General features: G+C 47.6%; 12 protein-coding genes and 1 pseudogene across 38 annotated transcripts; 7 read left to right on the top strand and 6 right to left on the bottom strand.

The window, feature by feature from the left end:
- Positions 1-46,590: 46,590 nt before the first annotated feature.
- MRPS18A (mitochondrial ribosomal protein S18A) lies at positions 46,591-63,419 on the top strand. The gene is made up of 6 exons (XM_004739810.3): positions 46,591-46,744; positions 54,241-54,272; positions 56,880-56,987; positions 59,372-59,495; positions 59,721-59,790; positions 63,016-63,419. Exons 1-6 carry the CDS (start codon positions 46,633-46,635, stop codon positions 63,158-63,160), a joined length of 591 nt encoding a protein of 196 aa, XP_004739867.1. The 5' UTR covers positions 46,591-46,632; the 3' UTR covers positions 63,161-63,419.
- A 398-nt stretch (positions 63,420-63,817) lies between these two features.
- On the bottom strand, positions 63,818-77,191 carry RSPH9 (radial spoke head component 9). 3 transcript variants are annotated; one of them, XM_045071085.1, is made up of 5 exons: positions 76,928-77,191; positions 73,682-73,901; positions 71,533-71,662; positions 70,906-71,052; positions 63,818-64,046 (listed from the first exon to the last, which is right to left on the bottom strand). In XM_045071085.1, exons 1-5 carry the CDS (start codon positions 77,152-77,154, stop codon positions 63,886-63,888), a joined length of 885 nt encoding a protein of 294 aa, XP_044927020.1. In that variant the 5' UTR covers positions 77,155-77,191; the 3' UTR covers positions 63,818-63,885. The 3 variants fall into 3 exon arrangements, with proteins under 3 accessions (XP_044927020.1, XP_044927021.1, XP_004739872.1); XM_045071086.1 differs by having other exon boundaries at positions 73,682-73,898; XM_004739815.3 differs by having other exon boundaries at positions 73,682-73,847; positions 76,928-77,190.
- Positions 77,192-79,946: 2,755 nt separating this feature from the next.
- LOC101689649 (MAD2L1 binding protein) lies at positions 79,947-83,628 on the bottom strand. Its single transcript, XM_004739811.3, has 3 exons — positions 83,481-83,628; positions 82,744-83,009; positions 79,947-80,662 (listed from the first exon to the last, which is right to left on the bottom strand). Exons 1-3 carry the CDS (start codon positions 83,524-83,526, stop codon positions 80,150-80,152), a joined length of 825 nt encoding a protein of 274 aa, XP_004739868.1. The 5' UTR covers positions 83,527-83,628; the 3' UTR covers positions 79,947-80,149.
- Positions 83,629-85,780: 2,152 nt separating this feature from the next.
- On the top strand, positions 85,781-86,183 carry LOC101689337 (annotated as a pseudogene).
- A 3,539-nt stretch (positions 86,184-89,722) lies between these two features.
- Positions 89,723-97,679, top strand: GTPBP2 (GTP binding protein 2). Its single transcript, XM_004740322.3, has 12 exons — positions 89,723-90,051; positions 91,768-91,794; positions 92,075-92,259; positions 92,813-92,921; positions 93,090-93,287; positions 93,575-93,749; positions 93,910-94,129; positions 94,529-94,664; positions 94,800-94,858; positions 95,423-95,594; positions 96,014-96,178; positions 96,413-97,679. Exons 1-12 carry the CDS (start codon positions 89,866-89,868, stop codon positions 96,587-96,589), a joined length of 1,809 nt encoding a protein of 602 aa, XP_004740379.3. The 5' UTR covers positions 89,723-89,865; the 3' UTR covers positions 96,590-97,679.
- A 1,658-nt stretch (positions 97,680-99,337) lies between these two features.
- POLH (DNA polymerase eta) lies at positions 99,338-134,437 on the bottom strand. 7 transcript variants are annotated; one of them, XM_004739816.3, is made up of 11 exons: positions 134,172-134,436; positions 126,191-126,331; positions 125,815-125,949; positions 123,077-123,294; positions 111,047-111,216; positions 109,350-109,453; positions 107,437-107,556; positions 106,773-106,896; positions 106,195-106,260; positions 103,768-103,937; positions 99,338-101,975 (listed from the first exon to the last, which is right to left on the bottom strand). In XM_004739816.3, the coding sequence occupies exons 2-11, from the start codon at positions 126,325-126,327 to the stop codon at positions 101,084-101,086; spliced, it is 2,136 nt and encodes a 711-aa protein (XP_004739873.1). In that variant the 5' UTR covers positions 126,328-126,331; positions 134,172-134,436; the 3' UTR covers positions 99,338-101,083. The 7 variants fall into 7 exon arrangements, with proteins under 7 accessions (XP_004739873.1, XP_044927031.1, XP_044927032.1 ...); XM_045071096.1 differs by lacking the exon at positions 106,195-106,260 and having other exon boundaries at positions 134,172-134,437; XM_045071097.1 differs by lacking the exon at positions 107,437-107,556 and having other exon boundaries at positions 134,172-134,437.
- A 134-nt stretch (positions 134,438-134,571) lies between these two features.
- Positions 134,572-181,349, top strand: XPO5 (exportin 5). 2 transcript variants are annotated; one of them, XM_045071094.1, is made up of 32 exons: positions 134,572-134,860; positions 136,449-136,570; positions 137,428-137,500; positions 138,390-138,527; positions 138,666-138,848; positions 142,316-142,342; positions 142,740-142,925; positions 143,520-143,596; positions 147,458-147,557; positions 148,762-148,845; positions 149,553-149,678; positions 150,831-150,921; positions 152,317-152,445; positions 153,767-153,885; positions 157,986-158,141; positions 159,768-159,809; positions 160,119-160,208; positions 160,931-161,130; positions 161,787-161,886; positions 162,388-162,569; positions 171,581-171,681; positions 173,450-173,546; positions 174,351-174,487; positions 175,357-175,454; positions 176,006-176,052; positions 176,426-176,523; positions 177,160-177,222; positions 178,007-178,089; positions 178,540-178,647; positions 178,781-178,918; positions 179,106-179,270; positions 179,632-181,349. In XM_045071094.1, the coding sequence occupies exons 1-32, from the start codon at positions 134,756-134,758 to the stop codon at positions 179,767-179,769; spliced, it is 3,603 nt and encodes a 1,200-aa protein (XP_044927029.1). In that variant the 5' UTR covers positions 134,572-134,755; the 3' UTR covers positions 179,770-181,349. The 2 variants fall into 2 exon arrangements, with proteins under 2 accessions (XP_044927029.1, XP_044927030.1); XM_045071095.1 differs by lacking the exon at positions 142,316-142,342.
- A 639-nt stretch (positions 181,350-181,988) lies between these two features.
- Positions 181,989-186,081, bottom strand: POLR1C (RNA polymerase I and III subunit C). The gene is made up of 9 exons (XM_004739818.3): positions 185,945-186,081; positions 185,764-185,835; positions 184,016-184,123; positions 183,644-183,776; positions 183,252-183,371; positions 183,010-183,162; positions 182,675-182,824; positions 182,444-182,560; positions 181,989-182,321 (listed from the first exon to the last, which is right to left on the bottom strand). The coding sequence occupies exons 1-9, from the start codon at positions 186,011-186,013 to the stop codon at positions 182,203-182,205; spliced, it is 1,041 nt and encodes a 346-aa protein (XP_004739875.2). The 5' UTR covers positions 186,014-186,081; the 3' UTR covers positions 181,989-182,202.
- Positions 186,082-186,147: 66 nt separating this feature from the next.
- On the top strand, positions 186,148-190,455 carry YIPF3 (Yip1 domain family member 3). Its single transcript, XM_004740324.3, has 9 exons — positions 186,148-186,404; positions 187,027-187,224; positions 187,426-187,532; positions 188,941-188,986; positions 189,127-189,219; positions 189,377-189,508; positions 189,705-189,818; positions 190,021-190,144; positions 190,234-190,455. The coding sequence occupies exons 1-9, from the start codon at positions 186,324-186,326 to the stop codon at positions 190,380-190,382; spliced, it is 1,044 nt and encodes a 347-aa protein (XP_004740381.2). The 5' UTR covers positions 186,148-186,323; the 3' UTR covers positions 190,383-190,455.
- Positions 190,456-192,682: 2,227 nt separating this feature from the next.
- LRRC73 (leucine rich repeat containing 73) lies at positions 192,683-195,608 on the top strand. The gene is made up of 6 exons (XM_004740325.3): positions 192,683-193,046; positions 193,668-193,828; positions 194,183-194,305; positions 194,697-194,797; positions 194,911-195,133; positions 195,280-195,608. Exons 1-6 carry the CDS (start codon positions 192,775-192,777, stop codon positions 195,348-195,350), a joined length of 951 nt encoding a protein of 316 aa, XP_004740382.2. The 5' UTR covers positions 192,683-192,774; the 3' UTR covers positions 195,351-195,608.
- A 458-nt stretch (positions 195,609-196,066) lies between these two features.
- On the bottom strand, positions 196,067-220,211 carry TJAP1 (tight junction associated protein 1). 11 transcript variants are annotated; one of them, XM_013061926.2, is made up of 12 exons: positions 220,105-220,211; positions 219,508-219,603; positions 210,324-210,452; positions 203,561-203,658; positions 202,698-202,823; positions 201,057-201,085; positions 200,148-200,309; positions 199,860-199,926; positions 199,583-199,612; positions 198,728-198,835; positions 198,541-198,624; positions 196,067-197,842 (listed from the first exon to the last, which is right to left on the bottom strand). In XM_013061926.2, exons 5-12 carry the CDS (start codon positions 202,794-202,796, stop codon positions 196,748-196,750), a joined length of 1,674 nt encoding a protein of 557 aa, XP_012917380.1. In that variant the 5' UTR covers positions 202,797-202,823; positions 203,561-203,658; positions 210,324-210,452; positions 219,508-219,603; positions 220,105-220,211; the 3' UTR covers positions 196,067-196,747. The 11 variants fall into 11 exon arrangements, with proteins under 11 accessions (XP_012917380.1, XP_044927035.1, XP_004739883.1 ...); XM_045071100.1 differs by having other exon boundaries at positions 202,698-202,820; XM_004739826.3 differs by lacking the exon at positions 210,324-210,452.
- Positions 220,212-234,944: 14,733 nt separating this feature from the next.
- On the top strand, positions 234,945-239,930 carry DLK2 (delta like non-canonical Notch ligand 2). 4 transcript variants are annotated; one of them, XM_004739834.3, is made up of 6 exons: positions 234,945-235,176; positions 236,111-236,241; positions 236,512-236,575; positions 237,564-237,694; positions 238,148-238,292; positions 239,010-239,930. In XM_004739834.3, exons 2-6 carry the CDS (start codon positions 236,166-236,168, stop codon positions 239,743-239,745), a joined length of 1,152 nt encoding a protein of 383 aa, XP_004739891.1. In that variant the 5' UTR covers positions 234,945-235,176; positions 236,111-236,165; the 3' UTR covers positions 239,746-239,930. The 4 variants fall into 4 exon arrangements, with proteins under 4 accessions (XP_004739891.1, XP_004739890.1, XP_004739892.1 ...); XM_004739833.3 differs by having other exon boundaries at positions 234,945-235,191; XM_004739835.3 differs by lacking the exon at positions 234,945-235,176 and adding an exon at positions 235,234-235,602.
- On the bottom strand, positions 239,855-259,601 carry ABCC10 (ATP binding cassette subfamily C member 10). Of its 5 annotated transcripts, none has more exons than XM_013061970.2 (22): positions 259,461-259,601; positions 258,932-259,103; positions 255,515-256,733; positions 253,939-254,166; positions 252,622-252,778; positions 252,239-252,348; positions 250,876-250,955; positions 250,062-250,233; positions 248,812-248,910; positions 248,213-248,402; positions 247,401-247,478; positions 247,049-247,243; positions 246,466-246,619; positions 246,101-246,308; positions 244,013-244,356; positions 243,550-243,719; positions 242,898-243,058; positions 242,310-242,563; positions 241,201-241,346; positions 241,009-241,106; positions 240,660-240,772; positions 239,855-240,355 (listed from the first exon to the last, which is right to left on the bottom strand). In XM_013061970.2, the coding sequence occupies exons 2-22, from the start codon at positions 259,090-259,092 to the stop codon at positions 240,193-240,195; spliced, it is 4,500 nt and encodes a 1,499-aa protein (XP_012917424.1). In that variant the 5' UTR covers positions 259,093-259,103; positions 259,461-259,601; the 3' UTR covers positions 239,855-240,192. The 5 variants fall into 5 exon arrangements, 3 of the variants coding, with proteins under 3 accessions (XP_012917424.1, XP_004739888.1, XP_012917428.1); XM_004739831.3 differs by having other exon boundaries at positions 246,101-246,290; XM_013061974.2 differs by lacking the exon at positions 259,461-259,601 and adding an exon at positions 259,342-259,436.
- Between the last annotated feature and the right edge of the window lie 19,922 nt (positions 259,602-279,523).

Raw genomic sequence — 279,523 nt, 5'->3', positions numbered from 1 at the left:
GGAGGGGCACTGTGGGCCAGGGGGGAGGAAGGGAAAGGGAGAACCAGGAGAGGCTTCCAGGACAGTAAACACTAGAAGTGGAACTGAAGGATTTTCTCTAGGTTAGCTATTTTTTGAACTTTTTTTATAGTAAAATATACAAAACATAAAATTTACCATTTTAACCATTTTAAGTGTGTAATTCAGTGGCAGCTTTTAATTTTGACGAAGTCCAATTAATCTTTTTTCTTTTGTCCCCTGTGTTGTTGGCATCATACTAAAGAAATCACTACCAAATCCAAGGTCTTAAAATTTTGCCCTAGGTTTTGTAAAAGTTTTAAAGTTTTAGCTTGGGTGACTACAATTTTGAGGTAATTTTTATATGTAGGAAGGTAAGGTCATCAGCAAACAGGTAATTTTACTTCTTCCATCCCAACTGGATGTCTTTTATTTCTTTTTCTTGCCTAGTTGCTCTAGCTGAAATTTCCACTACTGTATAGAAGAGAAGTGACTAAAAGCATTTGCCCCATCTTATCTCAGACTGCAGAGGAAAAGCTTTGGTCTGTCTTTCACCATTAAGTATCCTGTTTAACTGTGAGTTTTTCATATATGGCCTCTGTCATATTGAGAAATTTTCTTTCTATTTCTAGGTTATTGAGTGTTTTTATTTATTTTATTATTTTTTTTAATATTGAGTGTTTTTAACCATGAAAGTTTTTGTATTTGGTCAAATTCATTTTCCCCCCATCAGCTGAGATGATCATGAGTCTTTTTTCCCTTCATTCTATTAACATAGTATACAACATTTTATTTATTTATTTATTTATTTATTTATTTATTTATTTATTTGAGAGAGAAAGCATATGTGCACAAGTGGGAGGGGTGGGCAGAGGGAATGGGAGAGAGAGAATCTCAAGCAGACTCCCCACTGAGCACAGAGCCCAACACAGGACTCGATGCCAGGACACTGAGATCATGACCTGAGCTGAAACCAAATTTAACCAACTCAGCCATTCAGGCAGCCCTGATTATTGTTGTTGTTGTTGTTGTTGTTGTTGTTGTTGTTATAGTGAGCCATCCTTGCATTGTAGAAATAAGTCCCAGTTGATTGGAACGTGTGTTTCTTTTAGTAAAATGCTGCTGAATTCCATTTGCTAGTATTTTATTGAGGATTTTTTGCATCTATATGCATAAGGAATAGTGGCTTGTAGTTCTTTTTTTGTATTGTTTTTGTCTGGTTTTGGTATCAAGGTAATGTTGGCCTCATAGAATGAGTTGAAAATGTTCCCTCGTCTTCAATGTTTTGGGAAAGTTTGAGAAGGATTAGTGTTAATCCTTTACATGGTTGATAGAATTCACCCATAAAACCATCGGGACGTGGACTTTTTTTGGATGAATGTGATTTGATTATTGATTCAACATTTTTCTTATACTTTCATTTCTTTCTATTACATGTTTCTAGAAATGTGTCTGTTTCATCTAGGTTATCCAATTTTGGCATAGAATTGTTAATAGTTTTCTTTTTCTTTCTTTCTTCCTTTTTTTCTTTTTTTAGTTTTATTTATTTCAGTAATTTCTATACCCAACATGGGGCTCAAACTCATGACCCCAAGATCAAGAGTCACATGGTCATTTGACTGAGCCAGCCAGGTGCCCCCATAGTACTCTCTGACAATCCTTTTTATTTCTATAAATTCAGTAATAATGTCCCCACTTTCATTCTGATTTTAGTAGTTTAATTCTTCTCTCTTTCTATCTTAGTCAATCTAGCTAATGTTGCTTACAAAGAATTTTTGGTTTTGTTTATTTTCCTTATTGTTTTTCTATTCTTTATTTCATTTATCTCTAATATTTATTAGTTCCTTCTTCTGTTAGCTTTAAGGTTACTTTGCTCTTCTTTTTCTAGTTCCTTAGGTGTGCACTTAGGTTATTGATTTGAGATCTTTCTCTTTTCTTTTATTATAGACATTTACAACTCTAAATTCCTCTCAGAGCACTACTTTCTCTGCATCCCATAAAGTTTTGGTATGTTGTGTTTTCATTTTCATTAATTTCAATGTATTTTCTAATTTTCCTTGCTAGTTATTCTTTGACTCAATAGTTGTTCAAGAGTGTGTTGTTTGATTCCCACATATTTGTGAATTTTTCCATATTCTGTCTGATACTAGCTTCAAGTCTCATCTTATCGCAATCAGAAGAGTTACTTTGTATGATTTCAATCTTTTAAAATCTGTTAAGGCTTGTTTTGTGGCTAACCTATGATCTATCCTAGAGAATGTTCCATGGGTACTTGATAAGAATAATTACTCAACTATTATCAGATGGAATGTTCTATGTATGTCTCTTAGGCCTAATTGGTCCATAATGTTGTTCAAGTCCACTACTGTTCCTTTATCGGCTTTCTGCCCAATTGTTCCATATGATATTGAAGGTGGGGTATTGAAGTCTCTGACTCTTACTGTAGAAATGTTTATTTCTCCCTTCAATTGTTTCAATTTTTGCTTCAGGGGCTCTGTTTTTAGGTGTGTAGAGGTTTATAATCATTATATCTCTTTGCTGAAATAAACCTTTTATTAATATACAATGTCCTGGGTGCCTGGGTGGTTCAGTTGGTTGAGCAGCTGCCTTTGGCTCAGGTCATGATCCTGGACTTCCAGGATCAAGTCCCGCATCGGGCTCCCAACTCCTGGGGACTCTGCTTCTCCCTCTGACCTTCTCCTCTCTCATGTTCTCTCTCACTCATTCTCTCTCAAATAAATAAATAAAATCTTAAAATATATATATATATAAATATATATAAAATATATATATAAATATATATATATAATATATATATAAATATATATATATTTTTAAGATTATATTATATACACAATGTCCTTCTGTCTCTCATAATGTTTTTTAGACTGTCATTCTCTTTTATATGACAAAATTAGGCCACCCAACTCTCTTCTGGTTACTATTTGCAGGGGATATCCTTTTTCTTTTCTTTCCTTTTTTTTTAAGATTTTTACAGAGTGAGAGATGACAAGTAGGCAGAGAGGCAGGCAGAGGAAAAGGGGTAAGCAGGCTCCCTGCTGAGAATAGAGCCCAATGCAGGGCTTAATCCCAGGATCCTGAGATCATGACCTGAGCCAAAGGCAAAGGCTTAACCCTCTGAGCCACCCAGGATCGCCTTCTTCTTCTTCTTCTTTTTTTTTAAGAGTATTTATTGATTTATTTATTTATTTGACAGAGAGAGAGAGAACACAAGCAGGAGGAGTGGGAGAGGGAGAAGCAGGCTTCCCACTGAGCCGGGAGCCCGATGCGGGTCTCGATCCCAGGACCCTGGGATCATGACCTGGCTGAAGGCAGACATTTAATGACTAAGCCCATCCAGGCTCCTGGTATATCTTTTTTCATCCTTTTACTTTCAATCTCTTTGTGCCCTTTGAGTTTCTTACAGACAGCATATGACTTCTCTTAATCTAGTTTCTGCCTTTTAATAAGAGAGTTTAATTCATCTGCATTCACTATGAATACTGATAAAGAGTGACTTACTTTTGCCATTTACTGTTTTCTGTATATCTTAGCTGTTTTTTGTTCAAGTCCTTCGTTACTGCCTTTTTCTTTCACTTAGTTGATTTTTATAGTGTACTATTTTGATATACTTCTTTTCTCCTTTTTAATATATTTTTATTATTTACTTAGTGGTTACCTTGGAATTACAATTAACCTTTTTTTAAGATTTATTTATTTTAGAGAGAGAGAGAAAGTGAGAGCGGGGGGAGGGGCAAAGGGAGAGGGGTAGAAGTAGACTCCCCACTGAATGCAGATCTCAATGCAGGGCTTGATCCCAGGATCCTGAGATCATGACCTGAGCTGAAATCAAGAGTCAGATGCTTAACCCACTGAGCCACCAAGGCGCCTCTAAAATTAACATCTTAAACTAACAACAACCTAGTTTTTATTTTTAAGTTTTGTTTATTTGTTTTAGAGAGAGGGAGAGAAAGTGTGAGTAGGTGGAAGGGGAAGAGGGAGAGATCTCAAGCAGACTCGCCACTGAGTGCAAAGCCTGATGCAGGACTAGTCCTGTGACCCATGAAATCATGACCTGAGTTGAACTCACAAGTTAGGTGTTCAACTGACTGAGCCACCCATGTGCCCCATAAAAACCTAGTTTTAATAATACCAACTTAGTTTCAATATACAAACACTCTGCTCCTTTACATCTCCATCTCTCCACCTTTATGTTATTGTCATAGACTATGTCTTTGTACATTGTGTGCCCATTACCATAGTTTTATAATTACTGATTTGTGCATTTGTTTTTTATATCCAATGATGACCTATAAGTAGGAAACTTTTCAAAGAAAGAGGTGCAAGGTAGGGTGAGTCTTCAGAGAAGGGGCACTGTGGATGGGGGCTTGGGGAGAAGAGGAGAGCCAGAAGAGCTTTCCAAGACAGTAAACATTTGAATTGGGTTTTATTTATTTATTTACTTACTTGAGAGAGAGAGAGCATGAGCAAGAGGGGCAAAGGGAGAGGGGGAGAGAATCTCAAGCAGACTTCATGCTGAGCACAGAGCCCCACACAGTGCTCGATCTCATAACCCTCAGATCATGACCTGAGCAGAGACCAGGAGTCAGACGCTTAACCAAATGTGCCCCCCCAAGTGCCCATTGAAACTGACTTTTGAAGAGCAAAACAATTACTATGTAAAACTGCTTATTCACAGGAAAAGATGTCCAAAATATTTCACTTAGAACACAAAGTAGGTTACCAAATAGCACAAATGAACTCATTTTTTTAGGTGTGTATGCATTTACATGCATTTAAAGATATATGTATATCTATGCATGGAAAAAAATTCATGATTATATTCATAGTACTTTAACAGTGGTTATCTCCATTTGTTGGAACTGTGGGAAGAGGAAACATTTCCTTTCATTTTTCCTAGTGTGTTCTATATTGCTTAATAAACTTATGTCACTTTTTTTAAATTAACATATAACGTATTATTAGCCCCAGGGGTACAGGTCTGTGAATCGTCAGGCTTACACATTTCACAGCACTCACCATATCATACACCCTCCCCAAGGCCATAACCCAACCACCTTTTCCCTACCCCCCCCATCCCAGCAGCCCTCAGTTTGTTTTGTGAGATTAAGAGCCTCTTACGGTTTATCTCCCTTGTGTCACTTTTATAACCAGAAAAGGCCATGATGCCTTTTTTTTTTCCTGAAAGGTGAAATGAATGACTTGGCATTCCTCATAGGACAAAGTCCGGAAAGACCTACTAGGTGGAGGGGACAACACAAGCAAAGGCAAAGAGGCAGGAAAATCATGGTCTGTTAAAGGACCTGGCAACATATAGCATGGCTGGCAGGCACTAAGGGACTAGAAGAGAGGTGTTTCCAGGGGCCACATTACCAAGGCTTCTCATTCCATTAAAACAGTTTAGTCAGTTCTTGGCACAAGGGCAAGAGAGTGACAGGTTTTGATTTACATATTAAGCAAATTAGTTAATGGGGGTGAGAAAGAGCCCAGAGGCTGAAAGGCCAGTGGGGAAGGCTGTTGCAATCATTGAGGAGAGAGAAGATGGGGCGGGAACTGAGTCAGGGCTTGGAGGGTGGAGATTAAAAATGAAAATATGAGAGAAGCGGAGGCCAAACCAGACAGCAATTATCCCTGAATGGGAAGTAGATTTGTGTGTCTCCAGGGTCTCCTGGCCGTGGCAGGAGGCCAGGTCCGAAGATGAGCGTGGTCTTGATCACGATGCAGATCAGGGTGATTCCCGGCGAGGAAGAGGAGAGTCCCGTCAGAAGAGCCCTGGAGCCCCTTTTGTAGCTGGGGCTACAAAGACAAATGAGGCCTGTGCCTGTCTTCAAGAAGCTCACTGTGCCACTGACTCAACTCGCTCCCTCACTCATGTATTCATCGCTTACTAGAAACCTCTTCTGGGCCACACACATACACTCTGTTTATATCTCCTGCCTTTAGATATGAAGCAATTAGAGTTTTTTCCCAGGGGTTGTTATGTTTCGAACCTTCTTCTCGTACTTTCCCCCACCGTGTACCCTCTCTGTGCCCACACACCAAATCATACAGAGAAACCAAAACAGAGACCCAGGAAGAATGAATTCTTCCTGAGGTGCCTGGGTGGCTCAGTTGGTTAAGCAGCTGCCTTCGGTTCAGGTCATGGTCTCAGGTCCTGAGATCCAGCCCTACATCGGGCTCCCTGCTCAGCCGAGAGCCTGCTTCTCCCTCTCTCTCTGTCAGCTGCTCTGCCTACTTGTGCTCTCTCTCTGTCAAATAAATAAATAAAATCTTAAAAAAAAAAAAACAAATTATTCCCTTATACTTCTTGTGGCTGAACATCTTCCCCTAGTTCCTGGAGTCTGAACGGCAGCTGAGTTCTCCAGACTCGTCTGCATTCTTGAGTTCATCCAGCAAACTGCTGAATGAGCCCCAGGTGAGGCCAGGGCCAGGGCTGGCCAGTGTGGGGGTGACACAGTGAGGAGCCACAGAGCACACCCTCGAGGAGTCTCCGCTAAGGGACTCAGTGGCTCATTCTTTCCACAAATATCTACTGAGCATCTCCCATCTACGAGGAAAGACTTTGGAATGTGAATGAGAAAGACAAAGCCTCTGACTGCATAGAGCTCGGACAGAGAAACAAACAAATGAGCAAACAAAGACATGAATAGAAGACAACTCTCTGTGATCAAAGTTCTAAAGAAAATAAACCAGGGCGATAAGATAGTGATGAGGTTAGACCACACCAGCTTTTTGATTTTGAGCAGGACGCTTCCCTTCCCTGAGCGTCGGCTTCCTCCCAGATAATAGCTGTGCCTTCCTCAGCTGCGAGGAGGAAATGAATTAATATGTGAGCCTCGCACACGGCAAGCACTCTAGGTTATCTACCATTATTTCTAAATAGATATATAAACAGATCATCAAAACGCTAGGCCGTTAGTGCAGGATAAAGAGATTGAGATCTGAGGCATTCTGGGAGCACTACGGAGGAGCCCTGGGGACCAGGTGCAGCCCAGCCAGGGAAGGAGGTGAGGACATTGGTCACAGATGTCCTTCTTCCCCTTCCCTAGCCCTGCACCCCACTGATGACCCTGAAGCATGTTGCCTCTCTGAGAGACGGGAGCAGGTAGAACAGGGCAAAAAAATCAAAAGTAACTTGCTTCCCTCGAGGACAAGAAAGGAGGGTCCACAGGTGACCACTGCCACCACATTCCAGGGCCCCTGGCTCTTTAAAGTGCCCGTTGTCCCATCTGATGATGGAGATGCTGTGAGGGGGCCCAGATGCTCCATCCTTGTGGGATTGAATGAAAGGGCAACTCTCATTCACAAGGATCCCTTCCTGGATATCCTAGGGTCCCTCCCAAGCCTCCCTCCCAGCCCTGTGGCAGAGGTTTCATCGCCCCATCTTTCAGATGAGCACATGGAGGCTGGGAAAGGACTCAGATCATCCTCATTCGGTTCAGAAATTACGGTGAGCAGTGGGACTGTGACCTGGCTGTAACTCAGCAGCTTCTCCCCTCCTCTGTTCTGCTTCTCCTCAGCATGGAGTGTGCAGGAAAGGCTACGGAGGGGAAAGGGCTGGGTAATTCGGGAAGGTGAAGGGAGTGATAGACAGAGGCTGCCGTGCAAAATGACCTGGAACTGAGGTGAGGGCTCCAGAATCGGGGGTGTGGGGGTGTCAGTTTTACAACCAAGAAGAGATGGAACCTAGGGAGGAAGCTCATTCCCCCCATCCCCATCACAACAGGCATCCAGGCAAACAGGATGAGGATGGGGCAAGCCCCCCGCCCCCCCACCAGCGCTGCCACACCCCCACCCAGCATCAGCTGGCCACGTGGCCCCATTTCAAGCCCTGTGGCCACAGGGACCAGGATGTGGGCACCCAGGAACAGAGGAGCCCTGACGCAGACAGCTCTGCGACCCCCATGCCTGGCCTCCGCAGCCACAAGCCAAATCCTCCCTGCGGTCTGGGCCCCAGCCAAGTGCCCACACCCCAGCTCACAGGACCGCAACTTCCCTGTTGCATCAGGTTACAGAGCGTGCACACACTCTGGAGCTCATTACACAACTGGGGTGCGCGCTCCCGGTACCCACACACCCCGGGTGGCCTGACAGGCCCACAGAGGAAACCACAGCCCTGCTCCAAGGGCACAGGCCCCTCTGTACAGCCTCCTGGCCTGGAGAGCTGCAGGAGAGCTGGGGAGGGTGCCTGGCCAGGACCCAGGATTCGGCCGGCTCCCCCGCTGGCTCATCGTGAAATTCCAGTAAGTCAGGGCCCCCTTCCAGGACCTGTTGCCCCACCTAGAAAGGAAGATCTTCCATGCCAATGATCCGAACACCAGCTTCTCCTCCACGCCACTCAACATCTGTCAAGCCACCGCCAGCATCCTCTTGCCCCCAAGAACATCCCCAAGGAGGGGAGGCAAGAACGTGGAGACAGAGGGTTGCACAGGACAACCTCTAGAAGGTCCCTCTTCTGACAAGGCTTCTCTGCAGCAGAAGTGGGTGTGCCTGGAGGGGAGCCCCATGGTCACCTCCTTCTCCCTAGGAAGTGGCCAGAGCTTTCAAGATAGTCCTAAGGAGCAGCAGGTGGCCGAAGCAATTTTCTTCTTTGCGCTTTTAACTTTTCCCGTTTGTCCACAACAGACGTGTGTTACGTATTACTTTGCAATAAAAGGTCGGAGGAGGAGGCTGGGCTCGACCCATTAACCTCCCAGGGCATGTGCCCTCTGCCCAGGACAATGCATTAAACCGGTGCTTCCCTCAGCCTATTGTGAAAAGGCTCACGTGAGCTCAGGAAGCCTGGGACAAAAAAGTCCGACAGTTTCTCTTGCCAGCAGGACTCCTCAGAGCCTCCAACACGCTAATCTGGGCCACGAACCTCCGAGAAGAGGAATGAGACGAGGAAACTCATTGGTCTTGGAGCTCTTTATAGGGAAGTGTTTCCAGAGACACTTTCTGGGTCCTGCCAGAAGTAAGGATCCCAAAGAGGTGGAAATCCAGGCACATACCAGATATAAGGGCCTCCGTTGAGGCCTGGAGGACACAGAGCAGCTGCCCTAGGCGGCCATCTCCAACTGCATGAGTCAAATCCCAAGCCCACTGCCTGGAACTGACCTGAGCCCTGCATCCCCTTGATGGCCGTGACAGACGCAGGTAGTAGTGTGTCAGAGGGCCCTTGGGTGGCCCACAGCCTCCCATAGTTTACTTAGATCTGCAGTGACCCCTGCTGGCTCTGCCCAAAATTGCCCCTCCCCTTAGTCCTCACCTTACTTATCCTCATCACTGCCCTCCTCCATCCCTGGCTCTCCAGCATCTTCCCGCTAGCCTTGACCCAGCCCTATTGGGATCCACCCTGACCACCCCCTCCCACCAGGTTCCCACTCTTTTCCCCGTCCCTGGGGTTGGAATCTCGCTGGGCTGATAGAGCCCACCAATGAGTTCTGGACCCTGAACTGGGGAACTCTGATGGCATGAGGAGTGGGGGCTCCAAAGACCGCCTGCTGCCCTACCAAGGGCATGGAAAAAAAGCCCAAGGCCGCTATAATAACAACAAACATTCTGGGCGCCTGGCTGGCTCCATCCATGGAGGAGGTGGCCCTTGATCTTGGGGTTATGCGTTCGACTCCCATGTTGGGTGTAGAGATGACTTAAAAACTTTTTAAAAAGCAAACATTCCCCTTCCTCTCTCTCTGCCTGCCTCTCTGCCTACTTGTGATCTCTGCCTGTCAAATAAATAAATAAAATCTTTTTAAAAAAATAAAGTAAAATAAAAAATTAAAAAATAAAAAGCAAACATTCATTGAACTCTTACTATCCTCTAGGAGCACAGCTAAACCCTTTATGTAGGTTATTCTATTTAATTCTCATAAGAATTTTAAGAGGAAGGCATTATTCCTGTACTAACCCAGTTTTCAGATAAGAACCGAGATTCAGAAGCAAAATAGTAAATGGCAAATCCAGGGGGAGTCAAATGCCGTCACTGACCTCAGAGCCCATCCATGTGTCCACGAGGCTTATTTTATCATTCTCGCATCTGCCCACCACTCCGACTACCCGGGCATGCAAGTGTCTGTCCAGTACCCATGGCCGTGAGGAAGTGGGCCTCAGTGGGCCTTGCCCCATGCCCTCTAGGTATAGCCCTGTGACCCAGCCGTGGCCATCTGTAATCTTCTCCCTGCCAAACTGGACTTCAAATTTAGTTGTCAAGTCCAGGACCCAATCCCCTTTTCTGATCATTGAGTCTTGATTTATTTCAGGCAAAGCACAGGCCTTCAGTAAAAGTGGCTCAGACAGAAATGACTCTGCCCCCTCCCTCTAGGGGGAGTCACGTGATCCAAGCCTGGCCACTCAAGCACCAAAACGTCCTGGCTACAGTGATTGGTTCACAAAGGACATATGACCCAGACTAGGCCAAAGGGGAGTTCACTGGGGAGTCACTGGTTCTCCATTCTGGAGTTGCTAAGGCCCAGGGAGGTGATGTCTGAGAAGGGAGCTCAGAGACCAGGAGAGCAGAGACCAGACCTGATGATGTTATTCACACTGTGTCAAAGACAAGTCCACCCCTGGACTTTTCAGTGATCATGAGCCAATAAGTTACTTTTCTGTTGTTTTTGTCTTAAGCACATATGAGTTGGGTTCCTTCCTTTGAAACAGAGATCTAGCAAAGCCTCCCTACCATTGTTAATCATTGGTAACAACTGTGTCTCCTTCTTGCCTTTTCCTCCTATGCTTATTTAGACATACTAGACATTTTTTTAAATAAAAACTGACACCACTGACTACTCCTTCCTTCAAGATAGGCTTTTTTTTTGCTTATTTTAGTGAAACCTCACTCTCCTGGCTTTCCTCAGGCCCCTCTGAAGTCCTATCTGGCTCATTTTCCTTTGTTGGCTTCTCTTTGTTTGCAAGTAACGGAAACCAACCCTCACATTTACAAGCCAAAAAAATTTTTTTAAGAATTTATTGGAAAAATATTGAGGAACTAGCTAGGGATTTGACTGGAAGGCTAGAATACCTTGCTTGAAAATGGGGCAGAAATTACTTGGCTGAACTCCAAAGGCCTCTTTCACGCTAGGGTCAGGTGCTCAAGATGCCCAGTCCCAAGAGAGAATCTGTCCAGCTGAGCTTAGGTCACATGGCCACCCCGGGACATCCCATGGAGATGAGAGGGTCTGGTGGAACAGGTCTCTAGGGAGCCTTCCAAACTCTGAAGTGGGAGAATGGATCATCAGACTTACCACCCCACAAGATGGTGGAAAGACAATGCTCCAGAAGGGAACCAGAGACAAGAAGACCACAAAATGAAAGTGAACATCTTTCCTGTGTCCTTGGGGTTGTGCCCTAGGTGTTTTCTCTTGTCTGCACTTCTCCCTGGGCCTTCACATTCCCTCGTATAATGGCTGTAGTTGCCACTGATATGCCAACCATTCCCAATATAGACCTGTCTCCTGTGTAATGAGCCTCCCTCATGGATGACTCAAAGGACATTGAACTCAATGGGTCAATCCTGAACTTGTCCTGATCACCAAACGCGTTCCCTCTTCAAGGCCCTTTGGCTCAGCAAATGAAATCTCCAGTCAGTCAGTCAGCTGCCCACACCAGGAATAGGGTGTCACTGAGTCATTCTCAATGCCCCACCTGCTTAACGGGCTTCAAAGATGGCAATCCTCTTTCTGACACTCTCGTCTTGATCACCCCCATCTTTCACCCAGCTAATTCCTTGTGCCATAGAATTTATCTGTCATCTCCTCTTCCTTTTTAGTAATAGAACTGCTGATCTGTAGCTAGATCCATGTCTGCCCAGAATAAAGACAAATTCCCCAGCCTCCTTTCTATCTAGGTATAAAACCAAGCTCTGGACAGTGGTATATAAGTAGAAACGGTGTGTGCTACTGACAAAGATATGTTCTTAAAAGAAAGGTTATGCCTTCTCCCTCTTCTTTTCTCCTCCCCACTGACTGGACTGTGGGTATAATATCTCATGGTCCAAGCCATTTTGGACCATGAGATAGAAGCTGTGTATTTGAGAATGGCAGAGTGACATCATTAGATAGAAGAAACCTGAGTCCCTGATGGCTATGGAGATGTCCTCCCTGCCAGGGAGTACCTAGCTCTGGGCTTCATTTATGTGAGAAATAAATAAACTTTTATCTTGTTTACCCCCACCATTATTTGTGGAATTCTTCTGTCACTCAGCTGAATCTGACCCCAGCACGCTGTTCTCATTCTGTAAGTCTCAGATTAAATGTCATTTCTTGAGGGAAGTTTTCCCCAGTCACATAGACTCAGATACGATGAACTGTTATAAATTATTATAGTATAGGATCCTGTCATTCTAATACTTTTCAAATTTGTATCAAAATCAACTGTTTATATAGTAATCTGTATATTGCCTTTCCCTTTACTTGAACACAATTTCCAAGTGGGCAGGAACTGAAGCTTTTTTTTTTTTATTTAAAAATTTTCATTTATTTATTCGACAGATCACAAGCAGGCAGAGAGGCAGTCAGAGAGAGAGAGAGAGGAGGAAGCAGGCTCCCCGCTGAGCAGAGAGCCCGACGCGGGGCTCGATCCCAGGACCCTGAGATCATGACCTGTGCCAAAGGCAGAGGTTTTAACCCACTGAGCCACCCAGGCACCCTGGAACTGAAACTTTTTATCACTAAATCCTTGGTTCCTAATACAGTGCCTGGAATAAAGCAGTCACTCAATAAGCCTTGTTGGTGAAATGAAGGGATGAATGACCTTAATATTGCAAAAGAAATTATTACTGATTTCTCAAGTCTCTGGAGTTGCTTGTCATAGCAGATTAACCCAACAAGACCCAACTCCTCGGACTCACCAGTTTTCTCTAATGAAGTCTACTTCCCCTACATAGAAATGTGCCCTGCCTTGCCTCCATTGAAGCCTCTGTGACTCTGTTTCTCTTTCCCTCACAAAGGTGGTCATCTGGGATCATCTGTTCACCACAACCAAGTTGGTCCCAACAGGTCTCAGCTTCCAGCTCGGCAAACATGCTATTGTCTTACTAGAAATCTCCTCCATTAAGGAGGAAGATGGCACACACCATCTTCCTCCCACTCAGGCACCAGCACAGGCAGCTGTCCAAAGAAAGGGGTTCCAGGGCCTGGTACATTTGTTGTGGGTCCAGCTTGCACTGGTGCCCCAGATCTCTGATCTCCAGACTCCAGAAAAATCCCTCTCTCCACTTCTGTCCTCCACCTTTGGAGATCCTCCAAATGCATGACATTGTATCTAAGTAATAAAATATAGAGTAAGGGGGCGCCTGGGTGGCTCAGTGGGTTAAGCCGCTGCCTTTGGCTCAGGTCATGATCTCAGGGTCCTGGGATGGAGTCCCGCATCAGGCTCTCTGCTCAGCAGAGAGCCTGCTTCCCTCTCTCTTTCTCTGCCTGACTCTCTACCTACTTGTGATCTCTCTCTGTCAAATAATAAATAAAATCTTAAAAAAAAAAATAGAGAGTAAAGAATGAGAACTGGTTTGAGTTCCTTAGGGCAGGGCTCAAGCTGTATCCCTCTCTGTCTTTTTACACCTGGCATGGGACCTGGCCCATAGTGGACACTTAGCAAACATCTACTGGGTAAATAGAAAGGCTCTCCAGGGTGTGGTTGGGAGGGGAAGAAAGGGCTTATTGCGTGAGGAGGATAATTTGAGGTGCTGCGCATGAGTTGTTCTGACGAATGGAAGAGAGGGGATGGAAGGGCAGTGAGAACCAAGGGTCTGTCCCTATCCTTCCTACTGTCTTGGGTGGGGGGGGGCGGGCGGTGAGCACTAGCAGAGGAGGCAGCAGTGGGGTCCAGGGCTGGTGGGAACTAGATGCCAGCAGACCTTCTTCCTGCCCTCACCCCACGTCCAGATGGGGGCCTGGGGAAGTGAACAAATCGGGCCATTATCTCTGATCTGTGATGTCACTGCTCCTCTTGACAGAGAAGAATTTAAAAGGCAGCTGCTACGGGGGCATACAAGAGCTGTCTAGACACATGGGTCTTTCATGCCATTGTCTTTTCCCCAACTCCCAGCCATTCCCAGGGGCCAGGCTGATCCCAGGGAGGTCTGGCAAACAGGACTAGGTCCAAGCCAAGGTGCCTCAACTCCAGATAGCACCTGGAAGGGCCTCAGGAAGCCACAGATTCAGTGCAAGGCCTGCACAGGGCAGACAAGGAAACTGAGGCCAGAGAGTAAGGACTGGCCCACAGCCACATAGCATACTAGTGGTACAAGACCTGGCTCCCCAATTCTTTTCTTTCCTTTTTTTTTTTTTAATTTAAGATTTATTTATTTATTTTAGAGAGGATGGGGCAGGAGGGGCAAAGGGAGAGAATCTAGAAGCAGACTCCCAGCTGAACATGGAGCCTGAGCGGGGCTCGATCCCTCGACCCATGAGCTCACAACCTGAACCAATAACAAGAGTTGGACACCTAACCGACTGAGCCACTCAGGCTCTCCACCTGGCTTCCAGTTTTGCCACACCGGCTGGGACACTAGGGAAGGGGAGGGGTCTACAGGTTTGGAGTGGGGACTCAGAATTTCACAGGACACCTACCCCCACCCCACGGTGGAGTAGAGAAGAGCTTATGCTCTGGAGTTCAGATGGTCTCATCAACACTATATAACTTCAGCAAACACTGGAACCTAACTGCCCCCTCAGCTTCCTTTACTGCAAAATACAGGTAACAGTAACTGTACTAACCTCATAGAGCTATTGGGAGGATTAAATGAGTCGATATGCACTTGGAAAGGGACTGATATGTAATAAGTCCCCAGTAAACACCTGCTGTCACTACTGAGTGGACATCAGAAGGTCTTCCTGACCCGTGAATGTCTTCCCTAACCCGCCAGAAGCCTTGCGGGAGGAGTGATTCACACGGTGAGTTCGCGGAGGCTCAGCCACACCCACTTCCCAGGGTCCGGGACAAACCAGGCCCGCTCCCCAGTGTTCACTGACCCCACCCTCCAATTCTCCCCGTCTCTGGGACTCAGTGGCCCCTCAGCCTCCGCAGTCGCCAGCCTGTCTGCCGGGCTCTCACGCCCGATGCAGAGATAAGCGCATCCCAGGATAGCATTGTTTCTGCTTCCTGAAGCTCTCAAGTGCGATCCTAGAGGGTGGGATTAGCCAGGCGTTTGGACAGCTCAGGAGTTTGGAAGGATGGAGAGAGGCTGTTCCCAGAGCTGGTCAGTCCCATCCTTAAAAGTGGTGGAAGTGGCTGGGCATGCACGGAAAGGGTGAGGGGAGCAGCTGTGGCCTGAGCTCCTGGAATAACTCTGCCATACCCACCACCACCCCACCCCACCCCACCCCCGCTGCCACACATACACACCACACTTGGCCTCAGGTGGAAGGAAGGGCTGCACAGCTCAGTAGAGAAAGAAGACATCCCTCTCCCATAGTCTATTCTCTCCCTGCCCCCAGATCAGAGCTGGCTGGTCTGGGGACCCCCTCAGGTGGCTGAACTGAATAGCCAGGTGTCTCTGGAGAGAGAAACTCAGAGCCCGTAGCACCAGAGCCTGCAAGGAGCCAGGCAGGCAGAGGAGAGGGGAGTCTGGGGGAATGGAGCATCAAGGCGGACTTACTTCATCATGTTCGATAGAGTCAGCCTAGGGAGAGAGGCCTTCGTCCTCTCCCAGCCAGGGTGGGCCCCCTCCTCCTGTCCCTGCTCCCCCATGCTCCCAGTATAGCCACTCGCATGACCTCACTGTCATGGCCAGGCCAGGCCGATGGCCAGGAGCCAGGGACCCGCCAAAATCCACATCCCCAGAGACACGCACAAGCCAGGCAGGGCCTGGATATGTCACTCAAACAACCTCCACCCATTGAACCCACGCCTGGGAAGACAGCCTGTCCCGCTAAGTGTTTACTCTACCAGGCAGTCTCACCTCCTCTCACAAGACCGGACTCAGAGCCGTCCTCTACTCCTGATCTCGTCTGTTAGCCACACACATCCTGACTCTGGACTGCTCCCCTGCTCACTGCTGCTCAAGCTGTCCCATTCTAGGACCTCCCCCAAGTCCCCTGACCCACCTCTAGCCTCTCCAGGACTCCACATGGCAAAGACAGTCATGCCGGAAGTAATGGAGGTGACAACCTGGATGTGGCTGTGCTGCCTCTGACAGGGGTTCCAGAAGTTTCCGTGGTCATGATGGTGACGGAGGTGGTGGTGATGGTCCCAGTGAGGATGGCAGGAGAGGTGCTGGTGATGGCGGTGGCAGTGGGGAGGGTTGCAATAGCAGGAATGAGGTGAGCAGGGGCGGGAGTCTCCCACCCCTCCCTAAGGCTCAGGGAGGTGAACAGACTCTCAAGAGTGTCCCCGAGGGCTACGGGAGTAGCAGTGAGTAGAGACTGCCCAGTCACCGCAGGCCCCCAGAACAATGAGGTCATGACGCCTTGCCCTGTTCCACAGTGAGGCCTAATCTGTTCCTCTCCTGGACCTTCTCTCCCACCTGAAGCACATATCCTCTGACCCCAAAACGGCTGAGGCTCTCCTTGAGGGGACGTGTGATGAGGCCAGGCTGGCGAGACAGATACAGTGTTAGCATCCCAGCTATTAGAAAACAAACTTGGGTCTGAACCTCACCAAAGAATGGGAATCATAATTCTTACAGGCAGGATCATTGTAAGGTCTGAGATAAGCATCTTCAAAAGTGCCTGGCACAGAATAGTAGCACAATAAATAATAAATCTTTTTCATTCTGTTTTCGGGGCCTTTCTTATGGAGCCCTGGTATACCCACCCACCTCTGACCCTTTTCCCATACACCGCCCCGCAACTGCTATAACAAGTCGCCACAAACCTGGTGGCTTGAAACAACAGAAATATGTTCACTTGAACTTCTGGAAGCCAGAAGTCTGAAATCAAGGTTTCGGCACAGTGGTGCTCCCTCCGAAGGCTCCCGGGGGAGAATCCTCCCTTGTCTCTTCCAGCTTCCAGGGGCTCAAGGCATTCCCTGGTATGGAGCTCCAACCTTGGCCCCTGTCTTCATGTGGCTCTTCTTCGTGGGATTTCTGTGTGTTCTTTTCCTGTTACTTACAAGGATTCTAGCACTAGAGTGAGGGCTCACCCTAACCCAGAATTACCTTCATTACATCTGCAAAGACTATTTCCAAGTAAGATCACACTCTGAGGTTTTGGGTGGCTATAACTTGGTGGTGGAGGGGGGAGCTGTTCAACCCACCACATACACACCCCCACCTCTGAATGAGCCAAACCTAACTCCCCCCCACACACACCCCCGGCACACTCATGGCCCCTTTCTCTCTCTCCCTTCCCAAGCCTGCTCCTGAACACCCCTACCCCACCCTCACCGCCTCCCCACCCGTGGCATCCCAGGTCCTCGAGTCCTGTGCCCCGGGGCTCCCTGGCGCCCCATGTGCCTGCATGCATGTCCACAGACTCTCTTTCTCACTTGGCGATGATAAAGGGGGATTCTAGGCTTGAGTTGGAGTCCGCAGGGGCCTCACTGCTCGGAAATGCTTCTTCCTCTCCCCCTGGCAGCTGTTTGGCTTGGCAGGGGCCCAGCTGGCAGGCCGTGCAGCCAAGGAGCTCTGGGGGCAGGGGGAGGGAATGGTGAGGGGCAGGCAGCTCCCTCCTCAGGCCCAGGCCCCGGGAGCTGGGCCAATTGCGGGCCTCCCTACTAGCCAGCTCCAGCCCCCCTCACTCTTGGTTCTCCTCCTCCCTGCGCCCCTGTCCTCCCCGTTTGACAAAGGGGAATTCTGGAGACCCTCCACCCCCCACCCCGCCCCAGCCAAGGAGAAGACGTGCCGAAGGGGAGCAGCAACTGGCAAAGATAGAAACACACACACAGAGAAAGAACAGTCAGCAGACCCTGGGGCTTTGCTCAGGGGGGCTCCGGGTACTCTTTGAGGCCACCCTAGGACAACCTGGACTCCTTCCCACCTCTGGACACCCTGCCCCCTGCTCCTTCCACATTCCTGAAATCTGTTCTTAGTGTCCCCTTCTAGGGCACTTGCTTTCTCCTTCTGGGTCCTCTCTGAACCCCAAAACTTGTGCCAATTTTCCCCAGTCAGTCCTCTCTTCAGATTAAGTGGGAAGGAAAATGATGTCCCCCAAACCCCGGCCCCCAGCAAGTCCTACAATTTCTCTTACCACTGGTGGAAGCTGGTGAGTGGCTGAGCAGGGTCACTGCCCTCCAGGCTGGGGCAGGGGAGTTCTATGCCTCCACCATGGGCAGGGGTGCCAAGCTGGACAGGGTTAGTATTAATACCATTAGGAAAAAAATGTATTTTGTGTACACTTTGGATGGACACTGCGAGAAGAACACAGTTTTACACTTATTCGGGCTTCATTTTAAAAAAAGAAAAAAAAAACTTTTAACCCAATTATTTCACTTGATTTGCTAGCTTTAGAGAAGAGATCCCGGATGTTTGACCCATGCTAGAAGTTTAGCATTGGTACAGCTGGCGCCAGCCTTAGAACCGTGGCACCAGAGCCCATCCTTCTTTGTCAGTCTTGACCCAAAGATGTCACCATTCCAGGTTATTTGTCACCACCTAGCTGGTGCTGATTGGAAACTTTTCCTGTAATGGGGCAGAACTGCCTGGTTGTCTCTTCCATGTAACTTAAGCACAACGATATAAATAAAATAATAGTTGGATGTTAAAAAAGAAAGAAAGAAAGTAAGAAACCAGAAGGCCTCGGAAAGCAGCTGGGCCACAGGGCTTTCCCACGGACCCCTGCAGGTGCAGCACGGAGGGCTCCCTCACGCTGCACACATGCGTGTGCACGCTGTTCTTGAGGAGGGGAGCTGCCCAGCTGCCTTGGCAACTCTGGAATGCTGGCCGAGGGGGCCAGCTCATCCTGGCCTCCCAGCCACGGCGGGAGACCATTGGTCTGGAGGCTCCCTTGGCTCCCATGCCCTGGCACATCTGGAAGCTGTTAGCTTCCACCCCTTTTCCCACTCCCCCCTCCCTGCGCCAGCTGTTCTTGGTGGCTAATTCTGGGAAGTACCCCTTGGTCCGTGGATGCCTGCAGAGGATGGGGTAGGAAAAGGGGAGGTCCTCACCCCTGTGTTGGTGGGTGGGAAGGAGGTGGGCAGGCCGCAGAGCGCTCCCGTGAGTCACCCAGAAGAGCCAGTCTCCTCCTCCCCTGGCCCCGCAGGACAGCTGGTAGGGTTACTAGGGGTTGAGTAATGAGGAGGGAAAGACAGGGAGGAGGCAGGGGCAAGTGTGGAGGGAGACCAGGGTGCAGAGACTGCGAGAATGTTTCTGCCGGAAGACATTGCCAAAGGGTCATCTGATAGCGTCCATCCCCCGTGCTGCCTGGGGTCCACGTGGTGTGGTGGAGAGAAGGCAGCCTTTGTGGCTGACCGGAGCCCAGTTGTAAGCCCAGCTGCCTCGCTGTGGGTCTGTGTGAGCTCGAGCGGGGTCCTTATTCTCTCCAGCCTGAGCAGCCTTGTCTGTACAAGGGAGGGATGGCACCCCCGGGGAAGGACTCCGTGTGGCTTGTGGTGTAGTCCACACTTAGAAGCCTTCACTTGCTCCTCTCTGAGAGCTGCTCCAGAGGAGCTGCTCCGGACACCTTCTGCTCACTCGTCTCCCCGTCCCACTTTCAGCGGTCTCATTCCCAGTGCCTCCATACCACACCTGGACCTGCTCCCCAGATGGAGTCTGACCCTCTCTCCTCTCTGCTCAGCTCGGTCCTTTTCACTTCCTAAACTTATAGAGGTTTAGGAAGGCGATTGCTCCTAAGTCTCCCTCTACCTCCCAACGCCTGTGGCCTTAGGGAAGCTTTTGAACATCTAAGACTTGATTATCCCAGAGGTTAAATGTCATCACGGCTGCGAAGATGCCTCCTCAGATGTTTTGGCATGCCATCTTTCAGCAATTCCAGAGGACAGGTTTCTCAGCCGCCCTCTTATAGATGTGGAGGGAAGGACAGATACTAGCATTTACCAAAGGCTTGCGGCACACCAGACCACATGCTGAGCCTGAAAGAAAATGAAATCCTGTTGCCTTGCCTTAGAACACCTGTGTCTTCAAAAGCCGAGCTCTGGTTCATAGCTCCTAGGACCCCCCCCCCCCCAGGTAGCCAGAGAGCCTGTGGCTCATCATCCTGGCTGGGACACTCAGAGAGCAGTCACACAGTCCCAACCCAAGGAGCCGTTCTGTCACCAGCAGTTGGATGGCCCCACACCCCCTTCCAGGGCAGCTCCCCTTCCTGTTGCCCCACAAGCTCCAGTCCCCTGGGACAATGAAATCACACGCCCCTGCTCCAGCCTCATCCTTGGCCTTTCCTCTCCCAACTCCCCAGCCTGCGCCACCTAACCCATCTGATGGCTAGTCTGCAGGAGCTGATCCAAGCTGGTTCTTCAATATACTGTCAACTCCCATCTGAGTGCCTATGATTTATGGCTACTATCTCATTCAGCCCCCATAACAACCCTCAAAATGAGTATTGTCATATTATCGTACCAATCTTGCCAAAGAGGAAACCAAGCCTTAGAAACAGGGCCACCCCATCCACTGGGGGTTCTCAGTCTATGGAAACGGTGGCATCCTCCGTGGCTAGCAGCGGGCCTGCATCGGTGTTGAAGAGGAGACTCAAGTCCATTCATTGCAAAGGATTCTAGGCCTGAATAATCAACTGTCTAAGCATCAGTGCCAGCAGGGACCCACCACACTGCTCGAATTCTGCACGTCCAAAACCAAACCTCTGACCTTGCCCTCTAGACGCACGTCACTCACACCTTCCCCATCACAAGGAATGGCAACTCCATCCTTCCAACCCCTTGAACCAGAAATCTTGTCCCCAAGATCTCACTTTCAATCAGCTGAAAGTCTTCTTGGCTCTACCTTCAAAATGTATTCAGAACCCACCTCTCCCAACCTCTGCTTGCACCATCCTGCCATCCCCTCCCTCTGTATTACTTCAGTGGCCTCTCACAGGTCGCCCTCCTTCTGCCATTGGGCCCTACTGTCTACACAATATCCAGAGTTAGAGGTGACCTTTTAAAGCCAACCTCTTCCCTTCGCTCAACACCTTCCAGTGTTATTTCCCACTCAGAGCAAAAGCCAAGGGCTCACAATGGGGTCCAGGACCCACACCATCTGACCTCTGCCCTCTCCCCAACTCTTCCTTCTGCTCCAGCCCCACTAGCCTCAAACACTCCAGATACACTCCTGCCTCGGGGCCTTTGCTTTAGCTGTTTTCTTCCCCCCAAGTATCCCCATAGCTCCCTCTCTTAATCATAAATCTCACCTCTCAGTTGGGCCCACACTGACCAAGCTCTTTTTTTTTCTGTGACAACTCCTCCCTCAGTACTCTCAATCTCCTCCTTTTATCCCATTCAGCTTGATTTATCCCATTCAACTTGATTTCCAAAGCCTTTATTGGTTTCTAAACCCTATGATTTACTTATATTTATGTTTTCTTTTTTATTGTCTCTCTTCCCTACTAGAATGTCAGCTCCCTGTGGGCAGGCAAATCTGTTTTGTTTACTGCCGCATCCCAAGTACCTAGAACTATGACAGGCACAATGTAAGTGCTTAATAAATATTTCTCGAATGAATGAGGCAAGTGAGCCAGTATATATCTTCAAGACACCCTTGGCACAACACATCAGAGGAGATTCTTTTGGTCAACACTTTTGGAGGGCTGCCATGTGTCAGGTCCTGTGCTAAGTCAGTCCAGGAAAATGATCAGGGACAGACGTAGTCCCTGCTCTGGAGACTCTTCACCCAGAAGAGGATACAAGTACACCTCCACTATCTCCAGCAATGGGGTGTTGTAGGGGGAGGGGTGGTCATTCAACTTAACGCAAATAGTTATCATTGAGCACACAGCATACACCAGTACCCTTGCTTAGACACGTTTTACTTTGCCCTTAAAATACGTTTCACAATTGAAAACATCTTTGCATCCATATCTCCTGGGATTCTCACTATCACTACCACTATATCACCGCTGCTTTATTGCTTCTACCATACTTGCCTGCCCACCTGTCTTCTCTCTTTCCTTTCTTCCAGAACACTTCCTGAGCACCTCCTCCTTCCTGAACACTGCAAGGCAGGTGTGGTAGGCCGCCAAGGTGGCTCCAGAATCCCAGGAGATGTAGAACTGCATCACAACAATTTCAGTAACAAGACCAAGCTGTTAGATAAAGGAACAGGACAAGCCATCGCCCTCCGGAGCAGTTAGGCTTGATCAAAGACACAGCGAGTTCTCACAGAGAAAGTAGATCTGAGCCAGACCTTTTAAAAATAGGTTTTCAGATATTTCAACGTTTAAGAAGGAAAAGCATGCCCAGTGAAAGACACAGCTTGAACAAAGACTTGGAGAAAAGAATGAGCCTGGCATGAAGGGCATTAATCTGATTCTAAGAGCAAGGTCACTTGAGGGATGGTAGGATTCCAGGAGCACCTCACCCAAATGTTGAATGGGAATGTCAGCAGGTTGACTGTGCAGCTGGATTTGTAGCAAGGATGGTATGCAGCTAGGTGAAGCACCAAGTCTGCATTCAGACAGACCTGGGTTCAAATCCTGATCATGACACTTGGGCAAGTCCCTTTCGGTCTTGGATTTCCTGCCTCTAAGATAGAGATAATAATTCCAGCTCACGCAGTGTTTGTGAAGATTAAATGAGATGATGTATATGAAAACCTCTGGCCCAGCACTTTTGTAGATGCTCTTTAAAAATGTTTATTGAGAGGTGCTGGGATGGCTCAGTTGTTAAGCGTTTGCCTTCAGCTTAGGTCATGATCCTGGGGTCCTGGGATCAAGCCCTGCCTCTGGCTCCCTGCTCAGTGGGGAGCCTACTTTTCATTCTCCCTCTTCCCCTGTTTGTGTTTCCTCTTTTGCTGTCTCTCTCTGTCAAATAAATAAATAGCACCTTTGAAAAAAAAATAAAATTAAATAAAATTTAAAAAATAAAAATGTTTATTGAATCTAAGAAAATTAAGGCAGTGGGCGTGAACCACTCATTCAAGAAGTTTAGTCATGAAAAGAGGGAAACATATTGCACAATGGCCACAGAGTGCAGAGCAGGGTCAAGAGAGCCTTTTTTTTTTTTTTTTTTTTTTTAAGCTGAGGAAGACCTGTGGGTGTCTGAAAGCTTAGAGGGTGGGTGCTGCCAAAAGACAGGCTGGCTGGTGATGGAAATGCTCTAAAACGGACTGTGGTGATAGTTGCACAACCCTGCTACTAGACAGAAACCACTGGATTGTCACTTTCAGCCCGTGAATCGTGTGGCATGTAAATTACATCTCAATAGACCTTTAAAAAAAAAAACAAGGTAGGATGGATAGAACCACGAGCTCCTTTGGGAATCAGGAAGGGGGTGTACGCAGCAGGGGTCAGACTTGGAGAACAAAGGGGATGCAGGATTCCTCCAAGACCCAGCTGTAAGCTGGAGGACTCGCTCATCACTTGCATGGGCGTTAAGGATTGCCTACTAAGTGCCCAGCGCTGTGGCAGGGACCCGGGGACTCAGATGTCCTTGAGTCACTCACAGCACTTGGGGCAAGTCCAGCATGAGCAGAGCTATGCAAGGGCTGGGAGCAGGCGGGAGCGGAGACAGAGAGCCACCCAGCAGTCACAGTCTTCACCAGTCAGAATGGGCTTGGTTTCTCAATCACAGTCTTGCAGGTGGGCTCAGGGCCGCAGCACACAGACAGATGCTTGGGCTGTGAATGGGGAGCAGGGACCTGCAAGGTGGGGAGCTCCATAGCCTAACCAGGAGAGTTGTTGGAAGTGCCCCGTTGTGGAAGAGGTCAGAGAGTCCTGAAGCTGTCATCTCCAACCCCCAAGTCACTTCCATTAGACCACGATCCAGGAGGTTCCTGTAATGTCAGGTATTCAACATGACCCCAAGCACCAGGATGTCCCCCTGACCACCACCCAGAACTAATCTCAGCCTTTCTCTTCATCCCCATGGAGTCACACCCCTGCTGGCCCTCTCCCTATACCACCCTGCTCCCCAGTTCATCAGGTAAACTGAGGCAGTGTGCTGGAGAGAGGGTCTTAAAAGGGGTCGTGGATTCTAGACCCCCTGGTTCTGCCCTCAACTCGCTGTGCAGCACCTCTCACAACTACTCTGCTGCTCAGTCTCCCCACTGTGTAAGAGATAGAATGTGTCAGGGTTCAGAGCATGGGCTCCACACCAGACTTCCTGGTTTTGATTTCCAGCTCTTCACTTACTAGCTTTGTGAACTTGGGAATGTTCTGTATCTTCTTTGTGTCTCACTTTATTTTAAATGGGGATACTGGGACACCTGGGTGGCTCAGTCGGTTAAGCCCCCAGTTCCGCCTTCAGTTCAGATTATGATCCCAGAGTCCTGGGAAGAAGTCCTGCATCAGGCTCCCTGCTTAGCAAGGAGTCTACTTCTCCCTCTCCCTCTGCCTGTTGCTCCCTCCGCTTGCAGGCTCTCTCCAGCACACGCACTCTGGCTCTCCCTCTCTCTCTCTCTGCAAATAAATAAATAAAATCTTTAAAAATAAAATAAGGATAGTGGTAGCATCCACCTCAAAGGTTAGAGTGAGGATTTAATGGGTTAATCATCACAAAGCACTTGGAATGTTGCCTGGCAGAGTAGGGGCTCAATAAATGTTAGATGTTTGTGTCATTATGATCATAATGGAGGAGTTGCTCAGTGGTCTCCAAGGACCATTCTAGCTCAGACATTCTATGACCTTGTGATTCACCCTGTGCTCTCCTATTTGTCTGCCATTTCTAATTATGTGACCGTTGAGTAACCTAGACATCTCAAATCTGAATGTTTGCTTGGCCTTAGGTCTCCTTGACCTACCTTTTCCTATGACAGCCTGGGGGAAGCCTTGAGCCCCCATCCACACACTGTGGGAAGTCAGAGCCCTTCCCAGCACCTCTGAGGGCTGGGAATGGGGTGTTCTCTCAAACCTTTCCTCGCAAAGCCCTCCGCCTTGCGGTGATCTGCTCCTAAGCCTCACCAGGCCCACATCTGTGTAGCCAAATTTCCTGAAGTTTCAAGAGTACAGGGGAAATTACAGCACAGAGCAGGAAGAGATTTGACCGTGGAGGTGAGACAGTAGGAATCTGGATAAATAAACCTCAGTACACAATCACAGTGGAACACTGCCCAGCCGTCAGAAAACCAGAAAGCTCTGTTGCTCCCGGCCTGATCACTAAGGAAATGCAAAGCTAAGCAAATGTTGGGTAAATACAGAACTAGATGCAGGGTGCTTTGAATGACATATTTGCAAAAGAAAGAGGCGAATCAGGAAGGAAAATATGTTTATATACAGTTGCCCTGTATACACAGAAGATCTCTGGGAAGCCACATAAGAAACTGGTGGTAAGCTTAGTGGCCTGGGGTGGTGTGAAGGGAGACCTTTCATTAAACCTATACACTTCTGTGCACTTAATTTTGTTTTAAGATTTTATTTATTTATTTGAGAGAGAGAGAGAGCAAGAGAGAGAGAACATGAGCAGAGTGAGGGGCAGAGGAAGAAAGAGACACCCCCGCTGAGCAGAGAGCCTGATGCAGGGCTCAATCCCAGGACCCTGAGATCATGACCTGAGCCGAAGGCAGACGCTTAACCAACTGAGCCCCCCACGTGCCCCCAGATACTTTTTTTTAAGAGTTCATTTATTTATTTATTTTAGAGAGAGCACAGGGGAGGGGCAGAGAGGGAGGGAGAGAGAATCTCAAACAGACTCCCCTCCGAATGCGGAGCCCAGTGCAGGGCTTGATCTCATGACCCTGAGATCAAGAGTCAGACTTAGTCACCTTAGTCTCAGGTGCGCCTCTGAGACTTTAGAAGGGAAGGGCAAGGGCACCTGGGTGGCTCAGTGGGTTGGGCCTCTGCGTTCAGCTCATGATCCTGGGTCCTGGGATCGAACCCCGCATCATGCTCTCTGCTCAGCGGAGAGCCTGCTTCCCTTCCTCTCTTTCTGCCTGCCTCTCTGCCTACTTGTGATCTCTCTCTGTCAGATAAACAAATAAAAATCTTTAGAAGGGAAGGGCAGACCACTCCCAGTCCGGGACTGCCTGGAAACAGGAGGCTGGACAAGATCACCTTGCAAGGGATGCCTGGGTGGCTCAGTCAGTTAAGCTGCTGCCTTTGGCTCAGGTCATGATCCCAGGGTCCTGGGATCGAGTCCCGCATCTGGCTCCTTGCTCAGCAGAGAGCCTGCTTCTCTCCCCGCCTCTGCCTGCCACTCTGCCTACTTGTGTGCTCTCTCTCTCTGACAAATAAATAAATAAATAAATAAAATCTTAAAAAAAAAATCACCTTGCAAGGTTTTCACCATCTTCTGACTCCCACCTCCACCATGAGCCTTAATGGCGGAAGTCTACGTATGGCATCCCTCACAGGGTTCAGCAGGGAGCCACTGCCAATGCCAGAGGTTCAAAAGAGGGAGCAGCGCTGCTCCTGAAGAAAGACAAATATTGATCTGACTCCATCCCTGCTTAGTCAGAGGCCCCTGGTGAGGCAACTAGGAAGCAGGCAAGAGGCAGAAAAAGGAGGGCATTTCCAGCTCCCAGACAGCCAACCCCAAAGTTGGTCCAGCCCCCTTCTCCACTGCCTGTGCTCCCAAGTGTGTTCACACAGAAGTCCTGGCCCAAGCAGAGACGCCCCACATCCCTTGAGGATGCAACATCCCTCAGCTCTTCAATGTACCAGTGAGTCCGCGGGCCAGCAAACCCATCCATCCTTCATCTCACAAACTTCCAGCAAGCTCATGAAGCTGCAAGCCCCACGCCAGGCACCAGAGATGCAGGCACACTTAGCAGTCACCCTTCGGGTGGAGAAAAGCAACACCTTAACGAGGAAATGCAATAAATAAATAATCCGTGAGCCCAGTTGATGCAGGAGTCAGCAAAGCCTTTTTTTTTTTTTTTTTAAGATTTCATTTCTTTATTTGACAGAGAGAGAGAGACAGCAAGAGAGGGAACACAAGCTGGGGGAGTGGGAGAGGGAGGAGAAAGGAGTCTGATGCAGGGCTCAATCCTAGGACCCTGGGATCAGGACCTGAGCCGGAGGCAGATGCTTAATGACTGAGCTACCCAGGCGCCCCAGGGCTTCTTAAAAGAGGTAACATTTGTGTGGAAGAAAAGTGAATGAGGGCAGGGGAACAGAGGTGAGCATGAGCTTTCCAGGCAACGGTCAGAGTCCACCTCTCCCTGGATAGAATATTTCCTGTTGTGGGTGACTGCGGGCCAGCTGGCGAGAAGAGGAGATCAACTGGGCTGACTGGCATGGAAAGCCCAAGATTAACAGCCACAGACGAGATGTAGAGGGGAAGGAGACAAAAGGTTGGGTGCCACACAGGCCCTTGCATTGCCCCAGGCTCACACTGCAAGAGCCAGAGAAGCATGGATGGGTAGAAAGTAAGGGAGTGACATGGTCTTCTTTCTGGCTTAGAAAGACCATGCTGGCAGGACAAAGAAGGATCTGAAAGGGAGAACTCTGGTCCTTGTCGGTCAACACCATGGTCGATAGGTCCCTCCTGCCCTTCCTTCCAAGCAAGACTCTGTCTGCATGTGTTTGAACCATGTTTATGCCCACAAGCATGTTAAGGGAAGGGAGAGGAAGATGGTCGGGACACTGCCCTAGACCCCAAACATGTGCAAAGCTGGATCCAGCTAGCCCCCACTAGTATCCGCTGTAACCCCAGCAGGGGCTCAGTGGAGAGCAAAAGAGAGCCTTTCATGGGGGAGGTGGGGCCAGGAAATAAGGTTAGAGATTCAAAATGGCAGCAAACATTTACTGAGCGCTTCACATATGCTAGGCACTGTCTCAGGGCTTCATACATATTGATCCTATGAATCAGATTCTATTTACTGTCCCCATGTTGCAGAACAAAGCTAGTAAAGCACAGGAAGGTCCCACACTGTCTGCCTGTGGGGGTTCAAACCTGGAGTCTGGTTCTTTCTGTTTATTCAATAAATACTTGCTGAGTATTTAGTACATGCCTGGCACGGTCTAAATATTTCTTATACAACAGTGAACAGATAGTAAATCTACAAATAGGCCATGGTATCAACACTTAGGCTGTACTACCTCCTTGAGGTTGTGTGGACAGAAGCAAGGGTCATCCTCATGGCCGGAGAGGATGCTCAGTACCCCAGGACATTACTGGCCCAGTTACCAATGAAAAAGAGTAGCCACTCTGCTGAGATGCTGGTGGGCTCTGGAGTTCATGACCCCTATCTGATGGCTAAGGTACTGGATGGAGACCCAAGGCTTAGGCCCTGTAGTGCCCTCACCACCAGAAAGAGTGCCCCTCCAATGGTCTCCTTGGGCTGTACCTAATCTCTTAGAGGCCACTGGGGAGGAGCAGGAAATGAGAAAAGCAAAGAGCGGTTTGCTAGGCAGGCTTCACAGAGGAAACAGGGTGACTCAGTTTCTCCTTCCCCCAGCCTGCTCCTGACCCTGTAATTCTCTCACAAGGTGGGGGACCAGAGCAAGCAGGGAGGGGAGAATGGCAGGACACTGGGGCAGCTGGGCTGCTCTCCTGCCTAGGTGGCTAGCAGCGACCTCTGCAACTGCCACTCAGGGGCGGGCAGGTAAAGGCAGGGCAAGGGAGAGAGGGCTCTGGGGTTGCAGTCTGGTTCCAGCTGCTCCTGGCAGGTGGGCTGAGGGCCAGGTCAGCCTCAAGAGCGTGGACTAGGACAGGTGCATGTTAGAGATCTCGGGGCTTCTTCAATTCACAGGCCAAGGGGAAGAAAGACATTGTCTGAGTGTGTATTCCTGTTACAGGCTGTATAGACGCCCCCCAGCCCATGTTCTTTTCCCACCTGGTTCCTTCCTTCCCTCCCTTTGCCCAAGAACCTCCCTGAAATGCTGCCTCCTCCAAAAAGCCCTCCTGAACTGAATAGAGTTAATGCTTCTCCTTGCCTCTGATCCATGTACTAATACACACACCGGCTCAGGGCTTCTCCAGCGTTCTTCTCAAACCATCGTCCAAGTCAGGGAGTATGATCCTCTCTCCAGTGCAAGTTCATGCCTCCTGACATGATGGTCAAATTTTTTGATACCTGATCTTTTACCTTCAAATATATATATTTAGGTTTTGGGGTTTTTGTTTTTTTTTTTAAAGATTGTGTTTGCGAGAGAGAGAGCAAGCTCACATGGGCAAGAGAGAAAACACGAGGGCAGGGCGGGGAAGGGCGGTGGGAGAGGGAACAGCAGGCTCCCTGCTGAGCAGAGTCTGATGACAACAATGCCTGACTGGATCCCAGGACCCTGAGATCAGGACCTGAGCCAAAGGCAAACACTTAACCGACTGAGCCACCAGGCACCCCCTCCCCCAATACTCCAGGAGATAGCCATATCTCTTATTCGATCTTTAAAAACATCTTAAGTTACTTACAATGTGAATCATAATTTTTCTCCTAAAATCTTCCAGGAAATTGGTGCTCCAAGAAGATGCCCCATATTTAACCTGCAACTTGATAAAGCACCTGGCATTTCAGCAGGAACCTCGTGTATGCGTCAGCTGGAGGAGCAAGGAGGGAGGAAAAACCCACAGGGACAGGAGAGCTTTTTGCTGGTCGCTTTTTGCGGTTTAGGGGCAGTTGGAGCCCCTCTGCGGTTACCTCTGTTAACAGGGCACTGTTCATGGGGTGCCTGGGTGACTCAGTTGGTGAAGCGTCAGCCTTCAGCTCAGGTCATGATCTCAAGGTCCTGGGATGGAGCCCCGCCTTGGGCTCCTGGCTCAGCAGGGAGTCTGCTTCTCCCTCGGCCTCTGCCCCTCCCCACGTCATGCACTCCTGCTCTCTCTCTAACAAATAAGTAAAATTAAAAAACAAAAAGCAGTACTATTCAAATACTATCTCATTCTAGGGGTGTCAGGATGTGACCATGGTCAGGAAGCAGTTATCTGGAACGGTGGTTCTCCAACTTGGGTATAAATTCAAATCACTTGAGGATCATCAAAAAAAGTCCCGAGGCTCAGGCGACAGCCTACACCAATTAAATCAGCATTTCTGAGGCTGAAAACAAGTCAAGAGTAGTTTTTAAAGCTCTCCAAAGGATTCCAAAGGGCAGCGGAGTTTGAGAACTAGTGATGTGAACCAAGCCCTTTCTAACCCAGGGTAGAGAGCTGCCCAAGGTCACACAGCCAGGAAGCAACTAACCTGTTTCCCAGGGCCCAGGTCAGGCCTCCTTCTCCGGGGCCCTGCCCCCAACCCTGGACGTTGCCATGGGAACTGAGCTGCCCCACTGCTACTCCCACGGGGACCTTGGAGTTCTTGGCTCAAGGCTGGCTCAGAGGAAGGAATCCAGGAGAGGCTGACAGAGTCCCCTCACCCCAGTATGCTCTCCCTCAAGCAGTCCCTGAGGTTGGATACCTTAGGACACAGCCCAACCTAAAAGTCTTCTAGGCCCAGATGCCAGTCTGGATTTCAGGAGCCCTCAGGGAAACTGGGGGTGGGGGGGTGAGGGGGGACGGGACGGGTGGAACTTGGGTCAGGGACATCAAGCAGAGATCCACTATAATCACAGGGGAGAGCTGGGGGTGGGGATGGATGATGACTGCCCTGACCCCACCCTGTGGGGCCCAAGGACTCCCCAGTCCCTCCGCTCCCCACCCTCCTGATGACGTACTGACCCCTGCCCTCTACCTCACTGCCCTCACCCTTGATGGGGAGGCGACAGAAATGCAGGCACCCTGAAGGCTGTCACAGTGTTTCATTCTGGGGTCTGCGTGGGCTGATAGGCCCATCCGGGGCCCCTCAGGGTCCTGTGTGGAGGTCCCATACCGCACAGACAGGAGGATGGGCTCTCTCAATAGGCAGAGGGTCACGGAAAGAGTCTGCCCTTCCTGGGACCACAGGGCAGGATATATACCCCGAGACTCCTTCTTCAAGTCCATTATCAGTGCAGTGCAGTGACAGGCTGTGGCTGTGGCAGGCTAGGGTCCTCGCTCCCCCTTTCCCTGCCTTGAGCAAAATGGCTTCTCAGAGCCTCAATTTCTTCATCCATGAAACAGAGAATAGTGGTCCCCTGGCAAGTACTTGTGATAATTAAGTGATTAACTCTACATACTCTTCAGTATGTGGCAAGCAGGCGATACAAGGTAGCCCTTTGCCCCAAAAAATAAAAACCTATTTGTACATCTGGGTTCATAGCAGCATTAGTCACAATAGTTAAAACATGGGAACAACCCCGATGTCCCTGGCAGATGAATGGATGAGCCAAATGTGGTCTGTACACACGACGGAATATTACTCAGCCTTAAAAAGGAAGGAAACCCTAACTTACACTGCAACATGGGTGAACCCCGAGGATACGATGCTAAATGTCATGAGCCAGTCACAAAAAGACAGATGGTACTGTGTGATTCCTCTCCTACGAGCTACTTGAAGTAATCAACACCATAGAGACGGCCACCAGGGACAAGAGGAAAACAGAATGCAGAATTAGTATTTATGGGGATAGTTTCAGTTGTTGTTGTTTTTTTAAGATATTATTTTTTTTATTTGACAGAGACACAGCGAGAGAGGGAACACAAGCAGGGGGAGTGGGAGAGGAAGAAGCAGGCTTCCGCTGAGCAGGGAGCCCATTGTGGGGTTCTATCCTGGGACCCTAGGATCATGACCTGAGCTGAAGGCAGATGCTTAACAACCGAGCCACCCAGGCGCCCCTAGTTTCAGTTTTACGTGATGAGATTTCTGGAGATGGATGCAGGTGATGGTTACACAACATTAAGAGTGTATCTAATAGGAGTACCTGGGTGGCTCAGTGGATTAAGCCTCTGCCTTCAGCTCAGGTCATAATCTCAGGGTCCTGGGATCAAACCCCACATCGGGCTCTCTGCTCAGCGGGGAGCCTGCTTCCCCCTCTCTCTGCGCCTGCCTCTCTGACTACTTGTGATTTCTACCTGTCAAATAAATAAATAAAATCTTTAAAAAAAAATGTATCTAATATAGCTGAGCTTTAACTCCGGTGTTACATTTTACATTATGCATACATTACCACAATAAAATAAAATGCTGAGGGAGAACATTCAGAATCAGAACTGGTGATACAGCTGACTACAGGCCTGAGGGAGGAACCCCCCAGGGGAAGAGTAGACACATGGCCTCCCCTTCTGACACGGATACAGCAGGACAGATGTACAGTGAATGAACCCAGGATTTACACAGCTACTAAACAGGAAATAATAGAAGGGTTTAAATATTTACACGGCATACAGGCTTCTGGATGAGGACATGATTGGGAAGGGCAGAGAGGAAGAGGGGGAGGAAGGGTTAGGAGACAGAAAGACAGTGGAAGTCTTGGTAAAAAATGGGGGTTGAAGATGCCCAAACATGTTTCAAGTGCACCCAGGAAAAGAGGGACAGCGACAGGAGGGGAAAGCCCTGTCAAGGCCCAGGGGGGTATGACAGAAACCTGGGTCCTGCTGTCCCTTCCCTCCACGGAGATCCTTGTTTACCCTGCGAGGCTGGAAGAGAATGTAATCAAATTATGACTCGTTATTCTAAATTACAGTCTCTAGTGGCGAAGGCAACCAGGCAGGGCGCCTGGAAAAGGGGAAGCAAGTTGTTTTCCAGGACATTGTTTGTTTGCTCACTCTCTGCTCCCTCTGTCCCCAAGCCCTTTCCCTCCCTTTCTGCCCCCCCCCCCCCACATCCCAGCTTCTCCCTCCCTCCTTCCTGGGCTCTGCTCCCTAGGCCCCCAGCTCCAGCTCCAGGGCAGACTCAGGGCAAGAGGACAGGAGCAGGCCCTGCTGAGTCACAGGAGGTTCCCCGGGGGACAGGACCACTGGAATGTCCAGTCCCACAGGATTACCTGACCAGCCAGCCAGAGTATTTCCAGCCCCTCCCACCTCCCAATTTTTCCAGCCCCTCCCACCTCCCAATCAGAGAGCAGAAATACAATCTATTTCTAGAAGGCAGGTCACTTGATTGACTAGGACTCTGACTCTAACTGGCCACTACGTCACTTTAAGCAAGTCATTTGTCCTATCTGGAGCTGGGAGGTCATTCCAGAAAGGGGAACACCCTCTGCCTGCCACTTCCTGCCTCCCAGGACGGGTGTGAGACAAGAAGTGATCCTGCCATCAGAGTCACTGGAAGCCTGGAAGCCTGAGATGGACAATACGCACAGGACTTCAGGGGCAAGGGCAGGGGCAGGGGGAGGGGAAGCGGGGGGTCACAGAATGGCCCCATGCCCTGCCCCCCCAGACCCCAGGACCAAGCTGGCCTGGAAGGCATGAGCTCCATGCTCCCTCCCTCCCCTGCCACGGAACATCCTATCTACCTTCCTCCCCTCCTCAGGATATCAGAGAGGAGGGCAGCTGGACATAGGTCCCACTGAAGGGTCAGATGGACTAGAAAGGGGAAAGGAAAGAAAGCAGTCTCCGTCTCCCACTGCTTGGAGGCTCTGCTCGGTGCCTTCCAGTCACCCAGAGGGGTGAGCAGAGGTTAGCTCCACTTCCTCCCCTGGGTTCTCACGTTCCAAGGCTGGCAGGCAGTTGTATGGTGATAAATACAACCAAAAATCTTCTCAGGGGTCAAAGGGAGACTGTGAGCAAAGGGGAAGAGTGGCACTTTTCCAAACATCAAGTTATTTTTTTTTTTTAAGATTTCATTTATTTGTCAGAGAGAGAGCGAGCCAGCACAAGCAGGGGGAGCAGCAGGCAAGGGGAGAAGCAGGCTCCCTGTTGAGCAACAAGCCTGGGATCCTGACCTGAGCCCAAGGCAGATGCTTAACCAGACTGAGCCACCCAGGCATCCCCCAAACATCAAGTTATGACGGCTCTCCCTCTTTCGTTCTTTCTCTTCATCACACACACACACACACACACACACACACACGTCATGCTCACGAGACATGCACAGAGCACATGCCATATTGTATGAGTATCCATGTCACAGATAAAATCCAGTCTATACTCTTTTATTATTAGTACCCTGAACTTTAATAAATTCACCCTGAAATTGTCAGATCCAAAGCTCCCAGAAGTTGCCACTAGCCAGGAAGGATAGTACTGAGGGAAGGTTGTGATCCTGGGCCTGCCCTCTTCTCACCTCCAGGACCACCCAAAGACAGCCTTCCTGGAAAGGAGGGAACAGCAGGGCCAGACTGAAGAAAAGAGAAGGAAGCCTACCTCAATGGCTCCCAGTCTCTCCCCTCTGCCCATCCTAGCCAGGGCGACAGAGGAGCCCAAGAAGGACATTTAGTTCTCAAGTGATTGAACCACAAAGTTAGACATGAGCTCAGAGACTTCTTATCTGATCTCATTCTTCAAAGGAGGTCACTGGAGTCCACAGAATCCAGGGACACACCCCAGGTCACAGGGCCAGTGAGGGGCAGATCTGTCATGGATACTCAGGTCTCCTGACTCTAGTCCTCAGTGGCGACCCCCGAGGGGTTCTTCGGCAGCTTCCTTCCTCCTCTCCCACCACCAGGGTCCTCATCAGCTTGGCCTGCTGCCACTACCAGACGATTTCACACAGACGTTCCTTTCTCACAGTTCTGGGGGCTGGAAAGTCCAAGATCAAGGTGCCAACAGACCCGGCCCTTGGTGAGGGCCTGCTTCCTGGCTTGCAGATGGCCCCGTTCTCTCCAGGTCCTCCCAAGGCAGAGAGAGGAAGCTCTGGTGCCTCCTCCTCTTCTTCTAAGGGCTCCAATCCAAACACCGGGGCTCCAACATCAAGACTCATCTAAACCAAATCACCTCCCAAAGGCTCCCACTTCCTAGTACCATCATACCGGGGGTTAGGGCTCCAACATACAAATTGGGAAGGGGCCCCCAAAATTCAGTCCCTGACAACCACTTTGTGACTTTTGTCCCCTGCCAAGCCTTTCCAGGACTCTGAGGAAAACCATTCCAAAGAGTAGAGCATCTCAGGGGCCCCTGCCAGCTGGTCCCTCAGGCAGCTTCCCTCTCACCTCGATGCCCATCCCTGGCCTGAGACCCTAGTGACCCCCTGGCTCTCGAATAATGCCAGTAAACCAGATAAAGCCAGAGATTAGGGGAGGGCATGGGAACCACCTCCGGATTCAGAGCAGGCCTTTTAGGCAGAGCTCCTACCACAGCTGGAAGCTGACCCACCCTCAGCCCATCCCCCCTGGTGACTCCCCAGCCAACTTTTTTTATGAGAGGAGAAACTGAGGCTCAGCAAGGTGAAAGGACTGGTCAGCCACAGTTCTAGAGCCCCTAGCTCTTCCACTCCGTGGTAGATGCCACAAGGCACTGTTCAGACCCCATTTCAGAAATAAAGGACCTATTTTTCCAGCTGCTTAAAGAGGTGCAGGCCCAAAGCCCCGAGCGGACAACTCCTGTGGAGAATGGTTAGCTGAAGGGGACCCCACATCCAATGGCTCATCGTCACTCAAATAGAAAGACCTGGCCGTCTTGGGTAGCCTGGGTGGCTCAGTCAGTTGAGTGCCTGACTTCAGCTTGGGTCAGGATCCCAGCATTCTGGGATCAGGCTCCTACACTGGGCTCTGTGCTCAGCAGGGAGTCTGCTCCCCCTCCCATCCCCCATCCTCTCTCTCTAAGAAAATAAATACAATCTATAACCAAAAAAAAAAAAAAAAAAAGGCCTGGCCCTCTTGTCCCTACTTGAGACAATCCTGAAGGATCATCCCAGCTTCAGAGCTCCCTATGGGAGACTGGGACATTCACTGAGATTCCATTGCAGCTTGACCCCTCCCTCTGTCCGATCCTCCTTCCTTCCCTTCCTTTAGCAAACACCGGCTCTAAGTGCACTCCCTAAAAAGCCCATCACATGCTAACTTCCACCTCAGAGTCTGCTTCTAAGGAGCCCAGTCCACAACATACTCTGAAGTCTGGGTGTTTTCCACTGTTCTGAGAGACCTTGCACCTGACTTAGGGAAATAACCTTACCCAAAGGAAGACACAAAATAAACAGCTCCATGGTGCCTGGGTGGCTCAATGGGTTAGGCATTTACTTTTAGCTGAGGTCATGATCTTGGGGTCTTAGGATGGAGCCCTGAGTTGGGATCCCTGCTCAGCCGGGTCCCTGCTTCTCCCTCCACCTCTGCCCCTCTACCAGCTCATGCTCGCTCTTGCTCTCTCTCAAATACATAATATAAATCTTTTTTTTTAATTAAAAATTAAAAAGTGAACAGCTCCATGGGGAACATGGAAGATGGCTCCTGTTCCTGGCAGAAGTCAGAAGGAAGAGCAAATCCACCAGTGGACAGTCCAGGTATAAAGTGAAGGCTGTAGACACTTGTGAAGACCCACTGTGGGCTCAGCTGGCCAGGGGAGCAGAAGGCAGATGGTGAGCATTTTGGCAGCATGATGACCACATGAGGATAAGTGGGAAGTTAGTTGGCAATTAGTCCACCACACCTGAGATAGCACATTCTCCCTCAATCTTGGGCACATTGGCAGATGTAGGGTGTTGAGATGGGGGTACCAAAAGCCCAATTATATCCTCTACAGGTCACAGAACACCTGGGATACTGGGCCCAGCTGAAGAATTCACTTTTTTTTTTTTTAAGATTGTATTTATTTATTTGACAAAGAGAGAGAGAGAGAGTGAGAGTGAGAGAGGGAACACAAGCAGGGGAAGCAGCAGAGGGAAAGGGAGAAGCTGGCTTCCTGCTGAGCAGGGAACCCAATGAAGGGCTCGGTCCCAGGACCCTGGACTCATGACCTGAGCCGAAGGCAGATGCTTAACAACTGAGCCACCCCGGTGCCCCAAGGACACACATTTTTAAGGACAATATTGACCAACCTCAGCTGTACACCAGGGTCTCAAACTTAGAAGAGAAAAACAAAAGTTAAGGGTGATAGGACCAAATCTGACTTGAGTGCCAGTTTTGTCTTCTAAAAATGTAAATACCATAGTATAGAAAGAATTTAGAGGGCAGAGCAAGAACTGGCAGGGATCAATCACAGAGGGGTGAATGTGAGCTGTCTAAAAATTGAGGAGGTCAGCTTGAATAGCAGTGTGTTCCCCATCAGCTGGAAATGCCCCTCAAACACCTCAAGGATCATGGTCCCTGCACAGGCTAATTGTCTAAGATCTATCCCAGCCTTCTTCTTCAGCATGTAATAGCACTCTGATGTTTAGCCATGCATGTGGCTGCCCAGAATTAAGGGATTCCTCGGAAGCTCTTTCAGCTAAGAATAGCTATAGAACTAATTAAATCCTGTCAATACAAGGAATATAAGCTGAACTTTGTGCAGCTTCCAGAAGGCATCTTTAAAAGATGGCAAGTCGGGTCATTCTTCATTCATTTCTCCTTTCTGCTCCCTAGACTATATGGGTGGAGCGGCTGGTGCTCAAGCAGTCTTCAAGAACTACAAGATGGCAGAGTAACAAGCTATATGGAGACTGGGTCTCTCTCTCCAGAGTCTTTTGCATCTTATTTAAGTCACTGCTCTTGGGGGCTTTCCTCACACACTAGCTGATCCGAATCCCCAGTAACACAGTTCCTAGGACAAATGGGTGACCATTGATCATTTTTCTGTCCAGCATTTTCCCTTTTTCTTGAAACAGTACTTCCCCTTCTTCGTGGAAACACGTCTTCTTTTATTTTTTCTACAGCTTCTCTATACAGTTCCCCCCGGGGTCTGGCAATCTTAGAATCTACACCCCTGCCTCAAGGTTAAGAACCACTGGCAGCCTTACAGAGAGAAGGAGTGATTAAGGGCCAACGCAGAGAGAAATAGAGCTGAGAGGAGAGGATGCACCCGATGTTTCTGAGTTTCTCGTTCCAGTTGCCCCAAGGTCCCACTGAAATCTGCCTGTCCTGTGTTGGTTATAAGAGATAGCAAATGGGGATGCCTGGGTGGCTTTGTTGGTTAGGCGTCGGCCTTTGGCTCAGGTCATGATCTCAAGGTCCTGGGGTCAAGCCCCACGTTTGGCTCCCTGCTTGGCGGGGAGCCTGCTTCTCCCCCTCCCTCTTCCTCTCCCACTCCTTCTAATTGTGCTTGCACTCTCTTTTTCTCTCTGTGTCAAATAAGTAAATAAAATCTTAAAAAAAAAAAAAAGTAGCCAATGTCCTCCTGCAAGTTTGATGACTGCCACTTACAACCCAGAGAGTCCTGGCTTCTGTGGAATAACGTGGAATCACGTCACCAGAGGTAGGAGCAGCCTAGCACTGGAAGGGCAGGTAGGCAAGAGAGAATACCCAGAAGGCTCAGAGGCAGGAAGTCCTGAGGAAGGAGGGGAGAAGTGGGCCGGGCCTGGAAAGAAGAGAAGGCGCCCCTGAAGAGGAACGTAGTGAGAGGAAGGGGGTCTGGGGGAATGCGCATGGGGGACGCTTTGAGAGTCTGTGTGGGAGAAGGGTGGGAAGGGGGAGATGGGGTGCCACCTCGTGAAAGGCCCCGTATGTCAAGCTGGGGCTTTAGTTCCCTTGGTCAGCAATTCTCAGATGGTAGTATTCCAGGACTTCTTTAAAAATGCAAATTCAGAAGCCAGTTGTGGGCAACAAGGTGCAGTCAAGCAGGGAAGAGATCAAGCGTGTTTGGGAAAATTAGACGGCGACAGTCACACAGACTGGAAAGGAACAGGGCAAGGGGCGAGACAAATGGTGGTCCTGGAAAAATGACAGAAATGGAAATGGTGAGGAAGAGGGGAAATCAGGAGGTAACTTTGGAATGTGAGAATGTATGAAAATTTTGACGACTGGATGGGGACAGTAGACGGTGACTCTGAGTGACAGGGAGACTGACAGACGTGCTGGCAGTTATCCAGAAGGTGGCAGTGGCCTCACCTGGACACGGTGCACATTGACACTCCTTAGGAAGAACAAAAGAAATCTCTGTGGACCGTTGGAGACAAAGGCTGGAGCTCAGGCTGGAGCAGGGCTATGGATTTCGAACTTAGCAGCATCAAGGTGGGAGCCGGTCAGAGTGAGATCTCTGAACAGGAGCAGAGAGGGGAGCCCAAACTAAGGACTGGACTCTCTCATTCTGTCTCCTTATGGAATCCGAATTCTAGAACCAGACTGAACTCCTTACTGAAGGGGAAACTGAGGCCTAGAGAGCATTACTGACTTAAGGTGGCCAGCGGGTAGAGCAGAGGCTCATTTTCAGGCTGCAGCTCTTCCCTTTTGTTTTTGTATGTGTCCCCCACGTGCAAGCAGGGGACAGCATCTGCCCAGGACACCATTTTGTCTCTCTTCGCAAAAATATGCCAATAGGTTTAAAGTGCTCTAAAAGGTAAAAATTTCCCCCTTATGCAAGAACTGGATTCAAGCACCAAGAGAAAGAAATCTGATGAGCTCCTCAACCTGACAGAGATGTGAAGACCCTTTCCGAAGGGGCACCCAACCCTCTGCACAAAGCTCCAGCCACAGCCAGGATGGCTTAATTTGCAAGGACACTGAGCTGAGCGGGTCTCACTGGCCCCAACCATTAGCTGAGCTGGGGTGAGGCCAATGCCAGCTGAGCTCTGGGTACCCCTACCAGGGTGCACTCTCTTGGAGAAGATTCTGGCCTGTGCCCTGGGGATACACTCAAAGGGCTCGGCAGACTTTGTCTCCTCTGGCAGTTTGGTCTGGGACCTCCTTCCTCTGGCCTCACTTTCCTGAAAGGTTTTGGGGTCCTCAAGGCTCCTAAAGCTACGTCTCACCAAGTTCACTTCTCTTTCATACACCCCCTCCCTCCAGCTCTTGTTGAGACAGCAGCCAGCCCTAGAGATCCAGCCTGGAAATGAATCCGTTTTGCCTTGTAATTAATCCATTGAATGGTACGTTTAAGTTTTACGTGCTTTTTCTGAACATATTTTATTTTACTAGTAGAAAATGTTTTTTTAAAAAGCGGGGGAAGAGGAGAGGAAGAAAATAGGTCCCAGGGCAATCATCCAGGTCACATAATGTTTCTTCGTCAGACAAGAGTTTTCACAACTCAAGAGTCTCCCCTGGTGTATGTAATCATTGGTTTGTGAAAGGCACATAGTAGGCACTCAGTGGATACTTGCTGGCCCAATGAATCCATGAACAAATGAGGGGTTAGGACACATAACTTGGACAGAATAAAAGTCCCAGTGAGAAAGAGGCGCAACTCTGAAAAACTGATGGAAAACACTGACTTGCCCAGGGCCCTAGACATAGCCTAGTTGTTTCTAGGCTCCTTGAGTCAAACAGGGCACACGCCTAGAGAGGTCACCACTAAGTGCAGGGTTCTTTGCCCAAGGTTTCCTCACCCACCCTCATTCATACCTGTCTGGAGGCAACACTCCAGCCAGACCAGCAAGAAACTGCCCTTTTTAAAGGCATGGGAAACACAGGTGAGCAGCGAGGGGAGCCCAAAGCAAGCCGTCTCTGGCTGTCCCCTCCCAACTTCTCACGCTTCCCCACTGAGGGGCTGTCCTTTCCCTCAGCAGCACAAAGCCAGTTGGGGAGGAGGGGCAGCTTCGGAAGATGAAACCAGACCCTTCTTGGGAGGCTCACAGGCTGGGCTCCGGGCCTGGGCAGGGCCAGGCCACGTGTTGTTATGGTTGAGTCAACCAGCTGGGAATCAGCAGGGGTTTGTAAGGAAACCACATTAATTAGGAGAAAGCAAACATGACAGTCATTCACTCCCTGAGCCCTTTCCCCTGGCTTCTCTTGCAGCCCCCTCCCACCTTGGTCTCTAGCAGATCAGCCTTCTCCACCTTCCTGCGCCTTTTCACTGCCTCTGTCATTCACGGGAGAACATCTGTGTGGCTCTTGGCTCCAACCCATTCTTCCTGGGTGAGGTGGGAGGAAGGCAGGAAGAACATCTTCATCCCCAGCTGGGACCAGAGCTTCCTTAGCCCTGAGGCCATAGACAGGCTGACCCACCCATGGCTTCCCAGTGTTTTGTCTTTGCTCTGGCCCCATCTGGCTGGCCTGGTGGCTGGGAGCAAGTCTCTAGACCAGATTGTTTCTGCTGCTAGTTTAAGTTTCTCTTGGCAAAATGAGCATTTCTAATCTCATCCCTTGTGAACATTTCCCCAAACACCTTTATTAGGACAGTTTACTGGGGATGTGAGTTATCTCCAGATTTAAGATATAGGATCCAGGACAAGTACTGGACAAAGGAAGGAAGATTTCCCTAGCAAATGGGCTGGAAGCAAGGGATCTGGGCTCCTCAGAAGAAGGGATGGATAAGAAATTTTGTTCAGCTAAGGAGTGGCTGGTTCAGCAGCCTCCGTTATCTCATCTCCATGCATCCCAGGGTCACTCTGCTCTTCGGGGTCCAGGACTGCTAATGCAGTTACAAACAGCCCGACCCAGGCACCAGAGTGACTCTGCCAACAGCCCCAGAGACTCCAGCTCTTGAAAAGACCCTTCCTGTGCATAGCAGCTATCATTCTGCAGCCCCCAGAGAAGGGCCCTCACTCCCTCTCCCTCTTATTCCACACCACGGTTTTACTTTTTTTTTTTTTAAGATTTTATTTATTTACTTGATAGAGAGCATGAACACAAGTAGGGGGAATGGGAGAGGGAGAAGCAGCGCCCCGCCGAGCAGGCAGCCTGATGTGGGACTCGATCCCAGAACCCTGGGACCATGACCTGAGCTGAAGCCAGACACCTAACTACTGAGCCACCCAGGTGCCCCCCACAGTTTTACTTAACAAACAAACAAACAAAAAATCCATGGGCACCTGGATGGCTCAGTCAGTTATCCAATTCTTGGTTCTGGCTCAGGTCATGATCTCAGGGTCATGGGATCGCGCCTTGCATCTGGCTCCAAGCTAAGTGCACAGTGTGCTTGAGATTTTCTCTCTCCCTCCCTCTTCCTCCTCCTCCACCCCTCTTTGACCTCTCTCTCTCTCTCAAATAAATAAATAAATAAATAAATAAAATCTTTTTTAAAAAAATTCCACAACACACCCAGCTGGGTAGCAGAGTATGTAAGAATCACTGATGAAATAGAAAATGTTTTTTTTGGAGTAGGGAGATAGGTCTTAGAAAATATGTTCAAAGTAAAAGCAACTTAGATTCCTAGCAACTGGAGACTGATTAAGTAATGACACTTTCAGACAATGAAATAGTATACAGCCATTTAAAATAATGCTAAGGGACAGAAAAAGAGACCAAATAGAAACTCCAGAGACCGATCTAGACCAGATAAAATGTGATGGGGGAATGTGTGGTGCTTTTAATAAATGGTGCCAGGTCAGTTAAATATTGCTAATGGGAAAAAAATGAGTCTTAATCCCAATCTCAGATCATGTAATAAAACAATTCCAGGTGAGTTTTGATCTAATTTAAAGGTAAAACAATACAGTTTTGAGGGGAAAAAAAAAAAAACAGAACATCTGCATGATTTTGAGGAGGAAAAAAATTTAAATAAGAAACCAAAGGGATACACACTGGCTCAGTTGATTGTGTGTGATTCTTGATCTCTCGGTCATGAGTTCAAGCCTAAGGTGGGCATGGAGCCTACTTAAAATATCAAAAATACCAACTACAAAAGAAAACAATGATAAATTACACTGTATTAAAAATTTTTTAAAAATTTAAGGGGTGCGAGGGTAGCTCAGTCAGTTAGGTGTCTGCCTTTGTCTTAGGCCAGGATCCTAGGGCCCTGAGATAGAGCCCCACACTGAGCTCCCTGCTCAGCAGGGAGTCTGCTTCTCCCTCTGCCACTCCCCACTGCTCGTGCTCTCTCACTCATTCTCTCTCACTAATAAATAAATAAATAAATAAATAAATAAATAAAATCTTTTAAAAAATTAAAATACTGCTCATCAAAAAAATATACTACAGGGGTGCCTGGGTGGTTCAGTGGGTTAAAGCCTCTGCCTTCAGCTCGGGTCATGATCTCAGGGTCCTGGGATCAAGCCCTACATCAGGTTCTCTGCTCAGCAGGGAGCCTGCTTCCTCCTCTCACTCTGCCTGCCTCTCTGCCTACTTGTGATCTGTCAAATAAATAAATAAAATTTAAAAAATATATATACTACAGAAGGCAACTCAGAGAGGAAGATGACATTTGCCATAGTTATGTCCAACAAAGGACAATTATCCAGAATATATAAAGAACTTCTACAAATCAATAAGAAAAATACAGGAAGGGATGTGTGGGTGGCTCAGTCAGTTAAGCATCTGCATTCAGCTCAGGTCAGGATCTCAGAGTTCTGGGATGGAGTTCCAAATCAGGATCTTTGCTCAGCAGGGAGCCTGCTTCTCCCTCTGCCTCCTTCTCCCCCTGCTTTCCACTCTCTCCCTCTCTCTCTCTCTGACAAATAAATAAATAAAAATCTTTTTTTTTTTTAAGTTGCTTCATTGAAAAGAAAACAGAAAAGAAAAATACAGGCAACCCAGTATAAAATGGGCCAAAGAATTGAACAGACATTTTACAAAAGAAAATATCTAAATGGCTTATAAACATATGAAAAATGACTCATCTTCATTAGGCACCAAAGAAATATAAATTAAATACACAATGAAATCCTGTGACATACTCACCAGAATGATCAAGATGAAAAGTATAAAAAATATCAAATATTGTAACTATATGGAGCAACTAGAACTCTTATACACAAATGGTACCAGAATAAACTGTTTGGCAGTATCTACTATCTAGTATCTAAGTACATGCATACGCTATGATCCAACAGTTCCACTTCTAGATAAAGTCCTAAGGGATGCTTGTTCTTGTGTTCACAAAAATCATACAGAAGATTGTTCATCACAGCGCTATTTGTAGTGGTCCCAACTGGAAAGTATCTAAATCCTATTAACAAGAGGAAGGTGAAACAGCAGGTATAATCACGGTGGAACATTCTATAGCAACGGGAACGAATAAATGGCAAGTGTACATAACAATATGGATGAATCTTACAAACATATTGATGAGCAGGTGAAAGAAGACACAAAAGAGTACATGCTCTGTAAGAGTCTATTTATACAAAGTTCAAATAAGGAAACAGTAATTTATGATGCTAAAAATTTAGGATAATGATTACCCTTGAAGAGGAAATAATGTCTGGGCAGGGACACCAGGGGGTCTTCCAAACTGCTATTAATGTTCTATTTAGTGGTGTGGATAATGTATTCCCTGTGTAAAAATTCATCAAGCTACAAACTGATAATTTGTATACTTTTTTTTTTTAAGATTTTTTTTGGGGGGAGCACTTGGGTGGTTCAGTCGGTTAAGTATCTGCCTTTGGCTCAGGTCATGATCTCAGGGACCTGGGATCAAGTCCCACATCGGGCTTTCTGCTCATCAGGGAGCCTGCTTCTCCACTTCGCTCTGGCTGCTTGTACTCCTTAGCACAAATAGTACAAATAAAATCTTAGATTTTATTTATTTCTTTGACTGAGGGAGAGACTGAGAGAGAGAGCATGAGCAGGGGGAGAAGGAGAAGCAGACTCCAAGCCTGACCACTTGGAGCTTGATCCCAGGACCCTGAGAATATGATCCAAGCCGAAGGCAGACAACCAACTGAGCCACTCAGGTGCCCCATAATTTGTGTACTTTCTTATACAGGTTATTCTTTATTTTTAAAATTTTTTAAACTGACTGTCTCCTGAGCAAAATCTAGTCTCAAATAATTTTTTTTCATGTAGGGACTAATAATAAATAGGTTCAGAAAACTAAGATATTGAAAAGCAAGGTATTATTTCAGTATTATTTCATTTTGCTAAATGTAGTGTTAATCTCTGGATTAATGGTGATATATATTTTCTTTTTACTTTACTGTTTTCTCTTTTCTACAATAATGACATTACTTGTCATTGTATAAAATACAAGTTGTTTCTTTTTCTTTTTTAAAGATTTCATTTATTTATTTGACAGACAGAGATCACAAGTAGGCAGAGAGGCAGGCAGAGAGGGGGGGGGGGGGGAGAAGGCTCCCTGCTGATCAGAGAGCCCAATGCCAGGCTCGATCCCAGGACTCTTAGATCATGACCTAAGCTGAAGGCAGAGGCTTTAACCCTCTGAGCCACCCAGGCACCCCAAAATACAAGTTGTTTCTTAAAATAAAAATTGAGTATAATAAGTCAGGATAAGATAATGAAGAGAGGGTTGACACTCAAATACTTTAGCTCACTGTGTCCAAAAATAAGCTCTGGGTAGGGGCTCTCCTACTGCCCTCGTTGCTACTGGATCACCAGAAGCTGGGGACTTATAAAGAAACAGGGGATGTGGTACAAGCAGGAAGGGATCAATGTCATCATACAGAAGGAAAGTGGTAGCTATAGAGAAAGCCAAGGTTTTCCTGATCTTAGTCAGGACATCTTAAAAAATACCCCACCAAAACCCTTTCCTCCACTCCTAATTCACGTGTCTGTTTCATTCACCCAGACTGATCTTTTTCTCCAGGATCTGCCTTTGCTGAATGTGATGTTTTATGGTAACCCAAGCCATTTTTCTACTGTCCTCCTTGTGTATGGTGATATCACTCAAGCTCCCCATGGAGCAGCTGTTCTGCAGTCCCAACTAGAAGATGGGACTCTTTCCCTCCCCTTTATCAGGAAACATTTAATACTCTGCCATTTAATGAGCCTGATTTTTCCGTCTATGAATCAGAGTGGGATAACTAGAAAATCCCCTTTCGGGTTTATTATGAAGGGTGGAAAAGAATATGGAGGATATTACGGGTTTATTATGGAGGGTGGAAGAATTGAGCTGCGTATGTTTATGGAGGATATTTCGGGTTTATTATGGAGGGTGGAAGAATTGAGCTGCCTATGTTTCTTATATAGATCTAGGGGAGCATCCTATATATTCTGCAAATCCAAAAGAAGAAAGTTGTGTTTTCTTCTTAGTACTACAAGCCTCTCATTATGAAAGTATATCAAACTATGACAAGTACCTAGCCCAAGGGCCGTCTCAATAATTGCCTTATTAATTAGCTTTTGTTTATTGAGCACTTAAGTCTTACCTAATCTTCCCAACAACCCTGTAAGTAGATTCCACTCATTCAACAACTATATACTGCACTTAAGTGACATATAAGTGTCAGCACAGTATTAATGCTGGAGATAAAAGTTAACAAAAAAACTATCTTTGCCTTCACGGAGTTTACAGTCTGGTGGAGAGACAAAAATACAAATAGATGTAAAATGCCATTATGCCAAGTACCGAAAGGGAGTTATCTGGCTCTGAGAGCCAGTAACAGCGAAGTTAAGGAAGACTCTAATGTGGAAGTGAATTTTGAGCTGAGCTCTGAGAAGTAAGTAGGAGTTTAGCAGATGGCCAAAGAGCAAGTAGAGGAAATAGCTATGCGAAGGCGCTGGGGCCAAAAGGAAGTGTTAGGTATAGGAGAATTAAAGACAAGTGCGTTTTTGAGGGTGGGGGAAAGGGAGATGGGTGGAGAAGGTATGCATTAATTCTATGCCAGGTCAGCCTGATACCTGACGTTCAAGAACCAGAGTCCCAACAATTTCAAGCTCTACTGCACAGATCTAGCCTTAGCCACAAGAAGCAGAAAATCCGCATTTGAGTCGAAGAAAAAGTTTTTAAGTAAACAGGGGTGGTATATGTGATTTTTACAAAGGAAGCCTGTGAGGGAACGAAAGCGACCTGACACACTCGGAGGACTGGCAAGACCGGAGCTAGAAAACCTGCGCTAGACCCTCAGAACAAAACACGGGCTTAACACAGAGATCTCTAGGTTTAACCCTAACGGGAGAAAAGAGGGAAATGGAAGCGCAAGAGCATCGGAGCGTGAAGCCCACAACCTCACACTTCCTGCTCACCACTGCGGCTGCGCACACGCCATTCCGGAAGCGGAAGTGCACAAGAGGTCACCGTTTGTTTTTCAAGATGGCGGCCCTCAGTGTGCTCGTGTACCCCTGTAGACGGCTACTCTGGGGGCTCCTTGCTGGCCCGATCGCAACCAGCTGGGCGCGGCTTCCAGCTCGCGGGTTCAGGGAAGGTGAGTCCTGGGTTCCGGCCACCTCCCGAGGCTGAGGAAGAGAGCAGTGGAGGTTGCTTTCTCCAGCCCCCGTGCTCCCCTCCCTCCCTTTCTTTCGCGCGGTTCTGAAACGCGGTAGAGACTAGCGCGCCGGGGATGCTTGAAAGCACTTTCCAGACCTTGATGTTAGTATCTTGACGCTCGGCAGTGTTCTCACTGGTGGGGGCGGGGAAGGACGGGGAAGCCTTGCTTAGTTAGCAGGAGCAGGAAGAAACCCGTCCCGGGATTCAGAAAGCTTTCGGTAGAGGTATGCGTGTTTTAGTTTTGCTTTCCGTATTCTCTTAACTGCCTCCTCCCTTGTTTAAACAAACAAACAAACAAACAAACAAACCTGGACCATGAGGGAAGGACGTGTAGCTATCCTCCCCAGGGCCTCCGTTTCCAGTTTCTCATATGAAAATGCTCTGCTGGCGGCTTTTTCTGCCCCTGCCGCTAGTCTCCCAGAGAGAAAGAAGCTAAGGTGAAGCAGCGACAGATGCTGGATAGTGGTTCTCCTTTTCATTAGTCATAAGCCTGGAAAGGCAGCCTGATTCTAGCCTTGAATTGGGAGCTTACTGAAGGCTAAGTACTGTGCTTCTGACTGTCAGAGGATCCTGGAAAAAGAAAATACAGCCCTTTTCCTGAGAAGTAAGGTTCTAATGAGGTGACATGCATACGCTCCAATAAATGCAAGTGAGGTATTTACATGATTAGCTACAGGGAGATTTGGTTACCAGAAACAGAAACCTAGTTGGAAGTTTTAATGAGGGGAATGTGTCTTGAACAGGCTTATAAGAGGATGAAATCTGACAAGGAGTGAAAAGCTATGTCAGGACATAGCCTTCCTTTGTGCACTGCTAGAAACCAAAATAGATGAGTGATGTGCAAAAGAAGTGACATCGGTATGTTTGTTTTTAAGATTCTGGCATAGTATTGCCCAACGTATCCTTTAAAGCTGAGAGGTGCCCAGAGGAGAAGAACGGTCATTGTTTTTTGTTTTTTTTTAAGATTTTATTTATTTGACAGACAGAGATCACAAGTAGGCAGAGAGGCAGGCAGAAAGAGAGGGGGGAAGTAGGCTCACCGCTGAGCAGAGAGCCCGATGCGGGGCTCGATCCCAGGACCCTGAGATCATGACCTGAGCCGAAGGCAGAGGCTCAACCCTCTGAGCCACCCAGGTGCCCCAAGAACGGTCATTGTTGTCAGAGGGAGCAGAAAAGTCCAAAAAGAAGAACCTATTGAGGAATCCATTGGATTTGTCTCAGAAAGAAAGCTGTTTTAGCTTTCAAACAGCAGTGATAGGGCTCCTGGTAGGCCCAGCCACAACCAGCTGGACTTGGCCTCCATCCAGCAGATACAGGTGAAGTGAGGTCTGGGTCCCAGCTTGGGGAAATCAAAGAGGTATTTCATGAAGAAATGGAAATAGGTATGCTGAAAGAATTTAGATGGAACATGGGGCGCCTGGGTGGCTCAGTGGGTTGGGCTGCTGCCTTCGGCTCGGGTCATGATCTCACAGTCCCGGGATCGAGCCCCGCATCGGGTTCTCTGCTCCGCAGGGAGCCTGCTTCCCTCTCTCTCTCTCTCTCTCTCTGCCTGCCTCTCTGCCTACTTTTGATCTCTGTCTGTCAAATAAATAAATAAAATCTTTTAAAAATAAATAAATAAATAAAAGAATTTAGATGGAACATACACTAGAAAGAACAAAATCTAGATACTGCTTGGTTAATATTAGATAAACTAATCTACTAATAAAGAAAGATAAAAAAAAATCATGCTGATAATAGGAAGGACATGGTAAGATGGTTCATCTGTACCTTGCTGCAAAATAAGCATATACCTGTAACATTTTTGAGGGTCTCTACGAAGTGTCAGGCTCCAATAGCTGTAATTTACATATTCATTGTGAAATTCAGAGTTGAAAACAATTCTTTGCTATGTTCCCAGAGGATGAGCAAGAGGAATAGTTTTTTGCCTATTTGTTTTCAAAAGAGTATTTGAGGTTATAATTTTTTCAGTTGGAGATTTTGTGATATGATGGACTCTATAATCAGATAGGTCTTGGAACCTCTCTCCATAAGTACCTGGGTTGGTAACTCTTCTGTTACTTGCTGTCAGACCTAAAAGCTAACTAATTGAATTGATGTGATCTTACGTGTGGAGGTACTGCCGTGTTCTTTATTCTGCTTGAGAACCACCTGTCTTCAGAGCCTTTAAATGAAAAAAACTTTGTCTTAATATACTACCTGTTATGTGCAAGGCGTAAAATATTACATATATAGTTAATTTTGACTGGTCCCGGCTAGTATATTTGACACCCAAACAGTATTGTACACACAGAATTTAAAGTTGTGGGCAGGAAGCTGGGTGTTTTGCTGAAAATATTCAAGCATCCTACATTTCAGGGTATCAAGTAGCATTACTTAATTTTAGTCAGAGTTGATGAACACCCAGCATTCTGTACTTTTTTTTTTTTTTTTTTTTTTAAGATTTTATTTATTTATTTGGGAGAGAGAATGGGAGAGAGAGAGAGCATGAGAAGAGGGAGAAGCAAACTCCCTGCCAAGCAGGAAGCCCTATGCGGGGACTCAATCTTGGGACTCCAGGAACACTACCTAAGCCAAAGGCAGTCACCCAACCAACTGAGCCACCCAGGTGCCCTGCATTCTGTGCTCTTGCCTGTAGAGACTCTTAGGCTAAAGCAGTGTTCTCCGTTGGGGGCAGTTGTCCCTGTGAACATTTAGAAACGTCTAGAAGCATTTTTGTTGTCACAAGTGGTACTCCTGGCATCTGGTGGGTAGAGGCCCGGGGATGTGTGCAAGATGCCTACCCCCCTCCCCATCAAAGGACCACCTGGCCTGAAATGCCAGTTATGCTGCTATTGAGAAAGCCTAATCAAAAGTTTGATCAGAGGGACACACAAAGGCAAGGAGAGGTGCACGCAGACAAAAATGGAAATCATGCTTTAGTCTGTGGCTGCTGCATGCACTGTGCCAGGCTTTCCACATACATCTATTCCATCTTCTCAACAATCTTTTTAAAGGTGGATATTATTGACATTTTTTCCGCATGAGGAAATCTGGCCCAGAAGAGTTCAGTAGCCACCCGGGATCACCTGCCAGTAAGTGGTGGCATCAGAAGCAGAGCTAGCACTTCTCCCTCTCCACCACTAAGACTGCTGTGGTGCTCCAGGGGAGGGCTGTCCTGTGGTTCTCCCACCTGAAAGATCTCCTCAGTTCACTGGCTGAAGACCATGTAGTGCTTTTTATGGGAAAGATTGTGTTAGATCTCATTCCTGCCTTATCGCTTTTGGGAAGGAAATGTATCTAAAACAAACACATCGGGGTGCCTGGGTGGCTCAGTGGGTTAAGCCGCTGCCTTCGGCTCAGGTCATGATCTCAGGGTCCTGGGATCAAGTCCCGCATCAGGCTCTCTGCTCAGCAGGGAGCCTGCTTCCTCCTCTCTCTCTCTGCCTGCCTCTCTGCCTACTTGTGATCTCTCTCTGTCAAATAAGTAAATAAAATCTTTAAAAAAATAAAAAAAACACAGAAACACATCTGACTCTCTGAATTAACAGGAATCATCCATCAGAAGCTAGTGCAAAGGCTGAAGGGAATTTTCTTCATCTTTTCCAGTTAGCTGAAGGGCTTTCTGGAGGACCTCACATTTCAGACAAGGATGCGCCTGACAGGATGGGAAGCCCTGTAGCTAAAAGCTTTGAGAGGGGAGTGTGTGAGTTGGGGTTTTAAAGACTAAAAAGGACATAGTCCAGAGGAACCTTCTAGTGGAAAAAGCCTGGTGAAACCTGGTGCAGAGGGACATGCCCTCAGAGGTCCAGGGGAAAGAATGGGGTAGGTGATGAGAGAATCAGAGAACTTGTAGTAGAATTGAAGATGAGCATAGGGGAGTGGGGAAGGAGTTTGAAAAAAGTAATCAAGGGCCAGAAGTGCAGCCACTGGTCCCAAACAGATACTCCAATCCCCAGCCCTCCCCCAGGACTTGTGAGTGCTGCCTTTTAGCCATCAGTGGCTCCATTCTGTCCTACTCTGCTTGGGACTTGGTTTGCGTGGATCTTTTCCAAGAAAAGATCAAAAAGAGACCAAGAAGGACTTGGTCTCTGGGCACTTCCTGCAGCAGCGCCCTCCACATCATTCATGGGTCCCCCCTTCCCCTTCACGAAACAGTTGGGTCTTCATACTGCTGCAGTTCACCAAGTCTGTGTTTGTGTGACAATCGAGGTCTTTCTGCGTTCACTGCAGTCTCCCCCCGGCACTGTGTGCGCTAGACTGTTACAGTTCAGCCATCCTGGACCCCATCCTAAGTGAGTATTTACTGAAGTACTCAGAGGGCCTCTTTACGAGGCATGGACTTTTATTGTAGTGAAGTTCCCATACTTGGTTTCGCTCCCTTTTCTCCTCTAGGGCAGAGACTGATGCAGCTCTCCACAGTGTGGGACTAGGCTGTGCTCTCCCTGGGTGCTCAGCAAACACGTTGCCTCACGTGGGACAGATTATTTGACGTGTGCGAGAGAAGTGTCCGTCGTAGAAAATTTGCCCCTAACTCTAGCCCAGAAACTCGTTTCATGTCTTTCCTTCGTCTACTTCATAGTAGCTGTATCTCAGAACACTAGAGCGATTCTACCTTTTTCTAAACCAGGTGTCTGGTACTACCTAAATGTCTTAGTCCAGTTTTTCATGGTTACCCATGTCTTGAGTGGCGAGGAGGCCAGGGGCAAAATGGATCTCAGGTTCTGTTTGGTTTTGACCTATTTTTGTATGCACACTGAAAAGCAATGCTATTTTGATTCCTATCTCCTGTTTTCAGAGGCTTAAAATCTAGGGGTTTCTTGAGGCTCCAGCCAGGCCTCCTGCCTCTGCACTGAGACACCGCCCTGATCACTCTCAGTCTTGTTCTGGGGTCCTTCTTTCTGGTCTGACAGATTGTCTGTAGTAGGTAAGCATCTGCCTGTTGTTTTACCCACGGGCGGGCGTGGGGAAAGATGATTCACAGGCTCAGCGTTGCTGTGTGGGGAGCTAGCGAACAGTGGAGCTGGCCACAGGCTTTGATCTCTTTTCCAGGGGCCAGTGGGATGACTTCAGGGTTTGGTTCTTTGCCGGGAGTGATGTGTGTTTTGTTAGATTTGTTTACCTCATGGTTAGGACCCAAGTGCCTCCACGGAGAGGGAAACCACATGTTTATCTGCTTTGTGTTTCGGGCCTTCGTTCTCCTTCTGGCTAGAGGGGTACCAGGAATGTGTCTCGCCTTTTGTTTCCTCCCGGATTCTTAGAAACTTCACCCTCACCTGTTGATGCTTACTTGGTTGCCTTCCATCCCTCTCCTAGGTTGGGTTTTTGCAAACTTTCTGGGGTGCCCGGAAGCCCGGCTGAGCTGGGGCTCTGCCCACTTCTGTGCCCCCGTGTAGGTACATTGACATATCCCAGGACCATGGCCCCGCAGCTGTGCTGGCCTCCTAACTGAGCACCAGGCTGAGTCTTACCCACATCCCGTTCATGCTCGTCTCTGTGAGGTGACGCATTTTCTTTTACAGGGAGAGAACTAGTTTGTCTTTGAATTGAGCCTCAGGGCCTTTCTGGCCTTCTTGGCTCCTTTGTGTATATCTGGACTTGGAACACTGAGGGGCTCTCAGGTTGGTTGTTTTGGAGTAATGAGGCTTTATGAATGGCCTTGCCCAGAAAACAAATGGGGGACAATTCCAGGCAGTCTGTGTCCAATTAGGTGTTGGTCACAGAGCTCAGTGATCATAGATGCTGCCGAGGGCCTCCAGTTGGGTTCAAATTGCCTCACTTTTTTCTTAGACATTCATTCTCTTTCTTTTTGCTGTTTATTTTTCATTGCAGAAGCAGTATATGTTATTTTTAAAACTTTAGAAAATCCAGGCAGGCATAAAGAACAAAGTAAAAATCATGTACTGCCACCACTGGGAGAAAACTTAGCATTACCGTTTAGGGACACAAGTCTGTATGTGCGCTCATCAGCGTGTTTCCAGGAAAGGGTCCATAACTTTCACTAGATTCTGAACATTAAGGACCTTAGGCTCTTTCTTAAAGACTTCTCTAATTTAGAGAACGAGAGCAAGCATGGAGGGGAGGGGCAGAAGGAGAGAGAAACTCAAGCAGATTCCCCACCACTGGGAGCTAGGCGCAGGCATGGTCTCACAGCCCTGAGATAAAGACCTGAGCCAAAACCAAGAGTCCAACGCTCTATTGACAGAGCCACCCAGGCCCCCCACCCCACCCCACCAACCCCTCCCGCACCCCAGCCTTTGACTCTTTCTAAGCTGTACTACTTCTTGCCTCAGCTGAAGCTGAGTAAAACTAATTGTGGGAACCCAGCTGCTATTTCAGTACGGTGCTGGTATGCTGGTATGAGACAAGTTCGCTACCGGCTCTGCAGACCCGAGTTTTCTGTCGCATTGATTAGCAGTCAGAAGTGACCAGTATTTCGTGGTCTTGGTGCAAGCTAGCGTTGACAGCCTCTGCTGCGTGCTGGTTCCCACACACTGACGGCAGCGGCTCCCCTCTTTCTGAAGTAACTAGAGAACAAGGGGGACTCTCTAAGAACTTTGTGTGATTACATTCTCCAAGCATGTGCCATTGGCTTGGTTCTTCCTTGGAATATTATTGAAGTTGTCATTCTTCCCCTTGGTTGAGTAAGCTAGGATATACATACAGCCTGAGGGATGTGTGTGACTTTACTATCCTGCCCTTGAGGTCTCTCCTGGGTAGGGCGCTGAGGGAGCCCCCCTCTGTTTGTAGTTGCCCTGCTTTCCTGAAAACTAGCCTGGGCCAACATCTGCAGGCCCTTGTCCGCCACCCCTGTCACCACTCGCTCCCAGGGACAGCTCAGTGCAACCTTGCAGGGAAGGCGTGGAGAATGGCTGAGGATTTAACCCTCATAGCTTCCTCTCAGAGCTTTAGCATGGCTTCCCTGGCCAACTTGTGCGAGTGAGCTTGTCTTACCCCTTATCAGGCCTGGGCCTCTGGAGCACAGTCCTGATTCCGGCATGTGACGTTGTTCAGGGTCAGAAGCCATGTTTGTCTGATTCTCGTCATGAAAGGACATGCGCAGTAGGTACTTCTGAAGGTCTTTTAGATGCTTCTGCCCCCACCCGGCCCAACTCTGAGGTCATTACTGCCAGCCACGGGAGGGCCAGATCTTGCCAATTCCCTTGGTTTAGGACCAGGATGAATCTCGGCTTAGAAAGAAAAACAGTGTGGAGACCCTTAATCCCAAAGAGATGGTATTACCTGGGCATCTGGGCTTGCCCCGACCCAGCCTCAAGGGCAGAGAGCCTTGGCACTCAGAGATGAACCCTGCACGCTTTCTTTCCCAGGTGGGGACCGTGGGAGAGTGCTGACCGAAGGCTCCGATTTTCTGCATTTGTAGAATTTGAGCTGTTATTTGAAACTCCCTGTTCCTTATTAAATGGCTGACCTGATTTTTCCCCTTTATCTCTGTAGTGGTGGAGATCCAAGAAGGCAAGACGACTATAGTAAGTATCATCGAATTGGCCACTTACAGCCTCTTTAATGCTTGGAGCTGCCTGGGAGAGGGGGAGGGAGGAAGGGAGGCTAGTCCAAACTGGACTCCTGGCGTCAGGGGCAGCTCCCTCTGTCACCATAAATCCACAGTCTTTAACGTTTTTCAAGCTGTGCTGTCATGTGGTTGAATCAGGAACAATCATTGTGCCTGGACTGCGGCATCCATTGTTGGATCACAGTGGCCTTTCGTATGATAAGGTCTCAGAGGTCTTTGCTGATATGTCCTTTGCTGGGGATGAATCAGTTTTCCAAAGGGGAAGCCAAGGCAGTGGTGAGACAGAGCCCAAGTAAGTTGACCCGTGGCCAGAAGCCTGAATCTCAGCTCCTTTCTTGCCTGCCTAGAAAGACCAAGCTACTCCTTAAGGGATACCATTCAAAGGTGATACTCTCTGGGCCCTGGGCTTACTAGCCACACCCCGCCTTGTCTGTTGGTTAAAAAGCTAGAACCATTCTTCATCCACCTACTTCCCCCTTTCCCTGGTCAGGCCCATCTCACCTCCCTTTCCCGGGGAGTCATGGGGCCTAGATTATCCTATAATCCCTAAAAGACAACGTTTTCACACGGCCTTCCATGCTTGCAAGTAATCTCAGCCACTCCACAGAGCTCCCAGAAGCCTCCATAACTTCCATGTCAGTCAGGGGTTTAACCCCTCTGGCAGCCAGCCAAGCTCAGTCCTTCCCAAAGCAGTCTTACCCCAGGATGAGCCCTTAGGGTTTTCTCTTTGGGTCCTCCTCAGAGTACTCCTCAGCCTTTTCACTGCTTAGCCTCAAAACAGTTCTTTTTAGGGGGCCCCCAACCCTTTGGGCTCCTCTTTTGATTCCCTTATTGAAAGCCAAAACAAGCATTCACCCGAGGAACTCCATGCTGGGGGAGAGAAATAGATCTGGCTTTTGAGTATAGAGTATTTCTCATGTGGGGCATCAATCTGCTATTTACAAAATGAACATGGAGATGTCGTGGCACCGTGAGACCCATTGGGAGGAGGGAAGCCCATCCATGCCTCCGTGGAGAGCCACCACCACAGCTAACTGGGCATTGCTCACTTTCTGGGGTCTCACTTTTTTCATCTGTAACATAAGGTCTTGAATTCTCCCTCACAAGGTCTTAGGGATGCGATGAGGTGATACGTTTGAGCCGTTATTAGCACAAAGCCAGGCACAGGGGAGTCAGTAAATGTTCACCCTCCCCCTGCTAAGCCCACTGTAACCCCCTCCCAAGACCCAACCTGCACCTCCACATTTTCCCTAGTGCACTTCTCCGTTTCTGGTATGGCTGCAGTGGCCTTGGCAGAAAGTCAGGTAGCAATGCCCTGCACAGCCCCCTTTCCCTTTTCCCAGTTTCTGCCCCAGGAGACAGTATTGCTTCCCTCCCAAAGCCTCAGACCTCTCCTCACTTCCCTCTCATAATCCACGGCTTCAATCAGCAAGGCTTTCTGCACTCCCCCTCTTGTAATTAGAGCTGCCTCCCAGATCATTGGCTTATGGCACTTGGTAATTCCAAGGCTGTGTCACAGGATACAGCAGCAGTGGCAGAGGTCACTGCACACGTGGCCTCAGCAGGATTTGAACGGTGACATCCAAAATGATAAAAGCAAGGAGGCGGGCAGGGGAATAGATCTTCCCATGTGTGTTTCGAAAAGAGAGAGGAAGGCAGCAAGAGTGCGCGTGGTCCCCATTTGTAAAGGCACAGAGCGGGCTCTCTGCCTCGGCGCTGGTGGCATTTGGGGCTGGCTAGGACTTTGTCATGGGGGTTGTCCTGGACCTGGCAGCATGGTTACCAGCTTCCCGGCTAGATGTCCCGAGCACCCCAGGCCCCGGCTGTGACAGTCAGAAATGTTTCCAACATTGTCCAGTGTCCCCTGGGGCACCTGGTTGAGAACTGCCAGCAGACTTGCCTCTGTTGGATGAAGCTGGAGGGCAGTTTCCTCTGAGAAGGATACGATGTGTGGGGTGGGAGGGAGACTTCTTTTTTTTTTTTTTTAAGATTTTATTTATTTGACAGAGAGAGATCAGAAGTAGATAGAGAGGCAGACGCGGGGTGGGGGAGCAGGAACCCTGCTGAGCAGAGAGCCTAATGTGGGGCTCGATCCCAGGACCCTGGGATCATGATCCGAGCCAAAGGCAGAGGCTTTAACCCACTGAGCCACCCAGGTGCCCCGGGAGACTTCCTTTTAACTGTGTACCCCTCCACGGTTTGAAACTTTTTACCATGTGCGTGTATCACTTTTTCCAGAGAGGGAAGCATAACGTTCTGGTGTTTTGTTTCAGTGAAGAAAAGGTAGCATTTGGCTGACAGAACCAACCCCTCCCTCTTGCCCCCAGCATTGTCTACTGGCCTCTAAGCTCGTGTGCCACTAGATCACATCTCCATGGCCCGCCAAGGTCCAGTATGCAGCAGCTGCAGAACCAGCGCCACTGCTGAGGTGGAAAGACCTATTAGCTACTCCCATGAGGCACCCAGAGAGGCGCTTCCCTGACATCTCAACATTTGGGGGGTTGCTCAAGGATCTGAGGCTCCACATGCCCTCTCCCTCACTGGCTCTTTCTCTTCCTCCTAGGTTGAAGGCCGGTTAACAGGGACTCCCAAGGAAAGCCCAAACCCCCCTAACCCCTCTGGCCAGTGCCCCATCTGCCGGTGGAACCTGAAGCACAAGTATGGCTACGAGGTGAGCTGAGCTGTGCACAGACCCCAGCTCTGCGTGCCGTGGGGGTCGCGGTTGCTGGTTCGCTTCAGTGGCATCCCCAGCCCCAGCCACTGCTGCATCTCGTTTTGCCACCAAAGACGGTGGCTCTCAACCCCGGCTACCCCTAGGGAGCTTTAAAATCATACTCAGGCCCCACCCGCAAACGTGGACTACATTTGGTCTGGGTGGAGCCTGGCCATGGTTAGTTTTGAAAGCTCCCCAGGTGATTCTACAGTGTCATCAGGGTTGAAGAGTCACTAATTTAGGTCATCGGCTGGTTGCATGCAGTTCAGACCACCAGGGCCCTGTAACCCTGTGTGTTTCCAACAGATGGAATCAGGCTCTGGATTTGACTTTCCTCCTCTTTTAGGGAGGGTGTATTCAGGGAGTCCTCACTATGATCTGGGGATACATTACTGTCTCCGTCCGTACTGGAGCTACAGAGACCCCTGGTGGCTCCAGCTCCTCTAGAGCCATTCTCTCCATGGAAAGATGATGGTGCTGAATAAGAATGGGTGACACTGTGTGCAGGCTCCAGGTCAGGCCCTGGGGTGTGCCAGGCCTTCCTTCACTTGGTTTTCACAATAGCCCTATGAAGTAGTTCCTTTTTTTGTCCTTGGTTTCTGGACAAGGAACTTAGAGGTATGGAAAAGTTGATGAACTTGCCTCAGGTCCCCCAGCTAGTATCAGAGCCAGACCATAAACTCGGGTACAAAACCCAGGCGGAGCCTACTATCTTGACGACCACTGTCCATTGTTTCTAGAAACGGCGGGCTTGGGGGAATGACGCAGCCCTGGAGAAACCCATACTTATCCTTCAGGGTTCTGTTGGTGACATTAAGCACCCTATTTTTAGGTTTCAGGTGATGCAGGCTCTGGGCCAATTTGACCTGCAAGTTGTTGCTGTACCGCTCCGTGCAATGGGATGGCTAAGGGCACAGATCCCGGTCAGGTGGTGAGAGCAGGAGAGGCCACATGCCCATGGGATCCGAACAGAATGACCCAACTAATCTCCAGGGCTGGGAGCCTTGGCTCCGGGCCACCCAGCGGGGAGGGGGCGCGCTCCTTCCACTCCGCTCCCAGCCCTTCTGCTCATGGCTGCCCAGAGTAATAGGAAACCTGCAGACCACGGAGCAGTGTTCACAACTTCTTGTAACGTAGAAGGTAGTGGGGTTGTGGCTGTAAACTTAGAATTCCAGCTGAAGATGGGGTAGTGAAGTCCACACCTGCCTAACCACTGTGGGGCACTCTTTCTACCAGCCGTTTCCAGGAAATGGACTTGGCTCTGTTTACCCAGCAGACGAAATCCAATCCCCTCCGAGGTAAAGGCTAAAGTTGTTTTCCTTTTACCCCTTCCCACTCAGGACACCATTAGCCAGAGCCGCACAAAGCTGTCAGCTTGCTTGGCAGCCTCTGGTGGGGGGCTGGGGCTGCGGGCTCAGTTTATTAGTCCTGGATAATCCAGTCCAAGTTCTTTTCACCAGATTCTAAAGATTACAGGGGTGGGAATTGGGGGCCCAGGTCCCTCAGGAGCTGCCCAGTGATTAAAACAAATCTGTGGCTCTACAGCGAGACGCCTGCCAGAGCAGCAGATCGGTTTGTGGAACAGGCCTGCGAAGTTGGGCACGGCAGGCCCCTCGGTGGGCAGGGCCCCCATCTCCTCGGAGAAGCAGTGGCTTTTATTAACCCCCTCAGCCACCCAGTGAAAGGTAGAGGGGGAGGTGGTCTCTTGGTTTGATTTTTTACTGTTTCTCCTTGTGTCCTTGCCTTGTCCAAAGTAGTCTGGTGGTCCAAAGGAAGCCCAAGAATCCATTCACATCTGGCCACAGGGGCCTTCAAGGATGTGGCTCTTTAACTTCACCACCGATCCTTTCCCCCCCAGCTCTTGTGCTGCCTAGCGCTTGTAGGGGAACTGAGTTGGTGGGTCTGTGTATGTGTGTTCCAGCCTGTAGCCTATAGGCTATGGGGGTAGAGATGTGCTGGTTTCTCCCCCTTGAGTGGAAATCTATGACACACTTCCAAGGAGACTAACAGACCTTTCATTACCTGGAGAGATGCTGCCTGGGCTCCTAAGAGGAACACTTCTTGAGGAGTATCTGTTCTCTAATCTCTCAGAGATTCTCATGGAGGTGCTAGAAGCCCCTGGGGTTGGGAAATCTTACCAACTTGGGATTGCAGTTGTGTTAGGGTAAAGGCAGACCAGTATGCAAAGGCTCTGGAGGGGGTGGTCTATGGTGGGTTCCCTAGGTGGGCATCAGCCCCTTTGGGTTATGGGGTAGGATGGCCTCTGATGTAGTCCGCGAGGCCCTGGTGCCCTGTATCCAGTGCCTGCCGGCTGGCTAACTACAGTTTTCCATTTCCCCTAGGATGTTCTGCTGCTCAGTCAGTTCATCCGGCCCTTGGGGGGCATGCTACCTCGGAGGATCACAGGCTTGTGCCTGGAAGAGCACCGCAAGATTGAGGAGTGTGTGAAAATGGCACACCGAGCAGGTAGAAGGCCCTCTCAGGGCAAAGAGGCGGGCAGAGGGCTATGGGCGCCATCCCCCCAACCCACCCCTTGCCAGCTGCCCCTCTTGGAAGAGATAGGGACATCCAGAGTCTTTGCTGAACTCACCCCCCAGTGCCAACCTCCCATGCGCCCTTGGGCTTTCCTTTCTGCCCCCGAGAACTGCAGAGCTGCAGGACCATCCCACATGTGCTCTCGTCTCCACTCAGGTCTGTTCCCAAATCACAGGCCTCGGCTTCCTGAAGGATTTGTTCCGAAGAGCAAACCCCAACTCAACCGGTAAGCAAAGCCGGGCGTCACCCCCCGGAGCACCCTGCAGGCCCTCAGCTCTCACTGTACTCTGTCCACAGGGGATGCCATTTCCTAGAGCTCATCCCACAGCTCAGGAAGGCTAGAGTGCTCCCTTGGCTGTCTGTTCCATCCCTCCTCACGTGAGCATCCACCCCCTTCAGCCCCAGCACTGCTGTGGGGGATCCTGGGTACACTTCTGTGGCCTCCCCTGCTGGCCTCAGCCTTGCTCCTCTTCCCATCCCAGCTGGGCACTTCGCACAGGGGCAGGGAGGGTAAGAAGGTCTGCCGGCTGGGTATTAGAATGTGCTAATCCCCTGTTTATGACATCATACTGGGTTACTATGGGAATGTCAGAGCACTTCTACAAACTTCTCAGTATCCCAGCAGTGGGGTTATTAAAGGGCAGAGTGAGGCCTGAGAAAGGGGAGGGCTCTTTGGGGTGCAGCCACTGTGTATCGCTATGCCCGTTGTGCACTGTGGAACTTCAGCCTCCGTGTCACTCCCTAGGGTCATGCATTTAACTTGTATAGCTGCCCAGGGCAGACTGGGAGGTTCTGGGCTTTTGTAGAACAGAGGAACACCCTCAGACCCTGGAATCAGTCAGTCTGCCTTCTAGCTGAGGCAGTGGGGCCCCCTCTGGTATAGGAGCAGATTCCTGTCTTACCCTCAAAACAGCCATTCTATGGTGAGCTCCCACCCCTTTCTCTGACATGACTACACTCACGTCCTCCCAGATCTGCAGTAGCCCCTGCTCAAGAGTAGATCCAGGTCTAGAAAATCGATTCTGGTCTTTTCTTTTTGTTTGCCCTGTCAATGCCCCTCCCTCTTCCTTCGGTCCAGCTGCTACTATAAGTGCTCTCTGGAGGAGACCAAAGATGGTTGAAGTAAAGCAAGACACCCATCCATAGCCAACCTCCAAGGCTGATACCCGACAGAATGCAGGCGCGGAGGGTCGGAGGCCAGGCGACTTCAGCTCCGGGTGGCTGGACTGGGGGCACAGTCCAGAGCTGGGTCTTCACTGACACCTCAGCAGTGCCCTGGCCTCATGCCCATCTCCACCTGTACCTCCCACATGGCTAGCTGGGCCATCCGCCAGCAGCCCTGGTGAGGCAAGACATATTAACCTCTTCCTGTCTTTCCCACTTGTGCTCTGGACCATTTGGGAGTTGAGCCCACCCTCCTGTCTGACTTGTAAAGAGACAGCAGCCTGCCTAAGGACACAATCCATCCTGCCCTCAAGCCTTTGAAGCAAGGCCAGGCTCCCTCCCATATATCCGGTGTCCTTTAACGTGACACAGGATTGATGATGTGTGGGGGCTCTTGGGTTGCAAAAGGCCACTCTAGGGGGAGGGGGAGTCCTGGCTAGGAGGAGCGTGATACTCTTGCAACAAGGGACTTGATGATTCCATCCAGAGGGCCTTGAGCTGCCTCGGACTGGCCCAGACCCTGCTGGGCCCTAAGGAGCCATGCTTCCTCCTTCTCCTGCCCCTTCAGGAGAGGTACGAAGGAACCTTGGTTTTTCCTAGAGCTGGAGTGTTCCCCAGAGAGCTAACTAGAGGCCACTCAGGCCACGCACCACCACCACCACCCCACTGTCAGCAGCTATTCCATGTGGCACAGGCATCAGGCCCGGGGCTAGCTGAAGCCTAGCATCCCTCCACTTTCTCCAGGGCAGGGGGAATATGGCTTGAGGGCAGCATCTCTGGACAAGCTGGTCAGCCTCAGGCCCTCCCGGGGTCCGTAATCTCATTGCACATTCCTTTTAGGGAGCCTGCTCCCACACTCCCATTACTTCCTCCCCACTCCCTCTGAAAACTGGGAGATGCTGACTCCGGGACCTGCCAGGTGTTCCCCTCCCTTCACCTTTTCTGTTGTCCCAGCACCACCAACCAGAGAAAAGCCAGCCATAGGCCCCACCCAGTGCACAGAGGCCTTCCTATTGGGGACACTGACATTAATGTTACACGTGGAGAGTCATGTGTCCATCCCACCTCCCCGCCGCCGCCGTCCACATCACACTTGAAGTGTAGGGCAGCACTTCACACAGCTTTTTACTTTCTTCAGAGCTGTTCCCTTTGCACAGGGCTAAGAGTAGGAAACCAAGGTCCAGGGAAGGGGAGCTCAGTTGAAATGTGTGAATCAGTACTTTTTTTTTTTTTTTTAAAGATTTTTATTTATCCATTTGACAGAGAGAAATCACAAGTAGACAGAGAGGCAGGCAGAGAGAGAGAGAGGGAAGCAGGCACCCTCTGAGCAGAGAGCCTGATGCGGGACTCGATCCCAGGACCCTGAGATCATGACCTGAGCTGAAGGCAGCGGCTCAACCCACTGAGCCACCCAGGCGCCCCAGTAGTCTTTTTTTGTTGTTGTTGTTTTATCTAAAAATTCTCAACCAAGGTGTTTAATTTTTTAAATGATAAAGTTTCTCATGTGAGGGTCTCTAGCGGCAGCTGGGTTGAACCCCAGCCCAGAGTGGAGGCCAGGGAGGAGCCTGGCTTTGCCATGGCTAAACTTTCAGGATGAAGGGTGGGCCTCTCTGGACTGGATCCAAGTTTCAATTCTGGATGGAGTAAACCCCAGTCACAGCCGGCATGAGCCACTTTTCCGGGAACTGTCAGGGCCCTGGCCATCCCCAAAGGAGGCCAAAGGACTGTGGGCGGCAGCCATCTTTCCCCAACCCCCTCCTGCTTATGTGAACCTTCCCGGGCTAGGTCCGTACCACAGGCCCTCACCCTTGGCTCCCATTATGAGGGTGAGGGGCAGGGGTCCTACATCAGTGATGGCCACCCAGGGGAGCTCCTGGAAGGCCAGAGTGGCAGAGTGAGCCAAGTAGGGAAGAGGAAAGGATCTCTCCAGGCCTTACATCAGCCTCTCCTCTCCCCATGACTGAGGCCAGAGAGGAATGATCTGCTTTCTGGACAGCCTCTTCCTCTGCCTCCTCCCCCAGCAAGTATACACACAAAAATTGACAACTCATAAAGATCAAGGAAGCGCATGGCCCTGGGCTGCCTGACCCTGGCCACACACGCTTGCGGCAGCAGGAGCCCAGCCCATCTGTTTACGGCACACTTAGCCGTTGCTCCCAGGAAAAGTCCCTGCTCCACGAGAAGGGAAACTGGTGAAAGGCTTTGGCCTGAGGAGATATGACCCACCGTCCCAGCTCCAGCGTGGGCCCCCATCTCTCCCAGCCACATCATTGCTCTCCCTCCACAGGTACCTGACCCGCTGGTCTCCCCGCTCTGTCAAGCCCATCTATAATAAAGGCCACCGCTGGAACAAAGTGCGTATGGCTGTGGGGTCACCCCTCCTGAAAGACAACGTCTCCTACTCAGGAAGGCCTCTGGTGTTATATCACTGACTGGGCTCTCTGCAAACATGACCAGAGCTCCCACACTCCAGCTCTGTTGCACCACGGCGGCCCAGCTTCTCCAGCAGGCGTGGCAGACGCAGGAGGCAGTGGGACCGACTTCAGTGCCCTCAGCCTGCCTGACAGCAGCACTGGGAAGGTGGTTGGGTCCCTGAGCAGCAGCTGTGGTCTGATGACTGCCTTGGGCAGCGCTTCGTGCTGGGGCATAGGAACTCTCCCCAAAAGAATGTCATAAACCAGGTTCATGGACTGTGCTGGTCGGTGTGTACTTACTGCCTGAGAAGTGCAGGAGGCTTGAGCCCCTTTCTAGCCAGTTCTTGAGCACTGAGTCACTCAGCTTGGGATAGGCCGCATGAATGCCACCAGAGGAAGTTTCTGGGCCAAGTGGGTTCCCATGCCCTGTGTTGACAGCCGTCAGCCATTGGCTCGAGGGCTGTGAGGAGGTGAGTTGGGTTGCCTTCCTCAGAGGACTCCCAGCCATCCGCTCCTCCCCCAGCCCTTTCCACCCACTGCCATCTCTCTCAGGAGCACATTGGAATTCCACCGCTTGCTCTAGGGCTGGCTCTCCCGGCATAGCAGCCTGTCCTAAGAGCCTGGACACCAGACGGAAGCAGAGGTATGGAGAAGCAGCAGGACAAGACAAACAGACCAAGTTCACAGCCATTTATGAAAGTAAATTGTAGATGCTTCCTACACGGGCCCATCTGGCCCCCTTCCTACAGCATGAAGGGGAGGTCTATGTTCTTCTCGCCGGTGCCCACGTAGATGTAGCCATAGTTCTTGGTGCGGGGAGCATGGAAGAAGGTGAGGCCCGGCCAGAGCAGGCTGCGCAGCACCACCAAGGCGTTGCCCCTCTCCATCTGGATGCTCCAGGACCCTGGGAGGGGGCAGGCAGGAGGGGAGGCCTGGGTCCCATGGAGCCAAAGCTCTGCCCTGCACTGAAACCCCCCAACCCCGCCGGCCCCGTGGGCAGCCTGGCCCGGGTACTACGGTTCCACTGGGAAAGGGAAGACAATTTAATTATCCGGCACTTTACTCCTCCTGATTGCCTTTTAGCCATTTCACTGCTCATTAAAACCACTTCCAGAGGGAGGGCAAAGGAAATGAAAAGAGGTGAAGCACACCCCAGTTCATTTTGTTCCTGTCAGCAAGTCTAGTTAAAGGTTGAGTGGGGGAGGAAGCAGAGTCCACAGGCGGGGGGGAGATGGGGCCCAGCTAGGAGAGACTCCCTCCAGGCTTCCCCACCCGGTTCAAGGGGCAGCCCGTCACCAGCGACGCGCAGTTTGCTCTTCTGGCCAGTTTGCTCTCTCATCCTCAGTCCCAGAAGCCTCTGCTCCAAGATGGATTAGACCTGACCAGGGGTGCACAGAACTTGGGCCATTTCAGGCCTCCCAGCTCAATAGCCCAGCCTGGCAGCTGGTGGACTGGAAGCCATGCTGGGCGGGAGGGGACTTGGGTTGCAGCTAATGAGCCTTTGTCTATGCTGGGTTCTGCCCTGGATTTTTGCTCCCCAGACAGGAGCAGCCCAGCCCGGGGCTGAGTTGTGCAGCCATGAGGACTTGGCGGGAAGGGCCTGATCCGGCTCCAGAACCAAGGGAGGGAGCCCCTGTGTGGGAGGAAGGAGCCTGGGAAAATCGCCTCTGGATGTAGATCTGGAGCTTCTATTCCCCTGCGCGCTGAGGCCTCTCCCCGGCCCGGCCGCAGCTCTGCTCCAGGCCCTGCCAGAAAGGCAAATGCTTTGAAGGTTTTGGTGTTGGACCAGCCAGTGATGCGCTGAGGCCTTCATCGGCTGCCAGCTCAGCTCAGCTGCTTGGCTCCCACCACCCCAGCTTCCCACAGGCCTCCTCCAGCCATGGCCCACCCCAGTCACTCCACACCCAACAACCTTATGGCTGTGTCCCCACCCACCAGGGGCCACCCTACATCTGAGAGACCCGACCGCCAGAAGCTCTGGGGCCCAATGGCAGCTCAGCCCTGCTCAGGGTGCTATCACCTTCCCCAGTCAAAGCCAGAGCTTTCCAGGTGCATGTAGGTCAGCTGGTGTTGGCCTGCTCAGGAGAGGCCAGCAACAAGTGCCACCTCCACCTGTTCAGAAGGTGCAGGGAAGCCACAGTGGGGCCTTCACCTCCCCCACCAGGCCCAACCAGTGCCAACCACGGTATCAAGAAAGAAGAGGGGCCCTGGGTTACCAGAGCTCCGGCTGGGTCACTGCCTGGGAAGAGAGGGCACTTTCCTGGTCAGAGAGTTGGGGTAGTGTTTCCCCAGCTCCTACAACTTTCCTCCAGGCACCTGAGGTCCTCCACCAGCCAGAACTGCCCTCAGAGTGCAAGAGGCCCTAGCCCGCCTCTCCCAGTCACTCAGAAAACAGGTTGCCTGGGGGAAATAGGAGTGAGAGTGTGACAGAACAAAGTGTCCCCATGCACAGCATTTAGCTTTTGGCCAGAAGCACAGACCCCAGGAAGGTACGTTCCCACCACCCAGTCACCCCCACCAGTGCCCAGAACATCATTGGGGGACAGTCCCTGCCGTTGGAGCCCACAGTCACACAGCTCTCAAACTGAAAGCAGGTCAGGCTCTGGCTCCCTTCTCTCTGCCCACCCAGGAGGGCAGCTAACAACCTACCTGGGCCGAATGCCTGGAAAAAAATGAGCCCTTGGAGACCCCCAGCATAGATGGCTCTCATCAGTTCGCAGTCACCAGCACCTTGGCACATGCGAGAGCTGACCTTCCCCTGCACAACCTTGGCCACTTCATACCTCTGCCTCCAGTAGATGGAGGGGCCCAGGCTCATCAGCCGGACACCCCCAGCCCCCACTTAGAGCAAGGGGAAACAGGGCTGCCAGGGAGAGAAATGCAGTACCCCCACTGGGGCAAGAGGGCCAAGCCAAGCAGGCTGAAGGGTGCTGGCAGCCAACGGAAGTGGCATGTGAGAGGCCAGCCAGCCAACAGCACCCCCGCCTCCCTCCCTTGCATTCCTGTCACACTCCTGTCCTTCTCCTTGTCCCTGGCTCAGCTGGTCGCCCAGGAAACACACGCTCGCGCGCACAGACTCTCAACGTGCCAGGAGTCACGTAGCGTCTACCTGGAGAGCCTGGCACTTGCTGTCACCTTCACCCACTTATTGCAACTGCTGGGAAGACCAGGCCCAGCCACCGCCACCACCTCCTCTCAGACTCCAGGGGAAGCAGCCTCCTGTGGCCCTGGTCTCTCTCAAGTCTCCCCAAAACTGCCCTTCTGCCCTCTGGCAGCCACTTCTCTAAAAAGCCGTGTTCTGAGGATGTGGTTGGGGGCAAGCAGGTAAATCAGGGATGGAGCCTCTTGGCAGGAAGTCCTCCTGGGTTGTGTAGGCCCCAGGGATCTTGCCTTGCTAGTGGAAGCCTCTGCTAGCCTGAAGTATGCATGCAAATCAGAATCACATTCTCCTGCCTTCCTGGGAGAAAGATTACATTTGAGGGAATGGGCCAGACTGGGGATGGGGGTTCCCCAGTCACAGTAGATGGTTTTACACTTTCTCCTCAGAACAGCCCCCACACAACTTGTCACACATGCAGAAATGGCCATGGATCACTTCTTTCAAAAGTGGTCACTTCCCCCCTCGCCACAGCCAGAAGTCATGGTCAAATCCCCTGACGGTGGAAGAGTGCCCTATTTGATGGGCAAAGCCAGGCCTCCTGGTCCAGAAGGTTAAGCACTTGTCAGCCAGGCTTCCTAGGGGTTGGGTGGGAGGAGCCGCCTGCACACAACCCCAAGAGAAAGCTGATTCACACTGTGTCCCCCACCTGTCGCCCATGTCCCCTCCTCAACCACCAACCACTACGCTTTAAAAAGACAGCTTTCCAGGCCAGAAGGCAGGCCCCTTGCTGCCCTCTGCTGCCCAAACTGGGCATTGCTGCCTGGCTCCCAAACGCTGCAGCCCTGGGACCTGGAAGTTCCCCAGACCTGTAGGCTCCAGTCCCTGAGGAGTAAGGAGAGAGGCTCCATCTGCCCTTCACCCCCCACCCCGCTCTGCTTCCTAGGACACCAGTGACCCTGAGCATGAGGCATCTTCTACTTCCCATTTCCACATCCCATCCTATTTCATCTCATCTTCCCAAATGTCTGTGAGGCAAGGGCAGTGTCCAGGCCCCCAGCATGCAGTGCCTACTCAGTCACTATCTGCTGAAGGACTGAACGGCTGAGGCTGGGAAGCACTGAGCAGCGGAGTGCTGCCGAGACGTCTGGCCTGACCTAGCGCTCCATCTCACATGAATACAGATGGGCTCAGCGAACTGACCCTTGCCTGTCATCCACCAGGATGATGGCTCTGCCTCCAAAGCTACCCACTCCCACAAAACTCTGCAGACCCCAGGGCAAAGGCAAATGCTCAGGAGGGCGTTGGTGGCAAGGCAACATCCCTCCCCGTCCTGTCTGCAACCAAGACTGGCCCAGGAACAAGATGCTTTGCTGGCCTACCTCCATGGGCACAGAGAGCTGGAGTCCCCTGGGCAGGCCCAACCCAAACCACCCCTGCTAACAGGTGACACAAAGTCCCCCGGAACAATTGCCTCAGTCCCAGAAAGGAAACAATGATCCTTCCCCTGGCAGAAAACGACTGTCAAATTCCAGCCTTCTAGCCAGTGCTGGTGTCCCAGGGAACCTTCCTTCCCGGGAATTTTGGCCGCTCTTCGCAGCCAAGCCCATTGAGGCAGCTGTCTGCCTTGCAGGCAGCCTCCCAGCAGCTCTTTCTGCTCCTTCACTGGCAGGTAAGGAAGGGAGTCTGGGAGCAAAACCTGAGCGTCTGCTGTTCCCCAGACCACCCACACTCCCACCTCCACACCACAGCCCCAACCAAACCATCCTGACCCTGGGCTTGACTGCCTGCAGGTTTGCTGATGCTGACTCTGGGAGGCAGGGAGCTGGAGGCCCAGAAGCTCTGATGTTTCCCAAGGTGAGGCCGGGAGCATTCCCCCTCTCAGGACCACACACACAGACACCAGGAGCCCTCAGCCACCAAGGCCCCAGCACTGAGGACAACACATGCCAGGACAGACTGAACCATCAGCTGATCCTTCAGCCCTGAGGTGTGCCTGAGGCTAGGATGCCTAGGGTCACAGGCCACTGCACTCCCCTACCTCCCAGGCCCAAGTTCTGACCCCCTGATGAATTCACTTGCCGACCAGACACATCAGGATGGCCCGAGCATCCTTTAGGAAGACCCCCCAAAATTCCACATCTTACAACCCCAGCTGCAGGGAGAAACGGCTGCCTCCTGTGTCCCCTTTAGCCAAAAGAAAAGGGCAGACAAGATTGATGGGGTTCCCTTAGGTAGACTTTGCTGGGCCCCCCACTCCATCTAGCTGGCTTTGGTCTGCAAAGGCCCTAGCATACCAATCCCTGCTCCCACCACAGAGGATGAAGTTCCAAGGGGGAGGAGGCCCTTTTGGGTCAGTCTCCTAGTCAGCCAGCACTGTAGGGGGAGCACGGCACGCATGGGCCCTGGAGTATCTGGCTGCAGGCAAGCGAAGTCAGGCTGGAGGTGGCCTTTCCAGCCATAGCCAGGCTCAGGGGAGCAGTGCTACTGCCGCCAGACTGGAGGTATGAAGAGAACTTTCCTCAGCCCACCCCTCAGACCTTGCTGCTGTGTCCCACCACCACAGTGTTGCTGGCTTCCTCTATCACCCGGGGTGTGCAGGCCCTTCTGGCTTCCGGCCAGGCTGGGAGCACAGAGTTGGGGGAGATAATGGGAGTCTGGAAAGCATGTCCTATGGGGGAGAAGTGCCCCAACCCTTACCAACCTTCTTTATCCTCCCGCCCCCCAGCAGGTCCAGGAGCCCCATTCTATGCTGAGCAAGGTTTGACTCGGGTAAACCCCATGGAGCAGAGGCCAGAGTGGCCATTCCCTGCCAGCAGCCCTTACCCCCTTGGAACCATCTCCCAGCCCCTGGGGTACTGCAGTAGCCATGAAATGGCCTCCAGATCCCTACCGGGCCCTATTCCATCCCTCCGTGCACCTTATTGTCACAGACCCGCTCAAGAGCTTCCAGCAGCTCCCACTGCCTTGCTGTAAGCCTCCTACCCCTTGGCATCCTCGGTCCTCTTGGCCTGCCCCAACTCCCTCCAAGGCCTTTTTTGCCACTAAATATAACACTAATAATAATTACTAATTTTGGGACGCCTGGGTGGCTCAGTTGGTTAAGCAGCTGCCTTCCGCTCAGGTCATGATCCCAGCGTCCTGGGATCGAGTCCCACATCAGGATCCTTGCTCTGCAGGGAGCCAGCTTCACCCTCTGACTCTGCCTTCCACTCTGTCTGCCTGTGCTCACTCTCGCTCGCTCTCTCTCTGACAAATAAATAAATAAAATCTTAAAAAAAAAAAAAGATTAAAAAAAATAATAATAATAATTACTAATTTTAATTTGAGTCCTTACTATGTGTTAGGCACTGCTATAAACTTCTTGTATATGCATTAACTCACTCCATTCTCATAACAGCCCAGTGAGGTAGAAAATACCATTATCCCCTTTTAGGAATGAGGGAATGGAGGCATGAGGAAAGTGGGGGGCCCGCCCCGCAGGTCACTCAGCTAGTAAGTAGTGGATTCGGGATCCCAGCCGAGGCTGTCTGAAGCCAGAGTCCCTGCTTCCTCCATCCGCTCCCCCACTGGTGGGGAGTGTACAGCTCCCCACAAGTGGTCCCCCGCATGGTGGGGGCAAACACTGTCCACTGGAAACACTCATCTACCATCTACCTTGGAGTCTAAGGCTCTAACGCTCACTGTGTCCTTGGGTTTCAGAGTCTGAGCCTGGGTCCTCACCTGTAAATCGGGGGTGACAACAATAGCCCCCGCCCCCACCGCCCCGCCACAGGTGCCTGTGAGAAGGAACCTGAGATAAGGCATGGCAGGGGCTTAGTGCAGTGCCCTGTGCACAGGAAGCAGGACTGTCGCTCTCAGGAGTCACCATTTCTATCATTAGCCTTGTCGCTGGCACTGCTGTCATCCACAGCTGGTCCCTGCAGTGCTCAGAAACCCCAAACATGGGGAGGGAATGAGGCAGGGGCACTATGTCAGCACCTGGGGCCCGGCCCCCAGCTGTCCAGAACCGGGCACCTGCCCTGGCAGACAGCCTCCAAGCAAAAGCCTCTGCGCATGACACAGGCTTCTCTACTGGCACAGCTTGGGGGAAGGACATGGGGTCCCCGTGAGCCCACCAACTGCTGGGGGTGTGCCTGGGCCAGCCAGGCCCTGAAGAACAGGAAGACCTCTGAGGATGTGTGCACACAGCAGGAAGCAAATGTACAGAACTCATGTCCTTAGCAGGCAGTCTGCCCTGCCGTTGCTCAGCACCCACTCACCGAGCCCTGGCTATGTGCCAAGCACTGGTCTAACCGCAAAGCCAACAGCTGGGACGGATGAGTGGCTAGGATTTTCAGGGATGTTGTCAGGGACATTTGGGAGAGGGTTCCCGCCTGCCTCCTCCAAGACTGGTAGGGAATTCCAAAGAGGCACCGAGGTTCCCTGTCTGTAGAATCAAAGGGAAGACAGTGCTTCCTTTTGTCTGCAGACAAGTACTGACTGTTTATTATGAGCTGAGCCCTGGACCAGGCCTTGGGGGAGCCCCCACCCTCAAGGAACCCCAGTGAACCACTAGCTCCCACTCAGGCCCTTGGTTCTAATCTCAGAGGAGAATGGCATGTGGCATGACCCACTGCTCTTACCTGGGGACAGATACAATGTCCTCCAAGTCATAGACTATTACCTTTGGGAATGTCATGCTCTAAGGGGTCCATGAAGTCCAGGGAAGGGTCCAGGTCAGCCTTCTCAAGCAAGGTCTTGTTCTTCAACTCAACAGGCTCCTTGAAGTGGAAGTAGGAACTAAGCTTCTTGGCTTCAGACAAGGACAGTCCTAAAAAGAGGTGGTAGGTAGGAAAGGATGGTCAGCCCCAAACCCCACAGCCCCCCTTTCTCCACCCGTGGGAACCACATGGAGGGGCCTGCAAAGGACTCAGTCAGATACTGACAGAGAACTAAAGGGAGAAAAAGGAGCTGTGTTCTGTCAGCCCAGTGTTGGTCCAGATCCTACAATGAGGAGACACCAAAGAGGAAGAAGGTGGGGAAGGCAGGGAGCCCAGACCCCCACAAAGCCGTGGGACCTAGATGGCAAATGCTCTCTACCCTCAGGCAGAAAAGTGTCAAGGCCCAGTGACGAGCAGCCCATGCCAACTGCCAGTCCCAGGCCATGGATCACATCTTTCCAAGTGAACTGGATACAGCTGGTCTTTCTCTGAGAAAGTGGGACAGGTTCCCCAAGACTCCCAGAAATGTGTCCGATTATGCTTGGGAAGAGATGCCCTCCTGCCCTTGAGAGGGGCCCTGGAGACCTCACCTTCAAAGGTCCGATTGACATGGATAGGTCCAAAAGGGGTCTTGAAAAGGGCTCCTCGGGGGATGACCGCTACAGCCTTGTCTATCTGGTCGATGACAGACACCAAGCGGGTCTCTTCCTTGATCTGGACCTGAGGAGACAGGAGAAAAGCCAACCTGCCAGAGTGCTATGCCCATTCACCTCTGGAGCAAGGGCCCCCTGCATGACGCCCTAACCTGGATCGCCACCACATAGACACCAAGTCCATGGAAAATCACTTTGGGCAAGCCCTCCCCTTCTCTCCTCTCAAAGGTTCCCCCCCTTCCTTCCTCTCTTCACTCCTTCTTTCATTCCTCTGTCTGTCTCGCTTTTAAATCAGGAATACATACTGATGGTGTAATATTTAAAACCATCCCCCCCCCCAAAAAAGCAGTCTCTGTCACCCCAACCCTGACCCTCCAACTGGCCTCCCTGGAGACAACCACTGTTAATGGTTTTTTATGTACTCTTCCAGAAACATACCACCCTGTCATATGTATATGTGGGTTATTTTGCCTTTTTAAAATATAAAAGCAATCCTGCTCACTGTGGAATACTTAGGTAATATAGAAAAAGTTTATAATATACGCCAAAGAATTAAAACCATTCATAATCCCACCTCCTAAAAAAAATCACTAAGAACATATTGGCATCCTTCCTTCTATTCTCCTTCCTGTGTATCTATTTAAAACAAAATTGGAGTCTCAGCTTATATACTTTCAGATCCTATGCTTTGACTTAACATCTCCCCAGCACCACCCCCCATATTTAACATTTTTATGCAGATGAATTTGGTTACAACCAATATCAAGGGCAACCCCTAATAAAAGGACTTTGTAGAGGTGTTTGAGGAAAAGCAGAGTTTGACAGGGAAAACGGGTCACCAGGGCTCCTGAGAGTCACTCAGCTACCTATTTCCCAGGAGCTGCCAACTGAAATTTTTACACATTAGATGGAAACCAATGCTTTACACAGGCCTACACCAGGGCCTTCAGATAGGTCCCTTCATTTCACCTGTACAAGACTACAAAGTAGATATAATTATCCCACCGTTTCAGAAAATAAGCCTCAGGGAGGTCAAGTTTGTCAGGTGGGGTAAGGGAGAGGAGTGGGGACTCCGGTTGAGGCATCACAGGCCACTACCGACACTTTTGGCCTCACCCAGGTGCACAGGCTATATTTTGAATTCCAGGTTTGATTGTTTCAAAATCTGTGCTCCTTATTTTTTGACCCAGCAGTTCCATTTCTAGGAAATGAACCTTCAGAGTGTGTGCACATGTTGGAAAGGACACCATGTGCAAGGTCATTCGTTATGGAACCGCCTGTCAGAGCTCCAACTCGGACATGTCATGGATTTCCACAACCGGGACACTGGTCCAACTATGGGACGTTCACACACAGTAAAAACAATGGGGGTGGCTCTTCAGAGCACTGACATAGAAAGAGCTCCAAAATTTATTAGGTGAAAAAAGCAAGGTGCAGAAATGTGTGCGTGACATCTGCCGCTTGTTTTGTCTTAAGATCAGAAGAGAATGTGGAAAGGTCAGCTATTTGCTGAGACTTGTTTTGCATCAAATGTCTTTGGAAGTAGAGCTTCTGAAACTTTAATGTGTATTCAAATCCCCTTGGAATGTGTTAAAATTCCGATCCTGATGCCAGCCTGAGAGTGTGCATTTCTAACTCCCAAGCCGTGGTGATGCTTCTGGTCTAGACTGCGCTTTGCATAACAACATGTGGACATGCACACGGGCGCAAAGTGAGTTACATTAATGTCCCTGGGAAAGAAGACCTGGGGGACTGGCAGACAGGGGTGAGAGAGCCACTTTGCTAAATTTCTTTTTGTACCTTCACATTGCGAATCCTGTGGATATATTATCCAGTAAGACAAAGACTGATATAAAGACACAAGAGCCTGTGCACATCCCATTACCTGAAAGCGCAACACAGACCCGCCTCTCCCAGCCCCTGCCCAGAGCCCAGCTCCAGATGGAGCGGATGGAGCGGCCCGTCTACTCTCCACCCTGTCACATGGGAGCTGTGTGGGCTTATGGTGTTGACACCACAATTTCCACTGGGCTGGGCTTTGGATGGCCCAGGCTCTTTCTGTCCTCCCGCTCTCATCTTCACTCACCACTACTTCTTCCTCAAAGACCTTCTCGCCCTCACTCATCTTCTGCAGCTCGGTGTGTTCATACTCATGTGAGGGGTCCCCCATGAAGCGGCCCTTCAGCACAGACGTCTGCACCACCATCTCCTCCGTGGCAGGGGGCAGGAGGCTCCACTCCATGCAGTTCAGACTGCCAACGACATCCCCAGGATCCTGGTTTCCAAGCTTCCTGCCACGGCCCCTTCTCTTGAGGGACAAAGCCCAAGATGCACTGTTGGGACTCGCACCTCTCCCCTTCGAAATCCTAAGGGCCTATGGTGCACCCCACCTCCACATGTGAGACAAATTCAAATTTATTTCATAGAAGGTCAAGGTCACAAAAGCTTTGTGCCTACCAAAATTCCAAAAATTTCTTCCCAGATATCTGCACTATAAGATTCCTGATGAGTTCCTTGAAAGCTGAACTTTCCTCAGTTACAAGCACATCTTTTGGTAGACCCCAGATTCATGCTCCATCTGCCCAGTGAGCCAACCCCAGAGCCACCTTCCCCCATTTCTCAGGAAAGCCGGTCCAGGCTCTAGGACCTGTCCTCTGAGGTCTCCAGCACGGACGGGCCCAGTCCCCTCCTCCCCACTCCTGCCAGAAGAGGGCGTTCTCCCACTCCTCTCTCACCCGACCGGCCTGCTGGGTGTGGCGGGTAGGGGCGGGTGGGGGGCCCTGCTCATCTTTCCATCCTTCTCTCTCCACTGGCCCCCTTCTCAACATCAGAACTTCTCAACTTTCAAAAATAACGGTCCTCAAATCCACGCCCTGCTGGAAAACAGCCTTTTCTGGTCCCTCACTCCTCTCCTCCATCTCTGAACAATAATCTCAAAACAACTTGCCCTGTGGAGACCTTTCTCCTCTCACCTTCACTCTGCCCATTACACGGTCACTTCTGCCCCCCCCCCCGGCCGCAAAAAACGGCTTAGGAGGACATCAACAAGACCTAAAAGCCAACAAATGCATTCCATTTGTTTCCATTGGCATCTCCCTTCGCTCTCCTCCACTGCCCCAAGTATTCCCAAGGATCTATTGTCACCCCTCCTTTCTCCCCGCAGGTTGGCCCACCTGACTCCCAGAACCCTAGGTGATATGCAGAACCCAACCTCCTCTCACCACCTCCACTGCTCCCTGTTGGTCCAAGCCCCTCTCTTCCTTACCTAGATACTATGGTAACCTCTTAACTGGTCTCCCCAAGTCCACACTTGCTCCCTTTTCAGTCTACTTCCCACCCAACTGCCAGATCATGTCTCTGTATAGCAGCTTCCAAAGACTTCCCATTACAACAATTCCTTGCAACGCCCCACAAAGCCTTCTGGTCCCTTACCTCTCTGACCTCATGTCCTACAATGTTCCCTCCTCTCCAGCCACACTAGCCTCCATGGGTTTCCATCAACACTAAGTACACATCTGCCTTTGCGCTTGCCTGGAATTCTCTTCCCTCAGATAAATACAGAGCTCATTCTCTCAGTTGCCTCAGGTCTCTTATCAGAGAGACTATCTCTGACCACCCTATTTAAAACAGTACTGCATCCTGTATTCTCTAGATCTGCAATGTATGTGTGTTTATTTATTGTCTCCCTTCCCCCCACCCCCACACACTATAATGTAGACTCCACGAACACAAGGACTTTGTCTCATTTACCATTGAATTCCTGATGCCTGGATCAATGCCTAGCACATAGTAGGTGCTGAAGAAATAAAAACTTATGGAATAAAATGAATCCTAAGTCTTCATTTTCAGTCCAAGTGTTTTGTCTGGACTCCAGGTTTGTACTTTAATATGCCTCCTTATGATCCTCCCCCCACCATCCCCCCCCCCCCGGCCCACCCAGAGCAACTCATACCAAATTCAACGGGGCTTTCCTAGTCCTGCTCCCTGAATAATGTTCTAGTGGGATTCACCAGCACTTACTTGGCCACCTTAGCTGGAAGGAAGAGTCAACCTTGACCTCTCCTCCACCTCTCATTCAGACCCAAGTCTAGCTAGTGGCACCACTTACATCTTTCCAACCCACCCCCTGATCTACAGTCCCTCAGCTACCTCTTCCTTGCGGTCTCCTTCATCTGGACACTGCAACAGCCTCCTGGATGCTCACCCACTTCAAATCAGCCTGCACACTCAGATCTGAGCAGACTCTTCTTGCTTAAGGCCTCTGAATGGCTCTCCAGCTCGCCACAGCCTCCAAACAAAGTTCAAATCTCAGGTCTTTCCATCCAGTTTGTGTAACATCCTGGCCTGCCACTGTCAGGTTCACCTACCTGCTGTGCTCCCAAGCCCACTCCAGCCAAGTTTGCAGACCCCTTCCCTCTAACTGGCTTGCCTTTCCCCACACCTTCCTGGGGAACTACCCATCAGCTTTCAGATGTCCCTTAGCAATCTTTATTTCATTGCTCTCTAGAAGACACCCCCCCTTGACCCCCCTTTGCATCTCTCTCTGTCCTGGGGTTAACACACTTTGCTTTAATTGCTGGGTTACATGTCCATCTTCCTTCCTAGGATGTGAATAACTTGGAGACGGGGGAGTCTTAGCCATCTTTGTAACCTTCGTGTAAGTCTATACAAAATGCCTCCAATCAATGTTGGATTGATGTACAGAGAGATAAATGAAGTCTACAACTCCCTATGGCCTGGATGGCTTGTTCTGTAAGGTGGTGAGCTTCCCGACATTGCTGGGGGTAGTCAAGAAAGAGGCGGGTAGGCTTGTAGGGTAAGTAGCCTGTTGAGAATTTTCCCTGGTTGTAAACCCTCCTCTCCCATTCCACATTCGTTCTCTACTTCCTAGAGTGCTTCCTTTTGTGAGCCAACTCCACCACCAAAGATACTTCTGGACCCACTTCCAAACAACACTTCATTACCCTCCAGGGCTTCTAATCCTTCTCCAAACTGTGCTCTTCAGAATGCCACGCCTGCACTTGGCGTCTACTCCAGGACCCTATTCTCCAGGACCTTTCACCTCTCTCTGCCTCCGTTCTCGGCCCCGCCTATATTATAAACCCACCTCCAAATCCCTGCGCCCCGAGTCCCCCAAGCCCACCACACCTCCACGATGTTATCAGGTCTCTGCCTGCTAACGGTCACCAGCTCCTTGCGTGCCCCACCCTCCCCTCTCCAGTTCAGTGTCCCCACCCCTTTCCATTCCTACCACGCCCACCCCCTCCTGGACTCCCAGAGGCGCCCCTTCAGGAGGCGCGGGCCACCGCGGCTGCTAGGGCATCGCCTCCACCTGTAAAGAGTCTTGCGTGGTGCGAGCTGGTCCTCACTCAGGCCCTGCGCGATGTAGTAATCCGCGACGAGGCCGAGGATGCGGCCCCAGAAGAGGACCCGATCGTAGCGGTAGTCGCGCTTCACCAGCGTAAGGGAGGTGAGCAGCGAGGCCCTACGGTCGGGGCTGAGCCCCTGCCCGCTGCCGGACGCCAGCTCCAGCGATAGCAGGAGGCTTTCCGCGTCCATCGCGCCCGCGGCTCTGATCAACGCCCGCCAGGTTGCTAGGAGAAACTGTCTCCATGGTGACCCAAAGCTCTGCCCTCCCGCCGGGCTGGAAGGATTCCACACGCGCGGCCCCGCCCTCTCCGACCTCAGGCGCGCCCTGCTCCCCACACAGCCCTTCCTTCCCCCAAGCCTGTACACACACCAGCTCCTGTCCTCCGTCCTTCTCGCGTTGGGGCCCGTACGTGTTCTGCTGTCACGCTAACAGTGTGGCTTCCCCTAACATAGGTAGCCTTTGTGTGGGATTGAAGGTCCCCAGTTCCATGGATATTTTTGCCTTTTCTGAGCCTTTGCAACAGTTGAATTGAGTCCTTACTGTATGTGCAATGAGGGCTTGGGAAGAAAGACAACCCGACAGTGACGTTAGCTGTATTCTTTCACTCCAGTTGTGTCCCTTCTTGGCCTCAGAATTGAGTGAAGAACAGAACTTGAGGTCTTGGCTCTAAAAGTCTAGGAATCTAAAGCAATTAACCCCCACCCATGCCAGGTCCTACAGTGGGGTCCATCGTTCCATTCTCCTCGGTCTTCATGAGAGGTCTCTATTCACCCCTTCCACAGAACTATTCCACCCAAGTGACAAACGGAGACCTAGGCACTGGGGCAAGGCCCACACCTTGGGGGAGCAGGATGTGAAGAGAAGTACAAAAAGGAGGACACCACCTACCGCCTACATTTAGCTACAGGGCCCCACAACTGTTGCTTTTAGGCCCAAATGGTAGCAACACAGAAAAGGCCAGGACCCCACTGCAGCTGGGGCTCTTCCCTCCCTGGGTTAGAGGCTCCTTCACACCTACCTCTAGAGCTAGCCCTAGCCAATGTCAAACAGGTGAACAGATATCTCAGCAAGCTTGTTGTCAGGGAAAGAGATGGGATTTGTTGACCTTTTTTTAAAGATTATATTTATTTATTGGAGAGAGGGAGAAAGAGAAAAACAGAGAGGGCATGAGTGGGTGGGGAGGGCAGGAGAGGGAGCAGCAGACTCCACACTGAGCAGGGAGCCCTACACTGGGCTGTCGTTAATATTAACTGACCTTTTCATTTCTGGATTCCTTTGGAAAGGACTCATGCAATCAGAATGATGTGGTGCCCCATGCCAAGGCAAGAGAGAAATAAGTGTCTAAATTACCCAGATAATTACTTTGTTTTGATTATCTGGGCATTGCTTATGAAGGCTTTTAAAATTTGAGGGAGCTGACTTGGCCTAAGGTGTTTTCTGTGTCAAAACAATCTGTAACTCCCTTGTCCAAAACTCTCCCTCCCCTTACAGCCCTCAGCCTGTCCATTCCATTGCCAAGTGGGAGATATGGCTCTGCTCCTCTTTCGTAAGGCAGTATCCTCAGACCAAAAACCAGCTGAAATTCTAACTGGTAAAATATGCTTCAAGTGGCCATAGCACCAAAAGTCACCCAAACCTATACTGTTCTCATTGATTCCAGATTTTCTGACCACTTACCAGCAGGTTCCCTCTCAGGATCTACAGTCTAAAGCCAGAGAGGGAGTCTTGCAGCTTTCCAATGCTACTACTTTTGGCAGAGTGAATCTGCTTAATTATTTCAGAGTAAAACCCACACAGGCCATGCAGCACTATGCACAGCACTCAGCCTCCAGAGCTGGAGCTGGGTGGACTGGGTTAGAATCCAGGTTCCTCCACAAATTATTCTATTTCCCCTAGCCTCATCGATAGGATGGGAACAACACATACTCTGGAAGGTTGCTACATGAGATAATGTATGTAAAGTGCTTAAAACATAGTGTAAAATTTAAACCATGTTTTCTGTTTTCTTAACACAAAACATTCTTCTTAAAACATAAAAAATAGTGTATATTTATACTGTCCCCATTTACACATACAAACATGCACATGCACACACATACACACAACCTACCTATCTCCAACACCAGCAGGGTAATGACTATGTCTTCAATTTGTTTCCAAGACATAAGCAGGTGTTCTCAGGGACAAAGCGCATCAGTGCTTAATAGTCAGGATGGGGACAAGCCCGAAGAAGAGCAAGGATCAGGATGGCCAAGTCAGAGGCACAGCTGTGGAGGAAGTGCCGCAGGCAGGAGAGCAGGGTATGCCTAAGGACAGTGCTACCAGCAGGAACCGCCAGCAACCCACCAGTCACTGCAATGGAGACACGCTGGGCAGAACCCCTGAAGGGACATCTGGGCTCAGAAACTGTTCCCACGGGCTTTGGAGCTTGGCAAAGGCCCTCTCAGTTTCCTTTCTCAGTCTAGTCTCTCAACTCCTTTTCCCCTATGTGACCTTTGGCACATATACTGTAATGATCACAAAAACCCCTACATGGCGAGGAAAGGAGGTCAGGCAAGGAGGTAACTGATGAGGACTCTAGTCCCAGCTCTGACGTCAAAGTGTTACAGAACCTCGACCAAGTCCAATCACTTCCCAGAAGGGCCTAGGGTTGATGAAGAGAAAAAGAACCATCAGTTAAAAAAAAAAAAAAAATCCTAGAAACCCTGAAGCATAAGACGCCAAGGAGAAAGACAAAATACTCTAGTCTTAACCCTGGGAATCTTTAAGCCAAGAGGATAATTTGATAATTTAATGCAAATCCATTCATTTTTATATTTAAGTTATGTCCCTAGCAAAAATTCTGAATTGCCACAGCAAAAAGCATTAAAAGGCCACTTCCAAAAGAGTGTCCGTCTATGACCCCATATTTGCCTTCTAACCAGAACAGAAATGCCTGACCCAGCACCTTCTGGGAAAATCAACCTTTGATTCAAAGAGATGTTGTTCAGTGATAATTATGACAGCCACAGCCATAAAATCGGCCCACCAGGAAGTCTGAGGAGGGGAGGCAGGCAGCTGGAAGGACAGAACATTCCTCTCACCAGGAAGCAATTCTAGCTCCAAGCAAGAGATGGGTGACTTGGCGCCATAGGGGGAAAGATAATTAAAGCCATTGTGTTCACGATGAAGAAGCAGCCCCATTCACTCATGGAAGCCTTTAAGTGTCACTGGTGCCTGGAACCAAATGTAATCCTCCCAGGCTGTGGCTGGGATAGAGGGTCTGCCACAGGACAGAGTCACAGTCAGTTTGTGGCCCCGGGTGGGCACTCGGTAGTTGAGCTTGGGTCGAAACCAATCTTCTCCACAGTCCCGGTGCCCCTGTGCCATGACAATGGTGCCCATGAGTGGAGGAGCCTGTAGCTCACTGAAGGCATCAGCCATGAAAATGGCTCGGAAGAGACGCCGCAAACAAGCCGCAGTGCTCAGGCTCTGGTCCATGCTGTTGGGGGCCAAGCGGGACAAGTCAAGCTCGTAGAACTCCTTGGGATTTAAGGCATTGCCACCAAGGAGGATAAGCACACGGGGTACTATTGTCCGGGCAAAGAGACCCTCTAGGTGGCTGAGGACACTCTCCAGTTCTGCCAGGGCTTGTTGGCATTTCCTGCTGCTCACTTCAGCGGCGGCCCGAGCTTTCTTCTTCACTGCGTCCTCGGCCTGTGAGGACAAAGACCAGTGAAAGGGAAGGACGAGATGGGGGAAGCTAATGCCCTTTGAAGAACCCTGTTGGGATGCAGGAGACTTCTGGAACTGGGTTTCCATGGTCACGACACTAGGTTTTTATCAGAGGGCAATATATTTAAAAAGAAAAATGCCTTCTTTGTACAAAACCATACTTTTCCCATGCTCAGAACAGCAAAGACAGTACTATGAAACAGGAGGACATCCAGAAATGAGAAACTAAAATAGTCAGGGAGATTTGGTGGCATGCCAGGTGGCAAATTTTGCTAAGCCATGAGTGACAACAGGAAATGAGGATAATCTAGCTTAATAAAGGTGATTCTGGAGTTGGTCTTCCAGTTAAATGTGGAAAATTAAACACATGCTTATTTGTGGTCCCATCTAAGATCCTACTAAATGAGAGAAAAAGGGAGGGAGAGGAGAAAGAAAAGGAACTCCCCGGGGCAAAGAGAACTGGGAAACAGACAAAGGCAACCACACATTTTGGGGAAGTAGAAAGAAGGATGGAAGTAGAAAGTAGATGGAAAAATTCAAGGGAGCTGAATACAAAGTGCTAAAAGAGGGAGCCCCTATGAAAAGCAAAACAATTCACACACAGAATTCCAGAAGGGCTTAGGAATTGGCAATTTAGGTACCACAGAAGAGTGAACAGAGAAAGACTGAGTGAAAACCCACGTGAGAACCCTTAGATCGTCTCCCAATTTCCTCCACCCTGTCTTCTCCGGAGAGAAGACTTCCCATACTGATGTATTGGGAGTCCTCCAAAGAGACCGCTTGGTTCCTACCCAATATCCTCAGAGTGAAGTCTATGGCTCACAAGATCCAGCCATGCACACAGAGCTTTCATTGACTTTTTCTTACATATTCACCAGACACAGAATAAAAGCCTCTAATATGAAAGTCAGAGACCAAAGCAAAGAGGAAAAGGAATCCAGAAAAAAATAGAAACTGAAAAGAACAGAGTAAAACTTCAAAACATAAAGTAATTAGGGGCACCTGGGTGGCTCAGTGGGTTAAGCCTCTGCCTTCAGCTCAGGTCATAATCCCAGGGTCCTAGGATCGAGCCCCGCATCGGGCTCTCTGCTCCGTGGGGAGCCTGCTTCCCCCTCCCCGGCCCTCGCCTACTTGTGATCTCTGTCTGTCAAATAAATAAATAAGATCTTTAAAAAAAAAACAATAATTAATATCTCCACGTAAGAGAAGATCATATAGACATGAAACAATAGGATACTATAAAAAAGGAACGTGAAAAAAATTAGAAGAAGCTCTTAAGACTATGATTGCAAGGGCACCTGTGAGCCTCAGTTGGTTAAGCGACTGCCTTCAGCTCAAGTCATGATCCCAGAGTTCTGGGACTGAGCCCCATGCTGGGCTCCCTGCTCATCGGGGATCTGATTCTCCCTCTCCCTCTGCCCCTCCCCCACCCTGACTCAGTCTCAAATAAATAAATAAAACATCTTAAAAAAAAAAAAACCCAAACACTATGATGGCCAAAAAAAAAAAAAAAAAGAAAAGAAAAAATTACAGAAGTGTTCGAATATAAAGTCAAGGAAGTCCCCAGTAAGTAAAACTTAAAAACAAAGATGAGGGGTGATCAAGTGGCTCAGTGGGTTAAGCATCTCCCTTGGGCTCCGGTCATGATTCCAAGGTTTTAAGATTGAGCCCACATCTGGCTCCCTGCTGAGCAGGGAGTCTGCTTCTCCCTTTCCCTCTGCCATTCCTGTTTGTGCTCTATCAAATAAATAAATAAAATCTTAAAAAAAAAAAAAGAGAGAGAGAGATGAACATCTGGGGAGAAAAGACATTAAAATTAAAAGGTCAGTTCATGAAGTCCAAATGCAACACAACAGCAGCTTCAGAAAACGAAAATGAGAAAATCCTGGAGGGCCGACTATCAAAGACTAGAGTGGAGAGAAACTAAAGCCATGGGGCTCAAACACATTCCTTACCACTGTTGAGGCTGACAGGGCCTGAAGATTCCTTAGAACCCCTTTTCACCTACCTACCATGTACAGTCACAGCCTCCCCACCAGCTTTTGCCCAAAGGTTGTGCCTACCTGGGGAGAAGGTTTTCGGTAGAAGTGCTTAAGCTGTTCATAGGGCAGAGGCAGTTGTTGGCGCTGGTACATGATATGCTTTAGAAGTTCACAAGTAAACCGACAGCAGCCTTCCTGGCTCACAGGCCCGGGAAACACCACTGGCACCATGCAGTCTCTGGGACAAAAGGGCTCCGAAGGGTTGGGAGGTTCTTGAGTAGACGTAGTCTCGAGTAGTTCTATCTGGGGGGCGTGGGTTTCCTCTGACTTCTCATACCATTCCAAATCTGGTAGGTGCGCCGAGGGACAAGGGAGACAAAAAATTTAAAAGCCAAAGTCAGTCTTCTCATTCCCTTGTACTGGGGAGGGGACAGCCCGACACATTCCCTCCGCAAAACTCCTTGAGGGTGGTGGCGGGGAGATTCCCGACTCCAGCTGCCAAAGATCTAAGTGGCGGCGGGATGGGGAGGTGGGGAAGAGAAAATTTCGGACGCTGTGGCTAGGGCTCCGCTCAGAAAGTGGAGGCCCTGACCTGGAGAAATTCGTTTACACTAAGTGTAATCAAGCGGGGTCCAGAACGCCGCGGAAAGGAAGACCGAGTGGGGACGAACCAATGGGATCCAGGACCCAGGGGGCGATGGAGTCACTGGGGCCGAGGGGGAGCCAAGAGGGATGGGTCAACGAAGACGGGCCAGAGAATGGGCCGTGGGCTAAAAGACTGGATAGCGGCTCCCCAATCTCGGGACCCCAGGCCTTACCGGGTACTGCGGCCGGGCACACCACTTCCGGCTCCGGAGCCGCCATCACGACCGCCTCCCTCTTCTCCGTGCAGTTTGAATAGGCGCCCCGCGGGGTATCATGGGAAGCCCTCGCCTCCACTTCCGGCTCGGCCGGGACGAATGGGGGCGCGGCGAGGCCACTGTGGTGGAAGCTGGGCGGGGTTGGGATTTGATCCCGGTGCTCTCTCCGAACACTCTCGCAGGGATACGCCGAGCCCTTCCCCCACAGGGAACCCACACTCTCTCAGACGCTGAGGTCCGCCTTCCAGGCGACACTTGCCCTCACGCACCCATTCTCTCCGGCGTTCATTGTTAACTGTGCACCTACTTCGTGCCAGGCCCTGTCCTAGGTGCTGGAGCCTCTGGCAAACAAGCAGGAGTTGCTGTCCTAAGGGGTTTGCTGCCTAGAAATACGATACCGTGTGATAAATTATATACCGCGGGGTTTGCACGGGCTGTGTATAGAAGGACCGGCTCCCTAACCTAGATGGTGTGGAAGAAGGGGTGGTCCCAGTGGAAATGTATCCGAGAAAGTGTGACTTGTAGGATGAGTAAAAGTAAGGAGGAGGGCCTAGTTATCCTGGAGACCTTGAGAGACAAGAGCATCCTCCATTCAAGGAATGAAAAGAGTTCAGGAGCGCCTGGGTGGCTCAGTCGGTTGAGTGAAGGACTCTTGATTTGGGCTCAGGTCATCATCTCAGGGTCGTGACATTAAGACTGCTAGGGACTGCACTCAGTAGCCAGAGTCTGCCTGAGATTCTCTCTCTCCCTCTCCCTCTGCTCCTCACCCACTCACACGCTCTAAATAAATAAATTTAATTAAAAAAAATTTTTTAAAGGGACGCCTGGGTGGCTCAGTGGGTTAAAGCCTCTGCCTTCGGCTCAGGTCATGATCCCAGGGTCCTGGGATTGAGCCCCGCATCAGGTTCTCTGCTCAGCAGGAAGCCTGCTTCTCTTCCTCTCTCTCTCTGCCTGCCTCTCTGCCTACTTGTGATCTCTGTCTGTTAAATAAATTAAAAAAAATTTTTTTGAAGATTTTTATTTATTTATTTATTTGACAGAGCAAGACACAGCAAGAGAGTAAACACAAGCAGGGGAAGTGGGAGAAGGAGAAGCAGGCTTCCTATTGAGCAGGGAGCCCAATGCGGGGCTTGATCCCAGGACCCTGGGATATGACCTGAGCCAAAGGCAGATGCTTAATGACTGAACCACCCAGGCATCCCTAAATTAAATTAAATTAAAATGAAAGAAAAGAGTTCAGATTATAAAGAGTTAAGGCTGTGGCAGATAAACAGGATCCAGATCATGGCCAAGTTTTTCAAGCACTGTTAAAAAGTTTGAACTTGATCTATAGGGGAATGGGGAAGTTTTGAAAGCTTTAAGTAGGGAACGACATGATTAAAATTATAAATTTAATCTCTATACTGCCTGCAGTATAGAGATTACATTACAGGGAGGATGAGAGAGGAGGCAGGGATACCAATTAGAGCTAGTGACTGCAGTTACCCAAGTGCATGGGTGAAAGGGACCTGAACTGTGGTAGTCACAGTGGGGTGGAAAGAAATCGATGAACCCTAGAGATTTTTAGGCGGTCTGATGAGCATGACTTGGTGGTTGATCCCAGGAAGAGGAAAAGGGATAAAGACTACTAAGAAGACAAGCAGGTTTTTTAAGTTTAGCAACTTTATGGCCAATTGTGCCATTCGATGAAGGAGGAAACACTAGGGGAAGACGAGGTTTATTGGTGTGTGTGTAAGGAAAAAAGATAAGTTCAGTTTTCGACAGGTTGAGTTTGCTGTTCCATTGGACAGTGGAGAGATATTTAGGAACACCATTAGAAATAGAAGTGTATTGGAGAGTCATTGGTGTAGGAGTGTGTAAGATCACCCAGGGAGGGCATGTAGAATGAAGATGAGCTAGGATCCTGAAGATGCTAATGTTTAGGGGAAGAACAGAGAAAGAAAATCCTGTGGGGGGAGACTGAGGAGTATCTAGAGAGGTAGATATAAGAATAGACAAGTGTCAAGTCATGGAGGCCAAGAGGGGTGTGTCTCAGGAGGTAGGGAGCAGAGACCAAACACACCATAAAAGTACAATGATTACAATACTGTGGTGTTGGTTCAGGAATAAGCAAACAAATAAGCAACAGGAGAGAGTCCATAGCAGTGACGTGGCACCCAGCAGGGTGAGGACATGCGGACTGTGTACCCTTACTTCTTCCTCTTTCTCAATTCCATCTTTGTGGTAGCAGCTGTGGTTCCCATGGTTCAGTCACCAAAATGCAGCTCTTTGTCCATGCCCAGGAGTTGCACACCCTCGAGGTGACCGGCCAGGAGACAGTTGTCCAGATCAAGCAAGGCTCATGTGGCCTCACTAGAGGGCATCATTCCAGAAGATCAAGTTGTGCTCCTGGCAGGCACGCCCCTGAAGGATGAGGCTACCATAGGCCAGTGTGGAGTGAAGGCTCTGACCTCCCTGGAAGTAGCCAGCCGCCTGCTTGTAGGTAAATTCCACAGTTCCCTGGCCTGTACTGAGAAAGTAAGAGGGCAGATTCCCAAGGTGTCCAAACAGGAGAAAAAGAAGAAGACAGGCCAAGCCGAGCAGCAGATACAGTACAACTGGCGCTTTGTCAAGTTTGTGCCCACTTTTGGCAAGAAGAAGGGCCAAAATGCCAACTCTTAAGTCCATTGTAATCCTAACTCTCCACAGTATAGCCACTTAGTTCAGTGAAAAAAAAAAAACAAAAACCTTAAAAACAAACAAACAAAAAAACAAACAAAAAAACAAGAGAGAGTCCAGAAACAGATCCATGTATACATAGATTTTAATATACGATGAGGGTGACTTTCAAAGCAAGTAACTTGAGACACCTCCCTATTTATTTACAAGAAAAATCATCCTACTGCACGTCTTACATAAAGGTAAATTCTAAATGAATTAAAGATCTAGGGGCGCCCAGGTGGCACGGTCAGTTTAGTCAGTTTAGCTGCTTCTCAGTTTCGACTCATGATCTCAGGGTCCTGGGATCAAGCCCTGTGTCTGGCCCCAGCTCAACACGGAGTCTGCTTCAGGATTCTCTCTCTCCCTCTGTCCTTCCCCCTACTCTTGCTCATGCTCACGCTCTCTCTCTCTCTAAAGTGAATAAATAAATCTTTTTAAAAAATGGATTAAAGGGGTGTCGGGGTGTCTCAGGTTAAGCGTCTACCTCTGGCTCATGTCCTGATCCCAGGATCCTGGGATCAAGCCCAGAGGGCTCTCTGCTCAGCGGGGAGCCTGATTCTCCCTCTCCCTTTGTGCCTCCCCTCCACTTGTGCTCCCTCTATCTCTCTCTCTCTCTCCCAAATAAGTAAATATTAAAAAAAGAATAGATTGGGCGCCTGGGTGGCTCAGTGGGTTAAGCCGCTGCCTTCGGCTCAGGTCATGATCTCAGAGTCCTGAGATCGAGTCCCGCATCGGGCTCCCTGCTCAGTGGGGAGCCTGCTTCCCTCTCTCTCTCTGCCTGCCTCTCCATCTACTTGTGATTTCTCTCTGTCAAATAAATAAATAAAACCTTTAAAAAAAAAAGAATAGATTAAAGATCTAACCATAAAAATAAACCTCCAAACTCCTTGGAGAAAATATTGGGGAGTAATTCATAATCTAGGAGTGGGGTTACCCTAGGCATGATACAAAACCAAGAAAGTGTATATGCAAAGATCGCTAACTTTCAATTTATTTTTTAAATGTTTCTATTTTTAAAAGATTTTATTTATTTCTGAGAGGGAGGGAGAGAGAGAACAAGCAAGGGGACTGGCAGGCAGAGGGAGAAGCAGGATCCTTGCTGAGCAAAGAGCCCAACTTGGGACTCAATCCCAGACCCTGAAATCATGACTTGAGTTGAAGGCAGATGCTTAATCAACTGAGCCACTCACATGTCCCTGAATTTAAAACTCATGTAAAGGTACTATACACAGAGAATAAATGACTAATTATATACCAGGAAAAACTCTGTGTGTGTGTGTGTGTGTGTGTGTGTGTGTGTGTGTGTAATCCCATAGCCAAACACCTCATAAGCACCTTATAAGCAACTCCTCCAGGAAACCAAACACTTCTACTACCTTCCATATCCCAGGACTCTGATCTTCTCCTGGACAGCCATCCTTGTTCAGTTTACTCCTCTGCCAGCCTTCATTCCTATGGTAAGCTAGGTTGTTCAAGAATGGGATATCAGAATAGGTTGTCCCCCCTCTCACCTTTTTTTTTTTTTTTTAAAGATTTTATTTGTTTATTTCACAGACAGAGCAGAGAAGCAGGCAGAGAGAGAGGAGGAAGCTCCCTGCTGAGCAGAGTGCCCAATGCTGGGCTTGATCCCAAGACCCTGGGATCATGACCTGAGCTCAAGGCAGAGGCTTTAACCCACTGAGCCACCCAGGCACCCCCTCTCTCACCTCTTAAAAGAAGTTCTCCACTTAGGAGACAAGGGGATTGGGATGAGCAAAGTGAAAACTGTGCATGTTGGGTGATTGAAAGACCCAAGAAGATGAGAGGATGAGTGTTATCAGGCGAGTGCAGCAGGCCCTGGTTATCAAGGGAGCACAGAGCTAGTGGTGGTGAGAATGTTGGGGGAATAGTTTTGGTTCTCCCTTCTGACCTCCATCCTTCTTGATATCTCTTACTGAATTCCTCAGTCCCAGCCTCCAAGTAGCAATTTTCCTGGCTGGAGTTGACTTCTGCAGCATTACCTTCCTTTCACTGAACAGGTTTGAAAAGAGAGAAGTCATGTGTGCTTTCAACCACTGAAGACCACAGAATTGGCTGGATCTGCTAAACCTTTTTGCAGATTTTGGTTCTTCTGCTGCCACGGCTTTGGAGAGTTATGCCATGTGGACATGGCATAAATGATCAGTAACCCACCTTCCCCCTTGTAGTCTTGAAGGGAAGCCATGGACTCTACCAGGTCTGAACCCTTGAAAGGATCACCAGAGGTAGGTCACTGTCGTTGCTTCTAGTTTTCCAAGGAAAACAGGTCTGGAGGGAAGGGTCGTTTTATTTTTTGGCTGTGTGAGAGCATCTCAATGTTTGGGAAACAGGGGAAGTGGACATACGGTGAATGGTGAATCATGAGACAGCCATGGGGCTAGGAATTGAACCCTGGCGTCCTGACTCCCAGCCCAGCAACACTAGCGGCTTCTCCACTCTGCCTTTCTTGTGCACTCTCTTGTGCACTGGTTTCTGTCGCTGCGTGAGTTTACTCTTTGTCGACCGCAAGGGCCCTAAAGAGCAAGAGAGATGGCTTGGCAGGAAAGTCAAAAGTCAGTAATCCCTTGGGTTTTTGGCCAACTTTCTATTGCCGGCTACTTCTCCCAGCCACAGCCCTAGCAGTGGCTGACGTAACCCGAGCCCCAGCCCCGCCCCAAGTAGGGACGAGACCCCTCCTACGGACAGGGCTATTTTAAAACTAAACTCGTTGGGCTGGGATTGGTTCTGCTTCAAAACAAAGGGGCGGGGTAATACTCTCTACCAGCATCCTCGTAGCCCTGAGGCTGCAAGGCTGGTTTATGGGTTCGGGCCTCGTGTCTGTGGCACCGCGGTGTCTCGGGTTGCTAAAACCAGCCCCCGGAGGGTGCCAGCTGGCAATAAGGTAGTGACTACGGGGTAAAGGTGGCATAATCATCGCAACAATAAACAGCTGTAATTAGGCTAACCACCATCTGCCTCCGCCCTGTCATTCGCCCTGACTCACCCCGACGGCACGCCGGCTGTCGGGGAAGAAACTGAGGCAGGGGCGGAGCCAGCCGGCTGGAGGGACCAGTCGCCCTGAATTTTGCAGCTCTTCAGGTCCAAAACCTGTTGTCTGGCATCTCGCTAAGAAGCCAAACCAAGGAGCGCCCACAAAGCTTGATTCTGATGTAAGCCCTCCGCCTCGGGTGACTGCCCAACCTCCAGGCCGTGGGGCTCTAAACTTCCCCCTAACGAGGCCCTAGAAACAGACCCGCTTACAGCGCGGAGTTTGGGAATCGGACTACAGCTCCCCTAGGCCTTTGCGCGCAAAGGCGCGCTCCCTGACTACGCCCCGAAGCCACGCCGCGGCACCTTGAGCTGCAATGCGTCCTGGGAGTTGTAGGGCATCGGAGAGCTCATTTAAGGGAAGTCCCAGGCTTGAGGACTCTATCTCCCGTGGTGCCCCGCGGCTGTTTCTGACGCGACCCCGGGCCAGAGCAGGGTGGGGGCGTGGCCTGTGCAGGGCCCCACCCCGCTCTCCTCTGGCTGGCCGGACGCGGTGGTGGCAGTAGGGGCGGCGGCGGCTATAGGGGCGGTAGCCCCGGTGGCGGCGGCTGTGGCGGCGGGGGGGAGGGGCCGGGCGGGGGGCTGGCGGCAGCGGCGAATGGACTCGCGGGTATCGGAGCTGTTCGGCGGCTGCTGCCGGCCCGGAGGGGGCCCGGCCGTGGGCGGAACCCTTAAGGCTAGGGGGGCCGGCGGCAGCAGCGGCTGCGGGGGCCCAAAGGGGAAAAAGAAGAACGGAAGGAACAGAGGGGGCAAAGCCAACAACCCTCCGTACCTGCCCCCCGAGGTGAGCCCCATGAGAAGTGGCGGGTGAGAGCAAACCACTCTTTCCGGTCCCGGGACTCTAGGGAGGCGGGGTAGAGGGAATGATACCCCCTTCCGGTGTCACAACATTGGAGGGGAGAGGAGAACCCTTCCTTCCGGTCCCAGGACCCCAGGGAGGACCTTCTGTCTGGTGTCAGGACCCCAGGGAGGAAGAGTGGGGAGGGAGGATCCCCCCATTCTGATCCAGTAACCCCAGGAGGAGAAGTAGGGAAAAGGGATCCCACGTTCATCCCCTTGGAGAGAGCAAAGTAGAATGCCCTGGCCTCATCCTTCTGCTGCAACAGAAGGGAGACTGCACCTGGGATGAGGAGGCAGCAGAGTTTTTTAAACTTGTTCCACAGGGGAGGAGGGGAGTACTGGGGAAAAGAGCAGTATGTTCCGTCTCTATCCCTGAGTAGTATGCACACACATAAAAACAGACGAAAGACAGTCAGGCTTAAGTCCTTTTGCCCTTTGTCCTATGAGGAAGTGGGGATGGCTTCCCGCCCCATCTATCCCTATGCTATTTCATCCTTCTTAGGAAAGGAGGACCTAGGGGAAGAGCCTAAGCCGGTGGTTATCAAACTTTAGCATTTCTCAGAATCACCAGGATTGCAGCCTCACCCCTGGAATTTCTGATGCAGTAGGTCAGAGGTGGGCCTGACACTCTGCATTTCTTACAAGTTCCCAGGCAGTGCTCATGCTACTGGTCCTGGGATCATGCTTTGAAAACCATTGGCCTAGACCATCATCCTTGTACCACTTTTCTGAAGCCACCCATCCTAATTCTTCTCCTTTAGCAAGTTGATAGAAAGGAGGATCTTTGCTAATGGGAAAAGATCTCCCTCTTATTCTATGAGGTAGAGATTATGGGTGAAGACCTGATAGAGCCTGGGAGTAAGAGGGCCATGAAGAGATGGAATGATGACAGGAAGGAATGAAAAGACAGAAATGGCCAGGGAAGAGGAGTGCCAAAATTCAGGACAGGCAGAACAAGCAAATCTCTTATCCCGTTGCACCCTAGAGGGGAAGGCTCAGGCAACAGGTTTCTTCAGCGGTGGGTCACCTGATGGAGGGAAGATGTAGAGAAGGTCGTGTGGGTGGATTCGGGTTTGCAACTGAGGCATGTGAATCTGGTTTATGGAGTCTGTCCCCTTTGTTGCATTTCCTGAGTTTCTTCTCTTCATCTCAGCCCCAACTTTGGTGCTCTGCCCCTCATTTTACCTGGGCTCATTTCTCATCAGGCTTATAGTGACCAGTGCTGACCTCACCCTTTGGCCCTGGTCCAGAACCTCTTGCAGCCTCTACTCTTGGTGACATCAGCTAAGAGGGGTGGGCAGGAAGGAAATGGTGTCTCCCAGACCAGTGGCAAAGAATGACCTCAGCAACCCAGGGCAAACTAGACTTCTGGGGACAACAGTTTGAGGCCCCAGGGAGAAGGAAGGGGTGATCTTAATCTACTAGAAAGATTATACCACCAGTAATCAAAGAAAGGAAGGACTGGGTTCTGTTTCTGGCTCACGTGGGTGACTCACTAGCCTTTCCTTCAGAGAGGTCCTTTGGGACTGAGTAGAGGGTTTATGTCTGAGCCGGTGCCTCTGAGGTTCCTGCTGTTAGCTGCCTGGGCCTCAGCAGGAATCAGAGGGATGTAGAGGTTGGTCAGGACTGTGCATCATAACTGCTTTCTGTTTCTTTTCAGGCTGAAGATGGAAACATCGAATATAAAGTGAGTCTTAGGCTGGGGAGGGGCAGGTTGTCCTTGCTGGTATGGGGTGATTTTTTCCCGAGATCCTTCCAAACCCATGATATATAGGGATATGGCTCAGGGTCAAGGCTCTGTACCTCATTTTCTTGGAGGGGGACTCACTGTTAGAGGAGACCAGGGATGAGGGGGTTTAAGTGGGAAGGGAAGGTTCTGATCCTTACAGCAGGACAGGTAGGGAGCCTGTGGGTTTAGGAGGAACATCTCTGACTCAATTTTCTTATGACATCTCACCTGTCCTAAGCTGAAGCTGGTGAATCCATCCCAGTACCGCTTTGAGCACCTGGTGACACAGATGAAGTGGCGGCTCCAGGAGGGCCGTGGAGAGGCCGTCTACCAGATTGGGGTAGAGGACAATGGGCTGCTGGTGGGGCTGGCTGAGGAGGAGATGCGCGCGTCCCTCAAGACCCTGCACCGGATGGCAGAGAAGTATGTGTCCCATTCCCCCTTGGTTCTCTTCCCCTAACTCTGGAGAAGGCCTGTGAGTCCCAGTCACCTCAGGCCTAAGGGGCCAAGGAGGGCCTTTCTTCCTGCTGACTTCTTTTGACAAAGGGCTGAAGTGGGGAGGGCTTCTCCGTATTGGACCAAGGCTTTTTTTTTTTTTTTTTAAATATTTTATTTATTTGTCAGACAAAGAGATCACAAGTAGGCAGAGAGGCAGGCAGAGAGAGAGGAAGGGAAGCAGGCTCCCCGCTGAGTAGAGAGCCCGATGTGGGGCTCGATCCCAGGACCCTGGGATCATGACCCGAGCTGAAGGCAGAGGCTTTAACCCACTGAGCCACCCAGGCACCCCTGGACCAAGGCTTTTTTGATTTAAGATTTGTTTGTTTAAAAGGATGTGTGATAGATTGGAGCATGGTAGGAAGTGAAGTCTGGTGTTGGGCGGTATAGGAAGGCCATTTGGTTCAGAGTGGGGCTGGAGGGTGGGGGTGGCACGGGAGAGTACAGATGAGATGTGGCAGCTGTGGCCTTGCTGTGACAGGGTCGGGGCAGATATCACAATTCTCCGGGAGCGAGAAGTGGATTATGACAGTGACATGCCCCGGAAAATTACCGAAGTGCTGGTACGAAAGGTCCCTGACAACCAGCAGGTGAGTGTACACCCTTCCGTGACCTCTCATGCCCTTGCTCCTCAGGAGGGTCCCAGACCTGGGAACCTGGGAGCATGTCCAGGTTATTATTTGGTCCCCAAGGAGTGGACCCATCCGTGGAGAGATGTAAGGGATATGGGGCCCTTACCTCTCGCAATTCATCCACAGTTCCTAGACCTCCGTGTGGCCGTCCTGGGCAATGTGGACTCAGGGAAGTCAACTCTGCTTGGAGTCCTGACCCAGGGAGAGCTGGACAATGGGCGGGGCCGGGCTCGGCTCAACCTTTTCCGTCACCTGCATGAGATTCAGTCTGGCCGAACCTCCAGCATCAGCTTCGAGATCCTGGGCTTTAACAGCAAGGGAGAGGTGCTTTGCAATCAGCGGGACCCAGTGGGGCCAGACCCCGAGGATGGGATGGTAGTGGTGAAGGACAGAGCCCGAGGGCAGAGTGCGGAGACTTTCTGGAGTAGTGTAGAAGACGACCCTGAGGGCAGTGAACATTAGAAAACACATGGGGAACCAGCTGGATTAAATCAGATTCGGGGCTCAGGGGTAGGAGGCAGGGTCACCCAGTGACTGGTTTAGGTCCTGGCGACTCTTAAAGGGTTGGGGAGGCTGGCCGGGGACACTGAGAGCCCTGGGCTCTGGGCCAGGTGGTGAATTACAGTGACTCACGGACGGCAGAAGAGATCTGTGAAAGCAGCTCCAAGATGATCACCTTCATCGACCTGGCAGGCCACCACAAGTACCTGCACACCACCATCTTCGGCCTCACCTCCTACTGTCCCGACTGTGCCCTGCTCCTCGTCAGTGCTAACACTGGGATTGGTACGAGGCACTGGGACAGGGACGGGGCTGAAGGGGGTGGCTGACTCTCTCACCCCAAGGATCCTTGAATCTGAGAGGCAGATGAACTCTCCTGTTCCCTCTGCTCCCACCCACATTCTCACCCTTCTCCCTTGCTGTCCGCCCCTCTTTTCTGAGGCAGCTGGCACCACGAGGGAGCATCTGGGGCTGGCCCTGGCCCTGAAAGTGCCCTTCTTCATCGTGGTCAGCAAGGTGGACCTGTGTGCCAAGACCACAGTGGAGAGGACAGTACGCCAGCTGGAGCGGGTCCTCAAACAGCCTGGCTGCCACAAGGTTCCCATGCTGGTCACCTCTGAGGATGATGCTGTCACTGCAGCTCAGCAGTTTGCCCAGTCACCCAAGTGAGCCTCTCTCACTCCAGAGCCCTGATCCGCAGGGAAGGCCACTGTGTGGCCAGACCAGTTCTGGCACATTTCTGTGGGTTTTCTAGGGTGGGATTTTGGGAGGGAGTCTGTGCTAGCCAGCCTGGAGGCTTGCTGGTGCCCGGGACCCAGGAGATGGAGTGTTGTGCCAGGCATTCTGCCTTGGGCTCTGGGGTGAGCCTCGTGAGCCACATTCCTTGGCTGGCTCACAGAGAGAGAACTCAAGAGCTCCTGACAAGGTTAGCAGATAGGAGAGAGGTACCCCTGCACGCTGTCCCCGCTCCTGCCCCAGAAGCTCCCCATTGCATGCAGGGAACTCTAGCCTTTGCTTCCTGTTAGAAGCTTCCTCATCTGTCCATTCCATGCCTCCATCTACAGTATCACTCCTATCTTCACACTGTCCAGTGTGTCTGGAGAGAGTCTGGACCTGCTTAAAGTCTTTCTGAATATCTTGCCACCACTCACCAATAGCAAAGAGCAGGAGGAGCTCATGCAGCAGCTGACGGAGTTCCAGGTAATTGGCCACCTGAACGGGGCGTGAGTTGGACAATGGGGAGGGACTAATCCTGACAGCCCTGAGCCTATTTAGAGATTTTGGACTTGCCTGCCCTATTTGGCTGGCTGTTGGTCTCATTTCCTTTGGCTGCAGGTGGACGAAATTTACACAGTACCAGAGGTGGGGACAGTTGTTGGAGGGACACTTTCCAGGTGAGTTGCTTTGCTTGCTCCCCATTCCCTTCAGCCGTCACATACCCCTACACTCAATCATGGCCTTAAGGAGACCTTGGAGTTGTACAGAGCCCATCTAAACGATGTGCTTGTTTCTGGATCGGGCTTTCACCATGACAAGAGCTGGAGAAAGCTAGTCTGTTGACTCAGAGGGAAGAAATAGTATTGGTGTGAACTCAAAATCTCCAGGCTCCTGGGGGAGAAGTGTGGGCCTTGAGCCCCAGTTGTTATCACTTGATGTCATTTCCACGTCGGGAAATGAGAGATCTCTTAAGACTCTTTTCAAAGCGTAGGGTGTGTTTAGTGTCAAAGCCTTAGGTCCCTCTTGGCCATCACTACTGGCCTTCCTAGGCCTTCCTAGGTTAGGTGAGCCGTTAGAGTCCAAAGCTTGAGCTAGGGCCTCCTCCCCAGCCCTCTTTTCCCCCACGGAGGAAGTCTGCTTAGAGGGAAAGACTGTTCTGGGTGACCCTTGAAGAGAAGCAGGTGGCGAGGGTTGGGGGGAGGGCTGGACTGATGCCGTGCTACCTGCCTTCTGGGCTGCAGCGGGATTTGCCGTGAGGGGGACCAGCTGGTGGTGGGCCCCACGGACGATGGCCGCTTCCTGGAGCTGCGGGTGTGCAGCATCCAGCGGAACCGCTCTGCCTGCCGCGTGCTGCGAGCTGGTCAGGCTGCTACGCTGGCCCTCGGGGACTTTGACCGCGCACTTCTTCGGAAGGTGAGGTGGGAGGATGGGTTGGAGAGGGAGCACAAAGAGGAGTGCCTGGGAGACTGGCTGCTTGAGAAGCACCTAAGACGTTTCAGAGGAACTCAGAGGGAACAGTCTCTAACCCAAGAAGCAGGTTATGTAGACTATGAAAAGCGCTTAGAATACTCAGAATACTGAAATACAGAATGTTGTCTTGCAACCTGAATGTCCAGGAGTCTAGAAACACTAAGCATTAGAAAGAAGGATTAGAGGAAATGGAAGGAGTAAGGAAGGCTTCTAAGTGGAGAGTTTTGAGTATTGGCTTCTGAGGTCTTTGTGTTTAAAGCCCTAGAGGAAGAGGGTCAGGAGCTGGAGAGGGTGGGATGGTGGTGGGGGGAAGAGAAACTAATGCAAGGTTTGCCCTTGGTCCCGGGGCTATGCTTCCCCAGGGCATGGTGATGGTGAGCCCCGAGATGAATCCCACCATCTGCTCAGTGTTCGAGGCAGAGATAGTCCTGCTGTTCCATGCCACCACGTTCCGGCGAGGCTTCCAGGTGACGGTACATGTGGGCAATGTACGTCAGACAGCAGTGGTGGAGAAGATCCATGCCAAGGTGAGAGGGCCCCAGCCATGCTGTTTTTCCAGGGAAAGGTTAGAATTCTGCCTCCAGAAAGGAAGGAGGCCAGGCCCCATACTCCCAGAGAACTCCCTGATCCCACAAAGGGGACAGAGCCCCACTCTGGGTGGGTAGAAGCCTGATTGGCCCCCTGGGGGGTGGAGACCCCAGGCTGATAGAGAACCAGATGGGAGGCCCTCTCCAGGACCAGTGATGGCCTATCTGCTGCAGGACAAGCTGCGGACAGGGGAGAAGGCAGTGGTACGTTTCCGCTTCCTGAAACACCCAGAGTACCTGAAGGTGGGCGCCAAGCTGCTGTTCCGGGAGGGTGTTACCAAGGGCATCGGCCATGTCACTGATGTACAAGCCATTGCAGCAGGAGAGGCCCAGGCCAACATGGGCTTCTGAAGTCCTCCAGGCGGGCACAGCTCCACTGCTGTCCCTACAATATATAAGGTAACATCTGCCATGCTGCCCGCTGTTGGCGGCTCTGTGTGTTAATAGGAGAGGGAGAGACCGGTACTCTGCCCCATGCTCCCTGCCACCTTTCTGGAGAGGTGCCAAGTTCGGTGTGGCCAGGGAGGGGCAGTCCTGAGGGAGAAGACAGGAGAATTCAGGGCAGTGCTCATCAGCTGTGTGTCCATCTGGTTGGCTCATCGACCCTGGCAACCCCGTGGCCTGTCTACTGGAGGGAGCTGACCAGCGCCACCTTGACCCCACTGTCTAGACTGGGCATGATTCGCCGGTGCGGTCCCTCCACTTCAGGAATTGTCACAACACCTGGGGGTGGTCCTCGAGAACACACCTTTTTCTATACCTCTTCTAAAGGCCATGTAAGTTGCCCATCTCTACTTGACTGTGGATGAAAGACATTTGCTCCTGGCCATCTGGTGGCCTGGGGTCTGAAGAAATGGCATAGGGACAGTGCTCCCACGTTGTGCGGAGACATGAGGTCTGTTCCTCAGCTTTGTCTTCTTTCCCTTCTTCACTCAAGGGCCATTTCCCATTTCTCTGCTTCATAGGCCCCACAGGTGCTATTTGTCATGCTGACCCAGGCGTGGGGCTGCCAAGCTCAGGTTTGGCGTACCGAAGGTCAGCTGCATGTCAATCAGTCTTGTCCCCTCCTCTGCAGTGATTTGTTGGTTTTGATGTTGAATCAGTGTTTTACTTTCCCACACTAGTGACTGGGGATCTGACCCACCGCTCCTCATCCTGCCACCCTTGCCCCCCGTTCCTGCTCCCATATAAGTCCTCCCTCTGTTGCAGGGAACCTGGAGGAAAGGGAAAGATGTTGCCATATTTCCTACACTTTTAGGGCATGGACTCCCTCCTTTCCCTTTGTAAATGTCCTGGGTTCCCTGGACTCAGGGATTTGTTGGTTCAGGTTTCTCTGCATACCTGTGTATATATATATGTGTACATTTATACACACACACACACACATATATATTTAAATACACACATATATATTGTACAGAATAAAAAATGTTTTATTGAACATACTGTGCTTATGCTTAAGATACGGGCTCAGCTTCCAGAGCTAGATTCCTCTTCAGGATTAGACAAGGGAAACCCTAACACTGCTGAGCCCTGAATGGGGAAAGAACCCATCTGGTATCTCATGGAGCATTCTTTCTTTCCTCTCCCTCCTATTTGATCAGTGTTCCCCTACTGTGACCTGGCTGTTCTGGCTTATTTGCATAGCTCTCAAATGAGCAGACTAGAAAGTGAAACTGCTCCTTTTTCAGCTGATATAAGTAACCACCCCCTCCTTGAGAAGTTGGGCCCCAGCTGTGGTCGCAGTGGTGAGGACTCTGCTTCTGCGTGGTGTCAGAGATTTGGAGATTAGCTTGTCAGCTACTTAAGAATGGATCTTAGAGTCCGGGTAATCTGGCCCTCGTGCTTTCCCTAGCAATGCAAGATCACGAGAAGTGAATTTTGCATAGCCTGAACTGGCTAGCTTTCTGGAGCTCTGAGGGCCGCCAGGCCAAACCTTAGTCCTTTCTTCCTGTTTCTGTATTCAGAGTACTGTCATGTTTTATGGGACTGCGTTTTGAGTACAGATCCTTACAAAAGAAATTTAATGATAAATGTGGCCCAAGGAAAGTCCCATAAGGCATTCTGTCTCTAGGGTATTTTTCTTTTTTTTTTTTTTTAAGAGAGAAAGTACGTGCTAGCGGGCAGCTGATGGGGGTGGGGGTGTGGACAGAGAGAGAGAGAGACAAAGAAAGAAAATCTCCCAAGTGGGGCCTGGCACAGGGCTTGATATCAAGACCCCAAGATCATGACCTGGCTGAAATCAAGAGTGGGAGGCTTAACTGACTGAGCCACCCAGGCGCCCCTGTTCTGAGTATTAAAGTAATAGCCTCCCTAACTATTCGAGCTCTGCTGTTTTTAAAAATATCTGTGGCTTAACTTGCTACTGTAAGAAGCCTCTGGTTGAAGAACTTCCCCTTCCTCCTGTGTTGGGGACTAAAAGCTGTTTACTTCTCTCTATGCAGTGCTGATAAACAGCTATGAAAGAAGGTTGTATTCAGCAAAATGGTCCTGTAACTTTCGCCAGGCACTGACCTTTGCATATCTGTCTGCTGTCCCCTCTATAGGCTGATTGCTGGTATGCTGGGGCAGGGGTAGCATTTCTAAGGAAACAAAAGGGATGCTGCTGGTATTGTCATTACTAGTTACCCATTCCCCCACCTGCCTTGGCCTCTAAGTCCAATGAAACCAGTTTCTACCACATTGCGTTTCTACAGGACTCTTTCCAATCAACCAAAGTGTTCAAAATTTGTTCCACTTAATCTGTATAGTGCCCGAAGGAGAGGTATTGCTTCATTTTAGGTTCTTTTTTTTAAATTATTATTAACTTTTCACTGAATTAAGTAAGGAAATTTTAGGAAATTATCTCAGTATTTTTTTAAAGACTTTATTCATTTATTTGTCTGGGGGGATGCACAAGTAGGGAGAGCAGCAGGCAGAGGGATAAGTGGGCTCCCTGCTGATCAGGGAACCTGATACAGGACTCCATCCCAGGACCTGGGGTCATGACCTGAGCTGAATGCTGGCCGCTTTACTGACTGAACCACCCAGGCATCCCCTGATAACAGTATTTATTTATTTATTTGACAGAGATCACAAGTAGGCAGAAAGGCAGGCAGAGAGGGGGAAACAGGCTCCCCGCTGAGCAGAGAGCCTGATGTGGGGCTCGATCCCAGGACCTGGAGATCATGACCTGAGCCAAAGGCAGAGGCCTAACCGGCTGAGCCACTCAGGTGCCCCTGATAACAGTATTTAGTAAGACATCTTCAGGAACCAGTGAGCTATACCTTGCTACATTAATGAAACATTTAGGAGGATAAAAAGATACATAAAGCAGTCACCCTCCCCCAAACCAGCAGCATGTACATTTTTACACTCTTAGTCCTAGTAATCATCTAAAATTACTTAATATGCATGTTTCATCCAGTAAATATCAAGCACCTATTATGTGCAAGACACTGGAGAATTCTTGCCTTCTAGAAACTACAAATCTTGTAGGAAAAGGGCCATGTACACATTATTCAACTGCTACAAGAGGAAAATATTTTTGAAGGAAGAAGTAATTTTTTTGCTACAGTGTTTTTCAGATGCTACCCTCTTCTTCTTCAAACTAAATACAGACTCCCAATTTATAAATAAGTTTGAAGAGCGGTGGGTGATGTATGAGAGGGGGGATACATAAACCATTCTTCCTACTCACTTCCCCCAACACCACCTAGTTCAGTTCATCTGCAGTTGGGTTCTCTATGTAACACAAGGTTTCACATATCAAAAAAGCTGATTTTCCACATAGAAGAAAGCAGATTAAGAATACAGTACTATAGACATGGACAAGTGCAGAAAGCTACAGTAAACCTTAAGCTCAATATTCAAACATCAGAAGGTAAGAGATGAAGAACAGGCCAGTGACCCTGAAAGCCAAGCACTACCTCTTAAATCTGTACTTCAGCGTTTAAGGAAATGTCATTGCCCTACAAACCTGGCTGGCCATAGTATCTTCTAGATCAGTGTTTTTTAAACACCGTGGAGAATCTTATTAATGTACGGATACTGATTCAGCAAGGGTAGAGGTGAGGCTGAGACAATTTCTAATAAGTTCTCTGATAACCCTCAAAATCACACTCTGCCTAGTATGATTCTAGACATGATCTAGTTCTGATCGTGACTTAACTAATCTAAACAGAGTTCTTGAACTGGTCTGTTAACAATCTGATGCTACATTAGACCAATTGTAAGAGGTAGAAGGGCCAGTGGCTAAAATTGTGGCCATAAAAGGATATTCTTGTATGAAATTCAGTATTTATTGAGCAGCTTCTGTGTATAGAGCCCTGCCCTAAACCAGTTACCACTTTAGGTCTTCACCTCACATTCTCAAACCTCAAATATTGGTCAAAATCATTATCTGAACTGCCCCTGTCGCAGAGGTTGGGGAAAAGTTTAAAAATGTTTTTTCTCACTCAGCTTTTTTGTGCCATCTTTAAGCCACATACTCTAAATACATTTCCTTAATCTCCCATAATCTATAAAGTTTATTAGTTGTATAGATGAGGAAAAGTGAGGAAAGTGTCTCTCCTAGGCTTCAAGGCCCACATATTTGTACTCTGACACTGCCTCCCTAAACTCTAATGATTAAAAACTCAAAGCAGTTTTATCTCTGCAAGATAAAGTCAGTTTTTACATCTCCGTCAGCAGTGGAATTGGAATCCATACATGTGAAGAGATGGGGGTTTTAAGTCAGCATCTAACTGGACTGTTAATCTCTTACTAAAAATTTCATGAAGTTACGGATTTCCTTGCAAAGTGAGCATATTTCCATCTAGTTTACAGGTAAAATATTAAAACCCTGCAGCAAGCCTGAGGGCAGCACTAGTGTGTTAATGGCTTAAAGAATGATTCCAATGTCTGCATGCCCTCAGGCCTAGGGCGTTTATTACTGGAGGCTGAAGGGCTCTTGGGATTTCTTTTGCTTTGAGGAGAACTGGCAGGAACAGCCTCTGAGTTTGAGGAGTGGGGCTGCAGAAAGGATTTTTGTAACTCCAATGCAAAATGATAGTCCATGTGTTCCGGCATCTCCCATACAGGTACCAGAGAGCCACACTTCTCACAGGGTATTTGGTCTTCAGATGCCACAGGATTTGGGGTAATAGTTGATTTCTGAGCCACCTCCAGAGCATAGCTGAAAGCTAAAGAAGCAAGCCTGCTTGGGCTGTTCTGGGCCAAATCCATCTCTGTAGGAGTTGTTTCAGAGGATCCTAGCTTCAGTGCTGCTTGACAGACAGGGGTGCAATCTGGATACTCTGTTGGAAGATAGTTTGTTAACTGTTGAGGGCTAGACTGTGGATATTGTGGAGGGAAGAAAACTGAAGAATTACTAAGCTGTTTCTGCTCTAGAATTAGACTCTTCTGCTTAAAGAAGGGCTCAGTTCCCGTAGCGCGACTGGTTTGGAAAGGTAAGGAGGTCTTGGATGGTGAATTGCTCACGAGGGCCTGGGTAGTGGCAGTAAGAGATGACAGTGAAGCTTCTTTGACTTTCTGCTTTTCTGCAGCTTTTTGGAAGAATGATTCCAGAGAAGTGGTTGGTTTCTTAGTGGCTGTCACTGCTGGGCCACAGGGAGTCTTAGCTTCTGAACTGGTAACTGGCACCTTTGGCAGAGAACTTGGGTCATTGCTCAAGAAGGTGGTGATGTCTGTGCAAGATGAAGGGGCAGAGGTGGAGAATTTGGTAGCACAGAGGAAGACCATTGTGAGGGGAGGGGACCTGTATAGAAAGTAAAGGAAGAAGATTAGTACCAGGTCACAGATACAGTTTGTAAATGACTGGGATTATGATTGTGCCACAGGAGGAAACTATTACTGCAGTGTTCTTAAATTTTAGGGCATCAGATTAATACAGATTCAGTAGACCTGGACTAGGCAGAGAATATGCCTTCCTAACAAGTTCCTAGGTGATGCTGGTGTTGCTGGCTCAGGATCACACCTTGGGAGCTGCTGACCTGGTGAACACCTAACCAGGTCAGATATACAAAATGGATCCCCTGGCAGCTAGGTATTCATAAGATATATCAGAAGATACATAATAGCAGTTGTAATTCAGGATCGAGGCAAGAAATTTTATTCAGGGCAACAAAAAAACTTTAGAATATTTAGACTGTAAGTCTCTTGAAAAAAATCCTGTTACCCATTCTGTTTCTATAAAGGGTACCACCTAACCCTCATTCTGACAAACTTTCAACTTGAATTTCTAGAGAATGAAATCCCACAACTGGAATTACCTATCCTAGTCTCAGAAACATTTCAAGAAATTCATGCCAGAGTTACTTATTATGTCAATTATTAAAATAATTTTCACATAAGTTGTATTTCAGAAGGTAAAACGTGCTTTTATATACAGATTAGTACCTTAATGTGGTAAAGAGTAAATGCCTTTTTAAAACTGTTAGGACGGTATCTCACTGTTCTCTGGTTTCTTGCTTTTGAACAGTCTTAGAATCAGATAATTTGATGCTTCCCTTTCAATAGGTTTCACACTCCTGGTAAGTATTTGTTAGAGTCTGTTTCATATGAACACAAATTTATAAATGATAAATTTATCATTTAGTTCAGTGAAACTGTTTCAGTATTTGAAAATAAACACATGTACCAGGAAGTAGAAGCTAAACAAATTATTCTACACAAAGAACAAAGATTCCAGCTTTAGCGACCCCATCATATTGTAGGTCTGCACATACAATAGTAGTACCCACATAGATAGATAAGCAATTAACGTAGGTGTTCAATGAAACTTTTGTTGTCTGTCTGTTTATTTATTTATTGTTGAGTTGCATTAGTTTCAGGTTAAACTTTTATCATCTTCAATACAGACCTGTAAGTAAGCAACCAATTTATGTTTCTCACATAATTATATTTCCATTGTGAATTAGGAGTACTTTTTTCAATGTAACAAGCAATGTTAAATCAACAGAGGAATCCAATACTGAAAATCATTAATATCAGAACAATAAATGAACACATTCCAATGATATATTTAGTTATTTTTCATTACTAAATGAAGTAAAATTTAATATGACATTCAGTATTATACCAGTGGAGCTTGTGATTGAGCTGGGATGTTAAATTGAGACTATCAATAAATACAGGTCACTTTCATTTTCAAGTGTTTTAAGATAATCTTATCAAGTTCTAAGATAGAACAGTCAAGTATTGAGAGAGAAGTTGCCAAATGTATTCTTGAAACTTGAGTTCCATACTCACACATGCAACTGGCCCTTCCCTCTGACTGCAGCAGATGTGGGGATAATATTGGTTTACTCTGCCTCTGAAACCCACCCCTGAGAACTGGAATGCGCCACATGTAGGCAAAGAAGCGGTAGCTGAGCTGCCTTGTTTCTGGTGTTTCTGTTGTGCTCTGCCATTCCTTTCTGTGACCTAGTAGGACCTAGCTAGATTCACTACCAAGAACGTACTCTTGCTGGAAAGCTGTATACCCACGAATTTTAGATCAAGTCAGGGTATAAGTGTCTTCTGAGAAGACAAGCTAGAATTCGACTCACCAGTCAGTTTTGATTCCTGAAGTGTTACAGTTCCTGATGACAGCAAACGCATCACGGCTCATCTTGTGAGCATCATAGCGGGTAAGAGCACAGCAGCGGCGTGTGCTGCTGAGACGTCTGTCTCCCTGTACACGAATGATCACAGCCAACTGGGTGGCCACCCTGTCATTCTGTGGGTATAAAAGGATTGAGACCAGAACTGAAGTTATTGTGAGCATCTGGATTCTATATATTGAACTGTGTGAGGAGGAAATTACAAGAACCAGGGTGACAGAATGGTTTGGAAATAAACATAATTAATACTTTAAACAATGAAGTGACAAGGATCTTACACGTCCAGAATTACTTTTGGCATAAAGTCCTTTTAAGCTTAAAGACATGAATTTCTGGAAAGACAGATACAGATCCCTACTATGTTGCATTAGATACAAAGTGGGAAGAAAAGCCCCACTTTAAGGCTTTGAAAGCCTATGAAGGCTTATAAGGAGAAATGAGAACAAAGCGACACCTAGTGAGCAAAGGCAAGTAGGCCCATAAGAACTGGGATCCTCTCCCTCTTTAAGTGGCCCACCGAAGAACAAACATTCATCACCACCAATTCAGCTGACAAGGGGCAAACAGGTAGTTGTGGGTGATATCTGACAGTACAGTTGTTGACTTGTAGGACTCCTAGATGTGGAAATATGAGAGAACGTATCAAATAATACCATCAGGAAAGTACAAAACCCCACAGAATGGGAGAAAATATTTGCAAATAATCTGATAAGGAACTTATACCCTGCATATATAGAGAACTCTTAAAACTCAGTAATGAAGAAACCGCTTCAAAAACGGGCAAAGGATCTTGACAAATTTCTCCAAAGAAGATAAGAAAATTGCCAATAAGCACCTAAAAACCATAATGAGATACCACTTCACACCCACTAGGATGGCTAAAATAAGAAAAAGTAACAGGATATAGTGAAATTAAAACCTTTTTACATTGCTGGGAATATAATGTAGCACAGTAACAGTCTGGTGTTCCTCGAAATGCTAAATATAGTTACCATGTGAACCACCAATTCTAATCTTAGGAATATACCTAACAGGAATGAAACATATGTCTACACAAAAATCTGTACATGAATGTTCATGGCAACATGGTTCATAATAGCCAAAAGGCAGAAACAACTCAAATATCCATTCACTGATGAATAGATAAACAAAATATGGTATATCCATATAATAGAGTATTATTCATTCATAAAAGGACAAAAGATACTGATACATGTGCCAGTATGAGTGAGCCTTGAAACTATTATGTTAACCAAAGGACTTCAAGCCAGCAAAAAGGCCACATATTGCCTTAGTCCACTTATGTGAAATGTCCAGAATAGTAAGTCCTATGAAGACAAAGCACACTAGTGGTTGCCTAGGATTGGGTGAGTAACTGCTAATGAGTACAGGATTTCTTTTCTGGGTGATGAAATGTTCTTAAATTGATTGTGGAATGGATGAACAATTCTGAAATATACTAAGTAGAAACTACTGGGCTGTATACTGTAAATGGGTGAATTTTATGTCATGTAAAATATATAATCAATAAAGCTATTTCCCAAAGATTTTTTTAAAAAATTTACTTATTTGAAAGAGAGAATGAGAGAGAGGGAGAGGGAGAAGTAGGCTCCCCACTGAGCAGGGAACCTGACACAGGGCTCGATCCCAGGACCCTGGGATCATGACCTGAGCTGAATGCAGATGCTTAACCAGCTGAGCCATCCAGGCACCCCAATAAAGCTATTGTTTTAAAAAGGAAAGGATAAAGAAACTAATCATCAGATGTCAAGTCTTTGACTTCATACTCTATCTCTAAAACTGCCAGTACTTCTCTGTCACCTGGACTGTGTTTAAGTTCCAATAATTTATAGTCTAATCCCTGAATGCCCTATTTAATGGCTCTGTACTTTGAAGAAGATCCACTGTATATTCAGGACTGCAGGAGAGATTAAATAAGAAATATCCCAAAGAGTAGAGGCAAATAGTAAGGAGGGAGATGGGGTAGTCAGTTCATATATTCACAGATCTAGGCTTTCAAAGATCATGTCGAGTTTTATGGAAGGACATAAAAGATTTCCTAGTCTGGTATTTTTTTTTTTTTAAGATTTTATTTATTTATTTGACAGAGAGAGATCACAAGTAGGCAGAGAGGCAGACAGAGAGAGAGAGAGGAGGAAGCAGGCTCCCTGCTGAGCAGAGAGCCTGATGCAGGACTCTATCCCAGCACCCTGAGATCATGACCTGAGCCGAAGGCAGCAGCTCAACCCACTGAGCCACCCAGGCGCCCTCTGGTATCTTTCTGTATCTTTGTCTCTACTACTTCTCCAGGTAAGCAACAACTGGTATTTAAATCCCAAAGCTCATCCCAAGAATAAAGAAAGAAAATCTTACATCATTTCGGTCCTTGATTAGTCTCTCCTCTAGTTCATGGGCTAATTGCAAAAGCCACCATTGTACCTAAAAAAGTGTTGAGACTTTAATCTTTAAAAATTTAAAAATTCTAGGTTTGTTATAATACTAGATGGAGGATTTGTTCTGTTCTCCCACAAATGTAAATGTACAATAAAGTCTCCTCCATAACCAAGGGATCACCAGATCATAGACCTTTTCTGACCTGCCCTAGCTCAAGATTTTCATTTTCTTTTCTGGCTGACATGCCATCAGGTGAACTTCAGGCATGTTTCAGCTCTGAGAAAAATAACACACACAAACTTGGGGCATAATATCCCAGGCCTTCCACATTACCACCTATCAAAAAAAAAAAGAAATTTCATTTCGAATTTCACTTAGTTCCATTTTATTTCTTTTTGGATGGAAAATATAATACATAAAGCTCAATTTTCAACACACACACACACACACCCCTTCCTACTTTACAACAGAAAGGTTCCATCTAACTTATTAAATGTCCTGCAGTTACCAAAACCTAACCCCTTTAAAAGAGGCAATGTTCAAGAAGGCCTGCCTACCTGCTCCTGAGTAGCCAGAGCCGTCTTTCCTGGGAAGTTCTTGCTGCAGCCAATGGTTTTAGGTAGTTTCCTGGGTTTAACTGGATCGTGCTCAATCCCACGGCACATGGCATATAGCCAAGATCTAATAAAAGCAGCAAAAAAACTTTAAGGTAAAAGCAAATGATTATTCTTGTTAAAGTAAAATACCTACATTGCGCTACCCTTTTATCTCCTTCATGGAAAAGGAAAATTTTGTCTAAAATTAAGTATACCTCACCTCTGACAGAATCCCTGCACTTCCCAAAGAAATCTAGTGCAATATATGCCAAGGAGAGGGACACTTGGTTATGCTTTTTAAAGCCAAGTCATTTATATTTTTGGAAAAGCACGGAGCAAGCCACTGATTCATATCCCCCAAATTTGGGGTATTTACTAAAAGATTTTAAGCATTTTAGCACACAGAAATTATGTATATATCCAAGCCTATCAACCTACTTAGGGAAATGAAAAACTACTCCAGAGAGGCCACAGTGATTTAATATTTTAAAGCAAAAGGACCAATGAAATTACCTCAAGGAACAAATGTTAAAGATAGGTCTAAATTTTACTGGGTGCTTTTGTCCATATTTGAAATTAGCATCTCCATAAAGTTTATGATTGAAAAGTATTAGGAATCGCTTACCCATTCTTCTCCCCAAAATGACTCTGGAGCTGAGATTCAGTGAACTGAGTAAGTTCACCCATGTATTCCACCCCCAGGATTTCAATGACAGAGGCACCTAGTTTTCCTCCAAGACTACGGCTAACAAAAGAGATAAAGAATTTATAGGTCACATCATAAATATCTGGTTAGCAGCAGACATAAGAAATTTTGCTTGTGTAAGTAACTCTCCTGAGGATTCAGGGAAAATGAGAGCACTTATTGGTCAGTCTTAGTCTTATAAACTACTAATTTTCTAGTGTAAGACTGGATGATTCTGGAAATTCAAATACACTTGGAGTTACGACCTGGGAATATTAACAATAGCATCAACTAAAGGTTAAAGTCATTGATTAGTTTTCAAGTCATCTGTATGTAAAACTTTTAATTGTACAGGATCTACTATCCCATTTAGGGATTAAAATTCTCACCCCAGGGGTGCCTGGGTGGCTCAGCCAGTTAAGCATCTGCCTTTGGCTCAGGTCCTGATCCCAGAGTCCTGGGATAAAGCCCCACATGGGATCCCTGCTCAGTGGGGAGACTGCTTTTCCCTCTTCCTCTGCCGGCTGCTCCCCCTGCTGTGCTCTCTCTCTCTCTCTTTCTGTGTCGAATAAATAAAATCTTTTAAAAAAGAATATAATAATAATTATTAAGCTTGGTCTTTGAGGCCACCTATAATCTGTTCTCGACCTACCTTTTCAGTACTATTTCTCTCACATAATTCTTTTTGGTCCAGTTAACTAGTTTAAGTCCCAGCTCACTGAAAATACTTTATACTTTTCCTCTCTGTGTGTTCAAAACATTATTGAAATCAGAATTGTTCTTCATTTCTCATCTGACAAAACAAAATGTCATGTCTTTTTCATAAATCCTCAGATCTCTTTTCCATGAACTCTGGTAACTACCTGTACAACTCACTTAGCAACTACTCATGTACAGTCTTTTTTTTTTTTTTAAAGATTTTATTTATTTATTGGACAGAAAGAGCCAGAGAGTACAAACCAGGGGGTGAATGGCAGAGGGAGAAGCAGCCCTCCTTCCACTGAGGGAGGGAGCCCGATGTGGGCTAGATGTGGGGCTGGGATCATGACCTGAGCCAAAGGCAAATAACCAACTGAGCCACCTAGGCAGGTCAGTCATGTACAGTCTTTTTTTTAATTTTAAGATTTTATTATTTATTTGACACACAGAGATCACAAGTAGGTAGAGAGGCAGGCAGAGAGAGCGGGGGCGGGGGTGGGGGGAAGCAGGCTCCCTGCTGAGGGGAGAGCCCAATGCAGGGCTCCATCCCAGGACCTCGGGATCACGGAATCACGACCTGAGCCAAAGGCAGAGGCTTTAACCCACTGAGCCACCCAGGCGCCCCAGTCATGTACAGTCTTGGTAGCACTTTCACTGTTGCTTTCAACTGTTACATCTTGTCCCTTCCACAGTATTTTACGCCACTGTCAAGGACACACATTGGTATGGTCAGCTTAATTATTCACATTGTTTAGCTTTTTCTCTCATACGTAGTTTGGGAGTAATTCAGCAGCCCTGAACACCTTGATCTCATATTAGAAGAAAAATAAGTAAAATTTCTATTTGTTTTGTTATTTGTTATTTAATAACAGACTTGAATAAAAAGGCTATAGGGAAATTAAATATATAGCTAAAAACCAGTTCATTTTTAAAATTCAGGATTAAATAACTTCCACAGATAATCCAGAATTGAACGTTCATCAGGAACAAAAGTCTCTGTGTTTTTCAAAATCTCCTGTGTTATCACCCTTCTACCTTCTTGGCTATGGCTACCTACTTTTCCTGGCTTCAGTCTTTCATAAGGAGCAGAAGAAACCAGAGAGTGCCCGCATGAAGTATGCGAGTGAAATGGAAGGTACTCCTTGAATACTTACATTTTGCCAATAGGCATTTGGCTGAAGAGCTGCGGGACTGACCCATGTGAGACCAGGGTCTGGCGGTTGGGCTTGTTCAGTCCACAGGCCAGTTTTGCCAGGACCTGGAGCATGGAAAGGATAAAAACTTCCTTACTGCCAACCTCACCCACACAGAGAGTTGGTGAATATTAACACACACAAACAAACACAGGCACTGCTTAAGGGCTGTAACTAATGGTTTCCACATTAAAATGAAAACCAAAACCAGAAACTCAAGACCTCTCTAAACCTTGGTATCCCACAACATCCTCAGTGGAAACTATGACCCATTATCATCCTCATTGTTCTTTCCACATCTTCTATTCTGTTTTCCTTTGTCATTTTTCCATCCCCATCTATTCCTTAAGGCTCTCTGACTTCAAGAGGGTAAAAAGCCCAGAGAAGCTGCAGAAGAAACTTCTATACGATGCATTTCTTGGCATGTCCATATAAAAATGCTGAAGCCAACCTGTTTTACCCTACCCCATTTATTTACATTACTTGATTAATTTTTGAGTCCTGGATTTAACACAGTTTACCATAATTTATCTGTGATAGAGATTGGACTCAAAATGATCATCGAATTAGTATACATCTTATACTAGAAACAAGACTTCAAAATGAAAAACCCTAAGTCTTTGAGAACTCTTTTGAAAGAATAAGGTGCTTCAGTGGTAGCATTTCATAAATTGTAACTGGCAGGAAAAGTATAAAATTATCCTTTAAATTCATTGGAGATATTCTCTGGAACTTCTCCTAGGCAATATTTAGTCTTATTTAAATTACTACAGTGGGACTTTGGTTTCCCCTCCCTTCACCCAATCACAAAAATATTCTAAAACTCTGTGGGATAGTTTGGTGATTGGAGGAACGGGGCAAAGGTAGAAACTAGGAATAATCAGGCACTGCCCAATTATTGAGCCTAGTTAGAAGGGGATGAAGATCCCAGACCCTCACTGTACTTTAATAAAACCAGTTATTCAGCCCCTGATTATTGATAATTATCTGTGGTCCCTATACCAAAACAGTGATCCAAATTAATAAAATTTTATTATTCTATCTTTCTTACTGCTCACTAGGAAGGAAGGAATAGGCAAAAACCTACTCAGGCAATTCCACGAAAGTATTGAGATAATACTTTTCAGCAAGTGAAAAGAAATAGGTTTGTATATAAAATTGAAAGATTGACATTTCTATACATAGTTCAGTCATTAAGGAAATATTTTGGACACAACTATATAAATAAGCATTTTCTGCTGGTTTTTCAGATTGCTGCTTAGGCAAGTACATGTTCAAAGACAATTTCCCTTGTTAGAGAATTACCCAGGCTTTTGTTCGGTCTGCAAAACATTTTTTTTAAAAGATTTTATTTACTGGAGAGAGAGAGGGAGGGAGGAAGGGAGGTAGAGAGAGCACAGAGGAAGAGGGAAAGCAGACTCCCCACTGAGCAAGGAGCCTGATACACTGCTAGGCTGGATCCCAGGAGCCTGAGATCATGACCTGAGTGGAAGGCAGCCACTTAACCGACTGAGCCACCCAGGTGCCCACACAAAACAAATCTAAATAGAAACCCATTTCAAAGTATGCATGTAATGGTTTAAATGCCCCACTCATATCCATCCATGCTGCATTTAACTAAGATATGTTTCTCCTTGAAACCCACTATTAGCCTTCACCTTATTATGTGAAATTCCAGCTGAACACTGAAAGCCCGTCTCCTTCTCTATGGCTGCTCTCATTTCCTCCACAATCACTGCTCCAACAGTGAGCTGCAGGTCTGGAGAGGTGGGGTTATCAATCTGAAGAGAATCAAGCCATTGAAATAAGCCTTGTTTTCGCGTCTCCTCTGAAAAAATTGAAAGGCTGTATTTAGACATTTTTTTAAAGTCAGGATTTTGTGTTCTCTAATACAGAAATGCTTCCTTTTCACAGTACTTTAGCTAATGTATGTTTTCTTTTCTGTTTTTCTGTTGGTTTGTTTTTTAAGAGAGAGACAGAGAACATGAGTGGAGAGAGGGAGATGCAGAGGGAGAAGCAGTCTCCCCACTGAGCATGGAGCCAGATGTGGGGTTTGATCCCAAGACCCCAAGATCACAACCTAAGCTGAAGTCAGACACTTAACCAACTGAGCCTCCCAGGTGCCCCAATACGTACGTTTTCAAACATAAAAAAATGGCTCTTGTTTAAACTTCTGGGTAAGAGAGATCAATTTCTCCTTCCTATCAATTCCAGAAGCCTTAGCTTCAGCGTAGGCTGAAACTTATAATATTCAACAAATATTTTTTATTAATGTAGTCTTTCATGATTTATGATTTTATTTTTATTTTTTAAAAGATTTTATTTATTGGAGAGAGAGACAGTGAGAGAGAGCATGAGAGAGGAGAAGGTCAGAGGGAGAAGCAGACTCCCCGTGGAGCTGGGAGTCTGATGGAGGACTCGATCCTGGTCCTCTGGGATCATGACTGAGCCGAAAGCAGTTGCTCAACCAACTGAGCCACCCAGGTGTCCCTCATGATTAATGATTTTAAAGTACATGTTTTCTCTCTCCGGTTCTCTGGAACTTACTTTTTCCAACCCTCCCTAGTACCTTCTCCCCCCAAGAATTCTGTTATTCAATTAGAAAATACTCAGAATTAAATCATGCTTCAAAATAAATGCATTTATATATTTTTAGAGACTGATTCTCCTGGTGAGTAGCTAAAATTCTGGTGAGACACTAGTTTTTTATTCTACTGACAAGCTACTGAAATTAGATGTAGCTTTGGACTCAGGGCCTTGAAAATATTTTATTATCCAATTAGAACTAGTCAGTTTTGAAAAAGCCTAAAAAATGATTATAAAGCAAGGGAGGTAGGTATATAGAAAATCTAGACATGCTGGTTTGGACAGACAGTAATGAGGTATGAACAAGGCAAGAAAATACACTCAAATTATTGTGAAGAGGTATTAGCAAAGGTTCACATATATAGAGGAGGAAGATGAGCACACAGAAGTATTTTCCAACTCTTTTTTTTTTTTTAAGATTTTATTTATTTATTTGAGAGAGAGAGAGAGAGAGATCACAAGTAGGCAGAGAGGCAGGCAGAGAGAGAGGTGGGGAAGGAGGCTCCCCGCTGAACAGAGAGCCCCATGCCCACAGGCCCGATCTAGGACCCTGACATCATGATCCAAGCTGAAGTCGGAGGATTAACCCACTGAGCCACCCAGGCGTCCTGTATTTTCCAACTCTTGATGACTGCTGCTTCTCTCATTTGCTGGCTTATCGTCTCCCTCTAACACTCTGGCAGATACTGAGCAACATTGTCTTATCTGTATCCGTGCTTTTTTTCTCTTGGTGAACTGGTACTGGCTTACGTTTCAATTTGCTTATGCTGAATGCACACAAATCTTCACCTCTATTCTCAAACTCTTAAACTCTAATCCCTTAGCTCCACCTCCACACAGAATACCTCTTCTTGAATTTTTCATTATAGTTTCAAACCATTATAGTTTCAAACTATAGTTCACTATACTCTCTAAACTTAATGAAAATCAATCGTTATATGTTCCTTCTCAAATATTCTTTTTTCCAAACAACTCCCTATTCCTTCCTCCCTCCCTCCCTCCTTTCTCTTATCTCTCTCTCTTCCTCTTTCTTTTTTCCTTTCTCCCTGTCTCTTTTTTTCTTCCTCTTTCTCTCCCCCCCGCTCTCCCTTCCCTTCCCCCCTTTTTAAAAAAAGATTTTATTTATTTGACACAGAGAGAGAAAGAGAGATCACAAGTAGGCAGAAAGGCAAGCAAAGAGAGAAAGGGGCAAGCAGGCTCCCTGTTGAGCAGAGAGCCAGATGTGGGGCTCAGTCCCAGGACCCTGAGACCATGAACTGAGCCGAAGGCAGAGGCTTAACCCTCTGAGCCACCTAGGTGCCCTCCCTTCCTCTTTCTTTCTTCTCTCTCTCTTTCTTACCGTCTTTCTTTCCTAGGCTCCATAACCCCTCATGGAGCCCAACACAGGGCTTGAACTCACAACTCTGAGATTAAGACCAGAGCTGAGATCAAGAGTTGGACGCTTAACTGACTAAGCCACCTAGGAACCCCACAACTCCCTATTTTTATTAAAGGTTTAAAATTCCAATAATATTGGCTTCCTTTCTCTTTTATTCCCCATTATTTGGTCGATTTTTTGGTCAACAAAACCACTTCAAAGTATTTCATATATCCATTGCAACCTGCCCTATCTTGTTCAGCTTTTCTTCATTCTTGCCCAGACCACCATAATTCCTAAACTACCCTCTCCCTGAATGCATTTACACAATGCCCATGAATGAAATATTCCCCAATGTTATCCATCTTATCCTCTCTTCAAAACCAATGTTAGGGCACCTGGGTGGCTCGGTCAAGTAAGGGTCTGTCTTCGGCTCAGGTCATGATCCTAGGGTCCAGGGATCGAGTCCTGCATCAGGCTCCTTGCTCAGCCTGGAGCCTGCTTTCCCCCTGCCTGCTGCTCCCCTGCTTGTGCTCTCTGTCAAGAAAATGAATAAGATCTTAAAAACAAACCAACCAACTGAAACTGTTGTTAGCTCTCTCATACCTATAGAATAAAGTACCAACTCTATAAAACTGGCACTGAAGACCATCTGGCCTTTTCAATTCATCTTCCATTAATCTCAAATTTGTTATATCCTTAAATTTCCTGAACATACACTGTTTCAACTTTAAGACATCCCTTATCCTATTTCCCTGCTCTTCTTTCCTTTTTTTTTTTTTTTAAATATTTATTTATTTGTCAGAGAGAGAGGGAGAGAGAGCGAGCACAGGCGGACAGAATGGCAGACAGAGGCAGAGGGAGAAGCAGGCTCCCTGCCAAGCAAGGAGCCCGATGTGGGACTCCATCCCAGGACACTGGGATCATGACCTGAGCCGAAGGCAGCGGCTTAACCCACTGAGCCACCCAGGTGTCCCCCTGCTCTTATTTCTGATCTTCCTTTGCTTAAATACTACTCAGGGCACCTGGGTGCCTCAGTTGGTTAAGCAACTGCTTTCGGCTCAGGTCATGATCCTGGAGGCTCAGGATTGAGTTCCACATTGGGCTCCCTGCTCAGGGGGAAGTCTGCTTCTCCCTTGGGCCATTTCCCTTCTTATGCCCTTTCTCTTTCTCTCTCAAATAAGTAAAATCTTTGAAAAAAAGACTTTCTTTAAAAAAAATATTATTTATACTTCAGGGTTTATTCAAGCTTCATCTATCATGTGGTATTCTCCAACTAGTCTAGCTAACTTTGGGGTGCCCCGTTAAAGTCCTTTAGCTCTTATATAGCATAATTGTTAAAAGAATATTCTGTAGTTAGGCAGTGTTCAAATACTGACTTTAGGGCGCTGGGTGGCTCAGTGGGTTAAGCCGCTGCCTTCGGCTCAGGTCATGATCTCAGGGTCCTGGGATCGAGTCCCGCATCGGGCTCTCTGCTCAGCAGGGAGCCTGCTTCCCTCTCTCTCTCTCTGCCTGCCTCTCCATCTACTTGTGATTTCTCTCTGTCAAATAAATAAATAAAATCTTAAAAAAAAAAAAAAAATACTGACTTTATCACTATGTGGCTTTGAACAAGTTCTGTAATTCTCTGTTTCAGTTTCATGGTCTATGACATGAGTTTGAGTATTGTATCATAGGATTATTATGAGGAATTATATATAATGTGTGTATATGTGTGTATATGTGCATATATGTGTGTGTATGTGTATACATACATATATATAATCTTATATAAAGCTCCTTAGCAGTGTCTTGCATGTGTTAACAACAGTAAATATAACATCCTTTTTTTGTTTGTTTCTCATGAATTTATTAAATTATATTTGACAGGGGCGCCTGGGTGGCTCAGTGGGTTAAAGCCTCTGCGTTAGGCTCAGGTCATGATCTCAGGGTCCTGGGATCGAGCCCCGCATTGGGCTTTCTGCTCAGCAGGGAGCCTGCTTCCCCCTCTCTCTATGCCTGCCTCTCTGCCTACTTGTGATCTCTGTCAAATAAATAAATAAATAAATCTTTAAAAAATTATATTTGACAGTTGAAGCAAAAATTAAAACCACTTAGTATTTATTAGGTTTGGGAAAGGAAAAAATAAGAATTTATTGAAATTGTGGGATTTGGGGGGCATTTTTCCCAAGTACTAGAGCTAAATTTGCTTTGCTTTAGATTTCTTCATTATTGTTTTCCCAAATTATGTAATGTTACAATCTTGTTACTCTATATCCATTTCAATTGAACAGGGCCACAAAAGAGAAGCATTTCGCTTATCTCCTTCTCTAGTTGATAAGAAGAATCTATACCATTTTGGTTTTTCTCTGATACACTGAAGTGGACCAGAAGAAGATTCTGGAAGTTTTGGTGTAAAATGACCACTAGAACTGAGAGACTTCCCCTTTCATATTGAATTATCTCAGCAGCTTTGTGGAAACCAATTGACCAAAAAATATGGCACTCTATTTGTGTACTTCCTATCATCCTGTACCATGGATCTGTCTCATCTTACACCAATACTACACTGCTCCAGTTACTGTAAATTTATAGTTAAATCTTAAAACCAGAGTGTTTAAATCTTCCAACTGAGTTCTTTTTCAAAGTTGTTTGGCTACCCCACATCCTTTACATTTCCATACAAATTTTCAAGTCAATTTGGCAATTTCTACAAAGTCCTGCTGAGTCAAGAAGGGAATGCAATGAATCTTAGGTCAATTTGAGGCAACCTGAGCTCTAATAACATTTAGTCTTTTGATCCATGAGCATATTATATCTCTCCATCTATTTCATTTTTTCTAATTTTTAAAATTTTTTTAAAAAGATTTTATTTATTTATTTGACACAGAGAGAGATCACAAGTAGGCAGAGAGGCAGGCAGAGAGAGCGGGGAAAGCAGGCTCCCTGTTGAGCAAGGAGCCCAAAGTGGGGCTCAATCCCAAGGCCCTGAGATCGTGACCTGAACTGAAGGCAGAGGCTTAACCCACTGAGCAACCCAGGCACCCCCATTTATTTAATTTTTCTTCTCAGGCATTATGTTTTATAGTTTGGTTTTTGTTTTCTTGAGAAAGAGAAAGAGAGAGCAAAGTGAGGTGAGGGGCAAAGGGTGAAGCAGACACCCCACTGAGTAGGGAACCCAACGCAGGGCTCAATTCTGGAACTCCGGGATCATGACCTGAGCCAAAGGCAGATACTTAAATGACTGAGCCATTCAGGCACCCCTGTTTCATAGTTTCTAGTTAACTAGTTTTTCATATATATATATATTTCACCTATATACATTTCTCTAATAATTTCATGATTGTAATGCTATTGCAATAACATGGCTTTTTAAATTTCAATTTCCCATCTTAAATTTTAGTGTGTATAAATGCTACTGATTTTTACATATTGACTTCATCCCCTGCAACCTTGCTAATCTCACTTATTTTGGGGGGAAGGGTGGGGTAGATTCTTTATGATTTCTTACAAACATGATTATGTCATGTGGAAAGTTTACTCTTTCCTTCACATCTAAATATCTTCTATTTCCCCTTCTGCTCTGATTGCATCAGTACCTCCAGTACAATGATGAACAGAACCAGCAGAAGAGTGAGCGCTGATGAGTTGTGCCAAAACTTTGGGGTTAAACTGATAAATCTCTAGCTATATGCCACAACTCCAGGCACCATAACTATAAAAGAGAAGTTCCTGTACTGATAATGAGTGTGCCCTCCTTTATGCTATCAGCTGATTAATGTCTTCCAAGCTACTTCTGGTTGTTGGCAGAATTTGGTCCCCATTTTCTTGCTGGCTGTCAGCAGAGGGCAACTCTCAGAGCCTAGCCATGGGGGCCTCCTCCAAAAGCCCTCTGAGAATATGGCAGCTTCCTTTTCAAAGCCAGCAGGGGACCCTTCCAATCCCACCACTCTCATCTTTAACAATGATTTATAATTTCTTATACAACTACACAACTGCTTCATGTCCTAGGCATTCAGAAGATGTTCATTATATGTTTAGAAAGAAAGAAATTAAGAGCAAAGGGAGGAGATAACTAAGGAGTTCCTTAACTGATACAAACTACTTAGAAAATGGCCTTGAAAGGAAAGTTTTCAATCTGACAGTTTTGAGTATTATTTTTAAGTAATTCTACCACTTAAAGCTTTCTACACACATAACTATTTTCAGAAACAGAAAATAAGTTGCAAACACAGTATGGCTGATTGCCAGCTCTGTATTAAGAGGTAGGACGGCAAAGTTAACAGAAACTTCAGTATCAAAACATCGGAAATACCTGACTTCTTTTCCTAGGTTTGAAATAAATCACATCCATGAAAAATAATTTCTAGAAGAAGATTATACACACTTAGATCAGTTAAATTCTATTATCAGTTTTTTTGGTTGCACACATCATAAGAGGACCCTGGAATATAATATGAAATATCATAAACCATTTACTAGGCATTACACTTTTTTGAGCACTATAAATAAAAAGATAGTTTACTTCAACTGGAAATTCAATACTTAAACTGGACACACTAAAGCAATAGTTACAGAAGACATACAGAAATAAGACTTGTTTATAAACATCTGCATTTTTGATTAAAAAAAAAAAAGGTGTAGAACAAAGAGCAGCATGTCCATTTGAGTTGAGGTAACATTTGCCACCAATGAAGGTATATACCATAGTCTTCAGCCAGAGAGCTCTTTAAAGATGAGTTGGAGCCAAAAATACAAATGTAATGTGTAATAACAGTTCCTATTCTGAGGTATATGGTTTTCAGAGGGTCTGTGAAACTCGTGAAAACTGCACACAGAACTACCTTATGTGTAGATATGTATTTTTCTGAGGCAAGCAAGGGTCCATACTTTGAAAAAATTTTCAAAAGGGGATACAGCCCTCAAAAAAACCTGCAAAGAATCAATGATTTTTAAGTATTATAAAACTAATTTCAAGTGTTTTAAAGCATTAGCCTCACAGTAAAATGTGGTACACAAAGCTAAGACCAAAGAAAAACCTTCTTTATTATGATCGTTAGCTTTCTTCCTTTTTTTTTTTTTAATTTGAGGTAGAACACGCAAAAGAGAGAGCACAAGCTGGGGTACAGAGGGAGAGGAAGAAACAGGGAGCACGATGTGGGGGTTCAGTCCCAGGATACTGAGATCATGACCTGAGCCGAAGGCAAGAAGCCAGATGCTTAACTGACAGAGCCATCCAGATGCCCCTGATCGTTAAATTTCTGACTCTGGTCGCAGACTACTAAGAAAAGAAAATCATGACATATTTCATCATCAAATGTTTATGTATTATAACTGCCTCCTTTAAGTGGCACATTTTTTTCTTTTAAAGATTTTATTTATTTATTTGACAGAGAGAGAGAGAGAGAGAGCACACAAACAAGCAGAGGGATTGGCAGGCAGAGTGAGAAGCAAGCTCCCTGCTGAGCAAGGAGACCGATGCAGGGCTTGATCCCAGGACCCCAGGATCATGACCTGAGTCGAAGGCAGATGCCTTACTGACTAAACCACCCAGACGCCCCTAAGTAGCACATTTTTATTGTCCATTGTATTTTCCTGAAGGAATTGAAGGATTTGCAGCCTCCAGGTTGATAAACTCTGCTATATCAGGATCAGAGAATAAAATGATTCCTCAATTGTCTTTCTCACAAGCTTCCCTGGGCAGTTGTACTACTACCACCCTTCAACAAGTTAAAGGCTTATCATACAACTGTTCAATGGCAAAGGACACTTTAAATCTTACATCTTATTTTAAAATATGGAACCCATGGGAAATTTACCACTTTAACTAGAAGTAAGCTAAACTCTCCTTGAGCTTTTTCTAGACAAATCTCTACTGTTTGTACAATAACAGATTGCCTTAATGTTCTCCCCCATTAGAAGTTAACTTGCTATAGGCTGGTATCCAGTCCCCCCCCCCTTTTTAAAGATTTATTTGTCAGAGAGAGAGGGAACATAAGCAGGGGGAGTGGCAAGCAGAAGGAGTTGCAGGCTCCTCGATGAGCAAGAAGCTGGAGGTGGGACTTAATCCCAGGGCCCAGGGGTCATGTCTAGAGCCAAAGGAGACGCTCAAACTATTGAGCCACCCAGGTGTCCCAAAGTTTCCTTTTGGTTAATAGCCAGCATGCAGAAGTTTTTACTGAAAAAGCACTTCTGAATAAGAACAATGTTACAAAATAATAGTTCTAAGAGTATATGTTACAAATAAAGAGGAGATACACTGTTCTGAAGATAGCCTTTATGAAAAGTACTAGAAAATGTCTAGGACAAACTGTATATCCCAGTTAAAAAGCCTGTAACTGCCAAATTCTTTGCTCTGGGAGATCCAGCTGAATTCCAGTTTCATAATATTTGATTTAAAAAACGTAAGGCCCAGATTCTCTTATATCTGTTATCTAGAACTATTAAAAATTAGCAATATCACAAAAGCAAAATTTTTGTTGCCCTATTTTTTTTTAAGATTTTATTTATTTATTTGACAGAGATCACAAGTAGGCAGAGAGGCAGGCAGAGAGAAAAGGGGAAGCAGGCTCCCCGCTGAGCAGAGAGCTGGATGTGGGGCTCTATCCCAGGACCCTGAGACGATGACCTGAGCAGAAGGCAGAGGCTTAACCCACTGAGCCACCCAGGTGCCTGTTGCCCTAATTTTAAGAAATTATTTTTAACCGTCGAGTAAATTTATTAAAAGCATTGTCATGCAGATTACAGGCATATCTTGATTTTTTGTGCCTTGCTTCAATGTGTTTTTATAAACTAAAGATTTGTGTCAACCCCACAAGAAGTAAATATATTGGCACCATTTTCCCAAAAGCATTTGTTCACTTTGTATCTTTATGTTACATTTTGGTAATCCTCACAATATCTCAAACCTTTTCATTATTGTTATATTTGTTATAGTGATCTGTAATCAGTGATTACAACTTGCTGAAAGGTCAGGTGGTTAGCATTTTATAGCACAAAGTTTTTTAAAATTAAGGTATGTACATTTAAAGATATGACACTATGGTGCCTGGATGGCTCAGTCGGTTAAGCGTCTAACTCTTGATCTGAGGGTTGCGAGCTCAAACCCTGTGCTGGGCTCCACATTGGACGTGCAGTCTACTTATAAACAAACAAACAACACTTTGTACACTTAATAGATGACAGTATAGTATAAACATAACTTCTATATGCACTAGGAAACCAAAAAATTAACCTGACTTACTTTACTGAGATATTTGGTTGTGGATAGTTTGGTTACCGAAATATCTCTGAGTTATGCCTGTATAATACAAGTTTTTTCACGTAGGTAAAATAAAGATGAACTTATAAAAAAAAAATCACTTGTCCTTTCCCTACACATCAATAACCAAGTATAAAATATAATAGAAAAAATGTAAAACGATAGCAATAAAAAAATTTAAAGCATTTAGGAACTAACAACACATGAATGCATAGAATCTTACTCAATTAACTAACAAGTATATGAAGAAATGCTCAACTTCAATTGGTAAATAGAGAATATATATTTAAACAAACCAAAAACATGAAATACCACTTTATAGCCATCACATTGAAAATGTTTTTAGGGGTGCTTGGGTGGCTCAGTTGTTAGTCTGCCTTCAGCTTCGGATCATGATCCTAGAGTCCTGCTCAGCAGGAAGCCTGCTTCTCCCTCTCCCACTCCCCTTGCTTGTGTTCCCTCTCTTGCTGTGTCTCTGTCAAGTAAATAAATCTTAAAAAAAAAAAAATCTATCTATCTATATATATCTATATATATCTATAAATAGATATGTATATATTTTAAACATTAGAAAACAGCAATTGGGATGCCTGGGTGGCTCAGTTGTGGAGCGTCTGCCTTCGGCCCAGGTCATGGTCCCGGGGTCCTGGGATTGAGCCCCACATCAGGCTCCCTGATCAGCGTGGAGCCTGCTTCTCCCTCCGCCTACTGCTCCCCCTACTTGTGCTCATTCTCTCTGTGTCAAATAAAATCTTAAAAAAAAAAAAGAAAAAGAAAACAGCAATTGCTGGTGACGATATAAGGGCAATAGGAATTCTTTTGTACTTCAAGATTAGGGTAACTGTTATAGCCATTCTGGGAAACAATCTGGCAGTATTTAGTGAAACTAAGCATGTGTATGGTTTATGACCTAGCAGTCTACTCCTGAAAACATTCCTCAGAGAAACCCCTGAATAAGTTCAAAAGAGGATGAATGAGGACATTTATCATATCAACAGTAAAAAACCATAAGAAACAAATGAGTTCATCACTAGAAGATTGGTAAAAAACATGTAAATATGATAGGTCCATACCGTGGATATATGCTACAATTAAGAGCAATCAATTACACATAAATACAACTACATGGAAAGATCTATAAAATCACCACTGAAGGAAAATCAAGAAAAAGAATGAGATCTACACTGTATGCTAACCATACTGGAATTAAAATTTAAATATTAATTAAAAAAACAAGAATAAGATCTATAACACACACACACATACACACACACAAAAAGATCTATAACACAATTCTATCTTTTAATTAAAAAGCACAAATTTTAAAAGCATATACACAAAGCAACACTGTACAATATGTAAAGACATACAAATTTAAAAAGATACACCAAAAACATACACCACAAACACAAAACACAAAAGATACACCAAACACATACACCACACAGAGGGTGGGCCAGGTAGGGAGGTAGTGGGGGGAAATCACTATGAAGGGGAAAGTAAGGAAAATAAATAAAACAAAAGAGGTTTTGCATAGCCCATTGATATTTTACTACACATTTTCTTTAAAGATTTTATTATTTATTTGATAGAGAGCACATAAGCGGTGGTGAGGGGAAAGAAGGGGCAGAGGGAACAGAAAAAGCAGGCTCCCTGCTGAGCTCGATCCCAGGACTCTGGGATTATGACCTAAGCTGAAGGCAGACACTTAACAGCCTGAGCCACCCATGCGCCCTAGTATTTTACTATGAATTGATCAGAAATTTTGAGTGACTCAGGGACGCCTGGGTAGCTCAGTCAGTTAAGCGCCTACCTTTGGCTGAGGTCAAGATTCCAAGATCCCAAGATTGAGTCCCACATCGGACTTCTTGCTCAGTGGAGAGCCTGCTTCTCCCTCTGCTTGTGCTCTCTCTCTCTGACAAATAAAAGAAATCCTTAAAAAAAAAAAAAAAAAAGTAAAAGAGATTTTGAGTGACTCAACTCCCTGTACTTGAGGTCCCCCTTAAAGATTTTATTTATTTATTTGACAGAGAGAGATCACAAGTAGGCAGAGAGAGAGAGAGAGAGAGGAGGAAGCAGGCTCCCCGCCATGCAGAGAGCCCGATGCAGGACTCGATCCCAGGACCCTGAGATCATGACCTGAGCCGAAGGCAGCAGCTTAACCCACTGAGCCACCCAGGCGCCCCCCACCTTAAACTTAAAAGAAACCAAGTTACAATGTTATAAATTAACCTACAAATGACAAAAGTGCTCAGTTTACTGATAACTCAAACCTGTTCTCATTTTATCTAAATAGAAACTTGATTTCATACAGATTCCACAGATTCTCAACATCCATATACCTGGAAAGATAAGAGAATTTGTATATCCTTCCACGTGAGTCCTTGTGATTCATTCAGGTTGTAGTTTAAGTTTCCTTTCAATCAATCCAAGAAGGATCAGCGTGACCAAGCAAAGCAGATTCCAAAGGCAGGAAGCAGAAGCAATATGATGCTATGGAAGTACCTTTCTGATCAGTCCCTTCTGCTGTTGTAGGGCCTTGGGGCAACCCTTCAATGTAGGTGGTTGGCAACAGGTCAGCTGAGATAGGTTGCCCTTGTAGCTTTTGTAGTCTTTCTTGTACAGCACCCGTCAGGTCTATATAAGCCTCATCAATGCTGGCACGTTCAATCACAGCAAAACGAGACATTACCCCCATCACTTCCACACTGGCTTCCCGGTACCTAAAAAGTATACGGATTATCATATGTGTAGGCAATAAATGAAGGCAACATAGTGACTGTCAGCCCCCATCCCCTCTATCTCATAATAGAATCATATATATCACCAGTGTAAGGTCTCCTTAAAGGGAGCAATGGTTTGGCAGAGATGAGACAGTAACCCAAATGAAGGGATCAATGCACAGACAGATGGATGGTCAATAACAGAAGCAAAGAAAAAGAAGAACAATGGAGGCAAACATGTTTAGTGACTCTAGCACTATGAAGGTGGAAAGCATCCAGACCATAAACATGTTTTTGTGGCTCTCTCCAAAAGGAAAGAAATGCTTCAAACTTGTTCAACTACATTTTACTAAGATCACCTATTCTTTTTTTTAATTTTCATATATCCATTATGTATTTTCTGCTTCTACTTTTGTCTTCAAATAAGACATAACTTACAGGAAACACCGCCCTGATTTGTGAACCCAAGTATCTGGTATTTCTCAAGACAGTGTTTCTCATTTTAAATTAACAAAGTGACATTAGGATTTTATATTTCAGTTAATAGTGAGTTGGAACAACATGTGAGCTGGTCCTTACTACACACACACACACACACATCCAACCAACTAACCAAGTCCAATCAGTTCTGGGTATACTAACATTCAAATAATCAAACTGAAGATAAATGCTTGGAATGTGGTGACATCCTTCTTTAGAGGATACCAATTTCACCATATACCTCCTATTTAAATCATAACAAGCAGCTCTTCTGGCTGTAGATGGCTAGTTTCCTATGGCAATATGTGCATATTTTATTGCTTTGAACCTGCTATGGAATTTACAGTAAGTGCTTTGTTCCTGATAGATCATAAAAATGGAAATATTTGCACCATTTCATAAAGACATCTATAAAAACTAGTATAATTATTGTTCTAAAGCATCTTCAAAAGAATTAGAAAAATATTTGGCTTTTTTTCCTTTTAATCATTATTTGTGCTGGAAAGGATAGTCATACCTCAAAGGAAAAAAAGAGTGCTAGTGTGTGCAAGAGCATGAGAACATGATACACACACACAAATGCACACACAAAGTGAGGAAAGAACACCTTATTGCAGTAGCTGGTGTTCCTCCATGGCCTCTCGGGCAACTTACTCCAAAGTATCTTAAGAATATTTGATAAAATTTATTTGTATACATTTCTGCAAATCATAATTTATAACTTGGTATCACAAGTTAATTATTAAAACAATTTTAAATTGTGAAGATTTTTTTTTTAAAGATTTTATTTATTTGTCAGAGAGACAGAGAGAGGGGGATAGAACACAAGCAGGGGGAGTGGCAGGCAGAGGGAGAACTGGCTTCCTGCCAAGCAAGGAACCCACTGTGGGACTTGATCCCAGAACCCTGGGATCATGACCTGAGCCAAAGGCAGATGCTTAACCAACTGAGCCACCAAGGCATCCCTACTTGATGAAGATTTTAAGAGTAAAAGAAATGATCCAGTTTAAAGCATGCAGCTTTTCAAAATCACACTCAGAAATCAACTATATTTCTGGGGAAGTCACATTGTCTTTACCAGCCCAAAGGTCTATTCAATGCAGTGTAGTCTATTAGGTGCATTAATGTTATTTTAGGGTTAAGATATTCATCTTCAGTAAATCTGTCTTCTCTTCTGGCAATAACTCCAGGGTGAAGTTGGTTATGGCACACCACCTTTAGACTTGTAATTCATAGGTGAATTCAGGAATACTGTAAGTCTTAAGTCAAATCATGACTGCTACACACCACACTACATGGTAGAGTAAACTGCGAGAATATGGCTACTGAAATCTAAAAAACCCCCTGAATCCTCAGCCTTCTATTTTCTAACTGTGTGAACTTATATTATTTAAGCTCTCTAAACTTCTTTCTTTATGGAGGTAAGGGGATGGGTAATTCTAGAGTCTATGTTATAATAACATGATATTTAAGAGATCTTGCCTATGGAGAGTTTAACACAGGCTGGCATAGGACAAATGCTCAATATATACTATCCATTAGGATTATTATTAATGGTTGGAGCGTGGCCATGCCCATATAGACTAATGTTCTAAAATCTGGGGAGTGACAGCTCACTTCAAACACAGAGTTAATCTCCTTTGAGATTGTTCAGTTCTAGCAAGCAACTGTAGATACTGTACTACGTCAGTTTGACTCATCCTTCTCTGGAAAAACTTAGTTTCAGTCAATCTAATCACTTCAAACCAGACTTTTGGTCTAAGAACATGGAAACTGGTATTTTTAAATATAACACCAATTTTTAAACAATTAAGGAACTGAAGCGGTGTTAAGGGCAGCAACTTGTTAAAGGCTGTAATGACTGCACTGTTTTTGAAACATAGTATCAAAATCTATTTTCATTTCAAAGAGAAAAGCTGGCTGTCCAAAGGAACTCTGTCAGGTATTAATTATACAACACAAATTTGAAATATCAGTTCCTAGCCTCATAGAATATTATTTCCAATTCTTCCATTCCCCTAAACATTCTTTCCTTCTTACTTGGTGAGGTCAGCTTTCCCACGGGACTCACGAACTTGTGCCAACAGAAGATCAGGACATAACTTCTTAGCATCATCTGCCCACATGCTTCTAGTGACCCCAAATGCACGAGCTTCATAACTCACTGCAACTATTCTAAGGTTAGGGAAAAAAAAAAAAAGATAAATAAAAAACAGATAAATATTACAAGATCACAAACAAAAATAAAATTTAACCGAATGGGCTATAAACGTGATAGCAGAAACTTTTTGGTCACAGATGCCACTATTCCATCTCAAACATAGCAGTTCAGAGATCCCAAAAACAGGACCTAACACACTGTCATGTATTCTTATAGAATAAAACAGTTGGCAGTTACAATAGCTATGATACATACCCACCACCCTTCCATGACTTGTACTGGACAACTGCACAAGGTTTATTCCTCAAATGAGGATTCTGCCGCTGTTCCACTTGAACAAAAAAACAGTCCATGTCCACTAGGACAACTACTCGGTCCTGTCCGGTAGCCATTTTTCTGAAAGACAATATTTTATAGTCAGAAAAGACACCTAATCCGAAGTGCCAAGGAAACAGTAATTTCTGTTCTTCCACTGTTGAGTTATCATGAGCATGGATATTAACAAGAATGAAACAGGCATATTCATATACTGCTGGTAGGAGAATAATATATAAATTGGTACAATTTTAGGAAGGTAGTAAAGCTTAGGTCATCATGTCTCCTTAGTCTTCTACAATTTGTGACAGTTCCTCAGTCTTCCCTTATTTTTCAGGATGTTGGCACTTTTGAAGAGAACTAGTCTTTTACTTTGAGAATGTCTCTCGATTTAGGCTTGTCCAATGTTTTCTCTTGATTATATTAAGGCTACATATTTTGGCATGAATATTATGCAAGTGATGTACTCGTCTCAATGTATCATATTGAGATACATGATATCAAAAGCTGTTATTACTCTTGTGGTGTTAACCATGATCATTTAGTTGTGATAGTTTGCCAGGTTTCCCATGGTAAAGTTACTATTTTAAGTTTTTTAATTGTTATCTTAGGGGAGATACTTTGAGATTATATAAAGATCCTGGTTTTCCTCAAACTTTCAACATTAAGTACCTATCAGTGGGTATTGCCTGTAATACTTCACAGTGTTCTAACAGTGATTTTCTATTCATTTATATAAACTTTTGAAGGCAAAAGAAAATACTACATACTGGGGTGCCTGGGTGGCTCAGTGGGTTAAAGCCTCTGCTTTCGGCTCAGGTCATGGTCTCAGGGTCCTGGGATCGAGCCCCGCATCGGGCTCTCTGCTCAGCAGGGAGCCTGCTTCCTCCTCTCTCTCTCTCTCTCTCTGCCTGCCTCTCTGCCTACTTGTGATCTCTGTCTGTCAAATAAATAAATAAAATCTTAAAAAAAAAAAAAAGAAAATACTACATACTATTCACATACAAACATACATAAAGGTATGGATCATAGATCGGAAGATCAAAATTTATATGCTTGGTAGTGGATACAGAATAATGCTCTCATTTAGCATTGTCAGGAATCTGGAAGAAGGAATGTAAACTAAAGCAGTGGCTCCCAACTTTGCTGCAGATTAGAATCATTTTTCTTAAAGAAAGCACTATGTCTAACGTGGGGCTTGAAGTTACAACCCCAAGATCAAGTTGCATGCTCTATGAATTGAGCCAGCCAGGTGCCTCCCAATCTAAGAACATTTAAATAATGTGGCATCTACCACCAGACACCAGGCATTTAAATAATGTGGCATCTACCACCAGACATCCTAATTTAATTAGTATGGTTGTGTTTGTGCCATCTCAACCTATTGATAGTAATGCTATGAGCTAGAAATGGCTGGGGGCACTTACCGGGGCCCCAGTGAGCTTCCCACAGACATCTCCCCTTTCCAAAGGAAAAGATACAACGGAATGACCATTACTGTTCTTATTATGATTGCAAGATTCCCTTCAGCAATAACCATCAGGAAACTAAAAAAATAAAGGTAATTTATTATTTACAGGACTGATTCTAAGGTATCAGAAAAGTTTGAGAGGTTATTTTTTAAGTCTGAGAATGCTTAAAAACTTTTCCATATAAACAAATGGTAATTGCTTTTTTGCTTTACACCATTTTGGTTTATGAAAGGTTTCATAGGAACGCTCTACTTTCACGGGGGTGCCTGAGAGCCTCAGTTGGTTAACCATCTGCCTCAGGTCATGACCCCAGGGTCCTAGGATAGAGCCCCAAATGGGGCTCCTGGCTCAGCTCCTCCCTCTCCTCCCCGCTTGTGTTCTCTTTTGCTATCTCTGTCTCTCTCTCAAATAAATAAATAAATAAATAAAATCTTAAAAAAAAAAAAAAAAAGGAATGCTTTACTTTCAGATAGTGGGGTTCACCTGCATATGATATGTTAAATATGAAATAATACTAAACCTTCTTTATGCATATCCTTGTATGGATATATAAGCATTTAAGAAACATGAAATTACTAAAATTATATTATTAATATTTTTAAAAAAGATTTTATTGATTTATTTGACAGAGATCACAAGTAGGCGGAGAGGCAAGAAGAGAGAGGGGGAAGGAGGCTCCCTGCTGAGCAGAGAACCCAATGCAGGGCTCCATCCCAGCACCCTGGGATCATGACCTGAGCCGAAGGCAGAGGCTTTAACCCACTGAGCCACCCAGGCACCCCGGATATATTATTAACCTTAATTCTAATTATTATTTTAAAATGTTATGTGTCACTTGGGGCGCCACGGCTTAGGTGGTTAAGCGTCTGACTCTAGGTTTCAGCTCAGGTCATGATCTCAGGGCTGTGAGATTGATCCCATGTTAAAGTCCCCTCTGAGCATGGAGTCTGCTTGGGATTCTCTCTCTCCCTCTGCTCCTCCCCCTCTCTAAAAAGGGATGTTGTGTCACAGAAATACCAAATTTCCTTGTCAACTGCATTATAATGAGCTCTCAGGATATCTTAAACTATGGACATTTTTAAGTCTTTTGTCATTTACAGTTGTTTGCAAATGTGTTTCATCTTCCAGAAATTCATGGAAAGGACACTGACAAGTACTCTAGAATAAAGATTTCTGATAACTTTTATTTTTTTATTTTTTTAAAGATTTTATTTATTTATTTGACACTCAGAGATCACAAGTAGACAGAGAGGCAGGCAGAGAGAGAGGAGGAAGCAGGCTCCCCGCTGAGCAGAGAGCACGATGTGGGGCTTGATCCCAGGACCCTGGGATCATGTCCTGAGCCGAAGGCAGAGGTTTTAACCCACTGAGCCACTCAGGTGCCCCAAGATTTCTGATAACTTTTAGATCATACAACTGAACTGGGTAAGAACTGATTGAACACTTATAAAGAAACTAATGGTTTCACAAAACTGTTCCCCAAAAAATCAACAAGAATGCCATGGGACTGAATAAGCTGATAAGGATGATTATAATTTTTTATGACTTTTTTTTATATGAAACATCGTTGGTTCTTCAATGTTCTGTTTTTTCCAGTTTTAAGAACCTCTTTTCTTAAGCTATCTCTGACTTATAGCAATTTGGTAAAGTATACTTTTAAGAACACAGATGAAACCATTACTTTTTCTCCCTATCTGATCCCTCCAGAAGTAGAAAACTGTCAGTTAATATTCTTACTTTTGTGACAATATAATTATCTGCATAAATTCAATAAGGATCTGTTCTTCTTATAACAGGACCCAAATGGAAAATATGGTTATACAGCCCAGACTTTCACTGGATGCCATATTTGAGAAAGACATACATAGATATAGTAGTTAAGGAACTAAGGTTGACTTCATGGAGCCCATAAAGCTCCTTGAAAAATCAGCTTGGTACCTTACTTACAGAGTTCCCAATAGCCCTCCTAAGGAAGGTCACTTCCTGGCAAGCCCAGGAACCTCAGGTTATTTTAGGAACCTCAGGAAGAGAGGAATTCACCCAAATTTATAAGTATTGCAGGCAAGGCCTACTGGCAGGTTTCTGGATTGGCTTCCTAGACTTGAGAAGCTTTTAAAAGCAATCTGAGATTCCTTATGAAAAGTTCCAGCAAAGCAGACTTAAAAGTCTCTATGGTCAATTCTTGCCGCAATTATGTAAATTCTTGCTGCAATCATATAAACAATCAACCAAGTTTAATGAGATTAGACTTATTTTACAAACAAATTAGGCTTACTTCAACTATCTCTGATAGAAATGGGGGTGATTTTGAGACAAAGAATGTTTCAGTAACACAGCTTTGTGGAAATCAGATTCTATTGCTGTTATTTGTCTCTGAGATTTTGTTTTCTACCTCTAAACTGGACTGGATCCTGAATTCTAGTTTCCTCCAATATTTGGCTACAACTCTTCAAACTAACATTTCCAAGTGTTATCCTACCCTTGGAAACACTGAGAACTAAAATTGCCCTTTCCCAAAGCCATGTAAACTGAAGTGGGACTTGATATAAACTTAAGAGACATCACCACAATAGTTCATGTATAGACAATTTTTGTTCCTGTTATTATGTGGGCCACTCAGAAAAGATCACCAGAGCAATTCAAACTGCAAACCAGGAAAATTTAAGATTGCCCCTGTCTGCCTTCACTCCATCTGAAGAGCGTCGAGCCTGACATCTAGAAATCTCCCCAACTGCTGCCTTCAGAACTCAGAAACTGCGATTATAATCTCCTCCAAATATTAACCTTTGTTTTTATTCCTTTTGTTTCCATAGAAATACCTCTTATTAAATGCCTGAAGCACATACTTCTACCATGTAGGCCTGTTAAAAGAGAGAGAGCAGGCCCAAACTGGAGTCACTTATACCAAGTGCATGTCACCAAACCAGAGTGTACCTAATTTCAGTTTTAGCCTCTTCCAGCATGTAATCTTAACCTGTCAGTCTGGAATTTCCTGGTCAGCACTACTGCCTCGACTTCCCCCAAAAAGAAGGTGGCCTTGCTTGAAACAATCCACTCTGACAGTAACTTTCTTGTCATGATCCCTTCTGCCCCTATAGAAGTCTTTCATTTTGTACAACTCCTAGGTTTCTTTTTGTTAGATGGGATGCTGCCCAATTCACAACCTTTGATTAAAGCCAGTAAGATCTTGAAATTTACTTTTTTTTTTAAACAAAACAAAACAAAACAACAACAACAACAAAAAACAAGGCTTACCTTGGGGAACCCAACTGCATGACCACCTTCTGAAATGAGACCCAACCCCTTAATTATTCTCAGGACTAAGAAACTGGTTCCTTTGAATATGAAACACTCTAGCAATCAGGACAGGCTCAAACCTACTTAAGCCATATGGCTGAAGATGTTAAAATATTTCACAGTATTACCCGAATCCTTGAGCAGATTTCCAGGGCTAGCCAAATAGTCGGGATCATTGGCCTACTTTCATGGCTGGACTCTTTCAAGTTTGGGACAATGTCTAGAGACTGCATTTCAAACTATGGCCTGTATAATTATTTAACCCTGACTTTTAACATACCAGCTTTATCCAGGCAGTTAATGTCCTCATCATGGACTCTGGCATCACAGGGTAGATTGTTGTGTAAACCCTGACAGTTGTTCTCCCCCATCCCTTTTTCATAAGGGAGATGCCTGATTTAAGCTTGGATTGCAGAGGCATCCACTTCAAAGATGACTACCTTTTTTTTTTTTTTTTTTTTAAAGATTTTTCTATTGGGGCGCCTGGTTGGCTCAGTGGTTTAAGCCTCTGCCTTCAGCTCAGGTCATGGTCTCAGGGTCCTGGGATCGAGCCCCGCATCGGGCTCTCCGCTCAGTGGGGAGCCTGCTTCCCCCTCTCTCTCTGCCTGCCTCTCTGCCTGCTTGTGATCTCTCTCTGTGTATCAAATAAATAAATAAAAATCTTTAAAAGATTTTTCTATTTATTTGACAGAGAGAGATCACAAGCAGGCAGCGAGAGGGGGAAGCAGACCCTCCGCTGAGCAGAGTGTCTGATGCAGGGCTCAATCCCAGGATACTGAGACTACGATCTAAGCCCAAGGCAGAGACCCAACCCACTGAGCCACCCAGGCGCCCCCAAAGAGGACTATCTTGAATAAACACACAGCCAGACAAATGACTAAAGTGCCAGGCCCAACTGAGCACTCCTTTGTTTTAGAATTCTTGGTTGATTTCAATAACTGGACATTTTTGGGTGCTTACTTTTTTGTTTTCCTTTTTTCTGTCTTCCTGCACTTTAAATTCCCGCTTTTTTCTTTTTTTTTTTTCTTTTTTTAAAGATTTTATTTGATTGAGAGAGAGGACAAATGCAGGGGGGTGATTTGGGGAGGGAGAAGCAGATGCCCCACTGATCAGGGATCCCCCCCATGGGGCTCAATCCCAGGATCCAGAGATCATGATCTGAGTCAAAGGCAGACACTCAGGCACCCCTCCTGCTCTTATTTTTTAAGTTCACCCATGAAATTCTTGATTGCCACCCTCAATCCCAGTGAAAGTAGAATCCTGGGCCTATGCTAGCTTGCTCTCTCTGTACTGGTAATCTTGTGCTGTGGCCAACTGCTGTGTCTTGTTAGCTCTAGGGCTTGTAAGGAATAAACTTCTTCAAAGTTTCCTGAGGGTCACCTGCTAAAGTATCCTGCAATCATGCTAAGAACCATAAGACACTGGTTTGGAAAGAGGAGATGTCTGTGGGAAGCTCACTGGAGCCTAGGTGAGTGCCCCAAACATTTTTTTTCTTTTCTTTTTTTAAGATTTTACTTATTTATTTGACAGGGATCACAAGTAGGCACAGAGGTAGGCAGAAAGAGAGAAAGAGCAGGCTCTCCATTGAGCAGAGAGCCTGATGTGGGGCTAGATCCCAGGACCCTGAGATTATGACCTGAGCCAAAGGCAGAGGCTTAACCCACTGAAGGCCAACCAGGAGCAACCCCCCCCCCCCCGCCACAACATTTCTAACCATAGCATTATTATTGCTAGGCTGTGATAGCACAAAACACACCCATACCAATTAAATTAGGATGTCTGGTGTTAGAAACCAAATATCAATGTTACTTAAATGTTATTTATTGTTTTAAGGCATTATTATTAACAGACCAAGACAGAACAAAACAGGGTGTGACCTGGACATTGTGATTTTTAAAAACTCTCCAGGCAGTTCTAATACGTAGCAGAGATTGCTAACAACTGACTTAAAGTAATTAAGATACTTATGGAAACACCAGTAATCCCTGATTTAAATATGAGAAACATAGGTTATACAGTTGAGTAAGCACTGGGCTGTATTAAAAAGAAGCGTCAACCATTAACATTCACCTTGAAAAAAATGGCATGCAACTAACAATGACAGAAGATTAATGTAAAAAAAAACAATGAATTAAAAAATCTGAGTAATCAAGGCATTAATTCCTTGTAAATTCTACTCACTGAAAACTGGAAGAATGTGTAACTTTAAATATTTGTTAAGTTAAAACCGTAACATGTCAGAAATCACCTTCCATGAAAGGAAGTGGTTTTTGTGTTGCACTCCAACAGATAATGCCAGAATAAAAACAGTAAACACACTGTCACACACACACACACACAAATATAAACCCACCAGGGAAGTACCATGCTAGATGCAAATAGGAGAAATGGCGTTAGAGGAAGACGTGATTTAAATCCAGCAAACACTTTACTGAGTAAACAAACACAAAAACCAATATTCAAACTGCAACAGATAATGAAGCTGCTCAAGCGTGCAAGTTATGTATTGTGCTGAAGAAAGCAAGAGCTTTTTAAAGATGGAAAAATGAAACACACTCGCTGCCAAAAAACCCCCCTTCCCGAATAAGGAGGACAGTTTTGAAGTCTTATATGTAGCACTTCAAATGATCCAAACTGCATAAACCTTCAATAATTGCAATTATATCTCGACTCATCACCATCTGTGCAAAGTTTGGTGCCGTTCAGGCGACAACACATCTAAGGAAAATAAGCATAACTGAAGAGGGAGATTTATGAGCTAGCGAAAATGCCGTTTTTTTTTTTAATTTATTTATTTGACAAACAGAGATCACAAGTAGGCAGAGAGGCAGGCAGAAAGAGAGGGAGAAGCAGGCTCCCCGCTGAGCAGAGAGCCCGATGTGGGGCTCGATTCCAGGATCCTGGGATCATGACCTGAGCCGAGGCAGAGGCCCCAACCCACTGAGCCACCCAGGTGCCCCGAAAATGCCGTTTTCCCACAAGAAAATTCCTCTTAGGGAACCATACCGGGGCCTTACGTCTAAGCATGCTCTTCTGTTTCACCGAATTTCGGCCCAACGACACCACCAGCCACTGCTATAGCATGAACCAACAGCTAAGACAACATGAAAAGTCTGAAAACAGCGATACTGAACGGTTCTAAATTCTCTTACCAGTGTGGCAAAGCACCTGGAAGAACGGGCAACCACGGACGCCAACGATGCCAGGCTCGCTGTCCACTGGAAGGAAGGTGAAGGAGTCCTGAATATCTGCCCTCTTTCCAGGAGAGGACCAGTCGGCTTCGAGAGATTTATTTCCCGTGACGACGGAAAATTGAAGCACAGGTCACAGTCGACCACTGACGCGGGCACCGTCCGCACTGCCCAGCCGGCCTACAGAGGGTTTGCGCGCTCAATAGCCAGCATTCCAAACAGAGATCAGACAGCGCGCGCGCAGCAAAAAGGCCGTTGAAGCGCCTGCGCACTGCTGCCCTTCCGTCCTCCGCTCCGCCTACCGAGAAGCAACCGTCACACCGGAGCCGCCACTTCCGCGGGCGCGTGCGCAGTGGCGAGTTGGGCGCGTGCGCAACCCCGGTTCCTTGCAAGCTGGAGCTTATACAGCTCACGCTCCTCCTCTCGCTCCCCACCCCCCAGCCCGCCGCGGCCCGGTATCAGCTTGTGGTCCCGCGAAGGGAGCTGTCGGTACCTCGTGCTCCTGGGCCGGCCGTGGACCGCGCTTGCGGCGCGTGGCACTAGCCATGGCGATGGATCAAGTGAATGCGTTGTGTGAGCAGCTGGTGAAAGCGGTGACGGTCATGATGGACCCCAGCTCCACCCAGCGCTACCGGCTGGAAGCCCTCAAGGTAGATGGAGTTTGGCGCCCCGGGCCTGCCCCAAGACCCTCCCCCAACCCCAGCGGTGCCCCAGCCGCCTGAAGCCGTGCTGGTTTTCCGCCCACGCGGCCCTTGGACCTCCTTTCCCAACCCCGGGGGGCCTTAGCCTTTCCCCTCCCCGCCCTCCGCGGCTCTTCTCACTCCGGGCTTTCTCTTCTAGCCGCGCCTGCCCTTCTCTCGGGACCTTCCGATTCCTTGCTGCTTCTCATCTCACTGCCACTTCCCGCTGCCCTCTCCTCTCCTTTCCCCACTTTTCTTCAGCCCGCCCCACAGCCGGATGCTTCTGTTTTATTACCGAAGCCCCACATCCCCTAGCATTCCCGTAGTGCACGTGCCCATCACGTCCCCAACACCAGCTAGCTACGTTCTTGACGGTCTCCCCTGCATTACGTTTCCTTACATCTTCGTGACTTGTCCTACTCGAGCTCCAGCCTCCCAGCGCCACTTTATTTACTTTTTTAGACTCTTCATTAATCCTATTCTGTGTCTTGGGTTATCTCTGGGCTAATTCTCACCCCCCCCCATGTTCTTTTACTGTGTTCTGTTCTCAGGCTGCTTTGCGCAAAGATGAACTTCTACCACTTACTTTGCATTTTAACAAGGGTACTTTGGTTTCCTGAAAGTAGTTTTCTTGAGTCCGGATGCTCAGCTCCTGGGACTGACTTTTGTGTTACAGTTTGGGAATGCTAATACAAATTGGGATGCTAATAAAATGTGAACTTATTCCCACATCAGACTATTTGTGTGGGGTGTGAGATGGTCATTAGGAAAAAACACCTGTGCATACATTTTTTAAAAGTTTTTTTATTAATTCCAGTTAAGTGCTGTGTGTGTTTTAAATCTTTTAACTTTATAGAGTGAACATCATTTGGGAAAAACTTTACTTTTAAAAACATAGATGTATGCCACAGGATTTGGAATGAGAAAAAGTTGGGTTTCATTAGTTTTTTTTTACTGTGAAATACTAAAAATATACACAAAGTAAAGAGAATACTACTACAGGAGTTATAAAGATTTTGCCACATTTGCTTTATTCCTTCCCCCTACCTTTTTTTAAAGTAAATCCTAGAAATTGTCATTTCATCCCTATATACTTCAGGGGTATAACTCTAGCAAATAATTTTTTGCTTGTTTATGTCAGTCTTGTTTTTTTCAACATTATTTGGCCATAGCATAGAAAATATAACTATCCAAGTGAAAGGAATGTTTATCAGTTCTTTATTTATATATTATTGATCTAAATTTTGCAGTTTAAAAATATATCACAGGTTGGAGCTTTTTTTAAAAAAAAATTTTTTTTTAAAGCTTTTATTTATTTGATAGAGCTCTCAAGTCAGGAGAAAGGCAGGCAGAGAGAGAGAGAGGAGGAAGCAGGCTCCCTGCTGAACAGAGAGCCCGATGCAGGGCTCCATCCCAGAACCCTGGGATCATGACCTGAGCCGAAGGCAGAGTCCTTAAACCTCTGAGCCACCCAGGCGCCCCTAAAAAAATTTTTTTTAATCCCCACTCTCACTTGCTTCCTAAGGGAAATACTAACTTTTTTTTTTGTTTGTTTCAGTTTTGTGAGGAGTTTAAAGAAAAGTGCCCTATCTGTGTCCCCTGTGGCTTGAGGTTGGCTGAGAAAACCCAGATACCCATTGTCAGACATTTTGGCCTCCAAATCCTGGAACACGTTGTCAAGTAAGGAGCTTTTGGACAGTACCACCGAAGTCTGTGAGAGAGCAAATCTTTATTTGTTATATAACTCATAGAGATAATCTTTAGGTGAGTAGAAAAGAAAAATTGCCAAGAAGAAAGGAATGATCCCCAAGAGATTATCACAGCCTCAAGAGCTCTCTTAATTCAAGACTTAATCTTCCTCTTCAGTTTCTTCAGTTATGTAAAATACATGGTATATACTAAGCATTCTACAAATATTAGCTGATAGTTCAATGAGTATTGAGCTCCTGCTATATGCCATGAGATCTCAAAGTCTTTTAGGTAATTAAATCTATGATTAGGGATTGTGCTTTTAATTTTTTTTTTAGTTTGAGTGTGTTCCTTCTCTGAATGGCAAATCTGAAACAGGGTTATATGAGAAAAACTGAAAATCCTTCCTAACTTGAGTCTTTTACCCCCAGTGTCTATCAGAGGAATCAGCTTTTAAGACTTAGCCATAGTTTTTGTGGGATTGTGTTATCCATAAGCCAGCACAAAAGAGGAGTTAATAGTATCACCATTATTATTTTCTGAAAAGCAACTACATTTGTATATATTTGCTTTTGGGCTATCAGTGAAATCAAGGGGGAAGGCTAATCTCACAAATCCTATGTGAATTTCAATTAGTGGACTACTTCCTATATAGAACTTTTTCCTAAGAATTTTTCTGTCAGCATTTTTGTTGAATATAGAGTGTTCTTGTTCATTCTTTGAAGGGTACAAAATCAAAAGTATAATTTCTTGGTGGAATCGCTAGCATAATACAACACAAAATCAAAGCCAGTCACTTACGAAGACTTCTAATGTGGTTCTTTGACCTTACACATTTTGGTGGCCAGGTTTCGGTGGAACAGCATGTCTCGATTGGAGAAGGTCTATCTGAAGAACAGTGTCATGGAGCTGATTGCAAATGTAAGGAATGATTGGTTGGAAGACTTGTGTTTCAGAGGTAGTTTAGACTAAGGGTGACTTCTTTAGCATTTATGTTCACTAGTTCTGTGTAGGTTGGACAGCATGCTCAACAGAGATGAGAGAGTTTCAGCAAATGAACAAGATTCTTAGATCTAAATTAGATTGTACTTTGCTGTTTCCTTTTATTCCAAACTAAATTACTGTATGATTTTAACAAAATACAAAATATGCAGGATGAATTAGTATTGGGAATTAGAATAGCACTTTGGACATGCTTAAAATCCACAGCCTTTTTTCTTCTTTATTACAAATGGCATGAAAAGTTGAATTCCTACCTTTTCTTCTCCAAAGTTGAGCGCCTTCAATAGATCCCCTTCAAAATTATTAATCATCTTGGGATTTGTTTTTTGCTAGTTCTTGGAAAACTTGATAGAAATCCTAATTCACTAATTTTGATACCAAACTCCAGAAGGACAAGTCCCAGGAATAATTTGTCTCTTACAATGCTAAAACTATCGGTAAAATATTTAGTTGCTACTCCTGTCTCATTTTATCAGCTTCTTACTGTCTTCATTTCTGTACTCTTCAACTTTGGCATTCTGAGAGTCTCTTCAGTTTGTAAAGGAAAACAATGATGTCTTCCTTGCTCTGTGCAACAGTCACTTTATTAGCTGATTCAGCCCTTACTTAAGTTTTAAGTGAGGAAAATGGTTAGTGAGAATGCAGGATAAGTGACTCAGTCGTGGAGAGCAGGTTTGTTTACTCTGTTTAGTTTAAAAGCAAGCCTGCTGTGGAGTTCCATACACTTACTCAGCATGGGGTTTGGGTTTTTTTTTAAGGTTTTTTAAATTCAGTCTTGCAAACCTCTTACTATCCTATTCTTTTTCAGGGAACACTGGATATTTTGGAAGAGGAGAACCATATTAAAGATGTTTTGTCTCGGATTGTAGTAGAAATGATCAAGCGGGAGTGGCCACAGCACTGGCCTGATATGCTAATAGAATTGGATACCCTTTCCAAACAGGGGGTATGGAATATAACTATATCAGTTCATTTTATTTTGGGGGCCTGTTCTAGAGTTTGTTTTGTCAACAGAAAAGAGCTTTTTGGCATACCTATGGTGAAAAAGAGGTTTCAGTTTAATCAGCTTATTTCTATTGTATAGGAAACACAGACCGAATTAGTGATGTTTATCCTTCTACGACTGGCAGAGGATGTAGTGACCTTTCAGACACTACCACCTCAGAGAAGAAGGGATATCCAGCAAACATTAACCCAGAACATGGAAAAGATCTTCAGTTTTCTACTTAACACGCTTCAAGAAAATGTAAACAAGTACCGACAAGTGGTAAGGGCTACCCTATCTCCCAAAAGTTCTGTTTTCTATTATGAGTAGTTTTGTTGTTTGTTTTGTAAAGTTAAAATAATCTGTCAGCAAGGAATTAGGGTGTCTAGATCAGCAAAAGAAAACCATTTTATAAGCAAAAGAGAAACAGATGACAGGAAGAACTGGAACTAATTTTCCGAGAAACTCAGGTCAGTGAGTTCCCATGTTAAAAAAATAATCCTTTATAGTAAGAAAGTTCTTAAAAACAGTATTAAAATGGTTAATTCTTAATATTTAAAGTATTTAAAGCCCAGATTCTTGGTAGGTCAGGACAGCATCCCTTTTATATTTTGATCCCATATTTAATCCTGGTCCCTTTTGCAAGAAATTGCCAGGTTTTGTTCATCTTGATTATATGGTTCTTGGTACAGGTTTCCCCTGCTACCTGAAAGAAGAGCATTCCTTTGAAATCTTTTGTAAGCCCAAATGGCATAAAATGAAGAAGAAATTAACGTTAATTTATATGGGGTAATTTTTGAGCATTCCCACACTTAAGAAATAACCTCTCCTTAACTTTTCTGACACCTTAGGACATATCTTGCTAACAGATATACAAAATAAATCAAGAGAAAGCACAGATGGTCACAGACACAGTTCACAGCTATGGCTGCTTGGTGCTGAGATGCTGAGTGTGGTTTGTGGGAAAGGAACTTAGTGGTGCCTCCATAAGGTCTAAGGTCTTGCTATGAAACAAGCACTGAAAGCTATTTTTGCTTTTCGCCTTTCTTTAAAGTAAAAGCAGAAAATCCTCTTCAGATTTTCAGTTAGAGAAAACAGGTACTAATGTGGGTCTTGAGAAAATCAGTTTCCTAACACGAGCTTACAAAAAGTGGGAAATACCTGTATTTTACTCTTCCCGACAAAGTATTCTACAGAAAAAGGCAGCTAGATACTGTGTTTCCAACCACTGTCATTTTTAAGAGAGCCTTCAGAAGAAAGCCATGTGAAAGTTCATCTAGTACAGTGATTCTCAGCAAGGGACAGTTTTGCCCCACATGTATCACAACCAGGGGGCGGCTGCTGACATCTAGTGGGTAGAGGCCAGGCATACTGCTTAACATTGTATAACACACAGAATTGTTCCTCCCCAATAAAGAATTATCCAACCCAAATTGCCGATAGTATTAAAGTTGAAAAACCCTGATCTAAGGATGCCTAGGTGGCTCAGTCGGTTAAGCCATCCAGCTCTTGATTTCAGTTCAGGTCATGATCTCAGGGTCATGATTGAGCCCCACGTTGGGGTCTGCACTGAGCATGGAGCCTGCTTAAGAGTCTGTCTCTCTCTATCCCTTGCCCCACTTACCCTCACCTAAAAAAAAAAAAACAGGAAAAGAAAAACCCTGATCTAGAATTCTTACATGTGCTTATTTCACATAATAAATTAAAATTAGTTTTTTTTTTATGCCACTGGCAGCTTTTAGAGAAGTGCTAGGTACTAACACAAATGATAGGAAAGTACTGTGAGCTGTTGGAGTCGGGAGGAACTCATAGTAAGTGCCTAATATATGCCATATACTTGCACTTTACATGTTACTTAATCTTCAAAACAACCCCAAAGAGAAAGTACAGTCTCCATTGTATGGATGAAGAAACCAAGGCCCACAGAATAATTATTGAAGATCCCCTGATAAATGGTTATAGTGGAATTCAAGTCTCATTCCTTATACTAAAATGGTCTATTTTACCCCAAAATACCTCCCCAAAATCTTTCAAAAGAAAATATCAGGAAAATACTTGCACTCAAAAATTTACGTGTATTGAGAGTGAAGGAGGGATTCTTTTCCTTCTCATCTAGGAGAATTCATCTGTAGGAGAAGGGGAGCAAACTATGACTCCTCAGATGCCCTGACAGTCTAGCCAACGTGCCCCCAGCAGGGCAGTGAGTGTTGATGGCCTGAGACATTAGAAAGCCCCACATCCACTGTGGGGTTTTTCTTTAGTCTCTGTTTCAGTTCCCTTCATCTGTTAAACCTGTACCTCTTGTGTCCAAGACCAGAGCACACCAAGAGCTATCTTGTGGACCCAGAACAACTTTTTTGCCTAAGAAATTCCATCCCTTCTCTTTTTACATCTCAACTTCCAGCTTCCTTCCCTTCACCCTCCCAAGTGGGGAGTAGGTTGAATGGTAAACAGTGATAGGATGGGTAGGCACATTCTCCCTGTCCAGTGACCTGGGCCCTGCATTGGCCCAGGGGGGCATAGATGCTTGAACAGGGGCTGAAAAATTGTTGGAGAGGAAAGACTGAACTTCGCTGTTGTCACTTGGATTCATTTTCCTTCTTGGGCAGCATCAGTAGTAAATGCTGGTGTGAGAGGGTTCTCTTCCTCTCTGCCCATTGACACCTCTATTCCAATCACTGATGATGAAGGCTTAATACTTGTCCTTTAACAAATGTATTCTTTTGTTTTTGTTTTTGCTTGTTTTTTTTTTAAAGATTTTATATATTTATTTGAGAGAGTGAAAGAGCACAAGCAGGGGGAGCGGTAGAGGGAGAAGCAGGCTCCCCGCAGAGCAGAGAGCCCAATGTGGGACTCGATCCCAGCACTCGATCATGACCTGAGCCAAAGGCAGACGCTTAACCATCTGAGCCACCCAGGCACCCCAGATGTATTCTTTTGTAATTGTAGAACAAAATTGAAATTGTAGAACAAATCCTTTATACTCCTAATAGCAGTGACTTTTCAGGGACTTCCAAAGTTGTTGTTCCTGCTTCTGTTCCCCTTTATCTGTCTTCAGGAGTTAATCTTAATTTTATTTTTAGAAGTTTTTTTGGGAAAATATTAATTTTGTACATATAAATTATAAGCATCATATAATATTTATGAAATTCGAAGTATAAAAGTTGATATCAGTTATAATGTAATAATTGTACGTTTACTGAATGGACTTTATCATGTGATACTTGTGCGTGTGATTTTCCTGTAGTTATGTCCATACAAACATGGTCATAAATTATATTCATTTATTTTTGTCTCGCTTTTTCCGTTTATATTACATCACTTTAATATTCTTTTGTTAGTCATAACTTACCTTTATTTGAATATGAAAAATGGTCATACTTTGTTTTGAATTATATTTCTTTGTTTTGAATTATATTTCTTTGATTCTTAGCAGTGTGGAGCCCTATTCATCTGTTGCATTTCTTTCTAAACAGTGTTCTTTGAAGCTGTCTTTGTGGACTTAATGTTGTAACAAATTTGTGTAAGCTCTTTAGATACTAACTTTTGTCCTATTGCTAAAATTAAAATAACCTGTCCTCCTTAGGGGAAATAACAGCTAAATGTTAGTCCAGTTGTATTCTTTTCCAAGGTTAAAAGTTGAGTCTATTTAAAATCATTATTCAAGGGACTTTATTAAGTGGGTGGAAAGTTATTACATAGCCTTTGCTCATTAAAAACATTGGATCCTTATACTTCTTTTCTTTCAGAAGACAGATAATTCTCAGGAGTCAAAGGTAAGAGCTCTTGTGGAGTTGGAAGGAGACTTCTTTGAGGCTTTCAGGTACAGAGATGCATATACCTAGTGGAGGGTAACCTCAGCCTTGTTTTAGGTGACCACTGAGCAATGGTAGAAGGGAGTTAGAATTACAGTTTTTCCAATTTATCAGAGGAGATGAAATGGTTACCCATGCCAGTATGATCTTATTGACAGACATTGAGAATGCTGTTTGAGAAGTGGTTGTACAGCAAAAGAAGACCTTTGAGTTCCCTGTCTGGCTGTTACATGAGTACCTTATTTTTTTTAATCGTTTTCTTTTTAGAATTAGAGACTAGAAGGAGCTCAGGTATAACCACAGCCTCTTTGTCCATCAGTGAAGACTTAATGATTAAAAGTTTTTTCTTTTCACACAGGCCCAAGCAAACTGTCGAGTAGGAGTCGCGGCGCTGAATACTCTGGCAGGCTACATTGACTGGGTGTCCATGAGTCATATTACTGCCGAAAACTGTAAGCTCTTAGAGATGCTCTGCCTGCTTCTGAATGAACAGGAGCTTCAGTTAGGAGCAGCTGAGTGTCTTCTCATTGCAGTCAGCAGAAAAGTAAGTTACCACTTCAAACTGACTTTTATCCTCAAAGTCTCTGCGGGGTGGTGTATAAGTGTGTCTGAAGTGTATGTTGTGGCAGGAAGACATCAGAAAGTTTGGGATTTCTTTTTGCCTGACACCAATTTCATTGTCTGCCTCCGACCTCTTTGGATAGTAGCTTTCCAGGATTCTAGGGATCCATTGGCAGCATATACAGAGATTTGTCAGGCTACCTTATTCTTTTTTTTTTTTTTTTAAAGATTTTATTTATTTATTTGACAGAGAGAGATCACAAGGAGGCAGAGAGGCAGGCAGAGAGAAAGAGGAAGAAGCAGGCTCCCTGCTGAGCAGAGAGCCCGATGCGGGACTCGATCCCAGGACCCTGAGATCATGACCTGAGCTGAAGGCAGAGGCTTTAACCACTGAGCCACCCAGGCACCCCCCATTTTGATTTTAAAGAATTGGCGTTTTCTCCAGTGTTTAGTTAGCCCTGGGGCCATGAGAAATTATGAAGTCAATATATTTGATTATATAGGTATAGGAAATGCTAGTAACTTGGAGGCTTTTAATAACAGTTTGTATTTCCTGTTTCCCTAAAATTGGTTCTAGGGCAAGTTGGAAGACCGGAAGCCCTTGATGGTCTTATTTGGGGATGTTGCCATGCATTACATACTCTCTGCTGCACAGTGAGTATCTACTTTTCTATGTGTTTTCTAATTTCTTTGTTATTTCTGTAGTTTATACCTGTATATCTGAAGTTCCTATCTGAATGCTGGCAGTCAATTGACAGTGTTTTTATTTATTTATTTATTTATTTTTAAAGATTTCATTTATTTATTTGTAAGAGACAGAGGGAGAGAGAGCAAGCGAGCACAGGCAGACAAAGAGGCAGGCAGAGGCAGAGGGAGAAGCAGGCTCCCTGCTGAGCAAGGAGCCCGATGTGGGACTCGATCCCAGGACCCTGGGATCATGACCTGAGCCGAAGGCAGCTGCTCAACCAACTGAGCCACCCAGGCGTCCCTTGACAGTGTTTTTAATTTGAAAATCAAGCAATCTTAATTTTTAACCTTTTTAAAGACCTTATGCTGGAAAGAAGTTGTGGCCATTGACTCTATATGCAGTCACTTTCACAGTTTTCCCCATTCTTCCCAGACAGCTCATCTCCTTGATTCTGTTTGCTTCTGGTGATCCCCAAGCCTCCTAGTAGCGCTGGTGCCTAGGCCTGAGAATGCTCTGATCTTCTGGACCAGAGTCTGCCCCAGAGCCTGCCTTGACTGCAGAACTCCAGACGCTGCTCCTTCCTCTCCTGCTCAAAGTAATCAGTGCCTGAAGTGCTGAGGCTCTTGGAAGCAGCAGGAACAGTGTGTTCAATGAAAAGTGCATGCATGGGACCTGCAAACACATTCTGTGTCCTAAAATACTGGCTTCCACTTTTTTTCATTTTTAATTGCTTTGTAAGATATTTGAGTATTTCTTGATACATGTTTCTTACCAGGAAGACAGGTAGAACTGTACTGCAAAGACCACTGAAGCATTTTTTTTTTTTTTTGGGATACCATTCTCTTAGTCCTAGGGACAAATGAAAAGAGATACACACAGCTTTTATGATGGCTTTCTTTTCTCTGGAGACTAGCTCTGTTTTTAAGGGATCTTTTTAATTAAATTCATAACATGTCTTTTGGGTGGCCACTCTAATTAACTGTTCCCCAGGCCCATTTTCTTAGTTTCATAGAAACTGTGACATTCACACCTAGGTGTCCTGTATCCGTTTGTGTTACTTACTTTACTGGTTAGTAAAACAATAATTCGAACCCAGGCAATAAGACTTGAGAGCCTCCGTTAGAAACCATAATGTCATAGTGTCCCTCAACATAACTGGAGCCCAGGTCTTGCTTACCCTGAGGCCCATGCTTTTTATGTTATACTCAGCTGCCTCAGGAACACAGCTAATATGGCTGCTGCCTACACTAGTTATTATTAATTCTTTCTTGTGGAAGAGTCCTGCATCATTTCAGTCAGGTTTTGCCACCAAGTAAGTTATAATTTTTTTTTCAAAGATTTTATTTATTTATTTGACAGAGAGAGAGATCACAAGTAGGCAGAGAGGCAGGCAGAGAGGAGGAATCAGGCTCCCTGCCGAGCAGAGAGCCGGATGCGGGGCCCAATCCCAGGACCTGAGCCAAAGGCAGAGGCTTTAACCCACTGAGCCACCCAGGCGCCCCTATAATTTTTTTTTTTTAAAGATTTTATTTTAAAGAGAGAGAGAGTGCACTTGTGCGGTTTTCGGGGAGGGGCAAAGGGAGAGAAGCTCACTCCCTGCTGTGCGGGGAGCCCAGTGTGGGACATGATCCCAGGACCTAGAGATCATGACCTGAGCTGAAGGCAGACACTGACTGAGCCTCCCAGGCCCCTTTTTCAAAGAGTTGTTGGATTCTAAAATAGTAGCTAAGAGATTATAGATCTGAACTAAATGACTTTGAGAAGTGACACATAGAGTTATGTTTTTATTGCTTTTTATTTTTTTTATTATTTAAAAAAAATTTTTTTTTTAAGATTTTTTATTTATTGATTTGACAGAGAGAAATCACAAGTAGATGGAGAGGCAGCCAGAGAGAGAGAGAGATAGGGAAGCAGGCTCCCTGCTGAGCAGAGAGCCTGATGCGGGACTCGATCCCAGGACCCTGAGATCATGACCTGAGCCAAAGGCAGCGGCTTAACCCACTGAGCCACCCAGGCGCCCCTGCTTTTTATTTTTAAGGCTTACATTTTAAGAGCAATTTCAGGTTCACAACAAAACTCAGAAAAGGTACAGAGCTTTCCCATGCCCCCACCCCCCCAACATGTGTAGCCTTCCCCATTAACAACATCCCCAATCAGAGGAGTATATTTATTACAATTGATGAACTTACACTGACACGTCATAATCATCCAAAGTTTACTTCAGGGTTCACTCTTGGTGTTGTACATTCTATGGGTACAGTTTCTGGGTTTCGACAAATGTCTAATAACTTGTATCATTATAGTTATTCTACAGAGTATTTTCACTGCCCAAAAGAGCCTCTGAGCTCTGCCTATTCATCTCTTCTCCCCGACCCCAACCTCTGGCAACAACTGATCTGATCTTTTTACTTTATCCATAGTTTTTCCTTTTCCAGAACATCATATAGTTGGAACCACATAATGTATAAGTTTTTCAGATTGACTTCTTTCAATTGGTAGTATACATTTAGAGTTTTTCCATGAGTTTTCATGGCCTTGATAGCTTGTTCCTTGTTAACAGTGAATAATATTCCATTGTATGGATATTATACCAGTTTATTCATTATTATACCAGTTTATTCATTCACCTACCAAAAGGCATCTTGGTTGCTTCGAAATTTTGCCAATTATGAATAAAGCAGCAATAAACATCTAGGTTTAACATGGTATAAACATGAAGGTCTTTGTGTGAATGTGTTTTCAACTCCTTTGGGTAAATACTAAGAAGTATGATTGTTAAGAGTGTGCTTAGTTTTGTAAGAAACTCAAATTGTCTTCAAAGTGGCTGTACCATTTTGCATTCTCACCAGCAGTGAATGAGAGTTCCTGTTGTTCCACACCCTTCACAGCATTTGGTGTTGTCAGTGGTCTGGATTTTGGCCATTCTAGTAGGTGTGAGTGGTATCTTACTTGAATTTGCAATTTCCTAATGACATATGTTGTGTAGTATCTTTTCATATGTTTATTTGTCATCTCTGTATCTTTGGTGAGATGTCTGTTAAGCTCTTTGGTTTGTGTTTTAATCAGGTTGTTTTCTTATTATTGAGTTTTAAAAGTTCCTTATATATTTTGGATAACAGTTCTTTTTTTTTTTTTTTAAGACTTTATTTATTTATTTGACAGACAGAGATCACAAGTAGGCAGAGAGGCAGGCAGAGAAAGATGGAGAAGCAGGCTCCCTGCTGAGCAGAGAGCCCGATCCCAGGGCTCTGGGATGCCAGGACTCGATCCCAGGACCCTGGGATCATGACCTGAGCCAAAGGCAGAGGCTTTAACCCACTGAGCCACCCAGGCGCCCAGCAGTTCTTTTTTTTTTTTTTTTTTTTCTTTCAGCAGTTCTTTTTTAGATGTGACTTTTACAGATATTTTCTCCCAGTCTGTGGCTTGTCTTTTCTTTCTCTTGTTATAACCCTTTCAGTTTTGTCCGTGGTGTAAGGAAATATTAAATGCTTTCCTACACATCTCTTTTTAAGTCTTCCCCGGGTATCAGTGAATGCTTGTAAATGTGTGCATTGTTGTATGCAGTCCTACTCAGAGTTTATGTTATTAATCCACAGTACTCAAGGACCATATAATGTGCAGAACTAAATTGCTTCTTTGAGAGATAAGATTGCATTGAACCTTGTTCCTCATTGATCCTTCAGTGTTTGAGGTTTTTTTGCTTTTTAACTTTAATAATCAACAGAAATTTGAATGTTGAAGCACAGACCACATACAGCTCCATTTGATGGGAATCTTTTTAGTTCTCTTGATGTGCAATTAATAGCATTTATTTTCTCATTTCACAGGACTGCTGATGGAGGAGGCTTGGTAGAAAAACACTATGTCTTCCTGAAGAGACTGTGTCAGGTGTTGTGTGCTCTGGGGAATCAGCTGTGTGCATTACTGGTGAGCACTTACTTTCTGGAGAGTTTCAGGGCCATTTGAGCAGAGCATTTAGAAAGTTAACGTTTGTATAATGAGTGAAACATGCCATTAATTTTAGCCTTGTGGAGCATTGCCCTACAGGTTATTTCATGTGATTTTATAGATTAAGTTACTGTAACAGGGTTCGAGTGAGTGAATTTCTTTTAACAAGTCAGTTATTGATGTTAACAGGAAGCATCCACATCTTATTCCATGAAGTCAGCATTGCTATTCTTGTGAATTTTGGTACTTGTAGAACGTCAGTTTGCTAGAGTCCTATTAGATCATGAAATATTATGCATTTGAATAAAGAGCCCTCTTCTCAAATTTAAAGGATTTGTGTTATTGATCATAAAGGAAAACTTTAATGTGATTGACCTAGAAATACCTGTCTTTAGGGAAATATTTAATAACTTGTCTTACAAATTGAGAGATAGGACATTGGTACAGACAATTCGCATCTGATATTATGCCTTTTTATGGTGGTTTGGATGGTTAGAGAGGATAGAGCTTCAGACATACGAAGTATGCCGTCAAGTGGTTATTTAATAAATTTGGTCACAGAGATGTGAATAGACTAGGTGTGAAGAAATAATACAGATTTTTTCTTTCTGTGATTTCTGAAATGAATGCTCTTTTTCATTTTAGTATTTGACTACAGAATGAGTTTTAATGATGATGATTAAGGAGGTAAAGCACCTTTCCTCTTTTTAGCCCTTGAATTGATGCCTTCCTTAGGTCACAAGGAAGTATAAAGTCCTTTCAAAACTGAAATTGGTGAGGGTTTAAGTTCTCTACAGTTGACCCTTGAACAACACATGTTTGAACTGCATGGGTCCACTTAGACACAGATATTTTTTGATATAAATACATGCAGTTCTATAAATGTATTTTCTCTTTCTTAGAATTTTCTTAATAACTTTTTTTTTTAGCTTCCTTTATTGTAAGGACACAGTATATAATACATATATGAAATATGTGTTAATCAGTTTATATTATCAGTAAGGCCTCTGGTCTATAGGAGGCTGTTAGTAGTTAAGTTTTGGGGGAATGAAAAGTTATATGTGGATTTTTGACCCTTAGCCCCTGTGTTCAAGAGTCAGCTGTGTTTGTTACCCTACTCCTCCCGTTGTCCTCTTCCGCCCCTCATCAGCGTCACTGATGTAGTGGTCTTTTTGTCCCTCAGGGTGTGGATTCTGATGTAGAAACACCAGCAAACTTTGGAAAATACCTGGAATCTTTTCTTGCTTTCACAACCCATCCAAGTCAGGTAAACTTGTATGTAGGCAATGTGTGAAAATTTTAGTTAGGTAAGCCAAAATTAATCACTATGGCTTGAAGTAATTAACAGCTCATGTATAAAATGTGACTCTTAAGGCTCTATGAAATAACTGTGGTGTGATTTCATTAAGAGAATTGTTGAATCTTCTTCCTGAACGGAGTGTTGCACTGTCTAGACTGGCAGGTTTTCCCCTCACGTAATATTCTGCTGATGCTCAATCAGATGTGAGGTGTGTCCCAGGTGATTTCCCACCCAAGGCATTTTAAACGCAAAAGTCTAATTGATTGTGCTATAAAATTAATTTCACACATTTAAGGCTTTCTTGTAATACCACCCCGAGATTCCCATATCCTTTTTTGCCCTTAAAGAAAGTGCTAGAGGGATGCCTGGCTGGCTCAATTGGTGGAACATGTGACTCTTGGGGGTGTAGAATAAAAAAGAAAAAGTGGTAGAGCTCAGCTGAGGTTCCAGGAATTACACCTGACCCCATAGTTTGTCTTACTAATACGTGGTCTGTAACAGGCAGTCATTATGGATAGAGTAAATACGGACAGTGTAGGAGTATATAGAGATTCATTTCCATGAAAAAATATTTTTGATAATTGTGGGGCTCAGTAATAATCCTGCTTATTTAAGTCCAAATCCTTAAACGGAGGTTTTTCTTTCTTTTTTTTCTTTTTCCCCACCCCCATTAGTTTCTGCGTTCTTCAACTCAGATGACTTGGGGGGCCCTTTTCCGGCATGAGATCCTGTCCCGTGACCCTTTGCTATTAGCAATAATACCAAAATATCTTCGTGCTTCTATGACCAACTTGGTCAAGGTAAACAGTGGGAATCAAAATGTGGAATGGGGGTTCCTGGGTGGCTTAGTTGGTTAAGCATCTTGATCATGATCATAAGATTGTGGAATCAAGCCCTGCATTGGGCTCTGCACTCAGCAGGGACTCTGCTTGGGATTCTGTCTCTCCTTCTGCCCCTTTCCCTGCTCATTCGTTCATTCTTTCTCAAATAAACCTTTAAAAAAAAAAAAAAAGGAATGTAGGTGAGTACACATAATAGGGCAGATTTTCATTATTGACAGCCCATTTTGGTCACCAGGGTCCTATAGTTGGGTATATTATTCTCTTATTCACCAAGAAGAAGGTAGTGCAAACTAGTTATTATATCTACTTTTTCATATTTTGGAGCACTTCTATACAAAGTGTTGGGCTAGGTGCTAGGAAAAAGTAGGACAAGAGCAGTGACCCATGATCTTGCAGTGGGATAATGCTATTTCCAGTTTAAAAGCAGGCAGGGTGGAGCCAAGATTCAAAGTTGAAGTCCTTTGTGATTGTTTATAAGATCTAGTGAGGGTCTGAAGGTGAATGAGAAGGGAAGAAGGAAGGTAGAAGCAAATTGCTTACCACTTGAATAGAATTCCTTATGAATTCTCTGAGATCTGCTAAGGGTTCTTGCAGCTGACAGATGCTTAATCTTGATTTGTAAAAATCAGAGAGCGGGACCTATGTGAAGGTCCTCTTACTTCCTCTAAGAATACATCTAGCACATGATACCCTGTTCTCATTCTCATGCTCTTCAATACTTTTTGAGTGAAACATGCAAAGTGCTGTGCTTATTCCCAGTTTCAGCATTGAAGGAGACAGTTCTCAATTTTTTCTTTCTTACTGTGTGCTGTATTAGCACTTTGTTTTGGGACAGCTTTATACTCAGGTACCGTAAACAAATTCCAGAATTTAATACTCCCTGAGGAATCTGGAGGGGAGCATCTGATGAGTGTTCTCTTTTCAACCACTCTCAGGATTATTGGAACTGGGAGAAAACAGTGGACTTGGGATAGACCAGAAGTAGTTATTATAAAAGATCTTATGCAAACTTTTCACTCTTAAATGAAAAAGTGCTTGAGCTCTTAGAGTTTAAGCCTCTTTGGGTAGGTCTATTTTTATCCCCTACCCCAATTATCTTTCTCTTTGCAGATGGGCTTTCCTTCTAAAACAGACAGCCCTAGCTGTGAATACTCTCGGTTTGATTTTGATAGTGATGAGGACTTCAATGCTTTCTTCAACTGTAAGTGATAGTAGCCTGGAATTTCTCCCAGTCATCTGAGAATGGCATCTAGTCTTACGAATCATGGTACTTGACCCTTGGGTTCTATATTAAAGGGCCTAAGATCTGGACAAGTAGCCTGTTCAGTCTCTAGTTGCACCTTGCAGCCGGTACTGGGATTGCGCTCATTCCAGGCATAGTATTCTCTCTAGCCTGTGCGTTACATGCATACACATGCATGCAAGCATACATAGCCTTTGGACTTTGATGTTTAGGCATAGTAACTATATGTAACACCTAGGATTAAATACAACCTAACCTCACTGTTCTTCGAAAAAAGAGGAAAAAACCCACATTCTGATAATCGAATTTTGTTCTGGGTTTTTTGTAGTCTGGCTAGTCCCCCCCCTCTTTTTTTATAAATAATAGCTTTTTGAGATATAGTTTGTTTACCATACGATTCACCCATTTGTAGCATACAATTCAGTGGGTTTTTTGGGTATATTCAGAGTTGTGCAACTTTTGCCACAATTTGTGGACATTTTAATGACCCCAAGAAATCCCTGCCCGCTAGCGGTCAGCCATTCCCAGTCCCCTCATCCGTCCCAGCTCCAGGCAACCAGTAATCCACTATCTGTTTCTACATGTCACCTATTCTGAACATTTCTTATAAACAGGTTATACATATATGGTCTTTTGTAACTGCATTCTTTCATTTAGGGTTATATCTTTAAAATTCACCCATGCTCTGGCATGTGTCGATACTTTATTTCTTTTTATTGCCGTATTTCATTGTATGGATGTACATTATAGTCTTTCATTTCATAAGTTGATGGATATTTAAGTGGTTTCTAATTCTTACCTGTTAAGAATAATGCTACTATTGGGGTACCTGGCTGGCTCAGTCAGTAGTGCATACAACTCTTGATCTTGGAGTCGTGAGTTCAAGTCCCTCATTGGGCCTAGAGCTTACTTTAAAAAAAAAAAAAAGGAATAATGCTGCTGTGTCATTTGTATACAAGTTGAGTGTACAGACTTTTTTTTTCTCCTGAGTGTGTGTCTATATTCCGTCATATAGTAATTTCACATTTAATATTTTGAGGAACTGCCAGGCTGTTTTCCATAGTAGCCACACTGTTGTACATCTGTACCAACCTAATCTTTTATTGATTCCGAAGAAATGAGAGACCACTTTTAGTTTGCCTCTTAGAGGATCAAGCTGGTAGGGTAGCTTCTAGAGGCAATTTACTTTTGACAATTTCTGAATTGTTAATTTTGATTGAACATTTGTTAAATTCAGAGCATAAATCTGCAGAAGTTTCTTTGAACGCTTTTCTCCTGGGACGGATAAATGAATGAACATTAGCTAAGCACTTATTATCTGTCAGTTACTGATTTATGTCTTTCTCTTGGCAGCCTCCCGGGCCCAACAAGGAGAGGTAATGAGGTTAGCATGTCGTTTGGATCCTAAGACTAGCTTCCAGATGGCTGGGGAGTGGCTAAAGTATCAGCTGTCAACCTCTGTTGATACTGGATCCATGAACTGTAAGGTTTTTTTTATTTCTAAACATTAGTGAAATATTATATCAAATATACATTGGAAATAAGCCCTGTAAGCCACACTTCAGAACAGCGTGCTAATAATAGCATTCAAAAATAATCTTTCATTTAGGGTAAGATCATGTCCCTGTCAGTCTTGCCTTCATTTTTCTTTTCTAACAGAATGAACCACTCGTTGTTGATTCTGTTACTTCACTGTAGGCACCATCCTACCAAATTGCTTGTCTAGACTTTTTAAAGCTCGTCTACCAAATTCTTGCATAGAACCACTCCTAAATTTAGAAAGAATGCCTTGTTAGTCAGGCATAACGAGAGCAGTGCAGAGACTTTCTGTGTCACTCAGCCACCTCAAAGCCTTTGGAAATGCTGCTTTATACAAAATCAGCATAACACTTCTGTACCCAATGCATAAGCCAGGTAACATCTCTGTACTCCATTATCATCTGTCTATTGTCTTATTGACTAATGTGTGGGTGACAGAATTTAGTAAAACAGGAGAAGGTATAAGTCACTCCTTTAGGGGGCTCTGTATTTACGGTCAGTTACCAGCTACTCTAGTTACTTGTTATTCATAGGATTTAACATTTTGTTTTGGGTACTCATAACTGACTCTGAAGGTCCGTGGTATCAGGTAATTTGAATGTTTGTGGAGGCCCAGATACGTTGCACCAAGGTAAAGCTAGTAAATGGGAGCACTATATGAAAGCAAGGAAAGTAATTCTTAAATCTTTTTGCCTATGCCTCGCTGTTTGAGAGATGTGCTTTGCTGATACTAAACAAACTTGAAGAGTGGCACAGTTGTCCAGAACTTGTAATTGTTATGAGGCTACTGGATATGAATTAGCATTCTGTTATCTCATATCAGGTTTTTGTATTTGTTTTTGTTTTGGAAAGATTCTTTATGGTCTCAAATATCTTAATTATTAAGATTTTCATGGACAGGTTTTAAAGGACAGGAAGGGAGAGTTTAATTGATATTTATCAGTTGCTTTTGTTTTTTGATGCTTATGCGTATATTCTCATTCAACATTCAAAGTGGTTTTGTAGACTGGACTCACAGAAGTGAATTCTGACAGCTCATTGTTAGGGGTGGAGGCAGGATAGGCCCCTTCTCTACTTTTAGTTCTTTTCTCTACCCAGGCTGAGAGGGTTAGATTATCCTGTTCCTTTGCCTGTGGAATTAAGTGGTCTCTAAGTCCCCATTGTCTTTGTGTCTTCTGTGATCCTGTAGTTGTGTGTGTGTGTGTGTGTGTGTGTGTGTGTGTGTGTGTTTATATTTGTGTTTTAAAACCCTCTTCTCCAACAGCTGGAACTGGAGAAGGTGGCCTCTGCTCCATTTTCTCCTCTTCATTCGTGCAGTGGGAAGCCATGACTTTTTTTTTGGAAAGTGTGGTCAACCAGATGTTTCGGACACTAGATAAAGAGGTAAGTAACTGTTTCCTGTGTTGATTGCATAATGATTTTGACCTTTTTAAAACTGACAGAGGGAAAATCTGTGGATATACATCTCACAAAAGAGGAAATGGAGAATCAAGAGGTTAAATAACATACTTAAGTTCAAATTGCAGGCCTGACTCTAAGCCTACAATGGTCAGTATTCATTTTAAGAGGATAATAAGACAATCCTGTTTGTATAGTGAAGTGCAGGTAGGATAACTATTGCAGGGAGGACAGCAATGGTAATCTTGAGCTGGAAAATCTTTGGAAATGTTTGCCATTAAGCATCCTTTTCAGTTTATGGCAGATAGACACAATATTCATGTTAGCTGATCAGTGTCTTCTTCCATGAATAATCCGAATAAAGTGGTCTTGTCTTTATATGCTTCATGTGACCCATCACCTTCTCTTACCTACCTTGGATGCAGCTGTGTTTAATTGGTTTAAAATCATTGGACTATTCATTTCAGGATGATTACACTGTAGTAGTTGTAGGAAAAATTGAAATCCCTTGAAGGTAAGTGAGATATAGTGCTTTTTCTCACAAAAGGCATGTTAATAAATTAGATCTTAGAGTGATTAACTTCACCTGCTTGTGTATTGCTTTGTTTGAGTTTGAAATGATGGCATTCAGAGTTTGTTCCAAAATTTAGATAGGAAATCCTGCTACGATCCTGCATTTTTTACTAAATGAACCCTTTCTTGGGTTTAAGTGGTACTATCTGATCAAGAAAGCCCTTTATTAAATCAAAGGTAATGGCCCTGGGTTTCCTTTCCTAGCATTTTTTAAGTTAGACAGCTTGATGGATCGAAATATTTGCCTACGATTCTGCTAGAAAGCAAGAGAAAGAAATGGTCAGGATTTGGCAGGCATTTGAAAATGTATGAAAGGACTGGTAGTATTGCAGGGTGGGGGGGCAGGGTGCTTAGTTGGTTGTAGGCTGGATTGTATGATACATCCTTGAAAATGATGGTATTTGGTCAAAATGCCAAATAGTTGGTCAAAGGGTACAAAAAGTTGGATAGTGTAGAAGAGAAAGATGTGGGCTGGAGACAAAGCAGAGGTAACAATTAGAAACAGGAGGAGTCAGAACAGTTGAAGGGGAGAAAAACAGTAGAACAAAATTCTTTTTTTTTCTCAGGAGATTGGTAGTGTTTAGGCTTCTGTTGGTGACTTAAAATAAATCTCTTGACTCTCAAACCGTTTTTTCTTCACCAGAATGAAATGGGTCAGAATGAAGCATTCCTAATCAAGAGAAATGAGTTTGTTTGTTTGTATTTAAAGATTTTATTTATTTATTTGACAAAAAGAGAAAGATCATAAGTAGGCAGAGAGGCAGGCAGAGAGAGTGGGGGAAGCACGCTCCCTCCTGAGTAGAGAGCCCGATGTGGGGACTTGATCCCAGGACCCTGAGGTCATAACCCAAGGTGAAGGCAGAGGCTTAACTCACTGAGCCACCCAGGTGCCCTGAGAAGTGAGTTTTTAGTGCGTATATACTTGATGAAATTACTCACTACTTGTTAAGGAAGGTGTAACACTTTATGTAACACTTTATGTGTAACACTGTTACACATAGGGTGCAAGTGACAGATCTCAGCCTGTCACATTCCCATTTGCTGCTCTCAGTTCCTGACTCTGCATGGTGTTGTCCAGTGCATCCATCTTTTACACTGCTCACTCTGCACTCTCAGTCCCTGCCCCTCACTCAGGGTCTGTCAGCTACTCAGCTGGTGCCTATGAAAGAGTTGAACCAAGAGGTTCTTTGCCTAAAAGAGTTTTTTTTTGTTTGTTTGTTTTGTTTTGTTTTTTTTAAAGATTTTATTTATTTATTTGACAGAGATCACAAGCAGGCAGAGAGGCAGGCAGAGAGAGAGAGAGAGGGAAGCAGGCTTCCTGCGGAGCAGAGAGCCCGATGCGGGGCTCGATCCCAGGACCCTGAGATCATGACCCGAGCCAAAGGCAGCAGCCTAAACCACTGAGCCACCCAGGTGCCCCTGTTTTGTTTTGTTTTAAGATGCTATTTATTTATTAGAAAATGCACAGAAGGAGAGGGAGGCACAGACCCATTGAGCAGGGCTTGATCCCATGACCCTGAGATCATGACCTGAGCCGAAGGCAGACACTTAACCAACTGAGCCACCCAAGCGCCCACTGAGAGAGTTTTTTGAAAAGCTACTCCTCTCATTTGTAGTGGCATTAGCTGAACTTAATTCCCAGAAGACTTATTTTAACAATGGATTCATATAGGGAATAGCTTTGGAGGGGGGGGAAAGTCACATTTTGAAGAAGACAAGGATTGATTTGCCTCAGATAGTAAAATATGAAGCTGCGACATTTCATAGGCAGTGTGGTACTGACATTAGATAGAGCTCCTTGGGACAAAATAGCCCAGAAACAACCAGGAGCATATATAAGCATTCCAAAGAAATGGAGAAGGGTTGGCTCATTTAATAAATAGCATTAGGAAAAATTAACTCTTTGAGGAAAAGTCCCTAAATTGAAAAACAAAGGAAGTAATCATAGAAATGTGAATGGCTTTAACTACTTTTTTTTAAACATACCATATAAAATAAACTTTGAAAGGCAAACTTGGAAGAATATTTGCAATAAATATGATGGGATTAATATTCTTAACTATAAAAACCTATTTCGTATGCATTACTTTTTGATTGATATCACAGGTTTGGAGAATAATTTGACAATGTCTGGTTGAAGGTGCCTAGCCTTATGACCCAGCAACTTCACTCCTAAGTCTGTGCTCTGAAGAAACCCCTGCATGTGCGCTGAGCATCCATTATACTACAGAATCCTTAAATGTTGAGCCAAGGAAGAAACTTAATAACCCTCAATAGATTGTACAGAACAGATGATAATATGTTTATAGACCAGTGAAAAGGAACTAGGATGTACTATGAATAAGTATGATTCTCATAAACATGATGGTGACCCCAAACAACAAGCTACAAAAGTGAACATGCAGTTCTGTGTAATTAGGAGTATGTACATTTGTGGCAGAAGTATACGGAAATAATGGAATCCCTGAAAATGTGAGCACCAAATTCAGGACAGTGGCCACCTCTAGGGCTGAAGAAGAGGATGTATACACAGAGCAACCAATATCAGTAACATTGTACATCTCAAAGTGGTCAAGTGGAGAGTTATTCAAGTACTGCTTACCCCTTTCTAAAGGTCTAGTATATTTTGCAATAAAAAAAGCACTAGAACCCAGTGGAGAAGAGACAAAAGATGAAATTTTTGTAGCGAAGAGAAATAAAAGTAGTTAATAAATACATGAAGAAAATTCAGTCCTCGGGACGCCTGGGTGGCTCAGTTCGTTAAGCGGCTGCCTTCGGCTCAGGTCATGATCCCAGCGTCCTGGGATCGAGTCCCACATCGGGCTCCTTGCTTGGCGGGGAGCCTGCTTCTCCCTCTGCCTCTGCCTGCCACTCTGTCTGTCTGTGCTTGCTCTCGCTTCTCTCTCTATGACAAATAAATAAATAAATAAATAAAAATTTAAAAAAAAAAAAAAAAAAGAAAATTCAGTCCTCATTAGTAATTGAAGAAATGCAAATTTAAATAAACTCATTATTTAACTTAACTGCAAATGTTTTAGGGAATAAACACAACCTGCTGCTAAGAACAGGGTAAGAAGGGCATATTGGTGGACAGAGAATCAATTGATAGAGCCTGTGAAGAAGAAAAACAGTTTGACTTAGATGTATTTATACCTTATGATTCAGTAATTCCCACTATCCCCAGAAGTCTCTGCCTCAAATGAAATAAGTGAAAATGTAGCCAAAACATTTTTGCAACGATGTATCAATTAGCACTATCAATAATAAGTAAAGAACCAGCAACATTTTCAATTTCTAGTAATAGGAAAAGCTACATCCTTAAGATGGCACATGGTAGCATCATTTAGGAAAAGTTTTAATAACACAAGGTAATGCTTAGAATTTTCAGGTTAAAAAGCAGTATATAAAACCATATGTGGCAACCATATCACACATTTATAAACCAAGTCTTAAAGGAAGTTTTACCAAAGGTGCTCATCAGTCATGTCAACATCTTTTTCATTGTATTACAGGCGGTTCCTGTTAATGATGGAATAGAGCTGTTGCAAATGGTCCTGAACTTTAACACCAAGGATCCTCTCATCCTGTCCTGTGTCCTCACTAATGTCTCAGCACTCTTTCCATTTGTCACCTACAGACCAGAGTTCCTGCCCCAGGTCTTCTCTAAGGTAAATTCCATCTCCTTTGTAAACTTTGAGTATTTTTGAACTAATTATTTTTTTGTGATTGTTTTTGAGAGTCTTTGAGACAAGCTGATGAATAGTCATTTATTCATTCATCAGGTATTCAGTACTTACTGTGGATTGGGCACCATGCTGGTAGAAAAGCCTTCCTTAACATTTGGAAATAAAATCACATATACAGTTGTACCCATGTGGCATTATAATTAATAGACGAGTATACTGAGAAGTGGAAAAGAACCCCTAAAGAAGGTGTCAGTGTGCTCTCCGTTTATTCGGAGGGGATATGTGAGAGAAATTAGTGTGAATGGTTTTTGGGTTCCTGTTTAGGTGAGTAGTAGAGCACTACCTGAGTGAGAATAATGGAACCAGTAAGAATGAGGAAGAGGGCTGAGTTTGGGAATACTACATTTGAGGGCTGGGTTTGGGAATACTACATTTGGAGTGTATGTACAACATCTAGGAGAGGATACTTCACAATCAGTTGGCTATTGTTAAAGGTCTAGAGTCTGGAAGATTACAGTATTAAGGTGGCATCATCATAGAAGTGCCTAGAGCAGAGGTGAAGCCCTAGGAAAGAGGGTGATATGTATGTAGAGTTGGACATGTAGCTCAAGCAGGGAACTCTGAGGATTATCATCTTTGGGAGAGGAGGGCAAAGAACGAGAATTCCCCAAAGAAGAATAAAGATACAGCCAGAGAAATGAAAAAATGTTGTGTTACAAAGGTCAGTAGAACTTTTTTTTTTTTAAGATTTTATGTATTTATTTGTCAGAGAGAGTGAGCACAGGCAGACAGAGTGTTAGGCAGAGGCAGAGGGAGAAGCAGGCTCCCTGCTGAGCAGGGAGCCCAGTGTGGGACTCGATCCCAGGACGCTGGGATCTTGACCTGTGCTGAAGGCAGCCACTTAACCAACTGAGCCACCCAGGTGTTCCAGGTCAGTAGAACTTTAATTCGTTGCATTCGTTGCAACAGAAAGTCTCTAAGAACTAGGGAATATCTATTGGGTTTCTTTTTCTTTCTTTTTTTTTAATTTTTTTAAGATTTTATTTATTTATGAGAAAGAGTGCGCTCAGGGCAGAGGGGCAGAGAGGAAGGGAGAAGCAGACTGAGCAGGGAGCCCAATGAGGGGCTTGATCTTAGGACCCTGAGATCATGGCCTGAGGCATGTGCTTAAGGCAGGTGCTTAACCGGCTGAGCCACCCAGGCATTCCTCCGTGGGGTTTCTTGATTAGACCTTTGTTAGAGCATAATTCCATTCTGGTGACTTTTGCAGTAGTCACGCTGTATTAGGTGAAAGAGTCTATGAGAAGTTACGCAGTGGAATCAGAGGGTATCACCATAGCTGAGTGTTTGGCTGAGGGCTTGGATTGTTCAAGGATTCTGTGGCCTCCACCTTTAAAAGATGTTTGATGGTAAGATTATGAATCTCTAGCCTCTTGTAGAGTTATCTGAGAAGATAAACATCTGAAACTTCATAACACCGATTGAAAACTCTGCTGTTAGCATATTGTTTATACTTCTGAGATTTTGTTGGAAACTTTATGCCAACTGCTGTTAAAAACACTTCATGCATTTGGTACTGATGAGTAACCTTTTCTTTCTTACCCTTAGCTATTTTCATCTGTCACTTTTGAAACTGTTGAAGAAAGTAAGGTAAGACCATTAATTCACCCAACAAATCCTAACTTCTGGAGAGCAAAACTGTGAATGCCTAACACCTAAGTCTAGATTTTTTTTATAGGTAGAAGGAGTTAGTAAAGGCAGGAGATGGTCAGAGATACTCTAAGGCAAAAACAGTGATCACGTGGATTCATGGTGACTGTAAATGTCACTCCATTAAACTCCCACATTGTGAAAATTGATTGTGAATTTGCCTTTGAAGGGAAATATTTCATGTGATTCTAAGCAGCACCTGTAAATTTTATTAAAAGTGGCTCCAGGTTTGTGAATATGTCTTCCCAGGCACCCAGAACCCGGGCAGTGAGGAATGTGAGGAGACACGCTTGTTCCTCCATCATCAAGACGTGTCGTGACTACCCCCAGCTCGTACTGGTAAGCTGCTGGACTCCGACCTAGTAGCCACTGAGACTTGTCAAGTTTAGTTACAGTCCTCTGTAAATCCAGCCCTAACTATACCTCACATAAAGAGGAAACAAGGAATTGTAGTTTTGCTTCAAATAAGCATTCTTGAGTTGGTGTCTTCTTCCTCTCCTGCTTAGTGGTGTAATTAAAAATGCAAATATATTCCCTCAGGATGAGTATTCTTGCCCATATAGATGACCAAGTTTTTCCTGTCAACGTACACATCTTTTCTGTGTGATGTTGTTTACTGCCAAATGGTGTGCCTTATCTTGAGAGAAGCCAGATGCAAATCCCAACCTTTTTCGGAGGGTTTCTATAGGAAATTTAGCACTATTCCAGATTAGAAATTAATCAAAAATTTCTTCTCTGAATACACATCAGTTATGTATCTCCCTAACATAAACAAGCTAATCTTTGTCTATGAATATACTATAAAATTGAAATAGAAAAAAAGACCTATAGTTTTCACAGTACTTTTTGGGAAAGCACAAATACCCAAGACAAGAACCACTTTCTGCTTACATTGCCTGGCTTGTTCAGGCAAAAGAAGGACATTATAACTAAATTACTGAAGTGACAGTCTTATAGGCCTGACCTTCCTAGGAATGCCTCTCCGCCTTCCTTGAGTGACCCACCTCTCCTTAAAAATCAGACCTTCACCACCTTTGGGTTTTTTTCTTTGTAATCTGCAGCCCAATTTTGACATGCTTTATAACCATGTGAAGCAACTCCTCTCCAATGAGTTACTCTTGACACAAATGGAGAAGTGTGCCCTCATGGAAGCCCTGGTTCTCATTAGCAACCAATTCAAGAGCTACGAGCGTCAGAAGGTGTTCCTAGAGGAGCTGATGGCACCAGTGGCCAGCATCTGGCTTTCTGAAGACATGCACAGGTAGAGGAGAGCCTTTGCCCTAGACCCTCACCACACTGGAGCACCCATCCTGTATTTAAAGAGCTGTGCCTAGGGTGCCCGTGTAAGGATCTCAAGGGGTGATGGCTCATCAGCGACATCTGAGTTTTCCAGAAGTCTTTTATGCGGGTTGCTGAAAATATCACCTTGAGTTCGGAGGTGTAGGGAGAGGGAAGAAATGAGAAGAGATGGGTAGTACGGTCGGGAGGCCACAGAGTACCTGCGGTGTCTGCAGAGTGCGGTGCCAGCCCACGTAGACACTCAAGAACAGCCAGGAGGGGCCACACGGACAGACACTCATTGTGCCCATATAGCATTCTCAAGCCTGCGTCCTTTTTGCTAATGACACTCAGAAGTGGGAAGAGGAATTTCAACCTTCAAATAACAGCTGACAATGATTAAATTCCTCTCACTGTAGCAAGTGCTCTAAGGTGTGATGGGGAATTGGGTCAGCAATTTGTTTTGTGTTTTTCTGTAGATGAGCTTTTGTGTATATAGCATTCTGGGTGTTGTGAAACGAACTTGCTGGCCCACTGACCTAGAAGAGGCCAAATAATCACAGTTTATTAGCTTTTGTGGAAGAAACCATCTGTCCTTGAAGTCATGTTATGACTTGTCTTTCCCATTCCAACTTTCAGAGTACTGTCAGATGTTGATGCTTTTATTGCCTACGTGGGCGCCGATCGGAAGAGCTGTGACCCAGGCCCAGAGGATCCCTGTGGTCTAAACCGCGCACGAGTGAGTAAGCCGCTCCTGGGAATGGGAAGCTGCAGAGGCCACTGGTAGAACTAGAGACTCCACCATTTGTAGAGTCTTTTACAGATCTCTGTTTCTTCTACATGCGTGAGAAATCTGGAAGTCTTCACTTCCCTAAGTTCCTCCTTTCTTTTCTTTAGTCTTGAATTTTTTTTTTTTTTAGATTTTTTTTTTTTATTTGACAGAAGAGGGAGAGAGAGAGTGGGAGGGGCAGAGGGAGAAGCAGACTTCCTGCCGCCGAGCAGGGAGACCAATGCGGGGCTAGATTCCAGGACCCTGGGATCATGACCTGAGCCGAAAGCAAACGCTTAACTGAGCCACCCAGGCACCCCTAGTCTTGAGTTCTTGAGTTAGTTCCCACAGCAGAGCAGATGGTCTTTTCTTCGAAGTCATTATTTTGGCTTTAAGGATCCCTAAATAGCTCCAAAGACTGAAGGTGTGATGGGGAATTGGGTCAGCAATTTGTTTTGTGTTTTTCTGTAGATGAGCTTTTGTGTATATAGCATTCTGGGTGTTGTGAAACGAACTTGCTGGCCCACTGACCTAGAAGAGGCCAAAGCTGGGGGATTCATCGTGGGGTATACACCCAGTGGAAATCCAATCTTCCGTAACCCCTGCACAGAACAGATTCTGAAACTTCTTGACAATTTGCTTGCACTTATAAGGTGAGTTGCAATAATGGTTTTTCTGTTGTTTAATTTTTTTACCTTAAGAATCTCTAAAGTGTAATCTGTTTCTGTTTCTTCAGATCAAGGTGGTTAGTAAATGAGGGAATAGTTCTTGTTTTTTTCTCGACAGGATCTCTCTCTTTTTTTTAAATATCACTAGCCCTCACTTGCCTGAGTCTTGCGTTCTAAGTGAACACATGGCGGCTGATCCCAAAATGGCTTTTCTCATTTGGAGCCTCTTCTCTATGCTCCTCTCCTACTTCCTTATACTTTGTACCTACTTTTTTTTTTTTTTAAAGATTTTATTTATTTATTTGACTGAGAGAAAGAGAGAGAGGGAACACAAGCAGGGGGAGTGGGAGAGGGAGAAGCAGGCTTCCCGCTGAGCAGGGAGCCAGATGTGGGGCTCAATCCCAGGACCTTGGGATCATGACCTGAGCCGAAGGCAGACACTTAACGGCTGAGCCACCCAGGTGCCCTTTGTCTCTACTTTTTATTTGAGGTTTTATTTGTTCAAATTTTTGCCACTGAAGGAGTTGTTTGCTGGGAGCAGGACAGTTGCTTTCTTTCTTTCTTTTTTTTTTTTTTTTTAAGATTTTATTTATTTATTCGGCAGGCAGAGATCACAAGTAGGCAGAGAGGCAGGCAGAGAAAGATGGGGAAACAGGCTCCCTGCTCAGCAGAGAGCCCAATGTGGGGCTCAGTCCCAGGACCCTGAGATCATGACCTGAGCTGAAGACAGGGGCTTAACCCACTGAGCCACCCTGGTGCCCCAGGACATTTGCTTTCTTAATGGTGCTTCTGAGTGGTATTCAGATGAGCTCACCTGAATTTATCAATAATGACTCTGCCCTCAAATGGACCAAACATGCATGATCATGCCCAAGGAAGGCATGATGCATGTTCCACCTGTTTCCTAGGTCTTTAATTCTCAAAGCCTCCTTAGACCAGCGCAGCATCAATCCCTGAAGAAGCTTGTTTGAAATGCAGAATCGAGACCCCACCCCATGTGTTTTCACAAGCTCTCCAGGTGCTTTCATTAAAGGTTCAGAGTCACTGTTAGAAATCACATGAGATAATGTATTCAAGTGGAAGTGGGCCAGGCCTCTACTTGTTGGTTACATGAGTATGCTTGATGATTCAGGGATATACTACAGAGAAAAGTAGGCTATGGCTAGAATTCAGTTCTTAGTGGCCAAAGCAGAGTGATTCTTTTTTATATCATTTTTTTTTTTAAGATTTTATTCATTTATTTTGAGAGAGAGTGCATGAGCAGGGTGAGGGGCAGAAGGAGAGGGAGAAGCAGCCTCCATGCCGAGTAAGGAGCTGAACTCGAGACCTCATCCCAGGACCCTGGGTTCCTGACCTGAGCCGACGGCAGACACTTAATCGGCTATACCACCCAGACGCCCCGTGATTCTTTTCTCTCTCACATAGTATTTCTCAGTTACAGGCTAGAACTCTGTTCCATTGGTTTTTGGCCTCTTACCCAGGGTGGAAGAGCAGTATCTCAACTGGGCAAACCAAATGACTCATGTCTCTGGGACACAGTGCTAGAAGCAGACTCTGTAGATCATCAGCTTAAGAATCCAAGGGTTTAAGTTAAGGTTGACCAAATAGGAGAGCTGGAGTGTCTGAAAGAGTGGTCACTGGGGATCTGTCTATAGAAAAAGGCTTTCTTTTGTTCTCATTTCAAAAGGAAGAAAGACATTTCAGTAAAGAAGTATGGCTTGCATATTGAGAGCATAGTAAAATATCTAGTCAAGGAAAGGTTTGCTTCCATATTGGTGTTTTTAAAACCAGAAGCTTCTTTTGTAGCTTAGAGAAAAGTAAAAGTGATGGAGTCAGTTAGCAACATTCTGTCTTTTTAGGCTTATAGCCAGAGTCCATGTGGTGGGAGCCCAGGCCTGGAAAGAAAGTTCATTCCTGATTGGGCGAGACCACAAGAATAGAATGGTTGTCATCTTGATACTTTTCTAAGAATTTAGTGTTTTGGAAAATCCCGGAGGCAGTCAGAAGGTATTTTGAAAAAACGTTCACCACAGTTATGGAGTTTGATTCTTTGAATAGTGTGCATCTGGAGCTATTAGAGTTTTGTCTTGTTTTTGTAATGAGTTTTATCTTGAAGTGTAAGGGCACAAACAGATGTAAGGAAAGGACAGGAATTATGATTGCATATAGCTAGACTTTCACAAGGGAAACTCGCTCCTGCGATCAGCACGCAGGTCCACAAGCAACCTAGCAAACACCTCAAGTCAGTACCTGTCCTTCAGGGGAACCAGTATTCTGACCTTCCCACATATTGCCTGGTTTTCTGAGTTTTCATAAATGGAGTCAGAAGCATGCATGCCTTTGTGTCTGGCTTCTCTTGCTCAGTAATTTGTGACAGTTGTCTGAGTTCCTGTGTGTCCTTGTGGTTCACTCTTTCACATTGCTGGCATGGTAGTCTATTTTGTAATTATTCTGTCACTTGCTTATTCATTTAGAATTGGTGGGCTTTTTGGTAGTTTCCAGCATTTTATTGTTAAAAATAGCGCAGTCGTGCTGCTGTTAGCATTCTTGTAAATGTTTTTTGGGGCATACATAATTTCTGTTGGGTTGGAATAGAATCCTACATGAAGAGTAGAATTCCTGGTTCATAAGGTACGCATATTTTCTATTTTGTAGATAGAACCAAATAGTTTTCTAAAGTGATGTACTAATTGGCATTCCCACCGGTTGGGTATTGGAGCTGTGAGTTTTAACTCCTTGTCACATAGTCTGGTAACAGTGCCATGTGGGGCTGGCTGTCGAGCACTTGAAATGTGACTGGTTTGAAATTAGATAGGCTGTAAGTGTAAAATACACCAGATTCCAAAAACTTGGTACAAAAAAGGAATATAAAATATCTTGTTAATTTTTTTATATTGATGTTGAAATGATGTTTGTTTGTTTTGTGTGCATTGGGTTAAGTAGAATTAATATGACCTGTTTCTTTTTGCTTTCTAAGCTTGGCTGACTAGAAAATTTTGTTTTATTTATTTCTTAAAAGATTTTACTTATTCGAGAGAGCGTGCAAATGCATGCATATGCGCGTGTGCAGGAGCAGGGGGAGGAGCAGAGGGAGAAGCAGACTTCCTGATGAGCAGGGAGCGCAATGTAAGGGCTCTGTCCCAGGACCCTGGGATCATGACCGGAGCCGAAGGCAGTTGCTTAACTTACTGAGCCACCCAGGTGCTCCTGGCTAGAAAATTTTAATTGGCTCATGTGGCTTTCATTATATTTCTGTTAAATAATGTTGTTCCTAGTGGGTCAGATGGAGGACAGATGTGGGGAGCAGAACTCGGGTTCTCAAAAGGTGCATTGTCATCTTCATCTTTTTAGAATGATAACAGCTTTTCTGTTAACTTGAAGTTTGTTACATTATATCTGTATATCTTCTATACATTTTCTCAAAATCTTTATTATGTGATCTCTTGTTTAGCATAGTGACTATACTCCTCAGGTAGTACTGAGAAGATTTCACATAGGTACAGATCATACAAAACTTAAAACTTTTGTTACCTGGTTGTTTTTCTTTGCTGAGGAGTAACTAGTTTTCTCTTAATGTGGAAGCACAGAACCCTGCCTTGCAAGTGAGTCAGGAAAGGTGATACTTCAGGAGCCTAAACATTACGAGGAATTGTAGATGTCCCTGCTGTGAGCACTGACAGGAAATCAGAGATACCGAAGCGATATATACTCTTGAGTCCTCGTGCCACTTCTACTGAGTTAGAGATGTAGCCCCATGGGACCATCATCATCTTGAGCAGGAGGAGGGGAGACCATAAGGAATACAAGATTCTGTTGTAGTGTCAGGGATGTTTGACCAAGGATGCATTAATAATATCTTTTTTAAATTACATCTTGAGGTCATAGCCACACTTAATTTTTTTTTTTTTTGACAGAGATCTCAAGTAGGTGGAGAGGCAGGGAGAGAGAGAGAGAGAGGGGAGGAAGCAGATTCCCCACAGAGCAGAGAGCCTGATGCGGGGCTCGATCCCAGGACCCTGGGACCATGACCTGAACCGAAGGCAGAGGCTTAACCCTCTGAGCCACCCAGGTGCCCCCACAGCCACACTTAATTAAAGGATAAAAAAACAGCTTGTCTGCTCCCAGTCATACTCAAAACTGAATTTCTTCTCAGTAAGAACTGATTTTTTCAGAGATCATTTCATAGTAGTAGTCATCTTTCTAAACCACTGAGAAAGACTTACAGTAGAAACCAAATTGCAGCTTTTCAAAGTAAGTGGCACCTTTTACCAATTCTTGGGCTCTGCACAGCAGTAGATAAAGGCTACAGCAGAGTTTTGGCTGGCTTCACAAAATAGGAGCAAAGTGACTCCCAGCAACATGATTGAGAGATTATACACAGATACAAGTGCAGTTTAGCCGACGGGTATAAGAGTACTCCAACATATAAAAATAAACTAGTGTAATACACCATATTAATAGAACAAGGGAAAAAATCTACATGATCATCTTAATTGACACAAAAAAGCATTTGACAAAATCTAAATTTAACACCTCTTTTTTTTTTTTTTTAAGATTTTATTTATTTATTTGACTGACAGAGATCACAAGTAGGCAGAGAGAGAGGAGGAAGCAGGCTCCCTGCAGAGCAGAGAGCCCGACATGGGGCTCGATCCCAGGACTCTGGGATCATGACCTGAGCCAAAGGCAGAGGCTTTAACCCACTGAGCCACCCAGGCGCCCCTAAATTTAACACCTCTTGGTGATAAAAACACTCAGCAGGCTGTGAGTAGAAGGGAACTTGTTTGACATGAAAAATGATTCTTATGAAAAATCCATAGCTTATCTCTTACTCAGTGATTAAAGATGGAGTGGTTTCCTCCTACCATCAGGAACAGAATACGGATGCCCAGTTCCACTGCCATTTGACATTGTGTACTGGCAGTCGCAGATGGAGAATTAAGGCAAGAAAAAGAAATAAAGGTATCCAAATTGGAAAAGAAGTAAACTATCTCCATTCATAAATGAAAATCCCCCCAGACTCACCAAAAAAGATGCTCATCATCATTAGAGGTCTAATTAGGGAAGTGCAAATCAGAACCATGAGATACCACTTCACACCCAACAAAATGGTTGAAATAAATAGGAATAATAATTATTTTAGAAACAAAATTATGGGGCACCTGGGTGGCTCAGTCAGTTAAGTGTCTGCTTTTGGCTCAGGTCATGATCAGATACTGGGATCGAGCCCAGTATCAGGTTTCCTCCTGAGCAGGGAGCCTGCTTCTCCTTCTCCCAAGTCTGTCCCTCCCCACCACTCATGTTCTCACTTGCTCTGCTCTCTCTCTTAAATAAATAAGTAATCTTGAAAAAAGAAACAAAATTATGAGGCACCTGGGTGGCTCATTCAGTTAAGCACCTGACTCTTGATTTCAGCTCTGGTCATGATTTCAGGGTTGTGAGATTGAGCCCTGTGTCGGGCTCCATGCAGCCTGCTTATGAGTCCCTCTCTCTCTGTGCCTCATCATACCCCCCTACCCCAGAATTATACATTTTGGCAATGATGAGGAGAAACTAGAACCCTTGTGCATTGCTGGTGAGCAACATAAAATGGTTTAGCTACTATGGAAAAAAAGGAAGTGGTTTATTTTTCAGAACTTTAAATATAGAATTATCACACGACCTGTCATTTCCACTCATGCATATATACCCTAAAGAGTTGCCAACAGGTACACAAACAAATACTTGCTGAGTAATGTTCTCCCAGCACTATATCACAGTAGCCAATCCGTGGAGATGCAGATATCCAGCCACAGGAAGGAAGGAAGGATTATTAATGTGCTGTAATGTAGAAGAACCTTAAAACTATTACGCTGAGTGAAAGACACCAGACTCAGAAGGCCATGTATTATATAATTTCATTTATAATTCTGATTTATAATTCCATTTGTGTGAAATATCAGTAGATAAATTTATCTACTTATCAATGGATAAATCTATAGAGACAGTAAATTGGTGCTCCCAGAAGCTGGAGGAAGGGAGAAATGGAGATGAACTGCTAGTTATGTAACTGTTCCTACTTAATGGCAGTGGGGAGGTTGGGTGGGGGGAGGGGACAGAGGGTGTGACCTGCCCTTGGCCCCAGTCATTCCCTGCTTGGAAGCTTCCTTCAAGTTTTACATATTAAAAGTTGAGGGGCGCCTGGGTGGCTCAATCAGTTAAGCATCTGCCTTTGGCTCAGGTCATGATCCCCGGGTCCTGGGATCGAGCCCTGCATGAGGCTCCCTGCTCAATGGGAAGCCTGCTTGTCCCTCTCCCTCTTCCCCTGCTTGTGTTCCCTCTCTCGCTGTGTCTGTCTCTGTCAAATAAATAAAATCTTCAAAAAAAAAATAGGATAATGAAATTAATGAAGCTGAGGAATAGGAAAAAAAGATTGAAGAGAAGGTAACAGCCTAAAGAATATGTGGGTCACTCTAAGCAGTTACTAATAAGAATCATGGGAGTGCACTGTTGGGGGAATATAAAATGGGACTGCTGCAAAAAAACATTTGAACTGTTCCTCAAAAAAATAAAAATAATATCATAAGATCCAGCAATTCCAGTTCTGGGTTCTCAAAAGAAATGAAAACAGGGTTGGGATGCCTGGGTGGCTCAGTTGGTTAAGCAGCTGCCTTCAGCTCAGGTCATGATCCCAGGGTCCTGGAATCGAGTCCCACATCGGGCTCCTTGCTTGGCAGGGAGCCTGCTTCTCCCTCTGCCTCTGCCTTCCATTCTGTCTGCCTGTGCTTGCTCTCTCTCCCTCTCTCTGACAAATAAATAAAATCTTAAAAAAAAAAAAAGGAAATGAAATGAAAACAGCGTCTCAGAGACTTATTTATACACTCAAATTCATAAAGGAGCATTATTTATACTAGCTAAAACATGGAAGCTGCTTGGCTGGCTCCGTTGGAAGATCATGAGACTCTTGATCTCAGGGTTGTAAGTTGGAGCCCCATGTTGGGTGTAGAGATTACTTAAAATAAAATCGTTAACAAAAAAAGTGAAAGCAACCCAAGCGTCCACCAGTGGATGAATGTGATACATACATCCAATAGAATATCTTTCAGCCTTTAAAAGGGAGGCAGTTCTTCAATATGGTACAACAAGAATGAACCTTGAGGACATTGTGCTAAATGACAGAAGCTGGTCACAGAAGGACAAATCCTGTAGGATTCTACTTGCATAAGGTGCTGAATATGGTCAAAATCCCAAAGTCAGAAAGTATAATGGTGGTTGCCGGGAGCCAGGAGAGGGAAGAATGAGGAGATACTGTTTATTAGGTCAGAGTTTCAGTTTTATAAGACAAAAAATAGGGGATGGATAGTGGTGATGGTTGCATAACAGTCTGAGTGTATTTAGTGCCACTGAACTATACACTTAAAAGTGATAAATTTTATGTTATATGTATTTTACCACAATGGAAAAAACGGGAGGTCATAAAGCCTATTGGAAATATCAGTATAAGCAAGCCAGGCCGCGGACCAGGAGAAGACGTTTGCAGCACGTGACTTGCAAACCATCAGTATCCAGCAATTCAACGTGCTTGTCCGCCATAGAGAAACTCAACACATGTACACAAGAACTCTGCAGAAAAGCTTATTGCTAGAAGAGGAGACAAACTTATTAGCGCTCAGGGAGGTGGGGAGATAAACTAGAACGAATTAAGTGGCATCCTTAAAGTTAAAATGATTGTACTGAGTGTACATGGTTAGATTTAATAAACAGTGTTGAGTATTTTTTTTAATTTAAAAAAGCATGGTCTAAAATCTATTTGGTGTGCATTTTTTTTTTAAGATTTTATTTGTTTATTTGACAGATACCGCAAGAGAGGGAACATAAACAGGGTGAGTGGGGGAGGGAGAAGCAGGCTCCCCACTGAGCAGAGAGCCCAATGCAGGGGTCGATCCCAGGACCCTGGGATCATGACCTTAGCCGAAGGCAGATGCTTCACGACGGAGACACCCAGGTGTCCTGTTCAGTGTGCATCTTTAATATTTAACCCTGCTAGTTTTTTCTCTTATATTTTGTAACTTTCTCTACGTTTGAAATCTCATTATAATTACCTTTTAAAAGAAAGATAGGTGGTTACACGCTCTGCCTGTGGATTGTTGGTGGTGCCATTGCTATGGGTGAAAAGGGCTGACAGCTGTGGATGGCACTAGCTCAGGTCTGCAGTCATTGCTGCTTAGTCCTCCACAGCCAATGACTGCTCAGGTAAGGCATTTTGGTCTTCTGTTGGGAGCTGTGACAGTCCTTCCAGCAGGCAGAAGCAACTGTCAGAGCATTGTATGGTCCAGGCTCTTAGAATGAAAGCCAGACATCTGAACATGGGGTCATTTCATTACCTGCTCTGTGTTCCAGCCTGTGAAAGCACAGGGCCTCTAACAACATCTCCTGTCTCCCCGTCAGTCTGCAAACTGAGCGTGCCCAGGCATTACATCAGGTTTGAAAGAATTTCTGTCCCAGGGTGCCTTGGGGCTCAGTCGGTCGAGCAGTTGAGCATCTGATTCTTGGCTTCCTCTCAGGTCATGATCCTCAGGGTTGTGGGATTGAGCTCTGCATTGGGCTCTGTGTTGGGTGTGGAGTCTGCTTGGGATTCTCTCTCTCCCTCTCCTTCTGTCCCTCGCCCCACTCAACACACGTGGTGTGCACAGGCTCTGCCTCTCTTTATGAGACTGATGCACTGCCTGCAGCGCTAAGAAGGCAGTTCTCCCTCTCTTTAAAATAAGTCTTTTAAAAAAAGAATTTACCTTTCTGGCTTTAGATAGTGATAGCATCCAGCTGTCTCAGGATTTGCTTCTCGTCTTGATTGCTTTTAGGTGTTGAATACTATACAGCCAAATAGTCTATTCCTGGTGCCAGGGAAACATTTAAATTCTATGTGGATGTGTAGTATCACTGAGTTACAGGATGAAATCCTTTCTTTCCTTCTGCAGGCCAACTAGGAAAAGTTCACATAGTGTCCTTGTTTCTTGCAGAACTCACAATACTTTATATGCACCAGAAATGCTGGCCAAGATGGCAGAGCCTTTCACAAAGGCTCTGGATATGCTTGAAGCGGAGAAGTCTGCGATTTTAGGTAAGAAATCGGTCCATTTTTTCTTTTCTTGAAGTTTACCTTACCTCTGATGGACCCTCCAGCAGCTTTGGCATGCCTGTGTCACCATCCCCTCCTCTTTGCCTGGCACTACCTCAACTGCCTATTTCTCTGTGGAGTTCCTACAGGGTCTCCAAGAACAAGTGCATTGACATCATTATCTTTGGTCTGTAGAGGCAGTTGCTCTCCTCTGTCACCCCCTCTGCACTGTTAACCCTTCCAGGTAGAGGTGTGTGTCAGAGCCTTTAGCTTATAAATAAACCAGGGTTCTTTGACCTGAAGGCTATTGGCAGACTTTTCCTGCTTTCACATATGAAAAAAAAGTGATAAATCAGTTAAGCTTTTAGATAAATGAATCTTAAAAGCAGTTAAACTAAAATAGCTTTAATTAGCTGTTATATATGTTATTAAAAATTTTAAAGGAATAGATTCTAAACCATGTCTCCCAGTTGTTACCTTGATTCAAGTGTTGCTGTAACTCATTTTTCACCTTAGTAAGTAACTGCAATCGTGTGATGTGTGCTGGGAAGGGAAGCGGCCATGTGTTTATTGGGAAACCTCACCCATGTTGGAGAATAGTTGGAGGACTGCCTCCTAGTGGAGACTTGAAGGATAAGTAGGAAGGAGCTTCTCAGGTTGGACAAGAGATGTTGAGCCTTCTGGGCAAACTGAATGGCAGGTATAAGATGCTGCAGCATGCAGGAAAGAGCCTGGTGTATCCAGGAAGTAGAGAGTGGTGACTCAGTGCAGCTGGAACACACAGAGCGAGGCAGTGGACGAGCCAGGGACGTCCAGAGTTGCCTAACCCTTGTCTCTTAAGCTTTGTGCTGGCTCACCATCACAGCCCCCACAGGGTCTCTCCATTCCCAGCAGTAACCTGGGCCTGGGCCTGGCTGTCAGTAAGCAGGCCAGTGAGCATTCCTCGGCTGTGACATTCATGAAAAGAAGGGTGTTAATTGGCCTTTCTGGAGCTCGTGTCTGTGTGTCTCAGCCTACATGGTCCTGGGCCTTTTTCTTTGGCATCACTGCACTAAAGGTCCTCATTACAGAAAGTAATATCAAGAAATGTAATTTCTATAAAATATAGGATATCAAGAATGTAATTTCTATAAAAAATAGGTATTGCTTCACCACCCATTCCCACTCCCCCAACCTGCCATTCAGTTATTCAAATAAAGCCAGGAATTCCTCCTATAGAAATAGATGGTCGCCCAAAACATACTAGAATGGACAAACAGTTCCCTCTGTCAGCTTCCAGCCGTGCGCAAGACTTGAAATTAAAAACTGCCTCTGATGAGAAATTTGGCTCTTTTGGATCTTCGAGATCTCGTTCATACTATAATGAGTTTCATTATGATTTGCCTTACATGTTGGGCTTTTGCCTGAAGTGTTGCTTGAAAGGTTCCACAACTTAAAAAGCAGGGCAGGTGGGTATCCCCAGTGCTTTATGAAGAGATCATTTTGAGCTGTCATCCTGTGTTTTGGTACAAGTCCCAGGCTAAAGTTGGAGTGCCCAGGTCTAGTCTGAAGTCAGGATCACTGAAAAAGTTTCCCCCTTTCCTTGCCAAAAACAACATTGCAGTCACCTCGAAGGAAGCTCATAACCCCTCCATTTGGTAGAAGACATGGCGAGCTGCTTTGTGTTTACGGCAGTTGTCACCCCCACACCACATCTGCCTGTGGTAGGGTGTCGGCAGGTTAAGATCCTTGGCAGCAGAAGAGCATGTTCATGACCCATCTTTCCCTGTAGGCTTACCTCAACCTCTCTTGGAACTGAATGACTCTCCTGTCTACAAAACGGTCTTGGAAAGGATGCAGCGTTTCTTCTCCACCCTCTATGAAAACTGGTAAGGAACCAGTGCTACTTCTCTCTATTCTCTTTTTATTTATTTATTTTTTAAAAAAAGATTTTATTTATTCATTTGACAGAGACACAGTAAGAGAGGGAACACAGCTGCTTTAGCTGTGTAATGTAGCAATGTGATGGATAGGACTTCTGATGTAGATTCTAGGGTTCAGATAAGATGAAGTAAAAATATGACAGGAAACCAGTGATTCTAATGTCACACTGAAATGAATTGGCTGACTTTCTTGCATTTGCTTTTTTATAATTGTCATGTATGTCTCGGCCCTAGCCACAACTTGACATTTTATGCCTAACTTGTCTGCTTCCGGAGCATAAAAGGCTGAGACCACAGTGTCAGATACTATGAGCAGGGCTGCATTTTCTCAGAGCCCTCACCACTCAAGCTACTTTGAATGGGACTCTGGAGGTCTCTAGCCAGACTTTTTCTTTGCGTCCTGGTTGTAGGATGCGGAGGTAACTGGCCATCCCGTAGCACACCACACCCCAGACATTGTCCTCACTCACCCAGTGCTCCGCTCAGCCAGGCTAACCAAAAGAGACTCTTCGTTTTAACTCCATGTTCCTTACGAAGTAATGAAGGTTACTGTTGATCTTGGCTGCCAACATCTGTCTTTAAAAAGATGGCTAAATTGGCTATCAGGTTTCCTTAAAGGCAGGTGAGGGGTGCATTACTGATTGAGCTGAAGTTACCTCACAAATGAGATAGGCTAGAAATTCCTGGCGTGTTCGGGGCTTGGCAGTGACCAAGGTGGGGTTTGTCACTGGCTGTGATGTTCCCTTGCAGTTTCCACATCCTTGGGAAGGCGGGTCCTTCCATGCAGCAGGACTTTTACACTGTGGAGCACCTGGCTACTCAGCTCCTCAGCTCGGCCTTTGTCAACTTGAACAATATTCCTGACTACCGTCTCAGACCCATGCTTCATATCCTTTCCAAAGTCCCTAGATAAACCCAAGAGGCCGGGAGATTGAAGACAGGAGCCGCTCTCAGGCACTGGAGGAGGCAGAGCTGAGCAGTATGGAATAGATGGAATCATTTATCCGAGTGTGTGATAATCACATTCAGTGGAAGAGAAGATTGGCGTGAATGGCAGGAAAACAGGAAGGCAGACTGGGGGGGGGGGGCTTCAAAGTGTTCTTCCTCGGGGTTAATCTTGACAACTCACTCTTTGGAAATAGGAAAGACAAAGGGTTTTTGTTTGTTTTTTTTTAATCTCTTCTATATCCTGTCAGGTGCTTCCTCTCATACTTCATTCCCATTTGGACTCTCTCTCTCTCTCTCTCTTTTTTTTTTTTTTTTTTTTAATGTTTTCGAGAGTATCTTTCTTCCCTGGAGTTAAAGGAGAACTTTAGGTAAAAGAGAGTGTTCCTCTTCTTTTGGGCAAATAAATGCCTGTAAAGTGCAGCCTAGATCCATTCCTCAGTAGCCAGGGCTTTTTGGAAAAGAGTTTGAAGATTTTTGCCCCCCGCCCTTTTTAAAAAGATTTTATTTATAGGAGAGCAGGAGAGAGGAGATAAACTGGAGAGGAGGGGCAGAGTGAGAGGGAGAAGCAGACTCCCTGCTGAGATGCAGGGGTCCTGGGATCATGACCTACCTGAAGGCAGACGTTGAACCAGCTGAGCCGCCCGGGTGCCCCAGATTTTTGCCTATTAACACAGAATATCCTAGGCATCTTGTAGGTCTTTTGAGGGTTAACTCTGCCGGTGGGGGTATCCTGCTGCCTGACAGGAGAGGGGTGCCTTAGAGAGGGGCATGTGTTCATGTGCTAAAACTTCTTAACCTGCCGTGCCATGGGTCTTTGTGAAGCCTCTGGTGCTCTTCTGTCCCCCAGAGCACTATGAAGCCCTGGTATCTCCAATCCTTGGACCTCTTTTCACCTACCTCCACATGGTAAGAGATTGGTCAGAAGGGGGAGCAAAGAGGACCCTTGGGTGGGTTGACCTGTCCTATGAGTTTTGCAAGTCAGGAGTTCCTGAAAGGGTCCCCTGCTCTTGGCTTTGCTTGCTACAGTGGATTGCGCCCCCTTGTTTTCCCCCTGAATTAGACTGATTCAGTTGCCTACGAAGACCTGCACACTCTAGTTCTGCTCCTGACCTCCTGTTAACTGAGGAGAGGCGATCAGGGGAGTCCCTCCTCTGGGTCTGTTTCCCCAGCTGTGGGATTAAGCAGGAGGACCAGCTGGGTAGAGAACAATGTTCAGAAAGACCTGGGAATTCTACAGTATCGCTGATTCTTTCCAAGCATGGGATACCCTGTTCTTGTCATGGGTGCAGGAGAGGTTCTAGAGACCATGTCTGGTAGTTTAATCTTCTGGGGTTCCCAAGGCTGTCATTGAGATCTCGAATCACTTTCAGTTCATTCTCCTCATGAAGTGGACCATAGATATTATCTGTTCCAACTTTTTCCTCACTCTCAGCATTATTTCCCTTTTGTTTTCCCAGAGGCTTTCCCAGAAATGGCAAGTCATCAACCAGAGGAGCCTACTGTGGTAAGAAGCATCTCTTTTCTTGGTGGGAGCACTGTTCTTCAGGGCTAGAAAGCTGCAGGTTATGGTCGTCCTCAGCCTACATGATAGATGGCTTGTCTGTGACCGTTAGGCATACTCTGTCTTAGGAGGGTGCTGAGACATCCTTACCCACTTTGGATTTTGATCCAGTACCTTTAGCCAACTGGATAGAGTCAAGTAATAATGGATCGCCTCACTGGATCGTTGCTGTCCCGTTGCCAGCATTGGTATGGAGCGGAGACCGAAGGAAGCCAGGAGAAGGAAGCGAGCACAGATGGTCTGGTTAGGGGCACTGTTTTTCTTGTCCTTCCCTCTTTTGTACTCCTGTGGAACTTGGCCCTCTGCTTTTCTGCAGTGGGGAAGATGACACCGCGGATGACAACCCAGAGTCTCAAGAGATGTTAGAGGAACAACTGGTGAGGATGTTAACCCGAGAAGTCATGGACCTAATCAGTAAGTGGCATGTGGGATGTAGGGGTAGTAGAGAAAATTTTTTCTGGGGAAAAGAACTGGTTGCTCATCTAATCCCATTAAGGCATGTTTACAGCATTACTGACAGATGGTTAAGAAATAATGAACTAGATAGAAACCAGGTAGTCCTTAAATCAAAATCAACTGAAGGACATCCTATGAATTATAAACTGTATTGTATTTGTAAGACTAGAATATGTGGGAATGGTCTAAAATAATAGAAATTTGGATTAATGGCAGGAGTAACTTCCTGGTTTTGTCAAAATGGGAAAATTTTTATAACTTGGACATGAGGTGGCTAATTTTTTTTTTTTCTTTTTTGGTTATTTCATTTGTTTGAGATTCATAGTAGACCAAGGATGTATCAGTAGACATTCTCTCCTGGTCGCCTACTCAGAAAATTCTGTCATTTTCCTCTAGTTGATTGAAGTTAAAGGGGCACCAGAGCAGTCCAGTCAAACACCACCTCTGTTTCTGCTGGTGAAGGTGGTTTTGTGCCTGGACAGTGCCCCACTTTCCCCCAATTTCATCTGCCCGGAAGACCATTTGGGATTTATTGTCCAGAGGTGCCTCTTGTCTGGTGGCAGAAAGCCCAGTAACCCCACTTTCTTGCTTTAGCGGTGTGCTGTGTTTCAAAGAAAACTGCTGACCATGGTACTGCTCCCCCTACAGATGGAGATGGTAAGTAAGCCTGCTGTGTGGTCCTCCAGAGGTCTGCCCTTAGACTCCAGAATATTGTCCCTTCTGTAGCCAAGTCAGTTCGTGTAGAAATGGTTTCTCCAGTAGTCTGCGCTGGTGGGGGGATGTCCGTCTGGTTCTCTCCACTGGCCCTCTTGCTGTATTCCTCCAGCATACTCCCACTGGAGAGCCTTTGCACTTGCTGTTTGCTCTACTAGAATAGCTTTTCTCCCAGCTGTATCCATGGCCTGTCTCTCATTCACATGTCACCTCTGAAAGGTCTTCCATGACCAACCTAGAAAAACTAGCCACCCCAGCCAGCCACCCTGTGTCCTTCCTTTGCTCTGTTTTTCTTCATAGCACTCAACACTGTGTTAAGTATTAACATTGTTTTATTTCATGTATTCCCTGTTTCCCTTGTTAGGATGTAAACTCCCATCAGGGAAGGGACTTCGTCCTATTCCTGTTAACATCCCCAGGAACTAAGTCTGTGCCTGCTACAGTGGGGTCTTCAAATACTTCAACCACAAAAGATCCTCAATGTTTGCAGCTTTTTAAGTAACTGTTGAGAGAATCTCCTGTTTCCCACTATTTTTCACACTGCAGCCAGATGCACCTCCAGACCTGTGATGGGTAGAGGCTTCTGCACCCTCTCAGGCAGCTGGGGGGCTGTCCCAGGACTGCTCATTGACCAGGCAGCCCGGGGTACTCAGCTCTCCCTTACTTGGCGGTCTGCTTTTCTCTGTTCTGAAAGGATGGAGCTTAACATTCTGCTCCCTGCTTACAGATGAAGAGATGATGGCCACAGAGGTTGCCCCCTCCACCATGACGGAGCTTACAGACCTGGGCAAATGTCTAATGAAGCATGAGGTGGGTGGAGGGGACAGGGGAGGGTTTTCTGCTTTCCAGGTATGGCGCCAGCTTCCACTTTTCTCAACCTATGATGCCATCAAAGAATTCTTTGGGTAATGCCGCTTTATATGAGTTAAGTTCCTGGTTCCTAAAGCTCCAGAAAACAGTGGGAGAGGTCAAGGTGTCTTCTGTGCCGGCATGGACAAAGGCTTTCACACACAAGCATACGGGCACGTTGTGGTGTTCGAGCCTAGGCCTGAGCTAGGTCTCCTTACACATGCGTTTTCTCTGTATGGGCTGTTTTGTTTTGTTTTTGACTGCCTGATACACAGAGGAAATAAGCTCGTCTCCAGTAGCTGCTTTTGTCATGTTTCTGTTTACCTATGAAAACTCCAGCTCCTCGTGTAGAGGCCTACTCAGAAAATTGTATTCATTTTCTCATTGGAATCCTTCATCCTTTCCCACTAGGATGTTTGTACGGCGCTCTTAATTACAGCCTTCAATTCCCTTGCCTGGAAGGATACTCTGTCCTGCCAGAGGACCACCACCCAGCTCTGCTGGCCTCTGCTCAAACAAGTATGATTATTTACCCCTTCTCCTTAGCCCTTATGAGAGGCTGGGGTCATGAGGATTGAATCGGTTAGAAGAAGTGGGTTGCTGGGGCTCTCCAAGGGTACCCCTTTGGCCCTGAGCACAGCTGTGTCCCCAGGTGCTGTCAGGGACACTGCTCGCAGATGCCGTCACGTGGCTTTTCACCAGTGTGCTGAAGGGCTTACAGACGCACGGGCAGCACGATGGCTGCATGGCTTCCCTGGTGCACCTGGCCTTCCAGATCTATGAGGCGCTGGTGAGTCAAACAGTACGAAGGTGCACTGCAGCTTCAGCCCTCAGGGCCTGCTCCCAGGCGGTTCGGCCGTCATAAAAGCAGGCAGCTGCCAGCTTGCTGGTCCTGCCCCTGGGCTTGGTGGGGGATGGGAAAGGTGCCAGGGCCCAGCCATTGCCATTGCATGGTTTTCTATATCCACACTCTGCAGCGCCCCCGGTACCTGGAAATAAGGGCTGTGATGGAGCAGATCCCTGACATACAGAAGGATTCTCTGGACCAGTTTGACTGCAAGCTGTTGAACCCCTCTCTGCAGAAAGTGGCTGACAAGCGCCGGAAGGACCAATTCAAACGCCTCATTGCTGGCTGCATCGGGGTAAGTTACATGCCTCCCCTGGTGCTCCCTTCTGGCTCGACCCACACTTGCGGTCTTCTTAGATGATGGGTCTGTGCAGACCAGAGACCAGCTGGAGTCACGATTTTTCTTGAATTTTTTAAATAGATTTTATTTACTTGTCAGAGCACAAGCAGAGGGAAGTGGCAGGGAGAGGGAGAAGAAGGCTCTGTGTTGAGTAGGGAGCACGATGTGTGGGACTGGATCCCAGGATCCTGGGATCATGACCTGAGCCAAAGACAGATGCTTAACCGACTAAGCCACCTAGGCATCCCAGTCATGATCTTGAAAACAACCCACTCCTCAGGGCCCAGCATCAATTCTTTTCATTTGTTTTCCACAGAAACCTTTGGGAGAGCAGTTCCGAAAAGAAGTTCACATTAAGAATCTTCCCTCACTTTTCAAAAAAACAAAGCCAATGCTGGAGACAGAGGTGCTGGACAACGAGGAGGGTGGCCTGGCCACCATCTTTGAACCCTGAATCAAACTTTTGGGCATTCTTCCTTGGCCTTTATTGTCATCTCTTCTTCCCCTTCGTAGCTAATCTCTAGGCCCCTCTCCACTGCCACCTCACCTTACACCACTGTCAGCCTGGAGAGAGATCCAGGTCTGGAGCTGGAGAGAGGGGGCCCAGTGCAAGGCAGAAGTAATGATACCTCAGGTATCAAGAAAGGGAGTTTGTGCTCATGCCATTCCGTCTAGATTTCCCAGCTATCTCCCATTCTACTTGGAGTTTCAACTTTTCCAAGAAAGAAAAGCTTGAGCAGACTGGCCCTACTCCCCAAGCCCTCCCGCCCCCATGTAGCCATACACCTGCGTAGAGCGGTAACTCGGGGTGCTAACCCCCAACACTGCAACTAGCCAGGCTTGCAAAGGGGCTTGGTCTTAATGCTTGCGCCGGAGAGTTCCTCCTGGGCTGTTGCAAGTTCCACTGGGCCCCTTTACCGCTGGGTTGGCAGAGGACCTTCCCTGTCTCCCAGGGGCATGTCTGGGTCAGGTGCTGAGTGCCGAACTGAATGTGAGCAGTTCCTGCTCTTTGTTTTGAGCAAAAATCTGGTCACCTGATGGGATCCCCAGTACAGGCTGTCACCAAGCTCTGGACACAGTGTCGAGAGCAGTACCATCAGGGACCAGGGCTGGGCCAGGATCCGGAGTGCTTTCTGACCTTCCCTTAGAGCTCACACATACTCCATGCATAGTCCCTTAGCGTGGTTTCCCCAGCCCCAGGGTCCACTCAGGCATAAGAGCCACAGTACCCTGTCTAGTGTCATGTGATGCCACTGGCATCAGAGGATAATGCAGACCAGCTAGACTCTGTCTGTGACCAGCAGCTAGCAAAGCCACTGGTCTCTTCTCAGACTAGTTGGGTCCAGGTGCCTTCAAAAATCTCATGGTCTTTCAGGTCCCTGGTCACTTCTCTTGTGGACCATTTCCAAAAGAAAAGAACATATGCCTTCCTTATCACAACCTGTATCGTGAGGCTCTGCTCTGTTCTAAAGGTCACTGGATCGCCCTGTAAGCAGCAGGGACATGAATGCAGGACCGTAGCCTTGAGTCACGGCTGGCCATAGCCAACCTTAATCCATACAGAAACCACATAGAATGTTTGCATTCTGGAGGAGGCCTCTCATCCATGCAGCCCACTGACACAAGGGCTTCGGTAAGGACTGAGCAGAACAGCCTGGGCTCAAGCTACAGCTGTGAGCAGGTGGCACCCAGGCAGGGTTGAAGAGAGGTGAACCTAGGCAAAGAGGGCTTGGGGGGTCCTGTGGAGCTGTTTCTGTGGCAGATGCACCCCATGCCCTCTTCCTGAGTGGTGCTTTGGGCTGCTTCCTGTACCTCTGAAGTCTGTCTTAGTAGGTTTCCCTCTCAACTTGATGGCTGCCTACTCCTCTCTGGTTGGGGCTATGGAGGGCATAGTTGTATTTATTGTGCTGTAATATTTTTAACATCCTGTGACTTCATGTTAGAAGTTTTCTATTGTTTATAGAACTTTTTTGTAGCAACATTAACTCTAAAGCACATCTGCATGTCAGTAAAGATCTCCGTTTCATACAGAAAGGGCCCCATCTGCCTTTTTCAAACCAGTGACTTCTAGCGTCACTACTCCTGAACATCCTGCTAAGGGAACTGGACAGGAAGAGTGATAACTGATGCACCTCTTCTGTTGAGCTTTCTCAAACAGTATGCCAGTCAGAAAAAGATTTCTATTCCTGACAGACCTACACTAGGCCGGTCTTCCCACTCTCCCAGTGTTCTCTGTGGCTGCTGGGGCGGGACTCTGAAGCACTGCCCAAAGGGAACTGCTGCTGTCCCTTGTGAATTTTTTTTTTTAACATTTTTAAGTAATTTCTACACCCAACATGGGGCTAAATTTATAATCCTGAGGTCAAGAGTCACCTGCTCTGCCAACTGAGCCAGCCAGGCACCCACCCTTGTGTGACACTTAATAGCAGTGTGACTTGACAGCTGTAGACCTGATGCTTACTGTGATAATCCAGAAGATGGGTAAAAGTGGCACACAGTATCTTTCTGTGGCTGAGCCCCCAGAAACCACCTCAATTAGGGATTTCTCTTAAGGCTTCAGAGGGATTTGGCCCTGGCCTGCAGTAACACCTGAACCCAGTGTTCCCAAGGGCTAAATAATGCCAAACCTCTTGGGAGTTGAGGGCCCATATTTTGGGGTTAAAACTCAGGTAGTCCTGACAAAAGCAATTTTATTTACATGAAGGCCTTACAAAGGCACAAGGTCACATTCTGTGGCACATTAAACAAAATGTATCAACTGAAAAGGCTAGACTTGTCCCAGAAAACCCAGGACCTCCAGTCACATTGGACTCTGTAGCAGTCCTGTGAGGGCAGGTCAGGACCCCAGATCTTCAGCCTGGCTACACCAAGAAGTCTGGTGGCAGACTCAGTCCATCTGAACTGCGTCCAGTTCATCCAAGAACCGTCGGCACTTCCCCATCAGTACCTTGATGGCTTCACTCACTAGCACCTCTGGTGGCAACACCCCTGTTGACTCGACAGAGACTGGGAAGCAGAGAGAGCCCTGAGCCCAGGTGTGCTGGCACCAGCTCCTGTGCCGCATCACTGCCAGCTTCTAATCTGGACTCTGCCAGGAAACTATACCCCCACCCCGACCCGATACTCACAGATGTAGTGGTCGCGAACCCGAGCAAGTCGGACGAGCTTCTTCAGCTTCTCATTCCGGAACACTTCCCTGCTGAAGGTATCTAGCCGGGGATTGGCAACTCTGGCCACCTTCTTACCTAATGAAAAACTCTGTTCTAAATACTCGAGCCCCGAGCTTTTATTTCTGCTACCCTTACAGAAAATATACTTTAGGTCCTGGACCCGAATCCATGGCATCCCCAGTGGCCTACCTTGGACCTCCTGCACTTCAATGACCCCAGGTGAGAAGCACCGGCTCAGCTCCTCCGCTGCCTCCCCTTCCACAGGCTCAAGCAGGGTGATGTCGGGCAGGAGCCTATAACTGGCTGTCGCCACAGGTGAAAACTTGGCATGATCTTTGCCTGGAGGGTAGACTGAAATCAGAGCCTGTGGGGAAACTTTCTTCATGTTCGATAAGCCCATAACAGAGACCCACTGGCTTTTTGCTGGTCAAGACCGCTCAGCTGAGCACCTTAGTTACACCTCGCCCTACTGTAATCACACTACCCCCCCCACCACCACCCTGGGCAGCCCGCAGGGTTCTTACCAATGCCCTTGACACAGTGCATGAGTAGGTCAATCTCCTGGCCAGGCCGCAGTTGGGCAATGAGAATATCATCATGCACAGGCCTGATAGTGCCCTCTGGGAAGAGGTCAGCCTGATTCCCCAGGGGCACCCATGTCATGTGCCTGGTGTACACTGGAGAAAGCAGCACATCAGAGAAACCTCAGTCCTTAAAACTAGCACCCAGCAAAGGGGGGCCTTCTTGCTCACCCACCACCACTCACCTTTGTGGTTCACATAGAGTTCGTTGGGATCAGAGGAATCTTTAGCGGCATGGGGATTCCGCGTGCACCTGACCTGAAGACGAAACTGCAGAGTATCTATCTCTGTGCCTTCTTCATCTCCTGAACAAAAGAACAGCTGAACATTTGGGTGCCAGACGCTACACTGTATGCATTAATATGCATTTGTCATTTATTCCTCTGGAAAAATTACAGAAGGCCATGGGCAAGTGTTCACATAGATCCCAACAACTCATGTACCAAAACGTTAGTAACTTGCTTACAATCTTAAAGTAACCAATCGAGGATCTGAACAGAGGCAGCAGGACTCTAGAATCAACTGTGCAAGAAAACTGTTCCAATTTTGCCACAATTTCATTTTCTCAAACACTGACCTTGGTTCCGATACTCAAAAAGACGGGGATCGGCATGAATAGGAATGAGCCCCAAGCGATGAGCAAGGATCTCATCCTGGACAATGGATGTGTTGTTGTACACGAGGACCTTTTCCACAGCCATGGTTGGCACCTGACCAAGAAAACAGGATCATTCACCTATAGACTCCCCATTTACTCCTATTTCCTGACCTAGGAGGACCACTTCTAGAAGAAAGCTTGATGAAAAGTTTGAGGAATGAGCAGGAGGAATGCTCAGCAAAAACTGCCAAGAAACTAAAAGAAAGGGGCAACTTGAGAATTCTCCAAATAAGGTGACTGCACAGTTTCCTACCCAACTCCACCCTTGCCACTATACACACTGATAAATACCTCAGCTAATAAAATACGTCGAAAAGCATTGGCAATGGCTGCATCAATTCCCACCATGTCGAACTCCAATGAGTTTTCATCCAGGTGCACCACATCCACACGGAAGTTCTGCAGGGACAGAAAATGCAATAAATGAAGCTTACTCTCTATGGAGTCAATACCCTCCCACTGGATATTGCCCCTAATGTTCTCTCACCCAAGAACTTCCTTTTGGCCAGATGACCCTCATAGATGTTCCTTTCTCCCCCGATCCTTTAGGAGTTTCTTGAAAAGTTTCCTTGTTTTTAATTCTCTATTCATTTAAAATCACCTGCAATATGGCCTCCCACTAGACCATCCAGAGAAACTATTCTACGAGAGAACGGGCCTCCACACCCCTTAATCTAGTTGACACTATTCAATTCTTATCTTACTAGACTCGACTCCTGCATTCAGCATTGATAGAATCCCTCCATTTTTTTTATTTTTTATTTTCTTAAAGATTTATTTGTCAGAGACAGAGAGAGAGAGTGCGCAAGCAGAGGGAGAAGCAGGTTCTGCCAAGCAAGGAGCCCGATGTGGGACTTGATCCCAGAACGCTGGAATCCTGACCCGAGCCGAAGGCAGTGGCTTAACCAACTGAGCCACCCAGGCATCCCAGAATCCCTCCATTTTCAAACTCTGCCTTGGCTTCTGAGCACCAATCTTCTGGTTTTCTTTCTCCTAAATCCTCCTAAATTCACGATCTTTTACCGACTCTATAAACAACACTATCTTCCAGGTTTTTTTCTCTCTCCAAAGCAACCTCAATCACATTCATGGTTTTAACAATCATGTACTGAAAACTTCCAAATTTATCTCACTTCTGATCGCCTTTCAAACACATGTTCTACTAGCCTGCTAAATTTCTCCACATACAGGAAACAATGTAGTATCATTCCCCTTCCCCAAACCTATTTTTCATCAGTAAATGGTACCACCGTTCATTAAAGCAGTTCCTCAAGCTGGGTCATTTTACATTCCCTCCTCACAGCCAACATCAAAGCAATCACCAAATTTACCTTCTATCTTCCCTTTGCTCTATTTTTCTGATTATAATCTTAGTTCATGCCTTCAACCTCCACTCCTCTATGCAATCCTGTCACAAATCTGACTGCCCTATTTCATCTTTGATTCATTCTCTCCCAGCCGTTGTGGCTGCAAATCAGATCATATCTGCTTCAGAGCTTTTCAAAAGCTCCCTATCACCTACAGTGTCTAATAGGCACTTCGATCTTGCCCACCACTCATGCTAGCACTTTATATTCGAACAATAATAACCTGCTTGGCCATTCCCAGAACACAGCTCGCAAAGCCTTTGTAGTTTAGCTTTCGGTCTTAGATCCCCCTCACCTTTCCCTGTTGTCAGATTTTACTCATCGTTCAGGGCTCAGTTCAGATGTCATCTCCTTCAGGAAGTACATCTTCCATACCGCTGACCCGCTTTCCATTCTAGATTAAGTGCCTCTGTGGGATCACCCCATCCCTTACTGTCCTTATCGCTACCAACCACAATTACCACATTATACTGAAATCATTTATGCGCGCTCTTCAACAAGATTAAACCGCTTGTTCGTCGAACAGAGCACAAACCGTGTACACGGAGCTCCTAACCCGTTGCTCAGTAAACGACTTATGCACCGAGCGAATCCCAAGGGCTGCTTCCAAGACAAAGGCTGCCCAAATCACAAGGTCCGTTCCAAATACCCTCTCCAGCCCCGCCCACCTACCTTCTCGAAGCGGTTTTGGTCCCAGGCATCATCATAGCCCGAATAGTTACCGGGGAAGTCGGTGGTATGAACCTAGAGCAAAAAGAGACGAGTCTGCGACGGGGCAGGTAGGGCAAGCCCGCCCCAACTCATCCCTGTTCCACTCTCTTTTCTCTTCCCAAGCTCAAGGCCATAGGCTTACATTGCGAACCCCGAACTCCCCCAGAACCACGCGGGTCCGCATTTCTTGCACCGCCTGGGCGGCCGCCATCTTCACCCCCTCCACGTGATTAGGGCAGCAAACTGGCGCGTGCGTCCCAGCCGTCCTTCTCCGTCTCCGTGGTAACGCACCGCCTCCCGGATTCTTAAACATCGCGAGATTCTGTCCAGCCTGTGTCCACGTCCCCAGTTCCGGAAGTCAGGTTTAGCCAAACATCCGGGCTTCTTCTTTTTGCGTTCCGGCTGAACCCACCTCTCTTTCTTGCCCCTAGACATAGCCCTCCCTCAGGCCCACGTCTCTCCCACTCCTCCTCCGCGCGCGGGACTTACGCGGGCTTCAGCGACGGGAGCCCTCGAGGGACATGGCAACTACGGCGGCGCCGGCCGGCGGCGCCCGAAGCGGGGCTGCCCCGGAATGGGGAGGGTTCGAAGAAAACATCCAGGTAATCGCCCCCAAGGCTCCGCCTGCTAGTAGCCCCAGGGCTGGCAGCCGTCTTGAAGTGTTGTGGGGACTCCCCCTGGGAGCGTGGAGGTCTGCTCCATTTGCAGCACTTGTTCTCCCCTTTGGATCTTGGTGTACACGAAAGGCAGTGGGACTAGTGCTGACCTGAAAGGTAGACTAGTCCTCCAACCAAAGGGCCTCGTGTCTCTGGATACACCTGCTCTTGCTTTCGAGACAAGTTTGTTGGTCGATCGGGGTCAGGCGTGGCGGGGGAGTGGGCAGTTTTCACTGGCACTGGCGAAAACCATGCTGTGTGCACAGCCTTGTTTGGGGGATGGAAAAGACAAAGGAAATGGGCACTTTTGCAGCCCTCTGAGAATCTGGCAAGAAAGGTAGAAGAAAGACATGTATGCGAGACAGGAATAGGTTTTCCAGGCTAGAAAAGAGAGCCAGACCACCAAGGGTTCTGAGAGCAAATGAAGGGAAGAGAGCCGTGTGATCTGTGGTGATTCCAAGCCATGCCCCCAGCAGTGGAAGAACAAAGTCCCAAACCCTGGGAGGAACGGAGGAGGACATGCGGATGGAGCAGAAAGGTCCCGCACTGGAAGCCATTGTCTTCACAGGGTGGGGGCTCAGCTGTGATTGACATGGAGAACATGGATGATACCTCAGGCTCCAGCTTCGAGGATATGGGTGAGCTGCATCAACGACTGCGGGAGGAGGAAGTCGACGCTGATGCAGCTGCTGCGGAAGAAGAGGATGGGGAGTTCCTGGGCATGAAGGGCTTTAAGGGACAGCTAAGCCGGCAGGTGGCAGATCAGGTAAGCAAGACTGGATTCCAAGTAGCTGGGAAGGTATATCTAGGCAGGCCTCAAGGGCTGGAGTTGGTGTCGAAGTTCACCCCATGTTGTCTAACGCAGTAGAACTATGTAGAAGACCAACAGAAAATGGGCAACAGGGACTACAGCCCAGAATCTCCCTCACAATACCTACTCGCCCCACTTCCGTCTTCCTTACTTCAGATGTGGCAGGCAGGGAAGAGACAAGCTTCCAGGGCCTTCAGCTTATACGCCAACATCGATATCCTGAGACCCTACTTTGATGTGGAGCCGGCCCAAGTGCGAAGCAGGTGAGAATCCTTCTCTTGACAGAAGCTGCCCTCCTCACACCTAGTTCTTCATCCACCTGCTACAACCAGCTACCAAGACCTGAGGCTCTGCCTTCCTCCTCTCCATCTAGCAGACCGCTCTCCTTCCCTCAACACACAGCGCAAATGTCACCTCTTCTGTTCCCCATTCCTGAGCCGCATCCCCAATTTGTCCCTTCCTGGTGATCCTAGAGAACTTTATGCTTTCTTTTAACAGATGACCCCGCAGCATGCTGTACTCACTTATTTCTGGGGCTGGCTCCCCAGAAAGTTCCTCAAAAACAAATCTCTGTTTTATTTTTATATTCTCAGCACTGGAACAGTCTCTGAACCAGAATACCACTGCTTAGTTGTTGAAGGACTTTTCGAGAAGTGGATCTAATTTTGGCTTGGTACTTTGCTCGTCATTTAAGAGGTGCTCATCAGACACCCAGTACCACTTAGCAGCTATTTACTGAGCATTTGCTGTGTGCTGGGCACTGTAATGGTTCTGTCTCATGGAAGACAGGGTAAAGATAGTTGGAAGCCTTGCCCTCAGGTGCCATTACAGTTCAGCACTCATGTGCTCAGGGAGGACACCTGACCCAGAGTAGGCTAGAGGGCGGTATGTGGCAGGTTTTCCAGAGGCGGTAAGATCTAACCAAAATCCAAGGTGTTACAGGAGCTGGTCACTTCAGAGTGGGGAAGAGTGACTTGTAGTTTTATCCTTTCTGTGTGGAATTTTCATACCATTTCTAGGCTGTTTTTGCAGAATATGCTCAGCGGTGTTGTGAGGAATGGTAAGCAGGAAGAGACAGGAGACACACTGGTTCCCTCAAGTAAAATCTTTCCTACAAAACCCTTTCCAGGGCTTCACCATCAAAGCCCTGAATTCTGGGCATTCTCTTCTGAAGTTGGTCTGTTTTATTTTTTATTTTTAAAATTTTATTTATTTATTTGACAGACAGAGATTACAAATAGACAGAGAGAGAGGAAGGGAGCAGGCTCCCTGCTGAGCAGAGAGCCTGATGCGGGGCTTGATCCCAGGACCCTGGGATCATGACCTGAGCAGAAGGCAGAGGCTTTAACCCACTGAGCCACCCAGGCGCCCCTGTTGGTCTGTTTTAAATGGAAGCAGGTCAAATAGATAAATCGTCAAGCTCTCTCCCAAGGCCCTGTTAGGCTTTCTGAGTTTTCCATGTGTGTGAGCCTGGTATCAGAAGGTTTTCCTTCCTGGAAGCATTTTTAGGAACAGGGAGTTTATTTCCTCATCCCTTGTCTGTCTTTACTCCCCTCTTCTTCCTTTATCATCCAGCATATTTTCTGGAGTTAAGATGAATAAGATTTCAGGCCCTCCAGAACCTTATAACTTAGTGCCGCCTTGGCTCTCATCTCTCCTCTCTTCTCCCAGGCTTCTGGAGTCCATGATCCCGATCAAGATGGTCAACTTCCCCCAGGTGAATACCCAAGGTAGCATGTCTGGGAGAGCCGGGGGAGAGATGAGGGTAGGGGGTGGGGCCACCCGGCAAAGCCTAGGAAGACCTAAAACAGAAGAGCCATTGTACCCTCCAGCCTGAATGAGTTGGTATATTGACAGAAAATCGCAGGGGAACTCTATGGACCTCTCATGCTGGTCTTCACGCTGGTTGCCATCCTCCTCCATGGGATGAAGACATCTGACACCATTATTGTAAGCAGGACAAAGGACTTTGGGGGGTGGCTGAACTAAGTTGAAAGCTGCCCAAGGAGGTGATGGTGCAGTGAGGTAGAAGCAGCCCCTGAGGGAAGCCCTGGGTGAGGCTGAGACTAGAGGCCTCCCAGGACTAAGCAGAGCCTTCACCCCACAGCGGGAGGGCACCCTGATGGGCACAGCCATTGGCACCTGCTTCGGCTATTGGCTGGGCGTCTCGTCCTTCATTTACTTCCTTGCGTACCTGTGCAACGCCCAGATCACCATGCTCCAGATGCTGGCACTGTTGGTAAGGAGTCCAGCATGGTGGCGGGAGAGGGTAATCTTCAAAAGAGTAGCTAGGCCTTGGTCTGCATCTCTCCCAGGCCCCAGGCACTGGAATGGGATGAGCCAGCCAGCGGACTGTTTCTTTCTCAGGACCTTCGTGAGAGCTCAAAGGCCAGCCCAGCCTGAGTGATTTTCCTCTCCGCCATTCCGTTTCCTAGGGCTATGGCCTCTTTGGGCACTGCATTGTCCTATTCGTCACCTATAACATCCACCTCCATGCCCTCTTCTACCTCTTCTGGTTGCTGGTGGGTGGGCTGTCTACCCTCCGCATGGTAAGCTGGGCAAGAGGTTGCCAGGGGCGGGCTGACCTCCTGGGGAGTTCGGGAAAACAGCTCAGAGCTGGGGCCAAACCCCACAGAGGGTTCCGAATGGGTGGGAAAAGCCCAAAAATGGTTCTAAGCTCTGGGCCGGAATGTCCTCTCCACACTGCTGGCTTTGGAGCCAGGCCCTCTAAGCTGTGTTCTGTGGCCCTAGGTGGCAGTGCTGGTGTCACGAACAGTGGGCCCCACACAGCGGCTGCTCCTCTGTGGCACCCTGGCTGCTCTGCACATGCTCTTCCTGCTCTATCTGCATTTTGCCTACCACAAGGTGGTAGAGGGTGAGTGACAGCAGAGCCAGGGGCAGGGGGGACATCCTCCGAGCTCGGTGCCCAGCCAGCTCTGGCTCACCTTCCATCTTCTCTTTTAGGGATCCTGGACACGCTGGAGGGCCCCAACATCCCGCCCATGCAGAGGGTCCCTAGGGATGTCCCTGCTGCACTCCCTGCTGCTAGGCTTTCCGCCACCATGCTCAATGCCACAGCTAAGGCTGTCGCGGTGACCCTGCAGTCACACTGACCCCACGTGAGACCCTTGGACGACCCCTGTTCCCCCATCTGTGGAGCAGAGGAAGATTAAAGAACAGTACTGATGGCATGTGTCTCTTTGATGGGGTCTGCAGCTGCCTCAGAGCTGTAGCCACTTCTGCAAACCCCTTAACGCCTGTGGGCCTTCTGAAGGGCACAGGCCTAGAATCCCTGGCTGGGACTGCAGGGCTTTACGACCAGTGCGGAAAGTGGCTCAGCTCCTCTGAGGCCCTCTCTCCGCTTCCTCCTTCCTCCCTCTTTATCTCTGCCACGTTGTCTTGCTAAATATAGACTTGGTAATTAAAATACTGATTGAAGTTTGGAACTGGAGCTACCATTCCAGTGGTCCTCCCTGCCACCTTACTTTCTATACACTTTCCTGTTCTCTTGTCCCTGGTGGTAATGGCACCTGTCCTCTTCTTGCTACCCTCATCCAGGCAGGACGAAGGTGGGAGAGCCCAGACTACACTGAAAGTAGAGACTGAATATGAAACCTGTCCCTGGGGGCGAGGGATACTCACCCCACGGAGCCGCAGGGAGGCCTCAAACACAGGAACCCTAAGTCTGATGGAGGAGAGCACCCAGCTTGAGTGGGCTCAGCCTCACTCACACTGGCACACCAGTGGAACAATGACAATCCAAAAATGCCCAGATTCAGCCCCATGACATTTACAAGGCCGTGATGCACCCGGGCCACTGGGTAGGGATAATTCAGAGCTCACATCTGAAGCCAAACTTGCCGGTGTCCTGGTTATACTGAGGCCAAAGGAACAAAGCTGTCATCTGGAGTTTACTTTGTCCTTCCTCTCCAAGAGGGTTGTTCACTCTTAAAAACCAGCCCCCCCCCCCCAGCCTAGCACCATCCACCCCACCACCCATTTAATCTCCACTTAAGAGTTAAGTCAGGTGGTTAATGAAATAGGACGTTTGGCCTCCCTTCACTACGCTTTTTTTTTTTTTTCTTAGTAAATCTGGGTCAGCATCTTTTCCTCCCAGCAAAGGGCCTAAGAAAGACGTGCCTTTCATTTGCCGTGCGTCCTCCGATATGTGAGGACCCCACCCCATCACCAGTGAACAAAGTGCAAACAGCACTACCCGCACCGTGCAGTGTACCCTTCCTGAAAGTTCCAGCTCCCTTAACTCGGTCGCCTACCACAGCAGGTCGCTGGTCCAACACTCCCTTTCATTGCGCTACCCCAGTATCACACGTACTGAGCCCCGAAGCATCTGCCGCCGGCAGCAGGGGAAGGAGCGGCACCAACACCTTGCACCTACTTGGGGTTCTCCCGCCCCAGGAACCCTTCGCGGTCCGGGTGTGCCTGGCAGGCCCGGCCCCATCGGCCTGTGGCCCCTGCGACCTCTGCGGCGGGGCCGCCATCTTGGCGAGGGGCAGGCGGGGACGTCTTCCTGGGCTCGACCTCCCCCAACACCGCTTGCGCGCGCGGCGCGGCCCGGATTACGGGGCTTTGGGGAGGACCTCCAAGCAGGACCGGAGGGCGTGCAAGGGCCGCAGGCGGAGACATCAAGGGTCAGGCCCTGAGGAGGAGGGAACGACGGGAGAAAGGGCAGAAGCAATGCCATCTCCACGTGACGTGCCTCCATTCTGCCCGCCACACCCCCGGCTCATCCCCGGCCTCGACCCACCACTAGCTACTTTCCGTCTGGGTCCACGCCCAGGGGAAGAGCGACCCCACCGCTCGGGAATGCCGGGTGTGTGCAGACCCCGGGCCGCGTGGCCTAGGCCGGGCAGGGGGCGGGGCGAGCGGCGGTGACGCGACCGTTGCCATGGGAACCCGCCGCCCGCTCAGGCGCAGGAGCCGAAGCCCGAGCCGGAGCTGCTGCCTGCCGCCGGCTGCCGGCCCGCCCGCCTCGGGCTCTCCCTGCGGGTAGGTAGGGGAGCCGGGCTGGAGGAGGGGAGGGAGCAGATGCGGCCTCCGAGCCGAGACCGGTCCCGCACGTCCTGAACCGAGGCCCCGCAGCCGCCGCCCGGACCGCCAGGAACGAGGACAAGCGCGAAGCAGCGCCCACCCGGCCCCGGCCCGCGCGCCCCGGCCCGTTCCCAGACACGGACGGCACGGTCCGCCCCGGCCCCAGCGCCGCGCGGTCTCAGCCCGGCAGGCGACCTCGGCGCCTCCGCGACCCCCGCCGGCTTCGGCCACGGCCCCGACGCTCTTCGCCTTCACCCGCACCGCCGCCGCTGCCGCCGCCGCCTCCGCCGCGGCCGCCGCCGCCCGCGCCTCTGCCACCGCCTGTGCCCCCTCTCCGTCCGCGACCCCTGCCCAGGCCCCGACCCCAGCCCCGACCCCAGCCCCGACCCCGCCCTCGGCCCCGCCAACCTCGGCCGCGGCCCGCGCCCCGGCCCCGGAGGCCCAGCCGTGGGTACGATGTTGCCCAGCTCCATCCAGATTTCAGGGGAGCCGCTGTCAGGCGCCGAGGTGCGGGACATCTGCCGCGGCCTGCGCGACAACGCCGTGCGCCTGCTATCACTGCGCGGCTGCCGCCTCTGCGACCGCGACTTCGGCCGCATCTGCCGGGCCCTGGCCGGGGCCACGTCCCTGGCGCAGCTCAACCTTAACCTAGGCGTCGTGTCCAGTCCCAGCCGCATCAAGCAGCTGGCAGAGGCGCTGCGGACCAACCGCTCTATCCAGTCCCTCTTGTGAGTGCGCTCCCTCGCAAGGGGGTCCCGGGCACTGCACCCCTCTTCACACGCCCCCTGCCACCGCCTATTCCTCCACACACTTTCCTGTAGCTGTCTCTGCGCCAGCCTGCTTTCTCATGCTTGTGCACCATCTCATCCCTCCACCCAGGCCTCCACGACACCTTCCAAGCTTATTATCCCTTACCTCTGGACTGTGCACACACGGCCCCACCCCAAAGGAGATGGGCTACCCTCCCCTTTCTGGCAGGGCACGTGTACCTCCCCATCTAATCACCAGCCTTGACTTCTTGGGGGGCAGCCCCTCCCGGCTCAAGAAGGACCTCCCCTGGGGACTAGACCCCTGCCCCTGCACTCTGCCCACTGAAGAGTCCCAATCCACCACTCACACACTTCTGTGCTTTGTCCTGGATCCCAATCCCTGCCCCAGAAAAGAAACCAAATTCCGCCTCCACTTGGGTTTTTGGAATCTAGAATCTTCTTTCTCCTTCCTAAGACTTCTCCCAAGTGCTGTGACAAGTGCCCTCCTCATCTCTAGGGCTCACATAAGGGAAGGGGTCCGTCCCCTACAGATAGGGCTGATGACTGCAGTAACCTCTGCTCTCTGGTCTCACCCACCAGCCTGCATGGAAGCCCCCTGACAGATGCAGGACTGGCCTTGCTGAACCCAGCACTGGCCCTCCACCCTGCCCTTGTGGCTCTGGACCTGGGGGACTGCATGCTAGGTGATGAAGCCATCAACCTCATCTGTGGCCTCCTTCCCCCAGATGGAGCCAAGTCAGGTGAGCAAGAGGCCCTTCTGAGGACACGGGCTGCTGTGACCTTGATGAAAAAGCCAGATGCAGAGAGCAGGGGGTGTGACCCAGAGCTGAGGGTTCTGATGGGGTGTATGTGATGTGTGTGTGAGAATATTTATTAGAAGGATGGGGGGCTGAGCAGAATGGAGACTCAGGCATCCAGCCTCTGGTGGGTGGGGGATGCAGGGAAGGCAGGTGTCTCTTGAGGCCCAGGAGCTCTGTGGTGGGGTGGGGTGGGATGGGTCTCAGCCACCAGGGACACCCCAGAGATCCAGGGCAGGGGAGGAGCTTGAAGAGGGCCTGACCTCCATCCTGGCTCCTCACTTTGATGCTGCCCAGGCTTGAAGGAACTGACGCTGAGCGCCAACCCTGGCATCACCCCTAAGGGCTGGAGCCGCCTTGCGATTGCCGTGGCCCACAGCTCCCAGGTCCGCGTCCTCAATCTGGACTACAACCCCCTGGGTGAGGCTCAAGGAAGTCCCCTGTGAGTCTCACCATCCCACCCCCATCCAAGAACTTGGGACCATTGTTTGGCCATGGTAATACCCCTTCCCCCTGGGGGACGGAGAAGGGAGGGGGGATGAGTGAGGTAGTGGAGAAGCCACTTATGTGGAGGACCAGATGACCACCAGGTACATCAAAGTACCCATCACCACCCCAGGGCCTGGCTTTCTTCACCCGTTCACTCCCGAGTCATGGAGCCTCCCTTTTAGCCGCCTACCAAATGTCTGTGCTTGCTGGCCTGGGGTGGGATCTAGGGTCTTTAGGGCACTGGGGAGGCCTCAGGGGAGGAAGGGTTGGCAGGCCCACTCATGACTGCCGGTGACCGTGTGCATGTGTGCTGCCTCCCTAGGTGACCATGTGGCGGGGATGTTGGCTGTAGCTGTGGCCTCCAGCCGCACCTTAGAGGTCCTGGACTTGGAGGGCACAGGGCTTACCAACCAGTCAGCTCAGGTGAGAAGTCTTCATGCTTGGGGTGGGGGGGCTGGGATGGAGGTGCAGGTGAGGCCACATGTCTGTGGACATCCTGAAGTGGTCTGAAAAATCCGCATTCTTCCCCACCTCAGACCCTGCTAGACATGGTAGAAAATTACCCCACGGCTTTGCGGAGCCTTGTGTTGGCTGAGAACAGCATTAGCCCCGAGCTGCAGCAACAGATTTGTGACCTCCTCTCAGAGGGAGAGGAGGAGGAAGAGGTGGCAGGAGGGGCTGGCGACACGCAGGAACAAGAGAGAGGGCGAGAGCCTGCTGCCCAGCAGAGGAGCAGCAGCTCCTGGATGTGCCCCAGTGGTAAGAACCCCCAGGGTCGGGCAGAGCCAGATCCCAAAGAGGCCTAGGCCCAGGGAGAGTGGGTGTGGGAGACCTCAGCCGCGTCCCACCTGTGTCCCTGGTGGAGGGACGAATGGTGGTCTGAACAGCCCTTTGCCTTTCCACAGATCCCAGCTCTCAGATGGTGCTCATGACTTCAGGACTAGGTGATAGTCTGTTGGCTGAAACCGAGATGTGACTCTCTGCTTGGGCTTCTGCGCATCCTTACATGTTGTCTGTGTCCCCAGCACCTTACCCCGGATGTCAGGGTCAGGCCCTAGGGCCTGGGAGGGAGGTGGGGGTGCCGGGGGCTCTGGTAGCTCCCGGCAGCGATGGGAAGCTCTGGAAGCTGACTAAGCAACAGCCTTGGGTGCACGCGAACCCAAGGTGATGTCTCTGGACTTGTTGGCAGCTCTGGCTGCAACCCGCTGGCTCGGAAGAGATTTTATGAACTCTACAACCTGTCGTTCATGGCTGTGGTCCCTGGGGATGGGCATTAGGAAAGGAATTAGAACCATTGAACACTAGAGGGCAGTACCACCCCACAGTCCAAGCTCCAGGCAGCGTCAACTGGCCCCAACCGTCAACTCGGTCTGGCTCAGGTCTCGGGCTTGTAGCACCTGGGATTCTGGGGTGACACCTTACACCAGCCCCCCCCCCCCCAAAGATCATAACTAAGGTAAAAAGCTCACCTCCAGGGCTGGGTTGCATTGAACCCTACCTCGAGGAGATCGGGCCCTGCTGAGGTTACTTGAGGTACAACTTCTCCCGCTGCCTGATGCTCTGTGGCCACAGAGACACCCCAGGCAGAGTGCAGCACCGGGGACTCACTAGCAAAGACCAGAGCTTGGCTAGGATTTGGAAAGCTCAAGAGTGGGGGGAAGAATTGCACAAGGAAAACCATTAATAGACAAATTAGGCAGTATCAGTAAAATAGTTTTAATTTTAAAATAGTCATTGATGTGAAAACTTCCCAAAGCTGGGAGTAACAGTCTAGAGCCAAGGTTGGGAGGGGGCCAGGCCTCACCCACAGACCAGCTTGAGGCCCCCAAATCCCTCCCTCTTCTCCCTCCCAGAGAGAGGATGGACACAGCTGAAGCAAGCCCTGAGTGAGTCCTCTCCCTCATCCCCCAAGGACCCCTTGAAGGCAACAGCTTGTGCAGAGAACTTGAGGAGAGGAAAGCAGGCAGAAAATAGAAATTAGAAATTAGAAGTTAATAATCCAAATGACCTTCCCCTCCCACCCTCGGAAAACCAACAAAAAACCATTTGTAGGTACGAAATGGGGATGGGAGATGAACACTGATGTAACAGACCTGTCAGCACCCCAGAACAGCCCAGTTTGGGCTGGCCAGAAGAAAGGTCTAGAGCCCCAGCTGCATGTTATTACATTTGGGAAGTACATACTCTATGAAGAAAAGGGAAAGGTATGAGGCAAGCTGGGGCCAGTCAATGCAGCTAAAAAGTCCGGTGTGCTCTCCCCCTCTCCCGCACAGGGAGCAGAGTGGTGCTGGCCTGAGGGAGGAGGGCTCTGGGGCAGGGTAGGGGGTCTCCCATGGTCCCAGTGTAGCCATGGTAGGAAAGCAAGCAGGTGCCCTAGTTGAGCAGGTTGCCTTGCTCCTGGGCCTGGGTCAGGCTGTCCTTGCGGTGCAGGTGGTGCACCCCCATCCTCTTGGGGCTGCGCTGGGGGCGGCTGGAGTGGGGGAGTGCCCAGGCCCGGCCCTCAGTGTGGGAAGTGACCGGCCCCTCCTCTGTGCCACCATCATTGGGCAGCAGACTCTGACGTTCTTCCTCAGGGCTGATGGGCAGGTTCAGCTCTTCCTCCTCCTCCCTGGAAGGGCCAGGGTCAGCTTCTGTGGGCAGCAAAAGCCCACTCTCACTAGGTGGAGAAGGTGCTGGAACCACCTCATCTCTGTCGGTGGGACTAAGAGCAAAATGGTGCTGCAGGTCAAGGAGCGCATCGCGTCCGAAGGCTGTGCGCTGGGCCACAGCGGCTGGGGGTGGCGTGCGGTCCACAAATGCCCGCTGCCAGCTGGCGAGCAGGTCCTCCTCAGAGCTGGCAGAGCTGGCTGGGGCACTGAGTACTGGGGGAAGAGGGCTGGGCTCATGGTAGGGTGACGCCTGGGCCGAGGCGGGGCTGCTGGGCACTGGGCTGGGGCGGGCCCACTCACCGCCCTCTTCCACCAGGCTCAAGGAAATGGCCTGGCGTGTAGCGTAAGTGCAGTTGGGCAGGGGGCTGTTGCGGGGGATTCGCACCTTATCCTCAGAGAACTCTATGACCTTGCGGCCAGGATAGAGTGGGTGTGGTGGAGATGGGGTGGGATAGGGACTCAGCTTCTCAAAGGCCGGCAAGGGTGATTCCTCCTCTGGGGAGGCCCCGGCAGTGCCCAGAGAGTGGCATTCTCCATTGGGTTGTGGGGTGGGACTGCCAGGGGCGGGGGGACTGGCAGGTTCACCCAGGCTACCCCCACTCATGTCCACATGCACAAAGACATCCTCAGCCAAGGGGCGCCCGGCACTGCCTGACTGCGCTGAATTGAGCAGGAGAGACTCTGGCTTCTCTAACACTCGGGCGATGACCGATGTGGGGACCACAGCCCCTGGTGCCAGGCTAGGGGCGGGGCCGGGGCTGGCAGCTTCTTGACCACTGTGCAAATGTTTCTGGACCATGTCCTGTAGCTCACAGGGCAGCTGGGGTAAAAGAGCAGAAAAAGGAAAGACACATGAATGCTCCCAACTTCTGAGCAGAAGTAATGGCTACTGCACTGGTCTCACACCAGCCTGGTGCACAGCTTGGCTTCACAGACAAACCGATGCTCCGCAGGGGCGAACGACCTGAAGAGTCAGAGGAACACACCCAGCAGCTGATCCCAGAGCACTAAAGCCCATGAGCTCTCCCATGTCCCTTTCCCCCCATCCCAACAGAGGCTTCTGCCCAAACCAGATGGAAGTCTGAGGCACCTGCACTGGCCGGTGGCCTCAAGAACGCCTCCACTCCTTCTATAGACCCTGTGAGCCTTGGGCCTGAGGCTCTAGAGTCTAGAGTTCACCTGCTGCAGTAACACGGTCAGTTCAGCCAAATCCCCTTGATATTCTTATGGTCAACAGCCACCCCCACCTTGGGCATGGGCTCCCAAAAGGGGGCGCCTCTCTCCCTGTGTCTGTTCCAGAAATCCCAGCCAGGCCAGCCCCTGCGCTAGCAATGGTCCCCTGAGCACACATGGAACACCGATCAGTGGCAGAGCTGACTGACTCAAGGGGAGACATGCAGGCGAGGGGCAGGCAAAGCAGAAAGGGGGAGACGAGGCTGGTGGCCTGTGGTATCAAACCCCAAGGGAGAGGCGTCCCGGGGGCGGGGCTTGCAGCGGCGGGGACAACATTCTGCTCACATCAGCGAACTTGTGGTTGCGGAAGTGGGACTTGTTGCACTTAAGGAGCTGCACAGCCAGGTTGCAGTCCAGCCGGTACCGCTCCTGCAGATACAGGTGGGGGTCACCGGCCAGCCCCGTGCCACGCAGTGTGGCCACTCTGGGGCCAACCCAGCCACAGGTGGGGAGAGCCCTCCAGCGCACATACATTGAGCTCCTCCAGTTTGTTGATGGTGTTCTTGGCGTCCAGCAGCTTATTGGTCAGCTCCACGATCTCCCAATCCAGCGTCTTCCTATCCATCTCCGCCTTCTTGATCTGAGGCACAAAACTCATGTGAACCTCGCCCCCCCACCCTAGCTGGCCTCCCTCCCCTCCGCCTCCCCCCCCAGCCCAGAGACACAGGAAGCCACAGGTGCTGGGGCAGCCAAGGCGGACGGAATAGACAGACGATGGACAGACAGAACACCAGCCACCTCTCCTGTTCTCTGGGCTGGCTGTGGGGTGGGGGCTTTCTGAACATGACCTGCTGCCACCAGGGCCAAGAACAGAGACCATATAAGAGTTGCCCCTCGAGGGACTCTACACAGGTCAGGCAGCTGGACCTGAGAAGGAGTAAGTGTACAAATCCAGGGGCCGAAGCCTCTATGTGGAGCACTTTCGAGGCTAGACTAGGAAAAGGGAGGAGGGGTGGGGTGGGGTGGCAGCCGGGGGCGCCTGTGAGATTATCTAGTTGAGTCAGGAGGGAGCAGCGGCCTCAGCAGCAGCCCTCTGATCTTCAGTTCAGGGGCTGGAGTGCCCCCCCAACCCCAAATGGCTTGGGCTTGTTGCCACCACAGCTGAGAAGCCGTGAGTGTTTAGCGGTGACATCAGTCAGGACCTCTGCCAGCACCAAGCACTGGCCCGCAGCTGTCCCCCCAGGAGGGAGGCACTGTACTGAGCGGGCCTCACGTAAGGAGGAGGAAGGCAGTGGGCAGAGATAAACGGCCAGGGCCCCAGCAACCCCAGGTCTCAGCTGAGGAGGAGGCCAGGGCAAGGGAGAAAACACACAAACTCAGACGCAACTGCAAAGATCCAGCTGTGGCTAAGAGAGGCCTGATGGGAGAGGGCGGCAGCGGCGACGGCGGCGCGAGGGGAAGCCAGGAGAGAAGAGAAACAGTGTGAGCACTAAGACAGTCCTGACTCGCACAGCACACTGCGGTCCCCTGCCCGCCCTGTCCCACCCCTTTCCCAAGCCCCAGGGCACAGTGGCACTTCATGGGCAAATCCCAGCCCCCTGCTATGCCATGAGCACAGTGCCAGCCGATGTGCCCCCATGCCCCTCCGCCCCCCGACAGATTACCAGCGTGTGTAGCTTGTCCTCCAATTCCTGGTTGGTCCTCTGAGAAGCCGTGTAGCTGTTCTGAAGCCTGTAGAGGAACACAAGGCAGACCCCTGGGTCGAGATCTACTCTTCAGGCCCTCCTCAACCCCTCCCTGATATGGGATGTGGGGCACATCATTCTCCTCCCAGAGCTTCGGTTTCCCCAAAAGAATCAGATGATCTCTGAGGCCTCTACTGGCTAACCTCCCATGGATGGGGTGGGTAGGGGGATATATGTGCATGGGCGCCTGGCCCTTCATTTCCACACCTGCGGAACTTGTCCTTAAACTTGTCTAGCTCCTCACGGCTCTGGCCCAGCTCCAGCTCCAAGCAGTCCTGCCCAATCTCCAGCTCGCGCTCCAGGGCCTCAGTGCGCCTGGTGGCCGAAGCCAGGCGCCGACGGAGCTCCTCATTCTCCTGCTGCAAGAGCCTGGCAGGGTGAGGGGTCAAAGGCAGAGGGGAATCAGCATTAAGACAGGCCAGCCCTGGAGCCCCAGGCTGGGCTCAAGAAGCTTAAAGGAGTAGGGATGACACGAGCATAGGCAAAAGGAGGAGTCTTGAGTCTGGGGCAGCATATTCCATAGGCTTGCTAGCCCTGAGAACATAGCCTGGTTGGGGGCAGTGAGGTGGGGAGGGGGGCAGTGGGGAGCAGAGGGCATGGTAGAATCCACCCCCACCTGTGAAGAAGAATGAGAAGACAGAACTGGTGCGGGGGTAAGACTTCCCAGTCTGTCTCTGGTTACAGCCTAAGCCAGCCGGCCACCAAGCCCTCCAGCTCCGATTTCCCCACTGCACAATCAGGCTGCTCCATTATTAATCTCCTGGAAATCCAGCCTAGCACCGCCCTCCTCTCCAAAGGCCTGATGTAGCTGACAGAAAGGGCTGCGGGGAGGCAGCTGGCACAGGAGGACCAGGAGCCGGGGAAGGGCTCTTTGGCAAGAGCAGGACCCTCTGAGCACCTACCTCCTTGGTTCCAGGTTCTCTTGGGAGCCCATGGAACAAAAACTCTCTTCAGAAGGAAATATCCACATCAGGCCTCCTCCCAGAATCCCTAAATACCCCACCTAACCTTCACTTCTCCCTAATCCAATGAAAAGCCCGGTGGTACCAACAGCCTTGCCTGGAGCTAAGAAGGAAGTGCTGAGGCAAGGCAGGCTCTTGGGCAGCAGATACTCACTTCATCCTCTCCGCATCAGTCAGGGGTTCCTGGGCACAAAAGAATGGAAACTTGAGGCTCAGCTCTAGACCACTGGCCCACCCTGCTTGCCCACCCTCCAAAAAGCCCTGGAAAGGGCCATGTATAAAGCCTAAGCAAGCTCATAGAAGTGGGCCCTGGAGAGATGGAGGCAATCCAGTAACACCTGGACAAGCCTGGATCACCCTTTCCCACGCTAACCAGAAGGTTTGAGAACCTCTTCCAACATTCACCCTTACCCACACCACTTCCAAACCCTCTTGTAATTCTAGAGCAAGTTGCAAATGAGTCCTGGTACCCATGCTACATCTCCCAGGGATAAAGAGAGCCTCCCAGCTGTTCTCTGGGCTCGTAGTGGGGCCCACAGGCATGGCAGAAACCTTCCAGAGAAGTGAAGAAGTAAAACAAGCTACAGTAGGGTTCTGAGCTCTGATAAAGCCCACTTGGCCCCTGGAGGGAAGATGGGGCAGAATCAGGCCCTTCCAGGTCCTCAGAAGGAACCAGAACACGGATGAAGGAGAGCCTCTGGGCTAGTCCTGACTGAGAGCAGTGATGTGTCTTCTCCTTGTCCTGCCTGGAACCTCCTGCCCCATCTTCCCCAAGGCCCCATTCTGGTCATAGCCCAAGAGCCAGAGCTCAGCCAGCCAGAGCAGGGAAACATCAAGAGGCCTGCTCCAAATGGAGGTGACTGCTTCAGAATGCCGATCACAGGCCGGAAAAGAGGTGGGTGGCCTGGACCATGGGCTCTGGAGCCAATGACACCTGCATTTGATCCCATTCTACGACACTCTGCTTGTACTAACCTTGCTAAGCCTTAGTGTCCTCATCTACAAAACCAAGGGAATGCCCACCGGATGGCACCTATCACAGTACCTGACTTTCTTATTCAATGTTCCCTGAACTAAGACTAGGCAAGTCCCAGCATTCCCACCCTGAACTGGACTACAGCAGGCCCTGGTATGCCTGATGCTCCGCGGGGTCGGAGATCTCGGAGCTCTGCAAACATGCACTATGTGTGGCAACAGGGTGGGCACAAGCAGCCGGGCAAACTGACTGCAACACACATTTCCTCCTGAGAGGAAACCAAATGAGGGAGGAGAGCCTGTTTGGAGACTGTTTCACAGTGGCCTGAAGAAGTCCCATGAGAACCTAACACAGCTCCTGGCAGGGAGTATGTCTTTCACAAGTGTTAGCCAGACCAGGCAAAGATGGAGGAAGGGCCAGACTTCTGGGGACAGCATAGATCAGTTGGTCTGGTGGGAAGAAGCCAGGGCACCACCTCAACCTCCTCCAGAGAGTCCCAGCCTCCAGCATGTGAGGACCTCTCCGTCTGGTGGGCTGCCTCTTGTCAGAAGAACAATACTGCCTGAGAGCACTTCTGCTGAGCCACGAAGACTCTGGGATTCCCTGACAAGGAGTCATGTGCTCACAGCTGTCCTGTGAGCCTGCACTGCTCCCTACCAGCAGTGCTGCTGCTAGGAGCCCCCAGGCACGACACAGCAGCACAACCCCCATGCCCCCGCTCCGGGGCCCAGAAGTCCTCTAAGGTGGGAGAAGTCAGTCAGGCACCCAGCCTCAGGGGCCCGCATCTACCAGCCAGGGTAGGAGTAGGCATCTCCTGACCTCCTGCTCCAGCTGGGATCCTGGACTGTCCAGCCGCAACTCCCGGTGCTCAGGGGGTGCCTTGCGGTACGGTTTCTTAGCAGGGGCCGCACTGGTCATTCTTGGATGTGAGGGGTTCTCAACCTGCTGTGGGGAAGCCAGGAAGGAGGAGGCTCAGAGACAAGAGCAAGAGGCCTCTGGCCAAGGACAGTAAATGGAACATACGTAGGAGCCACCCGGCACACAGGCAGGCCTGGGCCATTGCTGGGGACATCAGAAACCTGGACTCTGGTGGATCCGTGCCCACAGGTCAGGGGAGTGCTGGAGGGGACAAGGGCCCAATGCAACCAGACTAGGGAGGCAGAAGGCAGGGCCCATGGCCTAGGCACCAGGAAGAGAGGCTGTGGCCTAGTAGTAAGACAAGGTATCTAAGAGCAACCCTCTGCTCCCCTCCGTGGCCTTACAAAAAGGCCTTAGAGAGAAAACCCATTCCCTCTGCATCAGTTTCATCTACCCTACACTGGGGATGAGGAGAGCACCAATTTCACAGACCTGTTGTGAAGATTACATAAGCCACTAACCAGTTACCTGGCACTTAGGAAATGTTCCACACGTGTGAGCTCAGAAAAACCCCCAAAAACAGACAAATTCCCCCATCCCGCCAAGTAGCCAGAAAGTAAGGGTTTGAAGATGCTCCCCCAAACCAGGCTCCTCGGAAGGGGGGCATCTCCAAGCTTGAGAGTCCTGGAGGCCAAGACTCTCTGGCCTTCACCACTCTCTCTCTTCACCAGCCCCCCACCACGAGGGGTCACCTGTCTGCCCCTTGGCCTGCCAGCCTCGCCGGAAGGGGACCGAGGCAGGGTGCAGGCCTCCCAGGGACATACCGTCTGATTGTCGGCAGCTCTCTCTGTTCCGCTGTCCTGGAGTTAGCCCTTGGCTCTCTGCATCCCACGGCCCCTCCACTTCCTCTAGCCAACAGCTCCTGAAATTAGAGAAGGGAAGAAAGTGGAAACCAGGTTGTCAGCCACAGGTCTATTGGTGCCCCCGGCCGGCCTACCCAGTCCAGGCCCGGGAAGGCCCCTAGGGAGAGCCAGGCAGAAGCCATGGCCCGGGGATCTGGGGAAAGCAATGGAGGCAGGAGAGGACCAGAGGCACGGGGCTCCTTTCTCCAAGAAAGCACAGTCATAGCCCTAGACGATACACATGCGCATCTTATATGTGCTCGTGGTCTCAACTCACCACATGCCTGATTCTGGAATAGGTCTGGTCCTGTCCTGTCCCTATCCTACCTCACATCTGTCCTGTTCATCTCCCAGGTCTCTCAGAGTCTGGAAATTAAGAGATTTGGGGAACACGGCTTGCAGAAGAGAACACAAGGAAAAAGCCTAGTAGAGACCCACAAGATGCTGGGAAAAGTTCCTGGCCATGTTTCCAGGAGCCCAAATCCTACTTTTGTGTGTAAACGTTGTAAACAGACTTTGCAACAAGGAAAGGGAGACCCAGGAGAGAAAAATCTGAAAAAGCAGCAGTTAGAGCAATGACTGTGCAATCTCAGTAAGGGTGACTATGGCCCACTTCTGTCACTTGCCCCCTCCCAGATCCCTGGCCATGTGTGAATGGCTGTCACAACGGCGGGGAGAGCTATTGGCATCTAGTGGGGAGAAGCCAGGGATGCTGCTGAACCTCCTGCCGTGCACCAGACCACGCCGCACAATGAAGAATCATCAGCACACAACGTTGACAACACCCAGGCGGAGGAACTCCCAGGCAGAAAGCGTGAGTCCAGGGATTTGAGACACTGCCCAGTGTCAGAAGCTACGCTGCTTCTGACACACTGTATGGCCCCAGCTCAGTCCCTCACTGGTCCCTCTTTCACACAGAGGTGGCTGGACTGAGTGACCAGTGAGGTCCCCACAGGTTCCCCACAGGTTCCGGCCACTGAGCTCTGCCCCCACCTGTAATGAGCTGGGCTGCAGCACGGGGGCAGTAGCCACCACAGGGGCCCATGGAGGCAGTAACCTTAGGTGGCCTTCTGGGCATAAACAACCTTCTGCCGCCTCCCGCCGCCATCCTCCTAAATAGAGCTGGGGGCCTAGGGAAGCCTTGCGGGCTAAAGCATGTGTTCCTGCTGTCGGGACATGCCCTGGCCGTGACTCCTGTCACATTCCAAAAGAGCCTGGGGCAGGAAGAACAGTGAGGGGGTAGGGAGGGTGGGGAAGCAGGAGTGGCCTCCCTCCTCTGTCTGGGCAGCCTGGTCTCTGGCTTGGGGTTCTAGGGGGAGCTGGGGTATGGCAGCAGGCACGAGCCGCCAACCTCCACCCCTTTGATGAGGAGGCGGACATGTCCCCACAGGGCACGAGCAGCATGCTGTGTCGAGCTGACTCCCTGCGCAGGAATCCGGGCGGGCCCAAAAGGACAGCACATTCCTAGGGTGTGGGGGAGCAAACAAGTCACCCCCGCAGGTTCCCCGGGGCTACCCCTCCTGCGGGCCCTAGGGTGGGAGCTCCTATAGCCTGGGGGAAGGCCCAGAAAGTTCCAAGCCAGCCTGGATAGCTGGGTGCTAATACTCAGAGGCTGTAAGTGTGGGGTACCTGAGTTAGCAAGGGGAACAGCCAGAAACGCAGAGTAAGAGACACAGGGAGCCCAGAACCTCTACAAAATCCAGGGGTGAGGAGGCTCGAGTTGGGCCTGCTCCCTTCCCCATCTGCTCCCCAAGAAGCTGAGTAGTCCCCTTCTCCCTGCAGGTCACGCTCCGGATCCCCTCGATTCTCAGCCTCTTTTCTTTCTTCCTTAGCCCTATTCTTACTAATACCCACTCTGGCTTCTAAGCACCAGGACACTAAATGGGTGGCAGGCAGGCAGACCAGGAGCACAATGATGTGCTCAGGTACCTGGGGATACTAGCTGAAGGACAGCGGCCTTCACTCCATGCCCCGGGGCCTTAGCTCTACCTGTCACACATCCTGGTCATCTTGATGTCAAGTCTCCACTTCCTGGCCTCACATCATATACTCCCAGGGCTTTCTGCACCTGATAACCTGGCTTGCTGAGGGACAGTGTGGAAGTGGCTGGCAGGGAGATGGGAGGAGTACTGCAAACGCAGACACTCTGGTATGAATGGAGCCAGCAATCGATCCTGGCCAGAGCATACTCTTTCCATACACACCAGAGCCACGAGGAGGGGAGCCACTCCCAACTGGGGAAGCAGAAGGCAAGGCCCACTAGGGAGACAGTCTGTGAGGGAGCCTGCAGTGTCCCTGACACAAGCCCATGAGGGGAGTCTGTCTCACTCTCACTCCCTGCTTCATGTCAATACCAGTACGTGTTGGGGCCCTAGTTCCAACTCCTGAGAAGTGCTAAGTGCCCCCAGATCCAGCCCACGGCTGGGGGATGGGGGGTGTTAGAGCAGGGAGCCAATTCCAGCACTGAATAGGAATGTGATGGGCCTCACAGGCCACTGTCCTTGACTGGAAGCACAGCAGGGCAGGACAGACCCTGGAGGGAGAGCCATGCCAGGGGTACTGGAGAACAAAGCAAGAAGCAGCTGGACACCAGGCCCACAGCCAGGAGAAGATAAAAGGTGAGCTGCAGTGGCGCCTGGGTGGCTCAGTGGGTTAAGCGTCTGCCTTCAGCTCGGGTCGTGATCTCAGGGTCCTGGGATCTAGCCCCACATCGGGCTCTCTGCTCAGTGGGGAGCCTGCTTCCTCTTCTCTCTCTGCCTGCCTCTCTGCCTACTTGTGATCTCTGTCTGTCAAATAAATAAAATCTTAAGAAAAAAAAAAAGTGAGCTGCAAGATAGCAGAGCAGCCCCATCGGCAAGACCCAGACACCAGCTGTGGCCTCCACTGGCCATATCTCCTTTACCCAAAGATTCCCATGTTGTCTTGGCATGTTTCAGTCCAATCCCCTGTCAAGAAGAGGAAGTCCCCAGGAAAAGCAGCTGAATAACTCAGAATGGGATACAGGCCAGAATAAGCAAGCAAACGGCCTTTGGGGTCCCGGCCTCCATCTGCTGAGCTGGCTCCAGGACACCTCCAAGAAAGTGGTCTTTTGGAAGGTCTAGAAATTGACCAAGAAGAAGCCCACTCCCAACCCTCACCCCATACAACCTGAGCTTCAAGGAACTGGGGGCAGAGGACTCAGGACGTGGAGATACCAGATCACAAGCTAGGTTTGCACTACGAGAACAACTGAGGCTTAGGTGAAAAACTCTGGCTGACCCAGTCTGGTCTGCAGCCCTGCAGGCACTGCTGAGGGAGACACCCAGAGTAGCCTCCAGAAGGGAAAGTGGCTCTTCTCGAGGCCCCCGCTCCCAAGCTTTAACTCGCCGGTCCTCCTTGGCATAGCATTCATTCTTCACTCACTCAAAACTCTCCTCAGAGGAGATGTGGGCCCTGCTGGGGCGGAGAGGGGGGTGAGAGCTTCCTAATTGCCATGTTGCAATCTGCCAGTCAGTGCAGGCCGCCTGTTGCCGCCTGCCCTGTATTAAATACCTTCTCCCTGATTACAGCCCAAGGGGCACGATTAGCTGCCTCCAGAGAACAAAGTCTACTTTCATTAGAAATGGGACTCAGCACGCACAGCAGACCTGCACTGTGAACCCACTGCACAGCTGAGCAGAGTGTAGTCAGTGGCAGATATAAGGAAAAATGTGTGCTGGATATGGGGCAGTAGCCTTTAATGAAAGGACCAAAAATTTGCCAAGCATCCCTCTTTACCCAGGAGACAGGACTCACACCTGCTCCTTTTTGTAGATAAGTGCCCGGATGTGACCTGCGGCTGCCACCACAGTCAGCAGTCACCACTGCTAGAGATGGAGCAGGGTAAGGAGAAACCTTCAGAATCCAGATTTTCTCCAAACCATATCCTCACTCCCACTCTCTGCAAATAGGCGACAGCAAGAAGGTTTAAGCCCAAGAGCCCAGGGCACCCTCTCACTTCCTTCTGCCATCTTTTCTGTAGGTCTTCCCAGGGCAAAGCCAAAAGTACAGGAGAGGAGGGGAGGTCTAAGCGTCCAGCTCTCCCCCTGCGGAAGGAGAAGGGAGTGAAACCAAAATGCGCGTGGCTCTGTGGCTTTTAACACTTTAGTCTGCCCCACGGAGGTCTCCAGGTGCTCAAGTCCCACACCAGGACCTCACTCCATCCTCCCCGGTTCTCCTGCCTTGCCCTAGAGAGCCCGGCTGCCTCCCCTGCTCCCCACATCACCCACACTCTATAAGAAATTATGGCCCCAACAATTCATCTGGGCTCAGGCCATTCTCAAACCTATGACAATGCCTTTCTACTCATAGGTGTCACTGACTCAAGCAAGTGAGAGACCATCAGGGAAGGGCCACATATCACCACAAAAATCACTACAGCTCTTCATAAGTCACTTGAAGAAAGTCAAACAGAATCACTCATTTAGCAATCGCTATTGCTTTAAGAATGAAAGGAAATCAGCCCTTTTCCAGAACACTCCATTTGTGTTTTATGCTGCCTTAATTCCCCTGTGGAGCCCAGCACGATACAAATAAGTAACAAAAATAAACACATGCCCTTCCTAAAGCTGCTCATCAATGGCTAAAACATGAATGTCTGATCACACAGGGCCTAGTGCCTCCTCTGTGGAACTGCCCTCAGCTGTAAGCCCTGGATAGCATCTCTGAACTCCGAAGGCCTGGAGGAAGCTGTGCCTTTGGGGGCAGGGCGTACTCCTGCCATACAAGTCTGGCTGCCTCTCAAGCCTCTGAAATTCAGGGTCTGCATCTGACTGAGGCCAAAGAAACATGAACCACCACCCTGCCAGGGCCAGCCCTGTAGCCAGGCCACCCAGCAGAGGCCCTGGAGATTGCCTGCAAGGAGTGCCCCCCCCCACACAATTAATATAGCCCCTCTCTACCTCGAGTGTCAGTCCCCCCCTGCACGGTGAGCCCATCCCACCAAAGCTGGCTGGGTTCAGCCCTCCCCCTCATTGCCCCCCGGGTGCCCCTCCTGCTTGCTGCCAGCCCCCCATTTCCGGCATGCAGCTGTTCCTGAGGTACATGAGCAAAGCCCTCAGCAATCCTGTGCGCGTGGCAGGCAAGCAGCCAGCAGAGCACGGGGTGGGGTCTGGGCAGGCTCTGCTCTGGGCCGATGACTAGGCTGGGAGATGCCAGTCTGTGCCCAGACCAGCCCTGCTGTCCCTCCAGCAGCCATGCCTGCCACCCCTCTAGGCAAGTACCATCTTACTCTCGGGACACGTTGCCTGCGGCCCTGACCTGGCCCCCTGCCTGCTCTAACTGGCACCAACTGACAGGTTTTTAAAAAGTGGGTGGGAATTGTTCTGCCCCAGAGTAAGCCCGAGGACTCTAAACCAGTGCTGGGGACCTTGGAGAGCTCACCTGGCTCCCACCTGAGCAAATACCTCAAGTCTATCCAGCTGGCCTCTCACTCAAGCAACACCTGACAGGAACAAAGGGGCTGAAGACAACTATTGCTGATGATCCAAGCAATCACCCCTAAATAAAGGCAGGGCCCAAAAGTCCCATGCCCTCGCCTAAGGCAAGGTAAGGGGTGGGAGCCAGCTCTCCGCTGTAGGCCCCTCTTGTTTTCCTGGCCAGAGCCCAGACACCAGACACCCCCACCCCTCAGATGGCTCCTCCCGACTCAGGGTCCCTACACACCAGGCAGCCCCTACACGCTCGCACATTTACGCATTCCCACCCCATACAAACAGGAAGCTCCCTGCTTCTCCTTCCTGGCCCAAGGGAAAGAGAGCCCACCCAGAGGGCCTCCGGGTCCCAAGCTGCCCCATACCACACAGACTCCAGAGGCTGGAGCCAGACAGGCTGTCTAAGGAATTACCTTTGCAGAACACCAAGGAGCCCGAGCAATCCACCTTCCTGCTATCCCCAGAGCCCCCTTCTCCTTTCCAACCCTGGAAGGAGCAGGGTATCTGGCAGGAGCTTTATGGCAGGCTCTTCACCAGCTTCCCAGTTTGAAGCCAAGGCCTCTCCCAGGCCCACTGTGGAATCCAAAGCCAGGTCCCGTTTGCTCTGGCGGAGGTGCCCTTCCAGCTCTTCCCGGTTAAAGTCTACCTGAAGCTCTGCAGAGGGAAGGCAGTGGGGGGCCAAAGTCCACCCACTCCACCTACTCGAGCAATGGGTGCCACGAGCTCTATCTCAGGTGACTACCTAGTTCTGGACTCAAGCTTTCAGCTTCACTCTCTGCCCAGGGAGTTTCCCACAGCCGAGCCACAGTTTTCATCAACCCCCCTACCCCCACACACAACCTTAAGGAGAGAGAACCTTGCAGTTGATCCTAAATGATTATCCTGGGTGAGAATAATGGGGACACCATGCAATCTTCCCCACTTGACAAAGGGAAGCAACTATCTAGCCGAGAAGAAAACTTCCCTCCCACACTGGCTCCATCTGTCTCCGAGCTGTGAAACAGAGCATGGTAACTGCGAGATGTTCTCAAACTCCATAATGCTTAAAGCGGACTGAACAGAAACATGCCCCCCTCACCACCACAGCAAGGAGTCTGGGAAGGTGGAGGGACAGCAGTAAGGACAAGAGACAAGGGGAAGAGGCAGCCAGGCTGGCTGGGGGAGGGTGAGGGGTGACTGAGGCACTGCTTGATGGTACCCCCCAGAGCAGGCTAGCTGGCCCAGGTTAGACTCACAGGGTTAGTGTCTTCTCCCCCACCAGCCAGCTCTCCTGGTTAGCACGGTTAGCGACAGACTCATGGCAGACGCCCTCCAGGCACTCCATATAAACAGACAGCTTGGTTGAGAGCAGCCCAACTCCGGAGCTGCAAAGAGAGAGCAGAAGGAATGCCAAGCTGCAAGATGCCTGAGGGTACACGCTGCGCTCTTCTGACAGGGCAAGCTCCTCCAGACTTACCACTAGACCCTGGGGGGCCTTCTCCCATCCAAAAATCATGCCAGGCAGAAGTGCAGCATGCCCCCTTGCCAGCCAGTGAGTCCAGCTGGCTGACCCCAGGTGACAGAGCTCTCTGATAGGTCAAGCCGAGGAGAGGAGAGCTGAGGTGGAAGTGGGCACTGCTGCCAGGGGGCAGCTCCCCAGTCTTGCCTTCTCCCTGGACATGGCTGCCAGGCTGCACCATAGCTCCGAAAGCGGGGTTGTCGGAACAAAGTTGGCCACGGCTGCCGCTGCCACCCATTCCAGGGCTGCGCCAGCAGAGCCCACCCTGCCACCTCCCGCGGGCTCCGAGGCAAGGGGCCGGGAGAGGACTGGCACAGGGATCAGAGGCTGCAACAAGAAGCGCATGGAAGGCACCACACAATGGGGCAGTGTGTGACCAGGCCCAAAGCTGGGCCAGCCTTAGGACAGGCCAGGGGATGGCACTTCCCAGGGAGCTGGCCCTAGAGGAGTCCAGAGAGCAAGGATAAAGGCCATGCTGCAGCCAGGCTCCTCACACTCCCAACAGCAACCATTCCACCCACTCAGAAGGAGCAGTGCCCAGAGACTAGTGTTCCCATCACAGCAAGCCCAAGAACAGGAGAAAAATCTCTCCAGAAGCCTCCAGAACCACCCAAGTGAAGTAACCCACTCTGGCTTAGAGATCACAAGGGAAATGGAGCCATAGTAGTAAGGTCCCAGAAAACCCACAAAATGTGACCCCTGGAGCGGCAGGAGAGGAGAGCACAGCAAATGCAGCAGCAAAACTGAGCAAATACTGCTTGTGCTCACAGAGGAGGGCTGCATGTTGGCAAGGAAAAAACAGAAGGATTCCCCTTCTGTCTGGAAAGCCCTGTGGATGACATGACTCAGGGTAGAGGGAAAACAGCGACCTGACACCACAGAGGGGCCTGGCCCTTCTCCCAAGTCTAGGTTAATCATTCCCAACTGCCTACTCCCAGGGCTCCCTGTAATACTCTGACAACAACCTCAGAGCCCAAGAGGCCAAGGCCTGACCCCAGAGAGGGAGATAATCACCGAGGAGAGAACATCTCTTCCTATAGCTCTGACCTCTTCCCTAGACTGCTAAGAATGCATGCCCATTGACAGGCTCCCTTCAGAATTCTCACTAACAAATAAAACCAAAAAACACCGGCTGGGTCTGGTTTGCTTTCAAAACAGAGCAGCAAGTAACCTAGGTAATCCAAGGTTTCAGAAAGCAGGAACTGTCTCTATGTTGAGAAATCAGGTAAGTTTACTCTTTTCCTGGCCTCAGAGCACAGAAGCACGGAGGGAAGAAATGCATGTGAGACGGAAGCGATGGTGCCCACACCATGTTTAGAACCATCCCGATTCCCACTCAGGGCACTCCTGGGGGGTGACCTCATTGCAGCATAAAAAACCACCCCTCAGAGACAACCAGCATGACTGCTGTGGCAAGAACCTCTAGTAAAGACTCTCCATCCCTCCCAAGAAGCCAGGCCCGGAGGAAGCCCCTTAGTTGGGAAGGAAGCTCCAACAGGGGCTACTCAACCCCAGGGAAGTGTTAGATGAGCAGAGCAAGTTGAAGAACAACATGTACTACTACTGAGTTGTGTTTATTTTACAAGAGATACATGAGGAGGAATGTCTAGAAGCAACACGAAAATGATTAGAAGGAAACAGGAGAGCTCCCTGTCTTTGGGAAAGGAGTTTAGACAGGGGCAGTGGGGGAAGAAAGGGAGGGTCTTTTTACTTTTCCTTTTGCATGTTTCTGTATGGCAGGCATTTTATGCAAGGACACATATTATGCTTATGATGAAAACAGAATTCCTGGACAAAAGGGACAAAAGCCCTCCATCCATGCTGTGCTTTACCATCCCAGAAGTGCTTTCCCTTCCACTGTATGTCCTTTGATCCTTGTAGCCTAGTAAGGCCCACAGAACAGGTGGTGTTCTCCCATTCTGAAGGGACAGAGAAGACAAGTGATTTGCCCAAGACCACAGAAAGAACTGGGGTAGAAGCCTCCTCTAGGGAGCAACAGGAAAGTCCTAATGATTCTGCCCTGATGTAAAGCCCTCTGAGGCTTCTAGACTGAAGTCCCCCCGGGCTTACCTGGGAAGGTGCAGAGGCCTGTTTAGTACCCCAAATGATAAACCCTACTATCCTACTGTTAGCTGAAAGAAGCACACAGTGAAGCCAGCACAGCCTAGACTGTCTTCCTGGTCCCTGCCCTCAGGGAGAACCCCCCACCACACACACACAGTTCACAGGAAAAGCATAGAGCTCTTCACAAATGGAAGGCCATGTCCTTCCCAGCTTCTAAAGGTCACCTCGCAGAGAGCTGGCACTTATGAGACAGTAACTAACAAAGAGGTCCCACTCTCACACTCATGGTCATCCAGGAAGGCTCAGCCCCTTTGAAGCCTAAACATACACAGCACAACCCAGTCCTGCTGCCTCACCCCAATCTCCTCTCCAACTGGCTGAACATAAGAAGCAGCTTACCAGCCCTGCCAAGACGCCACCGGCAAAGATATGCCACATTGCAACGTGCACTCCCACACTGAGGGACAAGGAGCAGAGCCCAGGGAAAACGCCATCATGTCACTCTCAGCTACTGGTCTCGTCCTTTTGACTCATGTAGGCATTAACAAGGTTGTAGTAGGCCCTGGCTGTGAGCAGAAGCCCACCCAGACAATGAGCACTACGGCCAGGAAAGCAAGCAGGTTATGGAGCAATCAGAGGAACTTAGTAACAAAGACGATGCCAGCAGCCAGACTTGTTAAAAGATGGTGATTGGCAAAAAATACACTGGTGTGAGATTCACCTCTGCTTTTAACCTCTTCTGCTGGCTTAGGGATGTGTTACTAGAACATATGAAAGCTAAAGAGGGAAACCGCTGAGCCAAGTACCTGGAAGATCACTGAACCGCATTAACTCCACAATAATTAGTAATGCTACTGCTAATCCTATCACCTTTTGTTTATGCAGGACCTTGTTTCCTAAGAGTTCAAAGGAGAGAACCTATCTGCTTTCCTTTCAAGAAGGACCGGTCTGGGTCACACAGTAAGCGGGAATTGCTCAGCACCTACCATGGAGGGCCTCTAAGAAGCTTCCAGAAATAAAAGATCTTGCCGGAAGTTGCGGGGAGGGGAAGACAGGTTAATAGCCACTTGCATTACAGTTTGGTACATGCTTTGAGAGCCCAGAGGAGAAGCGGCTGGCTGGGGCAGGGGTTCAAGGACCAGACAAGAAGGCTGCCCTCTGAAAAACTCAAACATATCTTCCTCATCTGGACTATAAACTCAAACTGGAGCACCAGCTGGCATTATATAATTAAGAAGTCTAGACTTCTGGAAACACATTCCTTGGGTGTTTGTTGGGAACTGGTGCCCTAAGAACCACCCCCATCAATTACACTAAAAACAAAAAGGCAAAGAAGGGACAGTGAACTCCCAGCTACCAGCCCTATTTCTGGGGAGTAGCTGTGTTAGGCCTGGTTCTGCAACAGAAGATCATGAAAGCCCTAAGAAAACTAGGGCCAAGAAGTCTGGCTTCCTGAATGCTTAGATATGTTCTATCAGCTTCATCCAACAGTTTTCAATCCATAAAACACCAGGGAACATGAATCCTCAAACACCCCACTCAGTCATCCATAGCCCGAACTACATTACAAATCTACCACCTACCCACCCCCATCTCTACCCACCAAGGTCACCACCATCCTCACATAAAGGGGATCCATCAAAGGAGTCACTGCAACACAAAAGAAGGGGCAAAACATCAACTATTCTGCACTGATGATGTCCCTAGCCTCAGCCTTTATATTGCTTTGCTATGCTATAGAGAGACTCCCAATTTTACTTCCACCTCAAAAATGCTCCTGGCAGAAATCAAAAGTGTTATTCTAGCTTGAATAAAATAAAGTCTTTTCTTACCCATTGTGTTTTCCAAAATGGAATTCATTTACTAAACAAATATTAACTGAGTATCCTTCGTATGACAGGCACCATGCTACACGCCATGAACTCATTATCTCTAATGCTTGATACTCCTACAAAAAAGATAATGTGACCCTCACTGTACAGCCACAAGACCAAGAGTCCTACTTAAGCCAGTTGTCCAAAGTCACGCTGTTGTTTTAAGTCGCAGAATCAAGATTTCAACCAGGTCAGCCTCACTCCAAAATCAGACTCTATCACACGGCTCACCTCACTCCCAACTCCCCACCCCTTCACCCTCATCCCATGATCAGGGAGGGTCTCTCCTCTACAGAGAGTCAGCTAAATGAAAGAGGCCAACAAGTAAACAGAGAAATCACCATACAATATGATAAATGCCAAAAACACAACGTGCTATGGGTGCCAAGAGGAAGAAAGGAAAGTGGGGAAGACTTCTCATGGGAGGTAACAGACCAGTGGGGTCCTAGGGGACAAGCAGAGTTTCAGAGAAGGGGGCAACCACGAAGAGTAAAATGCACAAGCGAAGAAGAAAGTAAATAGATGGCCGCAGCATGTTCAGAAGCAGTGAGAAATTCAGGAGCAATGAAGAACAGGGCAGATAAAGTGGGTGACAACAACTCAGACTAGAGGGTTGAGCTGGGACCAATCGGTAAACAACTTTTCTGCACTCTGAGCTAGAGCGTGGACTGTGTCCTGAACAAGGGAGAAACCATGGCATTTTTATGGGAAGAGACAGTGTTTTTCATTGGAAGACATTTCTCACAACAGCTTGCGAGACAGACTGGAGAGGGGAGAGACTGCCCATCACATTTCATGCATTCTATATACCGCACCGCATCACAAAGTGCCGATTCAGTGCCTTGTACTATCCCAAAGGGTAGAATACAATAATGACTCAGACATGGTCCCTATTGTCAGGGCACTAACAGTCTTGGGACAGTCAGACAAGTAAACAGACAACTACAATGCAGCCTAAGCGTCAACACAGAGGCACAAAGGAAAGGCACAAAAGGAGTGGGGAACCCCAATTAAGGGACATTTAAACCAAGACCTAAAGGACAAAGCAGGGGGGGTTCCTGGCTGGCTCAGGCTCAGTTGGTAGAGTCCGACTTCATCTTGGGGTTGTAGTTCAAGCCCCATGTTGGGTGTAGAGATTACTTAAAGTCTTTACAACAAATAAATAAATAAATAAATAAAGGACAAAGAGGTAGGTTAGAGTGGAGGGGGCGTAGAAATTACTTAAAGATAAAGTCTTTACAATAAATAAATAAAGGACAAAGAGGTAGGTTAGAGCGGAGGGGGCAGCGCATTCCAAACAGCAGGGCCAGCAAGCTCAAAGGCCCAGAAGCTAGACAGGATAAGTTCACAGAGCTGCTAATCCACAGGGCGCCTCAGTGGCTCAGTTGGTTGGGCAGCTGCTTTTGGCTCAGGTCATGATCCTGCCGTCCTGGGATGGAGCCTAACGTCGGGCTCCCTGCTCAGTGGGGTAGTCTGCTTCTCCCTTTCCCTAAGACCCTTCCCTCACTTGTGCTCTCTCACTCACTCTTTCTCTTTCAAATAAATAAATAAAATCTAAAAAAAAAAAAAAAAGAAAAAGAAGAGGCTGAATCCCGGTGAGAAATGAAGGCCGGGTTTACCCAGAGGTCCTTGACGCTTAGAATATGGTGGTGAGGAAAAGGTGAAGGGATTAGATGCAAAGAATACTCTCGAATAAGAGGTGTTAAGAGAAGAAATGGACTTTGAGAACAACAAAACCAGAACAGTAAAGGCAGGGAACTGACTCCAAATCCATCAGCCGTCACCCTGCAGCTCAAGCTTTTGCTAAGAAGAGACCTGAATTCAGTAAGTCTGATGACTTCTACCAAAACACAAAGGTGTACTTCACGGAGAATACACGTTTCAGCACGCTGACTGCAGCACAAATCGAGATAAAGGATGTCATCCGGACAAAGGAGGCTCCTGGCTTAATGGTGGAGGGGAAAAGACACTGATAGATACTAACTTTCAAAATTTCACGTGCCACAACAAGTAGACAAAGGTCATTCGAGGGCTGACTGGGAATTCCCAGAAAAAGCCTTAAATCCTGAGCCCCCCATTCCCCAGAAATCTGCTCAGACATCAGGCGCGTGCCTACTCTGATGGCAAGGTAGAGTCATTTACTAAAGAAAAATATGGGCCCTGCGGGCATGTTAAACAGACAGGACGTGACTCAGAAGCAGGGAAAGAGTGATCCTTAAGTGCAGGGCAAGGAAAGCCTGTCAATCAAAAGTCTGCCCCAAGGCTGCGCGTGGGATTCCTGGCTGGCTAAAGACAAAGAGAATCGCCAGCAAGCACTTGCAAAGCTCCAAGCCAGGACTGTCCTTGACCACAGGAGCTGTTTTCCACTTTCCCCTCAAGCTGGTGGGGCTGACACTGGTTAAAACGCCACCTGTTTTGTTTTTTGTGTGTAGTTTGCTACCTGCTCTTTTTAAAATAAAGATGCCATCAAGATTGTCTATGAATTTAACCCTGTGGCTACTTCAGCGGCTCCTGTCAGTAATGAAAGTCAGAAATGAGCCTTTTATTTACGTCTTCATTAATACATCCCCCCCTTTAAGGTAAGCTAAGAGTAGATTCTCGTTGTCAGCCTGCTCACCCAACCCAGGTACAAGGTTTTCTAAAGGGCAATCACCAGGCTGAATCATGGAGAGTCCAGATTTGGCTAAGAGGGCAGTGGGCTCCCTCCCACAGTCCCTGTACCAGTTTTTATATCTGAGAAGGAGAGAGCTGTGATGAAGAGCTCAGGTCCTAAAACATATTTTTAAATAAATCAAAAAAGTTTACTACAATCTAACCATTATGACAAACAAATAAGAGATATAAATTGCCACTAGTCATATTTAGTAAAGAGTTATTTTCATACCAAATAAAAAAAAAAAAAAAGAAGGATGCTCAATTGCTGAAGCCAGATAATCTGGGTTCAAATCTCAGCTCTGCCCCTTACTAGCTGGATGACCTTGAGCAAATTAACCACTCTGTCCTCTACTCATCTGTAAAATGGAGACAATGAAAGTATTGCTTCGTAGGTTTGTTATAAAAATTAAATCAGTTAATACATTTAAGGCACTTACAACAGTGCCAGACACACAGAAGATGCTCATTGCGCACTTCTCTTGTTAAAGCTCAACTGCAACGGCAACTCTAAAACCTCACAACTTCAAAAAGGAAATCATGGGCATTTTAACATCACTTTAAATAGTTTAATGAAGATGTTTTCACTACATGCAAAATCCACATTATTCAAAACCTGTGCTGCATCTCTCTAACAACAAGACAGAAGCTCAAACCAGTACAGGGCCGCCAGAGACACCTACTACAATGATGAAGTTAGTGCTGAGATCTGACCAGCACAATAACAACAAATACATATTAAGTGTCAGTCACTGTTCTAAACACATTTATTTAACCCTCACAACAACCTTATGAGACGGGTACTCTTACCATAAGAAAGCTAAGGCAAAAAGAGCTGTACAATTTCTAAAGGTCACAGAGCTACAAATGGCAAAGCCAGAATTTGTACAAAGAATTCTGGCTCCTGAGTCATTATTTTCTGTGTGCCCCCCACACTCTCCTGGCTGATCACAACTCTAAGGGGGGAGTCCACAAACTGTCTTCAGAAAGAGAAAACTCCCAATCTTCCAGAGTCACAGCTAAGTAACATCAGCTTTTCTGATACCTGAAGGTATTGAAGCTGGCCTAGTGATTTGGTCTGTCTATAGCAAGCCTTTTGGAGGGGGGTGGCACAGGCAGGGAGCAGGAATAGTTCGTGCGGAGTCCTAGAACAAACTAGACCTCCCAATCCAATCATGCAGAAATGTCAGTCATGAAATGAGCTTCTGTAAAAAGTCTGTACCCAACTATGGCTTGGGCATAACCACAGGGCATCAAAGGAAGTGAGGACCATATTCACCACACTTTGTGGCTCCAGACCCCTTCTCTTTTCTCTAACCCTAAATCCACTGTATCTTTTTTTTTTTTATTTAAGATTTTACTTATTTATTTGACAGAGAGAGAGATCACAAGTAGGCAGAGAGGCAGTCAGAGAGAGAGGGGGAAGCAGGCTCCCTGTTGAGCAGAGAAACTCATGCTGGTCTCGATCCCAGGACCCTGATATCATGACCTAAGCCAAAGGCAGAGGCTTAATCCACTGAGTCACCCAGGCACCCCATAAATCCACTATCTCCTAAGCCATGTTTAGTTTGGCTAGTGAAACTGTTTTTAAATGTGGTTCGAAGGGGAGAATACAAAGGAAGAGAAGAAAGCTATTAGAAAAATTCTACAATCCTTTCTTTCCATCACCACACTGATCCAGACCGTAAAGCAGTTCCCAAGTATCAGGGATCTCAGGGACAGAGGGTGATACAATAAACATTCCCAGAGCCTTACACGAGTCAATGCAACTGATACCTTACTGTAAACTGCTCTGGGTTTCTTCCCGATAACCTCAGCCTGCTTTTCCTCCTCTACTGACTCCACCTACCCACCAAAGCACAACCCCAAAGAAAAACTAATGAGCCCTTCTTACCAAAAGAAAGCTCAAAAGAAGCACACCTGCTGCAAGAGTGAATTCAGGAGTTGGTGATAGCACGATCACCTGTTCCGACCCTCACTCACAAATCTCTACTTCAGGTAGGATGCCAAACTGAAGATGGGAAGACCGAAAAAGATACAGTGAACATGTAGGAAACTGCTTGTGGCAGGGATGTTAAAGCACTTTTGGCCTCATCTCTAGGCCCCTGACCGTGTTCACTTGTACAGGTAAAGACACACAAGGCTCAATGCTACACCCAATTCTCAAAAATCAGTGTGTAATCTAAGCAGAACACTAACTTAGGAACCACAGGCAAAGGGCAACCTCTATAGATGAAAGCCCTTTTCAGATTAAATGTTTTTCAGTATCACTCTGAGCCTATGCATCCTGCTGCAGGGAGCATGCCAGCCTGTCATTGGAGGCCACCTTACCCGCTCTGGGGTTGAGCTCGGGCAAGTCGCTACCTCTTCTTCTTTCCAAGCAGGTATTGTGATTTCTTCCAGTCCCTGGGGCCCCTGAGTCTTCAGCTGAAATTGGGGCAGATGCTATAGGAACTCTGGAAAGGCTGATCTAAGTCTGCAGAAGGGTCATCTGACGCTTTAGTTCCCTCCATACCGCACCTGCCCAGCATCCTCCAGGTCTCGTTTCTCTTCCCCTCTTCCCCACTATCCTCCAACACGTGAGAGACCTCTTTCCTACTGGCCCAGTACAGTCGGGCCTCGGCCACAAACTCCAGGGTTCTTGACTCTTCGGTTTAGAAATTCTCCTCCAATTCGCGACTGCTTCCCTAGGGCCTGTACACCTACTTGTGCATCCCCCGCCCCGGGCCCCTCCCCCAGGGCCGCCGCGGGATCCTAGGCCCCCTCCTCTCCGCCCCATCTCCCTCTTTTTTTTTTTTTCTTCTTCCAGCATCCCATTTCCTCTTCTTAACCCCGAAGCTAGTCCCTCCTCCGCCCCTACTCCGCGATACTGTCCCCACGATCCTCCCCAACTCTAGCCTCCCGGCCGACTACAATCCCACAACAAACTTTCCGCCGCTGCCCGCTGCCTTCACGCCGCCATCTTGCCGCGGGGCAGGCCGGGTAGTGGCCGCGGCCGCGGGAATCCCCACGCACCGGGCGCTTCGCGTCATCGGGGCGTGGCTAAGGGCGTGTTTTCGGGTTGGGGAATTAGGGCACGGGGTGATTGGGGAAAGGTGGGGATATCCTAAGAGTAGGGTTTGGAGGCCTGGCCGCTGGAGAAGGAAGGAGGTGTCAGGGGTAGGGCAAGAGCTGGAAGAGTTCCAGAGCTGAACAGAAAGATTCTGGTCCTAAAAAAAAAAAAAAAGAAAGAAAGAAAGAGCGAAAGAACGAAAGAAAGACAGAGGAAGGAGAAAAGGGAAGGGAAGAGGAGGGAAGAAGAAAGGAAGAAAACAAAATAATATAGTGGAATAGTGCCAGCACTGGTTCCCTGTCATCAAAAGGATAAAAGCAGCTTCTCAGTTTGCCACGTAGCGGTTCGTGTGACCCACCCGCTTCCACCTTCACCAGACTAATTTTCCACCTCTCCGAGAGATTTCAGGTTCCCAATCGTCCTGTATTTTCAGGCCACCGGCCCTCAAAATGTCCAAGCCTTCTCCTCCCCTTTTATAGTCAATTCTTGTGTGTCCTTCAGCCCTCAGCTCGAAATGTCACCTCCTCCAGAAAACCTTCCCCAGGCCCCAAGACTGGACTTGGTGCTCCTTTTGCTGGGCATCTCTAGCCACTCGCACGTAACTTCACTGCAGTTATCCTATGCTATAATTATTTACTTAAATAGTGCACCCCTCACTAAGCTGCTGTTCCTTCAGGGCAAAAACTGTGTCCAACTGCATGTTCATATTCCCTAGCAGGTGCCTGGAACATAGTAAATGCTTAATGGATAAATATCATGGCATCCTTCCAATGCATGGAGAATACTCAGGGCTTTTAGGTTTGTTGTTCCCTTTGCCTGGAAAGTTCTTCCTTCAGATATTCACTCCCATTAGAGTCTCTGCTCAAATGTCACTATGTTAGAGAGAAGCCTTTCCTGGGCACTCTGTCAAAAACAGCAGCCCTAGTCATTCGCTCTTACCCTGCTTTAATGTTTCCTTTTACATGAATGTTTCCTTTTGTATCATTATCTGATATATGTTTATTCAGCATCTCCCACTATAGTGCAAACTCTAGAGATCTAGGACTTTTTCTCATTCATCTCTGTATCCCCAGTGTCTAAAACAATGCCAGGCATAGTAGGTGCTTAATAAACATTTATTGAGTGAATTAATGGCAAGGAGATGAGTGATAGAGGGATTTTGGAATATAGTGGTGGGGAGGAGGGGTTGAAAAATACTACAGAATAGGGAAATGCGTTGGTGGAAGGTACAGGCCGCAAAGGCCAGAGTTGGCCCTCTCAGGAAAGGTAGTAAAGACAAAAGCCAGGCTCAGCAAAGGAGGGAGTGGAATGAGAGCCAGGTGGAACTCTGGAGGTGAGTACTCAGGGAGCAGAGCCTTCCTGGGAAAGCCACAGTTCAGGTAGAGGGAATGGGCTGGGCTGGAGGCTGAAGTTTACTCAGATCTAAAGACAACATCCACCCCATGCCCAGGCCTCTCTTGGCCAGATGGTTCTGGAGAAGCCTTAACATATGTTCCTCTGTAAATTATCCAGTGCTCCCCCCTGCCTGTCCTCTTTGGTGACAGCTGGAACAATTGTCCAGGAATTCCATCTGCTCTCCTGTCCTTCTCCCCTCCACAGCTCATCAACATTTCAGAACTGAGAGGTATCCCATTTCCCTGGGCCTAGGGATGGGAGCTGGGTCTGTTCTATGGTGGAGCTGGCCTCAAGCCCACACTTCTCCACCAACACACACAAATAAAACCTTGGCAGAGATTCCCAGGGTCAGTCATCTTTATTTGCCATCCTGTCCATGTGTTTTAGCCCTATACAACTTCTTTTTTGTTAATTTAATAAAATTACACTAAATGAATCAAGCATATTGGTTCTTGTAGAGTTTAAAATAAGGGCTCCCAATCATTATGCATTCTCCACATGGTTCCCCTTAAGTTGTCCATACAGTACTTTCAAAATGTGGCATTCATTATTCTATAACAGCCCAAACTCAGGTTTTTTTGAAATATGAATTTTACCATTTATTAAAAGAAATTTGTTTGAGACAGAAATGAGGAAGATGGCTTTCTTTGTTAAATACATACAACCTTCAGATCCCCTCTCTATGTTTCCAGAAATTGTTTTGGAATCCACAGCAGGATCACAGGTCTATGAACTCTCAGGTAAACAAACTTACTGTATATAAATTTCAAAAGTGACCCAAGTTTATATTTTTTTAACATAAAAATTATCAATAAACATAAACATACCTTTTTAAAATTAATTAACTTTTTAAAGATTTTTATTTATTTATTTGACAGACATATCACAAGTAGGCAGAGAGGCAGGCAGAGAGAGAGGAGGAGGCAGGCTCCCTGCTGAGCAGAGAGCCCGATGTGGGGCTCGATCCCAGGACTCTGGGATCATGACCTAAGCTGAAGGCAGAGGCTATAACCACTGAGCCACCCAGGCACCCCCAAATTAATTAATTTTTTAAAAAGATTTTATTTATTTATTTGACAGAGAAAGAGCACAAGAAAGCAGAGTGGCAGGCAGAGGGAGAGGGAGAAGCAGGATCCCTGCTGAGGAGGGAGCCTGACCTGGGGCTTGATCCTAGGACCCTTGGGATCATGATCTGAGCCAAAGGCAGCCACTTAACTGACTGAGCCACCCAGGTACCCCAACATACCTTTTTAAAAATAGTTTTTTTTTTTTAATTGGGGGGTGAGGGAAATGGCAGAGGGAGAGGGAAAGAGAGAATCTTAAGCAAGCTCCATGCCCAGGTGAAGCCCAATGTGGGGCTTGATCTCACAACCCTGAGATCATGACCTGAGTCAAAGTCAAGAGTTGGATGTTTAACCAACTGAGCCATCCAGACGCCTCAGTATAAACATATCTTTGAAAAGAAAGGGAGTCACAGTCCTCCAGAGTTTTAAGTTTTTAGAATACATGAGATTAACTTCTTTTCACTCTGAAGAGGCTGGTTTACTTCATCACTCCTCACTCCGCGGATGTAAAAATGTGCACGTGTAAGCCTCTATATTTGTTAGTCTACAATTACATCATTGTTCACCATCAGTTAAGAGAATTGTAAGGGGCGCCTGGGTAGTTAGTCGGTTAAGCGTCTGCCTTCAGCTCAGGTCATGATCCCAGGACCCTGGGATCAAGCCCAGCAAAGGGCTCCCTGCTCAACAGGGGGATCTGTTTCTCCCTCTCCTTTCCCCCGCTCAGACTCTATCTCGCTCACTCTCTCTCTCAAATAAGTAAATCTTAAAAATAAACAAACAAACACAGACCCTTTCTAGGCTTTCAGGGTTTTTACAAATTAGATATAATTTGCAGAATCAGGCTCACTACATTTTGGTGATGATTTTCATATGGCTTTGCTTCAGTGTGGGGCTGTGGAGATGCAGGGTCGGCCCATACCAGCATGATCAAGTATTCCCCAGCACACAATCCTCCTGGATCCAAGACAATTTTTTCTCCTGATTTCATTTACATAGACCTAGTCTCCCAACTGGAATGGATGTGTTAGTGTGGAGTCTGGGGTTGGCTGGACAGACTGCATAGACAGAGGAGAGGCTTAGACTAGAGGTGCCATCTTGGACAAAGACAGTAATTTGAGCTCCAGGTATTGGAGGAAACTGCCTGGCAAAGACTTGAAACTGTTCTGAACTCAGCCCCAGAGCCTTTTGAACTGTTCATCACAATAGCCAGAAGGGCCACTGGACATATACAACCTCTTTGATTGTAATTGACATTATGTACCAGTAGTTTAAAGCCAGGAGGCCACCTTTATTCTTATTTATGACCCTGGCTGGACATCCTGAACCCTATTTAAATGATTCTTTGGAGAATGATTTCGAAACTTCAAGAAGTGATAACTTAAGTCTGCTTTCCAGATTTAAGTAATACACATTTCCTAATATTTCTATTAATAGAAATCCACAAGTGCCACCCTGGTGGATAAGTTTTTTATTACATGTAAATGTCTTTTTCCTACCTCAGGTGTTGAATTTGTTGGAAGCCTAAGAAATATCATTTTATTTTAAAAAATATTTTATTCATTTATTTGACAGAGAGACAGCACAAACTGGGGGAGGGGCATAGGGAGAGGGAGAAGCAGGCTCTCCACTGAGCAGGGAACCCGATGCAATGCAAGGCTGGATCCTGGGACCCTAGGATCATGACCTGAGGTGAAGGCAAACATTTAACCAACTAAGCCACCGAGGCTTCCCAGAAATATCATTTTAAAGATCTTGAAACTTTGTGGGATCTTGCATTCTTTAATATCCTTTTTTTAAAAAAAGATTTTATTTATTCATTTGACAGGCAGAGATCACAAGTAGGCAGAGAGGCAGGCAGAGAGAGAGAGGAGGAAGCAGGCTCCCTGCTGAACAGAGAGCCCGATGCAGGGCTCGATCCCAGGACCCTGAGACCATGACCTGAGCCAAAGGCAAAGGATTTAATCCACTGAGCCACCCAGGTGCCCATATTCTTTAATATTCTTAAAGCCACTTAACTCTTAGAAAATACTTAGTGAAGGCAGGAATTAAAATATTTCTACACCCATATATGCAATAGTGTTCTTTATAGCAGCCTTATTACAACAGCCAAAAAGTGGAAGCAGCCCAAGTATTCATCAATGGATAAATGGATAAACAAAATGTGATATATACATACAAGGAATATTTTTCAGCCAAAGGAAGGAAATTCTGACACATGCTACAACATGAATGAATCTTGAGAACATTATACTAAGGGCAATCAGCCAGTCAAAAAAAGGCAAGTACTGTATGATTCCTCTTATATGAGGTGGTACCTAGAATAGTCAAATTCTTAGAGTCTGAAAATAGGGGTGGTTGCCAAGTAGCAGGGTGAGGGGGAATAGGGAGTTAGTGTTTAATGAGTAGAGTTTCAGTTTGGAATGATGAAAAAGTTCTAGATCTAGATGATAATGATGGTTGCCGAACAATGTGAATGTTGGTAATCAGTGTCAATGTCACTGAAATGTACACTTATTTTTTTAAAGATTTATTTATTTATTTGACAGAGAGAGAGAGCAAACAGGAACAGGGGAGAGGCAGTGGGAGAGGGACAAGCAGACTCTGCATTGAGCAAGGAGCCGGACGTGGGACTTGATCCCAGAACCCTGAGATCATGACCTGAGCTGAGATCAAGATTCGGATGCTCAACCAACCCAGGCGCTCCTGAATGTCCACCCAGAAATGATCCAAATGGTGGAGCACCTGGGTGGCTTACTCTTGTTTTCTGGCTTCTGGTGGAGACTCATCTCTCCCAACTCTAAGGTGGGGACCCCCTGGGCCACACTCTGGGTCTCTCCCTTCAGACTTTGGGTACCCTGAGGTGAAATCCTGTGCCTCCCCTCCCAGACTTCAATTTGGAGTCATGGGGAAGCTCAGAAAGTACAGAAGAAATAGCTTGTCTCCATCTTCTGGGAAGTACCAGGACCTGTTTGTCAGGCCCTGCTTCACTCTGGGACAGTAAGGGCTGGATAGTTCTGCAGCCCCCAGTCTCTGTTAAATCAGCCCCTGAAACTAGCCCACTTCTCAACTAACCCCAAAGTACATGGTCAGTGTTGACCCTGCCCAGCTTCTTCCCTTTCCATGAGCAGATATCTCCAGGTGCCCCAAACCTGACGTTCAGGGGCCTAAGACCTGACACTCCAGCCCCTGAGGCATACAGTAGGCCCTGCCAACACACACGAACACACACACACACACACACACACACACACACACAGAATCACACACAGCCAAAAGGTGTGGCACAATGGCTGGTTAGGACTTCAGGCCTTGAGAAACTGGTTGCAACTCCCACTGTGAGATAGGAGTGAGGGTAGAGGACAGGAAACAACCAGTGGGGAGGACATTGGTTTCAGGACCCAAAGGCCCTGTCCTGGCAGAAAGTCTCGGTGGAGGGTGACGTACTTGGATATGCTTGACTTCCTCTCTATACCAGCTCAGCTCCCTCTTGCAGCCTCCACTTGATGGGTGGGCCACACTGCCTTGGAGAGATGGTACCAGGACAAAACCAGCAGGTAGGTGACTGGCCTTAGCACGTGAGGACTGGGACTAGACCTGCATGTCCCTGGGTCTCCATGAGGTCCAGGGCCCGCAGGTGTGTCTGGTCCCCTTAATTTAGAGTGTGGAGTAGTGAGTGGGTGTGCCTGCCCTACTAGACCATAGGCTGCTTGAAGTCAGGGCCCAGCACTCTTTTTTCATTCAGATTAATTCACTTGCTCACTCAACTAATGCTTATTGAGCTTCTGGGGTCCCTCTTAACCTCTGACTACAATGCTGACTATGATGCTACGCTCCTACAGGGATGAGGAGAGATATTTGTTAGTGGGCCAATGAATGTGTGGATGAATGAATGAGTGCCTCTCCATGCTTCCCAGTTTCCTGTCTCTGCACCCTCACTTTGTCAGAGGAGCATGCAACCCTTGGTCTCAGGGTCATGAGTTTGAGCCCCATGTTGAATGTAGAGATGACTTAAATAAATAGAACTGGAAGAGATACTGGCTCAGAAACAGTTGCTAAGAGACAAGTCCAGCGCAGTTCAGAACAACCCAGTTCAACTTCCCGTGATTGATTTCGTTTCCAACCTTCTCCCTATTCCAGGGTAGGATACGAACTTTAGCAGGGATTCCCAAAGCGTCAGCAACCACTCACCCCAGTCCCTACTCTCCTGCGTCCAGTTAACACACATGGGCTTTCACACACACTATCTCCTTCTTCCCTTAGAACCGACCCAATGGAGAGTAAGACTGGTACCATCTCGGCATTTTACAGATGAGGAAACCGAGTCCCAAAAATGTTATAAGACTTTCTCAGAGGTCATCAGTGACCGTGTTCCAAGTCCTGTTAATTTTGCTTCAATATACCACACTTCCACTTTAAGATACCTCAAGCAGATTGGGGCCAGAGGCACCCGCCTCTTTCCCAGCAGGCCCAGGGACTTCCCTTGGCATTAGTCTTTTCTCTGGGAGTAATAGGATGGTGGCATAATGACCTAGTACTAAGGAGGCAGTGAAAATGGACACCTGGGGATGTGGAAACATTGGGATAAGCCTTAAACATCAGGCTTGGAACCACTCTTAGAAACCACAAATTTAACGCCCACTATTTACAAGGAAAACTTGGGCCCAGAAAGGAGGGATTTGCCCACTGAATATTTCTGACAATTTTTCAACCTTTTATCGCAGTTATCTATCATTGCACATAATAAATTATCTCAAAACTTAATGACTTAAGATGACAGTAATTTTTATTTCCCAGATTCCTGTGGGTCAGGGATTTAGGAAGGGCCCAGCTGGGCAGTTCTTTTTTTCTTTCTTTCTTTTTTTTTAAGGTTTATTTATCTAGTTAGACACACACACACACACACACACACACACACACCAGTTGGGGAGAGGCAGAGGGAGTGAGAGAGAATCTCATGCAGATTCTGTGCTGAGCGTGGAGCTTTATGTGGGGCTCCATCCCATGACCCTGAGATCATGACCTGAGCCAAAACCAAGAGTCAGATGTTTAACCGAGTGAGCCACCCAGGTGCCCCTCAGCTGGGCAGTTCTGACTTTGTCTCTCATGAATGAAACCCCAGTTAGTCAGTGGCTGAAGCTGAAACAGTGAGAGCTGGAGCACTCGAGGGCTGCCTGAGCCTCTCCCTTTCTCCACATGGTCTCAGGTCTTCTCCCTGGGACCCTTCCACTGGGGCTAGTTTGGGCTGCCTCATGGGGACCACACGGCGATCACCCAGATTATACGGGAGCTCGGGTCTCCAAAGGCAAGTGTCTCAAGAGAATCATGTCAAACCTGGATCATCTTTTGTGACCCCACCTCAGAAGTCACAGAGCATCCCGTCCACCGTGGTTACAAGCCTACCTGGAGTCAAGGGAGGGGAACACAGAATCTACCTCTCAACAGTAGGAGTGTTGAAGTCACATTAGAAGAAGAGCATGTGGGGTGGGAGATCTATGGCAGCCATCTTTGGAAAATACAGTCTGTCATTCCTGTGCACAGTTGCCCAGATCAACTGCATGGCAAGGGAGAGAGCAGGCCTGGGTCTGAACCCTAGTTCCATCACCTGCTAGCTCTGTGACCTTGGTGAAGTCCCCTAAGCCCTTCTTCTCTTCTCCTCCCTCCTCTATAAAACCGAAATAGTAGTAACATCCATCTTACAGAGCCATGGAGAGGAGGCCAGTGAAAGGTTGGCCCAGAGAATGTTTGTTTTTTCTTCTTCCAGGTTATGAGAGAGCAGTGAGTACACCATCAATCCAAATCTTTCTTCCTGCCCATGAAACAGACTCAAATCTCAATAAAGACAAAAACTAAGACAAATAAGAGTGCAAATTCAGTGCCAGACAGTACAAGATAGGGCATGATAAATCGAGAGCTGCATGCAGCAGTAAACAAAACAAAGCCAGGGCCCCTGGCTGGCTTAGTAGTGAAAACATGCAACTCTTGATCTCAGCTCTTGATCTACATTGGGTGTAGAGAGCACTCAAATAAATAAATAAAAACTTTAAAAGTCTTAAACAAACAAAGCCCTTGCCTTCAAGGAGTGAAGCTATCTGTCTATTAATATATGCTAAAAGTTATGTATGTCAGGTGGAGAAAAGCGTTGTAAAGAAAAAGTAGGCTGAAGGAAATAGATAGAGGTGAGGGCGGGATCATTATATAGAGTGATGAGGGTGGGCCACTTTACTACAATGAAACTTGAAGAGAGACTGAATGAAACAAGGGAGTGAGCTATGAAGAGCATTCCAGGCAGAGGAAACAGCTAGTGCAAAGGTCCTGAGGCAGGGGACATGCTTGATGTGTTCAATAATTAACACAGAGGTCAGTTTGGTTGGAGCAGAGTAAAGCCGGGAGAGAATTGGGGATAAATCCAGATGGGATCTGCTGGAAGATTTGGAGCAGAGATATGACATAATCTAACTTCAATCTGTTAAACACTTTTTATTTTCAAATAAATTTTGATTTACAATAAAGCTGCAAAGATAATAAAGAATGTGCCATTCACCCAGATTCCCCTAGTGTTAACATCAGCCTAGTTAACATTCCCCTAGTTAACATTAACAAATGTGGTACGTTTGTCAAGCTGAAGAAGCCAACAATGGTATTTTAGTGTAAACTAAACTCCAGACTTTACTCAGACTTCACCTGGTTTATCACTAATGATCTTTTTCTGTTTCAGATTTAAGATTTAGTGTACCACATCGCATTTTGCTGGCTTCTTATTTCATCAGGATCACCCTGGCTACTACATGATAATAAAAGGCCCACTAAGAAGCTTTTGCAGTAGGGCGCCTGGGTTGCTCAGCAAGTTAAGCATCTGACTCTTGATTTCAGCTCAGGTCAGGATTGTGGGATCGTGAGATCGAGCCCCGTGTTGGGCTCTGTGTTCATGTGGAGTCCGCTTGTCCCTCTCCCTCTGCTCCTCCCCCTGTGCTCACTCTAGCTCTCTCTCGCTCATAAATAAATCAACAAAATCTTGAAGAAGAAGGAGGAGGAGGAGGAGAAGGTGTTTCAGTAGTCCAAGCAAGAGATGGTGTTTGGATCAGAGGTCAGATTGGGAAATGTGATCAAGTTCTGGATGAACTTGAAGGCAGAGCCAACAGGAGTTGCAGGACATGGGATGTGAGAGCAAAAGGAGAGGGAAATACAATGCCAAGAACCTTAATATCAAACACTGAATAGATGAAATAGCCATTTACTGATCTTGGTAGACTGACAGTAGGCTGAAAGTCATGAGTCTGCATTTGGACATGCTAAATTGGCGTAGCCTGTCAGGCAATCCAAGGGGAGGTGTCAAGTAGGCAGTCAGATACACTAGTCTGGATTTCAAGGAGAAATCCTGGCTGGAAACATGAACTTGGGAAATAAGAACTCAGCTTCTAGCCAGGACTTTAGAATTCCATTAGACGGGATGAGATCATGACCAGAGTGAGTGAAGGTAGAAAAGAGGTCTGAGGGTCGAGCCCTGAGGCCATGGAAGAAGTTGGAAGGATGAATCAAAAGCAAAGCAGACAGACTGGAGGGGAAGCTGTTGAGGTAGGTGGAAAAGCCAGTGAGAGGGATCCCAGAAGTCCAAGGGACAACTCTGTCAGACGCAGCTTTATGGAACCCCTGAGATGAGGACTGAGAAGTCATGGCTGGATTTGACGATGGTGAGGGCGTTGGTGAGAGTTATTCCAGTGGTTGGGTGGGGTGAGAGGTTTCAGGAGAAAATGAGAGAAGAGGTAAAGACGGTAAGTACAGACACAAATTTTTGAGGAGTCACATCACATTATTATTCAGTAAAGGGGAGTAGAAAAATGTAGCTGGAAGAGAATATGTTTGAAAGAGGACATTTATTTTAAGATGGGAGAGAGGTTGCTGGAAATGATCCCATATCAGACTGAGGATGCAGAAGGGATGGGAGGAACTGGGGAGCCCTGTAATTACACAGGGAGAAGGATGGGAGCTAGTGCTCACGTGGAGGGGCTCACCTCAGTAAGAACGTAGGCAGTCCATCTATAGTAACAGGAGGGAGGGCAGAGAATATGGAAACAGCTGCATGTAGGCGACAGAAGCCCGTGGAAGTTCTCTTCAGACTGCTTCTATTTTCTCCATGAAGTTGGAAGCAAGACCACCAGCAGAGTGAGGAGAAAGGAGGAGTGGTTGGGGGTGAGAGTGGTTGGAGGAGAGAGAAAAAGGTAAAAACAGCTTTCGGGGAGTGTGAGAGAATGCACAAGACTGAGGAAATGCAGGAGCATGGGAAGTTAACACAAAGGACCTTTGAGGGGGCATGGATTTAAGGGAGACCGGTCAGGCTGGAGACGTGTTTTTTCCCAGCCATGTTCAGCTCCTTGGGTGCAGTCTGGAGAAGGCACAGGGATGGGGTTTTGCCAGATGAATACCATGGGAAGGTATTCATCTGAGAGGGATCCCAGAAGTCCAAGGGGCTAGGAAGTTCATGTGTGCAAGGGAGAGATGACAGTAATAAATCATGGTATCAGAGCTAGGTAAGGAGGCAAGGCTGGATGTGATGGAGAGAGGAAACAACCAAAAGAGGGTAGTGTCAGTTGGAGAAGAGACAGGGCCAGTGTATCCACAAGAGGCAACGTGCCTAAGGCTCAGGATTTTTTAGGGGCCCCCAAATGTGTTTTTTAAAATTACTTATTTATTTGTCAGTGAGATTGAGAGAGGGAGAGTGAGAGCGAGAGAGGGAAGACCCGCAAGCAGAGGGACAAGCAGGCTCCCCTGTTGAGCAGGGAGCCCAGGTCGGGACTCTATCCCAGGACCCCAGGATCATGACCTGAGCCGAAGGCAGACGCTTAACGACTGAGCTACCCAGGTACCCCAAATTCCTGGTGATTCTTGATGATTCGGTATCACGTACGCAGTTCTTCCGATATGTGTGATAAGTTTGCTTGCAAAGGTGGCCGCTACACTTGACCCTCTCCCACATGACCCTTGGCAGTGATTTTGCTGTTCCTCCCAGCAAGAAGTGGAGTCTGTTTCTGTAATCCCTTGAATCTGGGCTGGCCTTATGACTTGCTTGGACTAACAGAATGACATTGTGTGAGTCCCCAAAGTCTGAACCTCAAGAGATCTTGCAGCTTGCCCCTTTGCCCTCTTAGAAAATTCATGATGTCGAGAAGTCTGGTCTGGCCTACTGGAAGACAAGAAGTCCCAAGGAGAAGAGCTGAGGTGCCCTGGCCAGCCACCACCAGTCACATGAGGTCATGTTACCCAGCCCCAGTCAAGCTTCCAGATGACAATAGCCACATGAATGAGCCTAGATGAGAGCACCGAAAGGATCGCTTAGCAGAGCTTAGCTGGTATTACCAAACTACGAGCAGATGAATGGAGTGGGGGGGGAAGCCTGCATCTCCCTCTCCCACTCCCTCTGTTTGTGTTTTCACTCTTGCTGTCTCTGCCTGTCAAATAAATAAATAAAATCTCTCTCTCTCTCTCTCTCTCTATATATATATATATATAAAAAGAAACACCAGGAATTTGATGCAGGTGGGAGTAAAGAGAGTAATAATAAGCCAGGTGCTAAAATCTTCAAAACATAAGGGAGTAGGGAGTGATGTAATGGGATGCCATCAACTCCCAGAGCTTCAGATATCTGTATTGTTTCATCAATAAATGTCAATGAATTTCATTAAGGAAAAGGAACTGTTCATTTTTCACAACTTCTTTGACTCACTTATCAGTTTAGACTCTATCTTAAGAAAGGAACCTAAACCATGGAAAAAAACTACAGGCATGAAAATCCGTGGCCCTCCTATTTATCTGGGAGCTGTATCCCCAGGGCTGGCACACAGCACTAGCATGTGTGTGCTCAGTAAATATTTGTTGAATGGATTTATAATGGCAAAATCAGAAACAACCTAAATAGCCAGAAATGAGGGCTAGGTTAAATAAAAACGGTGGTATAGGGCGCCTGGGTGGCTCAGTTGGGTAAGTGACTGCCTTTGGCTCAGGTCATGATCCTCACCCTGCATCAGGCTCCCCCTGCTCTGCGGGGAGCCTGCTTCTCTTCCTCCCTCTGCCTGCCACTCCCTCTGCTTGTGCTCTCTCTCTGTCAAATAAATAAATCTGTAAAAAATAAAAATAAAATAAAAATGATGGTATATTAATGGAATGTCAAGTAGCCATAAAAAATGATATTTTGGAGGACCATCAATATATAACATACAGTTAAAAAAAATCAGATGGGGTGCCTGGCTGTCTCAGTCGGTTGAGCCTCTGACTCTTTTTTTTTTTTTTTAAGATTTTATTTATTTATTTGACAGAGAGAAATCACAAGTAGTCGGAGAGGCAGGCAGAGAGAGAGAGAGGGAAGCAGGCTCTCTGCCGAGCAGAGAGCCAGATGCGGGACTCGATCCCAGGACCCTGAGATCATGACCTGAGCCGAAGGCAGTGGCTTAACCCACTGAGCCACCCAGGCACCCCGAGCCTCTGACTCTTTATCTTAGCCCAGGTTTTGATCTCAGGGTCGTGAATTCAAACCCTGCATTGGGCTCCATGCTGGGTGTGGAGCCTACTTAAAAAAAAAAAAGAAAGAAAAAAGCAGGATGCAATATAACATAACAGGTACTGTATAAAAACACCTGGACAGGAAAAGAGTTCAAAACAACAACCATAGCTTTATCATGCCAGGAGGATGATGAGTGAGTTTTTTTCTTTTTCTTTTATCCTAAAGATTTTTTAATATTATTGAATTGCTTTTCTTTTTTAAAAAGATTTTACTTATTTGAGAGAGAGAGAGAGTGCATGGGCAGTGAGGCAGAGGAAGAGGAACAAGCAGACTCCCTGCTCACATGAAGCCCCCAGGAACCTGACATCATGACCTGAGCACAAGGCAGACTGTTAACAAACTGAGCCACCCAGGTGCCCCTGAATTTCTTTTATAATAATAAAAAAAGTTGTATATATTTATTGTGAAAAGGGGGGAAATGTTGAAAACCTCGTTTCTGGCTATTTAGGTTGTTTCTGGTTTTTCTTTGTTCTTTCTTCCCTCCACACACACTTAAAGTATTCTTAGCTCTTTGGACATCTTCAGACTCAAAAGGTGATTTTTAGGAGTCATATCATGTTTATGTATCATAATCTATTTGGCCTACAGTAATTTTGGACAATATAGGTCAATTTGAAATTTTTCCACCAAAAAAAGTTTATAATTATAATAATAATAAACTTGAATGATTAGAGCTACAGCATAACTCAAATTCATAAAGCTCTTCAGAAAAGAGGTGATCAGAGTTTTGGGGAAGTTGGCTAGAGAGATGGGGTGGGTGTAGCTATTATGTCCAACAGAGGCTGCAAGAAAAATTAGTCTGCCCTTGCGTGTGTTGGTGATGTCTGTAGGCAGCTTTTCTGCACATGCTAGGGACCCCTCCTTTCAATGTTTTGAAATTAAAGATGGTGAACTCTTTTTCTTTTTAAGACTTTATTTATTTATTTGACAGACAGAGATCACAAGTAGGCAAAGAGGCAGGCGTGTTGAGGGGGTGGGGAAGCAGGCTTCCTGCTGAGCAGAGAGACTGATGTGAGGCTCTATTCCAGGACCCTGAGATCATGACCTGAGCCGAAGGCAGAGGCTTTAACCCACTGAGCCACCCAGGCGCCCCAAGATGGTGAACTCTTGATTGAAGGACCAGAATATGGGCAGTGGCATTCCTGCCCTCTGCCCTCTTGCCCTGCAAAAAAAATTGTTTCCTGCCCTTGTCTTGCACAGGTTATCTCTGAGCTATTAACCTGGAGGAGTAGTCCTCCCCCACTCCCCCCATATAATTCCCGCAGTCTGAGCTCTGGATCACATCACATTATTTATTTTAAAAAATAAAATAAAAATAAAAATCACATCCGTTCTTGATCTCAGGCAAATTGTCAGCTCCCCCTGAGAGGAGCTGACAATTAGCCCGAGATCAAGAACGGATGTGATCTGGGTACAGAAGTGGGAATTTGGGAGGCACTTCTACAGAGTCAGGGGTGTTCCCAGTCCAGGGACATTTCCCAGTAGTGGTCGCAGAAAGGAATGAGGTGGAAAAGACAGTCTTGTCGGAGGAAGGTTGGGGGCGGGGAGTAGGCGGTGCGCCAGGCTGATCTTTAGCTGGTATGGGTCGATCCTGGAAAGCTGTGGATGGCAAGGGAGAAAGAAGAGGAGGGCGTTGAGGAGGAGAGTAGCACACAGACGTAGCAGGTGATGTAGGATTTACAAACGGAGGAGGCGTGGGCTGGTGACAGGAGGCGGGCCTGGAGCCGCAAGGGTGCCCTGAGCGAGCATGGGATATAAAAGAAGCGTGATGGGAAGCTGACCGGCGAGAGCAGAAGTGGGGCACAGGATGAGGGGCGCGTGTCAGGATAGCAGGGATGCAAGATGGGAGAATAGCGGCTGTACACATTTGGCCGGCACTTGGCAGTCTGCTCCCTTTTAGATTCCCCTAATTTCCTCCTTTGGTTGAAGAAAGCGAGGTTCGGAGGGGTTAGGTGGGTGGGGGCCCCGGGGTGCCCGGGGTCGCTGGGCTGCGGGCGAACCCGTGAGTGTGGGGACAAGGTGTGAGCCGTGCGTTGTCGGGGGTGGGGGGTGGGCGTCGGACGCACGCGGGTTGGGGGCGGGCCGGCGGCAGCTCAGGGAGAAGGGGGAGGCGGGCTCCGCCGGCACACGCCGCCCCTGGCAGGCGGCCTGAGCGCGCGCGGGGAGCCGCTGCCGCCGCCGCTGCCGCCGCCGCTCGGGGTCGCTTTGAGACCCAGATTCCCGAGCGCTCCGCTCGCATGGCAGCCGCCTCGGCGCCCGTCCCCGCGGCCCTCTAGGGGCGGCCCCGCGCCCCGGTCCCTCGGCGAAGCCCGTCGGATCCGGCCCCGCTCTGCGTCCCGGGGCGCGCTGCCTCCCAGCCCGAGGTGAGGACAGCGAGGGCAGGGCGCGCGGGGCTGGGGGCGCTCTGGGGATTCCAGGCCCCTGGCCGCGGCCGAGCCGAGGCGACGGAGACGGGAAAGGAACGTGGGAGCATGTCCGGGTGGGGTGGGGTGGGGGGAGTCGAGATAGGAGGCGGAGACTGCTCGCTGCCGGGAACCGGCCCCCGCGTCCCCTTCGTGGCCAAGGCCGCCTCTCGGCGCTGTCCCCATTCCCGCGGAGTCCTCTGTGCGGACTGCGTTCCTAGTCCGGGTCCCTCTAGCGCCTGGACCTCGTTCGGCGCTGCCCATCCTTCGCCTCCTTCCCACAGACCCCGCTCCGGGGCTCCTGTTCCAGTACCCTCGCCTGCTCAGTCTTCCCCGCCTCCGCCCTCCCGCTGCCCCCACCTCCTTCTGTCCGGACGCCCCTCTTCCCCCTCGGCTCCTGTCACTCGGAACCGGAATCCGTGCCACCATCTCCGGGTCCGGCCGCCTCCCAGCCTGTGCCATCCCACAGGTGTCCGCACGTCCGGCCGTCCATCCGTCCGTCCCTCCTGGGGCCGGCGCTGACCATGCCCAGCGGCTGCCTCTGTCTACATCTCGTGTGCCTGTTGTGCATCCTGGGGGCACGCGTTCAGCCTGCCCGAGGTGAGCGTGCCCCCGGGCTCAGGTCGCGGCCCTGCCCGGCCGTCCTTCGCTAGCGCGTTGACCTCTGCCGGCCAGAGACGGCACTGCAGCCGCTCGACCCGCGGGGTTGACCAGACCCAAGCAGTCCCTTTGCAACCGGGTGAGTCTCTGTTCTGCCCTAGCCCAGAACGGAGCCCAGCCAATGATTGAGACCCCGCACCCTCTGAGCCCCGCGTCTCAGGGAGCCGAACCCTGGCCTGGGCTCACCCCTCCCGCATCAATCTCTTGCAGCGGATGACTGCAGCTCCCACTGTGACCTGGCCCACGGCTGCTGTGCGCCTGACGGCTCCTGCAGGTATCTCTCTTTGAGCACGTGCTCTCAAACCCTTTGCTCCCCATATCCCGCAGGTCCACACCCACAACCAGGTCAAGCCCCAGGGCAGAGTATCTAGAGTCTTAAGACCCTGCTGTTCACGCCCCCACCCCTTCATGGCCACAGGACAGACTGGCCACCTTTTCCTCAGCCCCCAGTTTCCCCCGGCTTTGCTTCTCTTTTGCTTCTTCTTGCTTATGCCTCCCCACTCCCAACTCCTTTGCTCTCCCAAGGCTGATTCAGGAATTCCAAAACGTTCCTCCTCAAGATACCAGGAGAAAGACCTGAAGCTTGAGAGAGTTTGGAGGTTGGGGCCAAGAGGAAAGGGGGAGATAAAAATATAAAGAGAACGGGTTTAGCTTGGGAAAGAAAGACTGCGGGAGGGTTGCTGGGGAGACGCACTCACAGAAGAGGATCTTTCTTGATGAATTTGAGTAATTGACTCACTGGGGTGGCGGTTGGGCAAATTCTGAAGCAGGAGAAAAAGTGTGTCTGGAAAGGAGCGGACCAGGCAATGTGCAGGAGGGGCTGGCTGTGTTAGAGACACTCTGAAATAGTTCAGTTCTTTGTCCTGGAATTAGGATGGGAAGAGGGTCCTTATGACCTTTCAAGGTCACTCTTTTTAAGCTGGTTCTGAGCACCTCAGTCATGCCAGAAATGGTACTGAGGTTATTTACAAATGTCAATTTCTTCATCAACTCAAACCAACCCAAATCAACCCACGCAGATGAGAGCACTGAGGCCCAGAAAGGTTAGACAGAGTGCAGATCCAGGCCTTGAATGCCAGTGTCTGATCGTCTGATAGCATGAGTATGTCCTATGACCTTGTACAATCCTATAGCTACCTGGGGTAGGCCTGCTTTCCTTTAGGGATTTCAGAAGTCCTGTTTTCTAGAAGCTCTGTTCTTGCCTCCTTCATTTCCTCCTATCGCCCTACCCAGAGCCCTGCCCCTGTGCTTCTCCTTATCAGGTGTGACCCAGGCTGGGAAGGGCTGCACTGTGAGCGCTGTGTGAGAATGCCTGGCTGCCAGCATGGTACCTGCCACCAGCCCTGGCAGTGCATCTGTCATCTGGGCTGGGCAGGCAAGTTCTGTGACAAAGGTAGGGGAGTAGAGAGGGTAACTGTTGGGCTGGGGACCCTGTGTGTCTTGGCAGAACGTCCATCCAAATTTATGGAGCACCTTTTGTGTCTGGCTTAAACCCTCAAACACATGTCATTTCATCATCATAGACTATACTGTTACCTAAATTGGTTCTCAACATAATCCTGTGAGGTAGGCCAGGCAGCTGCCAAAAACATACCCCTTTTGCAGATGAAGAAACTGAGATCTACAGATGAGATACAACTTGCCTGATAATGGGAGGCTGACTGCCAGTGCCAGGGCTCAGGGCCTCCTGACTGCAATTCAGTGTTATTGGTTCCCCCACTATAGCATTCATGCTCTGGGCGGGTCTATAGTGTGAGTTGTGCCCACGAACTGTGTGCAGGGTCTGGGCAGGTCTGGGAGCCAGGTGTGGGGAGCTCTCCCCAAGCCTTCCCGATCTCCTCTGCAGATGAGCACATCTGTACCACGCAGACCCCCTGTCAGAATGGAGGCCAATGTGTCTACGACGGGGGCGGCGAGTACCACTGTGTGTGCCCCCCAGGCTTCCATGGGCGTGACTGTGAGCGTAAGGCTGGACCCTGTGAGCAGGCAGGGTGAGTACTGGACTGTGGGTGGGTGGGAGGGAGGTTACGGGAAAAGCTGGTGGCAGAAGAGGGAGGAAGCAGGAGTGTAGAGAGGGTGGGGGTGAAGAACTAGGTCTGAGGGTTCGAAGTCCCACAGGGGAGCCCCTGACAACAAAACCCCAGCCTGCCAAGGTATCCCCAGTTCAGGGTTTCTCAACTTTTTGGGTACCATTTGAACCATTTCTCCAACAACAAAGATCTGTAGCAGCTGGAGATGTACTGCCTCAGTGTGTAACTGTGCTGGTTGGAAAGGTGGGTGTGGGGAGGCTAAGGACCTAGCTGGCATGTGGCTCCTAAAGATGTTCCCCACAGCAGCCTTCTGCCTCACTGTGAATGTGGCAACAAGGCTGGTAGGGCTGGACTTGTCCTCATTTCAGCCTCAGGCCTGAGAGCCTATGTGGAGAATAATAGCACACTTGCCTTTGAGCCTTGCCTTTGGGCGAGGCCCTGTGCTAACTGCTTGACTTGGATTATCTCATTTAACCCTCGCAATTTGGGAAGCCCGGAGACTATTCTTATTCTCATTTTTTAAAACGAGGTGTTCAAGGATCAGAGAGGGGGGCTCAAGGTGACACAGCCAGAAAGGGGGTAGAAAGGCGGCAGTAAGGCGGCAGTGGTCAAAGATGCTGATCTGGGTTACCCTGAAGGTGCGAGCTGGCCTCATTAACCTCTTTGCTCCCACTGCAGCTCCCCATGCCAGAACGGCGGACAGTGCCAGGATGACCAGGGCTTTGCTCTCAACTTCACCTGCCGCTGTTTGGCGGGCTTCGTGGGTGCCCGCTGTGAGGTCAATGTCGACGACTGTCTGATGCGGCCTTGTGCCAATGGTGCCACCTGCCTAGATGGCATAAACCGCTTCTCCTGCCTCTGCCCTGAGGGCTTTGCTGGACGATTCTGCACCATCAACCTGGATGACTGTGCCAGCCGTCCATGCCAGAGAGGAGCCCGCTGTCGGGACCGTGTCCATGACTTTGACTGTCTCTGCCCCAGTGGGTATGGTGGCAAGACTTGTGAGCTCATCTTATCCGTCCCAGATCCTGCCACCACCACGGACATCCCCCCGGGGCCCACCTACGCTGCAGTGATCCCTGCCACAGGGCCTGCCCCCCACAGCGTGGGGGCGGGTCTGCTGCGCATCTCAGTGAAGGAGGTAGTGCGGAGGCAAGAAGCAGGGCTAGGCCCATCTAGCCTGGCGGCCATGGTGGTATTTGGGGCCCTCACTGCTGCCCTGGTCTTGTCCACTATGATGCTGACCCTGAGAGCCTGGCGCCAGGGTCTCTGCCCCCCGGAACCCTGTTGCTACCCTGCCCCCCACTACGTCCCAGCGCGCCAGGACCAGGAATGTCAGGTTAGCATGCTGCCAGCAGGGCTCCCCCTGTCGCCTGACCTGCCCCCTGAGCCTAGAAAGACCACAGCACTGTGATGGAGGTGGGGGCTCTCGGCCCCCGCCTTCACCTCCTCAGTTCTCAGACTGCAGTAGGCCTTTTCTCGCCACCCCTCTCCTGGGGTATACACACGGAGGGACCTCAGCCTCACACTAGAAATATTATTTTTTTAATACATAGGATGTAAGATGGAAATTTTATCAAATAAAACTATGAAAGTGCACCTGCCTAGAGTCCCAGCTGTGAGAGGGCCAGAGCCGAGGCCTGGTTCTGAAGAAGCCTCAGGCCTCTGCCCCACCCCCAGCCCCTTCCCACCCCAAGAGAACATGGATTCCAAAGAAGAACCCAGGGTGCCTTCTTCCTTTCTGGGAAGTGAGGGAGAGGTAGAGCCACCAAGGAGACTGTAAACAAACAGCCAGCAACCCTGCACCTGGTCAGGAGTGGCTAACACAGAGGGGAGACTGTGTAGGACAGGGGGGTCAGGCTCAGGACCCTCCACGAGAGGAGCGGGATCCCTGCTGGCTGCTCTGTAGCAGCTGCTGGAACAGTGAGTGGGGCTGGCTGCGGAGGGCAGTGGGGGAGTCCAGCTCCACAACCCTCCCTGCTTGCAGCACCAGCACCCGGTCAGAGTTCAGGATCGTGTTGAGCCTGTGTGAGAGAAGGTGGTCAGTGCAGTGGATGGAGGACAAGGCCCTAAAGAAGAAAGCTGACCTGTTCTTCCCTCTTCTCCTCCCCCTGGACAACACAGGGCTGTCCCCCAGGCTTTAGCCCCTGGCTCTGTGCTAGGGGAAGACTGCAGATATACTTGGACCTGGACAATGAGGAGCTGAGATTCATCAGGGGGTTGGAATCCCTCGCACCCTGACCCCTGGGGGTCTCTGAAAGGAACGGAGGCTCTGGGTTCATGTCACTGTAGTCCCTAATTAGATTCTCCCTCTGGACACTTGCACACCTGTGGGCAATGGTCAGCACTGTCTTGTTGGCAAAACGTTTGCAGATGGTCTGCTGGAGCAGTTGGTCTGTCTTCTGGTCCACGCTTGCCGTGGCCTCATCGATACACAGGATCTGGAACGTGTGGAGAAGGTTGGGGAGGGGAGGGAGGAAGAGGGTTAGCCTTAACTCCTACCCAAGCACCAGTCCCCACCTCCTGGCCCAGCCCAGCCAGCCTACAACACCTCACCTCTAGCTCTGAAAGGAAAACTAACTTAGTCCCCTGAAACCTCTCCCTAATCCACTTCCTCATCCTGGCTGTCCCCGGCCTACTTCCTTGCCCTCTTGAATGTCTTTTCCTATTGCCTTACCTTGGCATCCGTGAGGAGAGCCCTGGCCAGACACAGTAGCTGCCTCTGCCCCAGGGATAAGCTCCGGCCCCCCTCGCCCAGCTCACCATCCAGACCACCTGCAAGGCACAGCAGCCTCAAGCCCACATCCCAGGACTCTCCCCGATCCCTCCCTGCTCCCTCCTCCACCCTGCAGTGTAACCTCGTACTCACCCAAGGACATAATCATGTCACTCAGGTGACACTGCTCCAGGGCCTGCCACAGAGCCCTGTCCTCATGTAGGCCCCGGGGGTCCAGGTTTTCCCGAACAGTCCCACTGAACAGAAAGGGTTCCTGGGGGATGACAGCCAGCTGGGATCTAGGGAGTAAGGAGGGGACAGGACATGGGGTCTACACGGAAGATGTGGCCACTTCTGTTCCTAGCACAGGTTTTTAGCTTTCCAGGAAAGCTTGAGGGTAAGATCTGAGCAGACCCTGCCCCCTGCTCCCCAGTTGGTCAGCCATGTACCTAGAACTGTGCCAGTGCTATAAGCAATATCAAAGACACCAAAGGCCTTGACTCTAAACTTAAAGAGCTTATATCTCACTGAGGTACAAAACACAGAGAACAGGAGTGGGCTAAACTGTAGGGGCCTGACTCCAGCAGCTGCTGGGGCAGCAGTGGCAAGGAATGACCAGAGCATGAAAGGGGAGGGGACACTTCATGGTCGGAGGCGGGCCTGGAATTGGGTCCTGAGGAACTATATGGTTGGGCTATAAGGTAAAGCCACCACAGGTAAGAAGAAAAGGCAGGAAGGGCAGGGCTGGGCCTTGGAATCAGAAATGGGCTTTAGGACAGAACTGCCCCATCTCATGCATGTCATGGGACTCAGCAAAAATGATACAGGATAAACCTAGAAGTGGGGGTAGGGAGACAGTTAGGCCCAGAAGGAGCCACCTGTGGCCAGGGACAACGGGCCCAGGTCCTGAGCTGTCCTAAGCACTGCCTGTCGAGCCTCAGGGCTGAGGGCATCAGTACGGGGGTGCTGCCCTTGGAAGGCTCTGGTTCAGGAGCCAGTGACTGGTGCTCTTGAGCAGAAGTATAAGGCAAAGCTGGAAAGGTAGGCCTGGGTCAGACTGTAACCTTGAGACTACAGCTATGAGTCTGGCCCCAGGCGCTAGTGGCTTGTTGTCCTCACCTGCTTGTCCTCCATCTTGCCCCGCCTTGGCCCCGGGCGCCCTGAGTTGATATAAAGCCTTCCTATATAGGCTTTATGGGGGGGAAGCTGGACCCTCTTCCAAGGGCCAGTAGTCTGGTTCCCCTCATCTCCCTCCCTCAGACCTGAGTTCAGTCAGCTCCAGCTGGCTGGTGTCCACACCGTCCAGCAGCACTCGCCCCGAACTGGGTTCCAGCAGCCGGAAGAGCACCAACAACAGGGAAGACTTGCCAGAGCCTGTGCGGCCCACGATGCCCAACTTCTCTCCAGGCTGTACGCGGAAGGTCACCCCATCTAAGGCATTTGGCAGTCCCGGCCGGTACACCAGCACCACATCCTGGAACTCCACACTCCCCTGGGTCAGCCAGCCGAGGCCCAGCTGGTGTGGTCCATGATGAGAGAGAGAGAGAGAGGGATACGGGTAAGGCGGAAGATGCAAGGATGGGGAAGGGTGATGGGGAATGGAAAAAAGGGGAGAATAATGAGAAAGGGTTGGCACAAGAGGAAAGGGCATGTGCCGCAGAGGTGAGGCCCTCTCAATAGATATGAAGACAAGGGACACCGTGCAGAGTGTGGGATCGCTTGGCGACATGAGAAGAGATAAGTTAGAAAAATAGTGAGAAGCAAAAGGACAGGAACTAGGGGAGGCAGGACAGTCAGGAGGGTCCCCTGGGGTTCTGGGGCCCAGGTGCAGGGTGGGAGTGCAGGCCTACCCGCGGCAGTTGGCCCTGGGGCTCTTGGGGCAGGTCGCAGGAGTATTCCTCCAGCCGCTCAACGCTCACCAGCATGGTTTCTGTCTGCGTGAAGCTGCTCACCAGGCCGGAGAGCAGACCCGTCAGGGACAGGGCGTAAGACAGTGACAGGCCCACCAATCCTAGTGGAGATGAGCACAGGCTGCTAGGGGATGTCTGGCCACCGGGATGCATGTGGGAGCAGGGATGGGGTGGAACAGGAGAATTCCAAGCTGTGGACCATGGGCATGTAAAGGAAGGCAGCAGAGAAGCAGAAAGATGCCTAGACCCCAATGGGGACCCCAGGAGGTGAGCCACAAGGAAGGGCCATGGGCCTGGAGAACCTTCCAGGGAAAGCTAGGGAAGATGGGCCAGGTAGAGTGCCGGGATGGGGTGGAGCAAGGAAGGGGTGAAGATCCAGAGACTTGTTTGAGTCCCAGACCCCCCATACATGGCAAGTCTCTCCCTGGGACTCAGTTTCCTCAACCCTAAAATGGGGGTGATGATCATCACAACCCATCCTCACAGGACCCCTGGGTGGGAGGTGCAATGCTGGGGGGATAGTGCAGGGAAATGTCAGGGGGCGGGGAGCCGACACGCTTCTGAGGTGAGCGTGAGGCCCCCGGGGTGTCACCTGGGTTGGCGAGGCCCCGCTGGTGCTGCACCAGGGCAATGGCTGCAATGGCACTGACCACTGCGGCCCCCATGAGCTGCAGTCGGATGTCCAGCCACTGCGTGGCGGCGCCCGCAGCGAACTGGCACCTCAGGTTCAGCTCCAGGAGCCTCTGGTTCTCCTCCTCAAACCTGGGAGGGGCCAGGAGAGGAATGAGGCCGCAGCATCGTTACATGGACCCACGCACGGACCCATGCAGGCCCCCTCCCGCAGACCTTGGCTTTCCTGGAGCTGAGGAAACAGCTGTGGGGGGACCACAGGGTACAGAGGGCCCGAGTTCTGCCGGCCTCCCCCATCCCGTCTTCTGTTTCCTTACCCTATGCCCAGGGCACTTGCAGGCCCCGCCCCGCCCCACCCTTCTCCGAGACCTGGGTCTGCCCTTCCTCTTAGGGTCCTTTTGTCCCCACCCCCAGACCTCACACACCTGCAGGTGGCCCCCGCGGCCCGGAGCACAGGGAGGCCGGCCAGGGTGTCGGCCAGGTGGGCATAGAGGGGCGACAGGGTGAGGCTGCTGAGGCGCCGCAGCTCCCGCGAGGAGGCCCTGTAGCGGCGCTGCACACGGTCGTAGAGGATGCTCAGCGGCGGCAGCAGCAGCAGCAGCCAGGGCAGCCCAGCACCCAGCACTGCCAGGAGGCCCAGCAGGCCAGCGGCGTTGGCCAGCAAGATGTTAAGCATGAAAGGCAGGCTGTCGTCGGCACAGGCCACATCCGATGAGAAGCGGTTGAGGATGCGGCCCGTGGGTGTGGAGTAGAAGAAGGTCACTGGCGCCTGCGAGAGGAGGTGCGGGTGGGCCAGGGCCGGGCCTGGGGATGGCCCTAGGGGGAGAAGCCCAAAGTAGAGACTCGGAAAGGAGGAAGGTGGCAGAGAGGGGTTGGGGGGAGGTGCTCCGAGGGAGGCTATCTGAGGGTGGCAGAGACGGAGATGCTGCCATCCCTTTGGCCTGTGGTGACCCCGAGTGGCCATGCTGGCCATTCCTCTACCTCCATGCTGAACAGGCCCTACTCCTCTTTCCAGGGCAGGAGGCCCGTCTCTCTCCAGAAGAAGGGGACTTGAGGCCAGTGAGTGAGGGTTAGTGAGAGGTCGGGGGGATCATCCCCATGGCCCGGAGACAAACAGCAGCCTGTTAGTGTGATCTTACGGCTTAGCATGCAGGCTTGGGACTCAGACTCCCCCTCAAATTCCAGTCCTGCCACTTACTGGATAGGACACCCCAGGCAGGGAGCTTCATCTCTTAAAGGCCCCTGTTCCTCATCTCAAAAACAGGGATAACACAACGGTGGCTCCCAGGGCTGTTGGCAGGATTGAAAGCCACATAGACAACATAGGTGCTTAGCACAGTCTGCCTGGCATAGAGTTCAGGGCTCAGCAGCTGCCAGCTGTTTAGACTGCTACTGGGAGCGCCCATCTCAAAGACAGCATGTCCCTTTCCTCACCTTCTCCAGCTCCCAGCTCTCTGCCTATACTTTGGGAACAATCCTCTTAGGGCAGGGGACTTGGGCAAAAAACTTTTGGAAGCACCTCTTAATGCCAATGTATAAGAAATGAATTCCTTCACAGGCTGAAGAGGCCCTGGTCCTGGAGGAGAGGCAGAATGGTGGGCGGCTGCTCCCTGACAGGCAACAGGAAGGTGCCCAGCCTGGGTATCCACAGAACTAGCATTCCCCAGGTCACTCTCAGACCCTCAGTTTTCTTATCTGTAAAATGGGGATAACAGTACCTACCTCAAGGGGTTATCATGAGACCCTGATAAGATAATGGATAAGAGGGGCCTCTGGCTGGCTCAGTCGTTAGACTGATCTCTTGATCTTAGGGTTGTGAGTTTGAGTACCACACTGGGTGTAGAGATTGCTTAAAAAGTAAAAATTTTTTTTAAAAAAGGATAATGGACAAGAAAAGGCTTTATAATAATAATAATGACATCATTAATAATAATTGCTAATGAGTATTTAGTATGTGCCTGGCACTATCCTAAGCACTTTCCAGGACCTAATTAATTTAATCCTCATAATATTGTAAGAAATGGAATGCCATTTATAAAAACACTGGCACACAAAACAGGCGTTTTACAACACAACACAACACAACACAACACAACACAACACGATACATACTCAACATACTTAGAATGGTTGCCTATAAGGAAAGGAGGGAAAATAGGGTACGTAGATAGAAGGGAATGGATAAATAAATAAAATGAAAAGGGATCTTGAATGATCTAATGGATGTCCCGTGTCCCATGAATAAGAGGTGAGTAATTCAGGCCTCTGCACTTGACATCCAAACAGAAGTGACTCTGAGCAAGTGTCTCTTCTCCCCATTTTACAGAAGAGAAAGCTACAGGCCAAAGGAGCTGGGTGTGAACCCAGGCAGCTGCTCTTCTCTCGGCCTCTCCAGGTCTCCAGTTGCCAAGTGCTGCACCTGCCTGTGAGGGCTGTCTTGTCCTGAGGACTAGGAGGTAGGATGGGGTCCCCGCTGGAGCTCCCCCATGCCATCCCCACAACCATCCTCTCACCAGCAGGACCCGATGCAGCAGGCGGCGATGCAGGGTGGCGGCTGCTTGGAGGGTGCCTGCTGCGAAGAGCACTGCCCGGAGGAGGGTACAGAGGGAGTTGATACCAGCGATGGTCGCATAGATGGTGAGGTAGAAACGGACATCTGAGGAGCTGTTGGGGGCGGCTTTCGGCAGTGGGAACACTGAAGTGCTGGGGGGTGAGGAGGGGCTGTGGATAACCAAAAGCAGGGCCATCGGGGGTCCCCTCCCCCACACCAGCTCTCCCCACTAGAAGACATACCCCTGGAATACCTGTCCCCCACTTCTCAATCCCTGCCTGGCAACCCCTCTGAGAACACCAGGCCTGCTCTAGCCCAGCCACTCACTAGAGGCTTCCGGGGGAGAAGAGGAGAAGCTGGGAAGAGAGGAGCCCTGTGGATCCTGGGCTGGTGGGGCCTGAAGCCTCCTGGGAGCTATTCTTGTCAGCCTTCAGCTGGGAGATCCAGTGGGAGAGCCACCAGTCAGCAGCGTTCCTTGTGGCTGGGTGGGGATGGGGAGGGAAAAACTGTGAGAGAGACTACTCATCCCTTTGTTCCATCCAAACACCCCCTTAATCTGCCCTGGACTCTGGCTTCCAGTCTTCTTCACCTGCCCCGGCCCTCCCTACTCGGTCATTCTCCCATGTCTTCCCATGCCCCTAGTGTATACTTCTTTCTGGGCCCATCACTCTTTAACTTTGAGGGGTACATGATCTGGAATCTGTAGAGTGGGAGCTAGCTGTGGGAGCTGATCGCAAGATGGCCAAAGAGGACACCCCTGGGACTCTCTCAGAAGGGGGGGCCTGCCTCTTGTCCCAGCTGCTGCCCATGCCTGGGGAGGCTCAGGGCTCTGTAGCCATTAGTACAAGGTGGTGGCTGTGATGGGGGCCTAGGGCTGCGGTGGGATGAGGGGCTCTGGGGTTCATCCTACCTTGCATGAGGAGCAATGAGAGGAGGATGGCTAGGGCCAGGCCCCGGCCCATGGCCCTCCAGTATGCTCGGTACACCTGCAAGGCCACGGCGCCCTCCTTCTTGCTTTCCTCCTGTAGCAGGCGACCACATGCGTTCTCTTCCCCTTCCAGACCCTCCTTTGTTTTCTCCAAGTTCCCAACTGACTGCCCTGTGGCTATGAGGAGAGGAGGAGAGGGGCAGAGTGTGGATTAAGTGTGTGGGATGACAGTTAAACCTCAGCGTTTCAGATGGGCTGGGGAGCTTTGGGGACAATGTATCCTTCCAATGTGGTGGAGGAAAGGGCAAGCACTTTCCTCAGCCCTGAGCCATACCTGAGTCAGCCTCTTGTCCATCCTCAGCCCAGGTTTTGGGGACAGCCTGGACCAATGGCAAGATCTCAGAGGGAGGTCCTGGAAGGGAGCAGGGAGATCACTGCAGGGGCTGTCCTGGGGATACACTATATAGTCTGCCTCTCTCGGTGAGTGTGCCAATCCACCTTCCATTTTCTTTGGACCCCTTCCCTGACCCTCCCTAGCAGGACCCTGCTCTGGGCCTCCAGACTCTGAGCAGGAGCCTTATGCCCATCTCTCCATGCCTGCAGTCCAAACAGCTCAGATGGAACATATTCACCCCTATAAGGAGAGTCATGGCCACCCAGGAGCACTCTGTCCAGAGTCCCCTCTCCTTACTGCAGAGCTTTCTTCTCAGGCCTCACATTTCTAATGCTCTGCTGGAGCCTCACTTCCTTCTGTTTCTTTCCCCAAACTCGCAGACAATCATGTCCCTCTGGATAATAATCCATCAGAAGTGGGCTTCTTGTTTATTTTTGTTTGTATTTTTAATAAAAAGGCTGTTCAAAACCTGACTGCTGTCTCTTCTTTAAGGACATCAGTGTTCCCACAGTCCGTCACACAGCCCAAGTCCCAGATCCCCTGGCATTTCACCAGTGTGCTCCTTTCTCTCCTCTCTGTGGCCCCTCACCTGCTCCGCGAAGGGAGGATAGGGTCTCCCGTGAGATAGAAGAATGCCAGGGCCCAGGCCACACATGGAGGGGGTGGCAGAGTCTACATCTGACAGTTCATGTGTCCCTCTTCCCCTTTTACATCTGGGCAGAGCCCCTCCCCTGTCTGGCAGCCCACGTTACCAGCCCGGACAAGGCGCCCGGCCTCCAGCAGCAGCACCACGTCGGCCTTCTCCAGGTACTCAATCCGGTGGGTGCAGAGCAGCCTGGTGGTGTGGCTCAGCACTCCCAGGATGCATCTGTGCAGCAGGTGGTTGGCCACGTCTGCATCCACAGCGGCCAGAGGGTCATCGAGGAGATAGAGCTCCTTTTCCTAGGAAGAGGTGGGGCACCACGGGCACCAAGTCCCACGTCCGCTGGTCAGAACCCAGACCTCTCCTAGGACACCATCTTGAGGCAGAGGAGATAGCTGAGAGGGACTCTGGGGGCTACCTCTAGAGTATTAGGGAAGCAAATGAGACTTAAAGGTGAACTTCCCTCTAGTCAAGCAAGACCAGGGCTCCAGCTTTGCTGGGTCCCAGCATTTCAAGTCATATTTTATTTTTGAAAGGGTCTTTAATTCTGCTTTCAGTCTGCAAAAGGGAGATGGGATGGCCAAGGGACCAATACTTCATGACTGTGAAGAGGTGGTGGGGGGGAGGAGAAAGAAACCAGATGCTGATGAAAATATCCCCATTCCCCCACTCACTCCAAGGCTGCAGACTCTCCCATTTTTAACTTACCTGGTAGACAGCACGAGCAAGGGCAATCCGGGCCCGCTGTCCCCCGCTGAGGGTCACACCCCTCTCCCCGACCTCTGTCTGGTCACCAGCAGGCAGGATCTGGTAGGACAGGGCCCCCAGCATTGGCCAAAGGACTCCTCAATACCTTCTGCTTTCTCCCTTGGCAGGGATGAGGTGGAGGGGTTCAAGAGATCGAGGGAGCTTGAGGAGAGTGGACTTGAATTTGGGGTAAGCAAGCCACAGGGGATCATCTGTAATTCCGACCATCTGATTGCCATGATGACCTTACGAAGCTGATATGATTTCTCTTTCACATATGAGACCAGAGTTCCAAGGGGCTACCTTGATCCCGGTTGTTCCACAGCTAGTAAGCTAGGAGGATGTAAATCAAGATTCTTCACCACCCTGTCACACTCACTGCCCTGCCTTTCTAAAGGCTGGGATGAGGATGGGAAAATCCAATGTGAAAGCTGTCATAGTTCTTTACACAAGGAGTGTACCCCAAGCCTTCGTGTGGCCTCAGGAATGGTCTCCTTCGCTCAGGGGGACCCATGCCAGTGGAAGCACCTCTGGTCTACCAGATAGTGAGTTCCCCTGAGGGAAAATCTCGGTAATTCACCTCTTTTCTTAATGCCTAGAGCCATTCCCAGTACCCGACAGGCATTTGAGAAATGCTTGCTGTAGAAACAAATGATACATGGGCACAGGGTACCCCCTAGTCAAAGTAAAGGTCCTCTTTTCCAGGGAAGTCCCCCATTTACTTGAACAGGGCAGTGGTGGGGACAGTCCTGCAGGGGACATGGGGATTGAGTGGGGAAGCCATAGGTGAGGTCTGGAATCTCATCCTCCTAAATTTAGTACTCTGGTTGCGGGGGATCTAATGGACTTGCTGAGAACAACCTTGACTCTCTGAAGCCTCCCCAGTGGGAGGTAGGAGAAAGCCTCTTGAATCAGAACCACTGGCCCAACCTACACAGGGCTAAATCCTATGAGGGGACCCTAGTCTAGAGGCCTTGGAGTTCCCTTAGCTGCTGTGTGGAACACCCCATCACTGCCATCCCTCTGGGTCCTCTTCAGAAGGGGGAACCACATGCTGGACACTCTGGGAGGGCTGAACCTGACAACAGCCAGTCTTAGGTTGACGGTGCACGAGTAGAGGCAACCGCTTCCCAGAGAAGTGAGTCTCTGACTTGAGGTGTCGGGGACACGGAGAAGCAGGCAGCCAGAAGGTCTCAGGGCCCGGCACTCACACGGAGGTCATCACCGAGGGCGCAGGCTTCAAGCACTTCCTTGTACAGCTGGGCATCAAATGTCTTCCCAAAGAGAATGTTGTCTCGGATGGTGGCAAACTGGATCCAGGGTTCCTGGGTGGCCAGGCCAAAGCCTTTGGACAGCCCCCACACTGCCACCCGCCCACTCAGCCTGTGGAGAGCCAGGCCGGCAGCATTGGGGGGAGGGCAGCTCCTGACTGGTCCCTCCATAACCAGCCCCCCACTTCCCAGAAGCCTCTCCAGACTGTCTTCTATGTCAGGTCCCCCTTCATGTCACCTGGGTCTCTGGATTGGCAGCCCCTGGGGTTGAGAGGCCCTAACGAGACTGCGGGCTCATTCTGGACGAGGAAGGGAAGAAATTGCTCTTTGGCTACAGCCAAGCGGCTGTCAGATCTGGATGTGCTCAGAAGCTCAGAGGAGAGTATGGTCACCACCTTGCACTCACTCATCCTCGCTATAAAGTAAGAAGGCCCTCCTTCATTCCTCTGCTCCTCCCTGGATCCCTCCCTGTGTAACTACATTTTTCGAAAAAGGAGATTTTGCGGGATGTTTCCATTTATTTCTTTACTATTATAGCACTCACAGAACTCTGGTGTGAGGATTATGAAAATTCAGTCTTAACTGCCTTCCCCTTTCCAGACTGAAAACTCTCCCAAGACAGGGACAAGGTCTTGTTCATCTCTAACCCTTGGCATCCCTGGATCCTAAAAAGGCGTCCACCACATGGCAGGGGATAGGCAAGTGTTTGCTGAAGGTCAAAGTGGAGGACAGGGGGGCCCTAGAGGTTACTCACCTGTGGAGCTCCCCAGCAATGGCGGCCAGCAGCGAGCTCTTCCCACAGCCCACCTTCCCCACGATGCCCACCAAGGCACCCTGCAAGGAAGCCAGACAGTAAGCATCAGGTCTCCCTCCTGAGGCCCTGGGCTGCCAACCCTTTCACAGAAGCTTCTCTCTAGGCCCCAGTTAGTCTGTAAGGAAAGAATTCTCCAGCCCACAGGCTGGGCTGTATCTCACTCAGTGACACCATGCAGGACCGAGAGAAGTACAGTGCTTTTCTAGAAACAGGTGGGGTTCTCAGAAGCTCTGACTGTGATGTCCCCAGTCTGTCAGCCAGGACTGACCCATCTCGGAGGGGGCACCAGAGCAAGCTGAGACCCTCTCCTGGGAATTCTCCCTCTCTCTGGCGGTAGCGTGTGTGTGGGAAGGCTCTCTGCAGTCTCTGTTTCTGCCCGGTGAAGAGCGCGTCCACCAAAAGAGAAGCATGAGGCAGACACAGAGGAAAGCAGACAGAAGGAGAGCTCTACGAGTCGAGTCCCGGTTCTGGGCTGCTGCTGAGATCCAGCTGCACACCTGCCTTTGGATTCTGCAATTCATCTCTATAGCCTTCTTATAAATTCTTGTTTGCTTAAGCTAGCTTCAGTGGGTTTCTATGACTTCGATCCAAAAAAGCCACAACTGACAACATTAGTAAAATTCCTTTGAAAAATTCCAGCCTTGTCTTGCCTGAACGAAGAAGAAAAACAAAATATACAGCCCATGCCAGAAATGTGAGCCAAATGTGGTAGAGACTGGAGAACGCTGGGTTGAGCTGTGGGGCAAAGGGTTGGACAGGGGTCAGGGGAGAAAGAAAACTCCGGCCTGGGGTAATCGGGAGTCCCTGTCCTGCCAGGAATATTCTTTCAAGTGCTTCTTTGTCGTATGCGGTGGCGGTGGCGTGAGTCACAGGGTGTGATCCCTTTCTAGCAGGCTAAACAGAGGATTAGCGACCCCATTTGCAAAATCCTTCTCAGAAGAGGCTGCTGGGCCTTTCCCCTGGTCCCCAGGCTGAGGCAGATGCTGAATAAGCTCTGGGGTCTGTTCTGAACTTTCTGGCCTCAGGACAATGGAGAGCCATAATTGTTGGCTGGGATGAGGTGGATATATAGCTGTCTAAAGACTGGGGAGAGAGCAAACAACTCTGACAGCACTGTGCTGAGTGGGATGAGGTCCAGAGAGGAGTGTAGAACTTGCTCACCAGAGCCCCTCCAGTCTTCCCCTTGGTACCTTCTTGAGATGCAGGCCATCTAGCTATGATGGGCTCCAGGCGTGTTTACCTGTCACTGAGTCTGCCATTCCCATTCACCTGGGGACTCCCTAATGTGGTCTAACCAACAAACCTTCTTCACTTCAAGGTGACTGATGAAGGTTTCCTGGCTGCTTCCAGCTGGGTCCCAGGAGAACAGGGCTTCTTGCAGCTCCAACACTGTAGATGGCTCTGTGGGGGGATCTGAAGAGGGAAAAAACCACTTAACATGGGTTTCTAAGGCACAATCTCGCTACTAGGGGAAGGTTAACCAGGAGTGTGTTGTTGTCTTGCCTGTCCTGTATCTACCAGCCCAGGGCTAATTCAGCCTTCATCCTGGTCTGAGGACTCTCCCCCACATGCTCTGCCTGGATTCTGCTGCCTCTGGCTCTTCTTGCCAGCACCTGTGTACAGCTCCCTTGGGGCTACAGTCCCCTCCTCACCCTGCACCGGGCTCTCCCTCTAGCTTCCCATTACCTGGGCTATAGTAGGCTTGGGGGTTGTGGCTGGGAAGGTCAAGGAAACGTTGGATCCGGTCCAAGGACACTTTGGCCTCCAGGAGGCCATTAATCACCCAGGGGAAGTTGTTGAGGGGAAGAATGAGCATGCGCACCAGTGCCAAGGCCGTGAACACCTAAGTAGGGCAGAAGTGGGATGAAGCATCACCTGAAGCTCAGAAGTCATCTGAAGGCCTGCGGGTGAAGGCCTAGGGGCAGGGGCTTGGAGGGAAGAATTACCCCAAAGATACAGATGTAGTGAAAAGAAGGGCCATAGGTACCCCAATGTTTATAGCAGCAATGGCCACGGTCACCAAACTGTGGAAAGAACCAAGATGCCCTTCAACGGACGAATGGATAAGGAAGATGTGGTCCACGTACACTATAGAGTATTATGCCTCCATCAGAAAGGATGAATACCCAAATTTTGTAGCAACATGGACGGGACTGGAAGAGATTATGCTGAGTGAAATAAGTCAAGCCGAGAGAGTCAGTTATCATATGGTTTCACTTATTTGTGGAGCATAACAAATAGCATGGAGGACATGGGGTGTTAGAGAGGAGAAGGGAGTTGAGGGAAATTGGAAGGGGAGGTGAACCATGAGAGACTGTGGAATCTGAAAAACAATCTGAGGGTTTTGAAGGGGTGGGGATGGGAGGTTGAGGGAACCAGGTGGTGGGTATTAGAGAGGGCACAGATTGCATGGAGCACTGGGTGTGGTGCAAAAACAATGAATACTGTTACTCTGAAAAAAATAAATTAATTAAAAACAAAAACAAAACAAAACAAGAATAGGGCAGCAGCAGAACTTAGGGGTTGGCAGGAAACTCCTTGGTTAGTGATGGCAAAGGTAGCCGCTTCAGACCCTAGAAATTCTAGATGTTCTTCCAGAGATCCGGGTTCCCGCTCAACCAGCACACAGTCCTGGAGCATTCTGGGACTTTGTAAGTACAAACATCGTCTGGCTCTGGCTAGAGCTGGCACTGGAACATGGATTTTTTTTTCCCCCAAAGGTCATCAAAATGAGGATATGGGGACCTAACATGGAGCTAACATGGGGCTAAAGCTGAAGAGGAAGGGAGGGGAAAAAAAGAATTCCTTCTTTTGGGTTGTATATCCAAGGCCCCAGAAGTTTCAGAGAACTCCCCCTGGGTTGGGAAAGGTTGAGGCAGCCAGAGATCCTCCTTCCCAGCAGCCCCAAGAGCCTGAGGCCACTTCATGACTCCACTGCGGTCTCCTTGCTGCTGCTTCTCCCCACACTTTCCTACAGCCCTCCCCTCCTCCCCTGGCCCTCACCTTGGTGGCTGTGAGCTGGTGCCCCAGGAGGACATAGGTGATGAAGATGACGATGGAGATGACAACTGGCAGGGCGGCCCACAGGTACACACAGGCTGCATCCAGGTATTTGATGACCCAGAGTCGCCCCAGTTCGCGAGCTCGGCACGCCTCTACTCGGGCCCCCAGCGCCTGCTCCCACCCGAAGAACTTGACGACCCGAATGCCACTCAGCAGCTCTGTTATGAGCTAGGGATGGAGACAAGAGGGCAGTGTGAAGTGGAGACCCTGCTACTGTGTGTCCATTCTCCTCTGTACGGGAGCTCCTGGTAGAGGAAGCCAAGGACCCTGAGCTCCCAGATATTCTGTACTTTCCTAGCCCCTCCCTTCTTCATCTCAGCCCTTTCTGGAAATCCTGCCCTCAAATCCCTTTCAGTCCTGAGTTTCTTCTCCTTCCAGTCTTTTACTTCTCCTCCACATGTCTCCAGAGCGGGAACCAAGTCAGAGCTGGAATCCCCCTACCTTCCTAGGGGAGGAAGTGGTAGAAAGTACAGGAGGGTTACCACACCAGGGTAAAAGCACCCCTTCCATGAGATGAGGGACTAAGAACTCTTTCCCAAAGCCAGAAGCAGAGGGCTTTGGGAGCTAGTCGCCAGTCTGGCCCATGGCTTGGGTGGGACAGGAATTCTTCCTGTAGGAACATACAGGTGTAGGAAGCCCAACCACAGCCCAGGGTCAGACAGGCTGATGAGTCCAGCATGATGGGCAAGGGCTAGAGAAACTTCCTGGATCCCCACATTCACACATGCCCAGCCCGGAAGCCAGGGAAGTACTGGAAGCCTAGTCTGTAGCTATCATGGGTAGGGGAAAAGGGCCTGGACTTTAACCAACTCTGAGGGACCGCCTCCCTGTTAGCACTCTGAGTTATTCCCACAAGAGGCTGACAACTATGCTGTATGGACTGCCAGGCCTGCCATCTCCCAGTCACTGCAGAACCCAGACTGATTCAGCCAGACCCTCAACACCTAGAGCTGGCCCAGGCAGAAGACTGATCTACTCCCTTCCTCACAGCCCACCCCTCGGAGGTAGCCGGGGTTCTCTGAGGCCTCTCCACATGTGGCTATGAGATGGGCTCTGCCCTAGATGAAGAGATAGAAGACTGAGGTCCAGACACTGATACTAAAAGCCCATTTGGTCCAAGACAGGCTAATTCCTACCTCTCAGGGCTACTGCTTAGGGCTGTATGAGCTACTGCTACAGTATTACTAACAAGCCATGCATATTTAGTGCTTATTTTGTGACTGGGCCCATACCCAGAGTTACCTCATACCATCCTCACGACAACTCTATAAAGCAAACTATTGTTATGGTCATTAGCCAGATGAGGAAACAGAGGCCCAAAGAGGTTAAGACACTTATCTGAGTTAATTAAACTAGTAAGTGGAAGAGCTGGGATATGAACCCATGTCGTTCTCCAGTGTGAGCTCTTAACTCCTAGAACACACTCACACCCTTAGGCACTGGGCGTGGGAGGACCTGGGGACCAGGATGCTAGGTGGGGCCTCTGGATTGCTGAGGAATTCTAAGCAGCCCTTACCTTAACCCGTGCATCCTTATGCTGTAGCATCTCCTGGTTGCTGGCCATGATGCGGGTGGCAATCACTTTGTTGACAGGGACCAACAGCAGTGCCAGGATCAGACCACCCACGAAGGCCACACCCACCTGCTGGTGAAGCAGGTAGAGGGTGATGGCCAGCTGCAGGGGCAGGCCCCATGCTTCATGGAAGCTTCCAGCAAAGTTGAGCAGCCGCTCAGAGTCGGTGCCCAGTAGGTTCAGGGCTTCCCCGGCAGGAGGGCGTCTGGGCCCCAGCTGTAAAGTCTTTCGGTACAGAATAGTCAGCACAGCCCCCCGTGCCTGAAGCGTCACCTTCCGTACCTCATACCCATACTGATTCTGTAGCACAGCACCCAGTACGGCCCCACCAGCTAGCCCCAGGGCATACAGCAGTCCATTGCTTAGTGGCTCTTGCCCCTCCTCCAGGAAGCCCACCAGGAAGGAGAGCAGCAAGGGCCCTGAGAACCCCAGCATGGTCCCCACAAGCTTCAGTAGTCCCAGTGCTAGGTAGCGCTGGCCAAAGGCCTTATACAGGGCCCTCCACAGCCGGGCCCCTTCCTGCCAGTGTGCCTGGAAGGCACTAGCCAGGTAGATTGGGCGCAGCCTGTGTGGGAGGCGGCAAGTGTCCTGGGGCTGCCGGAGTTCCCCACGGGCACCTCGGGCCAGCAAGGGTGTCAGCCAGGCATAGGAAAAGCGTGATAGCCAACTCTCCCCATCTTCAGTTACCTCAGGCTCCTCTCCCTGAGACAGGAGGGGTTCCTGGGCCCAGGGATCCCGTGACTGCCCCGGGATGGCCCAGCCTAGTCCATAGGCCAAGAGCGCAGCCAGCTGCAGAATGAGAAGGCATAGGCGGGAGAGGGGTCCTGGGAGAAGCGGGGGCAGAAGCGTGCCTCGCTGGCAATGCCATAGCAGGGTAAGCACTAGGGCTGGGGCCGGCAGAAAGGCAGCCAGAGCGAAGGTCAATGGTCCCCGGAAGAGGCCATGAGGGGAATGAGCCAACGCCCACAAGGCCAGGCAGTGGCTGATCCAGGCCACCGCTGCCACACCCCCTGCCAGCACTTCTAGCCCTATGGGCCCTGGGCCTGCCCCGGGTGGCAAAGTGACTGGAAGGAGGTCTAGCAATGGAAGGACGGAGAGCAGGAGGGAGGCTGTGAGTCGGAGGCGCCAGCCGGGACTGCAGTGCGGGAGGTAATCTGGATTCCTAGGGACAAGGGGGCAAAAGAAAAGAAGGCACCTAATGGCTGACTGAAGGCCAGACACACCTCTAATAACTTACTTACCTAGAGCTAATCTGCTCCTTTCCCTGCCTTTTATACCTTATTTCTGTCCCATTTTACCCTGAAATGCAGGGCTTTTCCTCCAGGAAATCTTCCTGGCACAACCGAAATCTGTTTTCCAATCTACCCGTACCATTTCTGATCATTCTTTTGCCATAGAAACTAACAATTTTTAGTAAGGATGTATGGAATGTGAAGACTAATAAGAAAAAAAAAATCTAAATTGTCATACAGATAACAACCAAGAAATGAGAATTCATTTTCATAAAAGTATAGACCTAAGATAACCCTTAGGGGTGCCTGGGTTGATCAGTCATTAAGTGTCTGCCTTCGGCTCAGGTAATGATCCCAGGGGCCTGGGATCAAGCCCTGCATCAGGCTCCCTGCTCCGTGGGAAGCCTGCTTCTCCTTCTCCCACTCCCCTGCTTGTGTTCCGTCTCTCGCTGTCATTCGCTCTGTCAAATAAATAATTAAAATCTTAAAAAAAAAAACCCTTAAATTCACCCGAGGCACTATTAGATGAATAAAAACTTCACATATATAAGGCTTCTACACTCTAATACAATAGCCTAAATTTTATGAAGCTTCAGAATATTCTACTCTCCACCGTTTGTAGAAAATGGTATAGATCATACTTGTGACTCCATTTGCTGAACAAAAACTTCTCTTTAGTTTTGTCTCTACCTTCTTGGCATGCCAAAAACATTTTTAGTCAACAAAAGGGTGATCTGTCTATGTTAAAAAATCAAGTACAGGGTAAGACACCTGCAGCAGTGAATATTAGAATGCCTTGAAGGTTTAGATGAGAAGACTAAATCTATTGTTTCCTTTGTTGGCAGGGCTGGGTTACTGAAAAAGTTTAATCCTAGATTAGAATGCTTTGGCTTTCCTCTAAAAAGTCCAGTTAATCACAGCAATATGGAGCAGTTTATAATGGAATAAAAGTCAACCTTTAAGAATCCTATTTCTTAAGATGTGGGGACAAAACACTGGGCCCTTGGAGGCCCCAAGTTGGCCATCAACCAGTCTTATGCCCCGGGGTAAGGTTTCCTTCCCTCTCACATTTCATTTCCCTCATCACCACGGTGAGCACTGAGGAATCTGGGTCCAAAGGCCTCTCAGGTCCTTTCTTGTCTGAGATTCTGGACCTCTCTAATCCTTTCAGCAATGTACAAAAGGTCTGATAAGTGAAGTGCAAAAACTGTAATTTCTATTGATTATATGATGGTCTTTCTTGCCTGCTCCTTAGACTGTGAGTGCCTGGAAGCACTGTGTCTATTTTTAACAGATACTCCTCTGAGCAGGCTTTAGATGTCTATGCTAACTGATTAATCCTCTCTAGACTTCTGCCTCATTCTATGCAAAAGACAAATCAGGATTCCCCTTAGACCAAGCAGATCCCAAGCTTCTCCTCAAGGAAGGGATTCATCAGCCCGGATTCATCTTGGATAAGGACACATTCCATCTACCAGACTAGGGACTTCAAAAGGCAAAGACTAGATGTCTTTCCTGCCTTGTCAGTAGCCAGAGTGAGAGTAACTTCAGACATATCCAGCCATACAGAAAATAGATACAAAGTCAAGGTGAGTTTGATACTTGCACCTTAGAGCCACAAACCCAGGAAAATTAAGGTTTTGAATTTGCTCTTCTTTTCTACTCACTGCTTCCTCTTTCTCTTAGTCTAGGGAACACGGAATTTTCATGGATGGAAGTGGTGAGGAACTAGTCCTACAACTACAACACAAGCTATCCTTTTTGGCTAAAAACATCGTTCACCCAGTTTTGCCTCCAATCATGACAGTTGTGCTTGGGCATCTGAAAATCTACAGCTGTGATGCTTTCTACCAGGCATGCAGCCTTTAAAAATGTACCTGGCACTGCGCTATACGTTTTAACGCATTATCTGATTTAAACCTCCCAACAACCCTATAAGGCTCAGAAAAGATAGGTAACTTGACCCAAAACAGCCACATTTCTGCAAGGTGCTAAGGCGCATATTTTATTCTATTTTTGCCCCACTCCACAGACCTCACTATTTTGGCTACACTACCGCGGAGATGTGGGTTTCGGCTGAGGTCTGCAGGTACACATGGACAGATGTCTTGCACCTGCTTCTACCCACCTCGGAGTGCCCCAGTGGCAGGCACTGAGCACGGCGAGGAGCATATGGGGCAGGGCGCTGAGCACCAGTTGGGTGAAGCAGTGGCCCGTGGTGTCCCCCTCCCACACCGGCAGCGGCTGCGACACACTCGTCTCGCACAGTTGGGCCAGGAACCGTTCCATGGAGGCTTCACCTGCGAGGAAAGCCGAGGGTGGAGGGAAGAAAGGGTCCTCCCAGAGAGGGAGGAATCCGTGTTCCCAATGGCGAGGTCCAGGATGGGAGACGGCACCCAGTGGGGCGGAGTGGGGACGCTGACCAGGAAGCCGTGCTGGTGTCAGTCGGCCCTGACAGCCGGGTCTCCCCGCCTCCAACCCGGCCCCCGAACCCGGACCTCCCCGCCTAGGGCCAGACCCCGCCCATGGTCGCATTACCGCATAGGGAAGTTTGGCTCCTCGGAGCTGGCCGATTTCTGGACCGGTCACCTAACCTGCCTCGGCCCCCCCCCCCCAACCCCTTGTGTCTCCGCCCCCAGAGATCCGGAACGTCTAACCTGAAGGAGCTGCTTGCCACCGGATCCCAAGATCCCGAGCACTAGTGAATTCAAAAGAGCCTGCTGCTGGGTTAGGGTGCCAGCCTGGCTCGCCGGGCACCCCTATAGGCGGAATGACCTCTCAGTCACGGTTCGCCCCGCCCATTCGCCGGGCTTCTGAGCGCGTGCGCACTTCTCTGCTGTGCCCGCGGTCTCTTTGAGCCGGCGTGCGGCTGCAGTCACTTCGTAGTGCTTCAGCGGCTTTATGCTGCCTTATTTGCATAGGAACTGATGTCATCTCTAGTGCAAAGTCATTTATACACGCTCAGGTAGAGTACGCGCTCCCATCTGTCTACTGTTTACTAGCAGGCACATGCATTACACTTACTCTCAAAGCTCACCGAACTGGGGGGCGCCTAGGTGGCTCAGTGTGTTAAAGCCTCTGCCTTCCGCTGGGGTCATGATCCAAGACTCCTGGGATCGAGCTCTGCTTGGTGGGGAGCCTGCTTTCCCCTCTCTCTCTCTCTCTGCCTACTTGTGATCTCTGTCTGTCAAATTAAAAAAAAAAAAAAAAAAGAAGAAGAAGAAGAAGAAGAAGCTTACCGAACTGGGAAGCCAGATGTGCGTGCTACACGGACATAAATAATGCCACTTGGGGACACTTAGGCCATCTTCTTTACTCCAAGGCTGCATGGCTTTGGGGAAGTTACCTGACCTATTTGAACTTCAGGGGTTTTTTTGTCCGTGCAAAGTGGGCAATACCAATACTAATGAGAGGGTTGAATAAAATGTTTAGGGCAAGTGACTTGCTGAGAGTAGAACCACAATACATAAATAAATTTTAGAAAAGCAGTGGAAGAACACAAACTTTGTAGTTAGACAGACCTGGTTTTACATCCGCAGTTTCTTCCTTTAAGTTTTATTGTCTGTTTGTTGGCCATGGTATTGGTACCTCATGAAAGTATGTACAGCACCCTAAGAAGAACAGCTCAACAAATAACTATGATTACCCCACTTAATCTCAGTAAGAAACCTGGTATCTCTAATGTCAGGAATTAATGTTCCTATTTTTACAAATTAAGAAATGCAGTTTTGAACAGAAGCAAGGTACCCTGAGGCTTCTAGGAGTTACTGAATTGCCCATTGTGACTCCTGCACTAAGAGCCATAGGAAATAATGTCACTGGGACTGAGGAACAGACTCAGGTTGTAATAGGTGCAGGAGCACTTGCCGTCTTTCTCAGCCTGCTAAGGAGCCCCAAAACGCATATTCAGAAGAAAGCCACGTGGACAATGTCAAACATTACAGTTGATCTCCAAGACCACATACATCAAGCTGTGAATCATTGATTAGTCCTATTCCTGGTTGGTGTTCTCTCTAAGGCAGGATTTAAGACACAAAAGGAAGCTGTCCGGGCTTTGACCAACTGTACAAGTGGCGGGACAGTTGAACAGATTGTATACCTTGTTCATTGTGGCATAATAGAGCCCTTGATGAACCTCTTAATTGCAAAAGATACCAACTTATTCTGGATGCCATTTCAAACATCTTTCAGGCTGCTGAGAAACTAGGTGAAACTGAGAAACTTAGTACAATTATCGAAGAATGTGGAGGTCTGGGCAAAACTGAAGCTCTACAAAATCATGAAAACGGGTCTGTGTACAGAGCTTCATTGAACTTGATTGAGAAGAATTTCTCCGTAGAGGAGGAGGAAGATCAGAATATTGTGCCAGAAACTACCTCTGAGGGCTATACATTCCAAGTTCAGGATCGCACTCCTGGGACCTTTAACTTATCGATTGTACAGTTGAGGCAGGAAGTTGTTTGCAGTATACTCTGTTTGGTAGAAGTTTGTCTTACTGTTTCTCTACTAGGAACTCTTTTTAAATGTGTTTTGTTATTGTAGCACTTTTTACAGTGAAACTCTACTTCATCAGTTCCAAACTGTACAAACTGTATGAAACTCCTCCTCTCAGTGGGTTTCTTATTTCTATGTGGCGTCTCCTATCTCTCAGTATCCTGTAAATAAAGATTAAATTCAAAAAAAGAAAAAAAAAGAAGGAAAGAAATATAGATTTGTGGGGCACCTGGGTGGCTTAGTTGGTTAAGCATCAGATTCTTGATTTCTGCTCAGGCCATGATCTCAGAGCCCTGAAATCAAGCCCTGAGTTAGGCTGTGCACTGAGCATGGAGCATACTTAAAGATTACTCCTCCTGTGCCACCTTCTGCCCCAACCCAGGGTCAACTAGGTGCTCAGGCACACAGGGAGAGCCCGAGTTCCCATTGCCCATCTAAAGAAGGTGGCACAGAATTCGGCCCCTGCATTTGTGTAATACTCTAATGCACTCATTTTCAATAGGAAGTTTGGTAAAAGAGTCACACCACACCACTGGCAGGATAATTTCCGACTGTCACAAACAACCAAATAATTTACATTTTTCCAGAACACAGAGGAGGAAAGTTCATTTGAAAAAAATGATTTCTCGGAGCGCCTGAGTGGCTCAGTGGGTTAGGCCGCTGCCTTCGGCTCGGGTCGAGATCTCAGGGTCCTGGGATCGAGTCCCACATCGGGCTCTCTGCTCAGCAGGGAGCCTGCTTCCTCCTCTCTCTCTCTCTCTGCCTGCCTCTCTGCCTACTTGTGATCTCTCTCTGTCAAATAAATAAATAAAATATTTAAAAAAAAATGATTTCTCCAGTCCGTATCATTTAACCCCTTAGTTTCAGCCAGTTTCCCACAGAAATTTTACACCATAGTTTCTGAAAAATGAGGCTAAGGGTATAACTTTGTCTTCTTCCTTTTACTGTGGGGAGCTGTCGGTAAGCAGAGAGACTGATAGATGTGAATACAAGGTAAAGAGAGAGAACAGAAAATCATTGGTCACTAGGTAATTCATATATCGTATTGTGCAAGGATGGCCCAATTCTCCAAAATCTGGATGGCTAAAGGAAGATTCTACAACTTTGAAAACTGACTTCAGACTTATCATATCCAGATCTGATGTGAAGTGTTCACCTTAAAAATTAAACGACAAAGGTTGTGGAGCAGCAAATGAGCTCATTCAGGACTAGCAGAGGAGATGCCGTTCAGGACGCCCAAATGATGGCAAACCATAGGCAAGTACAGAGAACAGAAGAGGAGAGTGTCCTTTTATAGAGGAAAGGAGAAAACTGGAAGGGGTGGTTTTGAACACAAATCCACTGGAGGAAAATGAGCATTTGACGTGGTTGCAAGGCAAGGCAGCTTGCTGTTGCTGGGCCGGGAGGAAATCTTCCTTCCTCCTGAGCTCTGCAAGCTCAGATCTTTCCATGAGCGGTGGTGCAAGATAGCCCCCTCTTTGTGGCTTCCCTGTTCCATTTTGAAGGAGGTTTCCTTTATTCGTTTTCACAGAACTGAGCATGGGTGCCCAAGCACTCACAGAGATAGTGGGAGTGGGTGTGGGCAGATTCAGGTGAGGACCTAGGAGGGGCTGGGAGGGAAGAGAATGCAGTAGAGGTACTTCTGAGGAATGAAGAATTCTCTCAGATGGTAGCTTCCCAAGGAGATAGGTTCTGTTTTCCAGGTCCCCTCTTGGCTTACTTTCTCCTTTCTGCCTTTCCCTTTGTTCCACAGTTGTTAGCAGGGTGGTTTGCTGGAGTAAGGGGGCAAGGATGGCTACTGTTCATCCCACCCACATCTTCTTCATGCCAGGTCGCCATTTGAGAGGTCACTTAAGGGACGCTAGTCTGAAGGTTAGGAAGGGACTAGGAACTAGGAAGGCGATATGAACTAGGGCTCCCCAAACCATCATTGGTTTCTCTTTCCCAAAGATGACCTTTCATATAAATGAAATCACACAATATGTGGCCTTCTGCATCTGACTTCTTTCACTTCATATAATGTTTTTGAGGTTCACCAATGTTGTAGTATGTATGGGTAGTTCATTCTTCTTTCATTTTTAAAAAAGATTTATTTGTTTATTATTTTAGAGGTGGGGGGAGAGAGAGGAGGGTGGGAGGGGGAGAGGAAGAGAGAGACAGAGTCTCAGGCAGACTCTGCATTGAGCACAGAGCCTGATGTAGGCTTGATCATGACTCTGAGATCACAACCTGAGCCAAACCAAGATTTGGACGCAACTGACTGTGCCACCCAGGTGCCCCCATTCTTCTTTTAAAAAATAGCCTTTACAGGGGCACCTGGGTGGCTCAGTGGGTTAAGCCTCTGTTTTCGGTTCAGGTCATGGTCTCAGGGCCCTGGGATGGAGCCCCGCATCGGGCGCTTTGCTCGGCAGGGAGCCTGCTTTTCCCCCTCTGCCTGCCTCTCTGTCAACTTGTGATCTCTCTCTCTCTGTCAAATAAATAAATAAAATCTTTTAAAAAAAATCGCCTTTCTGGGGATCCTGGGTGGATCAGATGGTTAAGCCTCTGCCTTTGGCTGGGATCATGATCTCCAGGTCCTGGGATGGAGCCCCATGTCGGGCTCCCAGCTCAGCAGGGAGTCTGGTTCTCCCTCTCCCTCTGCCGCTCTTGTGTTCTCTCTCTCTCTCAAATGAAGAAATAAAATCTTTAACCAAAAACCCAGTCTTATTGAGAGATAATTCACATCTAACAATTCACTCAAAGTGTACCACTTTGAGTGTACAATTCAGTGGTTTTGACTATATTCATATATATATTCAGTAATCACCACAGTGAACTTTAGAACATGTTCCTCACCCCCCAAAAGAAACCCTGCACCCTTTAGCTATCCGTCTTTCATTCATAACCTCCTTGCTACCCCCACGCTGCCCCCACCACCGGCCCTAATCTATCTGTCTCTATAGATTTACCTATTTTAGACTTTCAGGCACCATTTCTGTGAACTTTTGTGACTGACTTGTTTTCACTTAGCATAATGTTTTCAGTGTTCATGCAAGTTGTAACACGTATCAGTACTTCATTCCTTCTTTTTATTGTGATAAAATGCACATATCATAGAATTTACCATTTTATACATTTCAAGTGTATATACAGTTCAGTGGTATTAAGTATATTTACTTGGTTGTCCAGCCATCACTGCTATCTATCTACACCACTTTTTCCATCTTCCCAAACTGAAACCCTATACCCATTACATGCTAGTTCTGCATTCCCCCTCTTTCCATCCCCTGGCAGCCAGTATTCTGTTTTGTCTCTCTAAATTTGAATAGTCAGGTGTTTAAAGTAAGTGGAATTATACAAATTTGTCTTTTTGTGACTGGCCTATTCTACTTAGATTTTTTTAATAATTTTCATTTTCTGGATTGTTCACTGGAAGTATATAAAAATATAATTTAAAAAAAATATTGATCTTGGGCACCTGACTGGCTTAGTTGGAAGAACATGTGACTCATAGTCTGAGGGTCATGAGTTCAAGCCTCACTTTGTGTGTAGAGATTACTTAAATAAATATATAATCTTTTATTTATTTTTTTAAAAAGATTTTATTTATTTATTTGATAGACAGAGATCACAAATGGGCAGAGAGGCAGGCGGGGGGCGGGGGGAAGCAGGCTCCCCGCTGAGCAGAGAGCTTGATGCGGGACTCGATCCCAGGACCTTGAGATCATGACCTGAGCTGAAGGCAGAGGCTTAACCCACTGAGCCACCCAGGCACCCAATAAATACATAATCTTTCAAGAAATATTGATCTTGGCATGCCTGGGTAGTTCAGTTGGTTAAAGTGACTGCCTTCAACTTAGATCATGATTCCAGGGTCCTGGGATTGAGCCCCACATCAGGCTCCCTGTTCAGCAGGGAGCCTGTTTCTCCCTCTCCCTCTTCCTGCCACTCTGCCTACTTGTTCTCTCTATATATCTCTCTGTAAAATAAATAAATAAAATCTTCAAAAATATATTGATCTTATATCCTACAATCTTGCTGAACTAGTTTATTAGTTGTAATAATTTCTATTGGATTCCTTGGATTTCTTATTTACACAATCATGTCACCTGTAAATAGAGATAGTCTTCTACCTGTCCAATTTGGATGCCTTTTATTTTTTTTTCTTGCCCAGTTGCCCTGGCTAGCCTGTCTAGTACAACGTTGAATAGAAGTGGTGAGAGCAGAGATCCTGGTCTTGCATCTGATCTTATGGGAAAGCACTGAAGTCTTTCATCATTAAGTATGATATTAGCTGTGTGGGTTTGATTTTTTTTTCTTTTTTTTTGGTCAGAGAGAGTGAGCACAGGCAGACAGAGAGGCAGGCAGAGGCAGAGGGAGAAGCAGGCTTCCTGCTGAGCAAGGAGCCCCATGTGGGACTCGATCCAGGATGCTGGGATCATGACCTGAGCCGAAGGCAGCTGCTTAACCAACTGAGCCACCCAGGCGTCCCGATTTTTTTTTTTTAAATGCAGAGCTTGAACTCACAACCACGAGATCAAGATCTAAGCCAAGATTGAGACTCAAGACACTTCAGCAACTGAGCCACCCAGGTACCTCAGCTATGTGTTTTTAATAGAAGACCTTTATCAGACCTTTATCTGTTCCTAATTTGCTGAATTTTTTTTTTAATCATGAAAGAGGGTTGGGTTTTGTCAAGTTCTTCTTCTTTGTCTATGGAGATGATCGTGTAATTTTTTTCTATTCTAGTAACAGAATGTATTACATGAATTAATTTTCAGATGTTGAACCAACCTGGCATTGTAGTTCTTTCCTTTTTATTCCTGAAAGGTATTCCATGAGTATACACAACTTTGAATATACCACATTTTGTACATTCATTTATCCATTGAAAGAAATTTGGGTTGTTTCCAGTTTGGGTTATTGTGATTAACAATGTTATAATGAATATATAAAAGTCTTTGTGTGGACATAGGTTTTCGTTTCTCTTGGGCATATACTTAGTTGTGAAGTTCCTAGATCTTACGGTAAATTTGTTTATCCTTTTAAGGAACTGGCAGACTGGGACACCTGGATGGCTCAGATGGTTTAGCATCTGCCTTTGGCTCTCGTCATGATCCCAGGGTCCTGGGATTGAGCCCCGAGTTGGGCTTCCTGCTCAGCGAGGAGCCTGCTTCTCCCTCTCCTTCTGCTGTTCCCCCTGCTTATGCTCTCTCACTCTCTCTGAAAAATAAATAAATAAAATCTTAACAACAAGAAAAAAAGAAACTGACAGGCTATTTTCCAAAGTTGCTGTGTGCTTTATATTTCCAGTGTCTGAGATTTCCTGTTTTTTTTTTTTTTTTTTTTTTTTTTTACCTCTGGGCCACAACTTTTAATTATTTCTCTTTTTAATTTTAGGCATTTCACTGGTACAAAATGGTATGTCATTGTGGTTTCTTTTTTCTTCATTGTGGCTTTAATTTTCATTTCCCTGAGGGATAATGATATTGAACATTTTTTTAACTGCTTACTTCCTTTTTTAAAAAAATGTTTTGTTTATTTATTTGAGAGAGAGAGAGAAAGAGAGCATGAGAGGGAGAAGCAGACCACCGGCTGAGCAGGGAGCCTGACTCAGGGCTTGATCCCAGGATGAGATCATGACCTGAACCAAAGGCAGATGCCTAACCAACTGAGCTACCCAGGCACCCCTCAACTGCTTATTTTCATGTGCTTTTTATACACATCTTTGGTCAGATGTGCTTTGAATTCTTTTGCCCATTTTTAATTGTGTTGTTTTGACAAAATGTAAGTTTTAAAGATTTTTTAAAATTTTTATTTATTTATTTGACAGAGAGGAGAGAGATCACAAGTAGGTAGAGAGGCAGGCAGAGAGAGAGGGGAAAGCAGGCTCCCTGCTGGGCAGAGAATCTGATGCGGGGCTCCATCACAAGACCCTGGGATCATGACCTGAGCTAAAGGCAGAGTCTTAACCCACTGAGCCACCTAGGTGCCCCCCAGATTTATGTTTTAATAGCCTTATATGGTGACAGATGGTAGCCTGCTTCTCCCTTTCCCACTCCTCCTCCTTGTGTTCCCTCTCTCGCTATGACTCTCTCTGTCAAAAAAATAAATAAAATCTTAAAAAAAGAAAGAAAGAAAGAGGAGCCCTTCCCCTTATCTCTGCGACACCAGTAGGTACCATGTCACTGTTCTCCTGTTGCAATCACTCTTTCCCCCTCCTAATAGTCGCCCTTCCCCAGCTGCAATAGTCTTTTCAAATCAGGTCTCTGCTCACCTTCTGGATTTGAATTCTATGTGATACTCTCTAGAGGTAGAGTTTCTAATGTTTTAGAAGTATATTTCTCTTCAGTTGTAATTGCTTATATTTATGATTTGTTTTTCCTGGATCTTAAGTACTCCTCCCTGAGTCAAAAGCCACCTGAGCAGAGGAGTAAGCCCTCTGAGGGTATTAACAGCTTTCCACATATGGCGGGTTCAACCAGAGATGACCAGACCCAAGGGCTTCCCTATGCAAATACCTCCAGATAACCAATTCTATTCTAGAATCTTACTACCTTCAGAATCTTCTTGCTGGTTTCTGGGGCCATTTAGCTCACTTTCAGCTAATGCCTGAGGTGGCGGTGCATAACCAAGGAAAAAGAAAAAGAAAAAGAAACTCAAACTAAACTATCCCATTAGATCCCAGCAAGTGAAAAGCCTGTCCAACCCCAAAGAGCTTCTTTGGCAGATCACCCCTGGACTAACCCGAATGAGAGGTTTGCAAGTGGTGACAAACCATCAGCTTTGCACTCTTGATAACATTTATGCCATCATCCAAGGTTCAATAATATCATTTTCAAAAACAGAAGTAAAGAAACGTAGACTGGCAAATGATCTCTTCTGACTTGTGAATTTAGGAACAGGCTAAGTCGCACGCCAGTTAAAAACTTACAAATCGCATTTCATTGGGCACAGTTAGGGAATTGCTCCCTGAAACCTAATGTCCAGGAGACCTAGCATCCGTCATCAGAGGGTGCTGGCCTCGTGTTCACCGTCACGGCTCCCAGCATCACGAGTGTGCTCAGAAATGTTGGACGACCGGCTCTGGGGGTGGTGGGGGGAGGCCTGGAAGGGCAGCACCTGCTGTGAACCCGGCCGCCACGGCGGATGTCCCGCTCCCAGGGGAGCTCTGCTTGGCCCTGCGGAGAGACGGTCAGCTGTACACCCTGAAGGTGCGCCAGACGTGCATAACCTTGGAGCGCGGAACAGTAAAATGTGGGGAAACCATCAGGAAGTGATGCGTCCCGAGCATATGCAGCTTTGGGGTTTACTATCACTTACTTCACTGTGAATTTATACCATTTAGTTTTTAGTAATGGCTGGGTGAAATAAATGGGTTTTGCAAAATTCCTGGAAACGTACAGTGTCTGGCACAGGCTGGAAGCCCTGCGCACCAGTGAGTCCGGGATTCGGTCGTCCCCGTGGCCACAGCCAGCAGGACCACATGACATTATTTAAAGCAGAAGTTGTTTGGCTCATAGAGGCTGAAGGGATTTGGGCCACAGAAAGGCATGTACTAGCTGTGGTGGGCGGAGTGATGACTCCCCAAAGATCTATCCACCTGGAACCTGTGAATGCGGTCTTATATGCCCAAAGGATCTTTGTGGATGGAACGATGTCAAGGCTCTCCAGGTGAGGAAACCATGGATTATTGGGTGGGCTGCAAATCCAAAGACACACAGAGGCCAACACAGACACTCAGGGAAGGCAACCACATGAGGATGGAGGCAGAGATGCAGGCATCCAAGGATTGCCAGCAGCCCCCTGGAGGGAGGGGGGAGGTGTGGAACCATTTTCCTTCTGAGCCTCCAGGAAGAACCATCACCACTGACATCTTTATTCTGGATGTCCCCAGAAGTGTGAGAAAATAAACTTCTGTTGCTCGAGGGCAACAGGGTTGTGGTAATTTATTGTGACAGCTGTAGAATGAATACGCTACCCATGACAGCGAGTCCTGGTCAAACTGGGCTCAGTGAAAGAGGCTTTCCAGATTTTACAAGCCGTGAATTAATAACATGGAAAATCATGCAATAATGTAACCATGAACAATCATTATGGAAGAGACAGGTAAAATTTCAAGAGAAACACAGGTTACCACAGGTGTTCCAGAAAGTCACCTCTTATCACAACAATCCTTCTTGGTCAGGCAAGGTCAGACTCTCTGGTAACACAGGCACAGCCTGGAAAGTACTAATGGCCAGAACTAATTTGCCAGGTGGGGAAAACACATGCTCTTAAATTTCTCAGCTATGGCCTTCTTTTCATCTCAATATTGTCTTTTCCTTTTTGAGAGAATATTCAATACTGGGGGTGGGGGAAGTTAAGGAAAAAAAAACCTGTCGTATATGAACATTCGAGAGATTGAGGAAAGCGTAACAATTATGAAAATTTCCCATTGATTATGCTTATTAGTCTGACTACATAATTTGTGGGTCCCAGTGCAGAATTTCAAAACAACTCCAGCAAAGCATTAAAGCAAGCAGGGGCCCTTCTAAGCGTAAGATCTTGGGCAGTTGCAGAGGTCACAGGACCCCGAATCCAGCCCTATTATTGGAATGTCAAGCCTAGTCACTACAGATTAGAAATGGTTATTCTTGAACTGAATACATGACTGTAAAAACATTTTCAGAGTCCTCATTTACATCTAGAAATGACTTGCCGTGCATTTGCTGCAAATAAATACCAATATGCATTGACTTTTTTTTACCTAAATGTTTATAGAAGCTTTATTCACAATTGCCACAAATAGAAACAAACCCAAGGATCTTTTATTGGATGAATATAACACAGAATCCACACAGTGGCACGCCACCCAAAAGCAACAATGATCACTACATCTCAAACAAATGTCCTGTCTGGAACGTTGAGAGGAGACAGACCCCAGTGACCTGGGGGTGTTTCGGTAGCACCCATCTCAAAGGTCCCAGGAGTCAGATGAAGGACTCCTGAAAAGCAGTCTGAAAGTCGGAGAAGGTCATGTCCTCAACTATCTGCAGTGTTTTACTGATTTTTCCAGAGACATCTGTGTCTTCAGAAAAGCACACACTCCTGGGAGCTGATCATCCTCAGGAGTGCGGGCGGCCCACCAGTGGCTGGGATGTTCCCGCTGCTATTTAGGATTCATGATTCGCCAGAGGAGAGGCAGCCCAGAGCGTCAGGAGGGAGCCCCACCGCATCAACACCAGACAACTGACCCCAGAACTATGAGAGGTTAAATTTCGGCTGTTTTTAACCACTGGGTCTGTGATGCCTTGTTTCCCAGGAAGCCCGCTCACCTTCTAGTCTTTTAGGCAAGCGGATCTCAGTGCAAGCAAATAAGAGGGACAGTGTCCAGGAGCGGCTTCAAAGTCACTCCTTTAAATGTAATCAGTGATAATTTATTGCGACACATGTCACAGTCAATCACAATGCACCAAGCAACCCACGGCCTGTGCTAGGAGTTGTCAATCTTACATAACACTGTGACTTTATGCGGAAATGGGGCGCCACGAAGGCCAGATGGCTCACAGAGGGCGACACTGCGGGTTGACTGCACTGCTCATCACACTTGACCCACCACGTTCTAGCCAAGCTCCTGGAGCACAGGTAGAAAAAGACAACCCCAGGAAGGTGGAGACACCCCCTTGTTAGTCGTTATTGGTCCCCAAATATCACCCTTTGGCTCCGCTTTCAGTCATTTCCTGCCGGATGGGGGAAATGCTGAAACTTCCTTAAGCAATTCTGCTCGTAGCTTTGACTCTGTGGCTGATAAAGTGATTCATTTTGGCTGCTGGACTCAGTGCGCGGGGTCAGGACGTGACCCAATATCCTGTGTTGGACTTGGATCTCAGGCGGAAGAGGAAGAGCATTGGTGCTGTAATGCTGCTGCTGTTAAAAGACTCCGATTTTTTTTCAGACCCTCCTTGGATGGAAAGACCAATGGTAAATTTGTCAGGAAGCCTACAATGTAATTTTGAAGTGAGTGATTTCTGCACCTCAAATAAGAACCTAATAACAGGCCTCAAAGAGAAAGACCCAAGAGAAAATGTCAAACATCTGAACATGAGGAACTTACAAGTGCAGTTAACTAATATCTTTAGCCTGAAACGATGTCCTCCCTGTTCAGATGCCCTTCCAACCAGAAGACTTGGCTAATCCAGATTTCTCACGGCAATAGTCCCATTTGCTGTCTGCCTTTCTAAGTGCTAATTGAGTTTCCATTCATGTTTCAGAAAATAACATATCTCCTACTTTTGAAACATGACCAACGAAGTTATAAGAAAGTAACTACTGTGCCAGTAAAAAGTTCCCATCCACTCTCTCTAGAAATAAATGGAAGAATCATATAAGTAAGCTAGACGTTAAATGGCCCCTCCAAGGGGGTCCAAATACTCACCAGCTAGTCTAGTCCTGGAGTTTGGGTCTAGATCCCTGAGTTACAGTGGAATAATGCTTCTAGGCATGAGATGAGGAATGAGTCAGGGGCAAGGCTGAGAGATGCCATGAATCCAGCACAGGTGAAAGATGCCTCTACTAGCCAGAGGGGTTCCAGGGCTTATAGGAGAGATCAAGTGAGTGCCAGGAACAAGGCAGAAAAAAAGCCAATAATAAAGCTGGAAGAAAGTGAGAGGTCCTGGACAATTAAATAAAATTGCAAGGTCCTAAAATGTCAGCCAGTCAAAGGGGATTAAAGATAGGATGAGACATTTTTCTAAACAAGAAGGGTGATTTGGTCTGTCAAAAAGTTGGTCTTCTCAAAATCACTTTATCTTTAGCCAGTCACATCACCGTGACTTCTTCTAGTCCCTAAACATGCCTGCTCTGTCCTCGAACCTGAAACAGTCTACGGTACTCTTGTTACCCAGTGGGATTGCTGTGATCGACCGGATCCAATAGCAGACACTAGATCCAATCCACTGTCGAGCTCACTGTCGAGCTAACACACCATCAAAATACTTGCTCACGAATTTAAATTAAGAGCCATCCCAACCATAGACAGTGCGTGGAATGTAATTGAACCAACGAGTCATGTGACCCTGAGCTCATTGTTTCAGTGCAGACAGATGTGTGAACAGAGGACACCAACCTGCAGGAAAAGAGAATGTCCCAACATAAAGAAAGAGAGACACTTGAAAGTCTGTGCTACAAGAAATAGTGAGAGGGGCAGATGGGGAGGGTACCTGTCTTGGTAACAGATGGCAGAGCCCTCTTCAGTCACAATTTGTATGAAATATCTACATGTACTTTGTTTCAATGAGGTTTCTGCATTCTTTCACAAGTATCTCTTGTACCCAAAAGGACTTTGTCTAGAGCAGCACAATTAGTTATTCCCCAAATGTATTCCTCCTGTTGTGGTCCCTGTATGGGCAGGACTGTCTTCTAGAGAGAAAGAAAACCTTGGGAATCAAAACTGTACTCTCAAAATGTGTGTGCATACACACATCTCATGTGAAACAATAAAAACCCAATAGATTCATTGGTGTTAAATGCGACGGACTTAGGTGCTGCCTTTGGGGAGGCTACTGTGAGCTGTATCCACAGGGAGTAATCGCTTGTCAGGAACTTGAATTCCACTGACGTATATATGTCCCTTTCTTCTTCTTTTTAAATGCATATCTTTTTAAGTTAACATATAATGTATTATTTGCCCCAGGGGTACAGGTCTGTGAATCATCAGGCTTACACACTTCACAGCACTCACCATAGCACATACCCTCCTCAATGTCCATAACTCAACCACCCTCTCCATACAACCCTCAGTTTCTTTTGTGAGATTAAGAGTCTCTTATGGTTTGTCTCCCTCCTGATCCCATCTCGTTTCATTTTTTCCTTCCCTACCCCCTAAATTCCCCACTTTGCCTCTCAAATTCCTCATATCAGGGAGATCATATGATAATTGTATTTCTCTGACTGACTTATTTCGCTCAGCATAATACTCTCTAGTTCCATCCACATTGTTGCAAATGGCAAGATCTCATTTCTTTTGATGGCTATATAGTATTCCACTATATATATATATCTCATTTTCTTTATCCATTCATCTGTTGATGGACATCTAGGTTCTTTTCATAGTTTGACTATTTTGGACTACGTATGTCCCTCTCTATTTCTCTTCCTTACCCCTCAACATAAGGAAGAATATTCTATTATCTAAGGGAAAAGCAGTGATACATGTTTCTATAAGATGAATTCTAGATGAGAAGAGTTGAACAGGCAAAGTTAAAATAGAAAGACAATTACATCATTTTTATAAAATACAAAGAGAGGAAAGTGGATAATCTGTCCCCGAACCTTCCGGTGGAAGGCAAAAATCAAAAGGGAAAAATATGCTGTGAAAAGACTATTTTTTGACGCTTTTTGACTGGAACATGTAGGATTATCAAAAAGGTTGGAGGGGGGATGAAAAATAACTGGAAGACCTAGATTATCAGACAGGCATCACAAGTATCAACATGAAGTCCCAAAGACAACCACTCTAATAAAAACCATATTTAAATGACATACTCAAAACCATACTCAAAATACAATCATACCAACAAAACAAATGATTGACTTTTTTTCATTCAGAGGAGGAAAATTCTCTAGAAGACAATGATGATAAACAGAAAGCTAGTGAGAGCATTCTTCACTGAGCAGTCTGGCAGGCTCATTGCTGATCCAGCAAGAACAGTGCTATGGACCTGGGTGGCTATGAGGCAGTTCTTTCCAGAGAATCTTGAGCACTGTCGTGATAATCCAAACCAGCTACAAAGGAAACAGTGAAGACAAAGCGTTGAAGATTTTCAATGTATTCTCACCTTAAAGGGCATTTCTAGTGCTTCAGAAGAGATGCCTTTGTGGTTGATTTTACATGCTGGCCTTCATAGTTTCTTTTGTGGCTAGAGAAGGACTTCCAATGATTCTAATTAAGACTCTAATAGCAGCATGTTCCTAAAGAATTAGGTCATGTAGTCAGATCGTTCTTCAAAAGAGGCTGTTTATATCAACTCTGGTTACCAGAATTCTGATTGCAATGGGTCAAAAGTGTCCATTCATTATGAGTACCTGTACATAAGCATATCTGGAAGGCATATTTAACTCTGAAACAGAAGATAACAGATTTGCTTGGAAGGATGGGTCCAAATGGTGAAATGGAAATATATATATATGTATGTATTTATATAGTTAAATACTATATATAGTATTTAACGGGTAAGGCCATGTAATGTGATAATAAAAGTTGAAGGCAGAACAGTGTGGTTGAGTCATGGCTCCACTGCCTACCAGCTGGTTTATCTTGCACAAAGTACCAGCCTCTCCAGTTTCCTCATCTACAAAATAAGCATAGGAGGACCTGTCTCACAGAGTTTTTTGGAAAATTAGGTGAACTAAATCCCATAAATCCCTTAACACAGAGCCTGAGTCACAGTAAGTACTGAATAGATCCATGCTGTAGTGATGATCATGGTGATGATGATGATGGTGATGATGGTGATGATGATGATGATGATGATGTCAGTTTCAAGGGTCTCCTCATTATGGACCCAGTAATGATCTATGTGACTTGTGTTTCTGCTCACATCCAATCTGAGCATTGGTTGTCCCCATGTTCTCTTTATTCTAGTCATTGCCATCTATGTTCCCCAAGTCTTTTCTGGTGATGTTGAGTGCAGGTAAGCCATTTCCTCTTTCAGATTCCCCATGGTTCTTTGTGTAGTATTCTTAGTCTTTGAAATCACAAATGCATCAAGCTTTCTTTAGAGTCCTATAAATCAGCTTTCTTCCCCTATTTGTCCCTGTAAATGTTACTGCCTATTTTACTTGCTGCTGTAGGAAAATCTGAAGCTGCAGTTCCTTAAATTCAAGACCAGTCTCTCTCTGTTACTTGGCAGGTCTGTAGTTTAGTGGGCAGTCACATCCCAAAGGGAGTCAAACTAAAAACAAATACCGTACTTGTGCAAAAAAAAAAAAAAAAAAAAAAAAAAAAGGTAATTTCTATACAACACCATTAAATAGTTCTCTTAACTATTAAATTATGTCATGACAATTATTGCTCATCCACACTAGCCACGTATTAAACTAAAAAATTCTTGTTAAATGAAATTAAATGAGATCATAAAGATAGCATGAAACAGAGATGCTCCAGGGAGCCTTTGCCTAATCTGTTTTGATGACTGGAAAACCTGTGTGGGTAAGATTCAGTTATTCCTTATCATTATTCTAGGCAGAAAATAAAATAGAATATTTTCAGGGAAGAAAGAATTGAATTGACAAATATTTGTCAATATTTGTGATTTGTCATCTCATCCCAGGACTCACAGCATTAGATTCAAATCCCATATGATTAAGATTGCAAAGTGGTCTCTTTTTTGAGTTTGTCCTTTCTTATACTACTTAAATGCCACTAAACAGAAGCAGCTAATACTTTCAAAACTTCACCAGGAGATCTTCTTGCCCAAATCCAAAATTTGTTTAAGTGCGCTGTCCATCTTCCTAGATACAAGTGACTGTTTCACCAAATAGACCACCATTTCTTCAGTCTCTTACAATATTTTCCTCAACATTTTCCAACCTCCCAAAACCAAACAGCCTTAAAAATAATACTATATATTTTGGGTGTTTATTGAAACAACATCCGATTTTTGGGTACCAATTTCTTTTGATTTTATTTATTTATTTATTTTTAAAAGATTTTATTTATTTATTTGTCAGAGAGAGAGTGAGTGAGAGCGAGCACAGGTAGACAGAGTGGAAGGAAGAGTCAGAGGGAAAAGCAGGCTCCCTGTGGAGCAAGGAGCCCGATGTGGGACTCAATCCCAGGACGCTGGGATCATGACCTGAGCCAAAGGCAGCTGCTTAACCAACTGAGCCACCCAGGCATCCCCAATTTCTTTTGATTTTAAAACAAACCACCTAAATGCTTAGTGACTTGAAATATATGATAAAACAACTACCCAAAGATGTAATGGAAAGATTATAGTTTAAAACTTTCCAAAATTGATGAGAGGTAAAATCTATAGAACTTTTAAGCTCCATGACTCTCAAGCAGGATAAACACAAACAACATGTATGTTCAAACACAATATTCAGTCTGCTGAAAAAACAAAGATTATTTAAAATTTAAAAGTAGATTTTCTGCTTTTAAGAGGTAAGGGGGAAAAGGGACACATTATATACATCATAAATCTGTATAAATAGAAGCCAACATGTGACCTGAAACAATGAAGGACATAGGACAACACAACATCTTTAAAGTGATAAATGAAAAACAAAACTGGGGCGCCTGGGTGGCTCAGTCCTTAAGCATCTGCCTTCAGCTCAGGTCACTATCCCAAAGTCCTAGGATCAAGCCCACCATCGGGCTCCTTGTTCAACAGGGAGCCTGCTTCTTCCTCTCTCTCTGCCTCTCCCCCTGCTTGTATTCCCTCTCCCACTTTCTCTATCTATCAAATAAGTAAATAAAATCTTTAAAACAAAACAAAACAAATGATTCAGCTTAAAATTCTCTGCCAGAAGACAATATCCTTTAAAAATGAAACTCAAATAAAGGCATTTCCAGAGTGGCAACAACAGAGAAAATAAGTTTTCACCAGACCTATGCTATAAAGAAATGTTGAAAGTTCTTCAAGCTGAAGAGAAATGATAATAGATACAATATTCGATCTTCAGAGAAGTAGAAGGACCAAAGCAAAGAGTGTGTGTCTATCTTAATTTTTTAAGGACAAATTGCTTTTCAAAATATCAACCAAGCATTATGGGAATCGTCACATAGATTATAGTAAAATATAAGACAAATAGAAGACATTAACAAGATAATGTGAAATTTTATTTCTAGCTCACTTCACAACTAATCTCAGATCAATTCCCAGACCATAATGTGGTAGGACTTATGCAGCACTGAAGGGAGAGAGATCTCTTCACTACTTATCATCAGCTTTCTTAGCTCTCAGTCCAACTCTATTAGCAAGTTTCCACATCTGCTGGCCGGGTCGTTGAGGCTCACATAGTGCAGAGAACTGTTAACAATTACCTGGGTAATTCATAATGAGCAGGGCATTTGAATAGCATTCGAGACACTCCATTATCATTTTCATTACAATTTAGGCAAATTATTTATTAGAAACAAGATAAAGCAGTACACATTTATCAGGTATTATGCAAGTAATATAAATAATATCTCCACCTTTTCTGTCAAATGTGGTATCACAGGCCATTAATCACTGAAAGCACCTTTCGTTAAGCAAAGGACCCTGCCTTTGGAGGCCTCCAGCCAAGCAAAACTCCTTTTATCTAATCATTCATGAGAAAATAGAGTTTGCCCACGTTATCTAACTTATTTATGACTGATTAGTCACTGAAAATTAAAAACAGAGGAGAAATTTATTATTTTCTTCATAAATAAAGTAAATCATTTCCATATTTTTTAAAGAGGACAGTCTTTCAGACTCCTGGTTCATCTTCTCTATGACTACTGACCTTCTGATGATATTCAGCTTTTAGCTAAAGTTCAGCCTCATAGTGATCAAAGCCAGTTTCTCTGCCCTCCTGTTCTGAGGATCAGCTTCCTGTCCTGCTTTCTCCAAAGAGGATGGTGAGCCCGGGACATGCTTCTTGCAACTTTGAAGAGGAGACACATGAAGACATCATGTCAGAAATATATAGTTGCCACCAACTCCCTCTGTGAGCTGAAGTTACAAATATTTGACTAAATTTGACTAAATTCTAAAGTATTTATGACATTTTTTTCCCTTGAGAAAGAATTGTAATCCTCAAAAATATCTGTTGTAAAGGGAAAAAAAATGAGTTTAGGAAATGCTTGTTTCTGGTGTCACAGAACTTTGGAAGCTGTGATATGAGTCTCAGGGCTCATCTTTCCAACCGTGGAGGCTGTCTGGGTGCTGGATGCAAGATTTCAAGTTTGGGGTTCTCTGAGAGCTTGTGTCGCTGCCTTGGTTGAAGGCCTCTTTGGTAGATCTTGATTCTTTTTATTGTGGCTTAAACCTGCCCATTATTTAGGAACTGGAATAAGGTCACTGTAAATGTTGAAGGCCAAACAAATCGGTTTCGAGAGCACCGGCTGCTGAGATTGGTGAACCAAATGGGCAGCCAGAGAGAAGCAAATGTCAGTGGCATGCGGTTCATCCTACAGCCTGGTCTATGTGTTCTTGGAGCATAAGAAAGACCATCACAGAGAAAGCACCTAGCGATTTATAATAAAAACAGAGTAGACAGCTAGCTTAGATAGGACGCTTTCCCCCAAATGAGATATTTTGCTCTTTGTAGTTAAGTGTGTGTGTTTATTGATGTGAAATTCATGGAACATAAAAGTAACCATTTTAAAGTGAACAACAGAGGCGGTCTTTCTCGGTGTTTTAAAGCCCAGACCGGCTGCCATTCTCATGTTAAAAGTGAATGCTATAATCAATGGGAATTTTTTGGTGCTTTACATCTTTGCTATGTGTACACCAAATGAAAGGTTGGACTGATTTTTTTTTTTTTTTTTTTTTTGGTCACTGCACTGACTAAGGCACAATTGACTCAGATCTAGTCAACTAACTAGACTCTAAACTAGAGTCAACTAACTAGTCAACTAAGTAAGTTGAGTTAGTCAACTAACTTAAAACTAGTTATTCAAAATGTGCTTACCTAACACTAAATTAACAGATCAACCAGTGGATTGTGTTCTTGTGCATTTGACTGGGAGGCAATATTTTTACTTTTTAATCTCTCATTAGAAACACAACCTCAGCAGTGATTCTGTGAGACCTTGACACCTGGACGAAGAGCAGCCCTGTGCTCAGATGGAGACTCAACTTCATCGCTGTCACTGCTCAGGAATTAGAACCTGTCTTTGACACCCCAAGGTCCAGCTTCTCCAATCCTTCCCAGGGAAGAATTAAGTCATCACACTCAATTCCTCAGTGCTTCACAGTGAATCTCAGCAGTGCATCAATTAAGTGGAAAACATACAAAGATTACTTTGGGGAACCTTGAAATCTGCTCATGGGAATGCTTCCCTTTCCTTGTTACACTCTAGGGATTAATGAATTTCCGCACCTCCCAAAGTCAGATCTTCCTGAGAGGATCCCCAAATCCTAAATCTTTCTTCACTCTGATCAACCTAGTGTTTTCTGTTTGGTGCTTTATCAATTATATAATAAACAACTCAGAACTACAAAGCTAAAGGCTATTAATGAATGACACCCCAAACTATTGCTATACTCAGCCTAGGACACAAAGAAGGAAC

Source organism: Mustela putorius, unplaced genomic scaffold, assembly GCF_011764305.1.
Source record: "Mustela putorius furo isolate JIRA1106 unplaced genomic scaffold, ASM1176430v1.1 tig00003983_pilon_pilon_pilon, whole genome shotgun sequence".
Taxonomy (NCBI): Eukaryota; Metazoa; Chordata; class Mammalia; order Carnivora; family Mustelidae; genus Mustela; species Mustela putorius.
The sequence above is the reverse complement of the archived record's forward strand: the minus strand, read 5'-3'. Positions and strand labels throughout refer to the sequence as shown.

What these genes read in the sequence shown, in the direction of transcription:
- MRPS18A (XM_004739810.3), top strand. Translation starts at nt 46,633, where the DNA reads ATGGCGGCCCTCAGTGTGCTCGTGTACCCCTGTAGACGGCTACTCTGG. An exon ending in GAAAATGGCACACCGAGCAG is followed by an intron (nt 59,496 to 59,720) that starts GTAGAAGGCCCT and finishes GTCTCCACTCAG; the next exon opens with GTCTGTTCCCAAATCACAGG. An exon ending in AGCAAACCCCAACTCAACCG is followed by an intron (nt 59,791 to 63,015) that starts GTAAGCAAAGCC and finishes CTCCCTCCACAG; the next exon opens with GTACCTGACCCGCTGGTCTC.
- RSPH9 (XM_045071085.1), bottom strand. Translation starts at nt 77,154, where the DNA reads ATGGACGCGGAAAGCCTCCTGCTATCGCTGGAGCTGGCGTCCGGCAGC. An exon ending in TGTCAATCGGACCTTTGAAG is followed by an intron (nt 71,053 to 71,532) that starts GTGAGGTCTCCA and finishes ACCTCTTTTTAG; the next exon opens with GACTGTCCTTGTCTGAAGCC. An exon ending in AGAGCATGACATTCCCAAAG is followed by an intron (nt 64,047 to 70,905) that starts GTAATAGTCTAT and finishes GCCCCCTCCCAG; the next exon opens with GGTCCTGGAGCATCCAGATG.
- LOC101689649 (XM_004739811.3), bottom strand. Translation starts at nt 83,526, where the DNA reads ATGGCGGCTCCGGAGCCGGAAGTGGTGTGCCCGGCCGCAGTACCCG. An exon ending in GTGCCCGGCCGCAGTACCCG is followed by an intron (nt 83,010 to 83,480) that starts GTAAGGCCTGGG and finishes CGCACCTACCAG; the next exon opens with ATTTGGAATGGTATGAGAAG. An exon ending in ACCGAAAACCTTCTCCCCAG is followed by an intron (nt 80,663 to 82,743) that starts GTAGGCACAACC and finishes TTGTCCTCACAG; the next exon opens with GCCGAGGACGCAGTGAAGAA.
- GTPBP2 (XM_004740322.3), top strand. Translation starts at nt 89,866, where the DNA reads ATGGACTCGCGGGTATCGGAGCTGTTCGGCGGCTGCTGCCGGCCCGGA. An exon ending in GCTTTAACAGCAAGGGAGAG is followed by an intron (nt 93,288 to 93,574) that starts GTGCTTTGCAAT and finishes GCTCTGGGCCAG; the next exon opens with GTGGTGAATTACAGTGACTC. An exon ending in CAGTTTGCCCAGTCACCCAA is followed by an intron (nt 94,130 to 94,528) that starts GTGAGCCTCTCT and finishes CTCCATCTACAG; the next exon opens with TATCACTCCTATCTTCACAC.
- POLH (XM_004739816.3), bottom strand. Translation starts at nt 126,327, where the DNA reads ATGGCTACCGGACAGGACCGAGTAGTTGTCCTAGTGGACATGGACTGT. An exon ending in GGGAAAGCTGACCTCACCAA is followed by an intron (nt 123,295 to 125,814) that starts GTAAGAAGGAAA and finishes TATACTTTTTAG; the next exon opens with GTACCGGGAAGCCAGTGTGG. An exon ending in TCAGGAATCAAAACTGACTG is followed by an intron (nt 101,976 to 103,767) that starts GTGAGTCGAATT and finishes CTTTCTATACAG; the next exon opens with GTCCCCTCCCCTCACAATGG.
- XPO5 (XM_045071094.1), top strand. Translation starts at nt 134,756, where the DNA reads ATGGCGATGGATCAAGTGAATGCGTTGTGTGAGCAGCTGGTGAAAGCG. An exon ending in AATTTGCTTGCACTTATAAG is followed by an intron (nt 162,570 to 171,580) that starts GTGAGTTGCAAT and finishes TGTTTCTTGCAG; the next exon opens with AACTCACAATACTTTATATG. An exon ending in TCATTGCTGGCTGCATCGGG is followed by an intron (nt 179,271 to 179,631) that starts GTAAGTTACATG and finishes TGTTTTCCACAG; the next exon opens with AAACCTTTGGGAGAGCAGTT.
- POLR1C (XM_004739818.3), bottom strand. Translation starts at nt 186,013, where the DNA reads ATGGCGGCCGCCCAGGCGGTGCAAGAAATGCGGACCCGCGTGGTTCTG. An exon ending in TTTTGAGTATCGGAACCAAG is followed by an intron (nt 183,372 to 183,643) that starts GTCAGTGTTTGA and finishes TCTTTTGTTCAG; the next exon opens with GAGATGAAGAAGGCACAGAG. An exon ending in TGAAGTGCAGGAGGTCCAAG is followed by an intron (nt 182,561 to 182,674) that starts GTAGGCCACTGG and finishes GTTTTTCATTAG; the next exon opens with GTAAGAAGGTGGCCAGAGTT.
- YIPF3 (XM_004740324.3), top strand. Translation starts at nt 186,324, where the DNA reads ATGGCAACTACGGCGGCGCCGGCCGGCGGCGCCCGAAGCGGGGCTGCC. An exon ending in GCCGGCAGGTGGCAGATCAG is followed by an intron (nt 187,225 to 187,425) that starts GTAAGCAAGACT and finishes TCCTTACTTCAG; the next exon opens with ATGTGGCAGGCAGGGAAGAG. An exon ending in GGCTGTCTACCCTCCGCATG is followed by an intron (nt 189,819 to 190,020) that starts GTAAGCTGGGCA and finishes CTGTGGCCCTAG; the next exon opens with GTGGCAGTGCTGGTGTCACG.
- LRRC73 (XM_004740325.3), top strand. Translation starts at nt 192,775, where the DNA reads ATGTTGCCCAGCTCCATCCAGATTTCAGGGGAGCCGCTGTCAGGCGCC. An exon ending in TCTGGACTACAACCCCCTGG is followed by an intron (nt 194,306 to 194,696) that starts GTGAGGCTCAAG and finishes CTGCCTCCCTAG; the next exon opens with GTGACCATGTGGCGGGGATG. An exon ending in TTACCAACCAGTCAGCTCAG is followed by an intron (nt 194,798 to 194,910) that starts GTGAGAAGTCTT and finishes TCCCCACCTCAG; the next exon opens with ACCCTGCTAGACATGGTAGA.
- TJAP1 (XM_013061926.2), bottom strand. Translation starts at nt 202,796, where the DNA reads ATGACCAGTGCGGCCCCTGCTAAGAAACCGTACCGCAAGGCACCCCCT. An exon ending in GATCCCAGCTGGAGCAGGAG is followed by an intron (nt 201,086 to 202,697) that starts GTCAGGAGATGC and finishes TTTTGTGCCCAG; the next exon opens with GAACCCCTGACTGATGCGGA. An exon ending in ACAAACTGGAGGAGCTCAAT is followed by an intron (nt 198,625 to 198,727) that starts GTATGTGCGCTG and finishes CTGTATCTGCAG; the next exon opens with GAGCGGTACCGGCTGGACTG.
- DLK2 (XM_004739834.3), top strand. Translation starts at nt 236,166, where the DNA reads ATGCCCAGCGGCTGCCTCTGTCTACATCTCGTGTGCCTGTTGTGCATC. An exon ending in ACGCGTTCAGCCTGCCCGAG is followed by an intron (nt 236,242 to 236,511) that starts GTGAGCGTGCCC and finishes AATCTCTTGCAG; the next exon opens with CGGATGACTGCAGCTCCCAC. An exon ending in AGGCAAGTTCTGTGACAAAG is followed by an intron (nt 237,695 to 238,147) that starts GTAGGGGAGTAG and finishes TCTCCTCTGCAG; the next exon opens with ATGAGCACATCTGTACCACG.
- ABCC10 (XM_013061970.2), bottom strand. Translation starts at nt 259,092, where the DNA reads ATGGAACGGTTCCTGGCCCAACTGTGCGAGACGAGTGTGTCGCAGCCG. An exon ending in TGGACAAGAGGCTGACTCAG is followed by an intron (nt 247,244 to 247,400) that starts GTATGGCTCAGG and finishes CTCTCCTCATAG; the next exon opens with CCACAGGGCAGTCAGTTGGG. An exon ending in CTCTCCTCACGGATGCCAAG is followed by an intron (nt 240,773 to 241,008) that starts GTAAGGCAATAG and finishes CACACGTTCCAG; the next exon opens with ATCCTGTGTATCGATGAGGC.